At 49.6% G+C, this 266,955-nt stretch overlaps 10 protein-coding genes, 2 long non-coding RNA genes and 2 other non-coding genes across 29 annotated transcripts; 3 read left to right on the top strand and 11 right to left on the bottom strand.

The window, feature by feature from the left end:
• Positions 1-6,408: 6,408 nt before the first annotated feature.
• ARF3 (ADP ribosylation factor 3) lies at positions 6,409-29,154 on the bottom strand. Of its 2 annotated transcripts, none has more exons than XM_033222238.1 (5): positions 28,913-29,154; positions 11,171-11,412; positions 10,228-10,338; positions 9,883-10,007; positions 6,409-9,336 (listed from the first exon to the last, which is right to left on the bottom strand). In XM_033222238.1, the coding sequence occupies exons 2-5, from the start codon at positions 11,316-11,318 to the stop codon at positions 9,175-9,177; spliced, it is 546 nt and encodes a 181-aa protein (XP_033078129.1). In that variant the 5' UTR covers positions 11,319-11,412; positions 28,913-29,154; the 3' UTR covers positions 6,409-9,174. The 2 variants fall into 2 exon arrangements, with proteins under 2 accessions (XP_033078129.1, XP_033078130.1); XM_033222239.1 differs by lacking the exon at positions 28,913-29,154 and adding an exon at positions 11,789-11,807.
• Positions 29,155-32,604: 3,450 nt separating this feature from the next.
• LOC117091257 lies at positions 32,605-32,703 on the bottom strand. The gene has a single exon (XR_004440364.1). It is a non-coding gene; the product is annotated as a small nucleolar RNA U13 (small nucleolar RNA).
• Positions 32,704-37,595: 4,892 nt separating this feature from the next.
• On the bottom strand, positions 37,596-44,124 carry WNT10B (Wnt family member 10B). 2 transcript variants are annotated; one of them, XM_033222233.1, is made up of 5 exons: positions 43,715-44,124; positions 42,729-42,842; positions 42,362-42,624; positions 40,212-40,585; positions 37,596-38,821 (listed from the first exon to the last, which is right to left on the bottom strand). In XM_033222233.1, the coding sequence occupies exons 2-5, from the start codon at positions 42,800-42,802 to the stop codon at positions 38,363-38,365; spliced, it is 1,170 nt and encodes a 389-aa protein (XP_033078124.1). In that variant the 5' UTR covers positions 42,803-42,842; positions 43,715-44,124; the 3' UTR covers positions 37,596-38,362. The 2 variants fall into 2 exon arrangements, with proteins under 2 accessions (XP_033078124.1, XP_033078125.1); XM_033222234.1 differs by lacking the exon at positions 43,715-44,124 and adding an exon at positions 42,984-43,203 and having other exon boundaries at positions 38,003-38,821.
• A 3,395-nt stretch (positions 44,125-47,519) lies between these two features.
• Positions 47,520-50,234, bottom strand: LOC117090186. Its single transcript, XR_004439926.1, has 3 exons — positions 49,177-50,234; positions 48,447-48,557; positions 47,520-48,318 (listed from the first exon to the last, which is right to left on the bottom strand). It is a non-coding gene; the product is annotated as an uncharacterized LOC117090186 (long non-coding RNA).
• On the top strand, positions 47,787-47,890 carry LOC117091131. Its single transcript, XR_004440252.1, has one exon. It is a non-coding gene; the product is annotated as a U6 spliceosomal RNA (small nuclear RNA).
• A 569-nt stretch (positions 50,235-50,803) lies between the features above and the next one.
• Positions 50,804-54,853, top strand: WNT1 (Wnt family member 1). The gene is made up of 4 exons (XM_033222232.1): positions 50,804-51,020; positions 51,752-52,005; positions 52,693-52,958; positions 53,421-54,853. The coding sequence occupies exons 1-4, from the start codon at positions 50,917-50,919 to the stop codon at positions 53,907-53,909; spliced, it is 1,113 nt and encodes a 370-aa protein (XP_033078123.1). The 5' UTR covers positions 50,804-50,916; the 3' UTR covers positions 53,910-54,853.
• Positions 54,854-67,606: 12,753 nt separating this feature from the next.
• Positions 67,607-74,278, bottom strand: DDN (dendrin). Of its 2 annotated transcripts, XM_033222229.1 has the most exons (3): positions 73,465-74,278; positions 71,527-71,598; positions 67,607-71,114 (listed from the first exon to the last, which is right to left on the bottom strand). In XM_033222229.1, exons 2-3 carry the CDS (start codon positions 71,571-71,573, stop codon positions 69,188-69,190), a joined length of 1,974 nt encoding a protein of 657 aa, XP_033078120.1. In that variant the 5' UTR covers positions 71,574-71,598; positions 73,465-74,278; the 3' UTR covers positions 67,607-69,187. The 2 variants fall into 2 exon arrangements, with proteins under 2 accessions (XP_033078120.1, XP_033078119.1); XM_033222228.1 differs by lacking the exon at positions 73,465-74,278 and having other exon boundaries at positions 71,527-71,851.
• Positions 74,279-75,054: 776 nt separating this feature from the next.
• Positions 75,055-94,341, bottom strand: PRKAG1 (protein kinase AMP-activated non-catalytic subunit gamma 1). 2 transcript variants are annotated; one of them, XM_033222230.1, is made up of 12 exons: positions 94,239-94,331; positions 88,306-88,354; positions 79,102-79,211; positions 78,823-78,904; positions 78,668-78,726; positions 78,161-78,206; positions 78,003-78,057; positions 77,605-77,731; positions 76,531-76,696; positions 76,335-76,372; positions 75,925-76,071; positions 75,055-75,787 (listed from the first exon to the last, which is right to left on the bottom strand). In XM_033222230.1, exons 1-12 carry the CDS (start codon positions 94,245-94,247, stop codon positions 75,680-75,682), a joined length of 996 nt encoding a protein of 331 aa, XP_033078121.1. In that variant the 5' UTR covers positions 94,248-94,331; the 3' UTR covers positions 75,055-75,679. The 2 variants fall into 2 exon arrangements, with proteins under 2 accessions (XP_033078121.1, XP_033078122.1); XM_033222231.1 differs by lacking the exon at positions 79,102-79,211 and having other exon boundaries at positions 94,239-94,341.
• LOC117090184 lies at positions 92,831-95,292 on the top strand. Its single transcript, XR_004439925.1, has 2 exons — positions 92,831-92,890; positions 93,725-95,292. It is a non-coding gene; the product is annotated as an uncharacterized LOC117090184 (long non-coding RNA).
• On the bottom strand, positions 94,482-137,267 carry KMT2D (lysine methyltransferase 2D). Of its 5 annotated transcripts, XM_033222227.1 has the most exons (57): positions 136,069-137,267; positions 131,724-131,809; positions 131,348-131,474; positions 130,971-131,194; positions 130,750-130,859; positions 130,420-130,582; positions 129,922-130,087; positions 129,658-129,772; positions 129,366-129,523; positions 129,015-129,160; positions 127,337-128,875; positions 126,133-127,241; positions 125,558-125,671; positions 125,112-125,222; positions 124,091-124,195; positions 122,749-122,930; positions 122,400-122,564; positions 122,205-122,314; positions 122,060-122,107; positions 120,874-121,095; positions 120,530-120,649; positions 120,318-120,431; positions 119,995-120,125; positions 119,762-119,909; positions 119,490-119,555; positions 119,208-119,318; positions 118,871-119,008; positions 118,689-118,773; positions 118,217-118,458; positions 118,045-118,118; positions 117,781-117,831; positions 115,850-117,661; positions 115,552-115,734; positions 115,339-115,475; positions 113,227-115,106; positions 110,606-110,729; positions 110,376-110,460; positions 110,204-110,285; positions 109,861-110,093; positions 108,896-109,759; positions 106,904-108,649; positions 106,621-106,761; positions 106,331-106,498; positions 106,010-106,169; positions 104,843-104,918; positions 104,501-104,676; positions 104,268-104,398; positions 103,482-103,614; positions 103,276-103,403; positions 101,649-102,789; positions 100,281-100,417; positions 100,051-100,181; positions 99,529-99,576; positions 98,073-98,358; positions 97,781-97,854; positions 97,547-97,655; positions 94,482-97,374 (listed from the first exon to the last, which is right to left on the bottom strand). In XM_033222227.1, the coding sequence occupies exons 2-57, from the start codon at positions 131,770-131,772 to the stop codon at positions 97,282-97,284; spliced, it is 16,521 nt and encodes a 5,506-aa protein (XP_033078118.1). In that variant the 5' UTR covers positions 131,773-131,809; positions 136,069-137,267; the 3' UTR covers positions 94,482-97,281. The 5 variants fall into 5 exon arrangements, with proteins under 5 accessions (XP_033078118.1, XP_033078114.1, XP_033078117.1 ...); XM_033222223.1 differs by lacking the exon at positions 99,529-99,576 and having other exon boundaries at positions 106,904-109,759; positions 110,204-110,270; positions 113,236-115,106; XM_033222226.1 differs by lacking the exon at positions 99,529-99,576 and having other exon boundaries at positions 106,904-109,759; positions 110,204-110,270; positions 113,236-115,106; positions 118,217-118,437.
• Positions 137,268-139,258: 1,991 nt separating this feature from the next.
• On the bottom strand, positions 139,259-146,645 carry RHEBL1 (RHEB like 1). 4 transcript variants are annotated; one of them, XM_033222220.1, is made up of 9 exons: positions 146,366-146,619; positions 145,685-145,824; positions 143,359-143,426; positions 143,011-143,093; positions 142,868-142,924; positions 142,635-142,682; positions 141,763-141,844; positions 141,523-141,608; positions 139,259-140,627 (listed from the first exon to the last, which is right to left on the bottom strand). In XM_033222220.1, exons 2-9 carry the CDS (start codon positions 145,800-145,802, stop codon positions 140,612-140,614), a joined length of 558 nt encoding a protein of 185 aa, XP_033078111.1. In that variant the 5' UTR covers positions 145,803-145,824; positions 146,366-146,619; the 3' UTR covers positions 139,259-140,611. The 4 variants fall into 4 exon arrangements, with proteins under 4 accessions (XP_033078111.1, XP_033078110.1, XP_033078113.1 ...); XM_033222219.1 differs by having other exon boundaries at positions 145,685-145,756; XM_033222222.1 differs by lacking the exon at positions 139,259-140,627 and having other exon boundaries at positions 141,091-141,608; positions 146,366-146,645.
• Positions 146,646-168,366: 21,721 nt separating this feature from the next.
• Positions 168,367-174,843, bottom strand: DHH (desert hedgehog signaling molecule). Its single transcript, XM_033222218.1, has 3 exons — positions 173,052-174,843; positions 169,957-170,218; positions 168,367-169,335 (listed from the first exon to the last, which is right to left on the bottom strand). The coding sequence occupies exons 1-3, from the start codon at positions 173,352-173,354 to the stop codon at positions 168,710-168,712; spliced, it is 1,191 nt and encodes a 396-aa protein (XP_033078109.1). The 5' UTR covers positions 173,355-174,843; the 3' UTR covers positions 168,367-168,709.
• A 1,089-nt stretch (positions 174,844-175,932) lies between these two features.
• On the bottom strand, positions 175,933-190,128 carry LMBR1L (limb development membrane protein 1 like). Of its 5 annotated transcripts, XM_033222212.1 has the most exons (17): positions 189,706-190,128; positions 186,220-186,304; positions 185,189-185,222; positions 184,026-184,165; positions 183,732-183,835; positions 182,966-183,092; positions 182,373-182,441; positions 182,168-182,232; positions 181,895-181,967; positions 181,720-181,803; positions 181,547-181,623; positions 180,908-180,985; positions 180,686-180,759; positions 179,981-180,071; positions 179,812-179,878; positions 176,754-176,915; positions 175,933-176,538 (listed from the first exon to the last, which is right to left on the bottom strand). In XM_033222212.1, the coding sequence occupies exons 1-17, from the start codon at positions 189,775-189,777 to the stop codon at positions 176,471-176,473; spliced, it is 1,470 nt and encodes a 489-aa protein (XP_033078103.1). In that variant the 5' UTR covers positions 189,778-190,128; the 3' UTR covers positions 175,933-176,470. The 5 variants fall into 5 exon arrangements, with proteins under 5 accessions (XP_033078103.1, XP_033078108.1, XP_033078106.1 ...); XM_033222217.1 differs by lacking the exons at positions 186,220-186,304; positions 189,706-190,128 and adding an exon at positions 185,803-186,213; XM_033222215.1 differs by lacking the exon at positions 186,220-186,304 and having other exon boundaries at positions 175,950-176,538; positions 189,706-189,840.
• Positions 190,129-208,143: 18,015 nt separating this feature from the next.
• LOC117090175 (tubulin alpha-1B chain) lies at positions 208,144-211,883 on the bottom strand. The gene is made up of 4 exons (XM_033222211.1): positions 211,651-211,883; positions 209,859-210,081; positions 209,596-209,744; positions 208,144-209,300 (listed from the first exon to the last, which is right to left on the bottom strand). The coding sequence occupies exons 1-4, from the start codon at positions 211,651-211,653 to the stop codon at positions 208,320-208,322; spliced, it is 1,356 nt and encodes a 451-aa protein (XP_033078102.1). The 5' UTR covers positions 211,654-211,883; the 3' UTR covers positions 208,144-208,319.
• Between the last annotated feature and the right edge of the window lie 55,072 nt (positions 211,884-266,955).

The following is a 266,955-nucleotide window of genomic DNA, read 5'->3' as shown; positions in this document are numbered from 1 at the left end:
ACTTGCGCCCAGGAGATCGAGACTGCAGTAAGCCATGATCACACCACTGCACTCCAGTCTAGGTTACAGAGACCTTGTTTCAAAAAATAAGCCCCTCAACCCTAGCCTCTCCCTACTTTGGACCATTGTGTACACTGCCGCTTTCTACAGTTTCACTCCCATCATCTGCCCACTAAAAAGCCTACCATGGCTTCACATTGCCCTTGTGAATAAAATTCCAACTCCTTGACATGACAACTGAAAGCTTGTCATCCGGCCCTAATCTGCATTTCCAAACTTCGCTTTTATTCCATTAAACTGAATCCCTTTTAGAGAGAGGAACCTCATGTTTCTCATTTCTAAATCTTCATTGCTAGTACAATGTCTGACACATAAATGCTCAGTAAATGTTTGTGAATTGAGCCAAATTCCCTTCCTGCTCAAGGACTGTGGTCTGGCATCAGACAAACTTACATCTTTCTGTTTCCATCTCTGTGCCTGCACACATACACTTCTTTTACCTGTCAAGCTCCCTCCAGGCTAAGCTCGAATATCATTTCCTCTGTGAAGTCCTGATTCTCTTAGCTAGGAGCTCCAGGCATACACTTGTGGATATTATTATATTTTTCCTTTTGTTGCAGTTATTTGTGTATGCCCCATTCCTCCCTTCCTATCTCCCCCAGAGCCAGCTAACTGATGGCAAGGTCAAGGTTACAATCATGTCTGGAGCTAAGTACTAGCTACACGATACCCTCCAAATAATAGATTCTAGACAGTATGTTTTATTTTGAAGAAATTATACTACGAAATACTGAGAAGGCATTAAAAGATCTAATTATACTAATACAGAAAATATCTAAGACAAATGTATATATACCCTAAGTAAAAAAGCAAGTAGCAGAATAACAGATGTGATATGAGCCCATTTATATTTTAACCCCTCCACAAACATGTATCAGCACATACATTTAGAAAAGGAACTAGAGGCCGGGCGCGGTGGCTCAAGCCTGTAATCCCAGCACTTTGGGAGGCTGAGACGGGCAGATCACGAGGTCAGGAGATCGAGATCATACTGGCCAACCCGGTGAAACCCCGTCTCTACTAAAAAAAAAATACAAAAAAACTAGCCAGGCGAGGTGGTGGGCGCCTGTAGTCCCAGCTACTCGGGAGGCTGAGGCAGGAGAATGGCGTAAATCCGGGAGGCGGAGCTTGCAGTGAGCTGAGATCCGGCCACTGCACTCCAGCCTGGGTGACAGAGCGAGACTCCGTCTCAAAAAAAAAAAAAAAAAAGAAAAGGAACTAGAAGGATGCACATCAAATAGCTGAGGATGGTTACGTTTGGGCATGAGAGGAAAGTGGAGGAGAATGTCCCACATGTTGCTCTGTATATTTTTGTATTGTTTGGATCTTTTACAATAAAAATTACTTTGGTTATAAAAATAATTTTTTTCCTGCTCAGATGTTACTTCTCAGGTTATGAAAATAATTTTTAATATTAAATATTACATGGATAAACAAGATATATAGTGATACAGGGGAATGAGTGGCAGGTGTTAAATGAGTTGTGCTAACAGAGCTAAAGGAGCCAACGTGGGGAAAAACTATAAAAGTCCTTGTGGTTGCAGAGGGCACAGGCAGCTTTGTGGAGGTGAAATGAGCTAGATCTTGGAGTGGGATTTTTAAACAAGTGAGAAAGGAGGTAAAGGCAGAGGGCCAGATGTTTGGGAAAAATTAATGGACCGATTTGTCTAAAGTAAGGGATTTGGCCAGAGACTAGAGAGAGATGGTTGGAGACGGAATTAAGGGCTAGTTATGAAGAACCTTGAATGTCAGACTAAGGCAAGGGGAACACATTGGAAGTTTCTACGCAAAAGGATGACACAGCATACTGCACTGATGTATCAGCAGACTTGAACAGTGTCGTGAAGGTGGAAGGCTATTGTCTTATCCAGGTCTGAGGCTCTGTTCTGAAGGGGAAGAGGAGTAGAGTAGGAGAGCGTGGTAGTAAAAATGGAAAGGGCAAAACTATTAAAGACAATATCCAACCACAGGCAGCACAAGCCCATCTGCACCCTGGAGGGACCAGAGAAGGAGTTTTTTCCCTGGATTAGGTTAGAAGAAATCCAAACAACAGAGAAAGGTGAGATGATTCCTGGAAAGGTAGGAGAGTTGACCCACCCCTGGCTGGAGATACAACTTAATCACAGAACCATTCCTAGAAAAGCCTCCACCCTGAAAGGTGTCTGTCAGTGTGTAGAAGAAACCCTACCACAGTACCCCAGCTTCCAAGACTCATGGGGCACCCACCATGCCCAGCTTGATTAAAGACAATGGTGTTTATTAATTCATCCATTTGTTCATCAAGGTTGCATGCCTATTATGTGCCAAAGAGTAAGCAGAACACTGCTCTTTAAATGTTCTTAAGTATTTATTTATAACAGGTTGTTAATAAAGTAAAAGCCTGAGTTGGCATATACAAATCTGGGTTTAAAATTTGATTTTTGAGACAGGGTCTTGCTGTGTCACCAGTGCGGTGGCGCAGATCATGCCACTGCATTCCGGCCTGGGTGACAGAGACTGTGTCTCAAAAAAAAAAAAGCTTTTCTTAATAATATGATTGTTGCCCAAAGACACCACTCCCTACACTAAGCAGCAGCAATGGAAGAGGTGTCCCCCAACTCTCACTACCCAATGTGGTACACTACAGATATCCCAAAAAGATTTCACAGCATCCCAGAAATGGATCCCCAGACTCCTCCCTGAGTTCAGTGGTTTGACCTACTTTTAGCAGATGCCTACTTTTAGCAGATGCCTAAAAACATCAAATATACTAAATACACACTTGTCAACTTCCTGCTGCAGCCTCAACCTCTCAGGCTCAAGCAATCCTCCTGCTTCAGCCTCCTGAGTAGCTGGGACCACAGGCACGTGCCACCATGCCCAACTAATTAAAAACACATTTTTTTTTGGCTGGGCACAATGGCTCACGCCTGTAATTCCAGCACTTTGGGAGGCTGGGGTGGGAGGACTGCTTGAGCTCAGGGGTTTGAAACCAGCCTGGGCAACACAGTGAAACCCCATCTCTATATTTTTAAATAAAAGTAAAAAAAAAAAAATATGCATATAATTGTACACATATATATAAACATATAATATATATATTATATATATATTTTTTCTTATAGAGATGGGGCCTCACCTTGTTGCCCAGGTTGATCTCAAACTCCTGGGCTCAAGCTATCCTCCTACATCAGCCTCCCAAAGTGCTGAGATTATAGAAGTGAGCCACCGTGCCTGGCCTGGTGTTGTATTTTCAAGGGTATGCATAACCCCAGCTGACTAGATGTTTTCTTTCAGGTATGTTTATGCACACATTCATCCAAGAATGAAGCAGTTACTTCCTTCCTCCACTCTTCCCCTGTGGCTATTCTAACCAAGGAGGTATCATCCCATCAATGCAAGATTTGGCAAAGACAAGAACAGATTCTCCATCTCCTGTCTATAACCTAAAGCCAGGCATCTGGATCCTATCACTCCCCAGTGACCAGCATGACACTCTTCTCTCTCTAGCTACTGAGTTGGAAAGTGAGAGAACTGGATTCTAGTTCTCCTACCTTCACACTCTTCACTGGAAAAGCTTTTCTGTCAGGCACAGTGGCCCATGCCTGTAATTCCAGCACTTTGGGAGGCCAAGGTGGGCGAATCACTTGAGGTCACAAGTTCAAGACCAGCCTGGCCAACATGGTGAAACCCCATCTCTACTAAAAATGCAAAAATCAGCTGGGCATGGTGACACATACCTGTAGTCCCAGCTACTCAGAGGCTGAGGCAGGAAAATTGCTTGAAACTGAGAGGTAGAGGTTGTGGTGAGCTGAGATCACGCCATTGCACTCCAGCTTGGGCAAGAGTGAAACTCCGTCTCAAAAAAAAAAAAAAAAAAAAAAAAAAAAAAATTAGCAGGGAGTTATGGTGTGCACTCACAATCCCAGCAACTCGGGAAAGGCTGAGGCACAAGAATCACTTCAACCTGGGAGGCAGAGGTTGCAGTGAGCCGAGATCATGCCACTGCATTCCGGCCTGGGTGACAGAGACTGTGTCTCAAAAAAAAAAAAGCTTTTCTTAATAATATGATTGTTGCCCAAAGACACCACTCCCTACACTAAGCAGCAGCAATGGAAGAGGTGTCCCCCAACTCTCACTACCCAATGTGGTACACTACAGATATCCCAAAAAGATTTCACAGCATCCCAGAAATGGATCCCCAGACTCCTCCCTGAGTTCAGTGGTTTGACCTACTTTTAGCAGATGCCTACTTTTAGCAGATGCCTAAAAACATCAAATATACTAAATACACACTTGTCAACTTCCTGCTGTAACCAACCTAGGCACTTGAACTGCAAGTGGCGGGTGCAGTGAATTCCCAGACCCTTCAGACCTTATACCTTAAGACTGAGAAACCCACACATACATTTATTCTCTACCACTGCCCCTATACTCTGGAATGAAGGGGAGGGTTTTGCCCTCCATCCCACCTTAGCCAACCTAAGCCGTTCCACTGGCTTTCTACAGGCTCATTTGGGAAGCTCCCTTGCCCAAATTATCCTGAAGTGGACCCTGGGTCCAAGTCTTCTGCCAGTTCATGACTGATGCTATGCATGTTCTGGAAGATGGGGTTGCTGTTTGTCCTAAGAGCTGGGTGCTAAGCATTTACCTCCCAGGTTCAATCTCCCCTTCATCCCACGTCCCCTCAAAATAACAGGAAGGTTTCAGCAACTGCCACAAGAGGGCTCCCCTCAACTTCCTAGCATTCTAAATTGAGTACTAAGGGACAAAAGGGACTAGGTCATCCTCTTCTCCAAGTTGTTCAGGGGTCCAAAGACCCCCCCACTGGCCCACCATTCAGCTAAAGTTCTCTCCATTATCATTATGAGAGGTTGTAGCTCTGAAAGATATCTATTTGCTAATATAGAAATAAAACATCTGGCCGGGTGTGGTGGCTCACGTCTGTAATCCTAGCACTTTGGGAGGCTGAGGTTGGCAGATCACCTGAGGTCGGGAGTTCAAGACCAGTCTCACTAACATGGAGAAACCCATCTCTATTAAAAATACAATACAAAATTAGCTGGGTGTGGTGGCACATGCCTGTAATCCCACCTGCTCAGGAGGCTGAAACAGGAGAATGGCTTGAACCCGGGAGGCAGAGGTTGTGGTGAGCTGAGATTGTACCACTGCCCTCCAGTCTGGGCAACAAGAGTGAAACTCCGTCTCAAAAAAAAAAAAAAGAAGAAGAAAACACTTGGGAAAGATACTCTTATCAGCAGCCTGTCACCAAGCAGAACTTTGGAGAAGCCTGGAAGGAAGAAAGTGTCATCTTATCTTGAGGAGTAGGTGGGTAATGTTCAAAGTCATTGGGATTGATAATACATGTCTGGTTGGGGTAGTCTGAGAGTTATATATGGGTGGAAGCACTGGTCCTTGAGGGTGATGGCCTATTAATAACAGAAGCGCTGAAAAAGGAAAATTGGCAGGGGAGGCAGCAGGGAAGTAACTGAATACAAATTATATGCTTCACACTGGTACTTGGGGCTCTCAAACTTATTATATGCCTAAATCCTATCCCTTTCCCACAACAGCAGGCTGGGAAGACCTCTGTCCTCAAAGCTTAAGAAAATATAAAGACTGGGAAAGGCTTGCCTGGCTCACCCAGACCTCACTCACCCTAAAGGTAGCACCATCCCTTTCTTTGCCTGGAGCCAGACACTGGTAGCAGGGGAGGAACAGAATAGTGGTAGGAGTGCGATGGAGGATGGAGGCTTTATGGAAAAGGTCTATTCCTCAAGACATTTGTGGGATCTCTGGATGAGCTTGGCATCCTGACAATGAAAAACCACACGCCTAAAGTAGAGCTGATGCAGGGCCATTAGTTATAAGAAGGATCAAGGTCATTACACTGCCCAGACGTTTATCCTTCATGTTTATTCACTGCCAAAGTCCAGAACTAGACTAGTGAGGGGACTCTGTTCAAACTAGAAGCACCTCATGTGCAAGGCTGAGATCTGAGAGTAGAGGTGCATGGAGCCCTCCAAGTTCAGGGCCCTTCAGCCAGTGAAGTCCCTACAGTCTACCAACAGGTGAGAAATGTGGCTGATTTCAGGCTTAAACCTTAGAACTAGAGGAGGAAAGTCACAAAGCCCTCACACTCTGGTGCCCAATTCATTTGGGCTCCCCCCGCGGGTTATGATGGGAAGAAATAACCAGTGTGGAGTGGGACTAAGTTCCTCCATAACCTTACTCTCTATCAATCAAATGTGCCTTTTACCCCTTTGCTGAAAGAAGGAGCACTATGGAGAGAGGGACCAGAAAAAGGACTCCCCTCACATGAAACCACTGTCCCACGGCTGCTGCACAGCAAAGATGAAGGTCTGCTCCAAAGCTGCATAAAACAAGTTTAATTTCCAACCAGGGTCACAGTCATCGTGTTATCCCACATTTTGAGCAAGGATAGAGAAGGTGAGTTATTAAACATATACAGTCTACATTCCAGAGAAGGAACTGCAGTTACCACTATACCACCACAGACAAACTTTGGGGTGGGGGGAGCGGGGAGTCCTCAGGAAGCAGGAAGCTGGAATCAGGGAAAGCATAAAATTAAACCTACCAGAGGAGAGGAGAGGGAGTGGGAAGAAATGGAATGAAACACCCAATCCCAAAAGAGCTGTTAAGTGAATGGGAATGTAGAAAGGACCACCCCTGCCAAGGGCTTAGTAGCCAGGGATACTACCAAGATCACTTACTGCTCCCTGCTGGACAGATCTGGGGCAGCACCAAGGTAACCTCCTAACATTTTCAGCCCCAGATTGGTCCCTGGAGCCCCCCAAAAATAAGGTGAGGGGTGAGGCCTGAAGTGAGGAAAACCTATTTAGGACTGGCATCTAACTAGAGAAAGTCAGAGAATGAGGCAGGAGAAGAGGCAAAGTCCTCATGAACCACAAAGATAGAGTGGAAAATCCTAAGTAGGAAAAAATACATGGAAAAGGGCAAACAAGCAACAGCAGTGAATGAGTTGAGATTGAAAAGGAAAGAGTTCAGGGAAGGAGAGGCAATGGGGCAGGACAAAATAAATCTGAGGAAATAGAGCAAATAAAAAGTATGGAGGGAAGCATCTGTGGGGCCATGGTAATGAATACATTTTTAAATGAAATAGAATCTCCAACACCCCCCCACACAAACACCACACACAAACACAGCCACACCCACGCCCATACACACACACACACACACACACACACCACACACACACACACACACACAGGCCTAGAGAGCAAGATACCTGCACACACCTGCTGCATCGTGGGTAACACATCGATAAGTAACTGGCACTGAGGGAGATACCCCTGGAACCTCTCTTTCACAGTTCAATCTTGGATGGGGTTACTAGTATTGATCCACCTGCTATCGATAAAAGTAGCCAGGAAACCTGGCCTCATGGAGTGGGGCTTGGGACAGCCCTACTGGGAAGGGATCTCTCAGCTATGCTGTGGGGGGCCCTGGGCCCTGACCTTCACAGAAAAGTTATGGACAGCTGTCTGGGAGCTCAGGGCGCAGCCAGCACACACAGAAGCCCACAGGACAGCCACGTCTTCACAGAAACTACAAAAGTCAGGACCCAGGCCAGGAACTCAGGGACAAGTGCCCCCTGCAGACAGAGAGATGCAATAGCAGCAACTTCTGAACAACTACATAATAATGTGGCGAGAACCCTGAAGACCACTGCATTCCACAAGCACTGACAACCACTTCAGGATTTTATTTCCTCCACTCTAACCCCCAGATCCATTTATGAGAAGTGGGTGAGGAGGGCAGGGGCATGGAGGGTAAAGGGACAGCAAGGATGGTCTGAGGGCCTGGAAACAATAGAACATCTTCATCCTTTAGCACATCCTGGACTAGAAAACAAGAATTAGAGAAGAGGGGGGTTGATACTAAGGTCAGCTATGTCACCCCACTTCCCAGCTCCTCATTAGAACACCCAGTAGCCCTGGTCAGGCCAACAGGAGTACTAGGGTGAGAAAACTGACCAAGGACAGATGAACCATCCAGCACCCAAGATCGAAGGGTGGTGGGGCACTGGAAGGCAGTAATGGGACTGATCCATGCCTCACCTCCTAATAACAAAAGAGAATGAAGATGGAAAGCCTGAGGCCTTTGTCTCCCTTCCCCCAATGCCCTGGGTCCCTAACACACACCACAGACTTGCCATCCCCACCCCCTAGTCAAGCTCCAGAGGAAAAGATCTGAGGATGGTGGGGAAGGATCAGTTGAACACTCTAAGCTGATAAGAGTGAGTGGGTTCCTCTCTCCTTCCCAACAATAAGGCAGAGCACAGTGGCATCTCCTTGGGAACAGTCATCTAGAGATAAATGCCACCCTCCAGTCTTAAGGGTGGAGAGAGGAGTATAAGGAAAATGGTGGTGGAGAATCCATCATCTGTCCTATCATCCAGAAAAACCTAACTGTAGAGAGGTGGGTAACCAGTCAAAGACTGGGGTAGTCTGGCCTGACTAATGCCCTCCCACCTTCTTCCCTTAATCTCACCAACACGAAAGGGGCAGATGACAGGCTCCAGTGGGCAGTGTCCTGGCTGCAAGCCCTGAGCTTAACTCCACCCCCTCCCCGCTCCCCCCGGCCCCCACAAATATATCTCTCTATACATGTATATACAGGCGCACACATGCACGCAAACACAGAGAGGCCCGTGCAATTTCCATGTAGAACAGGGAGAGAGTGGCGAAGGAAAGACAAACGGAGTAGAAGGGCTTGTGGGGACAGGGAAAGGACTCAGATGCCAAGAGGACAGCAACCACTGCCAAACAAAGAGAATACCCCACTCGACCTCCCAAAACCCAGAGGGTGAGAGAGAGAGGGGCCACCCCATGAAACCATAACAACTTTGTTTTTGTTTAAAATCCAGTAAATTGGAATGACTCATCATCAGGACAGCAATTAGGGATTGGTCATATAGGTGGACAGGTAAAAGGAGGGGAAGCAGGGGAGGCAAGGCTCTTGCTGGGCATGCGGACATGATACCCAGGGCCCTGGCCACACTTGCAATGGAGAGGAAGGGGTAGGACTGGGGCAGGGTGACAGCAGGTATGTCAGGGGTGGGTGGGGTGCTTGGTTAGGGCTGTCTGGCTCTCACTTCTTGTTTTTGAGCTGATTGGCCAGCCAGTCCAGGCCTTCGTACAGCCCGTCCCCGCTGGTGGCACAGGTGGCCTGAATGTACCAGTTACGGTGACGAAGGGAATGCAGGCCCAGCTTGTCTGTGATCTCAGCAGCATTCATAGCATTAGGCAGATCCTGGAGCACGTGGGAGACACACAAAAAGAAGCCTCAGGATTTTTTAAAGGCTTCTAGAACACCCATCTACCAAAGAAATGTGTACCAGCACCTTCCCCTCCTCCTTTATTTTAGGAAACCCAGAACAAGATCCTAAGGAGCTACTTTGGATTTAGTCACCCTAGAACCCAAGATCCAAGGCACTAGCAGTCACTGTACTGAGGAATTGGAAACCAAATACGAGATTGGTGGGGAAGCAAGAGACGTGATTCAAACTGACCAAAGAATCAGGTCTGTCTGACAGCAGGAGTGAGGCCAATTCACCTAAAGTAGATAATAGGCAAGATGAAAGAAAGATTTGAGGCAATCCGTGAGGACTGCAATGTTGCTAAATAAAGCTGGGGTGGGGCACAAGAAGAGGGGCATAAAGAAGCCAACTGCTCAATTTCCCACACTTCTAAAATTGAGAGCATACTAAAAGGGTTTACCGTATAATAGGCCCAAGACCCAACAATTTCCACAGCCAGTTTGCTGTCTCCCAGATTTTGGGGTGGGAAGAAGTCTCACCTGTTTGTTTGCAAAGACAAGGAGTACAGCATCCCGGAGCTCATCCTCCGCCAGCATTCTCATCAGCTCTTCCCGGGCCTCATTTACTCGCTCCCGATCATTGCTGTCGACCACAAATATCAAGCCTAGGGAGGCAGAGCATGGGCTGCACTAAGATGACAGGTAACCCCCTCCCCCCAACAAAAAGACAACACCTGCCTGACACCCTCCAAATATTTGCTCCCTTTCCTCCCTTTCTTCTGCCCCCAGGAGCTGCAGTAGGGTAACAGTTGGCCACCCATAAACAAGAAAGACAGCCACACTCTCTGCTCACACCCAACCAACCCATGCTAGGCCTAGGCATACCTTGGGTATTCTGGAAGTAGTGTCTCCAGAGGGGCCGAATCTTGTCCTGGCCACCCACATCCCACACTGTGAAGCTGATGTTCTTATACTCCACTGTCTCCACATTGAATCCTTTGGGAAAAAAACAGGCAATGGCCACTTGGCCTCAAACACTAGCCCCGCAAACACCACCACAATGAGTTTGGTTCTGCTTTCTCCCAGTGGTAGCCATGACACCAACAATGGAAAAAAAGCTAAGGCTTCCTTAGACCTGGTAATCGTTAACCTAGCAGCCTGAAGGCCAAAATGAAAACCGAAGAGAAGTCGAAGAGGATGAGGAAAGTGAGTCGAGAGGTTCACAGTTGCTTGGGTAACGTGGGCCAACTTTCCTGACTTTTCCACTGAGTCTTTGGTGCTCTCTCCTACAAAATGACTCAGCCCTACTCTGGTACTTTGGCTACCAGAGTCGGCCTCAGCTAAGATGTGGGGCCTGAGAGGCAGAGTGAAGAAAGGGAAGTAAGCTGGCATCCTGGAGCCCCAAAGGCAGAGCCAGCTGAGAATGCTGACTGGAGCCCCTACTACATGGCAATGTTCTCCCTCCCTTCAGCAGACTGTAACCAAGATTGGCCACCAAAGATCTAAACCCAAGCAATTTCAAGCCTTTGGCAGGAACATCAAAGCCGTTCACCTGCTTTCCAAACACAGAGAAAAAGCCAACTCCATGCCTGAGGGCAACTGTTGAGTGCCAGGCCATGGAAGTTCCCGCATCAGGGAGAGCCAGGTTAGGTGGGCAAACAGCAGCCCCAGCACCTGCTAGTAAGCTAAACAACACCCCCCTCTTTTCTGACCCCACAAATTGTATGGACTTGCCTGGGGAGAAGAGGCCAGGTGGGGGAACCAGGAATAGGTCCCTGCCCTGCCTCAGCTGCCGGCATGAAAGCCCACATCCAAGCTCTGCTCTTACCAATGGTAGGGATGGTGGTGACGATCTCCCCCAGTTTCAGCTTGTATAGGATGGTGGTCTTTCCTGCGGCATCCAGGCCCACCATCAGGATGCGCATCTCCTTCTTCCCAATCAGGCTCTTGAGAAGGTTTCCAAAGATATTGCCCATGATCACAGCAACTGCTTTCCGGGGACAGTGGGGCCCAAGTAGGGGGCAGTGGCAGTCTGGTTTTGGCCTGGTTCCTGGTATGGAAGACCTGATCCTAGACAAAGGAAATGTAAAATCATACCATCATTTGCTTGTCAGGACTTCCAAGTAATTAGAATTTCCCAAGGTCATGGCTAGAGTTCATTCATGACAAACCGAGAGTCTGAGGGGACTATAAATACCAAGGCCCACTTAACATACTGAGTCTTTGGGAACAGAGACAAAGCAGTAAACACTAAGGATCCCTGCTCTGCCAGTAATCTAACCATGTGACTCTGGGCAAGTTACTTCACTTTTCCATATGTGCACCTGTAAATGGAAGGGGGACTGAACTAGATGATTTCTGAAGTCCCTTCAGTTCTGCTGTTCTACCCTACACCCCAAGGCATTGCAAGATCATTAATGCCCCTCCCTCCCCTAACCTTACTTACCCTGAGACTTCTGGCAAGGGTGGAAGAGGAGGGAGTGGAATGAGGAGTGGCTCTCTGTGACTCCCGACAAGGTTCAGGCTTGCCAGTTTCCCAAGGTTTATGCTCTCTCCTCTAATCAAGAGACTCTGCCTCTTCCCGTCCTATATTTCTGCAACTCCATCTTTCTTCCACACCAAAATAAATTGAGGAATAAGAAAGCCGCAATCCTAAAAGAGGCTGATCCTTTACTCTCTGCGAAATGCCAACTGCTAATGTTGTGCCCTGTTCAAACAACAGTGCACTGGGAGTAGAGAGGTGGGGTACGGCGGGGTTACCCCTTTACTCCTCAGCTAGGTGCATCCTTGGCTCACTGTGGCCCATTCAAGGAAGGGGCTGTCCCACATGGTCGCTGCAATGAGGCAGTCATCTCACTGGTTCTCTGCTTCTTCCCTAAGCCTTTTGGCCTAATCTCCATATAGCATCTAGAGTGGTTTTAAAATCAAACTCGGGTCATATGATTCCTTTGTTCAAAACCCTCTAGTGGCTTCATGGCTCCTTTTCAGTAAAACCCAAGGCCCAAACCATGGCTTACAGGGTCCTACATGACCTCCACTCCCCTACTTCTGTCACAAGATCACTACTCACTCTCTGCTTACTCCACTCCAATTCCCCAACACTTTCCTTTCCTGCCTCAAAGCTTTTTTTTTTTTTTTTTTTTAAAGAGGCGAGGTCTTACCATGTTGCCCAGGGTGGTCTCAAACTCCTGGGTTCAAGCAATCCTCCTGCCTTAGCCTCCCAGGGCACTGGGATTACAAGCATGAGCTACCATGCCTGGTCCAAAGCTTTCATATTTGCTATCACCTCTGCCTGGAATGCTTCTCACCCAGATAGCCATCATGGATTACTCCTTCACCCCCTTCAGTTACCTGTCTGTTCCAATGTCTCCTACCAAAGAGGCCTCCCACAACCACCTGTATAACACACACACACAGACACACACCACTCTCTACCCCATTTATCCCACTTTTATTCATAACATTTATCACCACCTGACACATTATATGTTTATTTCTTGCTGATTGTTTTATTCTACCTAAGATATCAGCTCCTTATGTGTTTTGTTCACTGCTCTGTCTCCAGTACCAAGAATAGTGCCAAGGACACAGTAGATGAAAAACTGAACTAACCCCCAGGGTCTCTACTGACTTTACTGACAGCTCACTCAGATTGGATGCTATGCCTGGTATATAGTAGGCACGTAACAAATATCTGCTGAGGCCGAGCACGGTGGCTCACGCCTGTAATCCCAGCCCTTTGGGAGGCCGAGGCAGGTGGATCACCTGAAGTCAGGAGTTTGAGAACAGCCTGGCCAACATGGTAAAACCCTGTCCCTACTAAAAATACAAATATTAGCCAGGCATGGTGGCATACTCCTGTTTAGTCCCAGCTACTCAGGAGGCTGAGGCACGAGAATCACTTGAACCCGGGAGGTGGAGGTTGCAGTGAGCTGAGATCACGCCACTGCACTCTAGCCTTGGTGACAGGGCAAGAATCCATCTCAAAATAATAATAATAATAACAACAACTGCAACAACAACAACAACAAATACCTGCTGAAAGGATGAACAGGACCAAAAGAATCATTAGGAAGGTACAATATGTCTATCTGTTCACCCCAGCCATTGCCCCAACAGACAGAATCAGATTCACTCATTCATTTCCTTTCTTCTTTTCTCTCTTCTCTATGGCACAGGATAGCCACAGAAATGCATCTTTGAAACAATAATAAAATGAGGATTCAGAATCACCCATACAAGCCAGTTCTCTGTGCCTGCAGGAGGCATGTGTCAGCGGGCAGCTTATTCAGCAATCACCATATGCCAGCTGCTGGCATTCTCTAGAGTCTGGGAACCAGAGACACACACACACCCCAAACACAGCAGCCAAAGGGACAGGTCAAGACAAAGTGCGCCCAAACCCAAGAATGTGAAAGGTGGACGGGGAGGAATCCTATTTACAAGCATGGGGGTTTGGTGGGAGTTTGGTTGTTTTTACAAAACTTCTGACATTTCCCCCTACCACCCTTCTCAGTTTGCAGCAAATTCCAGACTAGTGCAACTGAGCCAGATCAACAGTCCCTGAAGACCAAAGTACTAGTTTGTCCAAAAAAACAGAAACAATGAGTGCTTATGAAGTGTTTCATCTTCAAAAGGCCTCCCCAGACAGCCACTAATGAGCCAGGCGTGGCACTCTCAGTAGGTTCCCCAGATGAGCCCTACCCTTGACCTAGAGGGTTCACACACCGGGAAGAAGGGCTAGCTCAACCTTAGGGTTCAACTTCAGCCAAGCCACCCGCTAGCCTTCCTCTCTACTCTTTCTGTCTCAACCCACCCAGGTAGACAGATTCCTGAGGACTCCTGAGGGACCTACCCAGCTAAGAACAGCTCTCACCAACCTTGGCAATTTGTAGTAGTGTGGTTTTTGGTTATACTACTAACACCTCATGAAATTTAAACCATCCCCAAGTCTTCCTAGTCTTTACTCTGCCTCTTGCTCAGGGAGCCTTTCCTTCAGCTTCAGATGACCCTTTGCTTTAAAGGTTTGGTATCAGGCTTTGGCCCAGATTCTGAATTAAATTTATGCCACACATTTATCTCGCTGTCCTTTATGACTAAAACTATTGCTGATTAAATGCTTACCAACTGTGAGTATAGTGGTGGCTGAAAAAGATGTAAGTAGTCAACATGCCTTGCCCCAGAACACGGGTACACTGTCCTTTGATCTTCTTCTTTGCTAGGCTGTCATGCTGAAGTCCTGGTTCAAAAGCTGATCCCAGTGTTACACCTGTTTCTATTTCCTGGCGTGCCATATCAAGGTCTTACTTTGAATGATCTTAACCACTCAATGTGGCACTTACTACCTTGTGGAGTTTTTCTTCTTTTGTAAGTCTGTGTATTTACTGTCTCCCCCACTAAACTGTGTATTCCCTATGGGCAAAGACCATGTCTACTTATTTTGAATCTGTCCTCCCTCTAGTGCGAAGTCCACTGTGGGAGTTCAGTTAAGCACATTGGCAGATTTAAGCTTCATCTGAGGATGTCCTTATATCATTTCTTCTGTCCAGTAGGATTTGGTATCTCTATGTAATGCACAGAGAGTTGCTTAGCTATCCTGTCCATTCTCAGCCATTTTCCACATATATTTGACCCAGGACTGGTTTGGGAACAACATAAAAGGACTAGAAGACTAGAATTGGTGGGATTCTCTCTTGCCATTTAATATACAGTGGGACTGATGAATACCTGATAAAATATCTAAACAGCTGGTCAGGCATGGTGGCTCATGCCTGTAATCCCAGCACTTTGGGAGGCTGAGGTGGGCGTATCACCTGAGGTTGGGAGTTTGACACCAGCCTGGCCAACATGGCGAAGCCCCATCTCTATTAAAAATACAAAAATTAGCTGGGCGTGGTGGTGCGCGCCTGTAATCAGGAAGCCGAGGCAGGAGAACTGCTTGAATCCGGGAGGCAGAGGCTGCAGTAAGCTGAGATCACGCCGCTGCACTCCAGCCTGGGCGACAGAGGGAGACTCCGTCTCAAAAAAAAAAAAGGCCAGACACGGTGGTTCACACCTATAATCCCAGCACTTTGGGAGGCTGAGGTGGGTGGATCACCTGAGGTCAGGAGTTCGAGACCAGCCTGGCCAACATGGTGAAACCCTGTCTCTATTAAAAACACAAAAATTGGCCAGGTGCAGTGGCTCACGCCTGTAATCCCAGCACTTTGGGAGGGCGAGGCAGAAGGATCATAAGGTCAGGAGATCGAGACCATCCTGGCTAATACAGTGGAACCCTGTCTCTACTAAAAATACAAAAAAAATTAGCCGGGCGTGGTGGTGGGCGCCTGTAATCTCAGCTACTCAGGAGGCTGAGTCAGGAGAATTGCTGGAACCCGGGAGGTGGAGGTTGCAGTGAGCCAAGATCATGCCATCCCACTCCAACCCAGGCAGACAGCAGTGAGACTCCGTCTCAAAAAGAAAACAAACAAACAAACAATTAGCTGGGCGTGGTGGTACATGCCTGTAGTCCCAGCTACTCCAGAGGCTCAGGCAAAAGAATCACTTGAACCCAGGAAGCAGAAGTTGCAGTGAGCCAAGATCACGCCACTGCACTCCAGTCTGTGTAACAGTGAGACTCCGTCTCAAAAAATAAACATCCAGTAGTTATCATGTGTCTCCCTGGCGAAGCCCAGGGCCTTGAAACTAATGGACGTTATGACTCTCCCTCTTCATTTATTTAATTACTTTTTTGAGACAGAGTCTTGCTCTGTCACACAGGCTGGAGTGCAGAGGCAGAGGTTGCTCACTGCAACCTCTGCCTCCCAAGTTCAAGCGATTCTTGTGCCTCAGCCTCCCAAGCAGCTGGGATTATAGGCATGTGCCACCACACCTTGCTAGTTTTTATATTTTTAGTAGAGACGGGGTTTTGCCATGTTGGCCAGGCTGGTGTCAAACTCCTGGCCTTAAGCAATTCGCCTGCCTCAGCCTCCCAAAGTGCTGGGATAACAGGCATGACCCACCACATCTGGCCATGACTTTTCTTTAAGTATAATCTGGAGCTTGATTTAAATGAGCATTTCAAAGGGGATGCTGGCTTTCTTGTCTTGGCTTTCCCTGTCCCTTGCTAATACCAGAGAGCACGCTGCCCTACCACCAAGATGGTAGCAGCTTTCAGCTTTGTGCCATGAATACAAATCTTTGGCTATATAGCCTATTCTCACTTTCACAATACATTCCTAGAAAAGCACTAAGAAGCAGAATGGCAAAGCCAACAAACCGTGAATTGTTTCTCCATGTATTATATAGCCTATAGTTACTCTTTCACCACAGATGGTACTCCTGTGTTGACAGGGCAAAATGCCAGGGTTCCACTGGCTGTTGGATATCAAGAATCAGCAGTTAAGACTGAAAGCAAATGGCTCAAGATGAAAAATGGACTGTACTAACATCTCTATTAACAAGAAGATATCTCCAGGTTCTGTTTTACAGTCAGAAACTTTATTATCACAGGTAAAAACAATAGGAACCCAAATACGTGCTCTAGTACAATCTGTGTGGGACACTGTAGGAATTCAGTTAAGCACATCAGCTGATTTAAGCCTCATCTAAGGATATCCTCACTTAAGGACAACTCACTGCCCCCACCTCATCCCCCCAGGAGAAGCAGGCTGTTGCTGTAACGGGCTACTCAGCCATCTTTCCTTACATATGTTGCAGGAACATGCCTGCCTCAATCTCCAGGTGCTTTTGAGAGTCACACATCCCAGTCGGCCACACATACTCCCTCTACCTGATTCCAGTGAATGATCCAAGAATGTGCTATGAGACACCTCTGAGGGGACTCCTGATCTGGCATGACCTCCTCCTCTTCAGGGTCCAGGGGAAGGAAGACCAGGGTCTCCAAACCCTCTGCTGCCAGGCAGAGTGCAGTAAAAACAGCTTTGTTCTTAGATAATTTTCAAATTGAAATATCACTAATAGAGATGCTATTTTTAGCACAGCTAACCAGTAGACCAATAAAATTTAAAGAAACAAAAGCAGAGTAAGCCTGTACTGAGTTTTTTTGGTGCAGCTGGCTTATGACCTGTGTAAACTCCAAGTTTTTGTCTCAAGAGCACTGAAATCAGAACACAAGAACTCCTAGATTAGTATCTTAACGATACATACTAGACTTAAAGATTTCCCAAAGTTAAGAAATAGCTTCTGATACCAGCTTTCATCCATTCATCAAACCTTTTTTTTTTGAGACATTCTCGCTCTGTCACCCGGGCTGGAGTGCAGTGGCACGACCTTGGCTCACTGCAACCTCCGCCTCTCAGGTTCAAGCGCTTCTCCTGCCTCAGCCTCCTGAGTAGGTGGGACTACAGGCACGTGCCACCACTCCTGGCTAATTTTTTGCAATTTTAGTAGAGACAGGATTTCACCGGGTTAGCCAGAATGGTCTTCATCTCCTGACCTTGTGATCTGCCCGCCTCAGCCTCCCAAAGTGCTGGGATTACAGGCGTGGGCCACTGCATCCAGCCTCATTCATCAAACATTTATTGAGCATACTGAACTAGGGATACAGAGAGGGAGACAGTTTCTGCCTTCATGAAACTGTCTTTTTTTTTTTTTGAGACCGAGTCTCACTCTGTTGCCCAGGCTGGAGTCCAGTGGCGCAATCTCGGCTCACTGCAAGCTCTGCCTCCCGGGTTCATGCCATTCTCCTGCCTCAGCCTCCTGAGTAGCTGGGACTACAGGTACCTGCCACCACGCCCAGCTAATTTTTTTGCACTTTTAGTAGAGACGGGGTTTCACTGTGTTAGCCAGGATGGTCTCGATCTCCTGACCTCGTGATCTGCCCGCGTCGGCCTCCCAAAGTGCTGGGATGTGTGAGCACCGTGCCCGGCCATGAAATTCAGTCTTTAATGGAAAAGACTAGTAAAGACAGGATTACAAAACAGTGTGAGAGTAAGAGTAGAGTAAGCACATAGTATTATGTGGACAGAAAGCTGGAGCAGTAAATCAACATTGAAGGGTAAATGGTGATTCCGAAACATAATTCTCAGGTCATATCTGAGCTGGCTCCTAAAGGAAGAAAAGGAAGTAATCAGACAATAAAGAGGGAGTTGGGCAGGGGAAGTGTGTGCAAAGGCATAAAGACTGAGCCAGGCGCAGCAGCACACACCTGTAATCCCAGCACTTTGGGAGGCTGATGCAAGAAGATTGCCTGAGCCCAGGAGTTCAAGGCCAGCCTGGGCAACATGGCCAATGCCTGTCACTACGGGGGGAAAAAAAAATTAGCTGGGTGTCGTGGTGTGCACCTGTAGTCCCAACTACTCAGGAGGCTGGGACAAGAGAAATCACCTGAGCCCAGGAAGTTGTGGCTGCAGTGAGCCATGATCACGCCACTGCACTCCAGCCCAGGTGACAGAGTGAGAGAAAATGTCTCAAAAAAAGAAAAAGAAAAAAAAACCTAAGCTTCAGATAACACTTGAAAAAAAAATATATATATATATATATATTTTTTTAAGAGATGAGGTCTCACTCTGTCACCCAGGCTCACTGCAGCATCCAAATCCTGGACTCAAGCAATCCTACTGCCTCAGCTTCCCCAGTAGCTAGACCTACAGGCCCAAATCATCGTGCCGCAGCTAACTTTTTTATTTTTATTTTTGGTAGAGATAACAGTCTCACTTTGTTGACCAGGTTGGTCTCGAACTTCTAACTTCAAACGATCCTCCAGTCTCAGCCTCCTAAAGTGAAGATTACAGGCAAGGTGTGGTGGCTCACACCTGTAATCCCAGCACTTTGGGAGGTCGAGGCGGGTGGATCACCCGAGGTCAGGACTTTGAGACCAGACTGGCCAACATGGTGAAACCCCGTCTCTATTAAAAATACAAAATTTGCCGGGTATGATGGCGCACTGTAATCCCTGCAATCCCAGCTACTCATGCGATGATGCAATCTCAGCTCACCACAACCTCTGCCTCACAGGTTCAAGCGATTCTCCTGCCTCAGTCACCCAAGTAGCTGGGGTTACAAGCACCCAGCACCACACCCGGCTAATTTTTTTGTTTGTTTGAGACAGAGTCTCGCTCTGTCACCCAGGCTGGGGTGCAATGGCACAATCTTGGCTCACTATAACCTTCACCTCCTGGGTTCAAGTGATTCTCCCAGGAAAAATCTCCTACTTCTCTCAAATAGCTGGGATTACAGGCACCTGCCATCATGCCAGGTGTGTTTTTGTAGAGATGGGGTTTTACCACGTTGGCCAGGCTGGTCTTGAAATCCTGACCTGTGATCCACCCGTCCATGGCCTCCCAAGTGCCAGGATTACAGGCCTGAGCCACTGCACCCGGCCCAATTTTTGTATTTTTAGTAGAGTTAGGGTTTCATCATGTCGGCCAGATTGGTCTCGAACTCCTGACCTCAAGTGATCCACCCGCCATAGCCTCCCAAAGTGCTGGGATTACAGGCCTGAGCGACTGTGCCCAGCCAGATAGCACTTTTTATTAGCCAAAGCCAGGTGCAACTGTGAGGTAGCTTATTTGGATACAGCACGGTGGGTAAAAGAAATGATGAAGGGAGGGGCGGGGTGGCTCACGCTTGTAATTCCAGCACTTTGGGAGGCCAAGGCGGGCGCATCATCTGAGGTTAGGAGTTCAAGATCAGCCTGGTCAATATGGTGAAACCACATCTCTACTAAAAATACAAAAATGAGCCAGGTGTGATGGCATGGGCCTGTAATCCCAGCTACTCAGGATGCTGAGGCAGGAGACTTGCTTGAACCAAGGAAGCAGGGATTACAGTGAGCCAAGATCACATCACTGCATTCCAGCTTAGGTGACAGAGCGAGACTTGGTTTCAAAAGAAAAAAAAAGAAAAGAAAGAAAGAAAATGATGAGGGATGGGGCTGGAGAGATAAGCAGGGACTGGATCATGAAGGGCTTTAAAGGCCACGCTGAGTAATGTGATCAGGAATGTGCTTTAGAAAGACCATTCTGGCAGAAGTTTCAGGAGTAAATTAGAAAGGGGAAAGACTGGAGGCACAGAGACTGCTTAGGAGATATAGTAATACAGGTGATAAATCACAAGTTCTTAACTAGAGGTGGAAATTGAGAGGAGAGGACAGATTTGAAACATCAAAATGGTAGAATCGACAGAATTTAATGAGTGCTTAGATGTAGGCAGAAGAGTAGAATAATCAAAGAAGATTCCCAGGTTTCTGGCCTAGGGACTGGGTGGTATTTCTTGAGAAAGAAAATACAAGAGGAACAGATCTGAGTGTGAACATGTTTGTTTTTATTATTACTGTTGTTTTCAGAAACAGAGTCTCACTCTACCACTCAGACTAGAGTGCAGTGGCATGATCATGACTCACTGCAGCCTCCATCTCCTGGGCTCAAGAGATCCTCCCACCTCAGCCTCCCAAGTAGCTAGAACTACAGGTGTGCATCACCATGCCTGGCTAATTTTTACAGTTTTTTTGTAGATACGAGGTCTCATTATGTTACCCAGGCTGGTCTCGAACTCCTGACCTCAAGCAATCCTCCCACCTCAGCCTCCCAAAGTACTGGGATTACAGGCGTGAGCCACTGTGCCTGGCCCCTCAATCTTAGAAAAGGACCTATGGCAATGTTCTCTTGTCCGGCCTTTGGATGTTGATGATATAGAAGAATGAGAAGCTACAATAATCTGGAGACCATAAAGAAAAGGAGACAGACATTAAAAACTCCAGGATATCAGGGCAGAAAAACGGAAAAAACTCAGTTGGGTCCTTAATGACAATATCAAGCTGGTAAATTAAACTTTTTCTTTTTTAGAGATGGGATCTCACTATGTTGCCCAGGATGAAGTACGATGGCTATTCACAGGTGCCATCATGGTGCATTACATCCTCAAATTCTTGGGCTCACGCAATCCTGAGTAACTGGGACTACAGGCATGCACCACTATGCCTGGCTTCTTTCGTTTTTTGAGATGGGTCTTGCTCTGTCACCCACGCTGGAGTTCAGTGGCGTGATCATGGCTCACTGCAGCCTCCACCTCCCAGGCTCGAGCAATCCTCCCACTTCAGCCTCCGGAGCAGCTGGGACTATAGGCATGCACCACCACACCTGGCTAATTTTTGTTTAATTGAAGTTTCGCCATGTTGCCCAGGCTAGTCTCAAACTCCTGGGCTCAAGTGATCTGCCCATCTCAGCCTCCCAAAGTTCTGGGATTACAGGCATGAGCCACTGTACCCGGCTGGCTTCTTTTTTTAAAAAAATCATAGTAAAATACACATAAAATTTACCATTCTAATCATTTTCAAGTATACAATTCAGTAGCGTTAAGTACATTCACACTGTAGTGTAACTATCACAACTACTCATCACCTGAACTTTTTAATCTTCCCAAACTGAAACTGTACCTGTTAAACAGAGGCTCCCCAATCCCCCTGTCCCTGTAGCCCCTGGTAACCACCATTCTCCTGTCTCTATGAATTTGTTACTCTAGGTATTTCATAGAAGTAGAATTGTACAATATGTGTTCTTTTGTGTCTGCCGTTTTTTGTTTTTTTCTTGTTTTGTTTTGTTTTTTTGGGATGGAGTTTTCGCTCTTGTTGCCCAGGCTAGAGTGCAATGGTGCAATCTCGGCTCACTGCAACCTCCACCTCCTGGGTTCAAGCGATTCTCCTGTCTCAGACTCCCAAGTAGCTGGGGGATTACAGGCGCCTGCCACCATGCCCATTTAATTTTTTGTATTTATTGGAGTTCGAGACCTCCTGACCTCAAGTGATCCACCCGCCTCAGCCTCTCAAAGTGTTGGGATTACAGACGTGAGCCATGGCACCCAGCCTATGTCTGCCTTTCTACTAGATGTCTTGCTATATGATTTAATAAATCCTCTCAGCCTGTTAGCCACATATGTGTTTTCTATTTTTGTAACTAATACATCCTAACTGAAATATCTAGGGATAGTGTACACAGTGAGACAGGAGAAAAGGGCAAAGGCAGAAACCTGCCTGACATATCAACATTTAAAGTAGCGGCAGCCAGGTACAGTGGCTCACAGCTATAATCCCAGCACTTTAGGAGGCCAAGGTGGGTGGATCACCTGAGGTCAGGAATTCGAGACCAGCCTGGCCAACATGGTGAGACCCAATCTCTACTAAAAATACAAAATTAGCTGGGCATGGTGGGGCATTCCTATAATCCCAGCTACTCAGGAGGCAAGACTGGAGGATTGCTTGAAGCCAGGAGGTGGACGGAGGTTGCATCGAGGTAAGATTGCACCACTGCACTCCAGCCTGGGTGACAAGAGTGCAATTCCATCTCAAAAAAAAAAAAAAAAACGCGGGCGCGGTGGCTCAAGCCTGTAATCCCAGCACTTTGGGAGGCCGAGACAGGCGGATCACGAGGTCAGGAGATCGAGACCATCCTGGCTAACATGGTGAAACCCCGTCTCTACTAAAAATACAAAAACTAGCCGGGCGAGGTGGCGGGCGCCTGTAGTCCCAGCTATTCGGGAGGCTGAGGCAGGAGAATGGCGTGAACCCGGGAGGCGGAGCTTGCAGTGAGCTGAGATCCGGCCACTGCACTCCAGCCTGGGCGACAGAGCGAGACTCCGCCTCAAAAAAAAAAAAAACCCAAATAAACAAAAAATAAATAGGCCAGGTGCAGTGGCTCATGCCTGTAATCCTAGCACTTTGGCAGGCCAAGATGGGCGGATCACCTGAGGTCGGGAGTTCGAGACCGGCCTGAGCAACATGGAGAAACCCCGTCTCTACTAACAGTACTAAATTAGCCGGGCGTGGTGGCACATGCCTGTAATCCCAGTTACTCCATAGGCTAAGGCAGGAGAATGGTTTGAACCCACGAGATGGAGGTTGCTGTGAGCCAAGATCGTGCCATTGCACTCCAGCCTGGGCAACAAGAGCGAAACTCCGTCTCAAAAAAAAATTAATTAAAAAATAAATAAATAAAGTAGTGGGCAGAAAAGCAGGCCAGGAAAGAACAAGAAGCAACCAGAGGGGCAGAAGGGAAATCAAGAGAGCAAGACATCATAGACACCAATGGGGATAGAACATACAAAAGAAAAGAGGGAGGATCCAAAGCTACAGTTTTGACATAAACTAAAACATATCTAACTAAATAAGTCCCAATTAACTCAGTTTGTGGTATTTTTAGGCTCAGGCCAGAATTGTTACGCCAGCTTCCCATCTAGTCAAAGAACAATCCTGGAAAAGACTCCAGGACACACAAACCTGAAGGAGGCCACAGCTGTGAAGTGAAGAAGGATCCCGAACCACCCTGTTTAATGGAGACCCAAAATGCCTGGGAAGGGTCAGGCTTTTACCACGGACAACCCTCAGCAAGTGAGTCAGAACAGAGGACAAGGTCTGTTTTAGAACCCTAGCCAGATAAAACACTGACGAGATAAAAACTAGACTCATTTGTTTCTTTGGAACATTCTGTGGCACTGCCCTCTACCCAAAAATTTCAGCTTGCCTTATTCTTAGAATCTGACCAGCTTACAACCACTACAGCTCCTGATATTCTATGGCTGTACCAATCCAATGACCACCTCTACAGTCTTGGATATCCAGAACACTGTACATTCTTAATTACAAAATCACCGAAAGTCCATCAATAGCCTAGACCCCTAATAATCTTCTGCCCTTAAACTGGTCCCACTGTGCAAGTCAAGATGCACCTGACAGTAAACTGCTTAAACAGGAAGACATGATGTGGACAAGGCCAACCATTATACAGAGCAGCCTAAGGACACAGAAGAACAGAGAACTGCCTGCCTGGGATATAAGAGTTATCTGTGATCCCTCAGCATCCCAAACACACTTTTACTCTAGGACTTGCTGCAGTATTCACGTTTGCCTGTTTTGCTTTCCAGAGCTGGAACTGCCCAATGTGCCTCGAGTGCATTACAGGTCAGCTGGAGATACTGATCCTATCAGCCACTGGATGGCTAGGCAGGGCTTGGGGTGGCTAGAGCCCTTGGGCCAACCATCTCAGATTTCAAGTCTCACTATTACCATTTTTTGTGTATACCATGATGGGAAAAAGGCTGGAAAGTACCTCACTAGACTGTGAGCTCTTTGCCTTACTCATGTTTCACGTCTCCAGCATCCAGCACCAATGACTGACCTATAGCTAGTGACTGACATGCGTGTTGAGAACGGTTCTACTGAGGGTGGCAAAACACTTGTGGGGTTGAGGAAGACAGTATTCTATAGGTGGTCTCTGATCCTTTTCCCTGTATCTGACAAACTGAAGAAATGGTTTCCATGTCCTCAGAGCCCAAGGGTTCTGCTTGAAGAGTGGAGAGATCATAGGAGGAGGTGTAATTATACTCCATCCCCCACTTTCCACCACCAGTAGAAAGTAACTCCACTTTTGTCCATTTTATGTATTAGAATTCAAATAAAATTTTATTTAAGGTTTGACTGCTTTAAAAAAAAAAAAGGACATAAACCATTGCAACAGAGAGCAAATGCTCTCCTGCATCTTAAGCTCATGCTGAAGTTTAAACATTCATGCTTGACACTCCTGTGCATAAGCTAATAAAGGAAGGATTATACCAGGCTTACAGCAGTAATGGGAGAACTAAAAGGTACCAAGAGACCTGCCACACCCAGTCATCTCAACTTTCTTCAGGAATATGGTAATAATGGTGGATCTCTAACATCTTGAGCCATTTCCTTTCTGGTCCACGTGGTGTGGCAGATCCTTTGCATAAGTCCATGGCAAAGCTCTAACACATTCATGAAATCCCTACTTTAGTCAGTTCTTTACCTGACTATAATATGAAGCCTTCGAACATCTGTGGGACTCTTTCCAAACGCTCCCCATGTCTTTTAATTATCAAATAGTTTTATTAGCACTCTATCTGTATTTGCAACAGATATTGGAGTGAAGAAGGTACAGTAGACAGTTATACAGATATCACAATTTCTGGGCCATGATATTCTGAGACAGATACTCAAAAGCAGACATTTTTTTTTTTTTTTTTTTGAGACGGAGTCTCGCTCTGCCGCCCAGGCTGGAGTGCAGTGGCCGGATCTCAGCTCACTGCAAGCTCCGCCTCCCGGGATTACGCCATTCTCCTGCCTCAGCCTCCCGAGTAGCTGGGACTACAGGCGCCCGCCACCTTGCCCGGCTAGTTTTTTGTATTTCTAGTAGAGACGGGGTTTCACCATGTTAGCCAGGATGGTCTCGATCTCCTGACCTCGTGATCCGCCCGTCTCGGCCTCCCAAAGTGCTGGGATTACAGGCTTGAGCCACCGCGCCCGGCCTAAAAGCAGACATTTTTTAAAGATTGGACTTAATGGAAAGAGTGGACTAAACGAAGATCCTCAAATACTGACTGAGACCTAAAATAAGGGGATCTAGGAGTCTAAATCCCTGACCTAGGTCACCAGGGTGTTCTTTTCTGGAAGAGTGAACCATTATCTCAGAGTCACACTGACTTTTCCAATATGAATACTATTCTTGTGCCCCCATGTCTTCACCCTACATCCAAATTGATGGTTCAGGGCCCCTGCCTTGCTCCAGCTTCACCTCCCACTCAGGCAGCAGGAGCTGTCTCTGTGATATTGATGCTGAAAAAATATTTCGCTGCTCATAAGCCTATAACCAGCATAGAAATTCATGGTAACAATCATCCCTCTACACAAGCACCTCAGGCAGCAAGTTGTTCTTTTGTAAACCTCTTTTCCTCTAAGGCAGCCCTGAGTGTTCATATTATTACTATTATGATAATGGATTATTAATAGCAGCTAACAGTTATTTGGTACTTACTATATGCTTTGTATAATACCAGGTGCTTTACATTTATCTCATTTAATTCTACTGACAACCAAAAAAATAGTAATTCTCTTGAAAACCATGTATCATTACCTTCTTTACAGAAGCAATTTTACAAGGAACATGCAACTGGTAATTAGCAGAAGCAGGATCTGCATCTAATTTTGTCTGATTCCAAGATCCACTCTTAATTGCTATACCATTCTGCCTCTAAATTTACCTCAATAAAAATGGTGAGGAGAGGTCAGGCATGGTGGTTCATGCTTGTAATCTCAGCACTTTGGGAGGCCAAGGTGGGAGGATATATTGGAGCCAGGAGCGAGACCAGCCCTAGCAACATAGTGAGATCTCTACAAAAAGCAAAAAAAATTCGCTGGGCATGGTGGCGCTCGCATGTGGTCCCAGCTACTTGGGAAGCTGAAGTGCAGGATGGCTTGAGCCCAGCTCGAGGCTGCAGTGAGTTATGATCACATCCCTACTCTCCAGCCTGGTTGGATAAAAATAAAGGTATATAGGGAAGCAGATTCTACAATTTCCTTCGGTTACATAGTCAGCTTTAACTGACCTGGTTTTAAAAAGTTTCTCCTTCTAACCAATAAATCCCACCCTCTATCCTGAGTCCACTTCCTCTTATTATGACTCTAGTGTAAAAGAGTAGTGTGGATGAACACACGCTACAATATGACTCTTTGTGCGATTTCACTCACTTCCACTCTTTCCAGTCTGCTGTGTGCTCTCCTTTTATACTTGCATTCCGTATAATAGCAGTTACCATTCACTGGTACCAATTCTGTGCCAGACACCACACATATACATACATTGGTCCCTCTTCCAAACTCTCCAGGATCCCAATTCATATATAACACTTTGAAGGACTTAGGTCTGATGGAGAGACCCCTTTTCCCACAATGGGGAAGCAGGAAATCTGGGACTGCAGATAATGACTCTGTGTTCTAGTAGTATTTCTCTTTTTGGGTCTTAGTTTCCATTATCTATGCCTATTCTGTGCCTCTTAGGAAGGCAGAGACACCAAAACTTCTTAATTACAAAGGCTAAGGGTCTTTGTACCCTTGCTAAGCTATCTCCAGGCACTTCTGCTGACAGCCAAGTCATCTCTTGCCCTTTCCTTAAACTACAGTTAGAAAGCTATCCATTCACATTCTATGTGAACACATTCTAAATTCATTATGGGTACCTACTGTTTGCACGGGCATTGTGGAAGAGGAGATGAAATCCAGTTCCTGCAGTCAAAAAGCTTCTAGTCTCTTTGGAAAAGCAAGATAGACAACTATAAAACTTCTAACTATGCAAGGTAATAATTCCATGCTGGGAAACAGGACACATGTGAATATGTGATACATGAGAGCCCTTCCAAGGTCAATCATTCATTCTGTGAAAAGCTGAACCTTAATGGATTATTTTTTTCTTAGAATGAACTTTTACAGACATGTTTTTCAAATTCAAGTCCAATGGGCTATGATAATCCACTGTCCCATAACACTGTCCCATGTCCCAAGTCATGGCAAGTGAAGACACCTAACCCAACAAGAAGCCCAAGACAAAATGGCAGCAAAGACTGTTACTACCTACCTGATTGAGGACAGGGAAGGAGGCATGCAGCGACTAGATTCTGTCCTGTTGCACTGACCCAAGCAATCAGACTCTTGCAGCACATCTCCCAATAAAACTTTCATGCCATAGACCAGGGGTGACCCAATCCAACAACAGCAGAGACAGGTTTTAGGTTACACTTCTCCCTCACCGGGATGGCCTTACTATTTCTTCTCACTCCTGATCACATACCACAATCCTCCACCTCCACCACCACATTCCTCCTGGCCTGGAAAGATGTAGACCCGCCTTAATGCAATCAAGAAGGGAATTCCCCAAAAATAACAGCTACCACTTTGCTTATCAAGTGGCCCGTTTTAACAGGAACTCCACCTCCCCAACTCCCCCTCCTCCCCTCAAACGATTCGCGTAAGCCAGGGCTCCATTTTCTGTTCCGGGAATCCTGGTACTTCCTAAAGAAAGAAAGCGGATTGGAAGACACAAACTCACGGCCAGTGACAAGATGCTCCCTCCTCCTGTGAGACCGCCCCCGCTCCGCCTGGGGAGGAAGGCCCCACCTCTCTTCTCCCAGGAAGATCAGATCCCCCTCCCCCTTCTCCTGCCTCCTCTCCACCCTCTCCCCACCTGCTGCCCTCTTCCCAACCTGCGGTTCCCTAGACTCCAAAGCGCAACCTCTATCAGAATAGCGCCCATGTGGTTGGTACACCAGCAGCCTGCCCTGTTGGCTAACCCCCAACCCCCCTACGCACCCCTGCCCTATGATGGGGGAGGGGGTGTAACCACAGCAAGGCTTCTCCCCGGTCTCCTATGCTAAGGTGGGGGAGGGAAAGGGAGTAGAAGAAAGCAGCATTCCCTAGCCCTTTAACAGAAAAGATACAAACAGCCATCACCGCCCCCGCATTACCTCTCCTCGGACGGTTTTCCTCCCCTTCAACAGCCCACCTCCTGCAGGCGACAACCTAACTGCAGCCCAGGTCGCCCCCTTGTGCGAGGCAGAGGACAAATCCGTGTGCGCCCCCCACCCCCACCCCAGCTCCGCGTCCTTCAAATGCGGGGGCAGGCGTAAAGCTGGCCAGACGCCCCCACTCTGAGTTATCGGGTGGGAAGGATACCACCGCCCCATGCCAAGCAGTGCCGGGCGGGGCCCGGGAGGCGCTCTATCTCCTCAGCCCTCACCCTGACCAAGCCTCTTCTCTACCGGGACCCGCCTTCCCTTCCCAGCCTCTCACCTGTTCCTGCTATCAGCTGCGCCGCTGCGGCCGCCGCCTCCGCCCCGCAGGTTCCGCTCCGCTCCCTCCGGCTCCCCAAGCCGACTTCAGTCCGGCTGCTGCCCTGGCCCGCTCCCCAGCTCCCTCCTTCCTTCCCTCCACCTAGCACCGGAAGCCGCGACGGCTACTGGAGCTGTGCGGCGTACCCCCACCCCCAGCCCGGGATACTTCCCACCTCCCCGATCGCGCGAGAGCTGCGCGGTAGCAAGCGGCAGTTCTCGCGAGACCCATCACCATGGCAGCGGCTGCAGCACAGGCAGCAGGGCGCTGGAGCTAGAGTCTGGGCGGAGGCCGGTGTAGGGGCTGTGGGCGGCGGAGGCGGGAGCCGGGAATGGGGATGAGACAGTGAGGACTGAGGTGAGAATCCCAAGCTCCTGGGTTGTGCCTGGAATTTAAGGACTGAGGCGGCAAGTTGGCTGCGTTGGAGACCGGCTGGGCTGAGGGGCCCAGGGGCTCCTCGGGCAAAGCCAGCATCGGGATATGGGTGAACGAACAGTCGTTTCTGTGGTCTGCCTTACCTCGGCAGACCATCTTTATTTCTTAATCTGGGCTAGCTGCAATCCCCTGGGATCTCTCACTGCACCATTGTTGTTGCTCACTATTCCTGAGACTAGATTACTCTGGCGGCTGAATCAAGAGATCCTTTCCCATAAGGAAGAGGAAGGAGAGTGATAAACTTAAGAAGCTGAAGGAAAACAGCTGTACTCTGGGCCAGTTAAGAAGTTGGAACTTGAAAGACGGAGAGTGGAAGCCTAATACTCAGAAGTGTGGTTTGAGGAAGTGTGCCTAGATGAGTAGGGATTTTAGTATCCCAAGGAAAGGTGAAGGACTTTGCACCCGTATTTCTTGCTTCCTACCTACCCCTACTTCCCTCACACTCCGTTTTGCACCTCTAGATATGCAGAACTGCCTTGAAACTATCATAGCTGTGATAGAAGGGCACTAATAATGCTAAGGACAGAAGATTCCTTTTTTTTTTTTTTTGAGACGGAATCTCGCTCTGTCGCCCAGGCTGGAGTGCAATGGCACCATCTCGGCTCACTGCAACCTCTGCCTCCCGGGTTCAAGCGATTCTCCTGCCTCAGCTTCCTGAGTAGGTGGGATTACAGGCGTGAGCCACCGCGCCCGGCCAATGGAAGGTTCTCTAAGTGCCCTCTCTTCTCATTTACAGCAGTATAAGAGAACGAACATACGGCTCTTCCCTAAGGCTTGAGCCAAAATTGTTGCTCTTAGGAATTTATTTCCTTGGTTGGTTTTGTTTGTTTGTTTGTTTTCTTGCTTCCAAGAAGAACTAAGCTGGGGCAGGCCCTGTGTTCACACTTGTAATCCCAGCACTTTGGCAGACTGAAGTGGGCAGATCACTTAAGGTCAGGAGTTTGAGACCATCCTGGCCCATGTGGTGAAACCCTGTCTCTACCAGAAAATACAAAAATTAGCTGGGCATGGTGGCACACACCTGTAATCCCAGCTACTTGAACTGAGGCCAGAGAATCACTTGAACCTGGGAGGCGGAGGTTGCAGTGAGCCGAGATCGTACCACTGCACTCCAGCCTAGGTGACAGAGCAAGACTCTGTCTCAAAACAACAACAACAACAAAAAGCTGGTAGATGCCATACACGTCGATCTCCTTGTCCTCATCAATCCCTGGTGTATGCACTTACCAGTCCCTTAACCCAGTCTGTTTTCTCTCTTATGTTAACCTGATAACATGATCCTAGAATGTCAAGCCAAGGGGACCTTAATTTAAGATGGTAAGGGATGAGATGCATAACAAGGAACCTATTTATAACAAGGAATTATATCTGTCCTGGGCACTGCTGTTAAGGGCCGCTGCTCTGCTAATCTCTGTGGGGGTTTTTTTGTTTTGTTTTGTTGTGTTTTTTGAGATGGAGTCTCACTCTGTCACCCAGGCTGGAGTGCAGTGGCACAATCTTGGCTCACTGCAACCTCTGCCTCCCGGATTCAAGCAATTCTCCTGCCTCAGCCTCCCGAGTAACTGGGACTACAGGTGTGTGCCACCATGCCCGGCCAAGTTTTTGTATTTTTAGTAGAGACGGGGTTTCACTGTGTTAGCCAGGATGGTCTCCATCTCCTGACCTTGTGATCCATCCACCTCGGCCTCCCAAAGTGCTGGGATCATAGGCGTGAGCCACATCTCTGTGTTTTTTTAAGATGCAGGGTCTCACTATGTTGCCCAGGCTGGAGTGCAGTGGCTATTTGCAGGAGCGATCATAGCACACTACAGTCTTGAATTCCTGGGTTCAAGTGATCCTCCTTCTCAGCCTCCTGAATAGCTGGGACTATAGACATGTGCCACTGTGCTGAGTAGTTCTGTCAGGTGTGTTTTTGTTGGTGGTTTTGTTTGTTTGTTTTTTCTTTTTTTTTTTTTTTTTCTGTTTTTGAAACTGGGTCTTGGCCAGGTGGGGTAGCTCAAGCCTATAATCCCAGCACTTTGGGAGGCCGAGGCAGGTGGATCACAAGGTCAGGAGATCGAGACCATCCTTGCTAACACGGTGAAACCCCGTCTCTACTAAATATACAAAAAATTAGGCAGGCGTGGTGGCGGACGCTTGTAATCCCAGCTACTCGGGAAGCTGAGGCAGAAGAATGGCATGAACCCGGGAAGTGGAGCTTGCAGTGAGCCAAGATCGCACCACTGAACTCCAGCCTAGGCAACAGAGTGAGACTCCGTCTCAAAAAAAAAAAAGAAATTGGGTCTTGCTGTGTTGCTGAGGCTGGAGTGCAGTGGTGCAGTCGGCTCACTGCAGCCTCAACCTCCTGGGCTCAAATGATCCTTACCACCTCAGCCTCCCAAGTAGCTGGGACTACAGGTGCATGCCACCATGCCTGGCTAATTTTTTTTTTTTTTTGAGACAGTTTCGCTCTTGTTGCCCAGGCTGGAATGCAGTGGCACAATCTTAGCTCACCACAACCCTTGCCTCCTGGGTTCTGGCAACTCTCCTGTCTTAGCCTCCCAAGTAGCTGGGATTGCAGGCATGTGCCACCACGCCCGGCTAATTTTTATATTTTAGTAGAGACGGTTTCACTATGTTGGTCAGGCTGGTCTTGAACTCCTGACCTCAGGTGATCCATCTGCCTTGGCCTCCCAAAGTGCTGGGATTACAGGTGTGAGCCACCATGCCCAGTCACCCAGCTAATTCTTATGCTATTTGTAGAGACAGGGTTTTGCCATGTTGCCCAGGCCAAACTCATGAGCTCAAGCAGTCCTCCTATCTAGGCCTCCCAAAGTATTGGGATTACAGGCATGAGCCACTGTGCCTAGCCCAGCTCTGTGTGTTTTTTTTTTTTTTTTTTTGAGATGGAGTCTGGCTCTGTCGCCCAGGCTGGAGTGCAGTGGCCGGATCTCAGCTCACTGCAAGCTCCGCCTCCCGGGTTCACGCCATTCTCCTGCCTCAGCCTCCCGAGTAGCTGGGACTACAGGCGTCCGCCACCTCGCCCGGCTAGTTTTTTGTATTTTAGTAGAGACGGGGTTTTACCGTGTTAGCCAGGATGGTCTCGATCTCCTGACCTCGTGATCCGCCCGTCTCGGCCTCCCAAAGTGCTGGGATTACAGGCTTGAGCCACCGCGCCCGGCCCCCTAGCTCTGTGTTTTTAAGGGCAAAAGACACCTCCAGTATTTTGTTGTTGTTCATGTCAAATGGATAGTGTGCCAATGTAACAAGGTTTGAGGGTGGCATATCTCACATGTGTGTGAACAGCCAGTCATTATGCTTATGAACTACAAAAGGATCTTCCTCCAGTATTATTACTTCTAGAGTGGGTTTTTTGATATTTCCATGTGATTACTCTTGCATTTCTTTCTCTAGAAATTTCTAGTAACACTCCACCAGGTTATCCCATCACACTGTCCACCAAAACTATGCTTTATAAAACCTCCCTAGTGCCCTTACCACATGCACATGCCTTGTAGAACTCGGACAAGGAGGTGGAACCTGTTGATATTCCTGCCCAGTGCTTCAGATCTTCTCAAAGTTGTATCCCCAGTGCAATAGAAGGATGGAAATGGTGACAGTCTAATGTAGTAAGCAGCAAGTACCAGGGTATGTTAGTCAGGACTGATTAATGGGACTAGAGAATCTCCTAGCACTTCTGTCCTTCACCTGTCTGGAGTCTGAAGAAGAAAGTGTCTGTTGCAGCATCAGAGCGGGCTGCCCATGGAGCAAACAGGAGCAGAGATAGGAGGAGTGCTGCCCAGCTGGCAATTAGCTGGCCACTGCACCCCCCCCCCCCCCCCCCCCCGCCAACTTCCCAACCACTTGGTAAAGGCCAGCAGGAGTAGAACTCATCTAGAGCTGAAGAGGGACAAGAGGCCTGCCTTACAGTTCATCAACCTTTCTCCCTCCCTCTGGCTGCCATTGGAGCTTAGTAAAAGCTGAAATTGTAGCCATCAACTCTGTGGGTTGCATACTCCAACCCTGTCACTGACCCCAGGCCTGGGTCTGAGCCCAGCACATGTGCTAGGAGCAGGGCTAGGGAGTGGCGAAGGGGTGTGTTGGCCTTGCTGACAAAATCCATTTGGAATTTGTCAAGGTTGTGGTTTGGGGCTTAAGTCTGCCACAGTGTGTATCTGATGAAAGAAGAGGGAATGCTAGAAAGGAAAGAAGGACCCAAAGTACAAAGGAAGGAAACAGGAAAAAGCTGAAATAATCATGCTGTGACTCTGTTAGAGATTCTCCTTTCTCGTCCTGAGTGTGAGAAATTCTGATTATAAATATTCTTTATCATTATTCTCTTATATCCTATGCCCATTCTAAGTGCATCCCCTCTTCCTTCCACACACACTAGGTTCAGTAAGTGCCTGAAGTAAGGATGGGATTTCTTCTGTCTCCATCAAATTTCCAAACCCAGAATTCTCAATGCTCAAGTGGAAATCCAGGACATAAAATTTGGCCATAAAGTTCTGCCCTAGAGCCCAGTGTGGTGACTGAAGCCTGTAAATCCCAACACTCTGTGAGAGGCTGAGGCTGGAAGATCACTTGAGTCAAGGAGTTCAGGGCTGCAGTGATCTTGCCACTGCATTCCAGCCTGAGTAACAGAGCAAGACACTGACTCTAAATTTAAAAAGAAGTACTGGCTGAACACATTGGCTCACACCTGTAATCCCAATACTTTGGGAGACCAAGGCAAGAGGATTGCTTGGGTCCAAGAGCTTGAGACCAGCCTGGGCAACACAGCAAGACTCTTATCTCTTAAAAACAAGACAAAAAAACAAACAAAACTGTCCTATGGCCAGGCACAGTGGCTCATGCCTGTAATCCCAGCACTTTAGGAGGCAGAGGAGGGCTGATAGCTTGAGTCCAGGAGTTCAGGACCAGCCTGAACGACATAGCAAAACCCCATCTCTACTAAAAATACAAACATTATCTGGGCCTACTGGTGCACGCCTGTATTCCCAGCTACTCAAGAGGTTGAGGCAAGAGAATCGGTTGAGCCCAGGAGGTGGAGGTTGCAGTAAGCCAAGATCACGCTACTGCACTCCAGCCTGGGTGACAGAGAGAGACCCTAAGACCCTGTCTCAAAAAAAAAAAAAAAAAAGTACTGCCCTAACCTAATACTCCTCAATGTCCTCGCTACCTTGGTGCTACTCTCATTTCATCTGATTTTGAGGGTAATTTGGATAGCAGAAGTGTCTGTTGTCTAGAGAAGTGGAGAGAACTATTTCTACATTCTCTGGTCAAAGAAACAACCTGTTAGAGTCAGCATCTGGCAGCCGCATAAAGTGTGCAGTCATTTGTGAAGTTCTAAATGTGTGATGCATATTCCTTTTCTGCATTGAATCTTAGAAAGATAACAGTTTAGGCCAGGCTTGGTGGTTGACGCCTGTAATCCCAGCACTTTAGGAGGCCAAGGCGGATGGATCACCTGAGGTCAGGAGTTTGAGACCAGCCTGGCCAACATGGCAAAACCCTGTCTCTACTAAACAATACAAAAATTAGCTGGGTGTGGTAGCCGGCACCTGTAATCCCAGCTACTCAGGAGGCTGAGAATCACCTGAACCTGGGAGGCAGAAGTTGCAGTGAGCCGAGATTGAGCTATTACACTCAGCCTGGAAGACAGAGCAAGACACCATCTGAAAAAAAGAAAGAACGAAAGATAACAGTTTATTTATTTATTTTTTGAGACAGAATCTCGCTCTGTCACCCAGGCTAGAGTGCAGTGGCGCGACCTTGGCTCACTGCAAGCTCCGCCTCCTGGGTTCACGCCATTCTCCTGCCTCAGCCTCCCGAGTAGCTGGGACCACAGGTGCCCACCACCACGCCCAGCTAATTTTTTTTGTGTGTGTATTTTTAGTAGAGGCAGGGTTTCACCGTGTTAGCCAGGATGGTCTTGATCTCCTGACCTCATGATCCACCTGCCTCGGCCTCCCAAAGTGCTGGGATTACAGGCGTAAGTCACTGTGCCCGCCCCAATAACAGTTTATTTTCAAAGATGTTGGGCTAGGGCCAGGCACAGTGGCTCATGCCTGTAATCCTAGAACTTTGGGAGACTGAGGCAGGTGGATCACCTGAGGTCAGGAGTTTGAGACCAGCCTGGCCAACATGGTGAAACACAATCTCTACTAAAAATAGAAAAATTAGCCAGGTGTGGTGGCACGCATCTGTAGTCCCAGCTACTTGGGAGGCTGAGGCAGGAGAATTGCTTGAACCAGACAGGTGGACACTGCAGCGAGCCAATATCGTGTCATTGCACTCCAGCCTGGGCAACAAGAGTGAAACTCCACCTCAAAAATAAATAAATAAGGCCGGGCGCGGTGGCTCACGCCTGTAATCCTAGCACTTTGGGAGGCCGAGGCAGGTGGATCATGAGGTCAGGAGATCGAGACCATCCTGGCTAACACGGTGAAACCCCGTCTCTACTAAAAATGCAAAAAATTAGCCAGGCGTGGCGGCGGGCGCCTGTAGTCCCAGCTACTCAGGAGGCTGAGGCAGGAGAATGGCGTGAACCCAGGAGGCGGAGCTTGCAGTGAGCCGAGATCATGCCACTGCACTCCAGCCTGGGCGACTGAGCGAGACTCCGTCTCAAAAATAAATAAATAAATAAATAAAAATAAATCCTTTTCTGTTTAGTTGAGGTTATCTCTTAAAAGATAAAGGAATTATTTTACTAAGATGAAATACAAAAGAGCTCTAAATGAGGAAGGTCATGGGAAGCTGAGATGGGCAGATCGCTTAAGGTCAGGAGTTCAAGACCAGCCTGGGCAACATGGTGAAACCCTATCTCTACAAAAAAAATACACACACACACACACAAAATTAGCCAGGCGTGGTGGCGTGTGTCTGTAGTCCCAGATACTTAGGAGGCTGAGGTGGAAGGATTGCTTGAGCCCAAGAAATGGAGTTTGCAGTGAGCCAAGATCACGTTACTGCACTCCAGCCAAGGCAACAGAGCAAGATCCTGTCTCAAAAAAATAATAATGAATAGGTCGGGCACAGTGGTTCATGCCTGTAATCCCAGCACTTTGGGAGGCGAAGGCATGTGGATCATTTGAGGCAAGGAGTTCGAGACCAGCCTGGCCAACCAACATGGCGAAAACCCATCTCTACTAAAAATACAAAACTTAGCCAGATGTGGTAATGCATACCTGTAATCTCAGCTACTCAGGAGACTAAGGCACAAGGATCGCTTGAACCCAGGAGGAGGAGCTTGCAGTGAGCCAAGATCGCACCATTGCACTCCATCCTGGGTAACAAAGTGAGACCCTGTCTCAATCAAATAAGGACAAAAAAAAAAAAAAAAAATGCAAATAATTCCATGAGAGAACATGGCTGGTTTTGCTAGTTTCCAGAGGGAAAGACTCCCATTTCAAGCATATACATCTCTTTTATACATTTTCCATCAGTCTTGCATCTATATCCCAAGTTTACTCCTTTGGAACCAGAGAAAAAAGTACCTGTTCTTTTGGGTCCAAGTTCAGTGTTGAGATACACTTAGGACTGAAAAACTCCAGAACAAAGTCAACGTTTTATATGTTTCCCGTCAGTCTTGCATCTATATCCCAAGTTCCTTTGGAACCAGAGGAAAAAGGTACCTGTTCTTTTGGGTCAAAGTTCAGTGTCGAGATACATTTAGGATGGAAAAACTCCAGAACGAAGGCAACCTCGTGGTCTAGAACAAGGGTCAATGAACTGCAGCTAGGGGACCAAATTTGGTCTTGCAGCCCCTTTCTGTGAATGAAGGGTTTGGGACACGGCCATGCTCATTCATTTATGTGTGGCCTATGGCTGCTGTTGATCTGTAACAGCAGAGTTGAGTAATTGTGGCAGAATTGAATAGTTGGGACAAAGATCACAAGTGTAATATATTTACTATCTAGCCCTTTACAGAAGAAAACAAAAAAATTGCCAGCCCTTGTTCTAAGGGAGTGATCAAGGTGAAATCTGGAGCTGAGGCACATAGTCAATAGGGCCTACATCTGGAACTCTAGCCCTTCCCACCTAGGAGTCCTTCCTGGTTTTACAAAGGAAAAGTTGCCAACAAAGTCACTGAGATTCATTTCAAATCCTTTGTGGAACTCAGCAGGATACATATAAAGTCATTGAGTGTAGGAAGGTAGGAGAATTCACCTAGAAAAGAAGCAATGGACTGGGATCCCAAGTGTGGGTACATACATCGCCATCTGCATCCAGTCCAGTAACTTAATTTATTTTCATTTCAAACAGGAACCAAGAACAAGTCTCAGTACAATAAATTATCCATTCCCACCCTTCCTGCTGAAGAAGGAAAAAGAGGCTCCAAGAGTCATGGGAAAACCCCTTCCTTTGGAGGGTCCCCATTAACATCTAAATGGAAGGAGACAACTTCCCTAAGGGCCTGGACAGACAACTCTGAGGATTCAGGGGAGAGTGCCCCTCAGCACTCTGTCCCCTTCCCAAGAAAAACCTCTCTACCACTGTCTCCCATTATCCCACAAGAGGGAGCCCAGGCTGCAGTAGAGGAGTTTGGGGATAGTACACATGAATGGGTGATCTCTTTCTAGATACAGATCTTATGGCTCCAAACAATGCCTGGGGTTATCCCTCAAGGGAGAGGAGTGGTGATATAGGGAGTCCCCAGCCAAAAGGAGTATGAATCAGGGTTAAAGGGGCTCTGGAGTTGAGAAGTGGGAGAAGCAATACAGTGCATTTCATCTTAGACCATTCAGGTGTCTAAGGAGCAGAAGAAGGGTGGCAGCTTCCCCTCAAGACCCTCCAATTTTGGGGGAGAAGGCTACATGTCCCAGAGTCCTGACCCCCACCACCCCTAAAGCTGTTTTCAGGTAGATACTTTAAGTTTCCAGGGACCAAGATTGACCTTGGAAGGAAATCAGGTCAAAGGGCTGAAAAGGTGCCCTTCTCACACAGTCCTCTTCCCCAGCCCCAAGGTGAGGCTGACCCTCACTTACTTACTTGTTACTTACACACATTCACCCACTCTGTAATCTTGCACTCATCACACAGCACATAGCAGCACCAGTGGAAGCGGCAATGGCAGCGCTCAACTCGTGTCTGCCGGAGCACGTTGTGCCCACGGCCACAGCACAGGCTGCCACAGCCATCCAACAGGTGGCTGGTCTTGTTGCAGGCCCGGCCCCTTGTCCCTGGGGAGCCCATAGTGGGGTCTCGCTCACAGAAGTCAGGAGACTTCTCAAAGTAGACCAGTTCTCCTGAGAGGCGACGGGGACGCAGACGGGGCTGGAAGGCTCCAGAATTGCGGTTGTGGGTATCGATGAAGATGGCCCGGCCCAGCCGCTCCCTCAACGCGGCCCCCACTGCCCGGAACTCTGGGGCCGCCCTCCAGCATGTCTTGAACTGGCAGCTGCCTGACGTGCCATGACACTTGCATTTCCGCTTCAGGTTTTCAGTTACCACCTAGAGCATCAGGGGGAGAAGAGGTGAAGTGGAGGGCAGCAAATGGACAGAACACAGAGGCACAGCAGAGGGAAGGGAACAGAGAACACAGAGAGGGACAAATGGAGGCAAGAATAATATGGCATATCAGAATAGAAAGGACATTGCAGTTAACTAATAGCCAACTTCCTCATTTTATGATGACAGAATTGAGGCCAGAGCGGTGTGATTTGTCCGTCTTCCATCAACAGCTGGTAATAGAGCCAAGACTCGACTCTAGTTGTCCTGACACCCAATCCAGTGCTCTTTCCGTTGTAAGCACTTATAAAATTGGGAGTCTGGCCCACAGCACGCCTAAATTCTGTAGGGAAGGCAGCTGTAATAATAGCTACTATGTAGTGAGCCAAGGATGAGGCACTATGCTAGGTATATCATTTGCTAGATCAGTCTGTTTTTTTGTTTGTTTGTTTTTGTTTTTTGAGACGGAGCCTTGCTCTTGTCGCCCAGGCTGAAGTGCAGCCATCTCGGCTCACTGCAACCTCCGCTTCCCAGGTTCAAGCGATTCTCCTGCCTCAGCCTCCTGAGTAGCTGGGATTACAGGTGCCAGCCACCATGCCTGGCTAATTTTTGTCCTTTTTGTTTTTCTTTTTTTTGAGATGGAATCTCGCTCTGTCGCCCAGGCTGGAGTGTAGTGGCACAATCTAGGCTCACTGCAACCTCCACCTCCCGGGTTCAAGCGATTCTCCTGCTTTAGTCTCCCCAGTAGCTGGGACTACAGGCACATGCCACCATGCCCGGCTAATTTTTTGTATTTTTAATAGAGACGAGGGTTCCCGTGTTAGCCAGGATGGTCTCGATCTCCTGACCTCGTGATCCGCCCGTCTCAGCCTCCCAAAGTGCTGGGATTACAGGCGTGATCCACCACACCCCGCCTAATTTTTGTACTTTTAATAGAGATTGGGTTTCTCCACCTTGGCCAGGGTGGTCTCGAACTCTTGACCTCAGGTGATCTGCCCACCTCAGCCTCCCAAAGTGCTGGGATCACAGGCATGAGCCACTGCGCCCGGCCCAGTCTGTTTTTATATATATAATTTTTAAAAATGTAGAGATAGGGTCTAACTACATTGCTCAGGCTGTTCTTGAACTCCTGGCCTCAAGCAATCCTCCCCCCTCAGCCTCCAAAAGTGCTGAAATTATAGGCGTGAGCCACCACACTGGCCGGCTAACTCAGTCTTAATAACATTGTAAGGTAAGTATCATTAGGTTCTTTACAGATATAAAACTGAGGCTGGGTGACTTGCTGATGGTGTCAGTCACTCATCACACTTTATCCTATTATTCCCCTGTGCCTCTCAAATTCTAACCAGGCCTCAAAAGCTGGGGAGACCCAGGACAAGATGTACACACATACCTGGCGCCCTACCCTGTTGTTGTGGATTCGCATTCGTGCCTGGATGTCCCGGGGAGCTTCCCTGGAATCCAAGAAATCCCGAGAGAACTTCTCTCCAAAGTCCATGTCATGGTTACAGCCACCCCATTCCCATGTGTCCTGGGGGCCAGGGCTGGAGCCTGAGCCAGGGCCAGGGCTGGGCAGAGAGTGGGGGAAACTCTTGCCTCGGGACAATGCCTGCAGCTGCAGCAGTTTGGCCCTCAGCCGATCCTGCTCACCACTGCCCTTCCAGCCACAGCCACAGCTCACCAGCTTGCCCAGGCTGCAGGCAGTGGCTACTGCGTGCATGACCCCAGCAGCCAGCATGGAGAAGGAAAAAGCACTTTCTCGGAAACCTGGGGATGAGAAGGTTGTGATGGTGGAGGTAAGGTTGACAGGCAGCTGAGAGTGTGGAGGCAGAAAGAAATAAACAGCCCCCCTCCAACTCCAGAAATTCCTAACTGAATCCTGACCCTGCCATTTACCAGCTGAGTGATTTGGAAGAAAGTCATGGGACAAGGAAGGGTACAGAAAGCACAGAGCCTCAGCTTCTTCATTTCTAAAGGGAGGTGGGAGATGATGGGTCAAGATGATCTCTGAGGCCCATTCTCATTCTGTAAGTCTGTGATTTTCAGGTGTAGATGAAAGAGCTAGCCCAGAGGGAGAGACCCCTGGAGTTGGGAGATGACTAAGAGGGAGTCCCTGAGGTCTTTGAAGATGTGTACAACCGAGTTCTACATCTGAAAGCCTTAGAAATTCCCCCAACCCTGCAGGGAGCTTGGGTGAGGTGGCAGCAGAGCCTTTGTGGTTCTGTTTTTTTTTTTTTCTTCACTTCAGGGTTAATCAGTCTTTTAACCAACCTACCTTCCACCACCCTAGCACCCCCAAAGCACTGGGATTACAGGCATGAGCCACCGCGGAGCTGCCCTTCCGCTTCCCAGGATGTAGTTTTATATTTGCCCTTCAAGACTGCCCTTTTTATGTTTATCCTAACCTGCTATTACCCTATAAAACACTGAGAGGAGGAGAGAGGTGGGGGAGTGATTTTCCCTAAGGCCCTCTTAAAAGGTTGGCTTCTTTGTTATGTTTTGGGGGTCACAGAAGCTCAGGACGCCAAGCCTTTCCCCAACTTAAATAAACACGCTCACCATTTAGGTGTCCAAGCCTTCCCCTACACCAGGCGCTGTGGGGAAGGAGGGGGACCCTCACTTCATTTTAGGCAGGGGCTCTCCGGAGCCTTGAGAAGATGAGAGACAGCACCCCCTTAGAGACCAGGCCTCTCCTACCCCAGGATCCAGGGCTCCTGGGCCAGCCTTCTGATCCCCCAACTCCAACCCTCCAGGGGTGAAGCTGTTTGCACAAGTCTTGGGAATTCCCCTGCAGATGGCAGCTGCCTATTAACCCCATAGTCCCCAGAGTACTGCCCCCATCTCTGGGCTGAGCCCCCATGGGTCTTTACACCTCAGGGAGTGAACTCCAGCAGGGAATGGGGAGAGGCAGCCATGCCTCCCAGACCAGGCCAGCAGTGACCTGTTCTCTGCCTCTCCAGCCGTTCTTCACCTGCTCAGGTGAGCAACACCTGGAGCCCCCACAGCACAGAGGAGGGGACTGGCTCCTCAGCTTCAAAGTCATCAGGGTCTTTGTTCCCAGCTTTGGCTCCTGGGAACCCCAGCAATTAGGGGAGCAGATTTAACCCTTAAACGGTTGGGGGCGTCACTCCACCCCCGCTGAGACACTGGGGACACCAGCCTGGGCTTGTCCAGCAAAGATGGGGGGAGAGAAAATGGGGGAGGGAATAGGGGGCCGTTTGAAGCTTCCAGGACTGGGGGCATCTCTTGCTCACAGGTGCAACCCAGATTAAGCTGGGCGGAGGCAGGAAAGGGGGGCCCTAGGGTAGGAGAGCAGGGACCCAGCTGCCTCACTGGCAGTACGCAGGTGGAAGTTAGGCGCGCAGGGCCCCAGACGAGTGGCCAGACCTGGCTCAGAGCGGTTCTGAGGGGGGAGGGGGGAATTCCAGGAGAGGCCCCTCCCGGAGCAGCGAACCCGTGCCTTCCCGCCTCCGCGCGCCTCGGTCAGCTCCCCACCCTCTAGCCTCGGCGGCAGCGGCTGCCTACCCGCCCAGCCAGGCTCACCGCGCTTGAGGATGGCGCTGTGGTGCGGCAGGCGGCCACCGCCCTCGAGCGCTGAGCAGTTCCAGCGCTGGTCGCGCAGCTGGTGCTGACACTCGTGGACCGCGATGTGCAGACCCTGAAGCGCCGACGCCGTCACGTCGGGGTTGCGCAGGCACAGGCCTAGCTGCCGCTTGCTCAGGCCGGACAGCGTCAAGCACACGGTGTTGGCCGTCAGCGGCGGCTCGCCAGGCAACTTCAGGCCCAGAATCTCATTGCTTAGAGCCCTGGGAACCAAGAAGGCGTCTGGGATCTGCGGTCCAGACCCCTCCAACTCTCCCCACCCCGGGTCGGTGCTTCTGGGGCCCGGGAGACAAGGCGAACTGCTCACCGACTGCACAACGCCAGGAACAGGAGACCCGCGAGGCCCGAGGGCGGAGGCCGTGGCCGGGGCTCCTCCGGCATGTCGAAGCCCGGAGGCTCCGGTGGGCAGATAGATCAGGACCTGCGGGACGGGAAGACTTGATGCGGGTTCAGGAACAGGGCGACTCGTCTGGGGAACCAAGTGATGCCCTCCTTTGGGCTCCTAAACCACCGGTGCCACCCTACTGATCCTTCTCATTCCTCCTCAAACAAGAAGAATCACCTCTTGATTCCCAGAGTCCCTGAGGCTTGGAGGTCTTAAAGAAGAAGAGTCCAGGCGTTGTCCCACTCAGGACTCAAGCGAGCACCCCTGGAACCCTGCCCAATCAGACACAACGCCCAGCACACAGACACACGCTCACATACAAACTCAGACACACAGACTCACAAACACTTACTCCACAACCTCGTCTACTGCTCCCTTTTCCAGGGCCCCACGACTAGCTTCCCCGCCCTCACAGGGCTAGGGAGAGGGATAGGGAGGAGGTTCCCCACCACCTAAGGGGGTGTCACCTCCAGGTGTCATCAAGGGCAAGCAGGCTCCATGAGAAAGGTCCAAGAATGAGTTCCCCACCCACACTGCCTCCTCCCTGAGCAGCAAGGAAAGAGGAGAGGCTCTACGTGCAGGAAAGATGGGGAAGCGAGCCTGGCTCCCTCCTAAAACGGACTGTGGCGCAGACTGAGTCCTCTTCCCTATCCCCCACCTTGCCTAACTACAAGCTCCCCTCCTCCATAGGCGCCCGTCTGGTCCTCACCCCTTGGCTCTCACATTCATTGCTTTCTAAATCTTGGGGCACTCCTTTATTCTCTCTGTCTTTATTGCTAGCAATATCTCTGGCTCTCTATGTGTCTCTGTGTTTCTGTGGGTGGATGTGAGTCTGTCTGACTACACACGTGCCTGTCTCTTCCCTGTGTGCACGTCCCTGCCCTCCCTGCTTTCCCAGGTCTAATTACCTCCAGTGGTTTGGGTGCGGGGTCCGAGACGGGCACGGTTGAGTTGCCTGGGCTTCACCAGTGCTGCTTAAACCGTGGGGAGACTGCGTTGGGTTCTGTCCCCTTGTCAGAGCCGCATTCTTCCAGGGCTGGGCCACTCCTCTTCACCGCTTCCCCAGCGACGCCACGGCCGCGGGGAGGAAGGGAGGGAGGAAGGGAGGGAGTGATCCAGAGAGCTAGCAAGCCTGCGACCAAAGGACTGGGGGCTCTGGCTTTGCTGGCGCGGAGCTCAGGGTGGCTCTGCCGGGCTGACAGAGCTGCGGCCCCTCCCCGAGCCTGGGGCTTCCCCACCCTACTCTCCACTCCCAGCCTTGACCAGGCAAATGCAGCCGCTCCCCCTCCTCCCAGCGCACGCGCGCGCGCACACACACGCACACACACAACTCACACACCCTCTCCCCTGACGCCTGGGTTCAGGCTTGGCCCCACTGAAGAAGGAGGTGGCCAGAGTTCCTCTCACCTGCTCTGGGGTCACCAAGGCTGCAGGGAGGGTGTAGTAACCTTCCTAGGGAGCCAGAAACGGGACCAAAGTGGCCACATCTTTCATCACTTCTCTTTGAGTCAGTTTCTCCACCAAGATCAGGGTGGCTGGAAAGTGCCTTTGACAAGATGAGGATGGAGCCGGACAGTCTTTGGGCTTCTCGGTGTGGGACAGTCACACCCACAGCCTGAGCGCACCTGGGGTACTCAGAGCAGGCAGGAGAAGCACAAGTCTGGGCAGCTTGGTTCCCACCCACCTCCAAGCCCTGCGCCTGCCCCTTTGGAGGGGTCAGCTTTGGCCTCAGAGTTTGGCCCTAGCAGAGGTTCAGGTAGCACCAAAGATCATCAGCCTGCCGCGATGCTTCCTTGCCTGGCAGGGATGCTTGCCAACAGAGGTATTCTACCCTTCTCGGGATTCCCCGGGTCTGCACTTTGGGTGGCCTGGATTCCTGCTCCAAGCTGTAGACTTGCTTCTTGTGGGATGAGGAGGGCCTTGGGATCCAAAATTGAGCCAAGCCTAAGGGCAGCCGGGAAAGAGCCTGGTCTTGGGGTGCATAGGCAAAGGCAAACCGCCTTAGGAAGATCCAGTGGCAGCGAAGGGGTTAGGCGCCACCGTGCTCCCGCCTGACTCACCCTCGAAGCTCTAACCACTGCGGGCTATTTTTGCCAGAGAGGGGCCCCAGGCTTTCCAGCCGCCCCCCGCCCCTGCCAGACCGCAGCCCAAGGCACGGCTGGCCCCACGCGCCCCAGGCACATTGACTCAGACTGCCCCCAAGCAAGCAGAGGCACAGGGATGATACCCACAACCACAGTCACCTCTTTCTTGGTGGTGGCATTGCAGCTCTGCTGGGCAGCCAGCCTCCAGTCTGTGCTGCTGGAGGTCCTGCCCGTGCTGCAGGGGTCACTGTTGGATAGTGGGCACAGCAGTCTGAGACAGGAGATCAAGCGAACTTACATCTGTTGGGATATTTACAGATCACCTTTATGTGCCAGGTTGTGAGCAGTCTGGGGAGGTGAAAGTGCCATGGTCTCTGACACTGGACAGCTTGGACCAGGCTGCTTTTCTCTGATTCCCTACCTCTGGGATGGGGAAAAGGGAGCCCTAGAGTTCCTGACCCTCCTTCCCATTTAGAGGACAAGAGCCAAACTATGTGTGGTTTTGGAGGTCAACAGAATCTGCAAGTCCCATCTCATAGTTTTCATCCTTACACCTGGATTCGTGATCCCCGCCAGTGTCCTTATTCTTTTTCTTGCAGTCAGCCTAGGATTCCTGCCAGGTCCTTGGAAGAGGGGAATGAGGTTGCCTAAGCCTTTCTTCTCCATGGAGACCTCATGGACATTTGTATTTCTCCATGTGTCTCCTGGGTCCCCTTTAGGTTTGGGATTATTTTTTTGCCTTCTGATTCTACCCTTGTCAGGCTCCAGCACACAGTCAGGTGCCAAGAAGGGGCAAGGGACAGAACTACTACAATAGGTTTCAACTTCCTGGTAACCCTAGGTCTCCCCAAGCAGGACTGTTCCAAATCCATGGACCCAGAGTCCTGCTCCTTCTCTCTACTGAAGCCCAACTCTGGGACAAGAGGCCACAGGCCGGCAGACTGGGTGGCCTGAGCTGGCCCGCAGTGCCCTCAGCCCGACCGGCTGGCCTGAGCACTGACCCGCAGGCGGCTAGAGGGCGGTGGGACAGGCGGGGCCTGGAGAGGGTTGCGGGTGCACACCCATTGCCTAATACCCCAAGCACGCGGCCAGCTCCAAGAAAGGGGAGGGACGGGAACCAGAGAGACCTTGACGTGGGTCGGGGCCAATGACAGGAGGGGGAAATTGGGGGGCTTTCATCACTGCAGGGAGGATCTAGGAGCAACCTTCCCCTCGATGAGAAGAGTGGAGGGCTGCCCTTCCCATCCTAGGGATGGAGGGTGTAACAAGAGCAATGTGGGAAGAACACTGGGGCCCTGGAGGGCGGGGGTCAAAGAAAAGAGTGGGGGCTCCTGGAGATTGGGGGATGTCGAGCAACTGAGGCGGTGGCTAAAGCCTCGGAAGCCTCCTCCTCCTCCTCCCCCCATGTTTGCCTTGGCCCGGGGTCCCGGGTGACTCATCTGTTGCTGAGCCGCTGATAGGGGCGGCCAGGCCTGGGGAACCCAAATTATAGGCCCAGGAGGGATGGATGCGCCCGTGGCGGTGAGCTCAGCTGCGCTGCCCACCCTCTGCCTAATGCGCCTTCTGCTGCAGCACCGTAGGCCACCACCTGGAGGCACCAAAGGGTCTGCAGGCCGACTGTATACTGGACTCTCAGGAAGGCCCCACTTTCAGCAGTCTACCCCAACAAATCCATGGGATTACCTTAGACAGAATTTTTGTCCCCTTTTCTACTCAGGCCTAATGGATGGGCTGTGCCTTCCTAGCCCAACGGGGCAGTGCTGCCTGCGGGTGCTTCAAAGGAGGGTAGGCTCCTCTACCCACAAACTCTCAACCCTGGTGCTCTGCTTCCTTCCAGATCCCAAAGCCAAGGCAAAGCCCCTCTCCCCTCTAACATCTCAACTCTACCCCTATTCCAGGGGGGTGGTTTGCTACTGATTTTCAACTTCAAGCCTTTAAAGTCATCCACGGTCAAAATTTATACAGAGAAAAATGAAGCAGAGTAAAGGAGATTAGCAGTGGGATTCTATTTTATAAAGGGGGAGGGAAAACAAACTGAGGGAACAAATGCATGGAGAGATCTGAGGAAGAGCATTTTAGAAGACAGAAAAGCAGGTGCACAGACCCTTAGAAAGGAGCATGCTTGGTTCAAAGGATTAGAAAAGAGGCCAGCGGGGCTGGTGAGGAGGAATTCACAAGGAAGAGAGTGGTAGGCAATGAAGCTGGAGGGTGAGGAAGGAGGCCCCTGTAAAGATTTTGGCCTTTACTTTGAGTGAGATGGGGACTCATTGGAAAATTTTGAGCAGACAAATGAATTAATCAGACTTCTGTTTTAGGAAAGATGGCTTTGGGCTGGGCGCAGTGGCTCATGCCTGTAATCCCAGCACTTTGGGAGGCCGAGGTGGGCAGATCATGAGCTCAGTAGTTCAAGACTAGCCTGGCCAATATGGTGAAACCCCGTCTCTACAAAAAATACAAAAATTAGCTGGGAGTCTTGGTGGGCACCTGTAATCCCAGCTACTCAGTATGCTGAGGCAGGAGAATTGCTTGAAACCAGAAGGCAGAGGTTGCAGTGAGCTGAGATCGTACCACTGCACTCCAGTCTGCACAACAAGAGCAAAACTCTGTCTCAAAAAACAAAAAAAAAACAAAAAAAAAAAAAGAAAGAAAAGAAAAGATATTGGCTCTAGTAATTAAATCAACCCTTTTGATTTTTGCAGTAAAATGGAGCACTGAAATGGAGCAATCTTGGGCAGTAACGTGGGGTCTAATGAAGTTTTTGGGTTTTTCAGATGGGTACTATTGCAGCATGTCTGCATGCTTATGTGTATGTTCCAGGAGAGAGGTAAGTGGATGATGCAGGAAAGAAAGAGGGGACAGTTGATATCATGATTATTTGATCTAAATAGAAATTTGGGTGCTTGTTTTGGCAGCACATATACTAAAATTGGAATAATACAGAGATTAGCATGGCCCCTGCGCAAGGATGACATGCAAATTTGTGAAGCATTTCATATTTTAAAAAAGAAAAGAAAAAGAAATGTGAGCCAGGTCATAACAAATGTGACCCAGATCTAGGGGCCTTACCGTCTTCTCCCCTACTTCTGGTGGGTGGAATGTTGGAACAAAGCACAGTGGCTCCTTTCCTCTCTTCCCACCTCTGCTTGACACCAGTGGTCAAAGACAGGGCTTCCATATCTTCCAGCCAGCCTCCCACCCTCAAGGTGTTTTATCAATCCACCAGGCCAAAAGATGTGACCCAGGCCCCAGTGGGAAGAAACTCATAAGGGATAAAGGACAGGCTCCCCATGGGACATTGTCCATTTACTTGAGTCATCTATGCTGAGTCCTCTCTGCAGAGACTACTGGCTTTTGGATCTATGGAGGACGCTGGACCACTACACCTTTTCCCTCAGGGGTGGATCCTTGGAAGGGCCAGATATACTAGGCTGGGCAAAGGGGAAGAAAAAAGGGAAAGAAGGACATTTCTTTATAAAATAACTTCCATCAGGCTTCATTTGGGTTAACATACATCTCATTTAAAACACAAGTGCCCAGGAATATTAATGAAACTTACCTGACATTTATTCCTAAGAGTGATTTCCCTGCCTTGGAAGAGAATCCTGTCACTTCTGGGACTTGAGACTCTAGGTTCAGGCCTGGGGAAATTTCTCAGTCAGAAGGCATCCTAAAAGACAAGAGAGATGAAAAAAAATGAGAGCTAGAACTCAAAAGGGAGGCAGGAAGGCCCTAAAAATTATTTTAACCTATCAATTTTGAGAAGGGTTCCCAGCCTGCAATTGCTGCACACTGGCAAGCAGCTGGTAAGGTCGAAAGAGCATAGGCTTTGAGTCAAATTGGTCTGGGTTTTAACCTGGCTCTACCATTGATTCATTTATTAGATGTGGACCTTGGACAACTGCCTGATCTATTTTTAATTCTGCAAAATGGGGAGAGAGAAGAGATGTAAAGATCTTCCCTCCTTCCAGGGGCCATCTGTGTGTGGTGGTGGGGCATGATAACCAGGCTGGCAGTGCCCCCTATTCGCCATATAGGGAAAAGCAGCCACTTCTTTTTTTTTTTTTTTTTTTTTTGAGACGGAGTCTTGCTCTGTAGCCCAGACTGGAGTGTAATGGTGTGATCTCAGCTCACTGCAATCTCTTCCTCCCGGGTTCAAGCCATTCTCCTGCCTCAGCCTCCCGAGTAGCTGGGACTACAGGTGCACGCCACCACACCCAGCTACTTTTTGTATTTTTATTAGAGATGAGATTTCACTATGTTGGCCAGGATGGTCTCGATCTCCTGACCTTGGCCTCCCAAAGTTCTGGGATTACAGGCGTGAGCCGCAGCACCCAACCTGTCACTTCTTCGATAGGAGGTCGAAGTGGCCTTGAAGCTGAGTAGGAGTCCCTGGGAGAGAAGAGAAAAATGTACAACGGATGAGATGGTCACAGGCACTCTGGGTATCCCAGTGTGGTGGGAACCAGAGCTTTGGGGGAAGACGGAAACGTGGCAGAAAAATCCAAAGAGAAGCAAACACATGGAGACACAAGTTTCCTAATCTAGGTTCAATGCAGCCAGCAACAACCCTTGTCTTCCCAGTCCCCTCCATCACCATGCATACATTGGACATCCACACCACTTCCCATCCTTTCTGAGCCTAGGCCTCAGAGACTTAGCCACTCCAGGCTGGGTTCACCTCAGTACCATCTTGATTGTAGGCTCGGCTCTCTCCCCCAATGACATGCACTGGTTGACACATACCACAGTGTGACACACCATAGGATGCCACGAGGTACAAAGGGCAACAGAATGACGCATACACACATATTTAATCATCCCATGCACACGCTCATCCACCCACTCCACACACAATCCAGACACTCTGCATCCCTCAATCATGCTTCTGAGTCTCCTGTGGACCCTCACCACCTCCTTCCTGACACACTGCCCCAGGCAGTGACTGTGACAAGGTGACTCCATGACCCTTTCTGACTTGAGCGAAATTCCAAAATTATTTGGAAAGTTTCCTCACATCCTTCGCCAGAACAAGGAGTTTCTGCACGTACCAACACACAAGAGGGTGCACCCTCAGAACACAGCACATTCTCACTCCCACCCATATTCACATTGTCCCACTTCACACACACACACACACACACACACACACACACACAGCCACTTGTCCGCTCCTTCTGGCCCACATGAGCAAACTGCCTGCTGCTTCAGGTTTCTCTCCACCGCTAGGCTCCTTTTGGTCAGCTCACCCCCACAACTCATCCCCGGGATTTCCCTGACCACAGCCGCCCTCACGCCCCCGTCTCCCCCTTTTCCTTCTCTGTCCAGCCATCGGGGGTTCCTGGGCGGTTAAGCGTCTCCCCGGAGTCGCTGCCCAGAACCACAGCTTTCTTTCCGACAGTCAGGACGGGGGAGAGAGGGGACATCGGAGGGGCCCGGGGTGACGTCGAGGGGACAACCCCACCGCGGGTGGCGAGGCGGGCTGGGCCCCTGGCGGGCTCTCCCAGCAGCACACTCTCCCCGCGCCCCCTGGCGGATGGTAGTCCCCGACGGGCTCCGGACGCTCAGCTGAGTGAGGCGAGCGCGCGTGGGAGGGTGTCCCAAGGGGAGGGGTCCGCGGCCAGTGCAGGCCCGGAGGCGGGGGCCACCGGGCAGGGGGCGGGGGTGAGCCCCGACGGCCAACCCGCCAGCTCTCGGCTCAGACGGGCGGGAACCACAGCCCCGCTCGCTGCCCATTGTCTGCGCCCCTAACCGGTGCGCCCTGGTGCCACAGTGCGGCCCGGCGGGGCAGCCTCCTCCCGTCACTTCAGCCAGCGCCGCAACTATAAGAGGCGGTGCTGCCCGCCGTGGCCGCCTCAGCCCACCAGCCGGGACCGCGAGCCATGCTGTCCGCCGCCCGCCCCCAGGGTTGTTAAAGCCAGACTGCGAACTCTCGCCACTGCCGCCACCGCCGCGTCCCGTCCCATCGTCGCGGGCAACAGCCAAAGTCGCCGCAACTGCAGCACAGAGCGGGCAAAGCCAGGCAGGCCATGGGGCTCTGGGCGCTGTTGCCTGGCTGGGTTTCTGCTACGCTGCTACTGGCGCTGGCCGCTCTGCCCGCAGCCCTGGCTGCCAACAGCAGTGGCCGATGGTGGTAAGTGAGCTGGTGCGGGGTCGCCACTTGTCCCGCGGCACAGAGCCAGGGGCCAACCCTACCCAGCTCCCACGCTCTGGGATCCGTCTGCCGACAGGCTCCCTCCCCGCTCTGACTTCCCTCCGCGACACCGAAGGGCAATCTGGCATGGAGCTGCCCCAGACTCCAGCTCTGTAGAAGTGGGGCGAATGATCCGCCCGCCGCGGAGGCCTAAGATACCCCAGGCAGGGAGCCCACTCTCATCTAGCACCGCCCTTCCCCTTTGAGCGCCAACTCCAGCCTCACGGTCGTGGCCTCACCACAGGTTTCCCCACCTCGGGAAGTGAAGGGCCAGGCGTTCGCCTAGAAAGGAGGGGAGAAGAGGGTGGGACTCCTAAGCATTTCACGCCTTGGGTGGGCAAAAACTGCAGGCCATGATTATCTCGCTCAGGCTGACCGGAAGAGGCTCGGAGATCCGAGGTAGACTCTCGGTCTGCGGGTACCTCTTCTGTCCAGTCTCCGGACTTAGGGCTCAGGCGAGCAGCCCTGGGACTACTGGGGACACACAAGTCTGGACGCCCAGTTCTTTCAAATTAGTGAGTCTGGGAGCGCGGGGTTATTAGCGTATTATTAATCTCCCGCCACTCTCTCCAGCCACTCTCTCCAGTCCAGGAAGAGGACTGGGTGGCACAGTTTGTATGGTTAGGGTGCGGATCCCCTTCCTGAGCCTGAGCTATCATACGTCCCACCAGGGGTATTGTGAACGTAGCCTCCTCCACGAACCTGCTGACGGACTCCAAGAGTCTGCAACTGGTACTCGAGCCCAGTCTGCAGCTGTTGAGCCGCAAACAGCGGCGTCTGATACGCCAAAATCCGGGGATCCTGCACAGCGTGAGTGGGGGGCTGCAGAGTGCCGTGCGCGAGTGCAAGTGGCAGTTCCGGAATCGCCGCTGGAACTGTCCCACTGCTCCAGGGCCCCACCTCTTCGGCAAGATCGTCAACCGAGGTGGGTGCCCAGGAAAGCGACGCTTCCGGGAGCAGGGGAAACGCGGGGTCACCCCCAGGGCATGGGCGGGCGAGTTCAGAGAAGGTGTCCCGGGCGCCTGGAGGGTCACACGATCAACCCGCCAAGTGCCTGGTGCCCAGCGCCAGCTCGGGGCCAGACTTCTAACAGCCGTGCACCCTGGAAACGAAGCCTAACTTTTCTGAGCTACTGCCCCAGATAAAGTTTCAGGTCGCGGACGCCGGCTGACCGCCGCTTTCCCCCAGCCTCTCTCAAAAGCGCCTGGGAAGCTGCTCTCTGCAGGCGTGTGTCTTGCCTCTCGCCTAGCAAGACTTGCATCGCCAACATGGGCCGAAATTTTTGGGCTGCGAAGAAGTCTTAGGGATGTATGGTTCTTCTGCTCCCCTCTCTTTGGTTTTTCTCTCTGGGGCTGCTCCACTTCCGCTATCGAGCCAAAATGCGCCCTGGAACCTCCCAGTAAGGTGTGATGACGCCCGTGGACGTGGCTGCGTGCCCACGCACCTGCTTTCTCTACTAGCCCTAGAGACCAGCTTTCCAGCACTGCCGGCCTTGGCTCTCAGGACTCTAAGTGCGGAGTCGGGGGTGGGATTCCGGTCCCAAGCCCTTCACTGAGGGTGCTGGCCGCGCTCCGCGTACACCCACGCCGATCCCCGCTCCCTTCTCCCACAGGCTGTCGAGAAACGGCGTTTATCTTCGCTATCACCTCTGCCGGAGTCACCCATTCGGTGGCGCGCTCCTGCTCAGAGGGTTCCATCGAATCCTGCACGTGTGACTACCGGCGGCGCGGCCCCGGGGGCCCCGACTGGCACTGGGGGGGCTGCAGCGACAACATTGACTTCGGCCGCCTCTTCGGCCGGGAGTTCGTGGACTCCGGGGAGAAGGGGCGGGACCTGCGCTTCCTCATGAACCTTCACAACAACGAGGCTGGCCGTACGGTGAGCTTTGAGAGGCTCCGCACTCTAAGGGGATCGGCAGCGGCCAACCTCGGGCTGGGGAAGAGACGGTCGGTGAGATAAGGCAAGGGGCACCAGGAGAGGGCGTCCTGGGAGAGCTGGAGGCTTGGAACGAAGCCGGAGAATAGAGGAGACAGCGGCTGAGGGCAAAGGGATGCCTGGCCCGCGGACAGGTAGAAGAGGTTACAAATCAAGCACAGTCTCTTCACTATACAGATTTGAAAAACAAGCCTGAGAGGACGAGACTGACCCGCCGCGGCGGAGCAGGGTTGGGCAGGGTTTCCAAATCTCAGCGGAACATTTCGCGCCTCCCTTCCCCTGGGCTCAGCTAGGCCTGGGCCTTTGCTGAGGTCCGGCCCCCGTGGCGTCCGGGAGGGGGCAGTGTCTGGGAGGGTGACTCTGGCCGGGTGCCCTGGGACACTCTTTCTTCCCCTCTCCCCGCAGACTGTATTCTCCGAGATGCGCCAGGAGTGCAAGTGCCACGGGATGTCCGGTTCCTGCACGGTGCGCACGTGCTGGATGCGGCTGCCCACGCTGCGCGCCGTGGGCGATGTGCTGCGCGACCGCTTCGACGGCGCCTCGCGCGTCCTCTACGGCAACCGCGGCAGCAACCGCGCTTCGCGGGCGGAGCTGCTGCGCTTGGAGCCGGAAGACCCGGCCCACAAACCGCCCTCCCCCCACGACCTCGTGTACTTCGAGAAATCGCCCAACTTCTGCACGTACAGCGGACGCCTGGGTACAGCGGGCACGGCAGGGCGCGCCTGTAACAGCTCGTCGCCCGCGCTGGACGGCTGCGAGCTGCTCTGCTGCGGCAGGGGCCACCGCACGCGCACGCAGCGCGTCACCGAGCGCTGTAACTGCACCTTCCACTGGTGCTGCCACGTCAGCTGCCGCAACTGCACGCACACGCGCGTACTGCACGAGTGTCTGTGAGGCGCTGCGCGGACTTGCCCCCGGGAACGCTCTCCGCGAGCCCGCCCCCAAACAGACTCGCTGGCACTCAAGACCCGGTTATTCGCCCACCCGAGTACCTCCAGTCACACTCCCTGCGGTTCATACGTATCCCATCTCTCCCACTTCCTCCTACCTGGGGACTCCTCAAACCACTTGCCTGGGGCGGCATGAACCCTCTTGCCATCCTGATGGACCTGCCCCGGACCTACCTCCCTCCCTCTCCGCGGGAGACCCCTTGTTGCACTGCCCCCTGCTTGGCCAGGAGGTGGGAGAAGGATGGGTCCCCTCCGCCATGGGGTCAGCTCCTGACGGTGTCACTCTACCTGCTCCATCGCGCCAGTGACCTCTCTGCCTCTCTTCTTCCCCTTTGTCCTGCGTCTTCTCTGGGTCCTCCGAGGCCCCTTCCTATTCTCCTGCCACGGGTGCAGACCCTGAACCCACACCTGGGCATCAGGGCCTTTCTCCTCCCCACCTGCCGCTGAAGCAGGAGGTTCCAGTGCAAAAGGGCAGCTGTGATGATGTGGAAATGAGGTTGCGGGAACCAGCAGAAATGCCCCTATTCTCCCAGTCTCTGTCGTGGAGCCATTGAACAGCTGTGAGCCATGCCTCCCTGGGCCACCTCCTACCCCTTCCTGTCCTGCCTCCTCATCAGTGTGTAAATAATTTGCACTGAAACGTGGATACAGAGCCACGAGTTTGGATATTGTAAATAAAACTATTTATTTTGCTGGGTCCCAGCCTGGTTTGCAAAGAACACCTCCAACCCAACCCTATCCCTCTCCACTATTCTATCCTTTCTCCCTGCAGCCTTTTATGGTCCCTCTTCTCTCTTCAGTTTCTCAAAGATGCATTTGCCTCCTGGAATCAGTATTTCCTTCCATTGTAGCTATTAGTGGCTCCTCGCCCCCACCAATGTAGCATCTTCCTCTGCAGAATAAAATCTCTATTTTTATCGATGGCTTGGTGGCTTTTCCTTGAATCCAGAACACAGCCTTGTTTGTGGTGTCCCCTATCCTCTCCTTTTACCACTCCCAGGCTTGGAAGTTTACCTCTCTCAAATAGAATATGCTGTTGGGGGACTGGTTTCCTAACCTTGCCAGAGGACCCTGAGATTCTGACCCTTGGATGACCCTAATGAGGCCACTGGGAATCCAGCTCTCCTGAGAGAGGAACCTGGTCAGTAGCCAAACAACCCTGCAGGATTCTTCTTCCTCGTGGAACAGCAACTGGCTGTGTGATATGGACAAGTGCATATACTCGGTGAATGGGGGTTAAACAACCCCAGTGTCTGCTTTTCCTGCCTGGAACAGCTGTTGAGAAAATAGCTGCTATTGAATGACAACTGTGACCATCTTCCAAAAAGTAGGAAGGGAACCTAAAGCAGAAAGGGTGCTGCTGCCCCTGATGTAGAGCTACTGGTCCCTGAAGCTTGGCTTCTTCAGCTGTGGTCAGGGCACTGGACAAGGGTGAAGCCCTTCCACCAGCAGAAAAGTAAATACCAGCCTGGGGCAGTGGCTCATGCCTGTAATCCCAACACTTTGGGAGACCGAGGAGGGTAGATTGATTCAGCCCAGGAGTTTGAGACCAGCTTGGGCCACTTAGGGAGACCCCATCTCTACAAAAAATATATATATACATATATATGTGTGTGTGTGCATGTGTGTGTATATATATATATAGACTATTAGGTATATATATAATACCTTATTATACCTTATAATACCTCCCAATCTTGGGCTCAGGGGGATCCAGATAATAGGTAATGAGCCTGGTGCTGGACCCAGAAGCTCAGAGATGCTGGTGGGAGAGAAGGGAGCAGGTAGGCTAGAATCCAAATGCAGGCTAGGCTTAAACCAATGTAACCAAAGTAAACCCTAATGTGGTCCATAACCAAACCACGAAGCCAGCCATTCCCATAAAGAGCCAGAATGAGGATTTTGTTACTAACACCAATGTGATACCTCTGTGTTCACATTCGCCAGAGTCAGAGGGAGTTCTAATCCTACCCACAGCCCTAAACCTATCTCTAACTCTAATCCTCTTCCTGTCCCTAGGTCTAGGTTGAACCTTAGCCTTAACCCTAACTTCAGACAAACACTATCCCCTTCTAAGCTCTAATGTCTGTCCCTAATCCTAACCCCTCCCCACAGGGGAGGATCAGACGGGCAAGGGGAGCTGTGAAACACCCCACTTATCCCCTAAGAGCAACAACTGCTCCCAGTCAGCTTGAGAATTTCCCCTTCTCCCCTATTCCCTTCTCTCCTATTCAGGCCTCTTCTGCTGTTGGTGCCTCCCACCTTTCCCTGGATGTGTGACCCGCTGTGGGCCTTTGGGATATGTGTAGGGGTAAGGGAATGGAGCCAGGAACTGCTCAACCCTGCAATGACATCCCTTTCCCTTTCTTTCCACCTGCCAAGCTAGCACCATCTCAGCTCTGATTCCTCACCCTAGGGGGAGAAATAAAAACCTCTTGATCCTGGGGAAGAGGCACCTGAAAAGCTTTGGGTTTCCATAAAGAGCACCCTGCAAAGAATGCCCAGTCTATAAGCCAAAGAGCTATTAAATCTCTCAGCGCCCCATATAAGAAGTTAATAGGCTGCCAGAGGTGGGAGGCGGGGCTTGCACCCCTGCTGGACAGTGCCCAGAGTTGGGGCAAAGCAGCAGGGTAGAGTCAAAGTGTTGGCAGCTGTCTCCAACTACTCTTACCTAAATTCAGACTCCAAGAATTGGAGTCAGTATCAGCTTTCAGACTTGGAAGCTGGGGCACTCTGAACCAGGTTGACAAACAGGAGCTGGAGGAAGAGCAAGGGAAAGTGGTGAATTCTTTTCTGCCCCTACCCAGACTTTCAACAAATCTTGTACTTTCTCAGACTCAGTTGCCTTGCCTATCAAACAGGGATGGTTATTGTTACTTAACCTTTCAGGGAGGTGATGAGGTTCAGATGAGATGATGTACCCGAAAGCCTGGGTCATCTGAATACTCACTGACACCTCTTCTATACCAGGCATCTGCCAAATGCTGGCGATACAATGATTCATAAACCACAGTGCCTGCTTGGAGGAGGTTGACAGTCTGGCCAGGGGATCAAGCACATCCACAGATATGGTTAGTATAGTGGAGGGAGTGCAATGAAGGCTTAATGAAGTGTAAAGCCCTCTGCACATAAATGAAGTTTAAGGGCAGACTCCCGTACTCAAGCCCTTGGCATGGAGGCCCTTCTCTTCCAAGGGCTGGAATTTCAAAGGTGATGGTATTGGGAAGTGCAGAATGAGGCTGGGCCCTCGATGGGCACTAATAAAATACACACACACACACACACACACAAAGCAAGTAAAAGGGCAGAGGGATCTGCAAAGCACTGTATAGAAGCTAATCATTTTGTTATTGTGATCATCTGTGCTGTCCTCAGACAGGGCTGGAGCAGGTACATCCTGGGGAGAAGAACAGTTGTGCCTAGAAAGAAGACTCACAAAGGTCTCAGGGGCCACAGTGGGCTCAGGGTGGTGGCCATAGGATGGTGACATCAGGACTGTGCCTGATGCGCCACCTCTTACCACCTCTGATCTTCAGGTACCAGGACCCTGGATACAGGTTGGCCTGAGCAAGTGAGAGAAAGACTAGTCCTGAAATATCCTGGGGGGAGTGGAAAAGCTGAGAAGAAAGGCAGGCTGTGCACAGTCCCCAGGGGGTCAGCGAGCCAGCGCCACACACACCCTGCCACACGCACCCTGGAAAAACCCTGTCAGTGGGGCTGCAAATACCCTAGGGTCCAGCCTCCCCCAAAGCCTCCCCCCTCGCCCCAGGCTGGCTCAGTCCTCCTCTCCAGCGCAGAGGGAGAAAAATAACAAAATGAGGAGAAAATAAGCTGTTTGGCTGTGGTGTGAGCAGGAATATCCATGCAGGGCTGCCCACCACTCACCCTTACTCACTCTTTCCACACCCAGCCGGGGCGCCCAGCATGAGACAGACCACCCCCCTGCCCCCTCCCCCGTCTGGTCTAAAAGCAGACGCTGGTGAGCGAGCAGCAGGTTATAAATATGCCCAGGGAACTGCCGCCAACTCGCTCCCTTGTCATCCCCTGGGAGGGGCAGGGTGGGGTGGCTCCCAGGGAGGAGCCAGGGCTGCCCCGTTCCCTGAGGCCCAGGAGGAAGTGGGGCTTCCTAGAGGCTACCATATTTTCCCCCCTTTTTCAAGGTGAAGGAAGCACTGCCACTGCATTTTCTCTGAACGTTTGCTTCTCTCTTCAGAGATGGGGTCCCTACCCTCCCTGGGCCCTGGCTGAAAGCTCAGAATGAAAGGGCCCAAAGCACTCGGTGTCATGGCGCAGCCGGATGCTACTTCTCTTCTTCACATGCATTTACTCTCAGCAAAACGGAAGTTCATTCATTCATTTGACAAGCATTAACTGAAAGCCAACTGAATGCCAGACCCTGTGCACAGGCACACCTGTGTGCACAGTGTCTGCATACACAGGTGCAAGCACACACAGCCACCCCTACTCCATGTGCTCACATCACTTCCAGCCCCCACTAAGGACTTTCCGGCTTCAACTTGGCAGCCTCATCAGGAAAGCAAAGCTTCAGGCTCCTGGTTGTGCCTCAGAATAGGTTATGGGGCATGGGGCCTGGAGGTGACTGAGAACAGGGCCCCCAAAGACTTCTGCTTCCACTACTTCCCTTGTAAATGAGGGGGCCCTTGCTCCCCTTCCTGCGCAATCATCCTCTCTAAGTAGGTGCCATGTGATGAAGAAAGAGCCATTTTGGGGATGCTGGGGGTACCTGTCCAGGCTGCCGGAGCCTCCCGCCTCCCAGCCACTTGCCAAGTAGGTGCCAATCTGGGTCAAGAGGGGGCATTTCCACCCTATGAAGCTCCCAGCTCTCCTCCCCCAGGGCTGAACCCCTCCCTTTTCCCTCCTCCCTATTAATCCTCGGAAGTTAAGGGGCCGTCCTTGGCGGCCCCTCAGCCCTATTGTGGCCCCTCGTCCTCCTCGGCTGGCGTCTAATTAACTCCTCCTGCCCCTGGTTTTGTGTGCCCCCCTTACCCCACCTTGTCGGCCCCGCCCCTATGCTCGACCAGCTCCCCCCCACGGACATTCCAGCCAGGCCGGGCCAGTGTGCCAGGGCAACCAGGGCCGGACCGAGGCCTAATCCTCCCGCCGCCTGGCCCGGCTTGGGGAGCCCCACTCACCTCCCCGCTCTCTGGGGGCTGCCCGGCTCTGCTGTGGCGGAGACACACAATCGGGACAAAGGCACAGCCCCCAGGGGGCTAACTCAGCCTTCACGCCCAGGTTGTGCGGCATTTGGGGAGTTTAATGAATTGTCCATCACGCCTTTCAGGGCCCGCCCGTCAGCCTGGATTAATCTTCGGAGCCCTGGTGGGGTAGGAGACACTAAGCCTGTATTTATTACTCTCCCATTGTCACTAATTGAGGTAATTATCTGTGACTCTGGCCTGGCCAACAATGAGGCATTCACTCCTGGGACCTCGATGGGCCTGGCTCCCACTCTCGGCACCAGCCCTCCCTCCCCTCCTCTTCCAAACCCGCCAAGGGCTACGATGGGCCCTGGAGCATGTTGGGAAAGTGGACAGTGTCCCACAATGCTTCACCTCCCCACCAGCGTCTCCCACAGCCATCACTACAGAGCTGTCTCCTGGTCCCCCCAAAGAAGGTGAGAAAAGAAGGCAGCCTCTGTCAGGAGATGGATTTGGCTGGCAGAGCCCCAGGCCAGAGAGGGACCTGTTTCTGAGGACTTTGGTTTTCTGGACTCTCCAACTCCTCATCTCCAGATGCGTGATGCCAGGGTCTCACGGGGTGCTTTTGCAGATCCATCCTCATGTCCCTATAGCCTCCAGGGTGTTAGGAGGTCCTAGCCTGTACCAGGCCTACTCTGGGAATGTCCCTAAACCTACCAGGGCTGGCAGAGCGGCTGTGGATGTGATGGGAGAGGCTGAGAGAGACAGCAGGAAAGGGCCTGTCAGGTGAAGAGCAAAAGGAGGCACGTCAAGAAGGAGTAGTCAAGAGTCACAGCATTCCCAGGGATCACACTAATGTGGCCATGCAGCAACCTCGGCGAGAAACTTGGATTTGGAGGGGCAAGAGTTCTAAAGAGCATATTTCACATGGAGACAGCTTTCTGGGTCAAGGTGGTTGGCCCTGGGGAGCAGGTGTGTGTGTAAAAGAAAGACAGAGAGAGAGATAAGAAAAGAAGATTTAGGCAAACTAATTGTGAGCTCCTTGAGGGCAGGAACTCTGTCTTTGTGTCTTGGTCACTGTTGCTTTTATGAGAGCTTAACATTGTACCTTGCACATAATAGGCACTGTCAAATGAATGGATGAATATAGATGAAGCCGGTACTTGCTTTAAAACTGGGATTTGTGAGCTATTCTCTTCCACAGCTGCACTCAGGCTCCTCATTCTCTCAGGACTTGCTGGAAGGAAATGTCTAGGCCATCCCTGGACCTTCAGGGGTGGGCACTTCACCAGTTGTAACACGACAGACCCTGGCCGAACTCAGAGCGGCAGTTGGGATAGCGCCTCCTTGTGGTGACTCTTGGAAGAGCTCCTGGAGAGACTCTAGCAAAGAAGGCAGGGTCATCTCTCAGGAGCAGGGGATCACCCCAGGCCGCAGCCATCCTTCTTCCTGTATGTCTGAACTGCATTGTTATGCCAGCGTTCCTGTGGCACAGTTTTATCATTTGTTCCTTCTTTATTCCAGCATTTTCTGAGAGCCTGCTCCATGCCAAACTTGTTGGGTATACAGAGCTAAATCACCTCCAGCAGCTCATGGTCCAGCAGCGGATTCCACAAGGTAACAAGACCAACGAGGTTACAATCAAGCCGCAGGAAAAAAAATTCTCCAGGTGTTGAGGAGGCACTAGAACATTCCCAGCTCAAAAACTCTATCATTCACCTCTCCCTCAATTCCTCTCACTGAAGTGCAAATGTTTTATCTTCATTACCAAGAAACAGTCCAGGCATGGTGACTCATAGCTGTAATCCCAGCACTTTGGGAGGCAGAGGTGGGCGGATCACTTGAGATCAGAAGTTCGAGACTAGCCTGGCCAACATGGTGAAACTCCTGTCTCTACTAAAATTACAAAAAAAAAATATATATATATATATATATATTAGCTGAGCGTTATGGCGCCCGCCTGTAATCCCAGCTACTCTGGTGGCTGAGGCAGGAGAATCGCTTGAACCCAGGAAGTGGAGGTTGTGGTGAATAGAGATCACACCGCTGCACTCTAGTCTGGCTGACAGAGTAAGACTCCATCTCAAAAAAAAAAAAAAAAAAAGAAAAGAAATACTTCAAGATCTGGCTCCCACACATCTTTCCAGGACTCACCTTTCTTCCCCTCTGCATTCCCTAATGCCTCTGTTCCCTGTGAAAGCCACATGTTTTCCCACCTCTCTGAATTTTCCCACATCCTAGAATGCCCCCCTTCCCTGTCTCCCACTGTTGAAACCATCTCAGATGTTCCTTCCCCCATGAAGACTCTTCTGATTTCCCTTGGTCTTGCCTGTTAGAGCTCCTGAAGCACCATGTTGGTAGGGCTTTCATTAGCAGCACATACTGGGTATCCCATTGGTGGTTGTCTGTGTATATTACTCATCCTCCTACTAGGCTAGCACTTGCAGCACTGACCTGGGCATATCATATGCCTTTGTTAAATGGTGAATAGATGGATACATGAATAAATGGATGCATGGACAGAGGAATACATTGATATAAGTATAAATGGGGCTGGGTACGGTGGCTCATGCCTGTAATCCCAGCACTTTGGGAGGCCAAGGCTGGCGGATCTCCTGAGGTCAGGAGTTCGAGACCAGCCTGGCCAATATGGTAAAACCCTGTCTCTACTAAAAATACAAAAATTAGCCAGGTGTGTTTGTGGGCGCCTGTAATCCCAGCTACTCAAGAGGCTGAGGCACGAGAATCGCTAGAACCCAGGAGGCGGAGGCTGCAGTGAGCAGAGATCTCACCAATGCACTCCAGCCTAGGCAACAGAGTGAGACTGTCTTAAAAAAGAAAAAAAAAGTATAAATGGCCAGATAGATGACAAATAGGTTGGTGGACGGGTGGGTAAGTAGATGTGGAATGTATAGATGGATGGGTGGGTGGATGGGTGAATAGATGGATGAATGGAAAATCTATCCATAAAAGGACTCACAAAAGGCAATGTAGGCTGAGTGCACTGACTCACACCCGTAATCCCAACAATTGGGGAGGCCAGGATGGGAGGATCGTTTGAGCCCAGGAGTTCGAGATCAGCCTGGGTGGCATAGGGAGACCCCGTCTCCACCAAAAAAAAAAAAAATTAGCCAGGCGTGATGGCACGTGCCTGTGGTTCCTGCCATTCAGGAGGCTGAGGTGGAAGGATCACTTGAGCTGGGGAGGCTGAGGCTGCAGTTAAGTTGTAATCATGCCATTGCACTCCAGCCTGGGTGACACAGAAAGACCCTGTCTCAGAAAAAGAAAAAAGAAAAAAAAATGGCCAGGTGTGGTGGCCCATGCCTGTAATCCCAGCACTTTGGAAGGGTGAGGCAGGCAGATTGCTTGAGGTCAGGAGTTCGAGACCAGCCTGGCCAACATGGTGAAACCCTGTCTCTACTAAAAATACAAAAATTAGCTGGGCGTGGTGGCACGCGGCTGTAGTCCCAGCAACTTGGGAGGCTCAGGCAGAAGAATGGTTTGAACCCGGGAGGTGGAGGTTGCAGGGAGCTGAGATCGCACCACTGCACTGCAGCCTGGGTGGCAGAAAAGAAAAGAAAATTGAAAAAAAGCCTAGGTAGTGCCAGAGGCTTCAAGGGAAGGAGCTCACCCCATGCCAGGATATGCAGAGGCAGAGACGTATTCAGGCCAAACTTTCCTTCACTAACATCTGCACCCTCAGCAACTTGTCTCCCAGATGCCTGGATACATTCCACTCCCCATAAGAAGTCATAGTCTGGGAGCTGCTCCTCTTTCATCCTCCCTGGTCTCTCAGGAATGCTTTCATTAACATATATTATGCCATCTTCCTGCACTGCAATGACTGTGGGTTTCCTCTTCCACATCTCTTTCCCTATATCATACACACCCTAGCTTGTGAGCTCCCTGAAGGGAAGAAGCATGCCCGAGTCTCTTTTGTGTCCCTAGCACCTGGCATATATGTTTAATGGGTGAGTAAACAAATGAACAACTGAGTGAGTGCTGCCTCTTCCCCATAGACACATTTTACACACTTGCTGTGCCCTCATGTTCAGTTATCTCTTCTGGTCCTCTTCTCCTCACACACTTTATACTCATACTCCTGACCTTGACACTCTGAAATCCCAGAGTTATATGCTGGGGCTTGGTTTCCTTACCTATCACCTATCTGTGGCTGATCTAGGGAAGTCCCAGACGTCCCCTGAGAGTCTGAAAGAGACGGGCTCTTGACTCCTGTAAAGCCATATTAACTGGGTCCCATTGGGGGCAGAAAGGGGCTTCCCAGGGAAGAAGTTGGCTATTGGGAGGGTAGCAGGATCCTGCACTAACCTGAGGTCTGCTGCCCCAAATTGACCACATCCTCCTGCGTCTGCTGTCCCTACTCCTGACCAGTGAGGCTGTCCCAAGGTAGGGGGTGGTTGTGGCCTCTGTCTCAAGGCTGGCTGGCAGACACAGCCAGATTTAGAAGTCATTTTCGCAGCAGGGAGCCTCCAGTGTCCCACCCACAGAGCTCTGGAGGGTCAGTCTGAGATATGGCTCACCAAGGGCTGGCCCCTAGACCTGGAGTCACTCCTCCCCTTCTTGTCTCTCTCCTTTTTTTCCCCAGAATTTTGGCAGCTGGTGCTGACTCTATCCTTAGGCAAAGATGGAGTAAGTTCTGGGGGAAGGGGTGTGCTGCACTGATACCCTAACCGCCCAAGCACTGCCAGGGCACCATTTACCCATTAAAAGAGCTGTCTGTACCCACCCCAGGATTCCTCCCTCCTCTCCACTGGCATCTGCTGCCTGATTCTCCTCCTCCCCTACTTTTTTTTTTTTTTTTGAGACAGAGTCTTGCTCTGTCACCCAGGCTGGAGAGCAGTGGTACGATCTTGGCTCTCTATAAACTCTGCCTTCCAGATTCAAGCAATTCTCCTGCCTCAGCCTCCCCAGTAGCTGGGATTACAGGCGCGTATCACCACACCCAGCTAATTTTTGTATTTTTAGCAGAGATGGGGGGTTTCACCATGTTGGTCAGGCTGGTCTCGAACTCCTGACTTCGTGATCCACCCACCTTAGCCTCCCAAAGTGCTGGGATTACAGGTGTGAGCCACCCAGCAATTTTTTTTTAAAGACGGAGTCTCGCTCTGTCGTCAAGGCTGGAGTGCAGTGGCGTGACCTCGGCTCACTGCACCCTCTACCTCCTGGGTTCAAGCAATTCTGCCTCAGCCTCCTGAGTAGCTGGGACTACAGGCATGCGCCACTACACCTGGTTAATTTTTGTATTTTTAGTAGAGATGGGGTTTCACCGTATTGGCCAGGCTGGTCTCAAACTTCTGACATCATGATCCACTGACCTTGGCCTCCCAAAGTGCTGGGATTACAGGTATGAGCCACCGCACCTGGCCATCCTCCCCTACTTCTAATTCTGTCTGTCCCATCCTCCTGTTCTCATACCCCAACACTAATAAAATAGCCCAAGAGAGAAATAATAATCAGAGCTAACAGTCAATCACCTACTATGTATCAGGTGTTGTTCTTTCTTTTATGTTTTTTCTTTTTAATTAAAAAATTAAAAAAAACAAAAAAACAAACAAACAAAAAAACCAGAGAGACAGGGTCTTGCTATGTTGCCCAGGCTGGTCTTGAACTCCTGGGCTCAAGCAATCCTCCCACCCCAACCTCCCAAAATGCTGGTATTGCAGGGGTGAGCTACTGTGCCTGGCCAACTGTTCTAAGTGTTTTACATATTGAATTATTTACTCCTCCCAACAACTCTAAGAGAAAAGCACATTGTTTACTTATTTATTTATTTATTTATTTATTTATTTTTTTGAGGCGGAGTCTCGCTCTGTCGCCCGGACTGGAGTGCAGTGGCCGGATCTCAGCTCACTGCAAGCTCCGCCTCCCGGGTTTACGCCATTCTCCTGCCTCAGCCTCCCGAGTAGCTGGGACTACAGGCGCCCGCCACCTCGCCCGGCTAGTTTTTGTATTTTTAGTAGAGACGGGGTTTCACCGTGTTAGCCAGGATGGTCTCGATCTCCTGACCTCGTGATCCGCCCGTCTCGGCCTCCCAAAGTGCTGGGATTACAGGCTTGAGCCACCGCGCCCGGCCTATTTATTTATTTTTAGAGACAGAGTCTTGCTCTGTTGCCCAGGCTGGAGTGCAGTGGTGTAATCATAGCTCACTGCATCCTCAAACCCCTGGGCTCAAGCAATTCTCCCACCTCAGCCTCCTGAACAGCTGGGACTACAGGAGAGTGCCACCACACGCAGCTAATGACAAGCACTTTTAACAACCTCAGTTTATAACTGAGGACACCAAGGCACAGAGAGGTTGAGTAACTTGCCCAAGTTCACATAGCTAGTATGGGGTAGAAGCTCCAGAAACCATATTTCTAAACACATTAGTCAAGTTATTTGACTATGTTAGCAGTGTGGGTGAGATTTCAGAAAATTGCTTGCTGTGTGTTCATCCTTAAAGGGGCTCAGCCAGCATGGTAAAGCCCACCCTCACAGGCCAGCCCTCCACTGCTGCATACAGCTCACCTCCTCTTCCATTCCCAGAGCCCTAGAGCCCTTTGATTGTAGAAAAATCCAGGCAGATGCTTTCATCACTGCCCTGGTCTTTCTCAACTTTGTTTTCTTTGTTGCTGTTGTTTTTCTTTTTTTCTTTTTTCTTTTTTTTGGTTATTGTTTTTTAAGACAGAGTCTCACTCTGTCACCCAGGCTAGAGTGCAGTGGTGCAATCTTGGCTTGCTGCAACCTTCGCTTCCCAGGTTCAAGTGATTCTTGTGCCTCAACCTCCCCCATAGCTGGGATCACAGGCATGCACTACTATACCCGGCTAATTTTTGTATTTTTCGTAGAGGTGGGGTAGGACCATGTTGGCCAGGCTGGTCCTGGTCTCAAGTGATCTGTTCACCTCAGCCTCCAAAAGTGCTGGGATTACAGGTGTGAGCCATGACACACCGCCCTTCCTCAACTTTCCTCCTCACCTGAAGTCCAGCCTCTTCCCAAGCCTGGAGGCCCAAGGCACATTACTCCTCAGCTGGACCAGGCTTATCCCAGACTGGCCTCAGTTTTCACTCTTGCCTTATCTTCCACAACTGCCATAAATGTACTCTCAGCTGCAGGCAAATCAGACCATTGAGCAATTTCCTAAACATACCCTGCTTACCTGCATCCATGCCTCTATTTTGGCTGATCCCTCTACTTGAAATGCCTCTTCACCAAATTCTAACGCTGAGGTCATCTCCTCCATGGAGCCTTCCCTTATCTCACAGAATCCATACAATCTCCCTTGTTTGACTCATTGTAATACTTAACACATTGCTCACCTTCACCCCATTGTCAGAAAGGCCTTACTCATCCCTATCCTGGAATCCCGCACAGTTTCTTGTTCCCAGTAGGTGCTCAGTACATGCTCAGTAGTTAGAATTGGTAGTAGGTAGATAGAATTGTAGGTGAAAGGGAAACAGATCTCAATAACCGTTGTTTGTTCTTTTGAGTAGATAGAATTGTAGGTGAAAGGGAGACGGATCTCAATAACCTTTGTTTGTTTGTTTTTTTTGAGATGTGGTCTGGCTGTGTTGCCCAGGCTGGAGTACAGAGGCCCAATCTTGGCTGATTGCAACCTCTTTCTCCCAGGTTCAAGCGATTCAGCGATTCTCGTGCCTTAGCCTCCTGAGTGGCTAGGATTACAGGTGTGCACCACCACACCTGGCTAATATATTTGGTAGAGACGGAGTTTCACCATGTTGGAGGCTGGTCTGGAATTCCTGACCTCAAGGCAGATCTCAGTAACCTTTGATCTCTGCCCAAGATGACACTCCTCCAGCAAGAGCTAACCTGAAACCTGGTAGTGTGGGTTCCAGGAAGGCTCTGGGATGAATCTTCCTGGATAGCTCTGACCAGTGTCTTCCCTCCAGTTCAGAAACCCAAAGAGGAGACTTTCCTTCACTGAACCAAGGCCAGCGGCCCAGCTCCTGCCAGATGGTGGCCACCCCCCACCCCAGGTGGTCCTGCGCCACTCCGAGTTCTGCTCAGAGTCCCTCTGGTTGCAGGCGGGAGTGATGTCGAGATAATTGGAGACTAAAACCATAAGTGGTTTGAGAGCGGGGTTGGGGACCTGAACGCTGAGCGGGAGTTGGAGTTGGCGGGTCTCGGTTGGAGTGGGAGCAGAGGCGGGCCGGGGGCCGGGGCAGGACCCGGCGACTGAGTCTGGGAGAAGCCCCCGCGCCTGCGGAGCCGACAGCTAAATTTACCCCGGCTGACTCAGCCCTTGCTCGGAATGGGGGGCGGGGGGAGGGCGCCAGGGCAGTGGGAAGAGCCAACAGGGGTGGGCTGGGGGCAAGGAAGGGAGAGTCCCGGCTGGGGGAGAAAAGAGGTGGGAGAAAGCAGCCCCCTCTCCGTCACACAAAGCGGGATGTAGCAGAGGAGTCCCAGGAGAGGGCCACCATGAGGAAAGGGTCAGTGAAAGGAAGACGATGCCAAGGCTGGATAAAGGGAAGCTTAGATTTATTGAGCGCCTACTGTGTGCCAGGCGGTGTGCAAGGCGCTTTACATACATTATCGCATTAAGTCCTCACAACAACCCTGCGAGGTAGGTGTTTATAAACCCCCATTTGACAGATGAGGAAACTGAGGCTCAGGGAGGTGAAGTGATGCGGCCAAGTTCACATGGCTAATAAATGGCAGACAGAGGTGTCCAGGGATCGGAGAGAAAAAAAAGACTTCGGTGTCTGAGTCCCAAGCCGGCTGGGGTGGATGAGTACAAAGATGGGCCCGGCGGGCTCCAGAGGTCTGGGAGGCCGGAGGCCTGCTCCCGGCCCCGCACGGCTGGAGACTGCAAGGCTGGGGACCTGCGCTTGGGAACTAGGGATCGGATTGAGTGGCAGAGCCGGGATTAGCAACTGGGGAGTTCCGCGACCTGCGCGCGCCCTGTAGTGGCTATAGAGAGTATCACACCCCACGCCGACTGGCTTCTGGGGACCAGCCTCTTTCCTTGCCTGGCCAGTTTCTTCTGGAAGAGGCCGAGATGGGAGACATTCTCAGGATTTTTTCAGGTGGGCGATACCACCTGGGAGGGAAATCGTGGCCACGCCTCAGAGCATCACTAAGGAGCATTGGGGTGAAGGAAAAGGGGAAGGCCTAAAGAGGTCCCAAGCTGATTCATTGGTGTCCTTCCCTCCCCAGCTCAGACCACCACAGGCCAGGGTCAGTGACAGGGCCACTATCTTGCCCTGCTTTGGGGAGCCCTCACCTAAACCTGGGAGTCTGGGATAGGAGTGCCTCACTCCCTTACCTCTTCTGCAAACCTTGGGCAGTCTCCTGAATTGATCATGACTTCAGGTGACAAGGAGGCCGCCCAGAAACCCTCAAACTCTGTTCACGTATTCCCAACTCTCATTCTTGGCTTGTCGAGGGGAGGATGAGATAGAGTCCTTCCCAAAGATCTCAAAATGTCAGAGATGGAAGGATGGACCTTAGAATACCATCGTTTTATATACCAGGAGGCCTGGAGAGGGAAAGTGACAGGCCTCAGTCAACCAGCAAGTCAGTGGCAGAGTTGGGATTGAAATCCAAGACTTGTGACACCAAGGTGAGCCCTTTTTCTGCTTTGCTGGTTGTTGCTGGACCTATTCCTCTTCTGCCAAGAACCCCTCTGTCATCTGATCACTCTGCCACCGGGTCCAAAGCCTCTCCTTCACTTTTTTCCTCCTCCTCAGAAGCCCTGCCCTACACTGCCCTCCTATGGCTGCCACCACCCCTGCCCTCCTGCCTGATCCTTGTTAGGCCTCTCTGCTCAGCTCCAAACCCAGTGCATCAGCCCCTGTGAAGAGCTCACACTTGTGCCCTGAACATAACAGACATTAATTAAATCTACTGCTGATTCTCACCTCTCCTGAAACAAAATCATTAATGGGCATATGCTTCCCTTCCTTTCATTTATATTTCAAGGATGGGAATAGGTATGGGTAAGGATACAAGGAAAAGAGAAGCAAAGGAAGTCTGGGGAAGAATGGGGACCAGTGGACCCAAGGATGGATGTGTTGGGGACTCAAATACAAGAAGGGGCCTCTCACTGCCTCTTCCTATTTCCCTGTTGGGTCCCCCTGATGTCCCTCACCCCGAAGAGGACCTCCTCGGTTTGGCTTATGACATCTAGGATCTCCCCGACACTGTCGCTCAGTTCCGCTGTCTTCCCATCTTCCTCCGGCGAACTGTTTCCAACCCCGGGCAGGGTCCTCTCATTCCGCCAGGAGGCGCCCGGGGCTTCTGTGTCGCTTCCATCAGAGGAGCCGCTATGGACGCTAAGCTCCTCAGCTTCGTCCGTGTCCGAGTCAGGGGCGGTGTGGCGGCGGATACGGGACACGGCTTCTCGCAGGGCCCCGGCGTAGGGCCCTGGGGTCCGCGCCCAGCCCCGGCCCGCTCGCCGCTGGACCACCGCCACTTCCGAGCCCTCGGCCCTGCCCTGGGCTCCCGAAGCTCCTGGGCCTAAGGCTTGGTGCTCTGGGCTACCTGGCTGCGTGGGGGCGTCCCGCAGGTTTACTTCCGGGGCCGGGAGCCCCAAGATGCGGGAGGTGCGCTCCTCCAGTGAGGAGTCCCCCGGCCTCCCGCCCTCAGCTTCGCCCCCGCGGCCCCTGCCGGGCTGGTGTAAAAGGCGACTGTTCGACAGCCGCTTTTGGCAAGGGGAAGGAAAGACCGTGGCCCCTTCACTCTCCTCCTTGCCGGGCTTCGATTGGCTGGCGGATTCCCCCACCACGCGTGTCACCCCAGAGGGCAAAAGCTGTACCTGCTGGGTTCGGGGGGTTGGAACATATTGGGATCGTATTACTACGCACGTGGCGTCAATGACAAAGACTCCTTCCCCACGGGACGGGCCCTGGGAACTGCGGGGCAAGGTGTGGGCACGGCGGGTCGCCTTCCAACCCTCCAGGGTCTCCGGTCCTGCCCCCTCTCCAAAACCCAGGGATTCTCTCCATCCGGTGCCTCCGGGAGCCCAGGGTCTGGGGAGTGTCTGGCTATGGCGGGGTGGCTGTTTTTTAGGGGAGGGAATCCAGCATTTGGGGAACCAGATCTGTTCTTTTCCTTCTTTCCCTTCCCTCGAGCCCTTGAGGTGGTGCCTGGATCTGGGAGCGGGACGCGGGGCACTGGGAGCCGCAGTTCCAGACCCCGCAGTTGTCTCGGTGCCTGCGCTCCCTGTAACTTTGGCTTGGGGATGGCTGTCGCTACCACTATTCAGGTCAGCAGCAGCCAGCCCCAGGCTTTTCTCCACGACCCCCTTGCCGGGCTCTGGCCTTGCTCTGGCCGCGCCACAGCCTGGGGATCCCCCCAAGAGACCTTGCCCCTGTCGGAGACCCCAAGCCCCGAGGACGTCCCGGTAGATCCGAGGATCCAGCCTCTTCTTTGTGCGCCCTCCCTCTGTCCTGGCCGGAGTCGGAGGTGGGGCTGATGAAGTGGGCACCTGGGAGTGTCCTGGGCCTCTCTTAGTCCCCAAGGTCCTATGGGGGCCTTCGTAAGAAGGTGGAGCCACGTAGGGTGGCGGCCGGTCCCAGCGGCGTCGCGGGGCGGTCCCGGCAGAACCTCTCAGCAGCAGGTGAGCCTCGTAGCTTGGGGGCCCGGGCCGCCGACCTCCCCAGGGCCCCGCCCACGCCGACCCTGGGTCGCTCTGCGGCTGCGCGGATGGACGGGGCGCTCGCCCCACCGGCGCCAGGCGCTCCGGCCGCAAGGGAGCAGGGAGCCCTGCCGGCTGGGCTGCCCGAGGGGCGTTGCGGGGCTCCGGGCGGGGCCGACCCGGGGGGCTCCGTCGGGCCCCACCAGCCTTGCGCCTTTTTCGCTCGGTCTCCTTGGCCTCCCGCTCCTGCGACGCCGCTTTCCTTTTCTCTTGCTCCCGAGCTCGGACCTCGGCCAGGGGCCCCGCCCGCCAGTTGGTCGCCTCCTGCAGCACCCTGGAGGCCCAGGGCCGGCGGGGCGGCGGCTGTGGGGATCCCGGGCGCGGCCCACACCTGGGACAATGAGCAGGAACCCAGGTGAGCAGTCTGTGGGGGAAGGGAGCCGAGGTCCGGGGAGCTGGGAGCAGTGGAGACCACTTGGGGCAGCCATGTGAAGGGGTGTGTGTGAGTGTGTGCGCGTGTGCACGTGCGTATATGTTAGGACTGAAGTCGAAGCGGGACTCCTCGCCATCTCTCCCTGCACACTTTAACAGCGTCTGCCCCATCTCACCTCCTGCCCTTTCTCACGCCCACTCTTGTTCCCCCAAACAACCGAATGAGTCAGGCCCCAGCCTTCGGGAGCGGGCAGGGGTGGGAGGCGTGGGAAAGAGAAGGGGGATCAGTAGTGCTCGCTGGTGTCTGCGGGGAGGTCCGGACCCCACTCCCCGCCCCACCACTCTCTTCCCCTCACCCCTGCTTCACTCACGTGCGGTTCTGGAACCCGCGAGCCCAGTGGTTGGCCTGGAAGTCCATGGGCTGTCGAGAAGGGGCGCGGCGACTATAATGACAGGAAATAGTCTTCACTTCTATCACCAATAGCTTGGACTTCTGCACCCAGAGGCAGCTGCCAGACTCCTCATCCTGGAGCTCCCGGGGGCTGTCAGGCCCCTCGGAGAACAGTGGGCCATCCAGCATCCTGCCCCACCCCACCCCGGCCCCCCACCCTCCCACCCGCCCCAGGAGCCCCCTCCCAGCCCAGGAGCCGGCGCCCACTGCAGAGCCGCGGGCCCGGGGACTGGGAACTATATATACCCGGGCACACGTGTGTGTGCCTGTCTCTGTGTGTGCGCGCGCATGTGACACCGCGCGGACTGCTCCGCGCTGCTACCTCCCCCATGTGCACGGCCGCCCCCTGGGGCCCGGGATTGGACGCCCCTTCCCACTGCTGTTGTCCCCCAAGCCTGATGGGATCGCACGAGTGGGCGGGGGAGGGACTTATGATTCTTGCCAAGCTGACAGTGCCCCCTCCCCCGCCCCTATTTCTTCAACCTTCCTGCCGTTTTAACCCTTTACTCTCCTGCTTGTCAGGTTGCCTGACCACCAGGGTTCTGCCCCTGGCTTCCTGCCTCAGATTTCAGTTTCCCCAACATAGAGTGCGTGAGAATGGAACTCAAGGTCTCTGCCTGCCACTCTGCTGGTTTCCATGGGGTTGGGGTGCAGGAGGGGCTGGCCCACGGCTGGGGGGCTATTTTTAGCGGCAGTGGCTGTTCGGGTGCAGAGATGAGATGAGTAACCAGCTCCCATGCGGTGGAGAGAGGAGGCGGTGGCTTTCACCAAGCTTTTGTGCGACTCTGAGGGAGAGCTGCCTTCCCTAAGCTCAAAAAGGGTGACCCCTACACCCGTATCTCCTCGCCAGCTCAGTGCTGCAGCCTAGGACTGCTGGTACAGCAGGACACAGGCGTCTGCCTTGGCCACCCAAGCTGCCCTACCAGTCCCATTCTACATGTTTGTCCTTGGGCAGCCTGGGAGCCCTCCCACGGCAGCAGGCTTTCACCTCCAATTTAGAAGCAGGATTTGGGGGTTATATTGTTCTGTGCCCACACAGCCTGCCCAGCTTTATGGAGGACAGAGTAAGTGCTTATGCACTCTCACCCTTCCAGAGGGGGATGGAGGAGAGATGGTGTGTTTGCTTGGCAAAACTAATCCCCTAGCAACTGAAATGATAAAAGTGGCCTTTTTTTTTTTTTTTCCAATGTAGAGCTCCCCTCACCACCACAATTGCCTAGTTCACTCAGCCCCCACCTGAAGTGGTGCTCCAGATGCTCACCTTTGGGCTGCCTCTGTCCTGGGGGGCTGTTGCTTACATCCACATGATCCCTCCTCCTAAGCTTATACCAGGTGTCCCCTGATTCACCATGGTAATGTTAGTGGCAGCACAGCCCACGCCAACCCTTCCATGCAGAGACTTAGCAACCATGCCTGGCAACCATGGCAGCAGCCTCAGTGGAGGGGAGGGGTACAGAGAGGGAAAAGAGAGTGTGTGTGTGGCAATGGTTCCTCGGGAAGAAGGGATAATTTGCCTCTGGAGAGGAATAGGTAAGAATAGAAGCTTGTGAGTCTCCCAAATTTTATCCCTTGTCTCTCCCTCAGCTTCATCCTCACACTGAGACTGACAGGTTAGGTTTTAGGGGGAAATCGGAGAAGTAAGAGTTCCCAATTAGTTTTCCACTAATGTACATGAAGCCCTTTGGGTCCAGACCCTTCCTTTTAAGGGGATGGGGAACAACCAGAAAGGTTGTTGTAGGGCAGAGATTGACTGAGAAACAGCTCAACAAAACCAGGCCTCTGCTTCCTAACACAAACCTTTAGAGAGAATGCAAACATTCCCTGTCCCGTCCACCCTACCCCCCTTGATTCCACACACCTGCCAGCTGCACCGATGACTTGACTCGAAGGTGCTTCCTTCCACCCTAGGTCCCACTAGAATCCTGAGGCTTTTTAAAGCCTCTGCCTCCTCTCTAGGCAAATCTTCCTTAATGAGGGAATGTGACATAAGAGGCCATCTGTCCTTTCTACCATGTACTTACCCTCCCCGCACATAAACATACTCTAATTCTAATAACTTGGAAGCCTTCCTCCCCCAAGTTTGAGAATGTGCTGTGAGAGCTGTAAAGGGGTGAAGGCTGAAGCAGGGGCTCCTCCACAGCCATGATGCAACACTGTAAGCTGAGCTCTGATGAGAGCCACCTTCTTTTTTAAAAATAAGCTTCCTCAGGTCGAATCTGATGAGGGCCTTGATGCTTTTCCCTGTGTTCCATCAGGAAGCCTAGTTTGGAGAACCCAGTATGCCGTGGCTGGAGGGTCATCAGAGGGGTTAGGCACTGTGGGGGAAAGGGCAAGCAATGACTCTGAAATTGCTCCTGGTTTGGATGGGAAACTATATCATACCTGCAAGGCAGGGGTGAGCTGGCACCCAAATTTAGCTCATACCGCAGTCTAGCAGTTCTGGTGTTGGGTGCTGACTGCTGTTTGGGTCTACATGGTTTCAGTACAGGGAATGGATCTGATGGAGTGACCAGTGCCCTGCTGTTCTCCCACCATCCAGCTCTGTCTCACCTTGGAAGAAAGGCAAGGGATTTGTAGTTTAAAGATAGTGCCAGCCGGGTGTGGTGGCTCACGCCTGTAATCCCAGCACTTTGGGAGGCTGTGGCAGGTGGATCACAAAGTCAGGAGTTCGCGACCAGCCTGGCCAATATGGGTGAAACTCCGTCTTTACTAAAAAATACAAAAATTAGCTGGGTGTGGTGGCGCGCGCCTATAATCCCAGCTACTCAGGAGGCTGAGGCAGGAGAATCACTTGAACCTAGGAGGCGGAGGTTGCAGTGAGCTGAAATTGCACCATTGCACTCCAACCTGGGCAACATAGCGAGATTCCATCTCAAAAAAAAAAAAAAAAATAGTGCCAACTCAGCAAAAGCCAAACAGTCCACCTTCCTTAAGAAAAGCTGATAATGGTGGCAGGATTCTCTGCCCAAAGGAGACCCTCAAGTCTGTCTACTCCCAAGAGTAGACAGTTACAGGATTTTCCTTGGGTACCAGCCATGATTCAGGCAGAGGGGAAAGTGAGATAGAAAGGAGGAACCACAGGGAATAGGGTAAGAAACAGTTGTGAAAGAAGAATTAGAAGTAGGAATTCTACTGTAGCAGTAAAGACTGTTTGGGTTCAAATCCTAGCTCCATTTTTTACTAGCTATGTGGTCTTGGGTTAGTTACCCAGCCTCTCTGTGCCTCCATTTTTTAAAATCTGTAAAAAACCGGAATAGTGTCTACTATTGTTCTGAGGATTAGTTAATATATGTAAAGCACTGAGAATGATGTCTGGCACACAGTTTGTGTGTGTGTGTGTGTGTGTACGTGTGTGTGTGCGTACACACGTTATTATTAATGACGAGTTGAAGAAGCCATATAAAGTAGGAAGGTAGTATCCATCAACTGTAAAAATCAAACACTGCAATACCATGAAGAGATTCCTGTCATTTAATTAGATTTGCCACAAAAAGCAATAACCTTAGCTAACCACGCTACCCTCCTCCTCCACCTAACCCCCATCTCCCTTCATATGCACAAACACAGGAACCCAAAGCCCCTCCTCCCCACAATCCTTCCCACTCACATTATGGGAAGAAATGTCACTAAATGGACTTAGCCTCCATATAGCATGGAACAGGTGAATAAAAATATATTTATGAAGAATTTTGTTGTGCTATTATCTTAGGGTTGAATCAGGGCCGAAATGGAGGCAGAGGCAAGTGAGGTGTGGGGATCTCTTAGAGATCAGAATTTGTCTGAGAGGCACAGAGCCTATAGTTCACCCAGAAAGGGGGCTATGTCTAAGAAGACACGGGCTAGAATTGGCTAGGCTGAAAGTTTTTTTCAAGTGTACGTGTGAGGGTAAGGGTAGCTATAAATCCATTCTCCTTCCTCCCCCATACCTTCCCTAGCTCCCAGATAGAAGGGCAGGGGGCCCTGAGCAGGGAACAGAGTCACAATTTCCCCAAGTTTCATCTGATTCCCACAGAGCTTCCAGCAGGCAGTGAGTTGGGCATATCCCCTGGTGCTGCCTGACCCCTTCCCCCAGCTCAGGGCTTCTTCTCTCCACCTGTGAGCACCAGGGCCTGCAGGATGTCAGACAGTGATACAATTCCCTTGACCACATCATTTTCATCCACCACTACAAGTCGGTGAACCTGGCACAGAGCAACAAGGGAAAAAGGGAATGTTTAGTGCTGGCCTCAGGGGAAGCCCCTCTGCCCCTATTCTCCTTACCAAACCCCACTCTCAAGGCTGCTCCCCTCAGCTCCTTTAGGGTTGCTGGCCTCCCTACCTCTGCTTCCACTAGCCTGTTGATGATGGTCTCCAGAGTCTCATGCAGGTAGCACTTGAGAACACCCTCAAAGTAATGTGATCGATGTTGCAGAGCTTTAGTCACAGACACATCTAGGTTGTTGTAAGTCTTTTCTGCTGCCAGATTCTGGGGAGACAGAGGAAGGAGACTGCAGGGAAGCAAGAGAGCCAGCCTCCAAACCCTGAACCCATCCAACCTCACCAGAGGGATTCAGGGCAATTGTCAGCCACAAGGCATACTCAACTCATTCAATTCCTTTTCAAATAGGATTTGAAAGCCTGGAAGCTTCTAAGACCCTTAGATCACAGAAGAGACTCCCTTCTCCCTCTCCATATTTAATAGCGCCCCCCTACCCTTCCCTACCTCCCAAACCCTCCACAATCACTCACGATAACATCAAACTTGGAGTAGATGTCCACCACACGCCCTAGGGGGACAGAGGCAGCTCAGTAAGGAGGATCTGGGGTCTACAGCTCCCCGTACTCACAGAATCACCCTCCTGGCTAAGCTGAGGGGAAAGCAGATTTTCCCGGAGCCACCCTGACTTGCCTGGATCTTCCCTCCCTCTCTCACCCAATCTCTCACCCTTCTCGTCCACCACTGGCAAGGCTGAGACTCGATGCTGTACAAAAATCCCCAGAGCCACATAGACGGGGGTGGTAGTGCGAACCATAGCAATATTGGCATAGGTGCCAATCTGTAGCTCTTCCAGAGACTTGGACATGAACTCTGGCTTGGGGAACTCAGTGATCTGAGGAAAGAACCATCAGCTTAATTTTCAAGGCACCCAAAGCCACCCTTGGATACCCCCTCCAACCCAGTATGTTAGAAATAAGGGGCCGGGCGCGGTGGCTCAAGCCTGTAATCCCAGCACTTTGGGAGGCCGAGACGGGCGGATCACGAGGTCAGGAGATCGAGACCATCCTGGCTAACACGGTGAAACCCCGTCTCTACTAAAAATACAAAAACTAGCCGGGCGAGGTGGCGGGCGCCTGTAGTCCCAGCTACTCGGGAGGCTGAGGCAGGAGAATGGCGTAAGCCCGGGAGGCGGAGCTTGCAGTGAGCTGAGATCTGGCCACTGCACTCCAGTCCGGGCGACAGAGCGAGACTCCGCCTCAAAAAAAAAAAAAAAAAAAAAAAAAAAAAAAAAAGAAATAAGGGCTGGGTGTGCCGGCTTATGCCTATAATCCCAGTACTTTGGGAGGCTGAGGGGGACATATTGCTTGAGCCCAGGAGTTCGAGACCAGCCTGGGCAACTTGGCAAAACCCCATCTCTATAAAAAATACCAAAAAATTAGCCAGGTGTGGTGGTACACACCTGTAGTCCCAGCTCTTCTGGGGTTTGAGATTGGGGGTCACCTGAGCCCAAGAGGTTGGAGGCTGCAGTGAGCCATGATAGTGCCTCTGCACGACAGCCTGGGCAACAGAGTAAGACCTTGTATCAAAATAAATTAATAAATAAACAAGAAGTGAGGCTGGATGCAGTGCAGTGGCTCACACCTGTAATCCTAGCACTTTGGGAGGCTGAGGCAGGAGGATCACTTGAGCTCAGGAGTTCGACACTAGCCTGGGCAACACAGTGAGACCTTGTCTCTTTTTTCAATAAGTAAATAAATAAACGAAAAAAGAGAAAAAAGAACTGGGCTGAGGAGCACTTACAAACAATTTGAGGAACTTCAGAATGCGCTTGTGGGTGAGGATATACAAAGTATTGCCTGATTCTGGGTCAATAACTGGCAGCCTGTGGATCTTGTTCCGAATTAATGAAGAGACAGCATCAAACAAGCTGTGGGAGGGTTGGAGATAATAAGTTCCACAGTGCTGGGGCTCAGGGTGAGTAAACAGCTCCATAAAGTGTATCACTAAACAGGGAAAACTAATGGTTAGGGAAGGGGGGCAGAGTACAGGCCAGACTTAGAGAGAGAGAGAGAGAAAGTGTGTAAGAGTGTGTGTGTGTCTTTTCTCTCTTCTTCCCCTTTCCCTGGGTGTCTAAGGCATTAGCTAGGCTGATGGCAAATCTCTTCCCCTTTTTGGACAGATGGATAACTGGAACTCACCTGGCATTAGGAGAAATGCAGACAAGCGGTTTAAAGGAATCCTGGAGGTACACCTCTGAAGGGAAAAGGGATGGGTCACAAAATACCACCACGGAAAAGCGTTTCCCAGAAACCCTCCATCCCTTGATAACCTTTTACAACCCCAATTCTCTACATACCTCTCCAAGTTTCTATCTTGTGTTCTTCTAGCTCATAGATCTGTACCTGAAAGCAGAAGCAACAGAATTTGAGACCTGATCTCTCTGCTTCCTGAAGCCCTTGTGGCTTGCTGGGAGCAAAAGAAATGAGAATGAGGGGCCGGGCGCGGTGGCTCAAGCCTGTAATCCCAGCACTTTGGGAGGCCAAGACGGGCGGATCACGAGGTCAGGAGATCGAGACCATCCTGGCTAATACGGTGAAACCCTGTCTCTACTAAAAAATACAAAAAACTAGCCGGGCGACGAGGCGGGTGCCTGTAGTCCCAGCTACTCGGGAGGCTGAGACAGGAGAATGGCGTGAACCCGGGAGGCGGAGCTTGCAGTGAGCTGAGAGCCGGCCACTGCACTCCAGCCTGGGCGGCAGAGCAAGACTCCGTCTCAAAAAAAAAAAAAAAAAAAAAAAAGAAATGAGAATGAGGGACTTAGGGTAGGGAAAGTGATTCTGGTCATTGGGCTAAGGTTCCTTACCAAGGCTGATTTATAGTAGCGGTGCAGGATATTGATGAAATCAGTGATGGTCAGCATGCCTAGAGGACAAGACAAAGCCCTCAGTACTGCCTGAAGCTTGTCTCCCTGCCCAGCACAAGATGCAATAATAATGTGTTCCAGAAACTTTTGCTTACCCACAAAACTTTGCTTCTTACTATCCCATAAAGGGGCAGCTCGTACACCGTTAGTCACCAAAGCAAAAAAAGCTTTCTTCACCTGTAGCCAAGACAGTAATAATCATAAAGGCAAATCCACAGGGGCAGGACTGTAAAAAAGAACAGTGTTTGGGCATGTTGGGTAAAACATGAGACTAACTTCACAGAAGGATAAGGATATTACCCTTAGGATGAGATAGGATGAGAAGTATTAAACCACAGGCTCCAAAGGGGGAAGGGAAAAGAGGATTCACCCACCTGCAGGGACGTATCAAATACAACCAATTTGGAGCTTGTGGGAATCAGGTCATAGCAGCGATGAGACTTCATGAAGGAAGTATACACGCTATTGTTGGATTCTGGGGTCTCTGCATAGGGTGGGATAGTTAGCAGCTTCCTTCCCCATAAAAACTCCCAATCAAAAGAGACAGAAAACAGAATAGTGTTCTAGTATCTCAAATATTTACAGCATGATTTTTTTTTATAAGGCCCCTTATCTGTCTTGTTCCTATTGTTTCCACAAAACCTGCATAAACCTCTTAGAAACCATTTCATCCAACCCCTATCTCCAGGTTAAGACTTTATCTATTGGTCCCTATAGGTAAAAGGAAGTTGACTAAAACATAAAGCCTATAGTATCTCTCTTTAACATGTTATAATCTAAAAATGTTTCTCATCTTTAATCCAAGCTTTCCCTTTCATATATTTAGCACATTTTCACTTTCCTCTTTTTTCAATGAAGTAAGCTGCTTAAAATTCTTCCAAGACTGTGCTGGGCATGGTGGCAAGCACCTGTGTAATCCCAGCTACTCAGGAAGTTGAGGCAGAGGATCACTTGAACCCAGGAGCTCAAGGACAGCCTGGGCAACACAGCGAACCCCTGTCTCAATTGAAAAAAAAGTTATTCTAAGACCTGCAAATGGGAAAGTCATGGTCCACGTTGGGCCATTTCTCATTAACAATAAGTTGGAGCCCAGTGCTCAATCAACCTGGCTCAAAACACCCTGATAGTCCATTCTGGATCACCCTGTAAATCAGAAATCATCCCAGGAGATCCTGGGTAGTTTACCTTTTTCTATTCCTGTGATTTTAATTGCTCGCTCTAAACTAGGGAAGCAATCTCCCAAAATAATACCTTGAATGTGCTATATACTATACTATGTGCACTTAAAAATATTACATTAGCCGGGCGCAGTGGCTCACGCCTGTAATCCCAGCACTTTGGGAGGCCGAGGTGGGTGGATCACGAGGTCAGGAGATCAAGACCATCCTGGCTAACATGGTGAAACCCCGTCTCTACTAAAAATACAAAAAATCAGCCGGGCATGGTGGCGGGCGCCTGTAGTCCCAGCTACTTGGGAGGCTGAGGCAGGAGAATCGCTTGAACCCGGGAGGCGGAGCTTGCAGTGAGCCAAGATTACGCCACTGCACTCCAGCCTGGATGACAAAGCTCGACTCTATCTTTAAAAAAAAAAAAAAAGAAATATATTACATTGAGGCCAGGCATGGTGGCTCATGCCTGTAATCCCAGCACTTTGGGAGGCCAAGGCAGGAGGATCACCTGAGGTCGGGAGTTCGAGACCAGCCTGACCAACATGGAGAAACCCCGTCTCTACTAAAAATACAAAATTAGCTAGGTGTGGTGGCGCATGCCTGTAATCCCAGCTACTCGGGAGGCTGAGGCAGGAGAATCGCTTGAACCCGGGAGGCAGAGGTTGCGGTAAGCCCAGATTGTAACACTGCACTCCAGCCTAGGCAACAAGAGTGAAACTCCGTGTCAAAATAATAATAAATAAATAAATTACATTGGCTGGGCGTGGTGGCGCACGCCTGTAACCCAGCACTTTGGGAGGCCAAGGTAGGTGGGTCACCTGAAGTCAGGAGTTTGAGACCAGTCTGGCAACATGGCAAAACCCCATCTCTACTAAAAAAATACAAAAATTAGCCAGGCATGGTGGCATGTGCCTGTAGTCACAGCTACTCGGGGGGCTGAGGCAGGAGAACTGCTTGAACCCAGGAGGTGGAGGTTGCAGTGAGACGAGATTGTGCCTCTGCACTTCAGCCTGGGCGACAGAGTGAGACTCTGTCTCAAAAAAAAAAAAAAAAAAAAAAAAAAATTACAAAATTTAATCCTTACAACAAATGTGTAAGTACTGTCCTCATGTTTCAGATGAGAAAATAGGTGTTGTTAAATAAACTGTTCAAGTTCACCCATTAATAAGCGGAAAGACAGACTCAAACAAACCTAGATCTGATTCCAAACTTCATGCTCTTAAGTCTTTAATCAATTTGGTTTTTAATATTTAATTTTTAAACCAAAGTTATACAGACACACAGTTTAAACAGTCAAACAGTTTTACAAATTTTGTTAAGAAAAAAATGCTAACTAGCCCGGCGAGGTGGCGGGCGCCTGTAGTCCCAGCTACTCGGGAGGCTGAAGCAGGAGAATGGCGTGAACCCGGGAGGCAGAGCTTGCAGTGAGCTGAGATCTGGCCAGTGCACTCCAGCTTGGGTGACAGAGCGAGACTCCGTCTCAAAAAAAGAAAAAAAAAAAAAAGAAAGAAAGAAATGCAGTCGGCCGAGCGCGGTGGCTCAAGCCTGTAATCCCAGCACTTTGGGAGGCCGAGGCGGGTGGATCACGAGGTCAGGAGATCGAGACCCTCCTGGCTAACACGGTGAAACCCCGTCTCTACTAAAAATACAAAAAACTAGCCGGGCGCGGTGGCGGGCGCCTGTAGTCCCAGCTACTCGGAGGCTGAGGCGGGAGAATGGCGTGAACCCGGGAGGCGGAGCTTGCAGTGAGCCGAGATTGCGCCACTGCACTCCAGCCTGGGCGATAGAGCGAGACTCCGTCTCAAAAAAAAAAAAAAAAAAAAAAAAAAGAAAAAAATGCAGTCCTTGCAACCCACCTTCCTGTACTACCCTTCCCCAGAGATGAGAACATCTGTCTACCTCTTTTAGTTGATTATTTTGGTACTTAATTCTATGTCCTTAAATAACATGTTTGTATTGCTAGTTTCCGATTTTTTTTTTTTTTTTTTCATTTTGGGGCATTATTTATCATCTACCTACCAAAGAGAATTTCTAGTTCTCTCTCCTACTAGGGCTTCACCACAAACATGTACTTCCCATCCTCCCCATTCTTCCAGGAGCTAAACCATAATGTTGGTTAGATCCGTATTTAAATCTTTTTTTTTTTTTTTTGAGAGGGAGTCTTGCTCTGTCACCCAGGCTGGAGTGCAGTGGCATGATCTCAGCTTACCACAACCTTGGTCTTCCAGGTTCAAGCGATTCTCCTGCCTCAGCCTTGCGAGTAGCTGGGGTTACAGGCGCCCACCTTCATGCCCGGCTAAATTTTGTATTTTAGTAGAGATGGGGTTTCACCATGTTGGCCAGGCTGATTTCGAACTCCTGACCTCATGTGATCCGCCCACTTCGGCCTCCCAAAGTGCTGGGATTCCAGGCATGAGCACTGCACCCAGCCAGTATTCAAATCATTTTGACCGAATATTTATTATTCAGAGATAAGCCAAATAGTAAACTATGATTTTTTTTCTTCCTTTCACAACTTTGTTTTCTCGGGAGTTAATGTCTTGTCCTTTTGTTTGTTTAATTTTCTTTTCTTTTCTTTTTTTTTTTTTTGAGACGGAGTCTCGCTCTGTCGCCCAGGCTGGAGTGCAGTGGCCGGATCTCAGCTCACTGCAAGCTCCGCCTCCCGGGTTTACGCCATTCTCCTGCCTCAGCCTCCGGAGTAGCTGGGACTACAGGCGCCCGCCACCTCGCCCGGCTAGTTTTTTTGTATTTTTAGTAGAGACGGGGTTTCACCGTGTTAGCCAGGATGGTCTCGATCTCCTGACCTCGTGATCCGCCCGTCTCGGCCTCCCAAAGTGCTGGGATTACAGGCTTGAGCCACCGCGCCCGGCCTTCTATGTATAATTCTTATAACTAATCCAACCCCCAAATGCTTCACCAGTTGTTTAAATCTCCTTTCAAGAGGTTCAAAAGCATTAGATAGTCTATCAATTTAAACTACCCAAAGAAGTCTCGCTGGAGCCTTCTGACCTGCTCAAATCTGGGCTGGTTTATCTGGTGTGCACTGCTGTCATCCTGGGATCTTTCTTCATCACCATCCTGGGTACCCCTTTCACGTCTCTCCTCCACTGGTGCTCCTGTATCCTATATCGCATTTTCGTATTTTTTGATTACTCCCGTATTTTGGTGGAACACATCTTCCAGTACCTTCCTGAGAAAGGGTGCATTGGAGGTACATTTTTTTGAGACCTTGTAGCCTGTAGATATCTTTATTCTACCCTCATCCTTGGATTTATAATTCGACTGAATAGAGAATCTGCAGGAAAGCTTGGAATGTATTTTCCTGCAGAATGTTGAAGGCATTCCTCCGCTGCCTGCTAGCTGCTGGTGTTGTTGAGAGGCAATTCTGACTCTTTTTGTATGTGACTTTTTTTTTTCTCTCTGAAAACTCATAGGATCTTCTCTGTTTCCAGTGTTCTGAAATCTCAGGATGACTGTGCTTTGGGTGGGTCACTTTCATCCATTGTGCTGAATATTCGATGGGTCCTTTCAATATGAAAACTAATGTCCTCAAGTTCCAATAAATGTTCTTGAATTAGTTCCTCAATTATTTCCTTCCCTCTGTATTGCCATTTTTCTCTTTCTATGACTCCTATTTAGAAACTGGACCTCCTAGACTGATCCTTTAATGTTTGTTTGTTTTGTGGGTTGTTGAAATATTTCCTTTTTTTTTTTTAAAGAGACAGGCTTTCATTCTGTCACCCAGGTTGGTGTGCAATGGCGAGATCACAGCTCACTTCTGGGCTCAAGCAATTTTCCTGTCTCAGCCTCCTTAGTAGCTGGGACTACAAGTGCATGCCACTGTGCCTGGCTAATTTTTATTTTTTTTGTTGAGATAGGGTCTTGCTGTGTTGCTGAGCTGGTCTTGAACTCCTGGTCTCCCGCCTCGGTCTCCCAAAGTGCTGGGATTACAGGTATGAGCCACTGCACCTTCTCTTCTATTTTCTACTTTGTTGATTTTTAACTCTCCTTTCTAGGAAATTTCCTCATGTTGATTTTTGAAACCTCCAGCTGGGTTTAAATTTTTGCTATTATATTTTTAATTTCCAAGATTTCCTTTTTCTTTTCGGAAAATTTCTTCTTTAAAAAATTGTATCCTATACTTGTTTCGTGGTGGAAATATGGTTTTTCGTTGTTGCTTTTGTTTTCTTGAGACAGAGTTTCGCTCTTGTTGCCCAGGCTGGAATGCAATGGTGCAGTCTCAGCTCACTGCAACCTCCACCTCCTGGGTTCAAGCGATACTCCTGTCTCAGCCTCCCAAGTATCTGGGATTACAGGTGCACACCACCACGCCCAGCTAATTTTTGTATTTTTAGTACAGACAAGGTTTCATCATATTGGTCAGGCTGGTCTCGAACTCCTGACCTCAGGTGATCTGCCTGCCTCGGCCTCCCAAAGTGCTGGGATTACAGGCGTGAGCCACCATGCCCGGCTGTTGTTTTCTTTAAAGATATACTACTTTCACAGGTGTTGAGAAATATGTTCCTTTACCTAAGATTATATTAATATTATTAAAGTTTTCTTCTAAACCCTTTTCCTTCCAGTTGCTTTTTTCCTGTTTGTTTCTTCTGTGTGTATATGAGTTTGGGAGGGGCAGTTTGCTTTTTCATTTTTATTTATTTTTTACCAGGGAGAGACAGCCTTCAGAGTAAAATAAAGGTACATTCCAGGGTGCGGTGGGGGGCAGTTTGGATCATTTTTCACAGATCCTTTCTTTAGATGTTTGGTAATCCCTGGTTTAAATGAGAACTTAAACCATAACTTAAGAGTGGAGGCTTTAAAGCCGAGTGGAAGCTCTAAGTGTGTAAGTGAGCCTTACTGACTGCAAATCATTTGGGTACGAAACATTCAATACTTAAATATTTTAGAACTTCCCTTCAAGAGGATTTTGGAGAGAAGGATTATTCAATTTCATGCTTGGAGGGTGAAGTCTTTTCTGCCAGCGTTCTGGAAACTGAAAAGGAAAAGACGGCTGGAGGCTCAGCATCTAGTATAGTTCACTACATGCTCCTGTTTTCAGCGCAGTACTTCAGTCCTAAGCTGTGCCGGAGTCCCTTGCCAGATTTCCAGTCTTTGCCACAGGTGGGAGGTGGAGTTGCTCACTGTTGCTCACCCTATCACTCAATGGGATAGGGTATCTTGGGATCTGACTGTTTCTTAGACCTTAATGCTTCTTGGCTCTCACTGCTAGTTATAATTCTTCTCAGATCTAAGTCATTCATCACTCTTTCATCTGCTTTTCAGCTTCCAAAAATTCATTGCTATTATCTCCTCTCCTGTTTTCCCTATGGTGTGTTTGTTTGTGTCTTTTTCTTTAAAAAATTTCCTTTATGATGGTTTTAGGGGACTTTTTGTGAATATATATTCAATGTACCATCTTTTTTTTTTTTTTTGAGACAGAGTCTTGCTCTGTCACCCAAGCTGGAGTGCGGTGGTGCGATCTCCACTCACTGCAACCTCCTCCTCCTGAGTTCAAGCGATTCTCACGCCTCAGCCGCCCAAGTAGCTGTGATTACAGGTATGTGTCACCACGCCTGGCTAATTTTTATATTTTTAGTAGAGATGGGGTTTCACCATGTTGGCCAGGCTGGTCTCAAACTCTTGTTCTCAAGTGATCCACCCGCCTCAGCCTCCCAAAGTGCTAGGATTACAGGCATGAGCAGCCCAGTCTACCAATCTACCATCTTTAACTGGAAGCCTACCATTGTTATTTCAACTTGAGAATTCGGACTCCTAAGAAAATGTTTTTGGACACCAGTTGAAGATACATACACTACACTGATAGTTAAATACTATCATTCAGGCCGGGCGCGGTGGCTCAAGCCTGTAATCCCAGCACTTTGGGAGGCCGAGACAGGCGGATCACGAGGTCAGGAGATCGAGACCATCCTGGCTAACCCGGTGAAACCCCGTCTCTACTAAAAAATACAAAAAACTAGCCGGGCGAGGTGGCGGGCCCCTGTAGTCCCAGCTACTCGGGAGGCTGAGGCAGGAGAATGGCGTGAACCCGGGAGGCGGAGCTTGCAGTGAGCTGAGATCCGGCCACTGCACTCCAGCCTGGGCGACAGAGCAAGACTCCGTCTCAAAAAAAAAAAAAAAAAATACTATCATTCAGACCACAGGCCCACAAATATATTGGATTTGGCTTTCTCGGTGTCTTTTTTTTTTTTGAGACCAAGTCTCGCTCTGTCGCCCAGGCTGGAGTGCAGTGGCACCATCTCGGCTCACTGCAACCTCCACCTCCTGGGTTCAAGCAATTCTCCTGCCTCAGCCTCCTGAGAAGCTAGGACTACAGGCGCCCACAACCACGCCCGGCTAATTTTTTGTATTTTTAGTAGAGACGGGGTTTCACCATGTTGGCCAGGATGGTCTTGATCTCCTGACCTCGTGATCCGCCCACCTCAGCCTCCCAAAGTGTTGGGATTACAGGCGTGAGCCACAGGACCCGGCCTGTTTGTTTGTTTATAATTGAGACAGGATCTCACTCTCTGCCCAGGCTGGAGTGCAGTGGCACAATCACGGCTCACTGCAGCCTCAACCTCCTGGTGGCTGCAATCCTCCCACCTCAGCCTCCCCAGTAGCTGTGACTAGAGGTGCACACCACCATGCCCGGCTAATTTTTAATTTTTTATAGAGACAGGGTCTCACTTATCCAGGCTGGTTTCAAACTCCTGAGCTCAAGTGATCCTCCTGCTTTGGCCTCTCAAAGTGCTGGTGTTAAGCTGTGCCCAGACTTATTTAAATCAAAATTTTTAATCTAGAAATTTACATAAAAATCCAAATGTCTAGTGTCTTCAAAGTCAGAAGATCTGGCCAAAATAGGTCTTAATTGACCAGACCTAGATAGTTGTTGCCTTTTTTTTTTTTTTTTTGGGACAGAGTTTTACTCTTGTTGCCCAGGCTGGAGTGCAATGGCATGATCTTGGCTCACTGCAACAAAATCCGCCTCCTGGGTTCAAGCAATTCTCCTGCCTCAGCCTCCCAAGTAGCTGGGATTATAGGTGCCCACCACCAAGCTCGGCTAATGTTTTCTACTTAGTAGAGATGGGGTTCCACCATGTTGATCAGACTGGAACTCCTGACCTCAGGTGATCCACCTGCCTCGGCCTCCCAATGTGGTGGGATTACAGGCATAAGCCACCACACCCAGCTGCCTTAATTGTAATTTTTTTTTGAGACAGAGTCTTGCGCTGTCCCCCAGGCTGGGGTGTAGTGGCACGATCTCAGCTCACTGCAACCTTTGCCTCCCAGGTTCAAGCAATTCTCCTGCCTCAGCCTCCCAAGTAGCTGGGACTACAGGTGTGCGGCACCACGCCCGGCTAATATTTTTATTTTTAGTAGAGACAGGGTTTCACCATGTTGGCCAGGCTGGTCTTCAACTCCTGACCTCAGGTGATCCACCCGCCTTGGCCTCCCAAAAGTGCTGGGAATACAGTCATGAATCACCATGGCCAGTCCAGTTGTCACCTTCTTTTAGATGCAACACAAGATCTACAGGTTGTCATAATCATATGTAGTTCACTTCACTGCTTGGTCCATGTAGGCAATTTGAGTTTCACGTTTCTGCCTTGGTGCTAATGCAAATGTACTCTAAAACATAAAATAGGCACTGGCCGGCACTGGAATTGTCTTCCTTGTGCTCTGGATTTTAGAGGTTTAGTGCTTCTATTACTAGATTAGTTCTAAGAGCCTTTTTCTAATTTAATTTTTTTTTTTTTTTTTCTGAGATGGAGTTTCACTCTTGGCACGATCTTGGCTCACTGCAATTTCTGCCTCTGCGGTTCAGGCAATTCTGCCTCAGCCACCCAAGTAGCTGGGATTACAAGCATGCGCCACCACACCTGGCTAATTTTGTATTTTTAGTAGAGATAGGGTTTAACCAGGTTGGTCAGGCTAGTCTCAAACTCCTGAGCTCAAGTGATCCACCTGTCTCGGCCTCCCAAAGTGCTGGGATTACAGGAGTAAGGCACAGCGCCCAGCCCTTTGCATAATTTTTTGTGTACACTCAATGGCTTTAGTGAGCTTGCTGGGTGATAAAATCCTGGTGGCACTGTTTCTGGACTACACAGAAAATACCCAGGACTTCTAAAACATGGTTAGCCAGCCCAGAGCTGCCTATGGAAGTTTTCCCTGTACCTCAGAAGTTTCTCTCAAGTGGTTTGATAATTGAAGATATTAACCATCCCCAATCTGCCCAAGATTTATTCCTGGGTGATCTCACCAAACTACTGTCACTGATTTTTGTGGTTTGGCACATTATCTGGCCCTGCTTTGACTTTCCCAGGGGAGAGATTCAAAAGCATTGTTGAAGACATTGTTAGGGTCAGGCTATTGTTTCCATGCCCACTTTCCTTTCTTCAGTAAACTTACCTTGATGATGCTCATTTTCCAAAGCTGGGGAGCTATCTGAAGAAATGACCTGGAGAAACAAGAAAACAGATTCAGCTTAACCTGGTTCCATCCATTTTAGCCTAGCAACATTAGGGGAAGGGTTGGTGAACCAATAATGACTTTCTTTAAAGCACTATAAAGCCACCACCTCCCCCAACCCTGTTTTTTTTCTGTTTCTGAGACAGGGTCCCGCTCTGTCACCCAGACTGGAATGCAGTGGTGTGATCACAGCTCACTTCAGCCTTGACCTCCTCGGGGTCAGGTGATCCTCTCTCACTTCAGCCTCCTGAGTAGCTGGGACTACAGGCGCATGCCACTATACCCAGCTAATTTTTGTATTTTTAGTAGAGATGGAGTTTCGCCATGTTGCCCAGGCTGGTCTTGAGCTCCTGGGCTCAAGTGATTGCCCTCCTTGGCCTCTCAAAGCACTACGATTACAGGCACGAGTTACTGCACCCAGCCTTACAAGGCTCTTCAGAAATAATGATCTCATTTAATCTTCGTAACAACCCTGAGGTAAATACTATTATTAGCCTTATTTTCACAGATTATGTCTCTGAGAGTCAAGAGACATTAAGCAAGCTGTCCAAGGTCACATGGCTGATAAGGAGTGGAGCTGGCATTCAAACACCTATCTTCTGGTTCCAGAGCTTGTGGTCTGCTTTTTTATAACATCAAAATTTTAATAAATAACATACATGAAAAAACAAAAAATTTTAAAACTACTTATACCTAAGAAAATAATTTATTATAACTGATGAAGAGTTTGGTTATCTTGGCAGTGTTCATTTTTGTAAATTTGTTTGTTTGTTTGTTTTGTTTTGAGGCAGAGTCGCGCTCTGTTGCCCAGGCTAGAGTGCAGTGGCGTGATCTTGGCTCACTGCAACTGCCTCCTCCTGGGTTCAAGCGATTCTTGTGCCTCAGCCTCCTGAGAGCTGGGATTACAGGCGTGTGCCACCACACCCACCTCATTTTCATATTTGTAACAGAGACGGCGTTTTTACCATGTTGGCCAGGCTGTTCTCAAACTCCTGACCTCAACTGATCTGCCCGCCTCGGTCTCACAAAGTGCTGGGATTACAGGCATCAGCCACCACAACCAGCCATTTTTATAAAATTTTTGAATGTATTTATTCCATTCTGATGAAATTCTACCTCTCTGGAATCACAGAAGAGAAGAAACCAATACTGTTACAATATTGTGCCTTCCAGAAATGCTTCTATCCACTTCTGAGCGGAATGAGCATTATCTGCAAAGCTCATGTTCTTGTACACTATACCGCCTAATGAAACATTAGGTCTTAAAAGCTAAGACTAAAGATCTGAGCTTAGGGCTAACCCCTACAAGATTCTCACAGATCCACTTTATTAAAACATGGAAGCCAGAGAGATAGCATTGTCTTCCCCCAAACACAGACACTAACTAAGCATATTTGTAGGCACTAGAACCACAGACATTGGTTCTACCATTGTCTACCTCCATGGTAGAGAGAGGGCCACAACTGGGGAGGATCCCTGTAGCTGACTGTTAGCCAGTCAAAGTCTGAATGACTGAGAGGTGGGTAAGGAACATGAATGTTCTGAAACTGGGGACTCGAGTCCACTCAAAACCCTTGTCAGTCAAACAAAGGCTGCTATAGCCAGGGGATGCTGGTTTTCCAAGTTTCCCTTCCCAAGACAGTCTGAGATTAGAGTGCTTTGACTACACAAAACTTAGAACCATTTCTGTGCTCCCTCAAGTGGGAACATTTGGAAATGCCATTGTTATTTAGGAACCCAGAAGGGATCACAATTTTCATCTGCTAGCCTCAACAGTCTTGGCTCCACTTTTTCTGGGTGATATCTCCAAAATAACTTAAAACCATACTTCATCCCCATAGCTTCTGTAGTAACATGACATTAAAAACTTCAACCTGGGAGGTTGGCTGAACTTCCTAAACCAGGGAAGTTTACGACAGCCCTAAACTTTTCTCCCTTAATGGGCTAGGGGAGAATGCAGGGAGTAAGGGGGATAATCTCCCTCTCTTCCCTCTGGACTGCATAAGACTGTCAGCGTGGCCTGCCATTTTGGCAGGACTATCAGAACAACAGCCTCATCACTTTTAAGTAGGAGAGAGGGCTACGATAAAGATAGACACATGATATATCAGAGTCTCACAAAGATCTACACAAAGGCACAAAAACAGCTACTTCTGTAGAACTTACCCATCATATGATATATATTGTACTGTGCGATACTTGTTTTGTCCATTATCTATCCAAACAGATTATAAATTCCTGGAAACCTAGAACTATCTTATACTTTGTATCCCCCATACCACCAAGCACAGGATTTTGCATATAATTCACAGTTGTTTTGTTTTTTAATTCTCAAAGAATGATGCACACTGATATGAACAGGTATGCCTAAGACTAAGTTACAGAGGGAGGAAAGAAACATATAGCTAACTAGAGATACAGATACCAACATAACAGAGTCAAACACAACTGAATATGTGACTTTTTTTTTTTTTTTTGAGACAGTCTCGCTGTGTCGCCCAGGCTGGAGTGCAGTGGCGTGATCTTGGCTCACTGTAATCTCCGCCGCCCGGGTTCAAGCGATTCTCCTGCCTCAGCCTCCCAAGTAGCTGGGACTACAGGCGCCTGCCACCATGCCCAGCTGAGTTTTTTTGTATTTTGAGTAGAGATGGGGTTTCACTATGTTGGCCAGGCTGGTCCTTTTTTTTTTTTTTTTTTGAGATGGAGTCTCGCTCTGTCACCCAGGCTGCAGTGCAGCGGTGTGATATCCCCTCACTGCAAACTCTGCCTCCAAGGTTCACGCCATTCTCCTGCTTCAGCCTCCCGAGTAGCTGGGACTACAGGTGCCTGCCACCACGCCTGGCTAATTTTTTGTATTTTTTAGTAGAGACAGGGTTTCACCGTTTTAGCCAGGATGGTCTCGATCTCCTGACCTCTTGATCCGCCCACCTCGGTCTCCCAAACTGCTGGGATTACAGGCGTGAGCCACTGTGCCCGGCCAGCCAAGCTGGTCTTAAACTCCTGACCTTTTGATCTGCCCGCCTCGGCCTCCCAAAGTGCTGGGATTACAGGCATGAGCCACGGAGCCCAACAATGACTTTTAACTTTCTGCCTGTTTCACCATATCAGAGGCGGAATTATGTAGTTACATCTACTTCTACTTTTTTTTTGTTTTTGAGACAGGGTCTCACTCTGTCATCCAGGCTGGAGTGCAGTGGCACGATCACAGATCACTGTATCTTCAACTTCCCCAGCTCCAGCAATCCTTCGACTTCTGCCTCCTGGGCTGCTGGGACTACAGGCACACACCAATAAGCCCAGCTACTTTTTGTATTTTTTTGTAGAGATGGGGTCTCGCTATGTTGACCAGGCTGGTCTTGAGCTCCTGGGCTCAAGCGATCCGCCCACCTTGGCCTCCCAAAGTTCTGGGATTACAGGCATAAGCCACTGTGCCTGGCCTTTCTACTTTTAATAACATAGGGGACCTGAGAAAGTACAACCGTACCACGTAAGTACAAAATATTACAGAGACACAGTCTACATCTGACAAATAGACTTGCAATTTCTTCCAACATTTCCAATTATTTGACAACCATAGATGTCACAGAGACTCCTCAAATGCTTCAATACGAAACAAAACATTTGTCCCTCCAATCCTATTATTCTCGCTGTAGTTCCCATCTTGTTTTTTTGTTTTGTACAGCTGTCTTCTTACCAGTTATCAGCTAAGCTGGTATGTTAGAAATGCCTCAGATCCATCTCTCTCATTGCGAATTTTACAGTCTTAATTTAGGCTTTTACCTCTCACTTCTGCAAGACTGTTTAAATTGGGGTCCTTGGCCCAAATCTATCTGCTCTTCAATTTGTCTTTCATGCTTTCACCAAAGCATCTCAGGTTTGGAAGGGGCTTTCATCTCCATTAACAAGAAACTTTACTTTCCGAAGTAGCTCAGTCCATGTACAGAAAGCTGCTATGAACATTCCTAAAAGACATTCACTGACTTGCTCATAAATCTTCCATGGGTCCCCTATTACAAAACAAAGTTCAAATTTAGCATGGTGTGTAATACCTTGGACCTGATCTTAGCCTACTTTTCCAGTCTTTTCTCTCACTGTGACCAAAATCCAAAACCAGCAACATCAAGCCGCTGGCTCACCCCCAATTCTCCACATCCCCCAGTTTCAGTGCCCTTGCTCTCAATTTGCAGTGCCCTCTCCTAGGTCCAAAGTAATTTTTCTCTCAACTATTCTGTCACAGTCCTTTGTTTTCATATTAATGACAGCATTTATTATAGTCTACCTTTAAATAACAGCTGTTGCTGGCTTGCCCTCACCCTTACTCCAGTTAGGCTGAACATTTTCAAAGCAGGAGTTTTCTTTCTTTTCTTTTTTCTGGAGACAGGATCTCGCTGTGTCACTCAGAGTGGAGTGCAGTGGCATGATCTCAGCTAACTCCAGCCTCCACCTCCCTGGATCAAGCAGTCCTCCCACCTGAGCCTGCAGAGTAGCTGGGACTACAGATATGCACCACCACCATCATGCCTGGGTAATTTTTGTGTTTTTGTTTTTGTCAAGACAGGGTGTCATCATGTTGCCCAGACTGGTGCTGAACTCCTGAGCTCAAGCAATCCACTTGCCTTAGCCTCCCAAAGTACTGGCATTACAGGCGTGAGCCACCACACCTGGCTGTTTTCTTTTTCCTCCTTTTAACTTCTACCCCACAGCCTAATCCAGTACATAAAGTGTGAAGGCTAAATTAGAAAATCTACATAAAAATGCTATGTAAACCATAATACACTCACAAGTAAGTAGAATATGACATGTTATTTTAAATTTAATGGAATTAGACTCCTTATTTTTGTTCAAGATTATCTTGATTAGTCAGAACTGGCTCCCTTGCCTGGGAGACCAACAGCGAATTTAGTACTTTGGTCGGTTTTCTTTTCGAAAACCTGAAAGAAACAACCTCTCTGTGGGCAGAAGAAAGGGTGTGGCAAAGAATTACTCTGGGCATGTAATCCAAAGCAAAGTGAACTTGCAGTCCTTTCATAACTACAGTAGCAAATGATAAAAACCAAGATGGGAAGAGTTACTCTGCCTGAAAGAAGACACATGGTTAAAAACTGTGGAGAGGGAAGTGTATGGCAGGGGTTACAGAGCGCTAGAAAAAGACTCCTGAGAATGAGGGTGGGTGCAAACATGTAGCAGGCAACCCGCGGCATCTGTGGGAGGGTGACAGGGCCCTGCCACAATTGGTCAATGCCTGCTCGCCAAGAATGAGCTATGCCAAAACTCCTGCTTAGAGTCGCAGAGCGGGCCATGACCTAAACTTGTCCAGGGACACATCGGCCTCTAACACTGCAAGTTTTCCTCTTTCAAGCAAACCTCAATTCTCGGTCTTATTGAGGGAATGTGACTTCACTGGATGCAGTATAAAGATCTTCAGATGTCCTCCTGCCAGGGATTGCAGGGATCACAGAAAGACCACCGAGGTCCAGCAGCTACCTACAAGCGGAGATCCCTCTGGACGCCCCCTGCCTCACCCAGCAAAGCCGGATCACAACCCTGCGCTCTCAAACCTCTAAAAGGGCTTGAGGTGCTAAGAGGAAAGGAGGCCCGAGATTGCCACGGCATCCGTGGGCTCCAAGGAGGGCCAGGAGTCACTGCCTGCTTGGGCTAAGGGTACCGCGTACGGAAAAGGCGGCGGGGGCGCGGCCCAGTCCTAGGAGATGCGCCCAACGAAGAAGCGGAGGGACACGGTCACGGGATAGGGCAGACACCCGGCTGCTTTTTGTTTGCTAGACACCAGCGCCAGCCCCTGCCCGGCCCTCCCGGCCTCCTAAGGGGGGTCTTAGGCTCTACAGCGCCCCCGACCGCCCTCCTGCGCTCCTCACCGTCTCCATTGCAAGAGGCGCCGGCTTGGTTTTCTCGCTTTAGGAAACTCTTGGGGAAGGCCCCGCCCCACATCCGGTGCGGCGACGCCACTTCCGCCCACGTCATGGCAGTCGCCAGACTACGGCGGAAGGCGGGTAACCCACCCTTCCGGCGGTGGCGGGCTTGGGTAACCGCCCTCCCCCGGGTCCTCTCTGACCGCACGGATCCGGCTGACGGCGAGGGTCACGGGACGGAGCCGCTTGTATTTAAAATGTTCTTTTTTTATTTGTCGTTTAAAAACAAACTTGGAAGAAGCAAAATCCAAAACTTGCCCTTTGCCTCTCGCAACATAAATTATGTACAGTTCAGAATGATCGCTGATACAAAACATGCCAAGGACAGGGGCGCTGAGGGTGGAGGGAGAGAGGGCGCTTTAAAAAAGGGAACCATTTCATCCGTTGTTACGAAGGACCAACCTTGCTGTACAGGATACACACAACACAAAATAAAGTCTTCACGGGATTCACACTTGTCAGCGATTTATTTTTTAAAAAGGGGGAGGGTCCTGGAGGTGAGGGGAGAAGACTGTAAAGGGGAAAACTGAAAATTGAGTATGTGCGAGTGTAAACCAACCCAAAATACAAACACGGGGGGGTGGGGGATTCTGATGCAATTATACAGGCAGGGTACTTAAAAAAAAACCAACCAAAATTCCAACCTTGTAGCTTGGGTCTGAGTTATAGTTTATATAAAAATTAAAAACTGTATAAGGTTTCTTCACTAAATTCTACAGGACTATCGGATACCTAGCATATGCTTACAAAGTCTGCCCCATCCCCTTTTCCCAATTCCAGGGCCCAAGCCCCAAACACAGCCTGACTCACGGGAGCCAATCTCCCCCTCCCTGTAGCCCAGACCTATTGCTCTCCGAAAAGGAACATCAAGGGCTGTGGCTTTGAGGGCTGCAGCCCAGTCTTCCTACTGTCTGATTTAATTACAGTGGTTCCTGTGGGAGTGGGGGGTGTTACTCTCTTAAACATTTGCAGCTTGAAACAGTTGAGGAAGCAGCTTTAAAAAAAAAAAAAAAAAAAAAAAAAAATCTCCCTACCCCCAACAATCCACAACTCCCCAAATTCAAAACAAAACAAAAACAAACCTAAAATCACAACAGCCACCAAGCTCCCCCTCCAGCAGGCCCGCCCGTCCACCACCACCAAGCCCACCCCTACACTCCAGACATCTGATTCTTGAAAATATTAATTACAAAATGCCCTTTGCCCACAGCCCCTAGAAGAGAACTGCATATAAGCTTCATCTTCATCCCCACGGTTCCCTACCAGAGAGGGGTTTGGGGTGTCACCCACCCCTTACCTACCCCCACCCCCAGGAAGAGGTTAAACTGCAGCACAAGCTTGGGCAGAAAGGGGAAGGAAAGGGAGGCAAGGAACCCATCACCCTCTGGCTCCCCCTGGGGTCAGCTCTCTTTTGTGCGTTATAACATAGTCCAACTATACAACAGGGGGTGGGAATTGCCCAGCCTCTATACCCCCATCTTACAGCAGTCACAGCCAGGGGGTGGGGAGTGGGGTGGGGGGTGAGGAAAAGGGCGGTAGGTTGGGTAATGGAGGGGGCCCCCCCACAAGGGGAGCTCCATGTGTCCGCCCCACACCCCCCTACCATTTATAAACTGGTTTTGTAAAAAGAAAATAGATATATTTATATAGAATATATAAAGCACAAAAATTAGTAGTTTTACATTTGCTCTCCCCGGGGGTGGGGGGAGAGGGGAGGGTTCTCACCTCCAGCCGGCTCCCCCATGCCCCACAAGACTATGTACAATCCCATGTATAAATAGATAAATACCCCCCACCCTCCCTCGCTGACACTAAGCTCCCCACCCCACATCACCACCCCTTCCCACCAGACCAGCAGCAGTTTGGTGACTGAGGGAAAGTGGGAGCTCCGGGCCACACCCTGCCTCATTAGGTATGGGCATGCCACTCAGGGATAGCCCTCACCCTGCCCCCCACCCAACCCGTCCAGGGGCTGGAGGGCAAATGGGCTCATGATGGGGTTGGGAAAACAGGAGAGAGATATCCTGGTCCTAGGTTTAGCCCCCTCCTGCCCCCATGTCCAGATGGAGAAGGAAGTCCTAGAGCAACTAGGGGCCAGTCATCCCCAATCTTCATCATCATTTGCCTCAACCACCATCCCATGCCCATAATTAAAAACAAAGATGGATTTTTTGTTGTTGTTTTTCTTCCTCCTCCTACCCCCTCTTCCACCCACTCAGAAGAGGGCAGTGAGGTGGGGGAGAGGGTTGGGGCAGTAGGGGGCTTGGAGAGGGTCTCACATTTCAAAACAGCAAAAAATCCAACACTTAAATGAGGTAGGTGTGGGTGCGGGGTCTCCTTGCCCGGCTTGCCCAGCTTGCCCTCCTAGGCAGCTGGGCGCCTCTTTCCCGTTCATGTTGCATTTGTCAGAGTGGAAAACAAGGAAACACAACCCATAGAGAGACAGAAACACAGAGGAAAAGAGGGAAACAGACAGATCAAGAGGGAGGGGGATGGGGGTGAGGGTGGGGGCAGGACCCGGCAGGCAGGGCCAGGTGTGGGACCCGGCCTTTGGGATTGTCAAGCTTAGTCAAGTCTCTTTGCAGCCTTGAGTTGGGCCAGAGAGGTCAGTGGGAGCAGCAGGGCTGTGAGGCCCGGCCACACATCCTCTTCCCCCACCCTGCTGCCTCCCAGATGCTTCTGGGTAGTTCCCGGCCCATATCCCCCTCAAACCTGAGATGCCCAATGGCTGCTTCTGTCTGGCCCCTCCTGGAGCTGGGGGCAGAGATGCCAGCCTGAGGGCCGGTGGTGGGGAAGAGGGTTGTCCCTGGTGCCCAGGGTGGGCTTGGCCTAGGGCCCTCTGCCCCAGCCTCCTGCTCCAGGGGCTCCGGTCAGCCGGCAGCCCCAGCCCTGGGTCCTGGCTCTGGCTGCTACCTCTCTTCCCCCTCAACCCTTTCAGGGAAGAGGTTGTGGGTAGGGGGACTCCCCTGCCTGGTAGCCTCAAAGCTTCTTAGTTCATCCATTTCCGACAATTCCAGGCTCCACAGTGGCAGGGGATCTTGTGCTGATCGTCCTCAAAATCAAACTGATAGTCATAGGTTAGCTGAAAAGAGAAGAGGGCAGAATCAATGCTAGCCCCCACAGGAAGAAGGGAGGGCAGAGAAGATATGATCTGAGGTGCCCAGCCTAGGAACCCACATTTAGGGAATGGCAGAGAAGGGGTGAAAGGAGGAGGAGTAGCTGCTTTGTCACTCACTCAGGATACTTCCTCTCACCTCCTCTCCTTTGGGGATTCGCCGGCTGGAGATGATGATGATTTTGTCCTCTTTGTCAAATGTCACGACTTCAGCCACACAGTTAGGGGCACAGGAATGGTTAATGTACCTGGGTAGAGGGACAGAGTCAGGGATGTCAGGCAACTAACTTGGGAAAATTTTGATTCCTTGTTGTCTATCCCCCAGAGTGCTACTCAGGGACCATTAAATCCCTCCTTCCTCGTCATCTCTCACCTGGCAGGGCCGCCGGTCAACGTAGCATCAATCACATGTTCATTGTTTATTCGGAACATGTAGATGCCTCGATTCTAGAAAGGCAGAGGTTGCAGAAGAAGGGACAAGAGTATCAGAGAGTGGGATCAGGTAGGAGACTCAGGCAGTGGGCTTCTGTTGCATGTTCTTCATTTCTCCTGCCTTTCCCTTCCCCACCACAGCTTTCCTCCTGCTCTCCTGCGACCAATCCTGACCCTTGCTCCTTGGTTGAGTGCGGACTATGCACCACAATGGCCCCTCTGTCAGCTTATACCTGCTCTTCGTAGATTTTCTCCCGCCGGTTGGCCACCTCGTTCCGAATGATGGTGCCAATGTACTCGATAACCATTGTGTGCTTTTCTAGGTCCTTGGCTGCATAGAGCCCCAGGCCCTGGATGCGGGAGCGAGCCAGGTACACATTGTTCTTCCATTCGGTGCGCAGCCGCCGGTATTGAGATGACTTGGAGTGCACAAACTGCTTGCTGTACGGGGTGTTGGTCTCGCCTGTGAAGGTGCTCTGATATGCCTTAGACATGCTGGTGCTGTTCAGGGTATGGGGCCTGGGAGGTGATACAATCCATGACAAGACAGCTCGCCCTCAGACCAAGTACATACCACCCACCTCCTCCACCACCTCCTGGGATGTGCAACACATCAGTTAGGGGCGTGTGCTGCTGGCAAGCACTGGAAGTGCAGCCTTGGGAAAGGAGTAGAGGCAACTGGGTCTCAGCTCTGGTGAGGAAGCAACTAGCTATAGGGACCCTTCTGACACCCTGGGTGGGACAGAGAGCCCAGGGTGAGGGGTGAAGTGTGGAGGGAGATGGGGGCACCAATTCCCCTACACTGAGCCTGCTCTCCCATCTCCCACTTCCTACCACTCTCCTGCCAAACCATTCTCAAGGCCATGCTCCTCTGGGAAGTTTTCCGCGAGCAGCCCAGGCCTAGAATTTAAGCTGATGGTTTGCTTGAATGTCTGAATGCTACCTCCTGCACATACTGGAAGCCCTGAAAATGGGGACTGTGCCTACCACGCTAGGCTAGATTTGAATTAAAACTGGCTGTGAACTCACAGCCTAAAGGTGGTATCCTTTTTTCGGATTGTCCCCTTCTCTGACATAACATTGGGCTCTGTGCAGATGGCTCAGTGCAGGGGAATGACGGCTGCCTGGCAGGATACCTTTTACCACCCTAGGGTACCAGCCAAATTCTTGCCATCCCAGAGCAGTGGTTTTCAAATGTTTCTGGTTCTTTTTCATTTAGCAGAAATCTTTGCTTTTTTCTTTAACAAAATGTTGACTGGAACTCCAATACATAAACTAGATGACAATGGAGCTCTTCTGGTTTAATCCAATTTGGGGAAGGAAGAGATATGCATGGGAAGGCCAAGTTCAACCCATCAGTTTATGTGATCGAGAACTTTTTGGAACACATGCACTCACAGTTTGAAAACCACCACTGCAGGGCATCAAGGACAAGGTTGGCTAGGGATAGAGAGTCTCTGACACTCTACGACAGCCTAGGAGCCACCAAAGACCTTCAAGAAAGCCCTGCTACCACAGATTCTGCCTCCCTCTACCCAGGGACTAAGGTCCCTGGTACACAGAAAGAACAAGGACCCACAGAAGTAAGGATCTGGTCCCAGCTGTGTGACCTTTGCCTAGTCATTTAATCTTTCTGGGTCTCAGTTTTCTCAGCTGTAAAATGGGGGTCATACCACCTGCCCTACCTACCTCATAAGGTTGTTGTGAGGATCAAATGAGATAATGGATGTGAAAACGCTTTGAAAAAAAAAGTATAAAGTGCTATACAAATGTAAGGTTTTATTATTTTTCTATTATATCTCTAACTATTTATTTTTGACACCAACACTCACGGGGAAGGGAAGGTGACCCTAGCACTCATGGGGTATCTGAGGTTTGGGAGAATCACAGGCCCTCCCGCTGGAAGTAAAACAGGAGAGGAAAAAGGTGACCAGATCCCTCATATATTTCATAAAATTTCACCAGTTTACCCATTACCTCCCCAGGGTGCCCGAGATAATTCTGTCCTATATCCCAAGTGCATCTGAGCAGGATGGGAGAAGAGGAAAAGGATAACCTACTAATATCTGTGTGCTAATTAGGAGGTCTAAGAGTGATTCCCCAGTTTCTCCACGAGAACTCTGATCTGTATCCTAAATCCTCATGATGGGACCAGAGGATCCCTATCAACACCCACACCCACATCCCTTGGCTCCAGCATCACAAGCTCACCGTTTGTAGTGTGTGAGGATTTTAGGCTCTGATCGGGCACAGCCAGTGGGGTTGATCATGAGTGGCAGCTCCATAAGGGGGTGGCGCCCATAGCGGAATAAATAGTTTTGACAGCTCTCCACCCCGGGCAGCTGTGGGCACAGTTCATACTCACCTTAGCCTGAGTTTTTTTGGGGTGGCCAAAGTTCTCAGTGCCCGCCAAGCCCCCCAGCTCCCAGCCCCTTCCTTACTGATTCAGCTATGCGAAGCACAGCGTGCACCGTCAGCCCAAAGAGCTCCTCGCCCTTCAGATACTCAGGGAAGAGTCGCAGCATGTCAGCCTCTTTTCTCATGGCAGCCACAGGCTCAATGATGCGATTCCACACGGCTAAGAAGCAGGGAAGAGAGCAGCCCTTAGAGGCAACTTCTGCTCACTGACCTCCAGTCCCTAACCCCAATCCAGAACCACAGTTGTTTTCTGTGGCCTTCAAGCCTCCCTATCATGAAGGTGTGCTGGTCTTCCGGATCCTCTCTTGGCCTCCTAGTCTCACTGTCTGTTAAGAAGCAGGAGGCTTCCAACAACAGGGGGTCATCACAGAGCCTTGAGACAGAAACCCAGGGCCCAGTAGACCCAGCATAGGCCATGGAAGGTCCCTAGTGAAAGAACAGGCATGCTTTGGAGTTGGAAAGACTTGCGCTCAGGTTCTAGTACTGGCCATGGGACCCTGAGCCAAATACAGTCATGTGCAGCTTAACAACATTTCATTCAATGAGGAATCATATATACAACAGTGGTCTGGTAAGATAATAATACTGTATTTTTACTGTATCTTTTCTATATTTAGATGCACATACTTACCATATGTTACAACTGCCTACAGTATTCAGTACAGTTACATGCTATACAGATTTGTAGCCTAGGAGCAATGGGGTATACCACAGAGCCTAGGTGTGTAGTATGCTGCACCATTTAGGTTTGTGTAAGTACACTCTATGAAGTTCACACAATGACAAAATCACCTAACAATGCATTTCTCAGAATGGATCCCTGTCATTTAGCAATGCATAACTGTACTTAAATCTAAGACTCAGTTTATGTGTAAACTGGGCATAATCGTAGTACAATACTTACCTCATAGGGTTGTATGAACAAAATAAACTACACAAATCACTTAGCTTAGTTTGTGGCTCACAGTACACACTCAAAAAAAGGTACCTGCTCTTACTGTTATTTTATCATTAACACTAAAACTAAAATCAAAGTTATTCTGATTTCATCCAGGGAAACACAACCACAAGGAACTCGGTTAGGATTAGGTTAGGTGAAGCAGACGATAGTCTCAGAACTATTTCCTTTCGTTCCATTGAGGATAGCAAAAGGAACTAGAGTATGTGAGATTAGATAAGCAAAATATTTTCAACTACAAGGGAATTTAGGGTGACAGAGAGGCTCAAACACTTTCACTGGGAATTTTCAAGAGACCCCCCTGCCTGCCTGAGGTGGGGGAAGGAGGATCACTCACACAGAGGCTACAGGTCCTCTTACAGACACTGTAACAGTGACCCTGGGAGAAACTTTCCCCATACCATATTATCCATTTCAAGGGCCCACCGCTCACCCTGGGGAGAGGCATCAGTGAAGACCAGGTCCTCCAGGCCCTGCTCGATGACTTTGATTACAAACTCCGGCCGCCCGTTGTTCTCACCAATAGAACAGCGATAGCAACAGCGACGATTGTTGGTGCGGAGGCTCCAATAGATGCGTGTGGCCTCGTAGCCCACGGGATAGAGGGCAGTGGCACTATGAAAGTCAGCCATCTGGTGAGGCAGCAGCTGTCCAATGGCATGGAACACAAGGCCCCCCACACGGAACATGTGTAGCCGTTCTCCCCGCTGAATGATGCTGGCGATTTGCTTCACCTCGTCCCGCTCAATGTAGACCCGCCGGAAGACAGCAAAAGAGCTCAGCTCTTGCTCACAGGGCCCCTTGATCTTATGCATTGGACACAGCATGGTCTTGTCCTTGAAGAACATGCACTTGGCACGGATGGCACAAGCAAAATGGTAGACATTGGGGCAACGCATGCGATTGCAGCTGCTGGTGGCACCAGTTCGCTGGCACAGGGAGCACTTGGTTAGCAGTCCTCGGTGCAGGGCAACCTCCACATTCATTAGTGCCCCGCCCTGGGTCTCGTACACCTCCGTGGACCAAAGGGCACAGTTGAGGTGCACCCACAGGTCCAGGTCCAGGTTCAGCAGGCGGGCAGGCCCATCAGTGGCCCCGTCACCCTCCTCATGACAGAAACAGCAGCGACGCATGTCTCGAGGTACCTTGTCAGGTCGCAAGGCTGTGCCAAGCTGCTCCATAAACTCTGCCACTTCCCGCTCATCCTCCTGCTGCCCGCTGCCCTTCTGGATGGTCAGCAGCAGCCGCAGCCGCTTCCAGCGCACTCCTTTCCATTTCTTGAGGCGAGGAGGACGGGAATCTTCACCTTCTTCAGGGGGCCGGGCACGGGGCTTGGGTCGGGCTGATTCAGGGGATGAGGCCAGTGGCAGAGGTGAGGGGACGGGTGGCTCAGCCAAGGGTTTGGCGGGAAGTTCAACCAAGGGTTCAGTAGGGGGACTGGCAGGAGAAGGTGCCAAGGGGGAAGGGGGCGGGGAGGGTTCTTCAGGAGGTGGGGCCGAGAGCTGTCGCACATCCAGATTGGAGACATTGTAGGTATAGCTGTGCTGGGTGGGTGGCTCTGGGGCGGGGCTCTCCTGTAGGAGGGTGCCCTGTATCATTAGTGCCAGCTCCTCATCTAACTAGCTCCCTCCTTCCCCTCACCCATATCCCACCCTCCCAAAAGGCCTCCACATTCTTTGCCCTAGGCAGCCCCTTTTTTCTTTTCTTTTCTTTTTTTTTTTTTTTTGAGACAGAGTCTTGCTCTGTTGCCCAGGCTGGATCCAGAGGCACAATCTTGGCTCACTGCAACCTCTGCCTCCTGGGTTCAAGGGATTCTCATGCCTTAGCCTTTCGAGTAGCTGGAATTACAGGCATGCACCATCATGCCTGGCTACTTTTTTGTTTTTGTTTTTAGTAGAAATGAGGTTTCGCCATGTTGGCCAGGCTGGTCTCAAACTCCTGGCCTAAAGTGATTCACTCCCCTTACCTCCCAAAGCACTGGGATTACAGACATGAGCCACCGTGCCTAGCCAGCAGCCCCTTTTTTCTAACACCCACCCCTTTTTCTCCCCTAGACCTACCTGTTTCAGAAGGCTCAAGATGTCTAGTTGGCTCTTGAGGGTATAGCCAGGCAACACTGCATCAAACTGCTTCAGCCAATCAGGGCCAGTGTCTTGGCTCTTGCCTCCCAGACCCTTTTCCTTCCCACCTGCAGAAAGGAGTGGATCAGAGCGTCCCAACAGAATCACTTCCCTCAAGTCCCAAAAGGCTTCCCTGCCACACTCACCAGGACCCTCAGCTTCCCCCTTCTTAAGCTCAGTGCCTGCCCGGGCAGGGCCCTCTGGGAACAGCACCTCATAGGAGTTGGGGATCTTCATGCTTAGCAGCTCTGCCACTGCCACCATCACACCATTCAGGTTCTGCCAGGGCCGGGGAAAGAATGGGAGAAACATGTCAGCCAAGTGTCTGACGTGAGTTCTACTATCAGCTGGGTGGGGACAAGGACACCTAGAACCCACTCCCCAGAGTAGGAGTTCTATCCTGTGTCACCCAGCCCTGCTGTGAGCACTGATGGGAGCTCCACGAAAAGGGGACTACATCAACTACGTTTAGGAAATGATGCATGCTCTATCCATGACTTGGAGGCTCATGATACACGTCAGCAAATTAAAAGGACCTGAGGACTCTACTTGTAGTAAAGAAACCCATTCTGTCATTTTAACTGTGTTTTCCAACTTTCTTTGACCACAAAAGTCCGTTAATATTTTCAAAACAGCTGATAGAGTCCCACCAAACATGACTGGGGCAATGCTATCATGTAGTACCTGTGGCATTACACACACAGGTGCTCCTTAGTTGTTGACTTGTCTGTCTTTACTATCGGACTATGAGCCCCGTGAGGGCAGGGATCATGCTTCATATCCAAATTCCACAGACTCTAGCCCAGGCTTTCACATACAATAGGTACTCAGTACATGTTTTTAAACAACTACAGTTTTTTTTATCCAGACAAATTCCAGAGACTGCCCTCTGATCAGGTTCCCCTCAGCCTCGAGGTACCCCTAGGACACACCTTGGCTGCAGCAGCAGAGACTGTGAGCATGACTGACACCTCACTTCCTTTGCCCTTTTCCCAAGTTGTGGCAGGCAGCTTTCCAGGGACCTCCAGGTCAAGGGCCCCATAAGGTTTGGTATCTGGGAAGACTGAATGAGAAAGAGGGATTTGTGTAACCCCTGGCCACCTCTCCCCTAGCTTCAGACAACCCAGGTGAACTGGGCCTGGCCCACATCCAGAGTAGCACATACCTGGGATGCTGGCCCGAGGAATGAGGGGGATGACAGGGGAGAGGGCTCGGTCCTCTTGCTCCCACCGGCCTGAGCCCAGATGAGGGAAACGAGGGGCCTCCTCCCCCAAGATGCTCTCAGGGGATGAAGCTGGCACAATGCTGTCAGGAGAATCGCTATCCTCATCACTCTCCATCCTAGGGACCAAAAGTAGACATTTGTTGCTACAGCCCTGCAGACTCCCCCTCCTAAATCTAGAGATGAATATATATCTTACTTGAAATCTGCCATTGGCCAAAGGAAATATGAGGCAACCTGTCCCCCACCCTTGTTCCTCATCCCCATTTCCGGCCCCACCCCTACCTGACATCCTCAGTCTGATTGTGAGGGGGTGTAGGCAAGGCGGCCAGCAGGTCTAGACTCTTCACCTCTGAAGTATCTGAGGGGTGGGTGGGGAGAAGAAAAGTCAGGTGAGGGTGGCCAGGGCTGATGGTACCTTCTCCCAATATTTTAGGCCTAATTAGCATGAGATCTCAGCTATCATGATTAACTGTCCTTCCACCTACCAGTCTGGGGCAGACAAGCTATATTTATTGAGTCTGTCCTGCATGCCAGGCACTGGCTTTATTTATTTATTTTTTTCATAGACATGGGGTCCTGTTATATTGCCCAAGCTGGTCTTGAACTCCTGTCCTCGAGCAATCCTCCCATCTTGGCCTCCGAAAGTGTTGGGATTACAGGCATAAGCTACCATGCTTGGTGGCAGTTGGCTTTAGATACACTCTTTGGAGTTTGTTTAGTCATTTAACAACTCCATTAGGTGAGTACTACAATAGCCATTTTACAGTGAGGAAACTGAGGCTCACACAAGGCAATCAAGTTACTTGGATACAGTAACACAGTTGAATGAATGCAGGAACCAGAATTCAAATCCAGATCAGTCTAGCTCCACACTCACTAAAGCTGGACTGTTCCTTCTATACAAAGCTTCATAAAGATGCTCCTTGCCACCCACCTTCCCTATTGCGTTTGCTCTAGACTCCAAATGTCCATTCTGGTCCCCAAGAAATCAGTCCTGAAGGGGCCCTTCCTACCTCAAGTGCCCTGTTATGTAAACACACAGGACAGCAGGCAACCCATTTTTTTTTTTTTTTGAGGCGGAGTCTCGCTCTGTCGCCCGGACTGGAGTGCAGTGGCCGGATCTCAGCTCACTGCAAGCTCCGCCTCCCGGGTTCACGCCATTCTCCTGCCTCAGCCTCCCGAGTAGCTGGGACTATAGGCGCCCGCCACTTCGCCCGGCTAGTTTTTTGTATTTTTTTTAGTAGAGATGGGGTTTCACCGTGTTAGCCAGGATGGTCTCGATCTCCTGACCTCGTGATCCGCCCGTCTTGGCCTCCCAAAGTGCTGGGATTACAGGCTTGAGCCACCGCGCCCGGCGCAACCCACTCATTTCTAAACTGTACAGCTCACTAACTGGCTTGGACTCCAGCTACCAAACCCCACCAGGGGTGGTATCTGCTCTTGACTTACCCCTCAGTGCCCCTTCAGTATCCCGGGCAGAGGCAGCATCCTTGGGGTGCTCCCCCAGCTCTTCAGATGGAGTGACACCATTCACCATCTTCTGCTGCACCGATGGGGGTGGGGTGGGGGGCAGCGACGAGGGTGGTGTCGGCGGGTTACTCAGGTTATTCTGGGGGGTGGGGGGTGGGGTGTTGTGTGCAAGATGGCATAGGGAGACTGGTATAATCTCCTGGCCCCACTCTACGTCAGCAATTCCCTCAAGTTTTCCATTCCCACCCTCACCTTCCCAAGAACTTCACTATTCCCAAAAAATATTGCCATTTTTCTGACCTTGGTAAGCAGCTGGGAATAGTAGTCAGGGCCAGTGGGCAGCGCCCCACTTCCAAAGGCCCCCCTCAACTGGCTCTGCCCATTGACTGGGCAGCCACTGCCAAAGGGGGCGAAGAGGCTAAAATTGGCGGTGATAGCAGGCTCCGTTAGGGGAAGCAGCGACAGCTCCTATGAGGGGCAAGATGACAAAGTTGAAAACCGGCAGCATTTGCATTGCTGTCTTGCACAGCTGGGGGACAGGGTGCCCCCTATCCTGGGATGGGACCAGGGGACTGGCTCCTGGGGGTCACCTGTTTCAGCTGTTTCAGCAAGGCCTCGCTGGCCCTGACCCCGTCCTCCTTCCGCAGCTTCTTTCGGGAGCTCACCAACCTGTCGCTTGCCTTCTGTACCCGCTTGGGTTTCGGTGTCAAAGGCTTCCTTGCTGCTGCATCCTAAGCCAAATAAGCCCAGTGAAGGCTGCTACCCTCCTCCTCAGAGCCCTCATCTCTTCTGTCTGACCCAGGTTCACTCATTCTGCCCCCCCGCTGGCCCTAGGCCCCACTCTACCTGCTCTACTCTAGCCAGAGTACTCACCTCCTTATTGCTGGGGGTACCCTGTAGTTTCTGCTCCAGCCCAGCCAGCTTGCTGTCAATGTGCCCGTTGATCTCAGCTCGCAGCCCCTCGGACCCCCGCCCAGTGCTGAGTTGCACATTCTTTGCCCGGAGTAGCTTCTGCAAGAGCAGATGCCCAGCTTCTGAGCGAGGGCCTGCCAGCAGGAGATGGTTGCTGGTTCCTGGTGCCCCTATTGGCTCCCCATTGGCCTCCCTCTTCACTGACTGGGCTCCCAGGGCACATGGCTCTTCCCGAGGTTCCTGCTTGATGCTGAGTTGGGGTGCCTCAGGCACCACCTGTCCATTCACCTGGTCCAGATGCCCAGGTACCAGGCTGCTCTGCTCTGGCTTCTGGGTTTCTGCTAGGTTGTCTGGGGGATCCCAAGGTCCCATACCCTTGCCAAACAAGGTATCTGCAAGCTGGGCAGCAGCAGGTGAGACCCTCCCAGGAGGCAGCTCCAACGTTGGCCCCTGGGGCTTGGGGGTCCCTGGATGGGCAGGAGGGAGCTGGGCCTCAGTGGGAAGCTGGGAGCTGGGGGAAGGTAATTGTGAAGGTCTCTTTGGCTCTTGAGGGCTGGATGGTGGAGGTGTGGGATGGACAGGGCCAAGGACTGGTCCTGTAGATAAGGCTCCTGGTGGGGCAGGGAGCCGAGGTGGGCCCTGAGGTCGAGGCCCTGCCCCTAGCTCCTGGAGGGGGCCTGTCTGTGATCCAGGGAAGCCCCCAAGTTGAGGTTGGCAGCCCAGGAGGCCCTGGAGGGGAGAGGTCTGGGTCCCAGGCTCCTGGTAGGGTGGGGTCTGGCGTACTGCCTGACTCTGCTGCAGCTGCCGCTGCATGAGGAGTGCCTGTAGCTGCTGCTGCTGCTGAGGACTTAAGTGTCGCAGCTGTGGGTTTTTGGCCAGGACTCCTTGGAGCTGTGCTCGAAGCTGACCCACCGTAGGCATGATTCCAACCCCAGGCAGACCCTGCCCAGACTGGAGGACAGGTCCTGGTTTAGGAGGTTGTGGCCCTGTATTATTTTGCATGGGCCTCTCTAGCATGGGCTGTTGGGGGCCCAGAAGGTTCTGGGTCATGGGCCCAGGCTGCTCCCCTAAGGAAACAGAGGGCTGAGCAAGCAGGTGGGGCATAGATGAAGACTCAGAAGATGATCCACTGCCTAGCTGCCCATGGCTTCCTCCACTTGCTGTGTGGAGCAGGCTAACTTGTTGCTGCTGTTGTCCTGGAAGCCTCAGAGGTGGCTGCAGCTGCAGAGAGCTGGACTGAGGCTGGGGCTGGGGTTGGACAAGCAGAAGTTGTGAATCCCCAGAGAGTGAGGGCTTTACCTCTCCTGGTTCAGTGGCCATTGACTCAGGGGTAGTTCCTATTGCTAACGACCCTCCCTGATGTGTAGAGGGCCCCTCAGTGACCTCTGAAGAAACAGCCGGGTCTACGGTGTTTTGTTCCTTGCCCGTCAGGAGGAGGGTTGGGCCCAGGGCTCCAGGGCTAGAAAAGTGTTGAAGAGGCTTTGCTGGCATGCCAGGGCCAAGTGCCACCTGCTGCTGCTGTTGTTGCTGAGGAGACAGTAAAGTTCGACTCTGGTTTAAAAGGCCCATCTGCTGCTGTTGTTGCTGTTGCAGCTGCTGCTGTTGCTGTTGTAGCTGCTGTTGCTGCTGTTGAAGCTGCTGCTGCTGTTGCTGTTGTAGCTGCTGTTGCTGCTGTTGAAGCTGCTGCTGCTGTTGCTGCTGTTGTTGAAGCTGCTGCTGCTGTTGCTGTTGTTGAAGCTGCTGCTGCTGAAGTTGCTGCTGCTGTTGTAGCTGCTGCTGCTGCTGCTGAAGTTGCTGTTGCTGTTGCAGCTGCTGCTGCTGCTGCTGTTGCTGCTGCTGCTGCTGCTGCTGAAGCTGCTGTAAAGAGCCCATGGGCTGAGTGCTCAGTTTAGGCTGCCCACTGTGTGACATCAGACTCTGCTGAAGATGGGACAGCCCTGCCATGGACCCTTGCTGTTGGTGCTGTTGTTGCTGCTGCTGCTGCTGCTGCTGGGCTGTGACCAGCCTGTGTCCCATAAGGCCCTGACCCTGCTGTGCCAGCTGGGGGGAACTGAGCACCCGGGACTGGGTCATAAGCACCTGTCTGTGAGGGCCCTGTGGGCCCAAAGCTCCAGGGTGCTGCTGCTGCAACACAGCCACCTGGGCAGGGCCCAGCATGCCCTGGGGCCCCTGGGGTGGTTGAGGGGACAGCTGCTGGACCAGGAGGCCTTGGTGGCTGCTGGGAGGCAGAAGTCCCTGGGGCTTGGGACCCAGAGCTTGGTTTGCCTGTACTCCAGGACCCTGCTGCTGTTGCTGCTGGATTGCTACCTGTCCTAGAAGGTGCTGCTGCTGTTGCTGCTGCTGCTGCTGCAATTTCTGGGCCAGCTGCATGCGTTGCTGCTGCAGCTGCAGCTGCCTTTCCTGTAAAAGTCTTGAATCAGGTCCAAGGCTTCGAAGAGCAAGGTTGCCAGGGAAGAAGCCCCCTGAGGGGCCAGCCAGGGATCCAGCCCCACCAGAATGTTGCTGTTGTTGCTGTTGGGCCAGAGCTGTGTTAAGGAAGGGGCCACCAGGCTGTCCAGGTAGTGCCATACCCCCAGGGGGCAGGCGAAGACCTCCAGCTTGCCCACCCGGAGGCCCCTGTGGTGGCTGCAACCCATGGCCAGGGAGCAGCTGACCAGGGAGCTTGGTGAGTAGCCGGGGACTCTGGGAAGGGCTAAGAGCCAGCACAGCTGAGTGTTGTTGCTGCTGCTGCTGCTGCTGCTGCTGTTGTTGCTGCTGCTGCTGCTTGTTCCGATATTCCGCCATGAGATTAGTGTGCTCCTTCTGCTGTTTCCGGACCTAACGTGGGAGGTCAGAGAGGTCAGGCTGGGGCATGCTCCCCTCATGCCATCCCTCTTCCCTGCCTTCTGGGTGCTAGGCTGAAGTTTGCTTTCCCCTACCTGATCCAGCTGTTTCTGGATCTTGCTCTGCTGCTCTGTAACCAGCTTGAGCTTCTCAGCATCAGCTTCTGGGAACTCACGGCCAGCTTTTTTGGCAGTGCGCTGCTTGGCACACAGAGCCTTCCGGGACTTGCGATGTACACCAATCTGCTCCTCTAGCACCTTCAGCTGCATCTGTAGGAGCTGCTGGGTATGGAACAGCCACTCCTCATACTGCCGCTGGTCAGCTTCATCTGGGAAAAGAAGCTGGGTGTCAGGACCTGCAAAATGGTAATCCCAATCCCTCTTCCTCTATATGTCCCAAACCACTTCCCTGCACCTTCCTCCCATGCCCCATACTCACTGATCACTCCCTGAGCAAAAGTGGGTGGGTTGGGACGAGGTTGGGAAGGATCACCAGTACTCCGCTCCTGCAATGAGAGAGACTGCTAAAGGGTCATTGTTCCCTGCCAGGCCCTAAGAAGGGTGCCCCAATGGCATAAGACACAAGTTCCTACTCCCACCTGACCACTTACCTGGCCACTCCCAGGTGCCACATGGTTCTGCAGATCACTGCCGGGTCCCCCCGAGAGCCTCTGGGCTAGCAGAGACACCTGCTGTCTGGAGTCCACCAAAGCACAGAGGATAAGTGTTGGCAATAAGAAAGTTGGAAGGCAAAGAAACGTGGGACAAGTAGGGAGGGGGGCCAAGAAGGGGTGTGACTGGGAAAGAAAAGGGCCAAACCCATTCCGGCCCTGAGTCTTACCTGTTCATACCAGGTGCCACCCCAATGCTGCCCTGAGCCATCACTTTCTTGATGCCTTTCAAAGCCACCATCTTGGCCTTTGCAATAGGATCAATGATATCTTCTGCAGCAAATTTGTCCAGGTCTGGAGAGGGGAGAACCAAATGAGCTGGGCTATGGGGCCAATGCTTCACTGAATATCTGCGATTCCTTTCAACATCCTGACCTCAACCACACCAGGCAGAACAATGGCATGGCAAGGCAGAAAGACCACTGAATTAGGAGCCAGTCTGCCTGGGTGAATCAGCTCTATTATTCACAGGACATGTGGTCCTGTTTTTACTTGCACCGTGCTAGAAAAAGTGGCTCCGTAAATATTTGTTGAGTCAACCTGCATTATTTCACCTCAGTTTACCCTTTTATTTGATACAGATGATGATCCCTACTCCGTCTACCTCAGAGGTGTTAAGAGGATCAAACGTGACAAGAATTTAAGTACACTTTATGACTTGGAAAGCATTCTTCAAATGCAATGTTCTTAGTGCAACTAGCACAGCCCAAGAACCCAAGATGCTGGCACTGTTGCAAAGCCCTAGATTCCAGAGCTGTTTTGGGTACCACATGCATCACCTGTAGTCCACTCTCCTGTCTGTCTAGAATGCTGGGCAAAAAAGAAGAAACAACCAACTACCAAAAAGTTAATTAAATCTTCCTAAAATCCCACACTTCGTATATTTCTCCACTGCTCAGAAAACTTAACTGAGCGCCCACTTTTTCTTTTTTTTTTTTTTTTTAAGATAGAGCCTTGCTCTTGTCACCCAGGCTGGAGTGCAATGGTACAGTTTCGGCTCACTGCAACCTCTACCTCCTGGGTTCAAGCGATTCTCCTGCCTCAGCCTCCCGAGTAACTGTGATTACAGACACCCACCACCAAGCCCAGCTAAGTTTTGTATTTTTAGTAGAAACGATGTTTCACCATGTTGCCCAGGCTGGTCTAGAACTCCTGACCTCAGGTGATCCACCCACCTCAGCCTCCCAAAGTGCTGGGATTAAAGGTGTGAGCCACAGCACCTGGCCAGAGCTCCCACTTTCTTAAGGACTAACCAAACTCCCTCTCCTGGAATTCTGAGGCAGTAAATAGTTAAGAGGAGTACCGACCAGACTTCAGATCTAGCTCTGCTAGCTGCTGTGTAATCTTGGACAAGTTACTTAACCTCCACTTCTGTTTCCTCTTCTGTAATCAAAGATAATAACAATACCTATTTAATGAGTCTGCTGTAATGATTAAATTGGACAAAAAGTGTGAAGTGCTCAGTAAACTGCTTGGCAAATAGTAATTACTCAATAAATGCTATTATAATTTGAGGTCTTTTTCAATCTGGCCCCCATATTACCTCACCAAAATTATGTCACTTACTTCACTCTAAACAGTTTACTCCAGCCTAACTAATTCACTCACTGTTCTTGAAACATCCCATAGGTTTTCCCGCCATTACAGCCTCAATGAACTTTTCCACCTATCCCACTTTTTTTTTTTTTTTTTTTTTTGTTGAGACGGAGTCTTGCTCTGTCGCCCAGGCTGGAGTGCAGTGGCCGGATCTCAGCTCACTGCAAGCTCCGCCTCCCGGGTTTACGCCATTCTCTCGCCTCAGCCTCCCGAGTAGCTGGGACTACAGGCGCCCGCCATCTCGCCCGGCTAATTTTTTTTTTGTATTTTTTTAGTAGAGACGGGGTTTCACCGTGTTAGCCAGGATGGTCTCGATCTCCTGACCTCGTGATCCGCCCGTCTCGGCCTCCCAAAGTGCTGGGATTACAGGCTTGAGCCACCGCGCCCGGCCTTTTTTTTTTTTTTTTTTTTTTTTAAAGACAGAGTCTCGCTCTGTTGCCCAGGCTGGGGTGCAATGGCGCGATCTCAGCTAACTGCAACCTCCACCTCCTGGGTTCAAGCAATTCTCCTGTCTCAGCCTCTCGAGTAGCTGGAACTACAGGCATGCACCACCACACCCAGCTAATTTTTATTTATTTATTTATTTTTGAGATGGAGTTTCGCTCTTGTTGCCCAGGCTGGAGTGCAATGAGGCGATCTTGGCTCACCAAAACCTCTGCCTCCTGGGGTCGAGCAATTCTCCTGCCTCAGCCTCCCAAGTAGTTGGGATTACAGGGATGCACCACCATGCCTGGCTCACACCCAGCTGATTTTTGTATTTTTAGTAGAGATAGGGTTTCATCATCTTGGCCAGGCTGGTCTTGAATTCCTGATCTTAAGTGATCCACCTGCCTTGGCCTCCCAAAGTGCTGGGATTACAGGCATGAGCCATCATGCCTGACCTCAACTGCTTTTTTTTGCACCACCACTCTTCAAGTCCTAAGCTTTCAACTTCACTACAGCCACAAAGGCTCTGCTACTTAGGCTTCATTCATACATTCATTCCATTTATTCAAACATCTGCCATATGCCTACTATATGCCAGAACTGTTCTCTCTTCTTAAAAGCTACAGTGTTTCTGCCTCTACCACTAGTATGATATTTAGCCAAAGTTCCTTGTGTCCCATCTTAAGTGCGGATTATTTGAGGTCTCTAGCCTCAGTGCCCATTTAGTGATAACAATGATCACCCTGAGTAACTTGGCTATGTTACTAACCGAGGTTACCTGTATCTGGGAAGAAGCTGTTTGCCAGCTGCTGCTGCATTGCCAGTTGCTGTGGCTTCATGCACATGGAAGGTGGCATGGTGCCCATGGGCTTCTGTGATAGCACTGGCTGTGAACTCTGCTGGGGTACCAAGCCTGCCTGCCCTCCATGCTGCCCACTTAGCATATGCCCTTGATTGGACACCATAGCCATGGATGGAGCCAGGCGCTGCTGGAGGGCATGAGTTGGTGGCTGGGTGGGCATCAGTGGTTGGGGCAAGCCTGGCTGTCGGGCCCCTCCAAGACCCAGGGAAAGCTGCTGCTGGGACCCAGCCAAACTGGGAGAAGAACCCTCATGTGGCAAAGACATGGCCTGGGCAGGGCCTGGTGCAGACAGTAGGGAATGCTGCTGCTGCTGCTGCTGTTGCTGCTGTTGTTGGGCAGGCTGCAACTGTGCTGAAAGCTGCTGCTTCTTCTGCAGCTCCTTCTTCTCATGCTCCAACAGGTCCTCAATGAGCAGGGGTAACTCGCTGGCTACCAGTGAGCTCTCCATCTTGTCTAGCTCATCCCCAGATGCTACAGGTCCACCAGGCAAGGTCAAAGCCCCACTCTCGAGCTCAAACTTTTCTAGCAGGGAGGATCCTCCTGGACCACTCAGTGGGCTGGGGGTCAGCAGGTGAGCTGGTGGTCCTCCTGTGGCCCCAAAGGAGCCCTTCTCAGCTGTGTGCCCACTGCTAGAAAATGGCCCTGTGCCCATCCGGGTATCCCGGCTGCCCATCACGCTCTGTCCTGGCTTTAGCCCCAGGCCAAGGGAATTGGCAGCAGGTGCGGGCTCTACCTTGGGGGTAGTAATGGTGAACTGGCAAGGGGAAGGGTGGCGTCCACCCTCCTCCACCTTGGGCTTCACCTCAGGGAGCACAGATGCCAGGCGGGGCTCAGAGGCATCAGCAGCAGGAGGAGGGCGCTCCTCAGGGCCCAAGGGTCCTGGCTCCACCCCACGCAGCAGGGCCTCCCGTTCAGCCTTCTCATTAGCTGATTCTACCAGCCTCAGGTGCTCATTGAAGATGTCCTTCTTGTCCCCAGTGTCCAGCTCAGGATCAGTATATGCCAGCAGGTCAAACTCATCTCCATTGAGCAGGTCATCCAAGTGGGGGTCATTCGTCTCCAGGTTTTCTAAGGTGCCCAGTTCATCATCACCCTTGGCCACATCCACACCCAGACCCAGGTGAGCAAGCTCTTCATCATCCTCTAGGGCTTTGTGGGCATCAAAATCATCATCCAGCTCGGGATCCTCACAGGGCAACTTCCCAGCTTCCAGGGCCAGAGGAGTGGGGCGGCCAAGCTCAGTGCTCGAGGCAGGTCGGCTGACCAGCTCCAAGCCAGTTGGCAGGGTAGGACCCTTGGTGTGGGGTGTCGGATGTAGACTGTTGTTCAATTCAGGGGCCGGTGGGGCTGAGGGTTTCTGTTGGGGAAGACCTGATACCGCCAGGCCCCGAAGCCCTTCAGGAGCCAGTCGGTGGGGGTCCTCACTTACAGGGTAAAAACGGGGTCTCTGAGGTGGGCCCTGACCAGGAAATGGAGTGCCCCCAGGTCCCAGTCCTTTCTGTACATTGTGCCGCAGCTCAATGAACTGGGCAGGACCAGCTGGACCAGGCACTGGTTCACCAGGGCCTGGCAGACGGGTGGGAATTCCCGCCAATGGGGAACCTAGAGCTTGGCGGCCAAGTTCAGGTACAGGAGTTGACGGAAAGCGAGCTGACATGGCAAATCGCATGGAGGTTGCTGCTGTTGCCTGTTGCTGCTGCCATAGTTGTTGCTGTTGCGGCTGTAAGGGCAGGGACCCAGGATAGGGTGCTCGCTGATAGAAAGCTTGGGAGCCTCCTACCAGTTGCCTGGAAGAATATACAGTAGTCAATAAGATGAAATCAGATGAAAAGGAGCAAGAACATGGGCTTACGGCAGTGAGGAAGGATAGAATTAATGCAGTGAGGTAGAAAAGGAATGAGGAAGAAGAGAAAGTGATACTGGAAAAGGATTAGTGCTACAGGAAAATCACAAGAGCGTGCAACAGTGATAAAATTCATACCCCTTGGTTTACCCCCAGGGAACCTCCTGGAGCCTCACCGGCTGTTGACATCCATAGACGAAGGCGTGGCTGGTGGAGGTGGCCGGGAGAGTCGGTCATCGCCAGGGAAGGACCCTTGCCCCAGGATGGGGCCACTCAGCTTGCCTGGGGGCAGCCCCACAAGGTTGCTCTTGTCCTAGAAGAGACAAGGTAGATGAAGGTGGGGCAACCTTCAGTATCCTGGCCCCACTATCCCTTGTCACTCTACCTACCTGAGTCCCAGCAAAGGCGGTCTGGCCTCGACTCAGCTGCTCAAAGGCAGGGCTGCTGGGCTCAGCACCCCAACTGCCTGGAGGCCCCACTGCTCCTGCAGCTGCTGCAGCTGTTTCCTTCTCCTGCCGCAGGGTGTTGCGCTGGATCTGCTGCCGAATCAGCAGCTCTCGTAGTCGCTGGCGCTGTGCAAAAAAAAAAAAAAAAAAAGAAGAGGAATAAGCCCATTCTACTCTAATCATGGGGCTGACCCAGAGACAGCAGTGATATGTGGCGCTTAGCTCCAGGGTGTCAACTTACTTGTCGTTGCTTCTCCAGCTCTGTTTGGCTAAGGCCGGACATGCCTGGGTCCTGGGTACCTGGGAGTTCAGGTGTCGCCAAAGAGCTACCCATTCCAGCCCCTGGGTCTTCTCGCTTTTCGACAGGAGAGGTGATGCCTGATCGCTGTGAGGCTCCATGGGACAGGTAGGGGAGGGATCCGTCGGGTGCAGGTGGTGGCAGAACTGACGGGGGGCGTAGCGGGGACAGCCCATAGCTCTCCCCTGTGGACCCGCTGCTGGGCCCCAGGGGGCTGCCCGATGGGTGGAAGTTCCCTGTGGCTACTGCGTAGTTTGTGCTTTGAGGCTTGCCCAAGGTGGGGCTGGGCCCAAAATGGCTGTTGATCCCATGGGGTGGCGGGAGACCAGGCTGAGGGACAGGGGGCTTTAGGGAAGGCTCCCCTACCGCCTGAGGGAAAGTGAAACGCATGGGAGAGGGGGTGCCCACAAATGCTCCCGTCCCAGGGGACCGGACAAAATTGGGGGGCTGCCCACTTGGGACCTTGGTATGGAGCTCACCTGCTGGCCCCGAGGGCAGGGCTGCTGGGAAACCCCCAGCCCCCAGTGAAGTGTGGGCTAGAGACCCAGCCTTAAAGGCAACTTCAGGGGGCTGGGGTCGGGGTGGCTTATGCAATGGGGCAAATGGGTCACGGGACTGAGGGCGTGAGGGTGGGCGAGAATAAGGGTCAGGGGACTGGAAGCGAGGGGTAACGGGGGATGGGCAAAAAGCTTCAGCAGACAGAGGACGGGGTGTCAGTGGAGACTGGGAGCTGGACTGGGACTGAGGACTGGCAGGCACTCGGGAGAAAGGGTCAGAAGGCAGTGAGCGAGGGGGCAGAGCACAGCAGCTCTCAGGGGGCGGAGGCTGGGGCCGAGGAGTCAATGGGGGCTGAGCATAGGGGTCAGGGTAGGAGCCAGTGCGAAAGATGTCCGGGTGACTTGGAGGAGAAGGGGCCAAAGCCTGGGCAGGGGGTGGCTCCTGGGGCCTTAGGCCCAAGCCCGGGCTCTGGGGCTCTACCTGAGATGCCCGAGGGGTCAGGGGGGCTTTGAAGACATCAGGTGTCTTTAACTCCAGGCCACCCAGGTGGGGGCCTGAGGAGGGTGAGTCAACAAAGCCCAGGTTTGGGGGCCCATAGCTAGGAGAGGACGCCCCAAGCTCTTCCTTCTTCACCTCTAGGGCCTTCCGGGACTCCCCAAAAGGTGGGGGCGAGAGCAGGGGCTCGGAAGCCTTGCCTCCCCCTACCCCAGGGCTCTCAGGCACAGCCAAGTTATCCAGCGAGGGGCAGCGGGGTTTGAGGAATGGGTCAGGTGTGGAGGGCTGGTGTCGGGGGGTGCCAGGTGGGGTAGTGTGGAATTCCCCTGGCTGGCCAGTCCCAGGACGAGATGAGGCGCCCAGCATCGGGGGCTGCGCAGGGGCCCCCGTCGGACTAGGATAGCGGGGATAGGTGGGTGGTGCCGTGGGGAAGCGGGGCTCCAGGGGATAGGCGGGGGTCAGTCCAAAGGGGTCCTGTGAAGGCACTTGGGCGGGCACCTGGGGTGGGAGCTTGAGAAAGAGCTCACCAGGCGAGTCAGGGCCGGGCACCGAGCCCGCTGGCGGCTTCAGGAACCCGTCCGCAGAGGTAGACAAGCCGGCGGGGGTAGCAGGGCTGCCAATGAAAATGGTGGGGGCAGCAGCCGGGGGCGGGCTGCCCAGTGCCCCTGGCTGGGGGGGAATGCGGAGATGTAGGGCCGGTCGGTCAGTCTTACGGGCTATGTCGCCCACCTTGGTCTGCTTGTTGATCTGGCTCTCAGCCTGCTACAGGGGGAGACCAGGCACAGGGCAGTCAGGCTGCTGCAGGCAGGCCCCATGGCCCTCCACTCTCAAGAGAAGCCACCCACTAGAGGACTGCTACACCCCAGCCCAGCCCCACTCACCTTCTGCACCTTGTTGATGCGGTGAGCTGCCCGATTATCTTTGGCCTTTTGCTGAGGGATACAGGACACAGCCTTAGGGCCTAGTGCTTGGTCTCATGCCCCGCCCCCATACTGTACAGTGTTTTCACACTCCCTACCCAGAAGCTGATCCCTTCGGGCCTAGCCGCTTTAGGAGTGGGGAGTGGAAAGAACTGAGGTAAATTACCCAAAGATCCCTTCCTCCCTCTCAGTTCTCATGCTAACCCATACTCCTTTCTGTCTCACCAGGTAGGGGGCTTTGTCAGCTGCTGGAACCTTTCTCCAGAGCTTCATAATTTGTTTGCAACGGCTTGACCAGTCTGGAGGGCAGAGGGAGTGAGTCAGAGGAGACTTGGCAGGCAACCCCTCCACCTGCCATGTTGCCAGGCTGTCTCCTTTGCCCTCGTCCCACAGGTACCTGGGTAATCTTGCTTGAGATTAGGAAAATTAATGTTGGCATAGAGCACGGGTGAGATGGTGGACAGCTGGCCCAACTCCTCATCCTTCTCCCAGCGCTGAAGACTCCGCTGGTTATAGGAGAGTCCGTCGCCCTCACCCTCCGTGGTGGGGGTTGTGGGGGTGGAGGGCGTGGTGCCACCTGAGCCTGTCCAGGGGCTGTCGGGCTCACCGGGTTCTGGGCTAAAGAAGCCCCCGCGCTCCCTGGGGCGCAGGGGCAGAGAGTCACAGGGTGCAGGGAAGCCAAGTCCCACCCCAGACAAACTGCCCAGAGCCTCAGGCCACTGCCCTGCCCCAAAAGAGGAGGGCCACTCACAAGGGAATGGGGAGGAATAGGGGAAGTGCTGCAGGAGTCGGAAGGAGGCGAGGCATGAACTCGGATGGAGGGAAAGGACAACGGGGACTGCCCATGAAGTTTACACAGAGACACCAACCTAGAATCCAGGAACGGGGACTGGCAGAGGCCTGGGTAGGAGTCCATTGGGCTGCTGGAGGGCAGATTGCCCAAAGGGAGTCCACCTACAAGACGAACAGGATCAGATAAAAGAGAGTGACTGGCCCATCCTGGAGGCAAGCTTGGTTATGTCAGTCTTCAGACCACTCCCACCCGTATCACCTTGAAGAAAGGGTCTCTGCAGTGGCGTACGGCTGCCTTCTAGGCCAGGGGTTCCGCAACCCAGATGCTGCTCTCGTTCAGAGCCCAGAACATCCTTGAAGAGCTGCTGCAGGTCCTTGGATTCCATCTTGGGCAGTTCTGTAGGGGAATGAAGGATACTGCTGAGGAAGACTGGGAAGTTCAGGTGACACAACAGGTCTACAAATGATCATGGCCAAGGAAGGTGCCCAGGACTCCCCACCAGAGAAGCTGTACAGATCACAGTCCCACAGATAGGACCTCCTCCTTCTCCCACAGAAAACCCTTATACACAAACAGGTGTGGGTCACAGCCTCACCTTCTGTGGAAATCCTGTCTAAGTCAGAGCTAAGCATCCCTTCACCCGGGGTGCCTGGCTTCTCAGGGTCACTGGGCACTGGAGATACCTTCACGCCCCCATCCTCAGGTCCTGTAAATGCCAGGAGAAACCCATGGGTCAAGGCCAGTATGGGTCATGGCCACTCTGAACCACAGAGGGTCATGGGACAGTTTCCAGCCTCCAACCCGACAATGCTCAGGGGCATGGCAGAGGGACAGAGGCAAGGTCAAGACAGGACACAGTCCCCCTGGCAGCTCTCACCTGGTGTATCAGCTTTGCCCTCGAGGCCACGGGATTCTTCATCTGCAATATCTGGACCATCATCTCCTATGAGCAAGAGTCCCCACTCCAATCAGAGATGTCCTACATCTGATGCCCAGAGCAGGTCTCCAGTCCCATAGCCCTACAGGCCAGGACCCTTGACCCCACCCTTGACTCCTGGAGGCCAGTCCATTTCCCATCAAATAACCTGCCAGCTCCTAAGCCAGAAGGAAGTCGGATTCTCTCCGACCACTTACTCCCACATAACTAACCTTTCTGCGATGTGGGGAGTTCCTTCCTTTCTGAGCTTCCATCTCCCTTGGCTTTTGGGGTTCCTAGTCCAAAGCTTGGCCGGCCCACCCCAACTGCAAAAAGGGCCTTACGGCTCAGGTCCAGCAGTTCCTTCCCAAAGAAGGCTTCCTGTGGGGCAGTCAAGGAGAAACAGGTTTCTTCATGCCCTGCAGGGCACAGACACCTCCCTCACTGCTTGGAGCCTGAGACCCACCTGCAGGTAAGCAGGGAACATGTCCTCCAGTTTGCTCTTCTTGCGCCCTCGCCGCTGTTGCTTCTTCTTCTCATCCCCTTCAGCTAAGCTCTGCTCCATGGTGCCCTCTGTAGGCAGGTCAGCAGGTATCACTGTGGACAGAACAGAAGTGTCAGACTTGGGTTGAGGGCATGCTGCTCCCAACTTGCAGGGTGACACTTTGTGCCTACTCTCTCCCACACCACCAGCTGGGTCTACCACCCTCTCGGCCCTTTCAATGAGTCCACCCACTGGGTCTCTCTAGCATTGTCCCACCTTCTCCCAGGCCCCACTGGTGCCCTCACCCGTCTCACCCTCGTCGGGCTGCCCATCCCCACTCAACACCTCCGCCTGTGCAGCTGGCCCCTTTTTCGTGCGTGTGTGGGATTTCCGCTGTCGCACCATGAAACCACCAATGCCTATGAGGAGGCAGAGCTGCGGATGAGAAGCCGCTGGGGGACCTATAGAGCTGCACCAAGCCACCCCACCACCCCACAAACCCATCCCAGGACCTCACCAGGCCGATAGGGTTTACGCTTGCGTTTTTTGCTTTCCTCGGTCTCCTCTTTGCCAGGCTCCACGTCAGGGCTGACAGGGCCCTCCAGTTTAATTTCGCACTCCATGTGCTCCACACCACCTGCATATGGTGACAGAAGAGATAGAGGCAGATCAGAACGATAGGCCCTTTTAACCTTGTCATCCTGCCATGGAGAGAGCTGAGGACCTTGCCTCAGAGCCACTTAGACAAGACCAGCAGTGCTTAAGGGTAACTGTGAGTGGCAATGTAGCCCCCACCCAACATCCCACTCTCAGAGGCATGCTCCCACTATTCTGCCGCTCCCTAAGATTCCCCAAGCTAACCTTCACCCTTGAGCAACTCATCGGTGTCCAGGTCCCCATCCTTCTTGTCATCAGGACCAAGGGCCTCTGATGGCTCAGAACCCTCCAATCCTGCCTCGCCTGGGAGGCCAAGCCGTCCTCGCCGCTGGCGCCGCTTGTGCAGTGGTGACATGGTCAGGTTACGCAGCAAGGCCATGCCAGTTTCTGTCAGCCACACTCCTTCGAAGCGAAAGTACTGGGGCTCTGCATTAGAGGAGAGTGTGTGATCCCTGGATGGAAGCCCCAGGGAAACCAGAACTGCAAGTTTCAACCTATGTCCTTAGCTGAGACAAAGACAGTGACAAAAGTCCAGCTTAGGGTCTAACTGCTGGGGAGAAGAGACCACCTAAGGCACTGGCTGAGGCCCGAGTTCTCTGTCAGTGACCCAGGGAGATTCAGAGAGGAACTGTAACTCAGAAGGCTGCCTTTGCTCATGATTAACCCAAGCATCACTAGGGTGATTATCTTGCTGTCTGGGGCTATGAGGGCCCCTACTTGCTGAATGCCAGCACACAATGTCCTAGATGCCAGGAGCAGTGCCATATCACGATAAAGGAGATGTCCCTGGCCCCTTTCACTGATAAAAAAGAGTTATGTTCTTGGCCGGGCACGGTGGCTCACGCCTGTAATCCCGGCACTTTGGGAGGCCAAGGCAGGCAGATCACGAGGTCAGAGATCGAGACCGTACTGGCTAACACGGTGAAACCCCGTCTCTACTAAAAATACAAAAAATTAGCTGGGCGTGGTGGTGGGCGCCTGTAGTCCCAGCTACTCCGGAGGCTGAGGCAGGAGAATGGCGTGAACCCGGGAGGTGGATCTTGCAGTGTGCCAAGATTGTGTCACTGCACTCTAGCCTGGGCGACAAAGTGAGACTACGTCTCACAAAAAAAAAAAAAAAAAAGAGTTCTGAAAATGAAATTCTGGCAGTAAAGAGGCCATGGTGCCTGATGAAAGGAACACTGCCCGGGAAGCTGGAAACCTTGGTTCTAGTCGTAACTTTGCCACTAACTCACTAGGTAACCTTGGGCAGGCCACTTAACTTCTCTGGGTCTGAGTTTCCTGAGTTTCCTCCTCTTAAAATGAGGAGATGAAGCTGGGGGGTTAGAGTTAGACCAGATGATGTCTGACGTCTGGTCTGGCTTTGGCATTCAAAATTTCTGTGACTCACCAGGCTCTTTCACCTTCATGGGCACCAGCTCTGGAGGTGCAACAGGCGCTATGGAGAGAAGGACAAACGGAGGTGGCTGAGGTCCTGTCCCAAAGCAAGGTACCCCTGCCCTGACTCCTCCCCCTACCCAGCAGCTGGTACTCACCCACAGGCTTTACCACGTAGGGCTGGCAGGAGATACAGTCAAAGCCTTCATCGGCTGCCTGCTCCACATCGTCCTCTGTGAAGAGGCTCTCACAGCCAGCATGCATCCACCTGCAGAACAGAGACTGGAGGAAATGAGCTCAGGCAATGCGAGGCTAGCAACGGGGCCAACATGAAGAGAAAGGGATGTTCTCACCGTTCACAGTGACGGCACTGGATTAGTAGGTCCTCTTCTACATAAGGAGCATGACAGATAGGGCAGGTCACCAGGCTGGCACAGGGCCCACAGTGTGTGTAACTATTCTGCCATTCACAGTGGAAGCCAGGGGAGGCAGCCCCACACTGCATACAAGACACACACCTGGTAGGAGCAGGAAAACAGAGCCTGAGCACCCAACCTACCCAAAGTACCCAGAAGTCCCCTCACCAGGAACCCAAGCCACCAGCCTGGCCTCCTAAACCCAGCCTCTGTCACATACTCAACATCATATCCACTTCACCATCTCAAGGCCCCAGGGCTCCAATAAAGATCACAGTCTCCTTACCACTTGCACTTCCAGCCACCCTTGGGGACGGTGAGCAGTGGGGGGTCCAGGCAGTATGTGTGGTAGCTAATATCACAGTCATCACAGAGCAGCAGGCGTGAGGGGTCGGAGGCCTGGCCGCACACCTCACACACAATACACTCCACACAACGCCAGCCCTTGAGCAGCATCACCTTGGTGATCTGAGGCAGAAAATGTGAACTTCTCAGGGTGTGAGGTGGAAAGGAGGTGGAACTTCTTTTTTTTTTTTTTTTGGGACGGAGTTTTGCTCTTGTTCCCCAGGCTGGAGTGCAATGGCGTGATCTTGGCTCACTGCAACCTCTGCCTCCCAGGTACAAGCAATTCTCCTGTCTCAGCCTCCCAGGTAGCTGGGATTACAGGTACCTGCCACCATGCCCAGCTAATTTTCTTGTATTTAGTAGAAACAGGATTTCACCATGTTAGTCAGGCTGGTCACAAACTCCTGACCTTGGGTGATCCACCTGCCTCAGCCTCCTGAAGTGAAGTGCTGGGATTACAGGTATGGGCCACCATGCCCAGCCTAGGAGGTGGGACTTCTAAGGGTGAGGCTGGAGGAACCCCAATGCAGAGACTAGGCCTCCATTTGAGCACAGGGAGACTTAGACAGAGCACCCTTGTCCCCAAAACAGGGACTCTAAACTTAGATTCCCAATCATCTCTGCTGATCAGAGAAGAGCTGCACTAGCCACTGCCTCATTGTGAATAGAATAGCAATCTTTTCACTAGCCAAGTCCCTAAGAAGAGACTGTAGACAGAATTAGGTCCCCCAATTTTTCCTTTTTCTTTTTTTTTTGGAAACAGAGCTCACTCTGTTGCCCAGGCTGGAGTGCAGTGGCATGATCTCAGTTCACTGCAACATCCGCCTCCCAGGTTCAAGCAATTTTCCTGCCTCGGCCTCCCGAGTGGCTGGGATTACAGGCACGCGCTACCACACTCAGCTAATTTTTGTATTTTTAGTAGAGACAGGGCTTCACCATGTTGGCCACGATGGTCTTGAACTCCTAATCTCAGGTGATCCGTCTGCCTAGGCCTCCCAAAGTGCTGGGATTACAGATGGGAGCCACCATGTCCGGCCATGTTGTTATTTTTTACAATGGACTGAATTATACCAGCAAGTCAGGATCTACCACAAAGAAACTATGAAGTCCACCATGAGTTCCAAAGTATTTTTCCCCAAGAAAAGTTTGATAACCACTGGTGACTAATGAACAACATCCATGACCAATGGCTGCTTTAAGAGGTGGTATGGCCAGGACAAGGAACTAGGGTAACAAATAACTGACCCTATTTCCCAGCCTACACCTCTTGGGCCCGAACTCACCTTGCTGTTGACACAGTAAGGGTGATAGCACTGAGAGCACTGTGAACAGGCAAGGAGGTGGCCCTCTGCCCCCCGGCCAAAGCTGCCACATACCACACACATGTCCTGGGGAAACACAGAGAAACCCAAATGTCCAACTAGATCTCCCCATCCCACTCAGATCCAGCCCACTATGACGCTACAACACTGATTTGTGACCAGAGAGTCAGGAACCCCATCCCACAGCGTTAGGACGCTGTAAGCTACCAAGGGACCCTGCTCCTTCCTAGGATGCCTCACTCACCTAGTCAGGTCACTTGAATTTATAAAGCCTGACATGGGTAAAGGTAAGAAGAAATTAAAGGAAGATAAGATGGGGTAAAGACTGGTCAGGTGAGAATCACATATGTGACAAAATTCTATCAGCTTCAAGATTATTCAAGTGAGGACACATGTAAGTTCCCTAAGCTATAAACTTCAATAGGGCAAAGACTTTTTCACTGCTATTTCTTTTTTTTTTTTTTTTTGAGACGGAGTCTCGCTCTGTCGCCCGGGGCTGGAGTGCAGTGGCCAGATCTCAGCTCACTGCAAGCTCCGCCTCCCGGGTTTACGCCATTCTCCTGCCTCAGCCTCCTGAGTAGCTGGGACTACAGGCGCCCGCCACCTTGCCCGGCTAGCTTTTATTTTTGTATTTTTTAGTAGAGACGGGGTTTCACCGTGTTAGCCAGGATGGTCTCGATCTCCTGACCTCGTGATCCACCCGTCTCGGCCTCCCAAAGTGCTGGGATTACAGGCTTGAGCCACCGCGCCCAACCCCCTTTCACTGCTATTTCTCTAGCTCCTAGCTTAGTGCCAAGCTCAGAGGAGACACTCAAGAGAAATGTGATGGATGGACAAACCAATGAACAACATGATTAGAATTCATGGTCTGTTTTCTCATTAGCTGGGTATCCCAAAAGTAGGTCCAGTTCTCCCCATCTATTCTCTCATCAAAACACAAACATACACAATGTTCAGTGTGTCAGGTCTCACTGTATGGTACCTGCATTAGGACAAATTTGTCTGTGTTGGAGAAGAGAACCACGGTATTCTGCATGGTGTCATCATCTTCTTCCTCCTCCTCCTTACTGGGAGAGCTATCAATGTCAGCAACCTAATGGGGAGAGAGTTGTGAAAAGTGAGGCAGATAAATCTGCCCCCACCAAGATAATTTCCTCTTTGGTGTTGGGGGAAGAAAGTGTGAACCCCTGGCTAAGATGAAAGCCAAAAGCCAGAAATAACGGACAGAACACCCCAGCTCCCAAACTGGGCCTCAGCCTGATAGCAGAGATTTCAGAAAAACCTGGGGGCCAAGTGGACAGGAATTCAGACATAGCCAGACAGACCCTAGACAAGCAGGCAGGTAGGCAAGCATGCAAGGGACTGGAAGGACTCAGAGGGTGCTAAAGCATGGTCGGGGGATGGGAGGAATAGGAGGCATCTCCTTACTACCAGAGTCTCAATGGAAGAAGCAGTTGACTTTAGCCGGGCCCGTCCTCTACCACGTCCTCCATGGGCTCCTCCACGAGGCCGGCGTCTTCCTGGAAAACTGCTGCTGCGACCCTGAGTGAAAGAAGGGGACAATGACAGGAGCATGTCAAGGGCTAGTGTGTTGGGTTTACACACTGGAACAGAAGAAGTGGCAAATGGACACAGTAAGACAGGTAATAAGCCCAGGAGTCCCACTCAGGGCAGGGGAAAAGGCCAAACTCCCAGATATCAACAAGTGCATAGCTGTAGCCCAAACCCATTCTTCCCCTCCCAAGAGTGGCTGACATGGACATGGAGAAAAAACAGTGACTTGAAAGAACCAAGTTTCTGGTCCCAATTCTATTACTGAGTAACCATGAATCTGGGCAAGTTACTCGTCCCTTCTATGTATTAGTATTTTCTCCTTAATAATTGGAATAAAGGATCTCCAAGTATAGGATTCACAAAGCAAGGTGGGAAAGTATCAGTGACACAGGACTATACCTCTGACAGGGCTAACTCTGATCACATCCCGCAGCTAGATAGTCCCTCACCTGTTTGATGCGGGAACGGGCTGGGGAGCTGCGCCGCCGCCCCTTCTCCCCCTCAGTTTTGCCTCCGCTAATAGCTGTCCCAGCATCGCACAATAGTGAATCATCAGTCTCTGGCAGTGAGTCGGTACAGAGCCGTAGGGAGCCCTCATCTCGGGCTGGACTAACATCTGTAGAGACCCCCAACTCCATGGACAGGGAGCCACCCCCCTCCGGGTCAGGAGAGCCCAGGAGGGGCTCTGAGCCAGGAAAACTGGCACTGGCATCACCCTGGCTCAGATTCGAGATCTCATTAACGATGTCGGATTTGATGAGAGTGGGTGGTGTGGGGGCCACTGGTGCACGTGGCTCTTCCTGTTCTTCACATGGTGAGCCCTGCCCTGCTGTTCGCTTGCATTCGGGGTAGACCTCCATAGGGGTCACGGGGGCCAGCTCCTCGGGGTCCAGGAGCACAGGGGAGCCTTTAAGTTCACTAGCCAAACTGCCAGGGGTCTGTCCAGCCTCTGGCTGTGAACCCGGAGCATCAATCCCATCCAGAGGGGCTGTGTCTTCCCCTAGGCCAGAGAAGTCATCCAGGGCTGGGGCAGGGCTGGGGGCAGGGCAGGAAAGGTCCCCCATCGGGGAAGGGAGAGGACTGGTGGCACTGGGTTCCAAGGCTGGGCATTCAGGGTCTGGAACTTTCTCAGTCTCCATCTCGTGCAGCTCAGCCTCATCTGAGACCCCCACTACCTTCCCTATGGGACTCAACGGGGAGGGAACGGACAGTGGCAGGGCAGGAGGGGAGCACTGGGAAGGAGGGGAGTTTTGGGGAGCCAAGGAATGCTGAAGGAGTGGCGAACACTGAGGGGGAAGGGGCTCCATCAGGATGGGAGAAGCCGGCCCCACTGGGGAGCCTGGAGATGGAGGAAGGATCATAGGGGGGACGGGCTCAGGGTCAGTGCAGTTAGCTTCTGGTGGAGGGCTGATGGGTGTCTCCAGGATGGGGGCAGCCAAGGGTGACTCAGGGTCACTGTCCCCTTTGGCACCAAAGGGGTATTCTAACTCCCCCAAAGGAGACAGAGCCGGTGGGGCCACAGCTGTGATAATGGGTGAGAGCGGAGGAGGAAGGGGATCTGGAAGGAAAGAGAAAAAAGAAGGGCTCTTAGATCAGACGTGCCATGAAGAGTTACAGCTGTTCCAGAGTAAGAGGGTACCAACTTCCCCTTACCTGGTGGCATCAGCTGAGGTGACAAGGATGGCTCCCCAGACGGGGACAAGGGCAGCTCCTCAGGCAGAGGGGACAGAGGTGGTTCCCCAGGCTCAGACAGGGCTGGCTCTCCAAGCAAGGGAGATAAGGATGGTTCCCCAGGGGGAGGGAACAAGGGCAACTCCTCAGGTGCAGGGCATTGGCCTGGCTCCTCGGGGTGCTCTTCAGGCCGAGGGGACAGGGGTGGCTCCTCAAGCTGAGGGGACAGGTGCGATTCCTCAGGCCGGGGGGACAGGCATGGTTCCTCAGACTGGGGGGACAGGTGTGATTCCTCAGGCTGGGGGGACAAAAATGGCTCCTCAGGCACAGGAGACAGGTGTGGCTCCTCAGTCTGGGGGGACAGGTGCAATTCCTCAGGCTGAGGGGACAGATGTGGTCCCTCAGCCTGGGGGGACAAGTGTGGCTCCTCAGGCACAGCGCACAGGCATGGCTCCTCAGGCTGGGGGGACAGGTGTGGCTCCTCAGGCTGCGGAGATAGGTGCGGCTCCTCAGGCCGGGGGGACAGGTGCAGTTCCTCAGGCTGGGGGGACAGGTGCGGCTCCTCGGATGGGGGACAGAGTTGTGGCTCCTCAGGTAGTGGTGACAGGGGTGACTCCTCCAGCGGCAGGGACATGAGCGAGTCCTCAGGTGGTGGGGATGTGGGGGAGTTCTCGGGTGGTGGGGATGTGGGGGAGTCCTCAGGTGGCAGGGAGAGGCGTGAAGCCTCAGGTGGAGGGGATGTGGGAGACTCCTCAGGTGGTGGGGACAAGGGAGATTCCTCAGGCGGTGGAGACAGGCGTGACACCGCAGGCAGCGGGGACAGGCGCGATACCTCAGGAGGTGGGGACATAGGCGATTCTTCAGGTGGTGGGGACATAGGCGAGTCCTCAGGTGGTGGGGACAGGCGTGATGCCTCAGGTGGTGGGGAGAGGGGAGATTCCTCAGGTGGAGGGGATAGAGGAGACTCTTCAAATGGTGGAAACGGACGAGATGCCTCTGGTGGTGGAGACATGGGTGACTCTTCAGGTGGAGGGGACATGGGTGACTCCTCAGGCGGTGGAGACAGGCGAGATGCTTCAGGTGGCGGGGAAGTGGGCAGTTCCTCAGGTGGCGGGGACAAGGGAGATTCCTCAAATGGTGGGGACAGGGGCGATGCTTCAGGTGGTGGGGATAGAGGTGTCTCAAGTGCAGGAGACGGGGGTGACTCTTCCAGTGGAGAGAAGGGCGACTCCTCCAGTGGAGAAAAAGGTGATGATTCAGATGGGGGAGACAGAGGAGACTCCTCAGGCGGCGGAGAGAGGGGCGATTCCTCCGGCGGCCGGGACAGGTGCAATGCCTCAGGAAGCGGGGATGCGGGCGAGTCCTCAGGTGGTGGGGACAGGCGTGATGCTTCAGGCGGTGGGGATGTGGGTGATTCCTCAGGTGGTGGGGACAGGGGTGACTCCTCAGGTGGGGGCAGCAGTGGCATCTCCTCATTTAGGGGGGCCTCCAACTGGGGCTCAAGTTGGACCCCTGCTCTCCCTGCAGACACAACAACACGATGCTCCTATCTAGCTCAGATCCACCCCACAGGAAGTGCAGGGTCCGGGGCAATGCACAAACTGTCTCTTGTCACAGAATAAAAGGGGATGAATTTCAGGGACCCTCAAACCCTACTCACCTAGTGGTTTGGCTTCACATTGCAGGGGCCCCGGTTCCTTGGGTTGCATAGAGGTCACGTGCCCACCCTTTGGCTGCCCTTGGCATGCAACGTAGAGAGCATCGGGCTCATCAGTGGGGGTATCGCCAGACTCTGGGGGTGAAAATCTGCAGAGGGTACAGGGGAGCAGGCACTGTGGCTCTCACCAGCTAACAAATCCTAGAGAGCACACTGGGGCGAGGCACGAATGCTGCGGATGGCACTGCCCACCTTAAGGCTCTCCTCTCAAAGTCCACTCAATTTAAGAAGAACCCTGCCAAATTCAGTCCTTCCAACCTGCCAGCCCAATCTCAGTCAGTCCACACCACTTACCTGCTACACACAGGGGTATGCTGCTCAGCAACAGAGCTGATAGGCTGACCTCCCTGGGTTCTGTGACAGCGGTGACACACAGAGTAGTTCTCAAACCACTCCGAGTTGGGATTCAGTTCTGCTGAGCCCGCCCCACAGGACCGGCACACCCGGCATGCCTAAGGGAAGGGAGTGGGCAAAACAGGCATTGGTCAGACAGCAAAGACTAAAGAAGAGTATAGGACTTGTCAAGACAGAGAATGCTGTAGGAGGCAGAGTTAGGGACAATAGAGCAGAATCAGGGTACACTCACCTTGCACTTCCAAGAGTGAGCAGGCAGTTCCTCCATGGGTGGTTTTAGGCAGAAAGTATGGTATCCTTTGTCACACGTCTCACAAACCAACATCTTAGAGTCATTCCCAGGTTTCCTGCAGAGGCACAGGGAACATTACAGTGTCCTCTCTGCCCTCGTTTCTTTTTTGTTGTTTTCATGTTAACAGGCCTTCTCCGACTGCCCTCATTTTCAACCCTAACCTGTGTTGTGCCTAAGACTTCCCTCGTGCCCTTCCATTCCTACCTGCAGGCTTGGCACACTTTGCATTCAGGGCACTGCCAGCCAGCACGTTTGCGGGCAGTCAGAGCAGTGTCCAGGCAGGCCCCGTGATAGTGATGCCCACAGCTGGTACAGAAGAACAGGTCACACAACTCCCCTGGCCCCTCACACACTGCACAGCGAGCCTCCTCTGCAGGGGGTAGAGACACCACAGGTCAGCTATGGATTCCTTGCAAGCCTCAGCACAGTGCCGTACACAAAACAGGCACTCCATGGGCACAGAATGAACAAATAACAAAGTTACTGAGTGCCTGCCCAACGTCTGCCAGCTGTTCTAGGCACTGGAGACACAATGGTAAACGAGACAGGCAAACCCCGGTGCTCACAAAGTTCACACCTATTTTAGTGAGGCAGACCAACAGTATATAATTCTATACTTTGATCAGTGCTCTGTAGAGTACAAAAATCCAAGGCACACTTGGTCTCTCATTTGCCCTATGACCAAAGATCAGGACTTCTCACCCAGATGTGCAGCCCCCTCACTGTGCTCTGGGCATAGCAGCTGCAGTGTTTTCATGGATAGGAAGGAACCACTGGCAGTCGCGCAGGGGAAGTGGTAAAGCCGTGGACATCCAGGTGAGCGGCAAGGGATGGAGGCACCGAGCCTGGTGCAGTGGGAGCAGCGCTGCCAGGGTGAAGAAAGAGCCTCAGTGTCAGCCAGCTCTCCCCAAAGAAACAGTTCAGGCATTAGCTCTGCCCCAGCATACCCACACTCCTTCTCATTCCACCCTGACTCTCAGAAGCCCACCAGCCCTACCCTTCACCTATGCAATCCCTTGGCCCCAGCCCCACCTGTGAGATCCCTGAGAAGATGGCCTTGTCCACACCACATAGTTCTGGGCCCTCCTGCCCCCATACGCCTGCCGACCACGCAGCACACCAATGGTGAGCCCAGCAGGACCCTTTACAGGTGGGAAGAGGTAAACAGAAAGGAAAGAGTTAACAGAAAGGGGATCGCTGGCTCAGGACTACCCAGTCCTTCTCCCATTTGCTGCCCCATTCTCCTCACTCACCTCCAGGTTCTCCTAGGTGGGCAGGTGTAAGGCCCTCAGGGAAACCAATCTGTGACAGGTCCTCACTGGGCAGCACTGCCTCACTGGGCCCTGGGCTCCCCCCAGGGGATACCACTGGACACCGGGGCCAATCAAATGGCAACTCAAAGCGCCGTAGCTCCCGCTGCCCATGCAGACTGGGCTCCCCGCAGTTACAGAGAGCACAACGCCGCACCGGACCCCCACTGTGGACACACAAGCATCAGTACCACGCCAGGCCCCCAGCAACCCCATGATTTGGCATGCCCATGGTTCCCCGACACTCATTTTCCTAAATTCTCTTCCTTGAAAGCCCTAGACTCTCAAATCAAATCCTTATGTGCCCTCAAACAAGTTACCTGCAGTCCTGAGGAGTCTCCTGAAGACTGGGACTCCCAGAACTAGGGACAGAGACCTCTCCCACATGTGGGTTAGGCAGGTCTGACTCAGTGGCACTTGGGTCCTCAGAAGTTGCAGGTCCATCAGCTGAATAAACAGACAAACAGCACGTGTCAGTCATCATCCCTATTTAATACAAAGTCCACTCACCAGACACATGAGATTATCCAAAACCTGAGTGGATCAGAGTTATGATATTTCAACCGTTGTCTCAAAGAACAAAGTTGTTCCATTACTTATCTGCTGCATAGACTTAGCTCATGTCCTTGGGCCAGGACCAGAAATATAAGGTTGCCTGTGAAATCTAAAAGCAAATAAAGAATTTGTCCTACTCACCTGCCGGTTCTGAATCTTTATCCTCACCAGGCAGCTTCTGGCTGTCCATCCCTCTCTCCGACTGGGCAGGGCCCTCTCGGGGAGACCTGTTGGTGCCAAGAAAGAGATCTATATGCCTAGTAAGTCTTCCCAAGAAGCACTTTTCCCAGAATCCTGGGAAGAAGGCATCCAGACCCTCCAGACATCAGAGCAAGCCATACTACAAAATCCTATACTGACAAGAAAGTCATTCTTCCTAACCTGTAGGGTCACTTCCTCCCCAGATAAACACATACCCTCTTTTCCCACTCTGGAGAGATTCTCAGGGGATCCATTTGACTTTCCCACTTCCAGCCTCCTCTGTAAGAGTTCCTGGGGCCATAGCATCCAACTAGAAGCATATCCATTTATATCTAATACTGCTGTTTGCCTTGCCTCTGGGTTTTTGGCTTTTGGTGAGCCCTATTTCCACACCTTTTCTTCAAGTCTCAAGTAAGCTGCCATTCTAGAGGCTAGTCTGTGCCAACCCAGGGGTAGTCATGACCCAGGAAGCCTGAGTCCAGCAAAAATCCCTCTCCCAGCGGCAGAGTCTGAGGCAATGCAAGAGATGGAACACACTACTAGAACTATAGCCTAGCTATGGATGGATCTCCCCCATCGCCACTTGTTTCTACGAGGACATCACCATCACAAAAGAAGAAACTCTCTAATTTCCACCCACTTCCAACCTAAATCCAGCTCAGACCAACCCCTGGCCCGTGCCCTAACTGAGCTCAGGGTCTCACCCAGCCTGAAGGTCTCAGGTCATTGCCCTTAGCAACACCAACTGCCCTTCCTCTTCAGATATCCCTAGTAGTTAACAGAAGTGGACCTTGAGAGTTACTGAGCATGTGTAGCCAGGCCTGAGGCTAAGCATGCTGGGAATTGTAGTCTCAGGACGCATACAGTCACTCAGAGGAGTTCTAAACAGGGCAGGACATAGCACAGCAGAGCGAGTAGCTTCCTTCCTCTTCCCTCAAGCAGGGTTTCCACACACATACATGGGGGTGGGGAATAACGGTCCCTTGTCCATTCTTCTAAGAAATACATGCCTCTATCAGAGCCTAATGAAACACACTAAAGTTATACCTAAAAAAGTTGAGACCTACACCTTTGGGTATTATTTTCCTAGACCTCAGAGGGAATTAAGCACAGCGGGGGTGGGGGGGGAAGAACAATAATTACAGATATGAGGAATAGGAAAGGGACCCTATAGGAGGAGGAAGAAAGGGATAAGTGCCAGCGGCTTGTAGTGGGAAGTATAAATCCTTTCTCTTAATCAGAGAAGAATACAGTGTTCCTAGAGCAAGTGGTGGTGAGGTGGGGGAAATCCCTAAAACAGAACTCTAAACAATGAAAGTTTGATAAATTAATCTCTCACCTTATCCACTCTTCTTGACTAACCAGAGTGACCACACCACCCGTAGCAAGGACAGCCTCTCCTCCCAAACTGGAAGGCAAATACCCCAGTCAGCCACTTAGGGTTGAATGACTGGGACAAACGAGACAAGGGGGAACTCTCAAAGGTGCCCCAAATCAGTAAATCAATTCCCTAAGAACTACAGTATCACTCCTCCTGCTCTGAACTCACCCTTTATTTCTAGATACTGGCTACGCCCCTCTGGAGACATGTCACAGGAAAGAAAATTCCTTTTTCCCCTAACACTCTCAGAACCTACTGGATGAAGTAAAGCATCACCTGATACACATCATCTCCATTCCCAAGCCATCTCTCTTTCCCAAACCTGCCACACAACCACACCTGAAAGGAAAGCAGGGTGGTCATCTGGCCGGCTCATAGAAAAACTGCTCCAGAACTTCAAGGAGTCCTTAGAAGCTACCATGGGAAGTGGGGGATGGAGGTGAGGGCAGCAGCCAGGCCCCTCTTCCATTCAGTCATTCAAGGCCTGACCACACCCAGAAGGTCCAAGGGGCTCTTAAAGTTTTCTAATTGTTTGCATCTTACTACTTCTTACCACTACATACCCCGAAAGATCCTCTACCCGCTCTGCTCTCAAAGTTAAGGCCAAAAGAGTCACAAACATCAAGAAGCAAAGGGCAACAATGATAATACAGTGGGTAGGAGGAGAGCTGCCTCACACAAGGCCAGAGGGGCAAATTCCTCAGCTCTCCCCCGAGCTCAGCCCTCTCAGGCAGGTAAGGCTGGTACTGCTCAAGAAGGTAAAGAAACCACCTTCATCTGGCCTTGAGAGACAGACTACGACCATCCTCCAAAGCCAGAGCCCATGCATGGGGCCATGGAAGATGAGAGATTAAGAAGCAAAGAGAAGAATGTCATAAAAGTTGTACCAAAAATAATCTAGGGGGCACCTCCAAAAAGCCTGAGCCCTCAGTCCCTATTTCCCCAGCCCTGAAGTCCAGCACCGGGATCCCAATGCTGATTCCCAGTTAACAGGCCCCTGAACATATCTAAACAAAGACCCCAGGTTATCCAGTCCCATCATTCACAGTCAGTAAACCCACACACATACACACCAAGGATTTTTTCCCTGGATCTAAAATGGGGTAGTGTCTCGCCAGGCTTCCTCCACAGAACTAGAGATCCCAGACAGTAGGTACAGATCTAGGGAGTAAAACTGTGCTGGCACCCCTCAATTCTATACCTTAGAGGTCCAAAACAGCAAAGAAAAGGACAGCGATTGATCTCAACCCACTCTCCTTCCTGCCTCCCTCCCAGACCAACAGCTTTCACTCCATTTTCCCAGGCAAGGGGGAAATGGACACTTGGAGAGGTATAAGGCTGCAGCAGGCCCTTGAGTGAACAGCTCTTCAGCAGGACTCAGGACTTCCTGGTTCCCAGCCTGAGACTCAAACCACACCTCTTCCCACCCCCATTTTGGGTCAGCCCTCCGAGATGGATCCAAAAGGAACACTGGCCCTGCAGACCCTCTGAACTGTGTCCCTGGCTCATCCTGAAGGCAGGCACAGCTAACAAGGTGCAGTCCTACGTAAGGAAGTTGTTTCAGGACAAACAGGAGGGACTCTCCATAGAATGCAGGAGTGGAGAGCAGGGTTGACAGCTCACCTCACTCCACTACCCCTGTAACACCTCTCACCTTTGAGAAATCTTTAAAAGGCAAAACCTCTATTTTCCCTTTCTCAAAATCAGACTCAAAGAAATCTAGCATATGTATGTTGGAGCAGATAGAAGGAGCAAAATGCACCAGCCAAATCCCTGCTGGGCAGCATGACAGGTGTGAGAGGGGCAGTCCCAGCCCAAGCAAGGCCCACAGGATTGAGGCTCAAGCTGCAGGCACATACACACTCTTTCTCCCCAATACCTTCTGCCAGGTGTAGAATCACTGGTTTCCAGGAGAAAAGAGCTCTGATCAAGCCATTTCTCCTCCAGAGAGATACAGGCCACCCCATTCTGCACAGTTGGTACAGGATCAGAAAACCAGTTAACAATCCCTGGTCAAAAAAGGGTTGGAGAGGTCTGGGAGGGGCTTGCAGGACTGGCCAGGGACTCATGGCAGCCAGCTCTCCATACCAGGCCGGGAGAAGGCAAAAGACAAAAGCCATTTTTTGCAGCCTACATTCGCAGGGAGCAAATCTCAAGGGCCTCTTCTATAATCCTCTAGAGATTAGATCCATCCCAAGAGGAGGGGAGGCAAAGCAGGCTAAGACAGCAGTAGGCCTCACTGGGGTCACTTTGCCAGGCAAGGGTAGTTTAAAGTTGAACAGCAGGGCCAGAGCTGCCCCCAGCCCCGCCTCCTTCTTGCCCCAGCCATTCCCTTCACACACAACTAGTCAGTTTCCACACACTCTCCCTTTGCCCAGTGAAAGAAGGCCTGGTGAAGGATCTGGGGCTCCTTGAGTTTTCCAGGGACTGCTTTGGGTGCCCAACTCGGTAGGAACAACCTTAAGGTCCAACTGGCATAATAAGTCTGACCTGGCAGTGGCACCCTCCCCCACCATCCCAAGTTGCTCTGTCCCAAGGCCCACAAGGAACCCTGAGAGGAGCAGCAGCAGCCTGGGATTGGTGCTGGCATCAGGGCCTGGGTCCTACTTTAGTCGAGCTCCCCCAACACAAAAATAAACAGGCCGAGAGGCTATCTGGCCAGGTTCCCAAACTCCCGTGGTTCTCTGAACCCCCAGTCTTTAAAGAGGCACACCCCAAGACACCAGGCCTCAGTTCTGCCCTGGTGACTGGCTCAGGTTCCCTTGACAGACCCTGCCAAAGGAACGCTCCCCAGCTTTGGCACCCCCTTCTCCAACCTAAAGGCCAGCTCCGGCTAAGATAGTCCATCTGGCTGTGCCCCCAGTCCAACCCTTTCTGGGCCCTGGCCGGGCGGACTTCACTCACCTCTTCACAGGGCGATCCAGAAATCCTCATCCGAGAACATGGCCAGAGCCCGGGCCGCTCCCCGACCTCCAACCGCCAGAGCGATCACAGCCGCCCCCCGCACGGGGGGGCTTAGGGGGGCCAAGAACGGTAAATCCAGGTCGGAGTGGCCACCCTCCCCCCACAAAAAACAGCAAGAAGCCAAAGAGGGGTTCTCTGCCTCAGGTTCCAGCAGTTTAGGTTTCCATGGACAGCCCCAGGGCGGCGAATCCCGAGCGGACACAAAGAGAGCACCGGTGGCTTTGATCTTGGGCGAGCAGGCTCCGCATCCGCGTCGCCGGGCGGCCTCTTAGTCCTAGGGCCCGGCCAGCGCCCCGGCCGCCCGCGCCGGGCTCGGGCGGAACGTCGAGGCTCTCCAGATGGAACGTCGAGGCGCCTCCCCAGCAGCCCGGAAGGAATGCCGCGCCGCCCCGCGCCTGGCCCGGATGGAACGTGAGACCCTCGCAGGAGCGCCGAGCCCCTCTCCCCGCCCCGGCCGGCGCCCGGGGCCGCGCGAGCTACGGCGACGCGGGGCCGGCGGGGCCGCGGGGTTGAACCTGACACACACCCAGCGCCGGGCTTCTCGACCCCGAGCGCTCACCCTCGGCGGCTTCGAGCCCCCCACCTTCTGCTCCCCCCGGGGAAGGGAGGAGGCTAGGTGGGCGAGGAAGAGGAAGGGGCGGGCGGTGCGAGCCCTCTGCCCGCTCCCCTCCGGCCGCTCCAGGCCCTGCGCTCGCCTCCCTTCCCCTCTGGCCTCGGGAGCTGCCCCGCCCCCGGCCTGGCCGGCTTTGGTCGGTGGCACCCCCTCGACCCCCGGCTGACTGTGATCGCAGGGGGCCTAGAGGTGCATGGCCCAACCCCGGCTCCCGGCACCGGGGGGTCAGGAAACTGAGCGGAAAGTGGGGAACGAGGCAGCCATTTGCAACCGGAGAGGAAAGTAGTGCAGCGCGGCGCCGCTCCGCCTCCCCCCCTCCGCCTCCTGTTCGGCCGGTAGGGTGGTTCCTGCGAAGGGGCTATTTCCTGGCCCGAGAGCTGGGCAGCGGTCGTGAAGATTCGTGAAGCCTTCGGCGCGAGATCCGGGGGGGCCTTTTGCCCGGGGCACCCCACTCGAGAGGGGGAGAAAGGAGAAGAGGCGGCCCTATTTTGTGTTGGAGCGGAGCGGCGGAGGGATCCCGCCCTCTCGGAGGAAAGGCTGTGACTCTGCAGTTCTACGCACACGCTGCGGGATCCTTCCGCTCCGGGTTAACCCCGACCGCGCCGGGCCGGCAGCCGGGCAGACACGTGGGAATGAAGCCCACCTCCTGTCTGCCGCGGCCCTGGAGCCTCTTCATTTACCGCCCAGGCCGCGAAACTAGGACTCCGGCCGCTTTTTAATTCCATACCCTTGCAGTCATTGGTCCCTGAAACTCCAACTGCCCCCTTGCTTTGACCAGGGGCAGTCTTTCTCGGGAGGGGGATGGAAGAAGAGCCAGGAGATTGGCCGCTGCTCAGCATCCTGGGAACTGGAGTCCGCAAATGGAGAAAGTGAGGTACGGCGCCTGGCGCTGCAGAGGGTGGGTTCTTGCCACGTTTGGGGACCCGAAGAAAACTGGACTAGTCCCTAGTCGTTCCTCCTGGCTCCCAGTCCCCCGTGTGAGGAAGGACTGTCGGTGCCCACACAGTCACTACACACACCTCCCCATCGAAACATAAATGTAGAGTCTCCCTTCCTTTTCAGGGTGCCCCCACTCCCACCTCCAGTCCTTTCAGATATTCAATACCCCTGTCCCTTTTTTAGTAAACTGAGGTAGCCTCGCTGCTACCTGGCCGGAGTACTGTTCTAGACAAGATCGCAAAACATACTCTTTGCAGGCACCACCCCCCCCACAATAAGTCTGGATGAGAAAGGATTGGAATGCCTCTTCTGCATCAACTGCACACATGGGGTGGACAAAAGGAGACAAATTAACTATGTCCAGATACTTTATATATTCTTAGTTATTTCCTCACCTTCATTATGAGTTACATGGAATTATCTCCATATTGCAGATGAAGATTAAGGCTACGATAGGTAAGATTGCCCACAGAAATACATCTAGTCAGAAGTTGAGCCATTATTCAAACCAAAGGCCACGTTTTTCCTAGGATTACAAATAATACTACAGTTTTTTAAAGGAAGATATGGAGAAAGAGGCAGGCCGATTCGATCCAATGCCAGCTTTGTGGGGAAAGGGTTTACGGTGCTATCCAACATAATTTTTTTTTTTTTTTTTTTGAGACGGAGTCTTGCACTGCCCTCCGGTTTGGAGTGCAGTGGTGCGATCTCGGCTCACTGCAACCTCTGCCTCCAGGGTTCAGGCGATTCTCCTGCCTCAGCCTCCCTAGTAGCTGGGATTACAGGCGCACACCACCAGACTCGGCTACTTTTTTGTATTTTTAGTAGAGACAGGGTTTCACTATGTTGGCCAGCCTGGTCTCGAACTCGTGATCCGCTCGCCCTGGTCTCCCAAAGAGCTGGGATTACAGGCATGAGCCACCACGCGGGACCCCAACAGAACTTTTCTACAGTGATGGAAATGGATTAAATCTACACTATCTAATATGGTAGCCATTAACCACATGAGCTCTCAAGCACTTTGAAATGCAGGTGGTACAAGTAAGGAACTTTTTATTTTAATGAAATTAAATAGCCACATGTGACTTGATGCTTTTATATTCGACAGTGCAGGAGACCTTAATCTCTGCTGGTCAGAGTCATAGGAGGGATCAGGACTAGATTTGTCCTACTCCAGCCACACATTGGCATCATGCTTTCTGCACTGACCATTCACACATATTTGAGCAAAAAAACTCCAGCAGTGATTGCACACCTCTTTTGGTTACAATAGAATAAGTTAACCAAGAAACAAGTTGGAAAATGGAAGGCCCCTCCCAGGTTTGCACCCAGAGGCAGGGAGAGGCAGACCCTCACCACAAAGACCTCCAGTAATAACACAGATAGCCACCCACTATTTCGGGTTTTTTTTTTTTTTCTTTTTTTTGAGACAGAGTTTCGCTCTTGTCTCCCAGGCTGGAGTGAAATGGCGTGATCTTGGCTCACTGCAACCTCTGCCTTCCAGGTTCAAGCGATTATCCTGCCTCAGCCTCCCTAGTAACTGGGATTACAGGCGCCCACCATCACACCCAGCTAATTTATTTTTAGTAGAGATGGGGTTTCACCACGTTGGCCAGGCTGGTCTCAAACTCCTGACTTCAGGTTGTCCACCCACCTTGGTCTCCCAAAGTGCTGGGATTACAGGCGCGCCCAGCTGCCACCCACTATTTCTTAAGGACTTATGTGTGAAGAACTGTAGTAAGCTTTGCATATATTACCTGATTTAATTTTCACCTCAACTCTATGAAGCACACTTAGCCAGTCTTCATAAATGAGAAATGGAGGCTCTGAGAGGTTAAGTGACTGCCCAAGGCCACACAGCTAAGTGGAGGAGCTATTAACCGCTATCACTACTGTCCCCAGGCCTTGAGATTATTGATAAACTAGAAAACTTTAGCTGTTTCTAAGTCTACCCCAGACCTCATGAAAATGGCAGCGGGAAAGTAGGCCCCTGTAATGAGTATCCCAGGTCAGATGTGCAAAAGGACTTAATTTTAGTATAAGGAGAGAGGTTAGTGACCTCCCGGAACCTCCTAAGCCAGTGAGATTGTTGTCTGAAGTATGTTTCTTCTAGCAGCCCTTATTTCTTTTTAGATTCTGGATCAGAAAAGCAAAAGCAGCTGTCAGGACTTTTGAAAATCAGCATGACAAGCCATATCCCCACTGTAAGCCTGGAGCCAGGCACTGACAAAGTCACAGCTAAAAATCACATCTAGGTTCTGTCAATCCTTCCCAAGTAAGTACATTGACAGGTACCTCGGGCTCCCCCAGTTGTCAGAAGAGGTCTGTACCTTCCCTGTGAAGATCTACCATTCAAGTAACCCTTACACGTCCTTGGAGGAGGTATTAGACTAGTTAGGCAATCATGCTGGTGGGAGGGTGGGGATCAAGAAAAGCGGAGGCAAACAGAACCAAACTTTCCTAGCTGAAATATCAATCCTACTGAGGCGGTAGGTCCATAAGAGCAGAACCAATAGCCTTTGACACCTAAAAAAAGTAGAACACCAAAGGTGTGAAAAGTACAAAAAGATTAAAGGTATGAAAAGAGCAAAGGACAGCCATTTTAATGAAAGACACCGGGGACATGGAAGGCCGGGGGGACTGATAGGCACCGATGCATTATTTCTTACTTTACTCAACACTCTTGGGAAGTCAGTCTTCACAACACTTTAGTCTCTCTGCCTCTACGCTCCTTCTCAATTCTTACATCATTAGGAACAAGGGGCTTCGTTCTCCTGAAACCCTGTCTGCTTTGAGTCCAAGCAAATGCTGAGGCCCCAGGAAGACAGCTAGGTCAGCATGTTGCATCTGGCCACTAGAGGGTGGTGTTTCTGTAATTAAGGGGATCTTGAAAGGCTACAAAACTTGGACGGGAGTGGCAGCCAACTGGACTCAGTGTATGAGGAACCTAGCAGAATAGAAAGGTGGGAAAGGCAAGTTAGGATAATGGTCCTTAATAAGTGAGGAATAAGGAATAGGAACAAGGTAGGAGCAAAGATTTCCCACCAAAGACCGCAGCCATCACTCCTTGGAAAAAGAGATATTGGCTCTGAGCTCTCCCTAGATACACAGAAATCAACAATAAGGCCGGGAGTAGTGGCTCACGCCTATAATCCCAGCACTTTGGGAGGCTGATGCGGACGGATCACTTAAGGTCAGGAGTTCAAGACCATCCTGGCCAACATGGTGAAATCCCATCTCTACTAAAAACAGCCAGGCGTGGTGGCAGGTGCCTGTGGGAGACTGAGGCAGGAGAACTGCTTGAACCTGGCAGGCGGAGGTTGCGGGAAGCCGAGATCGCAGCACTGTACCGCTCCAGCCTGGGCAACAGAGTGAAACTCCGTCTCACACACACACACAGGAAAAAGAAGTCAACAACAAAAGATTTCTCAGTTTATTTGCATATATACATTGTCACCCCAGGGAGCCAGCTCTATTTCAGAAGTCCCTGGCTTCCCTTACCCAGCCAACACCCAAAACCCACTCAAGAGGATGGGTCCTGGATAAATAATGCCCAGGACTCATATCCTGACCCCACAGGTTATAACAGAATTCATCTAGCAAAAACAGAGAGCTAGAAGCCAGTGTCCATGATAGGTCCTTGCCCCTTTGTAAACATTGACATCCAGGCCACTAGAGCCTGGGGAAAGTGTGCAAACATGAGGATGCCACACTGTGTGTCCAGGGGTCAGGAACACAGCTGGCAACCATACCCGTGAAGTCCTGAGGGTCTGACCCCCCACTGGACCATGGCAAGTGCCAGAGGCAGAAACAAGGCAGTTACACCATACCCAAGGGCTCACATGAGATGGCAGCGACGCTCTTGCCCATAGGAATTCTCCACACGGGCAATCTCCTGGATGACTTTGGTGAAGATGCCTTGAGTTAGCTATAAGGGGAGAGGATTCAGGGCAAAAGTCAGTTCAGTGCCAATACCACCCAGCTCTGGGGTGAAAGCTCCATTCCTGCAACATTCCCACCAAGCAGTACAATAAGGAAAACACGGCTACCACCACCACCCTTCTAGTCTTCGGGTCAAGCACCTGATTCTCTCGAGCAGATGACTCCATAAATGTCGCACCCCAGGACTCGGCCAGCTTCTTCCCTTCAACTGCCTGTACCTCTCTGGAAGCAAATTTGGGACATAAAGATGGAGGATAGAAATGTCGGTAAGTGCTCTGAAAAATCTTCAGAATCAAGGCTTCCTGGCCAGGCTTAGTGGCTCATGCCTGTAATGCAGCACTTTGGGAGGCCGAGGTGGTGGATCACTTGAGCTCAGGAGTTCAAGACCAGCCTTGGCAACACAGTGAAATACCATCTCTATTAAAAAGAAAATGGGCCACGCGTGGTGGCTCATGCCTGTAATCCCAACACTTTGGGAGGCCTAGGCGGGTGGATCACAAGGTCAGGAGATCAAGACCATCCTGGCTAACATAGTGAAACCCCGTCTCTACTAAAAATACAAAAAATTAGCCAGGCGTGGTGGCGGGCGCCTGTAGTCCCAGCTACTCGGGAAGCTGAGGCAGGAGACTCGCTTGAACCCGGGAGGAGAGGTTGCAGTGAGCCGAGATCATGCCACTGCACTCTAGTCTGGGCAACAGAACAAGACTTCATCTCAAAAAAAAAGAAGGAAGAAAAAGACTTCCTCTGACCCTTGCCATTTCCCCAAGTTTTGGGAGGAGGGCTGTGGAAGGAGCAAATATAGGTAAACAAAGGAACAATGGGTGAATCTAGGACTGAGGCTTGAAATATGAAATTGTGGCTTTTAAGATAGAAGTATTATCTTCCTTAAGCTTCAAGTTAGAGACAAAGAGAGGTGAAATGACTTGAGTCAGTGGCAGAGCCAGGATGAGAGGATGACTGATTCCCAGTCCATTTCACTTCCTTTTCCTCTAAGTAGCAGAGATTTACATACCTCTCTGGAGAGAGATCTGCCTTGTTCCCAACTAGAACCACTGGCACCCTGTGAGGAAACAGCAGTTATTTCAGAATCCCCTCATTCCCCAACTCCTTACATCAAGGCTGGACAACTCCTTATCAGACCAGGCAGGATCTATATCCGAGCCTCTCTAACTTGATACTTCTCCCCTCTGCTCTCTCCTCCTCCCTCATGCCCACACTATGTCCCTGTCCCCCAAGGCCACTTACCGGGTTTTCCCATGGCCTTCGTGTAGCTTTTGGTACAGACTCTCAATGACTTGGAAGCTTTAAACACAAGAATTGGAGCTATAACTTTATGAGACAGTCCTCAGGTCTTCCCAAGTCCCACACTCACAACCTTGGTCACTTACCTATGTAGAGAGGTGACGGAATACACAAGCACATAACCATGGACTCCAATGATGAATGAATAGGGCAGAATGCTGTACTCATCCTGGCAAGAAATGGAAACATCAGTACCTAGATCCAAACCACTCAGATGGCAAAGGTTGGTGGGACAACATCCAGGTGACCCTCCCTGGGGCATGCCCTACTATAGTCACTTCAACAAGTATTTATGGAGCAGCTCCAATGAGCCCTGCATACTCTTAGCAGGTAAAATGCTTTTAATAGTACTTTACAGATGAGCCACAAAGACTACTAGACTTCATCTCTGAGGGCTGAACTGCCACTTTTGGATACCATACCCCAACTGGTACCTGCCCTGCTGTGTCCACCAGGTGTAGGTGAAACTCATCTTTGCCAAGAGTCACTATCTTGCTGTAAGCTGAAAAGAAAAGAAAACTTTGTGAGGTGCCTTATAGGGCCAGCAATGTATGTCCCCTGACCTTTTTTTTTTGAGACAGAATCTCACTCTATTGCCCAAGCTGGAGTGCAGTGGCTTGATCTCGGCTCACTGCAACCTCTGCTACCTGGGTTCAAGCGATTCTCCTGCCTCAGCCTCCCAAGTAGCTGGGATTATAGGCGCCCGCCACTGCGCCTGGCTAATTACATTTTTTTTTTTTTTTTTTGAGATGAGGTCTTGCTATGTTGCCCAGGCTGTAGAGCAGTGGCTATTCACAGGTGCACTCTTAGCACCCTATAGCCTGGAAGTCCTGGGCTCAAGCGATCCTCTCACCTCAACCTCCCAAGAGCTGGAACTATAGATATGCACCTCTACACCTGGCTGTCTTACCTTCTTTTTTTTGGCAACATTTTTTTAAAGTAGATTGTTGGTCGGGCCCAGTGGCTAACACCTGTAATCCCAGCACTTTGGGAGGCCAAGGCAGTCGGATCACTTAAGACCAAGAGTTCGAGACCAGCCTGGCCAACATGGTTAAACCCCGTCTCTACTAAAAATACAAAACATTAGCTGGGCATGGTGGTGTATGCCTGTAGTCCCAGCTACTCAGGAGGCTGAAGCATGAGAATTGCTTGAACCCAGGAGGTGGAGGTTGCAGTGAGCTGAGATTGCGGCACTGCACTCCAGCCTGGGTGACAGAGCGAGACTCTGTCTCGAAAAGAAAAGAAAATTACTTTTGTTTTATTGATGAATAATACATGCACCAAGTTTCAGGGTACACATGATAATACATTCATATAATTTGTTTTTTTTTTTTTGAGAAGGAGTCTCGCTCTGTCGCCCAGGCTGGAGTGCAGTGGCCGGATCTCAGCTCACTGCAAGCTCCGCCTCCCGGGTTTACGCCATTCTCCTGCCTCAGCCTCCCCAGTAGCTGGGACTACAGGCGCCCGCCACCTCGCCCGGCTAGTTTTTTGTATTTTTTTAGTACAGACGGGGTTTCACTGTGTTAGCCAGGATGGTCTCGATCTCCTGACCTCGTGATCCGCCCGTCTCGGCCTCCCAAAGTGCTGGGATTACAGGCTTGAGCCACCGCGCCCGGCCATAATTTGTAAAGATCAAATAAGTATATCTGGAATATTCATCACCTTAAATATTTGTGTTTTCTTTATGCTAGAACCATTTGAATTCTTATAGCTATTTTGAAATGTAAAATAGCTTATTGTAAGCTATAGTCATCCTACTGATCTACTAAGTCTTATTTCTTCTATCAAACTATATATCTGTACTTACTGATCAATTTATCTTCATCCCTCCCACTCCCTTCCCCCCACTTACATTCTTTTTATTCTCTTTTTTTCTTTTTTTTGAGACGTTGTTTCGCTCTTGTTGCCCAGGCTAGAACACAGTGGCACCATCTCAGCTCACTGCAACCTCCGCCTCCTGGGTCCAAGCAATTCTCCTGCCTCAGCCACCCGAGTAGATGGGATTACAGATATCCATCACCATGTCCAACTAATTGTTTGTATTTTTAGTAGATACAGGGTTTCACCAGTTGGCCAGGATGCTTTCGAACTCTTGACCTCAGGTGATCCGCCTGTCTTGGCCTCCCAATGAGCTGGGATTACAGGCGTGAGCCACGGTGCCTGGCTTTTTTTTTTTTTTTTTTGAGACAGTCTCACCCTGACACCCAGGCTGGTGTGCAGTGGCACAATCTTTGCTCACTGCAACATTTACCTGCTGCGTTCAAGCGATTCCCCTACCTCAGCCTCCTTAGTAGCTGGGATTACAGGTGTGTGCCACCATGCCCAGCTAATTTTGGTATTTTTAGTAGCGATGAGGTTTCACCATGTTGGCCAGGCTGGTCTTGAAATCCTGACCTCAATCGATCCGCTCGCCTCAGCTTCCCAAAGTGCTGGGATTACAGGCGTGAGCCACTGCGCCCGGCCTCCCCTTACATTCTTAACCTTGGGGTTGACACAGATAGATCAGCTACAGGGAGTTATCCAGGTAACTGGAAAAACACACTAAGGTTCTTAATGTCTACATCTAAACTATCCCAGACTCAGTATCCTGCAAAATCCATACTCTAGCCATCCATCGAACAGGATTGCTAAAGAAGAAATTAGATGTAATGTGTAAATAAATCAGCCCCTTGGCACCAGAGAAATACATTATGGAGTTGGGTGGGCTATCCAAGCCCTCCGGGTCGCATCACCAGCACACTAGGGGAGAAGTCTACTCACTATTCTCCACTGTAGGATCGTAGCCTTCCGAGAACTCGCCTTCCACAAATTGATGTGCCAAAGATGTCTTCCCTGTGGGGAGCAGTGTGGCAGCTGTATCCAAATCATCCATCCACATTCACATCCTCTGTCCTTTCGGACTGTGGCCCAGGACCAAAGGGTACCCCAAATTAACACCACAGTCTGTGAGTGCCTCAAGCAATCCTATCCCTTGTGTCTACCCTCACCGTCTTTTTGCCCGGGGTCTCCGCACTTTGGCTACCGGATGCATTCAGAAGCGCAGCAGGAAGCCTTTCCCGCCGCCTTCCCCACCCCATCCTACCCGCAGGAAGATCCAAGATTCCCCAGGATCAAGTCCGCCCCGCCCCAGGACACCTGCGACTATCTGTCCCCACGGAGACCGCGTCCCGGTTTTCAAATTGTGACCCCACCCCTATCCCCAAAGTAACGCTGGGACCACTCTGAGATTACCGCAGCCAGGTCCTCATTAAGCCTTGAGTGCTCGCGCTTCCTGCAGCCTCCACACACCACCAACCTTTATTCCTCCACTCTTCCAATCCTCGCTCTACAACCCCATTCTTACGATGTCACCATTCCTCCGTGGGTCGCGTTCCCACGGCAGCGCGCCTCTTCTGGCTACAAAGCTGCTGCGCGTCCGAGCTCTGCAGGGCGGAGACTCACCTACAGAGCGGTATCCGAGGATGACCACCTTCCTGTAACGGACCAGCGGCATGGCAGGAGCCCGCCCCAGGGGCTTGCGGAACTGCGGGCTGAGAGAGCCCGAAGACGAGGTCAGGGTGTGGGCAGGTGCAGGAAAGTCGCTCACCCAGAAGCTGCCGTGGGCAAGTTAGAGGGAAACCAAAACAAGCGCCGCGCCCGGAGCTGCCCACGTGATCACAACACAGCAAGTCTAACGCGAGGGAGCCAGGCGCCGGGGGAACTACTGTGCCGCGCCGCGCCGGGCTCCGCCCCTCAGGCCGCTCGCCATTGGTCCATTAGAACGGGTAAGGGCGGTGCCGCCAGCAGGAGGGAAGGGTGGGCCTCACGTGGAGCGGGAGTCCTGGGAGCTGCGCGTGCGCAGACTGGAGCCGGTTCATTCATAAAGAAACAGAAAGGAACCCGGGGTCCTAAAGGCGTTTGCGCTTTTGCAGCCTAGCTGAAGTGGCTGCGAAGAATTATGGATGGAAAATACCCGTTGTATGGTTTTTGGCCATAAGATTCTAGCCTTTTGCATGGTCTCTGGGGTCCTTAGATAGGAAGAAAAGGGCCGAAGTTCCAATATATTCCCTCTGCTTCCCCCAGCCTTCAGCCCCAGACCTATCAAGGTTTCCAGTCCTCCAGCATCTAATTTCAAACTGCAATTCTTGTTCTTGCGGAAATTGCTAGAATTTATGATCAAGTAGTCTGAGGTTTCTTCTTCATCATCATGATCCTCAAACATTCATTTTTCAACAAATACTGAGCATACTCTACGTGTTTCAGGCATTGCTCCAGCTTTGGGGTCAGAACATGGACATGAAAGACAATGTGTCTGCTCTTATGAAGGCAGAAACAAACATACAACAAGGAGATATCAGAGAGCGTTAAGTGCTATAGAAGATGGTGTGATAAAAGATGACCACTTTATTTTTTAAAGACAATACAGCATTTTTAATTTTTTTCTTTATTTTGAGACAGGGTTATGAGACTGGCTGATTTTTGTGTTTTGGGGAGAGACGGGATTTTGCTATGTTGCCCAGGCTGGTCTCGAACGCCTGGCCTCAAATGATTCACCTGACCTGGCCTCCCAAAGTGCTGGGATTATAGGCGTGAGCCACCGAGCCTGGCTGAGATGACCACTTTAGATTAGTGATACTTTCTCCCATAGGAAACCCCATTTAAACTAAGATCTGAAGGAACCAGTTAGCAGATTTCAAAAGAAGAATCCACCAATGCTAAGGCGTTAAGATGGAAATAAATTCGGTAAATTCCAGGAAGAGGGGAAGAAAAAAAGAAAGCCAGTTAGCCTAAAGCAGATGAAGTCTAAGAGAATGGCAGAGGCCAGGCCACATAAAGAAGTCTGGGCTAATTCTAAGTACTTGAAGGTATTTAAGCTGGGGCATGACATGATCTAAATTGTCTTTCTAAAATATCTCCCCGGCTGTGGTGAATGGATTGGGGTTTGAGGGGAACAGGAGCAAGAGGAAGGAGGGAGATTGGCGAAGAAACTGTTACCTGTAGTCCAGATGAGAGTGGCGTGGCTAGAGTGATCATGTTGAATGAAGTCGAGAATTCAGGATATTCTGAAGCTAAGGTTAAAATGACTTGCAGACTGGCCGGGCGCGGTGGCTCAAGCCTGTAATCCCAGCACTTTGGGAGGCCGAGACGGGCGGATCACGAGGTCAGGAGATCGAGACCATCCTGGCTAACACAGTGAAACCCCGTCTCTACTAAAAAATACAAAAAACTAGCCGGGCGTGGTGGCGGGCGCCTGTAGTCCCAGCTACTCGGGAGGCTGAGGCGAGAGAATGGCGTAAACCCGGGAGGCGGAGCTTGCAGTGAGCTGAGATCCGGCCACTGCACTCCAGCCTGGGCGACAGAGCGGGACTCCGTCTCAAAAAAAAAAAAAAAAAAAAAAAATGACTTGCAGAAGGATTGGTAGAGGAGGGAAGAAAGGAAGGAAATCACCTAGATTTATAGAGAGTTCTACTATACTATGTGCCAGGTGCATTTTATTGTTATCTCATTTAATGTTCACAAAAGCCCTAGGCCGGACGTGCTGGCTCATGCCTGTAATCCCAGCACTTTGGGAGACTGAGGCAGGCAGATCGCTTGAGGTCAGGAGTTCAAGACCAGCCTGGCCAACATAGTGAAACCCCGCCTCTACTAAAAATACAAAAATTAGCTGGGTGTGATGGTGCGCGCCTGTAATTCCAGCTACTTGGGAGGCTGAGGCAGGAGAATCGTTTGAACATGGGAGGCAGAGGTTGCAGTGAGCCAGGATCACACCATTGCACTCTGCACTCCAGCCTGGGCAACAGAGTGAGACTCTTTAAAAAAAAAAAAAAAGATATTCTACTTTATGCCAGGCACTCTTACTATGTGTTGCACACTAGGATACAGAAATAGGCCAGGCACGGTGGCTCATGCCTGTAATCCTAGCACTTTGGGAGGCCGATGCAGGTGGATCACGAGGTCAGGAGATCGAGACCATCCTGGCTAACACGGTGAAACCCCATCTCTACTAAAAATACAAAAAATTAGCCTTGGCCGGGCGCGGTGGCTCAAGCCTGTAATCCCAGCACTTTGGGAGGCCGAGACAGGTGGATCACGAGGTCAGGAGATCGAGACCATCCTGGCTAACAGGGTGAAACCCCATCTCTACTAAAAATACAAAAACTAGCCGGGCGAGGTGGCGGGCGCCTGTAGTCCCAGCTACTCGGGAGGCTGAGGCAGGAGAATGGCGTAAACCCGGGAGGCAGAGCTTGCAGTGAGCTGAGATCCGGCCACTGCACTCCAGTCTGGGCGACAGAGCGAGACTCCGCCTCAAAAAAAAAAAAAAATTAGACAGGCGTGGTGGCGGGCACCTGTAGTCCCAGCTACTTGGGAGACTGAGACAGGAGAATGGCAGACAGGAGAATGGCGTGAACCTGGTAGGTGGAGCTTGCAGTGAGCCGAGATCATGCCACTGCGCTCCAGCCCAGGCAACAGAGTGAGACTCCATCAAAAGGAAGGAAGGAAGGAAGGGAGGGAGGGAGGGAGGGAAGGAGGGAGGGGAAAAAAATAAAACAAAACAGATGCCTTTTATACTGCTTATACCGTCAAGATGATGAACTCTCCATTGTTTTCCACCCAGATTTGTGTCCAGGAGGCAGGCCTTGTCTCCTGGCTTTCAGTGAATCTCAACCAAAGGAAAGCACACACAGGAGATTCAATGAAGGGAGGAGAGTGGCTCTGTCCCTCATTGAAGGTCACAGCACCTCTCAAGGCAGCCGCCTCCTCCAACACATACACACAGCTGTCTTCTAGTTTTCAGTGACTCCCCTCAGCCTTCAGGCCTATAGCAGTATCAGCCTCTTTTCTGTTATTCACCTTGGGGCATTGCTCTATCCCTTGTGGTCTCCCTATATACCCTGCCCACAGCTTTGTAAATAGTCTCCTTATTAAACCATCTTTTTTTTTTTTTTTTTTTTTTTTTGAGGCGGAGTCTTGCTCTGTCGCCCAGGCTGGAGTGCAGTGGCCAGATCTCAGCTCACTGCAAGCTCCGCCTCCCGGGTTCCCGCCATTCTCCTGCCTCAGCCTCCCAAGTAACTGGGACTACAGGCGCCCGCCACTCGCCCGGCTAGTTTTTTGTATTTTTAGTAGAGACGGGGTTTCACTGTGTTCGCCAGGATGGTCTTGATCTCCTGACCTTGTGATCCGCCCGTCTCGGCCTCCCAAAGTGCTGGGATTACAGGCTTGAGCCACCGCGCCCGGCCTTAAACCATCTTAATTCTCCTGTTTTGAATCAGAGAGAAAGCAAAAGAGCCAAGACAAAGGGCTTTCTCCTCTTGTGACTTTTTCTTTTTAGCTGGCAAGGGAAGATCTCACAGCAGATATTCACCTACATCTCATTGAACAAGATTGTTTTATATAGTCATCTCTAGCTGTAAAGGAACCTGGAAATTTTAGCATTTTCTTTTCCAACATCTATAGTAAAGAAAGGCAAAAGACAAGGTGATTAGAAATAAATGTTTTGGCCTGACGTGGTGGCTCAGGCCTGTAATCCCAGAACTTTGGGAGACCAGGCAGGTGAATTGCTTAAGCTCAGCAGTTCGAGACCAGCCTAGATAGGCAACATGGTGAAACCCTGTCTCTATAAAAAATACAGAAAAAAAAGAGAAAGAAAAATTAACCAGGCATGGTGGCACATACCTGTAGTCTCAAGCTACTTGGAAGGCTGAAATGAAAGGATCACCTGAGCCCAAGGATGTTGAGGCTGCAGTGAGCCATGTTTGTGCCACTGTACTCCAGCCTGGGCAACAGAGACCCTGTGTCAAAAAATAAATAAAAATAAAAATAAAAAAGGGCTAGGCACAGTGGCTCACGCTTGTAATCCTAGCACTTTGGGAGGCCAAGGCGGGCGGATTGCCTGAGCTGAGCTCAGTGGTTCAAGACCAGCCTGAGCAACACAGTGAAACCCGGTCTTTACTAAAATATAAAAAAGTTAGCCAGGGCTGGGCACAGTGGCTCACGCCTGTAATCCCAGCACTTTGGGAGGCTGAGGCGGATGGATCACCTGAGGTCAGGAGTTCGAGACCAGCCTGGCCAACATGGTGAAACCCCGTCTTTACTAAAAATAGAAAAATTAGCCAGACGTGGTGGTGTGTGCCTGTAGTCCCAGGTACTTGGGAGGTGGAGGCAGGAGAATCATCTGAACCTGGGAGGCAGAGGTTGCGGTGAGCCGAAATCATGCCACTGCATTCCAGCCTGGGCAACAGAGTGAGACTCTGTCTCCAGAAAAACAAAAAGAGAAATGTTTCATGAGCCAATCTATAAAACCTGCACATTTTAGGACTAAGGTATCCGGTTGATTAAATAGTTATTCATTAAATATCAATCACTTTAAAAAGGAATACATAGTCTGGGCACAGTGGGTCACACCTGTAATCCCAACACTTTGGGAGGCTAAGGCAGGTGAATCTTGAGGTCAGGAGTTTGAGACCAGCCTGACCAACATGGTGAAACCCCATCTCTACTAAAAATACAAAATTTAGCCAGGCATGGTGGGAGGCGCCTGTAATCCCAGCTACTCGGGAGGCTGAGGCAGGAGAATCACTTGAACCCGGGAGACAGAGGTTGTAGTGAGCCAAGATTGCGCCACTGCATTCTGCCTGGGTGATAGAGCGAGACTCCGTCTCAAAAAAAAAAAAGTAATGCATAAGTGGTTTATTTAGTAAAGATCACAAAAACAGGATCGAATAAAGGAAGAATAGAACTTGAGTATAAGTCAAAAAATAATATGTATTAAAATATATAATATATAAATATTGTTTTATATATAATAAACATTTATTATGTATTATTTATATAATACTAGAAATAAAGGAAGCAATTCATCCTAATGTTAGATAAATGGGATTGGAATAACATTTCTTTTGTTTTTTATTATTTTTATTTATTTATTTATTTTTGAGACAGGGTCTCACTCCGATTGCCCAGGCTGGAGTGCAGTGGCATGATTTTGGCTCACTGCAGCCTCTACCTCTTCAGCTCAGGTGATTCTCCTACCTCAGCTTCCTGAGTAGCTGAGACTACAGGCATGCACCACCATGCCCAGCTAATTTTTGTATTTTCAGTAGAGACGGAGTTTCACCATGTTGTTCAGGCTGGTCTCAAACTCCTGGACTCAAGCAATCCACCCACCTCAGCCTCCCAAAGTGCTGGGTTTACAGATGTGAGCCACCGCACCCAGCCTGTTTTTGTTTTTTAGAGACAGGGTGCCACTCTGTCACCCAAGCTGGAGTGCAGTGGTGCCGTCATAGCTTACTGTGGCCCATAACTCCTGGGCTCAAGTGATCCTCTTGCCTTAGCCTCCTGAGTAGCCGAGACTATACAGGCATGCACCACTATGCCCAGCTAATTTTTTTTTTTTTTTTTGTAGAGACGGGGTCGCTCCCAGGCTAGTCTTGAACTCCTGGCCTCAAGCAATCCTTCCTCCTCAGCCTCCCAAAACACTGAGATTACAGACGTGAGCCACCCAGCCTGGCCTGAAATAACATTTCTAAGACAGCATAATATATTGCTATGTCTCAAACAACTGAGACAAAATAAAGATAAGATGTTCCCAGAAAACTGTTTTAAGTATCTCTGGGAAAAGTGAAAAATGTCTCTACTCTGTTTGCATCCAAATTATATGGCATGTCTTTTCTAATGGACTCCATTGCACAGGTATTCAAGGCTTGTTTGTTTTCCACAGTTATGAGTTTACCTCCCTGCTGATGTATCAATTACCTATTGTTGCATAAGAAACCTCATCAAACTTTGGTGCCTTAAAACAACAATGTATTTTTCTCAGGATTCTGTGGGTTGAATTGATGGTTCTTATGTTGCCTCCTCTGGACTTACTCTTGTGACTAGTCAGTGGAAGCTCCACTGGGAATGGAAGGTCTAAAATGACCTCACTCATGTCCGGAGCCTTGGTGCTGGCTCTTGGCTAGGCCTCTGTCTGTCCACATGTCTCTCATCATTTATTGGGGCAGCCCGAGCTTCTTCTGCTTGGGTAGCAGAAGCATCCAAGATGGCAAAGTTAGGACAGTGCATGGTCTCTTGAGGCCTTAGGCTTTGAAACTCATTCAACACAAGTTCTGCCACATGTTAGTAGCCTAAGCAAGTCACAATGCCATCCCAGATTCAAGGCATGGGGAAATAGACTCCATTTCTCCATGAGAGAAACTGCAAAATATTGTAGCTCTGTTTTTCAATCTGCTACAGAGTAGATTGATTATGGCAAGAAGTCCAAGCTGGAGTTCTTCATTTACCAAGCCCCCAGGTTTCCACAGCTGTAGTTGAGATCTACAACTCCATCCTCACCACAAACATCACCTTGGAGCACTCAGATTGCACCTGCATGGGAGACAATGAGGCCATCTGTGACATCTGTCGTAGAAACTTTGATATTGGGTACCTGATCTACAGTAACCTGAACTATCTGATATTGAATCTGTTGTTGTAGTCACTTGAATATTAAGAACACATTTGGCTTCAGTAACAGAAAAACCAAGTTGCAATAGCTTAAACAAATAAGGATTTATTTTTCTGAAGTAACAAAGCTGGAGGTAAGCGGCATCAGTCCAGTTGCTCCATAATGCCAGGTCTGGTACCTGCAGTCCTCTTAACTCTTCCCTTATGCTTGTCACCTCATGGCCACAAGATGAGTTCACCTTTAGGTATCATATCTAAGTTCCAAAAGAGGATCTAGTAATCATAAAGGCACTTATATTGAAAATGAGTATTTTAGCCAGGTGCGGTGGGTCACATCTCTAATCCAAGCACTTTGGGAGGCCAAGGCGGGCGGATCATCTGAGGTCAGGAGTTCGAGACCAATCTGACCAACATGGTAAAACCCTGTCTCTACTAATAATACAAAATTAGCCGGGCATGGTGGCGCACATCTGTAATCCCAGCTACTCGGGAGGCTGAGGCAGGAGAATCGCTTGAACCTAGGAGGCAGAGGTTGCAGTGAGCCGAGATCACGCCATTGGACTCCAGCCTGGGCAACAAGAGCAAAACTCCATCTCAAAAAAAAAAAAAAAGAGAAAAGAAAAGAAAATGGATATTTTCATATCAATATACAAGTTTGGGGCCAGGAGCAGTGGCTCACACCTGTAATCCCAGCACTTTGAGAGGCCAAAGTGAGCAGATCACTTCAGATCAGGAGTTCTAGACCAGCCTAGGCAAAACCCCGTCTCTACAAAAAATACAAAAATTAGCTGGGCACGGTGGCTCACACCTGTAATGCCAGCACATTGGGAGGCCGAGGCAGGCAGTTCACAAGGTCAGGAGATCGAGACCATCCTGGTTAACATGGTGAAACCCTGCCACTACTAAAAATACAAAAAAAAAAAAAAAAAAAAATAGCCGGGTATGGTGACGGGCGCCTATAGTCCCAGCTACTTGGGAGGCTGAGGCAGGAGAATTGTGTGAACCCAGGAGGTAGAGCTTGCAGTGAGCCGAGATCACACCACTGCACTCCAGCCTGGGCAACACAGTGAGACTCCATCTCAAAAAAAAAGAAAAGAAAAAAATTAGCCAGGCATAGTGGTGTGTTCCTGTAGTCCCAGCTACTTGTGGGAGCTGAGGTGAGAGGATTGCTTAAGCCCGGGAGGTTGAGGCTGCAGTGAGCCATGTTTGTGCCACTGCACTCCAGCCTAGGTAACAAAGTGAGACCCTCTCTCAAAAAAAAAAAAAATAGTAATAAGGCCTGCACGGTGCCTCAGGCCTGTAATCCTAGCACTTTGGGAGGCCGAGGCAGGCAGATCATTTGAGGTCAGTAGTTTGAGACCAGCCTTACCAACTTGGTGAAACCCTGTCTGTAGTATAAGTACAAAAACTAACCAGGCATGGTGGCGCACATCTGTAATCCAAGCTACTCAGGAGGCTGAGGCAGGAGAATTGCTCAAACGCAGGAGACGGAGGTTTCAGTGAACTGGGATTGCACCACTGCACTCCAACCTGGATGACAGAGCAAGACTCCATCTCAAAAAATAATAATAAAAGTTTGAATAAAACTATTCTTTAAATGTAAGAATGGAAAATCAGTTAAATAATATCAATTTATTATTTTATAGGCTATGTACTTTTAAATATGTACAGTATATAAATTAAATATTATAAATTAGACATTTAATTATGTAATTCCTAAAAGTTTGCTCAAGTTGGCCAAACAATACTTTCTGTTTTGGATCTTCTAATTAGGAAAATGGATGATTATCTAATTTTGGCATCAACTGTTAAAAATCATATGTAGGCCGGGCGCGGTGGCTCAAGCCTGTAATCCCAGCACTTTGGGAGGCCGAGACGGGCGGATCACGAGGTCAGGAGATCGAGACCATCCTGGCTAACACGGTGAAACTCCGTCTCTACTAAAAACACAAAAACTAGCCAGGTGAGGTGGCGGGCGCCTGTAGTCCCAGCTACTCGGGAGGCTGAGGCAGGAGAATGGCGTAAACCGGGAGGCGGAGCTTGCAGTGAGCTGCGATCCGGCCACTGCACTCCAGTCCGGGCGACAGAGCGAGACTCCGCCTCAAAAAAAAAAAAAAAAAAAAAAAATCATATGTAAATAGCTGGGAGCGATGACTCATGCCTGTAATCCCAGCACTTTGGGAGGCCGAGGCAGGTAGATCATGAGGTCAGGAGTTCAAGACCAGCCTAGCCAAAATGGTGAAACCCCATCTCTACTAAAAATACAAAAATTAACTGGGTGTGGTGGTGGGTGCCTGTAATCCCAGCTACTCGGGAGGCTGAGGCAGAGAATTGCTGGAATCTGGGAGGCGGGGGTTGCAGCGAGCCGAGATCACACCACTGCACTCCAGCTTGGGCGACAGAGCGAGACTCCATCTCAAAAAAAAAAAAAAAAAATCATATGTAAATACAGATTTAAGATAAAATGCAAACTTGAATTCCAGTCATAGCACCAATTTTTTTTTTAATTTTAAAATGCAAACTGCCATGCTTCTTAGATTTAAATTAACTAATAAGTTGCTTTCAGGTGCTCCCTGTCATGGTCATGTTCTTTCTAATCTGAAGACCCTTCTCTGAAGACTCAGACATTAGAGTTCTGGTTCTTATTAACTCACATTTTCCATTTACTCCTCCAGATCTTCCTTTACCCTTCTTCATCCTGCATTTTGCTCCTGGAAGGCTGACCTTTATAGACAGCAGTAATGCCCTCTGGCTTCCAGACAGCTTTAGCTAATAGGAAGCATTGGCCACAGACTGGAAGATAGAGGAGAGAAGGTTGGAATGTTTATTCCCCTACTCCCTCTCTGCTGGGCCACTTTCTCTTTCTTTCTTTCTTTCTTTCTCTTTCTTTCTTTCTTTCTTTCTTTCTTTCTTTCTTTCTTTCTTTCTTTCTTTCTTTCTCTCTCTCTCTCTCTCTCTCTTTCTTTCTCTCTCTCTCTCTCTCTCTTTCTTCTTTCTTTTTTTTTTTTGAGACGGAGTTTCACTCTTGTTGCCCAGGCTAGAATGCAGTGGCGCGACTTCGGCTCACTGCAACCTCTGCCTCCCAGGTTCAAGTGATTCTCCTGCCTCAGTCCCCCGAGTAGCTGGGATTATAGGCAACCACCACCATTACTGGCTAATAGAGTGACCTTCTTAAAATCCAAATTTGGGCCAGGCATGGAGGCTCACGCCTGTAATCCTAGCACTTTGGGAGGCCGAGGCGGGTGGGTCACGAGGTCAGGAGATCGAGACCATCCTGGCCAACACGGTGAAACCCTGTCTCTGCTAAAAATACAAAAATTAGCCAGGCGTGGTGGCGGGCGCCTGTAGTCCTAGCTACTCGGGAGGTTGAGGCAGGAGAACGGTGTGAACCCAGGAGGCGGAGCTTGCAGTGAGCCGAGATTGTGCCACTGCACTCCAGCCTGGGCAACAGAGCGAGACTCCATCTCAAAAAAAAAAAAAATGCAAATTTGGCCAGTGCGGTGGCTCACGCCTGTAATCCCAGCACTTTGGGAGGCCAAGGCGGGTGGATCACAAGGTCAAGAGATCGAGACCATCCTGGCCAACATGGTGAAACCCCATCTCTACTAAAAATATAAAAAACTAGCTGGGTGTGGTGGCGCATGCCTGAGAATCGCTTGAACCCAGGAGGGGGAGCTTGCAGTGAGCAGAGATCGCTCCACTGCACTCCAGCCTAGTGACAGAGTGAGACTCCATCTATAAATAAAATAAAATCCAAATTTGATTAGACTACTCCTCCAAGCTAAAACCTAATTAAATTAATTTATTCCACTAAAATGACTGCCCATGTCTCTAGAAAAATATCAAAATCCTTAACATAGTACAATGCCTATTAGTATTTGCAGAGGCTTAATAAATATTTGTGGAAGGGAGAGAATCACGTTTGGATCTGGGAGGAACTGCCTTGTGCCTTCCTGTGTTGATTTGCCTTGTTTAAATCTCAGGGCACCTCTTCATTTCCAACTTCATGGAAGTACCTAATGGTAGCCTTTGTTTACTCAAGACCACACAGCTGGTGAATAGGAAACAAGTAGAATATATAGCCCTATTGTTTTTAACTGTAGAATCACAGTTAAGTGAGAAGCAATCAGTTTAAAAGTGATAACCACTGGCATGATGTTTGATCCTACCCAGACACCCCGCCAATAGTTTCTAGGCCTTGGTACAGTCTTTCAGAGATAAAGGAAATTCTCCTTCCATCTCAACAAAGAAGTCCCTTCATCTTTGGACAATTCCGAGTTATTGAAAATCAGGCAATTTAAAGACTACTCTATCCTAGCCAATTTATTGAAATATAGAGAGAGTCAAAGAGGGCTGAGAGAGAGAGAGAAACCTATATCCTCCTTTCTGTAGTGGTCCCAAGGTGCTTTGGGCCAGCTGCTTCCAAGAGAAGGAGAAGGTGGGTGACCTTGTCTTCAGCCTATTTAAGGAAGAGATCTGCAATATCTGTTCTCAAAGATTCTGCAAGATACTATAGACTAGCCAGGGACTAGAACAAGCATGGGATGTGTGTGGAAGAAATGGGATTAATCCCAGATCAAATGTTGGGTGGAATCCCAGCTGCTGCAGCTGCTGGGGGCTTAACCAGCTGTTCCCTGGGCAGCTGCAATGTTCACCCCAGGCCTGGTTCTTAGGATGACAGCTCTATCTCAGCTTGTGGCACTCAGCTCCAAGCTAAGCCAAGGCTCTGCTGGATGGATGGCTGGAAAGCAAAAGAGAATAGCAGAGAAGAAGTACCCAGTTCAAAGGACTTCTGTTTGGACATCATATGGTTTGAAATCAGACAACTGTGTTCTTAGGTTTTGCAGTCCCAAAGAGAGAAGTTAAGACACAGTTTAAGTTTCTGAGAGAAGCAAAGTCAGGGCTGGTGGTATCACCTTCAATTCTGTTCCATTGCTATCCTATCCTAGCCTAGCCTAGCCTAGCCTATCCTGCTCCAATTTCTCTACACGGCTCCCACCATCTGCTCCCATAACACACTCCGTGTGGGAGTGGGACCATTTCCTTCTTGTAATTGAAACTAGAGCAAGGACATTCAAATGCTCAATCGAGGACCAATCTACATAGGGATAAGGACTATCTAAAAAGTCCTATCTGACCAGGTGTGATGGCTCACGCCTATAATCCCAACACTTTGGGAGGCTGAGGCGGGTGGATCACCTGAGGTCAGGAGTTCAAGACCAGTCTGACTAACATGGTGAAACTCTGTCTCTACTAAAAATACATAATTAGCCAGGTGTGATGATGCATGCCTGTAATCCCAGCTACTTGGGAGGCTGAGGCAGGAGAATCGCTTGAACCCAGGAGGTAGAGGTTGCAGTGAGCCGAGATCACACCATTGCACTCCAGCCTGGGCAACAAGGGCAAAAAAACTCCACTGAAAAAAATAATAATAAATAAATAAATAAGTCCTATCTAATTGCTAGTTTCCCCTAATAGCTGGGATTATAGGCACACGCCACCATGCCCAGCTAATTTTTGTATTTTTTCAGTAGAGACAGGGTTTCACTATGTTGGCCAGGCTGGTCTCAAACTCCTGACCTCGTGACTTGTCTGCCTCAGCTTCCCAAAGTGTTGGGATTACAGGAGTGAGCCACGGCACCCAGCTGTGTTTTTTTGTCTTTGTTTTTGTTGTTGTTGTTGTTGTTTTGTTTGTTTGTTTTGATACAGAGTTTCGCTCTTATTGCTCAGGCTGGAGTGCAATGGCATGATCTCGGCTCACTGCAAACTTTGCCTCTGAGTTCAAGCAATTCTCTTGCCTCAGCCTCCCGAATAGCTGGGATTACAGGCATGTGCCACCACGCCTGGCGAATTTTATACTTTTAGTAGAGACGGGGTTTCTCCATGTTGGTCAGGCTGGTCTCGAAATCCCAACCTCAGGTGATCCGCCCACCTCGGCCTCACAAAGTGCTGGGATTACAGGCGTGAGCCACCGTGCCCAGTCTCAGTTTCCCTTTTTTTTTTTTTTTTTGAGACGGAGTCTTGCTCTGTCACCCAGGCTGGAGTGCAGTGGCCGGATCTCGGCTCACTGCAAGCTCCGCCTCCCGGGTTTACGCCATTCTCCTGCCTCAGCCTCCCGAGTAGCTGGGACTACAGGCATCCGTCACCTCGCCCGGCTAGTTTTTTGCACTTTTTAGTAGAGACGGGGTTTCACCGTGTTAGCCAGGATGGTCTCGATCTCCTGACCTCGTGATCCGCCCGTCTCGGCCTCCCAAAGTGCTGGGATTACAGGCTTGAGCCACCGCGCCCGGCCAAGTTTCCCTTTTAAAATGCAAGTTTGATTATTCCTCTCAGCAGGATTTTTCCCTTGCTTCAAATATTACCATTACTTTTCATCTTTAGGACAATATTCAAAATCCTTAAAGCAGGCTGGGTGCACTAGATCACACCTGTAATCCCAGTGCTTTGGGAGGCCAAGGTGGGAGGATTGCTTGAGACCAATAATTCAAGACCAGCCTAGGCAACATAGTGAGACCCCATCTCTACAAAAAGAAAACAAAGTTAGTTCATGCCTGTAGTCCTAGCTACAAGTTACTCAGCAGGCTGAGGCAGGAGGATGGCTTGAGCTCAGGCATTCCAGGCTTCAGTGACCTATGGTGGCACCACTGCACTCCAGCCTGGGAAATACAAGACCCGGATCACATCACCCTCTAGCTATACTGAACTTGCTGATGCTCCTTTGATCTCCTCAGATTCATCTTACTCTTGCTCCCCAAATCCAACCTTTTGCACATGCCGTTCCCTCTTGGACAACTCACACTCATCTTTCAGGTCTCAGTCTAAGTGTCACTTGTTACCACATTCAACAACCTCTAACCATTTATGCCTGTCTTGCCAGATGAACTACAAGAGCCATGGGGAGAAGAGATTGTGTCCCTGTCTGCTTCTATTGTCCTATCTCCATCACACAGCACAATACTTGACACATAGTAGGTACTCATGAAATTTTAATGAACTGAAAATAACCTCCTCTCAGGGAGATGCTTATTTGTATACATCCACCAAGTCACATACAGAGACAACAACAATGACAATATGCTGATTGGCCACAAAATTCCTTGCAGGGAAATAGACCCTGACCACCTTCTTTCCCATGATAACTGCCTCAGTCTTCCAACCAAAGAGGAAAGCTCCCTCCAATACTACAGAGACCACAAAAGCACAGTCAAAAATAAACATGTAGGCAAAGCCTGGTGACTCACGCCTATAACCCCAACACTTCGGGAGGCCAAGGTGGGAGGATCACTTGAGCTCAGGAGTTTGAGACTAACCTGGACAACATCACAAGACTCCATCCCTTTTTTTTTTTTTTGAAAGGGAGTTTCGCTCTTGTTGTCCAGGTTGGAGTGCATGATGCCATCTTGGCTCACCGCAACCTCCACCTCCCTAGTTCAAGCGATTCTCCTGCCTCAGCCTCCTGAGTAGCTGGGATTACAGGCATGCATCACCATGCCTGCTAATTTTGTATCTTTTTTTTTTTTTTTGAGACGGAGTCTCGCTCTGTCACCCAGGCTGGAGTGCAGTGGTGTGATCTCAGCTCACTGCATGCTCTGCCTCCCGGGTTCACACCATTCTCCTGCCTCAGCCTCCGGAGTAGCTGGGACTACAGGCGCCCGCCACTACGCCCAGCTAATTTTTTTGTGTTTTTAGTGTAGACAGGGTTTCTCCATGTTGGTAAGTCTGGTGTCAAACTCCCGGCTTCAGGTGATCCGCCTGCCTCGGCCTCCCAAACTGTTGGGATTACAGGTGTGAGCCACCATGCCCAGACCTTTTAAAAAAAAATTAGAATAAAATAAAATAAACATGTAGGCTAGGTGCAGTGGCTCATGCCTGTAATCCCAGCACTTTGGGGGGCCAAGGTGGGAGAATCACTTGAGGCCAGGAGTTTGAGACCAACCATAAACAACATAGTGAGACCCTGTCTCTACAAAAAATACAAAAATTAGCCAGGTGCGGTGGCATGTACCTTTAGTCCTAGCTACTCAGACGGCTGAGGTGGAAGGATCATCTGAGCCTGGGAGGTCGAGGCTGCAGTGATCCATGATTGCGCCCCTGAACATAGTGAGACTCTTTCTCAACAAATAAATAGCTGGGTGCAGTGGCTCACAACTGTAATCCCAGCACTTTGGGAGTCTTAGGCAGGGTGACTGCTTGAGTCCAGGAATTCCAGACCAGCCTGGGTAACATAGTGAGACCTCATCTTTACCAAAAAATCAAAAAATAAGGCGGGAGGATCTCTTGAGCCTGAGAGATTGAGGCTGCAATGAGCCGTGATCATGCCACTGCATTCCCACCTGGGTGGTGGGAATGAGAACCTGTCTCAAAATAAATACATAAATAAATAAATAATTTTTTCTTTCTTTCTTTCTTTTTTTTTTTAAAAGGCTCGGCAAGGTGGCTCACACCTGTAATTCCAGCATGTTGGGAGGCTGAGGCAGGCGGATTATTTGAAGTCAAGAGTTCAAGACCAGCCTGGCCAACATGGTGAAATGCAGTCTCTAATAAAAATACAAAAAAAAATTAGCGGGGTGCGATGGCTGGAGCCTGTAATCCCATCTACTTAAGAGGCTGAGGTAGGAGAATCACTTGAACCCAGAAGGCTGAGGTTGCAGTGAGCCTAGCCCTTGCCACTGCACTCCAGCCTGGGTGACAGAGTGAGACTCCATCTCAAACATAAATTAATAAATAATTAATTAAATTAAATAACCATGTGAAGTTTCTAGGTCAGAAATGCTCACTTTTCAGCCGGGTGCAGTGGCTCACGCCTGTAATCCCAGCACTTTGGGAGGCTGAGGCAGGCAGATGACGTGAGGTCAAGAGTTAGAGACCAGCCTGGCCAACATGGTGAAACCCCATCTCTACTAAAAGTACACAAATTAGCTGGACATGGTGGCAGATGCCTGTAGTCCCAGCTACTTGGGAGGCTGAGGTAGGAGAATCGCTTGAACCTGGGAGGCGGAGGTTGCAGTGAGCTGAGATCGTGCCATTGCACTCCAGCCTGGGTAACAAGAACGAAACTCCATCCCAAAGAAAAAAAAAGAAAGAAAGAAAGTAATGCTCGTTTTCAAGGACAGCTGATTACTTCCACTAAGTAGAGACCCTGTCTCAGCACTAGCCTCTTTCTACCTCAAATATTTCTGGAAGCTTGAACTAGTTTGCTAGAGCTACCATAACAAAATACCACAGACTGGGTGGCTTAAATAACAGAAATTTATTTTCTCACAGTTCCAGAGGCTGGAAGTCCAAGATCAAGGTTCTAGCTGATGTGCCTTCTGGAGAGGGCTCTCTTCCTGTCTTGTAGACAGCCACCTTCTCTCTATGTCCTCATATAGTCTTTCCTCAGTGCATGTGGTAGAGCTAGTACCCGAGCACTCTGATGTCTCTTCTTATAAGGGCACTGATCCTGTAGGATCAAGGCCCTACCCTTATGACCTCATTTAACCTTAATTACTTCCTTAGAGTCCCCTTCTCCAAATACAGACACAGTAGGGGTTAAGCCTTCAATATATGAATTTGAGCTGGAGGGAGGAGACACAAACATTCAGTCATAACAAAGTTCAATATTCCCTCTCCTTCTCTAGTCCAAAAAGAGCTAAGGGTCTTCTTATGCTTTCTGTGTTGGCGTACCAGCCTGCCATAGATTCCTGCCAGAAACCTGTATCAGTATATGTATTTCCTTAACTGGATGGCTAGATAGCTTTAGGGAGCTATCTAGCTATTTAGTTAGGGAGCCAATGAAAATGAGAGAGAAATAACTGTCAGAAAGCTGGGAGGACTTTATAGTGACACAGTGAAGGGAAGGAGAAAAGGTGAAAAACAGCTAAGGTCCAACAAGATGCGGCCCCATTCATCGAGGTGGTCTTATTTCTTTTTTTTTTAAAAAAAATATTTATTTGTTTATTTATTTTGAGCTCTTGCTCTGACACCCAGGCTGTAGTGCAGTGGTGTGATCATCGCTCACTGCAACCTTGAACTCCTGGGCTCATGAGATCCTCCCATCTGAGCCCCCCAAATAGCTGGGGCTACAGGCATGCACCACCACACCTGGCTAATTTTAAAAATTATTTTTTGTAGAGACAGGGTCTCACCATGTTGTCCAGCCTGATTTTTTTATTTTTATTTTTATTTATTATTTTTTGTTTAGATGGAATCTCACTCTGTCACCCAGGCTGGAGTATAGTGGCACAATCTCAGCTCACTACAACCTCTGCCTCCCAGGTAATTCTCTCAGCTCACTGCAACCTCTGCCTCCCAGGCAATTCTCCTGCCTCAGCCTCCCGTGTAGCTGGGATTACAGGCTCCCGCCACCATGCCTAGCTAATTTTGTATTTTTAGTAGAGACAGGGTTTTGCCGTGTTGGCCAGGCTTGTCTCGAACTTCTGACCTCAAGTGATCCACCCACTTTGGCCTCCCAAAGTGCTGGGATTACAGGCATGAGCCACCCGCACCTAGCCCAAGTCTTATTTCTTGTTACTCCTGTTTCATTTTGCCACTTACTGGCTGTGGTAACCTAGCCACGTGACTTAAGCCTCTCTTTGTCTCAGTTTCCTCTTTTACAACACCATCTCAGATTGTGATTGTGAGGATTAAATGAAAATGCAGGTAAAGTCCGGGTGTGGTGGCTCACGCCTTAATCCCAGTACTTCGGGAGGCCGAAGCGGGTGGATCACCTGAGATCAGGAGTTTGAGACCAGCCTGGCCAACACAGCGAAATCCTGTCTCTACTAAAAATACAAAAAATTAGCCGGACATGGTGGCAGGCACCTGTAATCCCAGCTACTCAGGAGGCTGAGGCAGGAAAATCGCTTGAACCCTGGAGTCAGAGGCTGCAGTGAGCCGAGATCATGCTACTGCACTCCAGCCTGGGCAATAAGAATGAAACTCGAAAGAAAGAAAGAAAAAAAGGGAAGGGAAGGGGAAGGGGAAGGGGGGAAAAGAAAATGCAGGTAAAATATCAGAGCAGGGCCTGGCATATCTTAAATTCTCAGTAACCATTAGCTACATATTGTTACATTTCCAGTCTTCTGCTCTAAATAAGTTGCACAGCTTCATCTCAGATTCTGAGTCCTTGCTCATGATGTTCCTTCTGCCTGGAATGCCCTTTCCAGTCTCCTCCGCCTACACATGCTTCAACATCCGAATCAGGCCCTCCTTTCTCCTCAAGGCCTTCTCTGTACTAATATGGCATTTACCACCGGTTCAACTCAGCCAAATTAAGTAACAATGTTAAATATTTTCTGTGTTTATGTCTACTTCCCCAGGGAAGAAGCTATTTGTTAACCTTTTGTGTTTTTCAGTGGGGAATACAGGGCTATGCTGCAGATGTTCAGTAAATCCTGCTTGAAGGAAGGAAAGAAGGAATAAAAGACTGGATTCTGGGCAGATACACAGGTCACCTGAAACCTTTAGGCAGTGGTTCTCAACTCTGATTTCTCAATACGCAGACAGGTATTGCCAGGGTGATCACAAAATGCTTCACAAATTCTCAAAACAAGATTACTTTTAATTATACTTCTTCAGAAAAGTAATCTCAGGCACTACCTGGGACCCCATTATGTTTTCACCTCCTTGACTACTGAGCTCAAGGGTCACAAAGGTGAGGGACATGAAGAGTCAACTTCAATATGTAAAGAAATCTGAACTACTACAGAAATGCTGCTAGTATACCTCCAGCTTCTGAAAGTGCTGTGATACAACCCCAGAAAGTTTGCACGACTGATGCTTTTAGTGGAATGGTGAGGAAAGAAGCAATCGGGAGGCAGCAAAGTCAGTGAGAAGTGGCCAAAGAATAGAAAACATTTACTGAGTGCCTATTCCACATCCAGCACAATCCTTGTCAACCATCCTGTCACAGAGGTATCATTATCCCCAGATCTAGCTGACTTATAAGCTGAATCATCATTGCCTATTTTGTTGATGGTAAAATGTGTTGCAATTGGGAGGTACTGCATGGCGAAGTGAATATGCCCACCTGCTACACCGAGATGCTGCTTGAACGCAAGTCATGCATTTTTTTTTTTTTTTTTTAAGAGCTAGGAGGGGCCTCAAAGGAATAAAGATAATAAAGGGAGGAAGTGCGGGTTGAGAGGTAAACCTCAAGCCTAGAAAATTACTTACAGAGTGTAGTTTAAGGGAAACCAATGAGTTCTCCTTGTCCTGAAACCTCTCCCTAGCTAACTTATTACAGTGCTAGGAATCATCACCATTATGATTTTATGGTTAAAGGTTAAAACTGTAAGATATATGTATTACTGCTGGGCACAGGGGCTCACACCAGTAATTCCAGCACTTTGTGGGGCGAAGGCAGGAGCCTAGGAGTTCAAGACCAGCCTGGTCAACGTAACAAGACTGTCTCTACAAAAAATACAAACGTTAGCCAGGCATAGCAGCATGCACCTGTAGTCCCAGCTATCTGAGAGGCTGAGGTGGGAGGATTGCTTGAGCCCAGGAAGTTGAAGCTGCAGGGAGCCAAGGTCGCACCACTGCACTCCAGCATGGGCGACAGAGCGAGATCCTGTCTGTTTAAAAATACATGTATATATATGCATTACCTGATTACCTGGGAAGGGCAGTAAAGCCAAGGAGCCCATCAACATAGGAAAACTAATTCGTTTATCAGATTTGTCATCACCTGTGGTGCCATGACAGGAAGGCACCAGATCTGATAAAAAGAGACAAGGGTAAGTTTAGAAAGTAGGAAAGGTCCACAGCTTGGGATGTGTTTCTGAGACATGGAAAAACAAAGGTGGCAACAGACCCCCAATGTGGGTTGAGGGCAGTGGTAGGTGGAAGGACACCAAAGGTAAACTTGGCCTGCTTCCGAATATTGCCTTTATCAAGCACTACCTGGAATGCTATTATGCTTTCACTTCCTTGACAACTGAACTCAAGGGTCATGAGGGTGAGGGACATGAGGCGGCAACTTTGATATGTAAGGAAGTCTGGGCTACTACAGGTATACTAGTAGGGCATCTGCAGCTTCCAGGAACCACAGAGCTAAACTAGGCAGGAGGGATGTAAAAGTGCCATGGTTTGGAAGGACTTTCCCAAGGAGAAGCAGGTGGACTCCTTGATAGCTCCTGATATGCGTGGCTCAGCGCTGGCAGTTTAACAAGGCCCACCCATCATCTCTCCCCTCCTGGGAGCAGGCTCCTTTGCGCAGGTCCAGTACACCCTTCCATGTCTGAGACCTCTTTCCTTCCGTTTCAGAGAACCACATATATAGGCCTAGAATTATCTTGAAGGCCACCAGAGGGCGGTGTATAGCAGGGACCCTGTGCGGTGGGAGCGCACTTCTGCTACTGACAAGGGCGAGCTCCGGATGGTACCAACAACCCCCGACTATTTCCTCCTCCCTGCCTCACCTCCACCCAAGACACTTCCCTTCTGGAGCAGCCCAGCTTCCTCCTGAGCTTCCATTCCTAACTCAGGGACACCCGCCTGCCTGGATTCCAGGTGTCTACTGCGTTGGAACCTAAAAGTTCCAAAAACACCCAGGCTAGGGAAGCACAGCTGGTGATAATGGGAGAGGGAGAAGGAGGCGCAGAAGACCAAGCCAGTAGAAACAACAATTAGGGCCAGCGATCAGGAGGGGAGCTTGTGTTGTAATGCTGATATGCCTTTGTTTAGGGAATCTACTTCCCCCACATACACCCAGGCCTAACCCATTCTCTCTCTCTGAGCAGCCCTTCAGTAAGGAAATATTCCAGCCCCTTACCATGCTCCCCTTCCTTTTACAGGCCATGAGTATGTGAGGATTGCCAAGTTATTAGCCAGGTTTCCCATGGATCATCAGTTGGCCCAGTGGCATATCAGAAAAAACATCCACCCCATCCAGGCCCTGCCACCAGGGTAGGATGGGGACCAGGACTACTGGCTAATAATAGGGGACTAGATGTTTTGAGTATCAGTACTCATAAGGGCCTGAGCCCCTGCTGGAGCCCCTATAAACAGAGAAGAGGTGTGCATAGTCTTTCCCACCCCGGACAACCCTGGCCCCTTCAGCCGCAGAAGCAAAATGCTGATCCTCTCTGGGTGGGAGATGGAAACAGCAGCCTGGAAAAGGGTACGACTCTTGTGGGCTCTGTTGCTTATGGGTTGGGATGCCCCTTCTGAAGGGAGGAAAAGGGTCCCAAAGACCCTGCTGAGGAAGGAGGGGAAGCCGGAAGTAAGGTGTTAACTCAGGTTGGCCACCTTTCTTCCCCTCTCTGGAGGTGAATCACCCTCTGAATGGAGGTGTTTTCCAGTAAGCTCCTGAAAGCCTTCCCTTTATTAGCCCACCTTGTAGGAAAATGTCAGATGTCAGACTGGCTGGCGGTGTCAGACAGTGTTAATGCCATGCCCCAGCCCCTTACCTTGGCAAGCTGGGCAAGGGAATCATTATATTACAATTTATAAATAAGAGAAATAAAATAAAATTATTGGGTGGGGCTGAGGCACTGGGGGAGAGGCTAAATAGTCCTTTTTTTTTTTTGGAGACAGGGTCTCGCTCTGTTGCCCAGGCTGTAGTGCAGTGGCGGGATCTCGGCTCACTGCAAGCTCCGCCTCCCGGGTTCACGCCATTCTCCTGCCTCAGCCTCCCGAATAGCTGGGATTACAGGCGCCCGCCACCACGCCTGGCTAATATCTTTCTTTCTTTCTTTCTTTTTTTTTTTTTTTTTTTTTTTTTTGAGGCGGAGTCTCACTCTGTCGCCCGGACTGGAGTGCAGTGGCCAGATCTCAGCTCACTGCAAGCTCCGCCTCCCGGGTTTACGCCATTCTCCTGCCTCAGCCTCCCCAGTAGCTGGGACTACAGGCGCCCGCCACCTCGCCCGGCTAGTTTTTTTTTTGTATTTTTAGTAGAGACGGGGTTTCACTGTGTTAGCCAGGATGGTCTCGATCTCTTGACCACGTGATCCGCCCGTCTCGGCCTCCCAAAGTGCTGGGATTACAGGCTTGAGCCACCGCGCCCGGCCTCTTTTTTTTTTTTTTTTGTATTTTTAGTAGAGACGGGGTTTCATCGTGTTAGCCAGGATGGTCTGAATCTCCTGACCTCGTGATCTATCCGCCTCGGCCTCTCAAAGTGCTAGGATTACAGGCGTGAGCCACCGCGCCCAGCCTAAATAGTCCTCTTTAAGGAGTGCGCACCATCAGCTCCACCTACCTAGGACCCGGATCACCTCCTCTAAGTTCGAGGTTGCCCCTAAGCCAGGCATAGCCCCATTTTCTCCCTCCCCCTCCCTCGCCCTCCCTTCCAGTCTGCATCGTCTGCTGCCCACACCCCCACATCTCAGCCAGCAGGCCCTCGTTTCCTCGGGCGCTTCGAGGTTTCTATGCCTGGGACGCTCAGCCCAGCAGCTCCTCTGCCAAGCGGTAGAGGAGCCGAGAGTACCAATGCATGCCAGTCGGCTGGACGGCCCCGCCAGGGAGCAGCGCCCCTAGCGCGTGCAGCAGTCGCAAGGGGGCAAAAGCGCGGTGCGCCCACTGGTGACTCTCCAGAACCGCGTAGCACGAGGCCAGGACATCGTTCACCAGCAGCGTCCCGTGCGCTGTGAGCGGCGCGAACACGCCCACGGCTTCCTCTCGCGCCACACGGGCCACGCGCGTTGGCCGAAGCGCGTCCCCGCCGGGCGCCAGCACCGAATCCCCAGCGCGTAGCCGGCGCGCGAACACCGGTGCAAAGTCGCCTGGCGAGGGCGCCGGCCCTCGAGCCGCAAACACCAGGTGCCAGGGTGTGAGCAACAGTTTGCGTGGGGGCCGCTCGGTCTCCACAGCCACAAATGAAGCCCGGCGCTGCAAGTCCCGGTCCAGGAAGAGCAGCACCGGCGTGGGCACCACCCGGCCTGACGCATCGGCAGCCAAAACCCAGTCTCCGCGGTGCAGTTCCCGCAGCCCCTTCCGCTCGCCGCTCCACAGGCGCACAGTTGCATTTCCCGGAAAGCAGCCGCCCGCCCGGACCGCCAGTGAATTATCTGCAGGGAACAACCACAGGGAGGATTGAATCAAGATCAGTGGTTCCAGAATGATGGTACCGAGTCTCAAGGCCAGCGCAGACATCGCCAGTCCTGGACAACACAATTTCCCATTAACCTGACTGGCCGCAACCTGGGCAGAAAAGGAAGGGTGGTTTTCTTTCTTTTCTTTTCCTTTTTCTTCTCTTATTTATTTATTTATTTATTTAGAGATAGGGTCTCCCTCTGTCGCCCAGTAGATGGAGTGCAGTGGCAGCATCTCGGCTCACCGCAACTTCTACCTCCCGGGTTCAAGCGATTCTCGTGCCTCAGTCTCACGAGTAGCTGGGATTACAGGCATGCGCCACCACGCCGGACTAATTTTTGTATTTATAATACAGACGGGATTTCACCATGTTGGCCAGGCTGATCTCGAACTCCTGACCTCAAGTGATCCTCCCGCCTTGGCCTCCCAAAGTGCTGGGATTAGAGGCGTGAGGCACCGCCTCGGCCCCTGGACGGGTGTTTTTCAACACTAAAGCCCGCTTGGTCTCCCCTAGGGTGGCAACAGGACTACTGCAGACTCAGTTTCCCGGAGGGAGCCCCCTTTGGGCGGATTTTACCACCCTCCTCCTACTGTACCAGCTTTGACCGACACGTGGACGTGGTTGCGGGACTCGTAGTAGACCCAGTCGAAGCCGGCTTCCACTGCGAGGCGCGCCAGCAACCCATACTTGTTGCGGTCGCGGTCAGACGTGGTGATGTCCAAAGCACGGCCTTCGTAGTGGAGTGAATCCTGAGCGTGGTGGCCGTCCTCGTCCCAGCCCTCAGTCACTCGTAGGCGCACTCCGGGCCACATGTTCATCACCGCAATGGCCAACGCATTCACCCGTTCCTTACAACGCTGGCGGGGAATAAAGGAGTCAGTCTCCCCACCACCGCCCTGGGGGCAAAAGGGACCTGGATAGGACGGTTGATTCTTTGTTATTCCGGCCCCACTCCTCCCCCTCCCAGCTTTTGAGTGTCCTGGAGAAATGAGAATCTGAGTAGATGGTAGTCGCCAATCTGCACTCCGTTCCCAGGGCGTTGTTGAACTGTGGGGTCACCTCTGAGGTTGAGAGGGGATGCCCACACCTACCTCCTTCCCCATTTTTAATGCCCGTTCCTCACCCCTATTGGTTCTGGGACAGCGGCTTAACCTGGGAGAAGGCCAGAGTTGGGAGGGCGAATGGAAGCGTGGTCAGGGAGGGCCTGGTTGCTCCCGGGGAGCCCCTGTTTGAGCCTGGCCCCCGCCCCAGGCACCGGCTCTCCTCCCTCCTCCTGATTCATCTTTTGTTTCATTGCCTTCCCTGGCACCGGGCATCGCTTCCTTCCTTCCTTCCTCCTCCTCCTTTCAGCCCCTAGCATTAACCCCTTCGTGCTCCGGGTGCCCCCCACAGAGGTGCCCAAGAGGAGCTGTGCGGGATCAAGGCTGCTGGAAAAAGGATTGGGGTGGCGGGGGTTGCGCGAAGTACAATGGCCATTCTCCGGGATGACTTAACCGAGCGAGAATCCTGAGCCCAGGCCGGGGACGCGCAGGGAGAAGCGGACTCAGCAGCTCCGGCCACAAAGGCGCTTTTCAGCCGCCCCGGCTCAGGGAGAGGAAAGGGCAGAAAGCCGCGCCCTCCATCCCTGCTCCGTCCGGCTAGGTCCCCTCCCCCTGCGTGGCCAGTCTTCCCAGTTCCAGCTAAGGCTCTGCCAGTCCGGAGAGCCCCCATCTCTCCCATCTCTGCTCTAGATGCAGCCCAGAAGGGCGTGAGAATAGCACCTGAGAATAACGGGATCCTTGCGCGGATCTGGGGAGCCCCCTGCAGGGTGAGAGTGGAGAAGAGGAAAAGAAGCTGCGGCTGTAAGCCTGCACCTGGGGGAGTGAGACCACAGTTATCTTGGCCGCTCCAGCCTGGGAGCGGGAGACCTTGGCGCGCACCATAGCAGGGACACCGCGGGAGGAGGCGCAGAGGGACAGCTTCCTTTTCTTCTTTCCCCTCCGACCTCTCACCTCGGACTTGGTTTCCTCCTAACAGAAGGACACTTTTCCCCTCTCCTTCTCTAGTCGTCTCCACCTCCGCAGAGTTGGGGGGTGGGGGAAAAACAGGAAAAGTGGTAGCTCCTTCCAACTTTGTCGTTTCGTCCCCTAAGGAGGCCCCGAGGCCCTGACCTGCGGGGGCAGCAGCCCAGTGCAGAGCCAACTCAATGGAGGCCTTTTGCAGCCAGGGTGTGGGAGATAAGCAAGACTGAGGGGGCTCCCAGGCCTGTCGGATCCCCTCCTGAGCCTGTCCCTTGTTCTGCCCACTCTGCTGCAGGTGGCAACCAGAGAAAAGGCTCACAATGTTCCACAGCCAAGGAGGAAAGAAGAAATGCCCCTTGTCCAATCTCTGGGTAGGAGGAAGGCTTCAGGGCAGAAGCAAAAGGAATTCTTTCTCCCCTGGACAGGTTTTCCTAACAAAGTAACCTGGAAAACTATGGCAATTAATCAGAGGAAATCCGTACCCCTCCCTCTCCCCTCACCTCCCCACTCCATACACAATTAGGTGGTGTAATGGAAAGTATATAGGGCTTAGAATCAGGAGTCCTGAATTCTAGTCCCAGCTATGCCACTTTAAATTGTGAGAGTTTAAATTGCTTTTCCTCCTGGGGAAAGACCAGCTCTCAGATGTAAAATGAGGGTGGCAGTTAGGGTGGGGAGGGTTGGAGGAATGTGATCTCCCAAGTTTTCTTTCAGTTTTAACATTCAAGATCACTGGCCAGGCTGGATGAAGTGGCTCACACCTGTAATCCCAGCACTTTGGGAGGCCGAGTCGAGAGGATCCCTTGAGCTCAGGAGTTCAAGACTAGCCTAGGCAACATGGCAAGACCTCATCTCTACAAAAAATAAAAAATAAATCACTGGCAAGAGGTGGTCCTTCTCTTCCAAGGCATTGCCCACCTCACTCTAGGCTGATTCAGTTCCAGTGCTCAAAAATGGTAGTTGAATTTATCTTAATTATGTAATTCCAAGGAAAGCCCCTGAGATAGGCAGAGCTTGGAAGACTTAGGAGCCCTCTGATTCTCAGGTGGGTCCATCTGTTATTCTTACTGAGGATGACTTTTTACCCCAAGATTGTCGTTTGGACCCTAGGATAGCCCTAGAATAGACCCTAGAATAGATGTGTCCTGGTTCTAGGACGTTTCCCATGCCAAAAGCAATTTCTGCCCAGCCCCTCCTCAGGTACATGGTCTGGTGACCTGACCCTTGGCCACCCCTGTCCCAGTCCTTTTCAGTCTCTTCTTTTCGACCCACAGAGCTTTTCTACAATCAGGTCAGGAGCCAGGCTTCTGTCTGCTGCCTAGCCAGCTCCTGGCCCCCAGCTCACCCCAGCCCTTCCTGCCTAGCTGGGTGGCTGACCCCCGGTCCACGCCTCAGCCATTTCCCGTCTCGCCTGCCGCCATCCTCCTTTCCCCGCCCTGGCTGCCTCTCCCAGCTTCACTCTCACTAGTCAGTCCCTCCTCCCCTCCCCATCCCAGACTCTTCTAGTCAGGATCCCTCCTAACCACTCTGTCCAGCCAGTAAGGATTTTTTTCCCCCCGGGGCTGGTGACAAGGAAGATCTTTAAGGCTAAAGTCTCTGTAGGTGAAGCTGGACTCACTCTCCTGGGCTGCCACAGGAAAACGGAGGAGCTGGCAGTGCCCTGGCTCAGGTAGTGAGAGGCCCTCCTTACCTCGGTCATCAGGCGGTCCGCACCACTGTTCTCCTCATCCTTGAAGATGATGTCGGGGTTGTAGTTGGGCACGAGGTCCCGGAAGCGCTCGGAGCCCCTTGCCACCCTCCCCTCGGCAGGCCCACTGGCGCCCAGGGTCCGCTCGGGCACGCCGGGCACAAATTGCTTGTAGAGTAGCGGCACGAGCTGCTTGCGCGCATAGCGGCGCCGGCCAACCGGCCCCCGGCCCGGCCCGCAGCTCTGGGCTGGCAGCGCCAGAAGTGCCAAGCAGCACAGGGGCAGCAGATTGGTCAGGAGAGCCATGGATACAGCGGACCTGGGCCAAGAGCGAGCGTTCCTGTCCTCACTAACTCTCCTGTCAGTTAGGCATCTCCACAGGCACCAGAGAGGGCAGCAGGCAGAGCTGCCCCCTGAGTGCCCTAGAGCTCTTGTGGCTCCGTGCACCTGGCTGCTGCTAGCTCTGCCCACGTGCCCCCCGGGGGCGGGGGGGCGTCTAGGACCTGCTACTGACGAACCATCATAGCAGGGAAGGGGGGTCGTGGGTGAGTGCCAGCCCAGCCCGTCTCTGCTGCAGGACTCTGGTGCTGCCAGAACGCCCGGACTCCGGACTCCGCCTTAAGTGGCCCCTGGCCCCGCCCTCCGCCCTTCTCCCAAGATCGTCCCACCCCTTCTCACCCGGGCGGGGGATCTAGCCGGTCACTGCTGGTCCATTTTGCGACTGAAGTGTGTCCCATCCTGGAAACCAGGCAAACACCTGCCTAGGAAATCCTTGTAGCTTTACAGTCCTTGGCTGCCTAAACATCTTTCTACCTCCAAGCCTAAACTTGGAACCACACCACCGTCCTCTGATACTCGAATTGGAATTTTTGCTCTCTCAAAGCCTACCCTGGCAGGCCATGCCCTCCGCTGTCATCCAGGAAGTATGGGTTCCAATTTCTGCCCAAGACCAGCCAAGCCCTTTGGGCAGACAACCAGAGCCTCCCTTCTCTGTGGTCCTCCGCAGATCTCCCCAACTTCCATCTCTCCTCACACTCAGCATTAAGCAGGACTGGGAGGTGAGGATACCAGGGGCCCATTTCTCTACTAACTTTACAATCTCCTTTGGAACTTCCCCAGAACCGGGACAGAGCTTGGTACTTATTGTCTGGTTTAGGACTTCCAACTTTTTTCCCCTTCTCTTCTTTGCCAGGCATCTACTAGCTGCTGCTTTTCAAATGAATAACTTGCCGGTTGGAAGCTGCTGAAGGGCAGTGGACATTCAAAAGTCTTTGTAAGAGGTGAGGATCACTTCCCTTAACTGTCCATCTAGGCACTTCTCCAGCTTTCTCCCTTTCTGGACTCCGGGGCTCCATTTTCAGCCACTCAGATCTCATCTCAGAGGCACCACATCCAATTTCTTTTGTTCAGAAGTCATTTCTTCAAGAAGCCTTCCTTGATGTCCCAACACTGCCCACCTGTGTTCCCTCAAGAATCAGTACTTAACTGCAGTGGTAGAACAGTATTAGAATTATTTGGCACCTTACTAGACAAAGCAATCTTAAGCACACATATTTATCATGTATCTCCAAGGTTAAGTGTCTACTCTACAGAAGGGTGCTCTGCAAGTATTTGTGGAATCTACACTTTGTGTTTCATACTCACTCTCCCCTCACCCCACTCTATGGCTAGTACTCATAGCAACTTAGCGTACATTAGAAAAAAACCAGGCCAGGCAAAGTGGCTCACGCCTGTAATCCCAATACTTTGGGAGGCTGAGGCAAAGACTGCTTGAGGCCATGAGTTGAAGACCAACCTGGTCAACATAGTGAGACCCCATTTCAAAAAAATAATAATAATTAGTGGGGGATGGTGGTACATGCCTGTAGTCTTACGTACTCAGGAGGCTGAGGAAGGAGGATCACTTGGGTCCAAGAGTTCAAGGTTGTAGTGATCTAAGATCATGCCACTGCACTCTAATCTGGGTGACACAGAGAGACCCCCCCTCCCCCAAAAAAAAGATGGCTGGGTGTCGTGGCTCACCTCTGTAATCTCATTTTGGGAGGCCAAGGCAGGTGGATCGCTTGAGCTCAGGAGTTCAAGACCAGCCTAGGCAACATGGCAAAACCCCATCTCTACTAAAAATACAAAAATTAGCCACGCATGGTAGCATATGTTTGTTGTCCTAGCTATTCTGGAGCCCGAGTTGGAAGAATGGCTTGAGCCCAGAATGTGGAGGTTGCAGTGAGCTGAGACTATCCCACTGCACTCCAGCCTGGGTGATAGAGCCAGATCTTGTCTCACAAGAAAAGAGAAAAAAGAAAAGAAAAAAGCACCCCTTCCTCAAGATGCCCGACTTTTATGAGAAAACTATCATAGTAACTATCCATACAATGACTATGAGGTGAATGGTATCCCTGGAACTTGTGCAATACACCGTCTGTATAACCAAGTTTTGTGCTCTTACCAGCAGCATAGCACATGGGCTCTTCAAGAAACTGATGGCCTCTAGTAAAAAGCCAGGTTCTTCTCTCAGGTAGGAAATGAAAATCCTTGTCAGCCAGCCACTTATTTTACTCTATATCCAATAGTTAAGCCAGGGAGGACAGGGCTGAAGGTGTGAGTGTACCGGGGGAGGTTATCCTACTCCTATGCCCATGTCCCAACGCCATGGATATAAGGAGTCAGGGGACAAGCCAGCTTTAAGCAAGGCTGAGGATGGAGGAGTTTTCCACTGCCCAACTGCATGGCCTAACACCAGATCCAAGTCCCCAAAGGATGCTAGTAATATAGATGAAGGGGAAGGAAAAGGATGGTGGGCAGGACCCCTCTGCTTCTCTTACTGGGCAGACTCAGGACTGGTGGGAGCAAGGCTGTTCAAACACACACAGAGACAGGCACTTTAAAAAAAACAAAGCAAATCCTGGGATCAACTTTATTGCTGATGGGTGAAGCCTCCTTCTATCCCCTTAGTCTTTCAGGTGGTCCAAAGCCCCTCCAGGATAGCACAGTGCTTAGGCTCTGCTGGGCCAGAACCAAGGGAGACAATCTATCTCCCGAGCCTGGCCTGGCCCAGTCCTTTCCCTGTCCCCACCCCACCCTATTGCACATCAAATCATGTAAACATGGCTATGGGCATGGCCCAGAACAGCAGTGAGGCAGATTGATGTGTAAACAGATTTGGGACCAGGGGCTAGACCCAGTCACCCAGCTCTACCCCATGCTGAGGCCACAGTTAAGTATGGAAAAGCAGGAGGTCCTGGTCCCAAACTCTGGCTCAGATTATGCAACAGTGCAGATGGCTCTGCTCCCCTCTGCCACCCACCCTCTCAACCCACCCTCTCAGATTCCAGGTCCTGAGGTCCAGCTAGCCTTGGGCTTCCCTCCAGGCCTAGGCAGCAGATGGCAGTGTCCAGTTTTCTCCCTCCCACCCCAGCTGGAGGTCACTGGTGCTGGGTCTTCCTAGATGCCCGGGGGAAACCAGAGACGGGCAGTGGCAGTCTGTCCAACCCTGGAGAAGAGGAGGAGATGGGCAGTCAAAAGCAGGTCAAAGGTCCAGTCCGTTAGGGACCAGACAGCCAAGCCACAGAATGTGTGGATGAGGTATGTTACCCACAAAGCAGGAAGCACACCCTCTCCCCTGCTGGGGTGACGGGGTGACCCGTGATCCAGAGTGTCCTAGATAACTACCACCCCCCGACAGCCTGCACCCTCACTCCCTCTCACCGAAGGCCCGGATCAGCTCTGCCCGCACAGCTGCAGTGAAGGTCTTCACCAGACAGAGTGTGGTGAGGCCTGCAAAGGCTGCGTTGTAGAGGAACACAATGTAGAAATTGCCCAGCCAGTTGAAGCGTCCAAAGTCACCCAGCAGGTCAAAGCGAGTGAGCCCTGAAGTACAAAGGCCAGGATGAGAGGTGGGCTCCCCAGGCCCTTTTCTACTACCAGTCCAACTTTGTGCTGCCTCCTGGTGGCCACATTTCAACACTGCAACTGATAGGTTGGCCTCTCCCAATTCTACTCCGCAAGCTGACTAGTAGTTCGGGACTGTTCAAAGTGTCAGCAGCTAGGCTTGCTTCAACTTCGCTTCCAGAGTCTGGTATCTTCTCCTCCAGTGAGGCCTCCTCTGGCTATCTGTGTTCCCAGGACCTCCCAGGGCCTACTACCTGTTCCTGGGCCTGGAACAAGCAGTTCACCAAGTTTTTTTAGTAGACAGAACAGTGTGGTTGCTGACCGCTCAGACTGATCAGGCTGCTTTGGTTCATATCCCAACTCCACCCCTAACTAGCTGTGTGATCTGGGGCAACTTCCTTAAATTTTCTGTGCCTCAGTTTCCTAAGAATTAAATGAGACAACACACATAAAGCACTATCTGTGCCAGGCACTATTCTAACATTTACTGGGCCCCTCATAATACTATCATAAATCAAAAAACTCTGCTCCCCACCTGTAAATATTCTTACCTGCATCCAACCTAAAGGAACTAATTGGAAGACCCACAAGCCTACTGTCTTACAAATTCTCCTGGCATAAATACAAATGGTAGAGTGGAAAAATACAACGTTAAGAATTAAACAGAACTGTTTTTTGTTTCGTTTAATTTGGTTTTGTCTTAAGACAGGATCTTGCTCTGTTGCCCAGGTTGGAGTGCAGTTGTACAATCTTAGTTCACTGCAGCTTCAAACTCCTGGGCCCAAGCAACCCTCCTGCCCCCGTCTCACACATAGCTAGGACTATAGGTGTGCTAATTAAAAAAAAAAACAAAAACACTTTTTTTTGGGGGGGGTAGAGATGGGGTCTCACTATGTTGCTCAAGCTGGTCTAGGACTCCTGGCCTCAAGTGATCCTCCCACTTTGGCCTCCCAAAGTGCTGGGATTACAGGCGTGAACCACTGTGCCTGGATCACAGCTGATTTCTTTTCTTTTCTTTTTTTTTTTTTGAGACGGAGTCTCGCTCTGTTGCCCAGGCTGGAGTGCAGTGGCCGGATCTCAGCTCACTGCAAGCTCCGCCTCCCAGGTTTATGCCATTCTCCTGCCTCAGCCTCCCGAGTAGCTGGGACTACAGCCTCGCCTGGCTAGTTTTTTGTATTTTTTAGTAGAGACGGGGTTTCACCATGTTAGCCAGGATGGTCTCGATCCCCTGACCTTGTGATCCGCCCGTCTCGGCCTCCCAAAGTGCTGGGATTACAGGCTTGAGCCACTGCGCCTGGCCTTTTTTGTTGTTGTTGTTCTGAGACAGGGTCTTGCTCTGTCACCCAGGCTGGAGTGCAGTGATACCATCTTGGCTCGCTGCAACCTCCACCTCCCAAGCTCAAGCAATTCTCATGCCTCAGCTACCTCCCAAGCTCAGCAATTCTCACACCCCAGCTGGGATTACAGGCATGTGCCACCATACCTGGCTAATTTTTAAATTTTTCATAAAGATGGGGTTTCACCATGTTGGCTAGCCTGGTCTTGAACTCCTGGCCTCAAGCCGATCCGTCCACCTTGGCCTCCCAAAGTGTGGGATTACAGACGTGAGCCACCAGGCCTGGCCCCAGAACTGATTTAAATATGAAATCATATATAAAACACAGAGGGTGATGTGGTATTTAGGGGGAGGTAGGAGGGCGGTTGTTACCTCTGCAGCTCACATACTACCTTGGGGTGAACTAGTTACATTCTCGAACTTTTTTTTTTTTTTGAGATGAAGATTCGCTCTTGTTGCCCAGGCTGGAGTGCATGGCACGAGCTCAGCTCACTGCAACCTTTGCCTCCTGGGTTCAAGTGATTCTCCTGCCTCAGCTTCCTGAGTAGCTGGGACTACAGGCATGCGCCACCACGCCTGGCTAATTTTGTATTTTTAGTAGAGACGGGGTTTCTCCATGTTGGTCAGGCTGGTCTTGAAATCCCAACCTCAGGTGATCCACCCGCCTTGGCCTCCCAGAGTACTGGGATTATAGGCACGAGTCACTGCGCCCAGCCACTCTTGAACTTTTTAACCAGTTAATTATAGATATAGCTTTCAAGGCAGGAGAAGGAATGAGTATATTATCTGACACCCCAGTGTAGAGAAAGCACTAGCCTGGGGTTCAGGAGACAAGGGTCCTAGACTGACTTGACCTTGCCTCAAACTAGCTGTATAATCTGGGTCAATCAGGTAGCTTCTCTGTTCATCATTTTTCAAATAGGCACATTTACTAGATTACTCACCCAGGAGAAAGATTTAGAAAAAAGTGTGCTCCCCGACCAAAAGTAGAAGTAAATGAGAGAGGCAGTAGCAAATGTAAAAAGTATGTACTTTGCGCTGGGCACGGTGGCTCACGCCTGTAATCCCAGCACTTTGGGAGGCCGAGGCGGGCGGATCACGAGGTCAGGAAATCGAGACCATCCTGGCTAACATGGTGAAACCCCGTCTCTACTAAAAAAATACAAAAAACTAGCCGGGCGAGGTGGCGAGCGCCTGTACTCCCAGCTAGTCGGGAGGCTGACGCAGGAGAATGGCGTGAACCCAGGAGGCAGAGCTTGCAGTGAGCTGTGATCCGGCCACTGCACTCCAGCCTGGGCGACAGCAAGACTGCATCTCAAAAAAAAAAAAAAAAAAAGTATGTACTTTGCGGCAACAGTACCCTGAAGCTCAGTGTAGGCACTTTACAGAGCCTCGCTTTCCTCATTTATATAATGCAGATAATACCTACTCACGGGTTTGTTGTGGGAATTAGAGAAAGCATGTAAATAAAGTGCCTGCTTTACATCAGTAAGTACTCAAAAAAACCCAATTCCTTTATTTCCTCCTTTCAATACTTACCTAGGGTTCGAGAGAAGACAGGAAGTGCTGAGCTTAGGACCAGGAGACAGACACAGTTCCCAATTATCTGGGTGGAAGCAGGGAAAGGAGTGGTGAGGGTGGAAGAGCTGCAGGCACCTAGTGCCCATCCACACCCCGCAGGAGGCTTCCCTTACTCCCTCCCAGCTACCTGCGTCATGGCGGTGTCATGCCATCTGGGCCGCAGGCTCCGGAAGAGTGGAGAGCTATAGAAGCCCACAACCGAGGACACCATTAGGTAACTGCCACTGCATTAAGGAAGAACTGGCTGGCTCCTAAGAATTAATAACTCATCTCAAAGGGAACAGAGCTCTCTCTCAGCCCACTTCTTATTTATTTATTTATTTGCTTATTTATTTATTTATTTTTGAGACAGGATCTCACTTTGTCACCCAGGCTGGAGTGCAGTGGTGCAATTTCAGCTCCCAGTGCCTTGACCTTCTGGGCTCAAGCGATCTTCCCACATCAGCCTCCCACATAACTGGGAATGCAAGCACGCACCACCACGCCCGGCTAATTTTTTGTATTTTTTGTAGAGACCAGGTTTCACCATGTTGCTCAGGCTGGTCTTGAAATTCTAAGCTCAAGAAATCCACCCGCCTCAGCCTCCCAAAGTGCTAGGATTAGCACTGTGTGAGCCACTGCATCTGGCTTCTTTTTTATTTTCTTCTGATCAGATTCTACTGAACCACCAGCTCTCCTTTCAAAATTAAGTATTTTCCTTCTTTCTGAACCCGAGATTGATGAAAACTTGCCCCATTTCCCATCAGTGTTGCTCAGAGTCCCAAAGGAGACAAAGTCCACGAAGTGCTGTCTAGAGTCCCAGGAGACAGGTTTTTGTATTCCAGAAGGATACAAGATGAGTACAACCTGAACGACGGCACCAAAGGAGCCCAGCTTGGAGAAGGAGACCTGGCCTAAGGAGGCACCCTGAGGAGTGGGGCAGTGTCACTGTGAGCATTCCCCACCATCAGCACTACCCGGCACCCAGCCTTCCCACTGTCCTCAGCTTCTGCCTCCTCTCCCCAGCTGTTCTTAGGCCCTCCCCAAAGGATATGGTGGGAGGGCAGCCTGGTACCTGCATGCCTCGGGGCATGGCAGCCTCATCGATGAGCAGCTCCAGGATGTGGATGGCCACAATGAGCACAGACAGGCCCTGTGTGAGGCAAGGTCAGACTCCCATCCCACCTCAGACCACAGCTCGACCCAGAGCTAAAGGAATGGGCAGAGACTCTGGTCCAACATTTCCAGTTTCCAAGACTAGCTCCGCTTCCAATGAGCTGTATGGGACCTCATCAAAGCTGTTATTAGCAACAGAGTGCCTTTGAGGACATTATAAGATACATCTCCTCTAGGTGGATGGATTGCAAAAAGGATAAATAGCAAAAGGCATCTCTCTTCTTCCAACTGATAAGATATATTCTTGAGTCCATAGGGGAATCGACTGCTTATTCTCATGCCAGGGCAAACCTGCACAACTACTCACTGGCCCTGTGTGACCTTGGGCAAGTCACTCAACTCTGTCTCTTCATCTACAAAATGAGGATTGATGTGCTCAACATTTGTGCTCAGCACAGGCAGGACATAAAAGCAGGCACTCAGTGAGAAGCAACCACTAATACTGATGATAACCAGGTCCCCTCATCGCCTCCCCTCTCCCTGAGAAGGCCTCGAGTACTGAGGGTCCACTCCCCACCTCTAGGGCTGGTATACCCACCGTCAGCACCAGCAAGCACAGCATAGCCAGGGGGTAGCCCAGGTTCCGTTGCCAGGCTGAAGCCTTCCGCCGCTTCTCTGTGCAGGGATGGGAGGCTGTCAGCAAGCACCTGGAACCAGGGGCTACTCTCCTTGGGGAAACCCAGGTATCCCAAGCCCTACCAACCCACATACCCAGCAGGACGCTCTGTGTCTGCAGAGCCAGGAGCTGTCTGTGTAGCAGCTCTATGTCTAAAGGCAGCCAGCAGGAAGTAGGATCTGAGGGCAGAGAATATGGTGTTGCTCCCAAGTCGGGCAGTCTCTGCCCAGGCCAAGCCCACCACCCCATCAGGGAAGAACTGCAACTCACTACAGATCCTGCGGGTCAGGGCTGCCTCCTCAAAGGCTGAGCAGTACAGCTGCTCCTCCAGGTCTTCCAGCAACTAGGGGCAGGGGAAAGGAAGAGACTAACTTTCAGAGGCTCCCTGACCCAAAGGCCCCAGGAGAACCCTGTTCTTCCCAGGGCTCCCTAGTCTCAGGCCTCCCCCAAACCCTCATTCACCACTCTGTGGGTTTCATTGTTTGGTTCCAGCTCTGCAGGAAGCTCACCCTGCAGGATCAAAGAGCAAGGAATACCACATACCCGGGGCTTGACCAGCAGCTTCCCAGTGACGGAGAACATGCGGGCGAGACCCAGTGGAGTACACACTGTGAGAACAAGAGCCAGTCACCTGCCAGACCCTGCTCTCCACCCCTTGCCTAACATGCCCCTCCATTCCCCCTCCTTCCAGCCTGGTTACTCTGGTCCAAGGACCCTACCCATTCACTCCCAGACCCTGTACACTCACCCAGGAGCAGCAGAACCCCAAGGAAGGAGATGCATGAGTAGAGGTAGGGGAGATAGTACTCCCACAAGTCTAAGGATAGAAAAAAAAGAGGCATGTCAGCTCATCTCTTCTTGCTTACTGCGGGCTGACAGGCTTCAGAGTCTAGACAAGGGCACAGTCCCCACAGGGGTTAGGCAAGTAATACAAATGAAGAAAGCTGGCCAGCATCAGCAGAAGAGGGAATGGCAGGGCCTATAACAAACTGGAGATCCTAACCCCTAACTAAAGGGTATAACTGCTATTTGGCCCCCATCACCAGGGACTAATGTAGCCAGATCTTCTCCTTGTCAAGCAAAGTTAGATATCTGGATATTAATATGAAACCTCCCAATTTAAAATGTTAGCAACTGAAGAATATATATTTTAAAAACCATTGCATAGGCCAATGAAACATTTCTGCAAATTGGATTTGGCCAGATGTCTATCAGTTTGAAACTTCAGTCAAAGGGAGAAGGTGCCAACCTTTTCCACTTTAGTGGGTTACAGTCATTCCAGGTAGGTGGACATGGGCCAACTGAAAAGCCACACAGCCTGGAGGAAGCTGGGCCACTCACCATAGAGTGACTCTCTGCTGGCCTTGTTGTTATCCACAATGGCTGATGCCACCCACACCATACCTAGCACCAGCAGAGTGAGGAGCATCAACATCACCACTGTCTCATAGACCCGGCCCAGGACACCCTACAGAAGGAGGCAACAGGTGAAGGAGGTTAACATCAGGGCAGTGTGGGGATGGAAAGACATCGGAGATGGCGGCCAGCCGGCGGGAACCAGAGAGGTCTGGATTCAGGAGATAAGAGAGAGGGTTTCCCTCTTATTCTGCTAAGTTGCTCTGTCTTCCCACTCCCCAGTCTAAGGTCACCCCACATACCAGGTGTTCTTCATTTGCATCTCCTTTTCCCAGACCCATTCCTTGTTGTGTGCTCTGGGAGGCTGACCTCTGAGGTCTGCATCCCACAAGCCCTTTGCCCTCTAGTTTTGCATCCAACAGCAGAATGGAAGGTAGAAAAGGGGTGAGGGTATGTTTCCTGTGAGTCCTCCCACATCTGCCACCATGGTTTTGGCAGTGATTATGACACTAAGACAACAGCTCCTCTCTGGGCAGCTTCACATCCCTGGCTTCAGCTATTAGTGGGTTCTAGAAACTATTTCCTCCCTTTGTCTCTACAGGCCTAAGGGTAGTAATGACTTCCTACTGTCACTAGAGCCTCAAACTTCCTTTAACTAAACCTCTGCAAATAGCCTCTTTATTAAAATCTCTTCAGTTGAACCATGTGTGTGGGATTCCGTTTCCTGCCTGGATACATATCCCCTACTTACCTTTCTGGAGCCAGCAAAGCCCTCGGACTCAGTGAAGAAATATGCAAAGGGCATGAGGAAGATGAGGGACAGGTTGGAGAAGAGAAAAACAAGGTTCCAGAGGCCTAGAGCAAAAAAGGAAAAGCAGAGATGGTCAGTAAAGGGAGGGGCAACTGACAGGAGACTGACCATTTGCAGGAGAAGCGGAGAGGGAAGGTGCGACACATGACTGGCCCACAGCTGCCTGAGTCTGCCCGACTCTATCTGCTCTCTGCTCCCTATCCCCACCCCAAGCCGCCTCTAGGAGCCACAAACCATGGATAAGGGAGCCGTTGAGCCACTGGATGTAGTAGTTCCGAGGCAAGGAGAGTAGCACCTCATTGCTGATGATGGAGAAGGGCAGGAGCAGGACAGCACCCAGGGCAATTGCCAGGGTAAAGGTGCACAGCTCGAGCCTGGGCAGAGAAGGGGAGAGTGTCCTTGCTTAGCTCAGCACTCACTACGCTGTGCTGAAGAAGTCCCATTTGTCCTGAGGGCACCTGTGGCTTCCACAATCAGCTGTAGCAATGACAGAGCTAAGGAAGGAGCCATCCAGCTGGGGTTCTACCCACTGCCGGCCCACCCTAGCCCTTTACCTCCAGGGAAGCCCCAGCTCACGGGATGGGCACAGCTTCGGGCATTCATGGGAAGCTGGTCACCTGCCATGTCACATACCCAGCTGTCCCCAGGAATGTCGTCCTCCCATACATGCCTATAAGTTATGCCAGGTAGGATACCAAAGCTAGGGGGCCTGGCTTCTCTTCTTTACTCAGGGATATGGATTTCTGAGCTTACTTCTTTTTGCCCAGATAAGCACAGGGTCATCCCATGTGGCTATGCCCCGCACAAAGGCATGAGGGCAAAGGAGGACAAGGGGAAACTGAAACCTAGCTTCATAGCCAAGGTCTATGCCCTGGGCTGCATACACTGAAGAGGGGCACTTCTATCTCGTTGGTCCATCAAGAGTGGAGGGCTGCCTTCTGACCTACTGACTCAGAGGAGTCATCTCTCTATCTTTCTCTGTATGTGCTAGTGAACATTGGCAGCCTGGAATATGGGCCTTCCTCTCAGAACCAAGCATGCCCCTCCCTCAGGGGTTCCCATCTTCCCCACACCCTGCTCCTTTTCCATCAATCTGCATCCCCACTCTGGTTGCTGGGAGGTGAAGCCAAGCTGGAGCCATTTCCGGTGACTCAGGCCCCAGTGGATGTTCCTGGCCATGAGGCTCCCACAAGCTCCTGGCCTAACCAGGAAGACAGGAACAGCAGCTTTTCTGAGCGTCCCCAGGGTGAGGTAAAGCCGGAAGCCAGAAATGGGGTGGAAAAAGAAACTCTGTCTTCACTGTGTGAGACTTCCCCCTTCTCCCTCCAGCTCTATGCCTCCCTAGATCCCAGTTCCTAAAGACCACTGGTGTTAGGTGCTGAGGCAGGGATACTTACGCAATCTTGTTGACTGTGGCATCTTCATCATCCACTGTAAGAGACAGAGGCACGGGGAAGAGGCAGGACATCAGGGGGCAGCTCTGAGGCCGTAAGTATTACAATGTGCTCCCCGCCCCATCCCTGCCCCCTCAAAGAAGGCAGAGCTGAACAGAAGGCTCCAGGAGACCACACATTATGAACTCCATAGCCTATTCTGCAGTCAAGGTGGCAGCTTAAAAATCAGTGGTCCCAGGTAAGAGAATACAGGCCAGACATTCCTGTACTTCTTTCCTCCTCCCTAGATCTCTCCCATCACAGGTTCCTCTTTATATGCTCAAAATATTAATATAATAAACAACTAGTCTGTGAGGTTTGTTACATCAGTGGCTGGGTCTAGGAAAGGGAAAAGAAGAGGGGGAAGGGAGATTCACAGAGAAGGTCCCCAAAGGAATTACTCTAGGGTAGCTGCCTTGTTGGGTGGGGACTCATCCTGAGCCACCCTGAGAGGAGGAAAGGCTAGGGCTAGAAACTGGGGCAAGTGTGCCCCCACCTCCAATTACACAATGTCTAGGGAAGGAAAGCTGCAATCTGAGCATACTCAGACTCCCCATAAAGAGAAAGGCCACCATCACCAGGTGCCCCAGTCATCAGGGAGGTCTCTGGTCCTGGCTGTGGGAGCACTAGGAGAGGAGATGACACAGAGACTGTGCCCGTAATGACAATCACCCGGCAGTTGCTCACTTCAGGTTCACAAAGGGCTTTCACATTAACCATCTCCTTTGGTCCACACAATGGAGTAGGTAGACATTGCTATGCCCATTTTGTAGGATGAAACTGAAGATCAGAAATGTTATATGACTTGCCCAGAAGACACTTCCATCTAGCTGCCCTTGCCCCTGTCTGTGCAGAAAGGGAGGCTGAAGAGGCAAAGGATCCAGAACAGCCCCACACAGCCACTGCTCCTTTCCCAGTGGGCGCCATAGGCCCATTCCCCTGAGGCTGGTCCATGGCAACTAGAACTCTGGCAGGAGGGAGGGAAATCACAGTACCTGTGGTGAACTCAGCAGACTTCTTAAAGCGGGTCAGGAAGATGTGGCAGAGGATGTACAGTGTTGCAAACAGAAGTGTTGAGATCTGTAGCAGAATGTGAGCTGGGATGAGAAGCTCTAACCTTTAGCATATTCCACAGCCAAGGGCCTCTCTGTTAATTCCATGGCCATTACTTCCTTAAGATAAGGCTCCATACTTCCAGGGGTTCCATCTGGAAGTATATTCTGTTCTGATCCCCCAGGTACTTCCTTCTAGTCAGAGCCCCAGGGGCCTCGAAGAAGGGCCAGACAGGGGCTGCCCCATGCACCTGGGGAAACAGTACCATGCCCAGCCCTACAAGGACTTCACTGGGGGAAAATAGCTTCAGCCCAACTCTGGTTGGTAAATGGGCAAAGAAAACTCCTAGAAATGCACAAGCACACACATTTCAAACCAGTTACAGAACCAGAGGGAATTTACTCTGAGCACATTATTGGGAAGGGAAGCAGGTTTGAGGGGAGGAAGATGTCTGCATTGTCCTGGCACCCCATCACTACCCTACCCTCCTACCTCCACCCACACTGGTGCCTTGACCCAAAGTAGGTGTCATGTTTCTAGACCAAGTCACAACTTCTATTCCATGCTTATTCAGGGGCCTGAAAGATCAGGTCTGCTGGGCCAAACCAGAGCCTCATTTAATCCTCTACCCCTAACAGTGGGCTTTAGCTAGGGCCCAATATCTAGTGTTTCTACAGTTGGCTAGACTGCCAAGTGACAGTGATGGCGGAACTCGGCCACGTTAATCTGCATATTCATTCCTACTCTACTCCAAGTAAGCTTCTACTGCCCAGAGGAGGAGTCATTGGCCAGCTTGGCTCTATAATCAAGAACAGAGAATCTCGACCAGGCACAGTGGCTCACGCCTGTAATCCCAGCACTTTGGGAGGCCAAGGCAGGTGAATCAATTGACGTCAGGAGTTTGAGACCAGCCTGGCCAACATGGTGAAACCCTGTCTTTACTAAAAATACAAAAATTGGGCTGAGCGCGGAGGCTCATGCCTGTAATCCCAGTACTTTGGCAGGCCGAGGTGGGAGGATCATGAGGTCAGGAGTTCGAGACCAGCCTGACCAACACAGTGGAACCCCTCGTCTCTACTAAAAATACAAACATTAGCTGGGTGTGGTGGTACGTGCCTGTAATCCCAGCTACTCAGGAGGCTGAGGCAGGAGAATCAATTGAATTCGGGAGGTGGAGGTTGCAGCGAGCCGTGATTGCACCACTGCACTCTAGCCTGGGTGACAGAGCAAGACTCCGTCTCAAAAACAAACAAACAAAAAATTACAAAAATTGGCTGGGCGCAGTGGCTCATGCCTATAATCCCAGCACTTTTGGAGGCCAATGCGGGAGGATCACGTGGTCAAGAGATCGAGGCCATCCTGGCCAACATGGTGAAACCCCATCTCTACTAAAAATACAAAAATTAGCCAGGCATGGTGGCATGCACCTATAGTCTCAGCTACTCGAGAGGCTGAGGCAGGAGAATTGCGTGAACCCAGGAGGCGGAGGTTGCAGTGAGCCGAAATTGTGCCACTTTACTCCAGCCTGGCGACAGAGAGAGACTCAGTCTAAAAAAAAAAAAAAAACTGTGTGTGGTGGCAGGTGCCTGTAATCCCACCTACTCGCGAGGCTGAGGCACAAGAATCACTAGAACCTGGGAGGCGGAGGTTGCAGTGAGCAAAGATCATGCCACTGCACTCCAGCCTGGGCAACAGAGTGAGACTAGGTCTCAAAAAAAAAAGGGCCAGAGAGTATCAAGAAAAGAAGTTATTGTGTTTGAGATACGCCAAGAAGACAGGATCAGTCTCATGGGTCTTCCAGTCTCCAGAAAGGGCTGACCTCACAGGGAATACACATACAGTTATCTATACAAGGAGGGAAGAATCCACAGAGATGCAAGAGAGCCATCGATCTAGAACAAAGTCATAGCTTTTGACATTAGGGAAGCAGAATAGAAGGAGCCACTCAGATTGTAGCTGCAAGATTTTTATAGCCTGTGTTCTGCCCTGGGCTTGCGTAATAGCCAGGAAGGTGGGAGGGCTCAAAAGGTCAGGCTGGAGTTCCACGCAGTTCCAAGAGGCTAGGTTGCGCTTCAGCCCCTGGATGAGAGCCAGGTGGGGGAGGCACCATAAATCTTCAGGCTACCCTTAGCCAGCACTGATGTTCTCAGCTCATGGGACTAAAGGATGGGGGAGACATCCAGGAGGCTGCTTCTGTCCAAGGTCTCATCCCTCCCTGTTCTCTAGGAATGTGAGCCTCCTGCCTGACACTGTCTCAAGACCTGGCTGTGCCTCTGCAATATGCCCAACCCACCATGTGGACTGTCCACCAAGAAACACACAAGGAAGGCTTGCCGAAAGCAAACTTCTACTGGAGTTGCACACTCAGACTAATATACTTTCCTGTCCTCACAGATAAGAGCAGACCTAATTATGTCCTGGCTCAATTTACCCTACCTCCAATAGGCTGCCCAGGGCTGGCTAGAGCCCAGCCTGAGAAAAATGAAGGGAATGACCCCAAGACTGGGATCCCCCACTTACTAACATTTCTTTCTGTTTTCCCAAACCATTCCCTTTCCATTTACTATTTGGAGATGAGGGTTGCCCTGGGGAGCTCTGGGGAAGGAAACAGAGGAGAAAGGAGAGAGGTAAGAATTCAAAGCAAGGCTGAAGAAGATATAACTCCCTAAGCTCCACTGGGTACCCCTACCCCAGAATTGAGGAGTCCACTTCTCTGCGGCTGGTTCAGCTGCCGCTCTAAGTGGCAGGGATGGCGTAAGGAACAGCAGCCAGATACCCTCTGAAGCCCTGGGAGGACAACTTACTGGGGAAACCCCGGAATAGCTGAGAGGCTGGGAACCCAGCCTTGCAGGGTTTCAAACAAACACTAATAAGAAGAAAGACGGGGGGATACTTGGATACTTGGTTGTTCCTCATCTCTACATATTAGGATCCACCCTAGTAAGACTCCTTTCTTCCAAAGCAGGAGATGACCCGCCAAGTCCCCAGGTTCCTCCTGTCTGCTATCCCTACACCTCCCCTCTTTTCTGGAATCAAGCTCAGAGTGACGATTTCTCCCCTTCATCCAACGTCAGCTGGGTTTGCCCTCAACCCCGTTTGAGAAGCAAACCCATCCTTCCCCGATTATCAGACTAAGGCGGACTCCGCAGGCTCTCAGACGCGCTGGGTGAGGGGTGCGAGGGAGGGGCAGGGAGGGGCGTGTTGGGGAGGAACGGAAACGACGGCCTTTGTTTACCGCTCAGGGACCCAGCTGATCCCATCTGGGGGATCGCTAGCCGGGCACCCGCCCTTCTGCCCGGATGGAGGCCTCCGTCGCCCACCGCTGGCCCAGGCATGGTTTGACGGCGCTCTGAGACCAGGTGGGCTCGGACCCCAACCCACTCCTCTCCCGCAACCCCCGCTTCTCCCCGCCGGGGCCCCGCACTCACAATGCACTCGCGGATCCTCTCGTGGAATAGCTGTTCTCGCACGGATAGCACTTCGTAGTCAGGTGCTTCCATACTCTGCTCAGCATGACTGGAGCCGGGGTGCCTCCGGGCCCGGGGAGGACAAGCGGGGAGGAAGCCGCCGCCGCCGCCGCCGAGCACCCGGACCCAGTGTAGGAGCCTTTCCTCGCAGCCTGCAACAGAAACTCGGGGCAGTCTGGGGCTCAGATACAGCCGTCCGGATGCCCCACCCTTAAAGGGGCAGGCACCACCCGCCTCGTTTTAAAGGGCTCTGTCCTTCCTTTGCTCCCTTCCCTTTAAGGTCGGGTCGCGCTCACGTTTCAACGCAAACACCCGCCACTAGGCTCGCTACGAGGAAGCGCCGCTGAGGTTCCATCTTTTTAAGAGATCTGGTGACGACACAAGGGGTGGGCGGGTTCCTTCCATGGGGAGGAACTCATTGGCTCCTGGAGAGCTGCCGCTCATCGCTGGAGGAGCGCTGATAGGCTCGCCCCGTGGAGGAAGGCAGGATCTTTTGGGCCTACCGCTGCTGATTCTAACTGAGCAACTGTCTCTCTTATCTGGGAAAAGTGACGGTTCCTGGATTTTAGTAGCAGCCAAGATGTTAGTTTGACCTTGGTTAAATGAACCATTTGAATCAGGCCAGCCAGGCAGGATGTGAGGGCACCCTAGGGGTTCTGAAAGGTACCTCTGCCCAGTAACCGATGTTCTGCGGTAGCATTTTCTGTGTGTTTGTGTTGAGGTGCCCCTCCCCACAACCCTACCCCGGTTTCCCGCCGCCAGGGGTTTTCACTCCATCATTTTTATGGAAGGCCTAGTGTGTGCTAGAACAAATACTGAAAAATACTGGAGAGAGGACCTGCAACTTTGTGAAGAAATGCCCACAAGGATCACTGAAGAGTGGGACTGAGTCAAACATTAGCTAACCACTTACTATGTGCCATTCACTGTATAGTCGTTATCTCAGCCATGTTACCCAGGCTGATCTCGAACTCCTACCCTCAAAGTGCTGGGACTCCCAAGTGCTCGGATTACAAGGCGTGACCCACCCAGCCTATTATCTCATTTTATTTTATTTTATTTTATTTGAGACGGAGTCTCGCTCTGTCGCCCAGGCTGGAGTGCAGTGGCGCGATCTCAGCTCACTGCAAACTCCGCGTCCTGGGTTTACGCCATTCTCCTGCCTCAGCCTCCCAAGTAGCTGGGACTACAGGCGCCCGCCACCTCGCCCGGCTAGTTTTTTGTATTTTTTAGTAGAGACGGGGTTTCACCATGTTAGCCAGGATGGTCTCGATCTTCTGACCTCGTGATCCGCCCGTCTCGGCCTCCCAAAGTGCTGGGATTACAGGCTTGAGCCACCGCGCCCGGCCGGGATATTATCTCATTTTAAACATCACTACAACCTTTCAGAGGAAGGTATTGTGATTCAACTTTTATTTATTTATTTATTTATTTATTTTTGAGACAGAGTTTCCCTCTTATTGCCCAGGCTGCAGTGCAATGGTGCGATTTCGGCTCACTGCAACCTCTGCCTCCCCAGTTCAAGCGATTCTCCTTCCTCAACCTCCTGAGTAACTGGGATTACAGGCATGCGCCACCACGCCAGCTAATTTTGTATTTTTAGTAGAGACGCTGTTTCTCCATGTTGGCCAGGCTGGTCTCGAACTCCACCCGCCTCGGCATCCCAAAGTGCTAGAATTACAGGCGTGAGCCATCGCCTCCGGCCCAGATTGTGTGTGTGTGTGTGTGTGTGTGTGTGTGTGTGTAATTGAGTCTTGGAAGTAGACAGGATTTAGATGAAGGGAAATTTTTTTTTAAGTTATTTATTTTTGAGACAGGGTCTCACTCTGTCGCCCAGGCTGGTGTGCAGTGGTGCAATTACGGCTCACTGCAGCCTGCAACTCTCAGGCTCAAGTGATCTTCCCATCTCAGCCTCTTGAGCAGCTGGGATCACAGGTGGGCACCGGCACACTTAGCTGATTCTGCCATGTTGCTCAGACTGGTCTTGAACTCTGGGCTCAAGCTGTCGGCCTGCCTTGACCTCCCAACATGCAGGGATTACAGGCGTGAGCCAACAGCCCTGACCTCCTCTAAATTCTTTTTTTTTTTTTTTTGTTGAGACGGAGTCTCGCTCTGTCGCCCAGGCTGGAGTGCAGTGGCCAGATCTCAGCTCACTGCAAGCTCCGCCTCCCAGGTTTACGCCATTCTCTCGCCTCAGCCTCCCGAGTAGCTGGGACTACAGGCGCCCGCCATCTCGCCCGGCTAATTTTTTGTATTTTTTTTTAGTAGAGACGGGGTTTCACCGTGTTAGCCAGGATGGTCTCGATCTCCTGACCTCGTGATCCGCCCATCTCGGCCTCCCAAAGTGCTGGGATTACAGGCTTGAGCCACCGCGCCCGGCCCCTCCTCTAAATTCTTAAAGCAACATCCAGCTGCATAGTTCAGTGGGCAGTTAAAAATTGGCCATAAGGCTGGGCGTGGTGGCTCACGCCTGTAATCCCAGCACTTTGGGAGGCTAAAACAGGTGGATTACCTGAAGTCAAGTGCCCAGACCAGCTCAGTCAGGGAGACCCTAATCCAGCGGCGCTAGAGGAAATAAAGACACACACACACACAGAGAAACATAGAGGTGTGAAGTGGGAAATCAGGGGTCTCACAGCCTGGAGAGCTGAGAGCCCCCAACAGAGATTTACCCACATATTTATTAACAGCAAGTCAGTCATTAGCATTGTTTCTATAGATATTAGATTAACTAGAAGTATCCCTTATGGTAAACAAAGGGATGGGCCAAAATAAAGGGATGGGTTGGGCTAGTTATCTGCAGCAGGAGCATGTTCTTAAGATATAGATCACTAGTGCTATTGTTTATAGTTTCAGAACGCCTTTAAGCGGTTTTCTGCCCTGGGTGGGCCAGATGTTCCTTGCCCTCATTCCACTTAACCCACAACCTTCCAGGGTGGGCGTTATGGCCATCATGAACATGTCACAGTGCTGCAGAGATTTTGTTTATGGCCAGTTTTGGGGCCAGTTTATGGCCAGATTTTGCGGGGCCTGTTCCCAACAGTCAGAAGTTCAGGACCACCCTGGCCAACATGTGTGAAACCCCCTCTCTACTAAAAAATACAAAAATTAGCTGGGCATGGTGGTGGGCACCTGTAATCACAACTACTCAGGAGGCTGAGCGAGGAGAATTGTTTGAACCCAGGAGGAGGAGCCTGCAGCAAGCCAAGATCCGCCATTGCACTCCCGCCTGGGCAACAAAATCGAAACTCCGTCTCAAAAAACAAAAAAAGACTGGGTGCGGTGGCTCACGCCTGTGATCAAAGCACTTTGGGAGGCCGAGACTGGCGAATCACCTGAGGTCAGGAGTTCTAGACTAGCCTGACCAACATGGAGAAACCCATCTCTACTAAAAATACAAAATTAGCTAGGTATGGTGGTGCATGACTGTAATCCCAGCTACTTGGGAGGCTGAAGCAGGAGAATCACTGGAACCCGCGAGTTGGAGGTTGCGGTGAACTGAGATCACACTATTGCACTATAGCCTGGGCAACAAGAATGAAACTCTGTCTCTAAAAAGCAAAAAATTGTCCATATATGCATTGTTTCATAATATTTGTCTTCTTAAGTTGTTGTTATTTAAATATTTTGTATTATTTAACTTTACCTTCATTTATGTCTTTCCTCTTTTCCTCCTGTCTTCTCCTCTTCAAGAATTAGAAACACATATTTGGCTTTTTTTTTTTTTTGGAGATGGAGTTTCCCTCTTGTTGCCTAGGCAGGAGTGCAATGGCGCGATCTTGGCTCACCGCAACCTCCGCCTCCCGGGTTCAGGCGATTCTCTTGCCTCAGCCTCCAGAGTAGCTGGGATTACAGGCGAGCCACCATGACTGGCTAATTTTGTATTTTTATTTTATTTTATTTTTTTTTTTTTTTGAGACGGAGTCTCGCTCTGTCGCCCAGGCTGGAGTGCAGTGGCCGGATCTCAGCTCACTGCAAGCTCCGCCTCCCGGGTTTATGCCATTCTCCTGCCTCAGCCTCCCGAGTAGCTGGGACTACAGGCGCCCGTCACCTCGCCCGGCTAGATTTTTGTTTTTTTTTTTTTTTTTTTTTTTTTTTTTTGAGACAGAGTCTCGCTCTGTCGCCCGGGCTGGAGTGCAGTGGCGCGATCTCGGCTCACTGCAAGCTCCGCCTCCCGGGTTCACGCCATTCTCCTGCCTCAGCCTCCCGAGTAGCTGGGACTACAGGCGCCCGCCACCTCGCCCGCTAGTTTTTTTGTATTTTTAGTAGAGACGGGGTTTCACCGTGTAGACCAGGATGGTCTCGATCTCCTGACCTCGTGATCCACCCGTCTCGGCCTCCCAAAGTGCTGGGATTACAGGCTTGAGCCACCGCGCCCGGCTTGTATTTTTAGTAGAGATGGGGTTTCTCCATGTTGGTCCGGCTGGTCTCCAACTCCTGACCTCAGGTGATCTGCCCATTTCAGCCTCCCAAAGTGCTGTGATTACAGGCATGAGCTACCGCGTCAGACCCATATTTGCCTTTTTTTTTTTTTTTTTTGAGACACGGACTCTCACTCTGTCGCCCAGGCTGGAGTGCAGTGTCACGATGTCGGTTCACTGCAAGCTCCGCCTCCTGGGTTCACGCCATTCTCCTGCCTCAGCCTCCCGAGTAGCTGGGACTACAGGCGCCCGCCACCGCACCTGGGTAATTTTTTGTATTTTTAGTAGAAATGGGGTTTCACGGTGTTAGCCAGGATGGTCTCAATGTCCTGACCTTGTGATCTGCGCGCCTCGGCCTCCCAAAGTGTTGGGATTAAAGTCGTGAGCAACCATGCCCGGCCATATTTGACTTCTAATTCACCCCCTTCTTTTCTTCCCCAAAACTTAACCCAGTGCAGTTCTTATAATAAACACTTAAACAGGGCCGGGCGCGGTGGTTCACGCAGGTAATCCCAGTACTTTCGGAGGCTGAGGCAGGTGGATCGCCTGAGGTTGGCAGTTTGAGATCAGCCTGACCAACGTGGAGGAACCCCGTCTCTACTAAAAATACGTTATTAGACAGTCATGGTGGTGCATGCCTGTAATCCTAGCTACTCGGGAGGCTGAGGCAGGAGAATCGCTTCAACCCAGGAGGCAAAGCTTGTGGTGAGCCAAGATCGTGCCATTGCACTCCAGCCTGGGAGCTAAACTCCGTCTCAAAAAAAAAAAAAAAAAGACCAGCCTGGGTAACACATGACGACCCTATCTCTACAAAAAATTTATGAAATTAGCAAGACGTGGTGGCATGTCCCCATAGTTCTAAGGTACTCAGGAGGCTGAAGCAGGAGAATCACTTGAGGGCAGGAAATTGAGGCTACAGTGAGCTATCATGGCACCACTGCATTTCAGCCTGGGCGACAGAGTGAAACCCTGTTTTTATTTTGTAAAAAAAAAAAAAGAGAAAAGAAAAGAAAGAAGAAAGAAAACTTCCTGCCTAATCTAAGACTACTTTCAGGGTGATTTTGTTCCCAAGACTTTCTGGGTCTTTGGAAAGAGGTTATTTAGCTATTTAGCTAATTCTTTTTTTTTTTTTTTTTTTTTTTTTGCTCTGTCACCTAGGCTAGAGTGCAGTGGCTCAATCTCTTGTAACCTCCGCCACCCGGGTTCAAGCAATTCTCCTGCCTCAGCCTCCCGAGTAACTGGGATTACAGGTGCCTGCCACCATGCCCAGCTAATTTTTTTAAAATTTTTTTTGAGACGGAGTCTTGCTCTCTCTCCCAGGCTGGAGTGCAGTGGCGCTATCTCAGCTCACTGCAAGCTCCACCCCGCAGGTTCATGCCATCCTCCTGCCTCAGCCTCCCGAATAGCTGGGCCTACAGGCACCCACCACCACGCCCGGCTAATTTTTTGTATTTTCAGTAGAGATGGGGTTTCACCATGTTAGCCAGGATGATCTCGATCTCCTGACCTTGTGATCCACCCGCCTCGGCCTCCCAAAGTGCTGGGATTATAGGCGTGAGCCACTGCGCCCAGCCATGCCCAGCTAATTTTTGTATTTTTGGTAGAGACGAGGTTTCACCATGTTGGTCAGGCTGGTCTCCAACTCCTGACCTCAGGTGATCCACCTGCCTCAGCCTCCCAAAGTGCTGGGATTACAGGCATGCGCCACTGCACCCTGCCAGAGCTCATCTGACTCTGAACCATAACTTTTTTCTTTTCTCTGGTCAAAATAGGACAAATTTCTAGAAATTTTGGAATTTCCCTCTTGTCTAGAGTGCCAGGGAAACCAGAAAACCAGGAATTTCCTAAGCAAGTCCTTCCTGCATCTGAGAACTTTTTGATGTTGTCATTGGGAGTTAGGAGGAGAAGAATTTTAGAAACATGCTGTCCGGGTGCGGTGGCTCACACCTGTAATCCCAGTGCTTTGGAAGGGCGAGGCGGGTGGATCACCTGAGGTCGGGAGTTCAAGACCAGCCTCACCAAAATGGAGAAACCCTGTCTCTACTAAAAATACAAAATTCACCAGGCGTGGTGGCACATGCCTGTAATCCCAGTTACTTGGGAGGCTGAGGCAGGAGAATCACTTTAACCCGGGAGGCGGAGGTTGCGGTGAGCCGAGATCACGCCATTGCACTCCTGCCTGGGCAACAAGAGTGAAACTCCATCTCAAAGAAAGAAAGAAAGAAAAGAAAAGAAACATGCTTTGAGGGATTCAATTCTAATTCTTCCTCCCTACATATCTGACCTCTCCAAAAATATTTGAGAGAAGAATTATAATGAAAGATTGGCTTGAGACAGCAGGACAAAAATTGTGAAATTATAGACTCTGGGAATGGAGAGGTATATTAGAAGTTATCTGGCCGGGTGCGGTGGCTTACGCCTGTAATCCTAGCACTTTGGGAGGCCGAGGCAGGTGGATCACAAGGTCAGGAGATTGAGACCATCCTGGCTAACACGGTGAAACCCCGTCTCTACTAAAAATACAAAAAAAAAAAAATTAGCCGGGCGTGGTGGCAGGTGCCTATAGTCCCAGCTACTCAGGAGGCTGAGGCAGGAGAATGGCGTGAACCCAGGAGGCAGAGCTTGCAGTGAACCGAGATCACGCACTGCACTCCAGCCTGGGCAACAGAGCGAGACTCCGTCTCAAAAAAAAAAAGAAGTTATCAGGTCTACCTGTATGTGCTACATGACATAGGCCGGGGTCCTCAACTGCTGGGTGCAGACCATGGCCTGTTAGGAATCGGCCCACACTGCAGGAGGTGAGTGGTGGGCAAGCAAGCATTACCGCCTGAGCTCCACCTCTTCTCAGATCAGCAGCGGCATTAGATTCTCATAGTAGCTGTGAACTGTGGATATAGGTTGGGTGCTTCTTATAAGAATCTAATGCCAGATGATCTTAGGTGGAACAGTTTCATCCTGAAACCACCCCTCACCACACACACCATTCATGGAAAAATTGTCTTCCACAAAACTGGCCCCTGGTAGCAAAAAGATTGGGGACCACTGACTGCTGAATAGATGGCATACTGGTTCATTGCTGGTGCCGGCTAATTTTTAGAAAGTGAACTGCAGTCTTCTTCCCCATCGTTTGCTGTGCCCTCTGGGGTTTTGAGGAATGAATCTACTGCCATTTCTAGACCGCAGCCCTTCATTGGATTTCTCTTTTCTAAGCTAAACATCCTCAGTTGTTGCGGGAAGTCAGGGACCCTGAACAGAGGGACCTGCTGAAGCTGTGACAGAAGGACATAAATTGTAAAGATTTCATGGACATTTATCACTTCCCCAGTCAATACTCTTATAATTTTCTATGCCTGTCTTTAATCTCTTAATCCCGTCATCTTTGTAAGCTGAAGATGTACTATGCCTAATACTCCTTACCACTTTCCTCACCCCTTGGAGAAAACTCCATTGTCTATGTTCCTCTTGAAGCCCAGACTGGATAAGAGATTACACAGGCCAGATGCAGTGGCTCACACCCGTAATCTCAGCACTTTGGGAAGCCAAATTGGGTGGATTGCCTCAGCTCAGGAGCTGGAGACCAGCCTGGCAACATGGCAAAACTCTGTCTCTACAAAAAATACAAAAATTAGCTGGACATTGTAGCATGCCTGTAGTCCCAGCTACTTGGGAGACTGATTTGGGAGACTGAAGTGGGAGGATTGATTGAACCCAGGGGGCGGAGGCTGCAGTGAGCCCAGATTGTGCTACTGCATTCCAGCCTGGGAGCCTGGGCAATAGTGCAAGACTCTGTCTCAAAACAAAACAAAACAAAAAAGACAATAACAAAAAAATCAACAACAACAAAAAGATTGCACCAGGTGAGCAGTGAAGAGTATGGTGGGAATATTCACCTGCCTAGCTTTGAGCACCATTATATAGAAGGAATACTAGGGTGACAGCCTATCCTGTCAGCTGGGTCACACCCAGCTCGTGGTACACATTGATTTGGTCATAGTGAGGCAGCAGAAGTTTCTACATGCCAGTATCATGAGATGCTAGGGCCAGAGACGCCCTGTCTCCAAAAAAACAAAGGGATCTTTTTTTGGTTTGTTTTGAGACATCTTCTTGATGAAGAAGCTTTATTATTTTATTTTATTTTATTTTATTGAAATGGAGTCTCACTCCACACACAGGCTGGAGGGCAGTGGCACGATCTCAGCTCACTGCAGCCGCGACCTCCTGGGTTTAAGCGATTCTTCTGCGTCAGCCTCCTGAGGAGTTGGGACTGCAGGGGTATGCCACCACTCCTGACTAATTTTTGTATTTTCAGTAGAAACAGGGTTTCACCATGTTGACCAGGTTGGTCTCGAACTCCTGACCTCAAGTGATCCTCCCACCTCAACCTCCCAAAGTGCTGGGATTACAAAAGTGAGCCACTAGGATGAAGAATCTTTAGAACACAGAAGAAACCTTCCTATCCACCTCCATTTTATGTCTCTATCCACCTTTTACTCTCTGCCTGAGGCCCCTTAGAGCTTTGATCCTGGGCTTAGTCTGAAAGTGGGGAGGAAGTAGATGGATAGTCATCTCTAGCTTTCAGAGTTAAAAATGTTTTTTTGTGGGCCGGGTGCGGTGGCTCAAGCCTGTAATCCCAGCACTTTGGGAGGCCGAGACGGGCGGATCACGAGGTCAGGAGATCGAGACCATCCTGGCTAATACGGTGAAACCCCGTCTCTACTAAAAAATACAAAAAACTAGCCGGGCGAGGTGGCGGGCGCCTGTAGCCCCAGCTACTTGGGAGGCTGAGGCAGGAGAATGGCGGGAACCCAGGAGGCGGAGCTTGCAGTGAGCTGAGATCCGGCCACTGCACTCCAGCCTGGGCGACAGAGCGAGACTCCGTCTCAAAAAAAAAAAAAAAAATGTTTTTTGTTTGTTTTTTGTTCAGATTTTTTTTTTCTTTTGAGACAGGGTCTTGGGGTCTTGGTCTGGCACCTAGGCTGGAGTGCAAAGAAGCAATTTCAGCTCACTGCTTCCTCAACCTCTCGGGCACAATTGATCCTCTCACCTCAGCCTCCCAGGCAGCTGGGACCAAAGGCATGCACCGTCACACCAGGCTATTTTTTATTTTTTATTTTTTATTTTTTTTTTTATTTTTTATTTTTTATTTTTTTTGAGGCGGAGTCTGGCTCTGCCGCCCAGGCTGGAGTGCAGTGGCCGGATCTCAGCTCACTGCAAGCTCCGCCTCCCGGGTTCACGCCATTCTCCTGCCTCAGCCTCCCGAGTAGCTGGGACTACAGGCGCCCGCCACCTCGCCCGGCTCATTTTTTTGTATTTTTTAGTAGAGACGGGGTTTCACAGTGTTAGCCAGGATGGTCTCGATCTCCTGACCTCGTGATCCGCCCGTCTCGGCCTCCCAAAGTGCTGGGATTACAGGCTTGAGCCACCGCGCCCGGCCTATTTTTTATTTTTTTTTAATATACTTTAAGTACTAGGGTACATGTGCACAACGTGCAGGTTTGTGCCATGTTGGTGTGCTGCACCCATTAACTCATCATTTACATTAGGAATATCTCCTAATGTTATCCCTCCTCCCTTCTCCCACTCCTCCACAGGTCCCAGCGTGTGATGTTCCCCTTCCTGTGTCCAGATGTTCTCATTGTTCAATTCCCGCCTATGAGTGAGAGCATGCCATGTCTGGTTTTCTGTTCTTGCGATAATTCGCTAATTTTTAAATTTTTTTTAGAGACAGGATTTCACTAGTTGCCCAGGTTGGTCTCGAACTCCTGGTCTCAAGTGATCTTCCTTCCTTGGCCTCCCAAAGTGCTGGTACTACAAGTCTAAGCCATTGTGCCTGGCCTATTTGACTAATCTTAAAAAACAAAAACAAACAAAACTGTGGAGCATTTACCTAATGGATTTTTTTTTTTTTAATCTGGTAAAGGCTGGGCACAGTGACTCACGCCTGTAATCCCAGCATTTTGGGAGGCCGAGGTGGGCAGATCACCTGAGGTCAGGGGTTCGAGACCAGCCTGACCAACATGGAGAAACCCCATCTCTACTAAAAATACAAAATTAGCTGGGCGTCGTGGCGCATGCCTGTAATGCTAGCTACTTGGAAGGCTGAGGCAGGAGAATTGCTTGAATCCAGGAGGTGGAGGTTGTGGTGAGCCAAGATCACGCCATTGCATTCTAGTCTGGGCAACAAGAGCAAAATTCCGACTCGAAAAAAAAAAAAAAAAAAAAGAGTCCGAAGCAGAAAAGGATTGCTTGAGCTCAGAATTTTGAGACCAGCTTGGACAACGTGATGAGACTCAATCTCTACAAAAAATTTAAAAATTAGCCGGGGGTGATGGTGGGTGCCTGTAGTCCCAGCTACCCAAGAAGCTGAGCTGGGAGGATCCCTTGAGTCCAGGAGGTCAAGGCAGCAGTGAGCCAAGATCGAATCACTGCACTCCAGCCTGAACACAAGAGCTAGGCCCTGTCTCCAAAAAAACAAAAAACAAAAAAAACTCTGGTAGGGAAGAAATATATGAATTAAATAATCACACAAATATATATTTACAAAATATTACAAATGTGAGAAAAGTAGAGGTTCTATGAAAATATATACTAGAAAATATGGCCTATTCTGACCTAGTCTCCAAGTCCTTGAAGAAATGACTTCATTGAAAGGAGAATATGCATTAACCGGACAAAGGTGTTGGGAGCTCTCATGGCAATAGAAGGTACCACAGGCAGAGGAAAGTGTATGTTTAAAGGCTCAGGCATGAATGAGGTAATGAGCTTGATTCTGTCTAGTTGGGCATGATAACATACAGCAGGCTGTCAGTTGGGAGTGGGTGGGGTAGAGCATTTGGGTATTCGTTTTGGCTTATGAACCAGATAGCAGAGAGGTGGAAGCTAGCCTTAGCAACACAATGACGTCAGTGTCTACATGATGATGCCCACATTGTCAGGTGGTTATTGACTTTGTATCAATATTGAGTTTAGATTAATGTGACAACATGCTCCTCCCTTACTGCATGTTGATCCTAAGGCATTTTCTTTTCTTTTGTTTTGTTTTTTTTGAGACGGAGTCTCACTCTGTTGCCTAAGCTGGACTGCAGTAACACTAACTCAGCTCACTGCAACCTCCACCTCCCAGGTTCAAGCAGTTCTCCTGCCTCAGCCTCCTGAGTAACTGTGATTACAGGCAGCTGCTACCATGCCTGGCTAATTTTTGTATTTTTAGTAGAGACGGGGTTTCATCATGTTGGCCAGGCTGGTCTTGAACTTCTGACTTCAAGTGATCCACCCTCCTTGGCCTCCCAAAGTGCTGAGATTATAGGCATGAGCCACCACGTCTGGCCCAAGGCCATGTTTTGTTTTGTTTTGTTTTGTTTTGTTTGAGACGGAGTCTCGCTCTGTCGCCCAGGCTGGAGTGCAGTGGCCGGATCTCAGCTCACTGCAAGCTCCACCTCCCGGGTTCACGCCATTCTCCTGCCTCAGCCTCCCGAGTAGCTGGGACTACAGGCGCCCGCCACCTCGCCCGGCTAGTTTTTTGTATTTTTTAGTAGAGATGGGGTTTCACTGTGTTAGCCAGGATGGTCTCGATCTCCTGACCTCGTGATCCGCCCGTCTCGGCCTCCCAAAGTGCTGGGATTACAGGCGTGAGCCACCGCACCCGGCCTTTGTTTTGTTTTTTGAGATGGAGTTTCACTCTTATTGCCCAGGCTGGAGTGCAATGGCGTGATCTGGGTTCACCACAACCTCTGCCTCCCGGTTTCAAGCGATTCTCCTGTCTCAGCCTCCCGAGTAGCTGGGATTATAGGCACATGCCACCATGCCTGGCTAATTTTCGTATTTTTAGTAGAGGCGGGGTTTTACCATATTGGCCAGGCTGGTATTGAATTCCTGACCTCAGGTGATCCACCTGCCGCGGCCTCCTGAAGTGCTGGGATTACAGGCGTGAGCCACCATGCCTGGCCAAGGCCATGTTTTTATACGCATCCTACCTCAGGGAAGCACCCTAGAGGAAGGGGTTGAGGTCCAGAAACTCCTTGGGTGTGGTGTTTTCTGTAGCCTCCTGATTCACAGCGGCCTAGCATGAGGCCCAGCTGCCTCCAGTCATGGACAGAAGAAAAAGCGACAAGTGTGTGAATGCTAGGGATGGCAGGTCAGTCACTTCCGGCTTGTTTGTCATCTTTTCAGCACAGGTCCAAGATAACAAGGGCAGAGTTCACAAATCTGAGCTTGGCTCTCCTGGACAGAGAACTCCTTGTCAGTGGTGCCATCTGCAGGGCATTAAGGAATTTGCCAGGAGTTTGATGGGATTGGGAGGGGAATATGGCATCTCCAGATAAAATGCTCTTCCCTCCTCCCTTGCTCAAGCCTGTTAGTCTAAGCACATCCCTAAATCACAGCCTGGGTCCTCAGTAGGGCTGAAAGACTCATGTCCTAATGATCTTGTGGCAGGCAATATTTAAGGCTTCTAGTCCTACAAGGCAGGACACAAGGCTGTGGTATCTCTCCCCTTCTTGCCTACCAATTACATCTGTCATCTCTAAAATGAGGCACTGGGCTTTTTTCATTTTAACAGTGAACTCATGGAGGGGATGAACAGTAGGTTGTGAAGGCATTTAAGCATTCTAGTGTTAAAAAAAGGTGTCTATGTAGTTAAGATTAGTTATCAGTGTTATTGTCATCATCCTTTTCATCTCTAAGTAAACCCTTCTTGGGCTTTTAAAAATTTATATTCATTGACTGGGTACGGTGGCTCATCCCTGTAATCCCAGCACTTTGGGAGGCCGAGGCAGGCAGGTCACCTGAGGTCAGGAATTCGAGACCAGTCTGGCCAACGTGGCGAAACCCTGTCTGTACTAAAAATACAAAAAAATTAGCTGGGGCGTGTTGGTGGGCACCTATAATCCCAGCTACTTGGCAGGCTGAGGCAGGAGAATCACTTGAACCTGGGAGTTGGAGGATGCAGTGAGCCAAGATCTCACCACTGCACTCCAGACTGGATGTCAGAGTTAGACTTCATCTCTTAAAAAAGAATAATAAGAAGAAAACAGTTATACTTATTTTCTGAATAAATGGCCTATGCTTCTGTAGTAGCTCTGGAGAATGGCTGAGCAGACATGTCAAGACCTGGTATACCCTGCCCCTCATCTCCCAACTTGGATGCACATCTCTAAGTTTACAGGTCCTTCCAAACTCCAAAGCCCTACTTGCTACCCCTTCTGAGAAAGGCAGAATGGAAATCTATAGTGTGAAAGGGAAAATAGTCCCAGAAGATTAAGAGGTCCTGATTAGTGACAGAACAAGAGGCTAACCAAATGTCTCTGTTCCCTAGGCTCCTCCCCTGAGAGTTGATAAAGAAGCTTGGGCCCTGAAAGAGAGTGAATGTTACAAAACCTTAGGGCTTAAAGTTTACATTGAGTAGAACAATAAAGAATCTGGCTGGCTGGCCACAGTGGCTCATGCCTGTAATCCCAGCACTTTGGGAGGCCGAGGAGGGTGGATCACGAGGTCAGGAGATCGAGACTATCCTGACTAACACAGTGAAACCCCGTCTCTACTAAAAATACCAAAAATTAGCCGGGCGTGGTGGCAGGTGCCTGTGGTCCCAGCTACTTGGAAGGCTGAGGCAGGAGAATGGCATGAACCCAGGAGGCGGAGGTTGCAGTGAACCGAGATCGCGTCACTGCACTCCAGCCCGGGCTACAGGGCAAGACTGTCTAAAAAAAAAAAAAAAAGAATCTGGCTTAAGAGAGAAATTACCATTATTTATTTTTGGTTCCCTAGAAGCATTCTATGGACATTACCAGGTGCTGTACTTGCTACCTGGTCAGAGGTATAGATAAGACGACTCCAGTGCCCCTTAAAGGGGCACTTTAAAGGAGGGCTTGATGACATGTCCCGTCTACCTGAGCATTTCATTCTAGCCATGAATGTACCCCCTCCCCCCTGGCCCACACATAATATATCATTTAATTCAAGGCCTTAACTTATAATTATTAGTATTCATCTTGGCCTGGTGTGGTGGCTCACCCTTGTATTCCCAGCAGTTTGGGAGGCCAAGGAGGGAGGATCATTTGAGGTCAGGAGTTTGAGACCAGCTTGGCCAACATGGTGAAACCCCGTCTCTACTAAAAATACAAAAATTAGCTGGGCATGGTAGTGCACGCCTGTAATCCCAGCTACTCAGGAGGCTGAGGCAGGAGAATCCCTTGAACCCAGGAGGCAGAGGTTGCCAGTGAGCCGAGACTGAGCCACTGCACTCCAGCTTGGGCAATAGAACGAGACTCCATCTCAAGAAAAAAAAAAAAAATAGTAGTCATCTTGATGTATAAAACAATTTTTTAACTTTTTTTTTTCCTTTGAGATGGAGTTTCACTTTTGTCACCCAGGCTGCAGTGCAATGGCATGATCTCGGCTCACGCAACCTCTACCTCCCGGGTTCAAGCAATTCTCCTGTCTCAGCCTCCCAAGTAGCTGGGATTAGAGGTGCCCACCACCACGCCCAGATAATTTTTGTATTTTTAGTAGAGATGGGGTTTCACCATGTTGACCTGGTTGGTCTCAAACTGCTGACCTCAGGTGATCCGCCTGCTTCAGCCTCCCAAAGTGCTGGGATTACAGGAGTGAACCACCGTGCCCAGCTTAAAATTTTTTATTGTATATTTTTGAGAGTTTCACTCTGTCACCCAGGCTGGAGTGCAGTGGCATAATATCAGCTCACTGCCACCTCCGCCTCCCAGGTTCAAGTGATTCTCCTGCCTCAGCCCCTGATGTAGCCGGGACTACAGGCACAGGCTACCATGCCCAGCTAATTTTGTATTTTTAGTAGAGTTGGGATTTCACCATGTTGGCCTCACTGGTCTCGATCTCCTGACCTCAGGTGATCCACTTACTTTGGGCTCCCAAAGTGATAGGATTACAGGCGTGAGCTGCCATGCCCAGGCCTCTCAGTTCTTTAAAGGTGTCTGCAGCTGGGAGTACCCAGTGGCTCATGACTGTAATCCCAGCACTTTGGGAGGCCAAGGTGGGCAGATTCACGGTCAGGAGTTCAAGACCAGCCTGGCCAACATGGTGAAACCCCGTCTGTACTAAAAATACAAAAATTAGCCAGGCGTGGTGGCGGGCTATAGTCCCAGCTACTTGGGAGGCTGAGACAGGAGAATGGCGTGAACCCGGGAGGTGGAGCTTGCAGTGAGCTGAGATTGTGCCACTGCACTCTAGCCTTTGGCAACAGAGCGAGACTCCGTCTCAAAAATAAATAAATAAATAAATAAACAAAAATAAAAAAGGTGTCTGCTTTCCCTTGGAGCCTGTGATGGCTACATTTGTGTTGCTATGCTAGGCCTACAGGCTCCCCACCAAAGCTTTTTCTCTGAATTGTTCATGCCAAATCAGATTATATTTGGAGCTGAGAGCTACAGTCATCCCTTAGTATCCCTGGAGGATACCAAAATCCATGAATGCTCAAGTTCCTTATATAGAGAGCTCTAGTGTTTCCATGTAACCTGCACACATCTTCCTGTATACTTTAAGTCATTTCCAGATTACTTATAATACCTAATACAATGTGAATGCTATGTAAATAATTGTTATACTATATCATTTAGAGAATAAAGGGGACAAGTACATGTTCAGTTCAGACACAACTATCCATTTTTCCAAACATATATTTTGAGATAGGGTCTTTCTCTGGCACCCAGGCAGGAATGCAGTAGCACAATTACACTGGCTAATTTGTTTTGGTTTTTGTTTTGTAATGACAGGGTCTCCCTAGGCTGGTCTCAAACTCCTGGGCTCAAGTGATCCTCCTGCCTTGACCAAAGTGCTGGTATTATAGGCATGAACCACCAGGGCCGGTTGCTTCCAAGTATTTTGAATCCAGTTAGTCAAATCTAGATATGGAACCCACAGATAGGGAGGGCTATTTTGTAAATTTATAGGATTTATGGGCTAAAAAAAAAAAACCTGGGAAAATTGTAGACTTCCCTACTTTTTTTTTTTTTTTTGAGATGAAGTTTTGCTTTTGTTTCCCAGGCTGGAGTGCAATGGCGCAATCTTGGCTCACTGTAACCTCCTCCTCTGTAACCTTCTCCTCCCAGGTTCAAGCAATTCTCCTGCCTCAGCCTCCTGAGTAGCTGGGATTACAAGGGTGCACCACCACGTCCAGCTAATTTTGTATTTTTAGTAGAGATGGGGTTTCTCCATGTTGGCCAGGCTGGTCTCAAACTCCTGACCTCAGGTAATCTGCCTGCCTCCGCCTCCCAAAGCGCTTGGATTACAGGTATGAACCGCTGTGCCTGGCCTCTTCTCTGCTTTTTCAAAAAAGCCTCATGCATTCTTTCAGTCTTCTTGGTCTTTAGCAACCATCAAGGTCTTTAGCAGCCACAATTTTCCTGTACTTTATGAATTTGAAATCTACATTTTCTCCTAGGTTAAATCCTCTATTTACATTCTCTGTGCCTACAAGTCTTACATGTAGCCAAAATATTTGAAAGGATGTAAACCATGCCAAATGCTATACATTTTTATCCTAACCTTTACAAATGTTGCCACTTTACCCTCATGTAATGCAGTCCTCTCCCACCAATGCGTATGGCTTATTGTTTAGCCTTCTTTCTTAGCATGACTTTTATTGACCACCATGAATTCTGGTCCTACTTTTTCCTATCACAATAGGGCTGGAAACTGCCTTTACTTCACCACCCTCAAACGTTCCTACAGTCAGATGTTTTCCCAGGTCACTGCTTTTTCTTTTTTTTTTTTTTTTTTTTTTTTTTTTGAGACGGAGTCTCACTCTGTCACCCAGGCTGGAGTGCAGTGGCCGGATCTCAGCTCACTGCAAGCTCCGCCTCCCGGGTTTACGCCATTCTCTCGCCTCAGCCTCCCGAGTAGCTGGGACTACAGGCGCCCACCATCTCGCCCGGCTAATTTTTTGTATTTTTTTAGTAGAGACGGGGTTTCACAGTGTTAGCCAGGGTGGTCTCGATCTCCTGACCTCGTGATCCGCCCGTCTCGGCCTCCCAAAGTGCTGGGATTACAGGCTTGAGCCACCGCGCCCGGCCTGCTTTTTCTTAAGACAGGGTCTGTCACCAAGGCTGGAGTGCAGTGGTACAATCACAGCTCACCACAGCCTCAACCTTGTCAGCCTCACAAGTAGCTGGGATTATAGGCACACACTACCACGCCCAAATTTTTGTATTTTTTTGTAGACAGGGTTTCATCATGTTGCCCAGGCTGGTCTTTAATGCCTGGGCTCAAGTAATCTACCTGCCTCGTCCTCGTGCTGGGATTAGAGGCATGAGCCACCATGACCAGCCAAAGATCACTTTGAAATTTCTTTTTTTTGAGACGGAGTCTCGCTCTATTGCCCAGGCTGAAGTGCAGTGGCCGGATCTCAGCTCACTGCAAGCTCCACCTTCCGGGTTTACGCCATTCTCCTGCCTCAGCCTCCCGAGTAGCTGGGACTACAGGCGCCCGCCACCTCGCCAGGCTAGTTTTTTGTATTTTTTAGTAGAGACGGGGTTTCACTGGGTTAGCCAGGATGGTCTCCATCTCCTGACCTTGTGATCCGCCCTTCTCGGCCTCCCAAACTGCTGGGATTACAGGCTTGAGCCACCGCGCCCGGCCTGAAATTTCTTAATTACACTAACAAGGTTAGCAGGCCACTTTGAACAGCAGCAACTTAGCATTCAAAACGTATACTTCCCATACATAACTCATTAGTAACTACCCAGTCATACTCTGAAGAGCTAAATGAGCTCTAGATTAGGAGAATGACTTTCAGCAGTCTCTCGCCCCCTACACCAAGGGACGAGGTGGTAAACTAGTCTGAGAATCTAGGGCTTCTGCCTTTCTAGTCCCTTGAGCTTCCTTTTCCCTAGGGGTGACTGCACAGGAAGTAGGATCCTTGACGCCACCAGCAAATTGCAGACACTATACTCCAAATATAGATGAATCCAAAAACCAAGACACTTTTAGAAAACACAGGAAACAAAGCTTTTGATGTTAATGACTTTACTTTGAGACACGATGGAAAAATATTATAGGTACACATGGAAAAGACATGATCACCAAGTGAAAACAATCTAATCAGAAAGCTTTAATGTCTGTCAGCTAAGCTGAAGCTGAAATCCTGGGAGCATGACATGCTGCAGGGCCAAAAGGAATGGGTAATTAGTATTCCTCTCCTTCTTCCTCACCCTCTCCTTCAACAGAATCCACACCAACCTCCTCATAATCCTTCTCAAGGGCAGCCATGTCTTCACGGGCCTCAGAAAACTCACCTTCCTCCATCCCCTCACCCACATACCAGTGAACAAAGGCACGCTTGGCATACATCAGGTCAAACTTGTGGTCCAGGCGAGCCCAGGCCTCAGCAATGGCTGTAGTGTTGCTCAGCATGCACACAGCTCTCTGAACCTTGGCCAGGTCTCCACCAGGCACCACAGTGGGAGGCTGGTAGTTGATGCCAACCTTGAAGCCAGTGGGGCACCAATCCACAAACTGGATGCTGCGCTTGGTCTTGATGGTGGCAATGGCAGCATTGACATCTTTGGGAACCACATCACCACGGTACAACAGGCAGCAAGCCATGTATTTACCATGGCGAGGGTCACATTTCACCATCTGGTTGGCTGGCTCAAAGCAAGCATTGGTGATCTCTGCTACAGAAAGCTGTTCATGGTAGGCTTTCTCAGCAGAGATGACAGGGGCGTATGTGGCCAGAGGGAAGTGGATGCGGGGGTAGGGCACCAAGTTGGTCTGGAATTCTGTCAGGTCAACATTCAGGGCTCCATCAAATCTCAGGGAAGCAGTGATGGAGGACACAATCTGGCTAATAAGGCGGTTAAGGTTAGTGTAGGTTGGGCGCTCGATATCGAGGTTTCTACGACAGATGTCATAGATGGCCTCATTGTCTACCATGAAGGCACAATCAGAGTGCTCCAGGGTGGTGTGGGTGGTGAGGATGGAGTTGTAGGGCTCAACTACAGCTGTGGAAACCTGGGGTGCTGGGTAAATGGAGAACTCCAGCTTGGACTTCTTGCCATAATCAACTGAGAGACGTTCCATGAGCAGGGAGGTGAACCCAGAACCAGTTCCCCCACCAAAGCTGTGGAAAACCAAGAAGCCCTGAAGACCGGTGCACTGGTCAGCCTGTAGGGAAATAAAAAAATTAATATTTTAATGCCAAGACACATTCTCTTAGAATTTCTATTTAAACTTCTTAGATTAAGAACCATCTCATTGACATAAGCATAAGGAAATGGGAAAACAAACATATCCACAAACTGTCCATAACCTAGGGGACTATCTGATTTAGAACCAATGAACATAGTAAGCAGTCTATTCCACATTTTGGTAGGTGCTAAAGAATGACATCAGTCACTCCACCCAACTTGCACTGGAACCATCTCGCCGCATTAAATGCGTATTTATATATTGTGCTTACCAGCTTGCGAATTCGGTCCAACACAAGGTCAATGATCTCCTTGCCAATGGTGTAGTGCCCTCGGGCATAGTTATTGGCAGCATCTTCCTTGCCTGTGATGAGCTGCTCAGGGTGGAAGAGCTGGCGGTAGGTGCCAGTGCGAACTTCATCTGGAGGAGGGAGAGAAGGACACAGGGAGTGGGTGAGTGACCAGCGGAGCCCCCAGGACAGACCTCCTGTCCCAGCATCCTGGGATCTCACTTCGGTTACTGAGGTCAACTCACCAATGACCGTGGGTTCCAAGTCTACAAACACTGCCCGGGGCACATGCTTGCCAGCGCCCGTCTCACTGAAGAAGGTGTTGAAGGAGTCATCTCCTCCCCCAATGGTCTTGTCACTCGGCATCTGGCCATCGGGCTGGATGCCGTGTTCCAGGCAGTAGAGCTCCCAGCAGGCATTGCCAATCTGGACACCAGCCTGGCCAACGTGGATGGAGATGCACTCACGCTGTGGGAAGGAAAAAAAGATATCACAATTTAATCTACTGGTGACTGTCAGGTGGAGCAAAATATTCATGCAATCTTTATTTTTTTAGAGATAAGGTCTGTCACCCAGGCTTGAGTGCAGTGATGCCGTCTAGGCTCACGGCAGCCTAAACCTCCTGGGCTTGAGTCATCCCCCTACCCCAGCCTTTGGAGCAGCTAGGACCACAGGCACAGGCCACTACGCCTGGCTAATTTTTTCATCTTTTTTTGTGGAGATGAGGTCTGGCTGTGTTACCTAGGCTACTCACGTAATCTTAAAACAAATTTCCTTTTTTTAAGCGACATAAGACGTACTACTCTTCTGAAAACAGCTTATCGTCTACATTGCTTTTAATGACTGTTACCTTCCCATCCTAAACTGGAAAGGCCTCCTTCCAGACCAATACAGCTCAGTCACAGCTTCCTCCTTTGGAGGACCAAGACAGGAAGGTGGGCATCCACCCAGCGCTCAGGCCCCAGAATACCACTTTAGACTAGGTGGCCACATTTCCGGGCAGCTCCTAGCACAGGAAGCACGTGGCCAGACCAGTGCAGAAGAAATGTCTGTCCGCAGGGACAACGGGCGGGGCTCTGCGGCACTGGATGAACGCGCAATTCAGGGCGCGCGCTCTCGCGCCCCCCGGCGGCGCTGCAGAGGCACGAAATGGCCACGTCTGCAAAGGCGCTGCCCAGGCCGCCCATCCTCCCTTGCCCGCCGGCATCGGGCTGGGCCTAACACCTCCACAGCAGTATGAGCGCAGTTGGGGATTATCGGCGGCCCAGATCTGGGTCAAGATCCGATTTCCGTTTCCTCAAAATCCCTCACTGCCACCACCTGCTCCCCTGAATTCCTAACGCAGCAGAGAGACAGGTGGCCACTACAGACTGTTGTGGTCGAACTGTCCTAATTCACTGGTGTATAGCGGTACACTGACAGGGCCCTTCCCCACATTCCTCTTATTGCTTTCATTAAAAAAAGAAAACTCAGGTTAACAGGAGACACGCCCTGTAGTCCTAGTCTCTCCGCGACCCAGAGCGCATGCGTAGACTGCAGTGGCGGTTTCCCGCCCAGGAACGGCGTGAAGGTAACGGTCGCGCGTGCGCGCTTTTGTCTCCAGCTGCTTCCCACCCCCGCTTTTCGCGCTCAAGAGGAAGTGAAGGCTGGAAGATGTTAGAGTCCGCGCGCGCGCGTCCACCCAAAGCGGGGGAAGGGCATGCGCTGGAAAGGACTGCAGGGACTCGAGGGACCGCTCCCAGTACAGAGTTAGGCGCTGAAAAAGAGCTCCGGATACGGCGGAAGGCACCCGGAGCCCCCTCATCCCTTCCAGAGTCCGATAAGAAATCCTGGCGCCCCTCGACCTTTCCAGGCCCCAGCTATTTACACACACCGAGGTCTCACTACTCCCGCCCTGGCCTCTCGCCTTGTTTTCTGCCCTCCAAACGGACGGCTCTGGAACCAGACCTCCCCGGCTGTATACAGGGCCCCCGCGCCCCGCCGGCTCGCTTTTCCCTGCTTCCCTGAAAGCAGCCGGGAGCCGCGCGGCTCACTCACCATAGTGGCTAGGGATTAGGAGGCGAAGGCGGCAGGAGCAGACACCGGGTCCCGGTTACCGTCCCCGACAAGCTAAGAGTCGAGGTAAGTAACGCACTGGGGCGGGGCTGGGGCTGGAGCCTCTTAAGTAGCGGCTGCGGAGGGGGGGCGGGCACAGGCGGTGTCGCGGCCGCGGGCCCCTCCTCCGGCCCCGTGCGCCCACTCGGCGCCCTGCCTGGCCGCCGCAGAGGCGGGCTCCGGGCCCCGAGCCCCCTCCCTTCGCGCGGCCGCGGGGCGGGGTCCGCCACGCCTGCGGGCCGCGCGCGCCAGTGCTGCAGTGTGCGGCGCATGGCTGCGAGGGCCTGGCGAGGGGCGGGCGCGAGTCGGAAAGACACGGACCAGGGAATGGGTGACGAGCTTGCCTTAATTCGGAGGAAGCCTAGGACTTGAGAGAGCCATACAATTTGAAAGACGAAGCACCGTGAAATGCAGAAAGTTGTGGTTCGGATAGCTCAGCTGATTAATTTCGTGTTGCGACAGTTTGTCAGTGAGTTTTGCCTTTTTATTTTCGCAGTTCCTTTTAAGGCAGTGCATTCTGTACTTACCTGATAATGTGAAAAACGCTTTAGAAAACCGTATAGGTGTACATGGTTTACTGTAATGACTTGTTCTCTAAAGTAGGAGTACCAAATGCTGAAAGCAGATAGATATTCAGTCATTCGAAGAGTGCCCAAGCGTTTAACATTGAAGCTGTTAAAAGGGCAAAGTAGGCCCCAATTTTAGATCTAAGCCATCAATTTTATGGAACAGTCCTAGGGGCTTTTTGAAAAGGAGATTTAAAAACACATTTCAGAGGTGGTAGCTGAGTTGAAGTGAGGAAAGACTTGGATAGGGAGGAAATAAATTGACACTGAAGGATGTTAGGAAGTAGGGATTCCTTGTGCACCTTAAGAGTTTTGTAAGTAAGACTGCTTGGCCTTGTGTCAAGATACATCAATTGGTTATAGCTTAGTGCTTGGAGGCCCACATTATAGGAGTAGACTAGGTCTCCCTCCGCCCCGCCCCTGGAAAATCTATTTCAAGACGATAAACCACATTGCTAATCCTTGGAAATGCAGAAGGTGGTTAGGTTTAAAATGTGGCTTTAAAATGGTCCTAGCCGAAACATATTGATGTTACTATTCAGAATATCTGCCCAGTATATGAGGAACAAAAAGGTTAAACCTAAAACACTAAAAATTCATAGTTCATATTCAGTTATTAGCCTATTAAAATTTGGTGCAGCCTTCATCCTTCGCACCGAATTTCAGACAAATAGCAAATTTATGTGGTTAATGTGTATGTTGTAAGGAGTTATATATGTGTATGTCTATATATGTGTGTCTCCACCCATCTGAACCTGACCTTGTTTATTTCTGATAGTTTTGGTAGTCTTGTTAAAGGCATTTGAGTCAAAATCCAAATTTGCACACATTTTTCCAACTGGGTAGAGGAGGCAGGAATATATTTGAATATTGTTCTCACTTGTTTTGTCCCTCTTCTTATTCTTAAAAAAAAAAAATTAAGCCTGTCAATTTTAGCAGTGAGGGATGGTATACCAATTTTAGTGACACTAATATTAATAAGTTCTGATAACCCACTGTCATAGGACCACCCCCACTCTTATTCTTAAAATGAATCTGAAAATCATTAGCTTGCTTTAACGGGAAGAATGAATGTTAGGGAACCACCCTGCTGAACTCCATTTTGCTGTCGGCTCTGGATAAAGCTATTTTATCCAGAAAAGCTATCTCTGGGTAAAAAATTTGAATAGTTTAGTAACCGCAATAGGTTTCTGCTAGAACCATTTTGAAGCCACCCTTTAACCCTAACCACTTTATGTATTTCCAAGGATTAGCTATGTAGTTTATGGTCTTGGGATAGATTTTTATGGGGGAGGGGAGAACCTCCCTTCTAGCTCTCTGCAGATTATCAGAGCCGCCACTTCAGGGATTTCCTCCCAGGGGCCTATATGTCTCCCCAGATGCCTTCCTATAACTATTAGCTTTTATCTGTATATTCTCCTGTTGTAAATGAGGAAGTATTTGAGGGCCTTTATTTTATTTTATTTTTTTTAGGTCTTGATTATACCTCAGGTTTCACAGAGTAATCAAACTAAAAGAGAACTTCTTTTTATTTCATTTTATTTTTTTGACCGAAACTCCATCTCCAAAAAAAAAAAAAAGTTGGGGAGGGGAATTGTTATGTGATATTGGGACATCTGAGCATTTTGTTGTGGTAGGAGTTTGTCCTTGCCAGCTTTTTTGTTGTTGTTGTTGTTGAGATAGAGTCTTGCTTTGTCACCCAAGGTGGAGTGCAGTGGCACACTGTGAACTCCGCCTCCCAGGTTCACGCCATTCTCCTGCCTCAGCCTCCCTAATAGCTGGGACTACAGGCACCTGCTACCACGCCCGGCTAATTTTTTGTATTTTTAGTAGAGACGGGGTTTTGCCTTGTTAGCCAAGATGGTCTGGATCTCTTGACCTCGTGATCCACCCGTCTCGGCCTCTCAACGTGCTGGGATTATGGGCATGAGCCACCGCGCCTGGTCCCTTGCTGGCATTATTAAACTGCTTCCTTAGCTATAAACATCTTATGACCACGGGTGGTATCTGGTAAGGAGTATGCTTTGCTAGTTTAAATTTGGAATTGATTTTGAAATTGCGTTACCCTGGCCCTTTTTTTTTTTTTTTTGAGGTGGAGTCTCGCACTGTCGCCCGGACTGGAGTGCAGTGGCCAGATCTCAGCTCACTGCAAGCTCCGCCTCCCGGGTTTACGCCATTCTCCTGCCTCAGCCTCCCGAGTAGCTGGGACTACAGGCACCCGCCACCTCGCCCGGCTAGTTTTTGTATTTTTAGTAGAGACGGTGTTTCACCGTGTTAGCCAGGATGGTCTCGATCTCCTGACCTCGTGATCCGCCCGTCTCGGCCTCCCAAAGTGCTGGGATTACAGGCTTGAGCCACCGCGCCTGGCTGCCCTTTTTTTTTTTTTTTTTGAGACAGAGTTTTGTTTTTGTCGCCCAGGTGGAAGTGCAATGGCGCAATCTCGGCGCACGGCAACCTCCGCCTCCCGGGTTCAAGCGATTTTTCTGTCTCAGCCTCCCAAGTAGCAGACATTATAGGCACCTGCCACAACGCCCAGATTATTTTTGTATTTTTAGTAGAGAAAGGATTTCACAATGTTAGCCAGACCAGTCTCGAACTCCTGACCTCAGGTGATCCGCCCGTCTCGGCCTCCCAAAGTGCTGGAATTAAAGTTGTGAGCCACCGTGCCTGGCCGTGTTACCCTAGCTCTTATGTTCCTGTTTCCCTAACATAACACCTCCTCTACTCTTCTCCTCTACTTCTCTAATCTTAAGGGGAGATGAAGGGTGAAGGTCATTTTTTGTAACTTCTTCCTGCTGACAGTGGACATTGATCTTTGGGACAGGATTCTCTCCTAAGAATTTACAGTTGGTGGCTGGGCGCGGTGACTCATGCCTGTAATCCCAATACTCTGGGAGGCTGAGGCAGGCGAATCACAAGGTCAGGAGATCGAGGCCATCCTGGCTAACACAGCGAAACCCTGTCTCTACTAAAAACACAAAAAAATTAGCTGGACGTGGTGGCGGGCGCCTATAGTCCCAGCTACTCAGGAGGCTGAGGCAGGAGAATGGAGTGAACCCGGGAAGCGGAGCTTGCAGTGAGCCCAGATCAGGCCACTGCACACCACCCTGGCTAACACCGTGAAACCCCATCTCTACTAAAAATACAAAAAATTAGCTGGGCATGGCGGCACACACCTGTAGTCCCAGCTATTACGGAGGCTGAGGCAGGAGAATCTCTTGAACCTGGGAGGCAGAGGTTGCAGTGAGCCGAGATCACGCCACTGCACTCCAGCCTGTAAGACAGAGTGAGACTCTATCTCAAAAAAAAATTAAAAAAAAAAAAAGAATTTGCAGTTGGTTTCTAGGGAGCCACGGGAGGTCCATGATGTTCTGAGGATTTTTTTTTTTTTTTTTTTTTGAGAGAGAGTTTCACTCTTGTTGCCCAGGCTGGAGTACAATGGCACGATTTCAGCTCACCACAACCTCTGCCTCCCAAGTTCAAGCGATTCTCCCGCCTCAGCCTCCTGAGTAGCTGGGATTACAGACATGCACCACCTCGCCCAGCTAATTTTGTATGTTTAGTAGAGACAGGCTTTCTCCATGTTGGTCAGGCTGGTCTTGAACTCCTGACCTCAGGTGATCCGCCCACCTTGGGCTCCCAAAGGGCTGGGTTTACAGGCATGAGTCACCGTGCCCCGCCTTTGTATTTTTTAGTAGAGACGGGGTTTCTCCTGCCTCGGCCTCCCAAAGTGCTGGGATTACAAGGTGTGAGCCACCACACCTGCCCGATTCTTTTTTTTTTGAGATGGAGTCTTGCTCTGTCGCCATGCTGGAGTGCAGTGGCAGTGATCTCAGCTCACTGCAACCTTTGCCTCCCCGTTCAAGCAATTCTCCTGCCTCAGCCTCCTGAGCAGCTGGGACTATAGGCACATGCCACCACGCCCAGCTAATTTTTGTATTTGTAGTAGAGACAGGGTTTCACCATGTTGGCCAGGATGATCTCGTTCTCTTGACCTTGTGATCTGCACGCCCAGCGATGTTCTGATGATTCAATGGGCATAGCCTTGCCCAGTACTGAAGAAGTAAAAATCTTTGTATGCCTGATCTGAGGGGCCTAAAGGCAAGATGTCTTTATTTCCTAGGTCAGAAGATGGTATGGATTGGAAGCCTTGTGCCAGCATCCTCTTTATGTTGGATTGTTGTAATCTACTAGACACAAACTTCAAGAGGTTAAACAAGCAAGGGCAAAAGATTAGTAATAACAAGATAGTGATTAAAGGTCCTAGGAAGAGTAAAAACCAATTGATACTCAGAGGGTGCTTTTTTTTCCTTTTTTTTTTTCCCAGATGGGGTCTTGCTATGTTGGCCAGGCTTGTCTGAATTCCTGGCCTCGAGCGATTCTCCAGCCTTGGCCTCCCAAAGTACTAAGATTATAGGCCTGAACTACCAAGCCTTGTCTAAACTCTACTTTTATAGGAGTCTTTTTTTTGTTTTGTTTTGTTTTTGAGACATTGTCTTGCTCTGTAGCCTACGTTGGAGATGGAGAGCAGTGGTATGATCACAGCTCACTGTAGCCTTGACCTCCTGGCTGAAGCAATCCTCCTACCTCAGCCTCCCAAGTAGCTAGGACTACAGGTGCCCAGGAAATTTTTGTATTTTTGTAGAGGACAACCATGTTTCCCAGATTGATCTCAAACTCTCCTTGCAGGCATTATTAAGCTGCTTACTGCCGGGCATGGTGGCTCACACCTGTAATCCCAGCACTTTGGAGGCCAAGGCAGGTGAATCACCTGAGGTCAGGAGTTCAAGACCACCTTGGCTAACATGGTGAAACCCCATCTCTACTAAAAATACAGTAATTAGTCGGGTGTGGCGGCGGGCTCCTGTAATCCCAGCTACGTGGGAGGCTGAGGCAGGAGAATCAATTGAGCCCTGGAGGTAGAGGTTGCAGTGAATTGTGATCGCGCTATTGCACTCCAGCCTGGGTGACAAGAGTGAAACTCTGTCTCAAAAAAAAAAAAAAAAAAAACTGCTTCCTTAGCTGTAAACATCTTATGACCATGGATCATGACTGGTAAGAAATGTACCTTGCTAGTTTTAAGATGGAATTGATTTTTTTTTTTTTGAGATGGAGTCTGGCTTTGTCACCCAGGCTAGAGTGCAGTGGTGCAATCTCGGCTCACTGCAAGCTCCACCTCCCGGGTTTACGCCATTCTTCTGCCTCAAGGCGCCCGCCACCACGCCCGGCTAATTTTTTGTATTTTTAGTAGAGATGGGGTTTCACTGTGTTAGCCAGGATGGTCTTGATCTCCTGGCCTTGTGATCCACCCAGCTTCCCAAAGTGCTGGGATTACAGGCATGAGCCACTGCGCCTGGCCTGGCTCCCCTATACTTCTGTTTCCCTAACTTTTTTTTTTTGTCTGAAACAGGGTCTCTCTTGCTCTGTTGCCTAGGCTGGAGTGAGTGCGTTGGTGGGAAGTCAACTCACTGCAGCCTCCACCTCCGGAACTTAAGGGATCTTCCCATCTCAGCCTCTTGAGTGACTGCAACCATAGACGTGCCACCACACCTGGGTAGTTTTATATATATGTTTTTTTTTTTTTTCTTTTTTTTGTAGAGATGGGGTTTTTTCATGTTGCCCAGGCTGGTCTCAAACTCCTGGACCAGTGTAATCTGCCTGCCTCAGCCTCGCAAAGTGCTGGGATTACAGGCGTGAGCCACCACACCCAACTGTAACACATTTTTATGCCAGAAGAATATTGAATAATGATAAATTTATTTTGCCTCTTTTTCCTTTTCTTTCTTTATTTTTTCTTGTTTTTTTGTGTTTTGTTTTGTTTGTTTGTTTTGGTTTCTTTTTTGAGACAGAGCCTTGCTTTGTTGCAAGTGCAGTGACAATCTCAGTTCACTGAAACCTCTGCCTTATGAGTTCAAGCAGTTCTTGTGGCTCAACCTCCCAAGTACCTACGATTACAGGCATGCGCCACGACACCTGGCTATTTTTTATATTTTTAGTAGAGACAGGGTTTTGCCATGTTGCCCTGGCTGGTCTCGAACTCCTGGCCTCAAGTGATTTGCCCGCCTTGGCTTCCCAAAGTGCTAGGATTATAGGCATGAGCCTCCATGCCCAGTCTGCCTCCTCTTTATTACCTGACAGGAAAGTCTGACTTTTTTTTAAATCCATACTTAACCTACATAGGTCTATTTGTTTTGTTTGTTTGTTTGAGACAGAGTCTCCCTCTGTCTCCCAGGGTGGAGTGCAGCGGCATGATCTCGGCTCACTGCAACCTCCGCCTCCGAGGTTTAAGTGATTCTCCTGCCTCAGCCTCGCGAGTAACTGGGACAACAGGTATGCGCCACCGCGCCTGGCTAATTTTACATCTATCTGTCTGTCAATCAATCAATATATATATATATTTTTGAGACAGAGTTTCGCTCTTGTTGCCCAGGCTGGAGTGCAATGGCGCGTGATCTCAGCTCACTGCAACCTCCACCTCCCAGGTTCAAGCAATTCTCCTGCCACAGCGTCCCGAGTAGCTGGGATTACAGGCATGCGCCACCACGCCCAGCTAATTTTTTGTATTTGTATTTTTAGTAGAGACAGGGTTTCTCCATGTTGGTCAGGCTGGTCTCGAACTCCCGACCTCAGGTGATCCACCCACCTCGGCCTCCCAAAGTGCTGAGATTAAAGGCATGAACCACTGTGCCCAGCCTATTTTTTATATTTTTAGTAGAGATGGGGTTTCACCATATTGGCCAGGCTGGTCTCATACTCCTGACCTCGTGATCCGCCCGCCTTGGCCTCCCAAAGTGCTGGGAGTACAGGCGTGAATCACCACGCCCAGCCTTTGTTGTTGTTGTTGTTGTTTTTTGAGACAGAGTCTTGCTCTGTTGCTCAGGCTGGAGTGCAGTGATGCCATCTCAGCTCACTGCAGCCTCTGCCTCCCAGGTTCAAGTGATTCTCCCACCTCAGCCTCCCTAGTAGCTGGAATTACAGATGTGCACCACCATCACCCAGCTCATTTTTGTAATTTAGTAGAGATGGGGTTTTACAGTGTTGGCCAGGCTGGTCTTGAACTCCTGACCTTAAGTGATCCACCCACCTTGGCCTCAAAGTGCTGAGATTAATTATAGGCATAAGCCACCATGCTCGGCCTCTATTTATTATACATACCTATACGCACACACACGCACACACACACACACACACACACACGAGTAAATAGTAGTTATCTATGTCTGGAACATAAACACAGTCGTATTTACTGTCTTCACATTTTTTTTCCTCCCCCAAGACAGGGTCTCACTCTGTCGCCTGGGCTGGACTACAGTGGTATGATCATGGCTCACTGCAGCCTCCACCTCCCAGGCTCAAGTGATCCTCTCACCTCAGCCTCCTCAGTAGCTGGGACTAGAGGCAAGCACCACTTTGCCTGGCTAATTTTTTATTTTTGTAGAGGTGGAGTCTCGTTATGTTACCCAGGCTGGTCTCGAACTCCTGGGCTCAATCGATTCTCCCACCTTGGCCTCCCAAACTGCTGAGACTGCAGTACAGGCCACTGGGCCCAATCTATCTGCACATTTTAATTGATTATATAAGCCTTTCTTTTGTTGTACTCTTTCAGACCTGTAACTGTTTGCTTTGAGTCTTTGGTGTAGTGGGAAACCCTGTGATGCAATTAGAGTTACTCTCGTTTTTTGCTACATAATATCATGGCCATTTGCTACTGTTCTAAGCAGTGGGTAACTGTTTTTGATAGTTTCCATAGTGTGGTTTAGACACAGAAGTTTACAAAATATTTTGTTCATTTCACTAGCTGTACAAGTAAAAACAAAGTAACAAATGGCAACGATTTACCAAGTATTAACTATTTATAAATACTTGACCTTCATTGTTATTTATCCCAATGTTACAAATTTGCATATGCTTTTCCACAGATAGATGGTATTGGGGAAAGAAAATTGACTTTGGGATGCAGTGTCTCAGGCCTATAATCCCAGCTCTGTGGGAGGCCGAGGCAGGTGGATCACTTGAGGCCAGTAGTTAGAGATCACCCTGGCCAACATGGCAAAACCCCGTCTACTAAAAATACAAAAATTAGTTGGCCCTAGTGGCACGTGCCTGTAATCCCAGCTACTTGGGAAGCCAAGGCATGAGAATCACTTGAACCCAGGAGGTGGAGGTTGCAGTGAGCAGAGATCATGCTATTGCACTCCAGCCAGGGTGACATAGTGAGACTCTGTCTCAAACAAACAAACAAAAAAAAGGAGGGGGGTAGGAAATAGAAAATTGACTTTGGTGGTGTCAGATAGGACTAGATTCAATTCTAGCTTTGTCAGTTAATAGTGGTATGACCTCAGACCCTTAATTATCTTTCTCGAGCTTCATTTATGAATGGGAATCAGTATCAACTTGGAATCACCTTTTTCTCATACATTCAGTCCCATTAGTTAATGTTGTCAATTTACTTTCAAAATACGGCCACCACTTTTTATCACACCACTCTTATTTCACAACTCTTACAGAATCTGATATTACATGGTTTGTACATTTATTTACTTGTTTAAAGTTTCTTCTTTTATGTAAACTCCATGTCTCTTTTTGCGGAAGTCAATCTTGGTTGCCCTTTCAAAAACCACCTTCTTCCATTCCTCCTTGTTAAGAGAACCTCCTTTAAACTGCCACTGTTCAAAGGGGATTCCTGAGCTCAGTCCCCGGGGACAAATCAATGCAACCTTGTTTCCCTTTGCCAGATACTTGCTTTTTCAGTTTCCTTCATCATTGGAGCCGATTCTGACCAATGGGACATAAAGAGGCAAGTCAGCTGAGGAGTTTCTGGGAATGGTTTTCTTCTCAGATAAAGAGATTACCCCCTTGAGGAAATCCCTTTTGTTTCACCCCTCTCCCTTTGCTTTCTCCCTTTGGAAATGTTCTTTGAAGATACGATGCCTAGAGCCAACTTAAGACCTTGAGGGTCTAATGCAAAGAGAATCATAAAGATGCCAGTTCAGTGCAGCAGTCTGATATTGTGAAGCTGTCGACCCAACCTTAAAACCAACTTATCTCCACATTTATTAATTAAATAATAAATTAAGGAAACTAAATAAATATTAATGAATAAAGGAAACAGTAAATGTCCTTATAATCTAAGCCAGTGCAAGCAGACTTTATCCCTAGAGACAAGAACAATACCTGACACATAGTAGGTGCTTAATATGTAATTTTTAAAAAGTCGAATATTGAACTTTGTGATTGATTGGATATGGGATGTGAGGTAAAGTAAGGAATAGAGGTTATTTTGTAGGTTTCTCTTTTATTTATTTATTTATTTATTTATTTATTTTTGAGACAGAGTCTCACTCTGTTGCCCAGGCTGGAGTGCAGTGGCACAATCTCAGCTCACCATAACCTCTGCCTCCCGTGTTCAAGCGATTCTCCTGCCTCAGCCTCCCAGGTAGCTGGGATTACAGATGTGTGCCACCACACCTGGTTAATTTTTGTATTTTTAGTAGAGACCGGGTTTCACCATGTTGGCCAGGCAGGTCTTGAACTCCTGACCTCAAGCTATCCGCCCACCTCGGCCTCCCAAAGTGCTGGGATTACAGGTGTGAACCACTGCACCCGGCAAAGGTTTCTCATTTAAATAACTGGGTGAATTGTGCTACTTTTCACTGAGATCAAATTATTGAAGAAAGAAGTGGGCGGGAAGTAAGAAAAGGTCAGTTTTTAACACATTTTGAGGTTTAAGTGTCTATAGTACATATGCTTAGAGATATCTGTTAGGCAAACATGCTTGCAAATATGGAGAGGAGAGAGAGATACAGATTTTGAACCTTCAGTATGAAAATGGTAATTAAACTATGGGAGTGGATAAGACAACTCAGGGGGAATGTGTAGGACTAGGAAAGTGCTGCTTTTCTTTCTTTTTTTTTTTTGTGGTGCTTTTCTCTTTCTTTCTTTCTTTCTTTCCTTCTCTCCTTCTTTCCTTCTCTCCTTCTCTCCTTCTCTCCTCTCTTTCTCTCTTTCCTTCCTTTCCTTTTCTTTCCTTTCCTTTCTTTCCTTTCTTTCCTTCTCTTTTTTTTTTTTTTGATACGGAGTCTCATTCTCACCCAGGCTGGAGTGCAGTGGTGTAATCTTGGCTCACTGCAACCTCTGCCACCTGGGTTCAAGCAATTCTCCTGCCTTAGCCTCCCAAGTAGCTAGGAATTACAGGTGCTTGCCATCAGGCCCAGCCAATTTTTGAGTTTTTAGTGGAGACAGGGTTTCACCATGTTGGCCAGGCTGGTCTTGAACTCCTGACCTCATGATCCACCCTCCACCCGCCTCGGCCTCCCAAAGTGCTGAGATTACAGGCATGAGCCACCATGCCTGGCTGAAAGTGGTGGTCTTAATAGAGAACCCTGAAGTAGATAGAGGACCTGGCCTTAGTAAGGAATTGAAAGAATGATCACATTTAAAGTAGAGAAAATGAGCTTATAGAAGGAGTTTGGGGCTGGGCACGTTGGCTCACGCCTGTAATCCCAGCATTTTGGAAGGCCAAGGCAGCTGGATCACAAGATCAGGAGATCGAGACCATCCTGACCAACATATGAAACCCCGTCTCTACTAAAAAAATACAAAAATTAGCCAGGTGTGGTGGTGTGCGCTTGTGGTCCCTGCTACTCAGGAGGCTGAGGCAGGAGAATTGCTTGAACCCGGGAGGCAGAGGTTGCAGTGAGCCGAGATTGTGCCACTGCACTCCAGCCTGGGTAACAGAGCGAGACTCTATCTCAAAAAAAAAAAAAAAGAGTCTGGGCCAGGCGCAGTGGCTCGTGCCTATAATCCTAGCACCTTGGGAGGCCAAGGCAGGCGGATCACCTGAGGTCAGGAGTTCAAGACCAGCCTGGCCAACATGCTGACAGGCTGAAACCCCATCTCTACTAAAGCCGGATATGATGGCGGGTACCTGTAATCCCAGCTACTCAAGAGGCTGAAACTGGAGAATCACTTGAACCCAGGAGACAGTGGTTGCAGTGAGCTGAGATCGCACCACTGCACTCCAGCCTGGGCGGCTCAGTGAGACTCCGTCTCAAAAATAAATAAACAAATAAAAGGAGTCTGAGAAAGAATGATCAAAGAGGAAGAACTGGGGGTTTTACAATCCAAGTAAAGAGTTTTGAGCAAGTATAGTGTCAAATGCTGCAGTGTCAAATGCTACAGGTTAAATAGGGTAAAGACTAGAAAGTGTCCATTGTATTAAATATATAGAAAACAATATGGTGTCTATTTTTATTTATTTATTTATTGGACAAGTATTTATTGAGAGCCTATCATGGCAGGTACTATTTATAAGTGTTGAGTTGATATAACGGTGAATAAAATAAGTCTCACTGGAATGGTGAGAAGGGACATGCTTGCCTGTTCCTGACCTTAGTAGGAAAGCTTCTTCTTTTTTTTTTTTTTTATATTTTGGGACGGAGTCTCGCTCTGTCGCCCAGGCTGGAGTGCAGTGGCCGGATCTCGGCTCACTGCAAGCTCCGCCTCCCGGGTTTACGCCATTCTCCTGCCTCAGTCTCCTGAGTAGCTGGGACTACAGGCGCCCGCCACCTCGCCCGGCTGGTTTTTTTGCATTTTTTAGTAGAGACGGGGTTTCACCGTGTTCGCCAGGATGGTCTCGATCTCCTGACCTCGTGATCCGCCCGTCTCGGCCTCCCAAAGTGCTGGGATTACAGGCTTGAGCCACCGCGCCCGGCCCTTAATGGGAAAGCTTCTAATTTCTCACTTTTAAGTATAATGTTAGCTGTAGGGATTTTGTAGATATTCTTGATCAAGTCGAGAAAATTATCCTGTGTCCTAGTTTACCAAGAGAGTTTATCATGAATGAGTGTTGGACTTTGTCAGATGCTTCTTCTGCATCTGTTGATATGATTATGTGATTTTTCTTTCTTTTTTCTTATTTAAAGTTTTGCTGTCACCCAGAATGGAGTGCAGTGGCGCCATCTCGGCTCACTGCAGCCTCCACCTTCCGGGTTCAAACAATTCTCGTGCCTCAGCCACTGGATTAGCTGGGATTACAGGTGCCCACCACCATGCCTGGCTAATTTTTTTGTATTTTTAGTAGAGACCCTGTTAGCCAGGATGGTCTTGATCTCCTGACCTCTTGATCCACCTGCCTTGGCCTCCCAAAGCGCTGGGATTACAGGCGTGAGCCACCACGCCCGGCCTCCTTTACTTTTTTGACCTAGTTTCTCCTACAGATCTATAAAGAGTTGTTGGCAGCTCTGGATGCACTGCCTATGACTTAGCCCTGCTCTGCATGAAGCAGTTTAAAAAAAAGGAAGCTGTTGATTTTTTACTTTGTTCAGCTTTTACTTGTTGTTATCATGGAGTGGTGACTTCCAAGCTTCTTTTTACTGGACTGGAAACTGGATGTGTATATCTTTTCAAAGCAGTAACAAGAAGGTCAATGAGGCCAGAGCAGAGTAGTGAGTGAGGGGGGGAGTGTTATGAAATGAGATTGGAGAGGTAGCCAGGGTCTAGCTCATGTAATAGTGTTGTTAGGCATGGAGAGATTTTGTGATTTATTCTAAAAATGATGAGAAGCTATTAGATAGTTTTGAGCAAAGGTGTGACATGTTCTATTTTAGATTTTAAGAGTATTGCTCTGGCTTTTGTGAGAGTAAACCACAGGAGGTTAAGAGTGGAAGAAAGAAGATAAACTAGAAGAGAATGGGCAGTAATGCAAACAAGAGATGATAGTGGCTTGAATCATGGTGATATTGTTGAGTTGGTAAGAAGTGGTGTAAATGTAAGTTGTTTTGTTTTTGAGATGGAGTCTTGCTCTGTCGCCCAGGTTGGAGTGCAGTGGTGCGAGCTCGGGTTACTGCAATCTCCGCCTCCTGGGTTCAAGTGATTCTCCTGCCTCAGGCTCCCAAGTAGCTGGGACTACAGGCATGTGCCACCCCACCCAGCTAATTTTTTTTTTTGTTTGTATTTTTAGTAGATGTGGGGTTTCACCATGTTTGCCAGGACAGTCTCGATCTCCTGACCTCGTGATCCGCCTGCCTTGGCCTCCCAAAGTGCTGGGATTATAGGCGTGAGCCACCACGTCCGGCCCTTTGAGTATATTTTGAAGATAGAACTGACAGGATTTATTAATGAGTTTTGGCTGTGAGAAGGAAAGAGGAGTCAATCATGACTCCTAGATTTTGGTCTGAGCAACACTGGGGAGTACTAAAGGAGGTATAGATAAATGGAAATAATCATAAGTTCAGCTTTGGACATGTTAAGTTTGAGATGCAGTGGGTTAAATCTAAGTAGAGATGTTGATTAGGCAGTAATAGTTGGTTAAAAAGTGTAGAGGGGAGGTCATGTTGGAGATAAATTTAGAAGTCATCAGTATAGAAAGTGGATAAGATCACCTGGGGAACAGGTGAGATCCAACGGGGCACAGTGGCTCATGCCTGTAATCCCAGCACTTTGGGAAGACTAGGTGGGTGGATCACAAAGTCAGGAGTTCGAGACAAGCCTGGCCAACATAGTGAAACCCTGTCTCTACTAAAATTACAAAATGTAGTTGGGCATGGTGGCGTGGGCCTATAGTCCCAGCTACTCAGGAGGCTGAGGCAGGAGAATCACTTGAACCCGGGAGGCAGAGGTTGTGGTGAGCTGAGATTGCGCCACTGCACTCCAGCCTGGGCAACAGAGCGAGACTCTGTCTGAAAAAAAAAAAAAGGAAGAGGTCCAAGGACTGAACCCCAGAGCACTCCAGCTTATAAAGATTAGGAAGAGGATCTAGTAGTGTAAAGTAAAAGGAACAGACAGTGATGTTGGAAGATAATAATGGCCTGGGTGCAGTGGTTCACACCTATAATACCAGCACTTGGGGAGGCCAAGGTGGGAGGATTGCTTGAGCCCAGGAGTTGGAGACCAGTTCTGGCAACATAGGGAGATCCCTTCTTTACAACAAATACAAAAATTAGCCAGGCGTGGTGGTGTGCACCTGTAGTACCAGTTACTTGGGAGGCTGACGTAGGAGCCCATGAGGTGAAGGTTGCAGTAAGTCATGATCGTGCCACTGCATTCCAGCCTGGGTAACAGAGTGAGACTGTGTTTCCAAAAAAAAACAGAAGAAAGAAAATAATGAAGAGTTTGATATATTGGAAACCAAATGAAGAAAGTGTTTCAAGCAGGAGCAGGTGATAACTATGCTTTCTGAACTGCTTTCTGGGAGGCTGGGTAACATGGGGTCTGAGAATCAGCTATTAGATTTCAGTGGTGACCTGGACAAGAGTGGCCTCAGTGGAGCAATAGGGATGAATTAAAGCCTTATTGGGGTAAGTTCAAGAGAGAATTCATGGCAAAGAAGTGGAGGAAGGAGAATTTAAAACCTTTTTTTGAGGATTTTTGCTTTAAGGGGTTAGAAAGAAGAGTAATAACCAGGAGAGCTGGATAGGGATGTTCAATAAAAGGAGGGGTTTTGTTTTTGTTTTTGTTTCTAAAGTGGGAGCTATTTTAGCATATTTATTTGCTAATGAGAAAAAAATCAAAAGGTAAAATCCATGTGGTGAGGAAAAGGAGCAAAGCTTTAGAGTGGTGAAATGAGAAGGCGCCTAGTGCACCATGGAGGGGTTCACCTTGGAAAGGAGCACAATGTTCATCTGCTGATACACAGGAGGAAGCCAGAATTCGAGGAGGGATTAATCCGTTGGCAGTTAGATTTAGTGGTGGAACTTGTAGAATTTCTCTTCTGATTACTTCCTTTTTTTTCCTCCACTCCAGTGAACCAGGAAATAGGTAATTTCAGCCAGGGATGGTGGCATACAGTGGTGCCTTTCTTTTTTTTTTTTTTTTTTTTTGAGACGGAGTCTTGCTCTGTCGCCCGGGCTGGAGTGCAGTGGCCGGATCTCAGCTCACTGCAAGCTCCGCCTCCCGGGTTCACGCCATTCTCCTGCCTCAGCCTCCCGAGTAGCTGGGACTACAGGCGCCCGCCACCTCGCCCAGCTAGTTTTTGTATTTTTTAGTAGAGACGGGGTTTCACAGTGTTAGCCAGGATGGTCTCGATCTCCTGACCTCGTGATCCGCCCGTCTCGGCCTCCCAAAGTGCTGGGATTACAGGCTTGAGCCACTGCGCCTGGCCACAGTGGTGCCTTTCAACAACTCGGGAGGCTGAGGCAGGAGGATCCTTTGGGCCTAGGAGTTTGAGTCCAGTCTGGGCAATGTAGCAAAACCTCATCTTTTTTTTTTTTTTTTGAGATGGAGTTTCACTCTTGTTGCCCAGGCTGGAGTACCATGGTGTGATCTCGGCTCACTGCAACCTCCAGGTTCAAGTGATTCTCCTGCCTCAGCCTCCCGAGTAGCTGGGATTACAGGCATGTGCCACCACGCCTGGCTAATTTTGTATTTTTAATAGAGATGGGGTTTCTCCATGTTGGTCAGGCTGGTCTCGAACTCCTAACCTCAGGTGATCTGCCTGCCTCAGCGTCTGAAAGTGCTGGGATTACAGGTGTGAGCCACTGTGCCCGGCTGCAAAACCTCATCTTTAAAAAAGAACAACAAAATAGGTAATCTCTCCTAATTCTCCCTCTTTTTCTTAGTAACAGAACCCTGATTTCGTTAGGAACAGGGTCCTCAGCTTCTGTTCCAACTGATGGTGTCCATGTGACTAAGTTCTGGTGAAATGTTAGTGGAAGTTGTTTGGTGGGGCTTCTGAGAAAGTTTCTAAAACAGGATTGATAGGATTGATTGAGCTAGTATGTGTCATTGGCCGTTTCTTTTCTTTTCTTTTTTTTTCTTTGCCTAGAACATGGACAAGATGGCTGGAGTCCTGTGGAGTTCTGGTAATCTTCTTATGACAATAAAGCGACCTTATGCCATATGATATGCTAAGGATGGAGGAAGATAGGGTCTAGGTGCCTGATGACAACATGGAGCTGTCACACAAGCCCTGGATTGCCTCCCCCTGGACTTACTATGGGAGAAAATGAAACAATTTGTTTAAGCCACACTAATCTTTTTTCCTATTTTTCATTTTCTTTTGTTGAGTGTGTGTTTGTGTCTGTTATTTACAGCTGATTGTAATTCATAACTGATATGGTAGTGGGATTGTATAAGTTTTGTCTTCTGATGCTTTTCTTCTTTTTTTTTTTCTTCTTCAGTGAAACAGGGACGGAGAGATCATTAACTAAATGTAAGGACTGGGGAAGGAGTGTGGGAGGTTTGTGGAGAGAGAATGTGTAAAATAGTTATCTCTAAATGGTAGAGTAAATTAAGTAGGGAGATGTAGTAGGTCATTCCGACATCTGTGGTTGTAAATATAAAATGAGATCAGTCATCTGGGTTGTATTTTTCTCTAGTCAGGTTTACCTGCTCAGGAGAAGGTATAAACCTGATGGTGAATTGGGTTTAACTAGGATTTATATTTCGCTAAAGCTATTGTGTCACCATTTGTGAAATAGAAGAATATACTGTAGAGTCACTAAGAAGACAGTTGACTGAATGGATTTATAAAAACATGTAGCCGGGCGCGGTGGCTTATGCCTGTAATCCTAGCACTTTGGAAGGCCAAGGCGGGCAGATCATGAGGTCAGGAGATCGAGACCATCTTGGCTAACACGGTGAAACCCCGTCTCTACTAAAAATACAAAAAAAAAAAAAAAAAATTAGCCAGGTGTGGTGGCAGGCACCTGTAGTCCCAGCTACTCGGGAGGCTGAGGCAGGAGAATGGCGTGAACCTGGGAGGCGGAGCTTGCAGTGAGCCGAGATCACGCCACTGCACTACAACTTGGGTGACAGAGCGAGACTCGTCTCAAAAAATAAATAAATAACATAAATAAATAAAAATATATAAAAACATGTAATTGCTGGCCAGGCATGGTGGCTCACGCCTGTAATCCTAGCACTTTTGGAGGCTGAGGTGGTGGATTGCCTGAGCTCAGGAGTTCGGGACCAGCCTGGGCAACACGGTGAAACCCCATCTCTACTGAAATACAAAAAATTAGCCGAGCGTGGTGGCATGCGCCTTGAGTCCCAGCTACTTGGGAGGCTGAGGCAGGAGAATTGCTTGAACCTGGGAGGTGGAGAGTGCAGTGAGCCAAGATGGTGCCACTGCACTCCAGCCTGGGCAGCAGAGCGAGACTGTCTCAAAAAAACAAAAAACATGTAGTTAATAAAACCAGTAGACTTGAAAGCAAAACTTAGACATATTTTTTGAATAGGTGAAATTCCCATGATTCAAACATTGAAGAGGTAAAAAGATACACAGACATACCTTACTTTATTGCATTTCACTTTACTGAACTTTTTTTTTTTTTCTTTTGAGACAGTTTTGCTCTTGTTGCCCAGGCTGGAGTACAGTGGTGTGATCTCGGCTCACTGCAACCTCCGCCTCCTGGATTCAATCGATTCTCCTGCATCAGCCTCCCAAGTTGCTGGGACTACAGGTGCCTGCAACCATGCCCGGCGAATTTTTGTATTTTTGGTAGAGATACTGTTTCAACCACGTTGGCGAGGCTGGTCTCGGACTCCTGACCTCAAGTGATCCGCCTGCCTCGGCCCCCCAAAGTGCTGGGATTACAGGCTTAAGCCACCGCACCTGGCCTTTTTTTTTTTTTTTTTTTTTGAGACAGACTTTCGCTCTTGTTGCCCAGGCTGGAGTCCAGTGACGCAATCTTGGCTTATTACCACAACCTCCGACTCTCTGGTTCAAGGATTCTCCTGCCTCAGGTTCCCAAGTAGCTGGGATTATAGGCGTGAGCCACCATGTCTGGCCCACTTTACTGAACTTCACAGATGATGAGGGTTTTCTCTTTCTTTTATTTTTTTTTTAAAACGTATTGAAGGTTTATGGCAACCCTGCATCAAGCAGGTCTGTTAGCACCATTTTTCCAACAGCATTTGCTCACTTCATGTCTCTGTGTCACATTTTGGTAATTCTCATAATATATAAAACTTTTTCATTACAGGCTGGGCGTGGTGGCTCACACCTGTAATCCCAGCACTTTGGGAGGCCAAGGCAGGTGGATCTCCTGAGGTCAGGAACTCAAGACCAGCTTGGTCAACATGGTGAAACCCCGTCTCTACTAAAAATACAAAATTAGCTGGGTGTGGTGACACAGGCCTGTAATCCCAGCTACTTGGGAGTCTGAGGCAGGAGAATCGCTTGAACCCTGAAGGCAGAGGTTGCGATGAGCCAAGATCACGCCATTGCACTCCAGCCTGGGAGACAAAGTGAGACTCCATCTCAAAAAAAAAAAAAAGCTTTTTTATTATTGTATTTGTTATGGTGATCTGTGATTAGTAATCTTTGATGTTACTATTGTAATGGTTTTGGAGGGCTACAAATACAAGATCACATATGACAGTGACCTTAATATATAAATTTGTGTGTTGTGATTGTTCTACTGACCAGTCATTTCCCATCTACCTCTTCTTACACCTCCCTGTTCAATTAGACACAACAACATTGAAATCAGACCAATTAATAACCCTACAGTAATCTCTGAGAGAGGCTAAAGGCTAAGCCTCTCGTGCTAAACAGCCAAATTGTGAATGCAAAGGAAAAATTCTCGAAGGAAATTAAAAGTACTACTCCAGTGAACACTTATATCTATAAATGATAAGAAATAAATGATAATAAATGATAAGAAAGCTAAACAGGCTGGGTGTGGTGGCTCACGCCTGTAATCCCAGCACTTTGGGATGCTGAGGCGAGTGGATCACCTGAGGTCAGGAGCTCAAGACCAGCCTGGCCAACATGTTGAAACCCTGTCTCTACTGAAAATACAAAAATTAGGTGAGCGTGGTGGCGCACACTTATAATCCCAGCCACTCGGGAAGCTGAGGCAAGAGAATCACTTGAACCCCGGAGGTGAAGGTTGCAGTGAGCTGAGATTGTGCCACTGCGCTCCAGCCTGGGTAACAAAGAGAGACTGTCTAAAAAAAAAAAAAAAAAAAAAAAAAAAAAAAAAAAAAAAGCAAAACAGCCTTATTGCTGCTGATAGGGAGAAAGTTTCAGTAGTCTGGATAGAAGATCAAACCAGCTACAACATTCCCTTAAGCCAAAGCCTAATCCAGAGCAAGACCTCTCAGTTCTCTTCAGTTCTATGAAGGCTGAGAAAGGTGAGGAAGCTGCAGAAGAATAGTTTGAAGCTTGCGGAGGTTGGCTTGTGAAGTTTAAGGAAAGAAGCCGTCTCTATAATGTAAGAGTGCAAAGCGAAGCAATAAGTGCTGATGTAGAAGCTGCAGCAAGTGATCCAGAAGATTTAGCTCAGATCATTGATGAAGATGGCTATACTAAACAACAGATTTTTGGCCAGGCACAGTGCCTTATGTCTAATCCCAGTGCTTTGGGAGGCTGAGGTGAGAGCATTGCTTGAGGCCAGCCTGAGCAACATAGCAAGGCAATTTTTTAATCTCAACAAAAATAAAAAAATTAGCCAGGTGTGGTGGCATGCTCCTGTAGTCCTAGCTACCTGGCAGGCTGAGGTGAGTGGATTGCCTGAGCCCAGGGTTTTGAGGCTGCAGTGAGCTATGATCATGCCACTACATTCCAGCCTGGGCAACGGAGCAAGACCCTGTCTCCAAAAGAAAACAAAAAATGAGCAATAAAAAAGATTTTCGATGTAGACAAAACAACCTCATGTTGAAAGAAGATGTCATCTGTGACTTTCATAACTAGAAAGGAGAAGTCCATGCATACCTTCAGAGCTTCAAAGAACAGTCTGAATCTGTCAGGGGCTAATGCAGCTGGTGATTTTAAGTTGAAGCTAATGTTCGTTTACCATTCCAAAAATCCCAGGACCCTAAAGTATCATGCTAAGTCTACTCTGCCCATGCTCTATAAATGGAACAACAACACCTGGATGACAGCATACCTATTTACAACATGGTTTACTGAGTATTTTCAGCCCGTTGTTGAGACCTACTGTTCAGAAATAAAGATTCTTTTAAAATGTTACTGCTCATCGATAATGCACCTGGTCACCCAGGAGCTCTGATGGCCACGTACAGGGAGGGAGATTGTTACTTTCATGACTGCTTAACACAGCATCCATTCTGTAGCCCATGGATCTAAGAGTAATTTTTACTTTTTTTTTTTTTTTTTTTGAGACAGAGTCTTGCTCTGCTGCTCAGGCTGGAGTGCAGTGGTGCGATCTTGGCTCATTACAACCTCTGTCTCCCGGGTTCAAGCAATTATTCTGCCTTAGCCTCCCAAGTAGCTGGGATTACAGGCACCTGCCACCATGCCCAGCTAAGTTTTTGTATTTTTAGCAGAGGTGGGGTTTCGCTATGTTGGCCAGGCTGATCTCAAACACCTGACCTCAGGTGATCCACCCGCCTCGGCCTCCCAAAGTGCTGGGATTACAGGCATGAGCCACTACGCTCATGTGGTGGTTTCTTGAGATGGAATCTACTCCTAGTGAAGATGCTTGAACATTATTGAAATAACAACAAAGGATTTTAAATATTTCATAAACTTAGTTGATAAAACAACAGCAGGGTTTGAGAGGATTGACTCCAATTTTGAAAGAAGTTCTACTGTGGGTAAAATGCTATCAAATAGCATCGCATGCTATAGAGAAATCTTTAATGAAAGGAAGTCAATCACTACAAACGTCACTGTTATCTTTAAGAAACTGCAGGCCAGGCACAGTGGCTCACGCCTGTAATCCTAGCACTTTGGGAGGCCAAGGCGGGTGTATCATCTGAGGTCAGGAGTTCGAGACCAGCCTGGCCAACATGGCGAAACCCCGCGTCTACTAAATACAAAAAATTAGCCGGGCATGGTAGCACATGCCTGTAATCCCAGCTACTTGGGAGGCTGAGGCAGAAGAATCACTTGAACCTGGGAGGCAGAGTTTGCAGTGAGCTGAGATTGCACCATTGCACTCTAGCCTAGGCAACAAGAGTGAAGCTCCATCTCAAAAAAAAAAAAAGAAAGAAAAGTTGTGACCGGGTGCACTGGCTTACACCTGTAATCCCAGCACTTTCAGCTACTTAGGAGGCTGAGACAGGAGAATCGCTTGAACCTGGGAGGCGGAGGTTGCAGTGAGCTGAGATCACACCATTGCACTCCAGCCTGGGCGACAAGAGTGAGACTCCATCTCAAAAAAAAGAAAAAGAAAAAAAATTGCTCCATCCACCTTAACCTTCAGCAATCACTACCCTGATCAGTCAGCAGCCATTAACATCAAGGCAAGATCCTCCACCAGCAAAAAGATTATAACTAGTTGAAGGCTCAGATGATCATTAGCATTTTTTAGCAATGAAGTTTTCTTTGTTGTTTTGTTTGTTTTTGAGATAGGGTCTTGCTTTGTCGTCCAGGCTAGAATGCAGTGCGCCACAGGGCAAGACTCCATCTCAAAAAAAAAAAAAAGAAAAAGATGTGTCTAGTGTGAACAAGAAATTGAATATTTTATTAGGTTGTAATTAATTTAAAATTAAATAATACAAATATATACAAAAATTAGCCAGATGTGGTGGTGCACGCCTGTAGTCCCAGCTACTTGGGAGGCTGAGGTGGGGGAACCACTTGAACCCAGGAGGTGGAGGTTGCAGTGAGCCGAGATCAGGTCACTGCACTGCAGCCTGGCAACAGAGTGAGACTCTGTCTCAAAAAAAAAAAAAAAAAAAAAAGCTGCATGTATATAGTAGCTACCATGTTGCACAGATACTCAGGTCTCATTTAGATATCTGAGTATCTAAAATTTCTATACAGAGAAGAAAGGAAGGCTCAATTTTCCTTGGATAAAATGAGAACTGGTGAAAAGGCACTTTGAAAGGAATGAAAACAGCCGGACACAGTGGCTCATGCCTGTAATCCCAGCACTTTGGGAAGCTGAGGCAGGAGGATCACTTGAGCCCATGAAGTCGAGTCTGCAGTGAGCCAAGATTGGGCCACTGCACCCCAACCTGGGTGTCAGAGCGAGACCTTGTCTCAAAAAAATAAATAAATAAAAGTAATGAAAACAAAGTGTCAGTAATAACTAAGGATAATTAAAGAGAAGGGGGTTTTTTTTATGTTGGTTTTTTGCAACAGAGTCTCGCTCTGTCACCCAGGCTGGAGTGCAATGGTGAGATCTTGGCTCACTGCAACCTCCACCTCCTGGGTGCAAGCGATTTTCCTGCCTCAGCCTCCCGTGTTGCCAGGACTACCAGCATGCGCCACCATGCCTGGCTAATTTTTGTATTTTTTAGTAGAGACGGGATTTCACCATGTTGTCCAGGCTGGTCTCGAACTCCTGATCTCAGGTGATCCAGCTGCGTCAGCCTTCCAAAGTGCTAGGATTGTAGGCTTGAGCCACCACACCTGACCCTCTCTACTTTTTTATATTTAATACTTTTCTTCCTCCTTCTATACCTTCCTCTGTCCCTCCCTTCCTGCCATCCTTTCTTTCTTTTTGTTTCTTTCCTTTCTCTCCCCACCACCCACGCCACTCTCTCTCTCTTTGTTTTAATACAGGGTCTCCCTCTGTCCCCCAGGCTAGAGTGCAGTGGTGTGACCATGGCTCACTGTAGCCTTGATCTCCTGCACTCAAGCGATCCTTCTGAGCAGCTAGGGCTACAAGTGTGCACCATCATGCCCTAATTATTATTATTTTTTGTAGAGCTAGGGGTCTTGCTATGTTGTCCAGGCTGGTCACAAATTCCTGGCCTCAGGCTACTGTCTTGGTGTCCCACGGTGCTGGAATTACAGGCATGAGGCATTGTGCCTGACCAACAGTTTTTTAAAAATCTATTTGCATTACTTTTAGAATTAATCTTTAAAAAGTCAATCTATCCCTCAGGGAGCTCAGACATCTTAAACAGCAGGCAGCAGCTGCTTCTCCCCCTTGATCTTGGTGATCTTAGGCAGATTTCAGCTGAGTGGCTGTTGAGAATTTGCATGGCCCTGTGGTTGGGGCCCAAGGTCCTGGTGGCACGGGCTCACAAGTAGGATCTTCAGATCTTTGGGTTGCACAGTTCCATAGGTAAAGCATGGTTCCCCAGGCTGAGTAGCATGCTCACTCACCACCTGTTTTGGCTAGGGAGTGGGGACTCCCCTGACTCATGTGGCTCTCGGGTGGGCCAACACACCACCCTGTTTTCCTTGATCTTTGATGATCATACCAACCATCTAGTCAGTTCTGATGATAGAACCTGCATACTTCAGTTGCCGGTGCAGGATTTACATGTGTTTTGGTTCTTCTCAGTGGGAGCCTCCAACTGCCGCTGCTTCTAGTTGGCCATCTTGGCCCCACCCTCCTTTCAAATATTTTATTGTTTGGTTCTTTAATCTTAATTTGTAATATAGATTCCAGTTTTCTACTAATTTTTTTGTTTTGTTTTCATATTTTGAATATATTAATCATAATTATTTTATTAGCCTTTCTTTTTTATTAAAATGTAACATTCATACATTAAATATACAAAGTATACTAATTCCAACTGCCTATGGATATATAGTTTGTTTGTACTTTTAGTTATGAATAAAGCTGCAATGAACATTGAAAAAAAAAGTCAATCTAAAGTAAAATGGTGAATTAAGACTCATGTAGGATATGAGAGTATTCATTTTTGCCCTTTACTTACCGGTTTTTATTTTTAAACACCTTTGTGGAGATTTAATTCAGATTACATAAAATTTACCCCTTTAGGCCGGGTGCGATGGCTCACACCTGTAATCCCAGCACTTTGGAAGGCCGAGGTGGGCAGATCACAAGGTCAGAAGTTCAAGACCAGCCTGGCCAACATGGTGAAACCCCATCTCTACTAAAAATTAAAAACATTAGCCGGGTGTGGTGGCACATACTCGTAATCCCAGCTACTCAGGAGGCTGAGGCAGGAGAATTGCTTGAACCCAGGAGACGGAGGTTGCAGTGAGCCACGATCGCGCCACTGCACTCCAGCTTGAGTGACAGAGCAAGACTTCATCTTGGGGAAAAAAAAAAAGAAAATTTACCCCTTTAAAGTGTACAGTTCAGTGGAGGGTTTGTGTTTTGTTTTTAATTTTTTTCTGTAACCCAGGACAGTGCTAAAGTTCAGTGGTTTTTTGTTTTGTTTTTTTGTTTGTTTGTGCATTTGAGATGGAAACTCGCTCTTGTTGCCCAGGCTGGAGTGCAATGGTGCAATCTTGGCTTACAGCAACCTCCACCTCCCAGGTTCAAGAGAATGTCATGCCTCAGCCTCCCAAGTAGCTGGGTTTGCACGCATGTGCCACAATGCCCAGCTAATTTTTGTATTTTTAGTAGAGATGGGGTTTCACCATGTTGGTCAGGCTGGTCTCAAACTCTTGACCTCACGTAATCTGCCCACCTCGGCCTCCCAAAGTGCTGGGTTTACAAGCGTGAGCCACCACACCCAGCCAAGTTCAGTGATTTTTAACACATTTATAGACTTGTGCAACCATCATCACACTCTAATTCCAGAACATTTTTTACCATCTCAAAAGAAACTCATTGCCCAGGCTGGGGTGCAGTGGAGTGATCTTGGCTCACTGCAACCTCCGCTTCCCAGTTCAAGTGATTATCGTACCTCAGCCTCCTGAGTAGCTGGGACTATAGGTGCGCACCACCTGCCCAGCTAATTTTTGTATTTTTGGTAGAGACAGTGTTTCCCCATGTTGGCCAGGCTGGTCTCGAACTCCTGGCCTAAGTTATCTGCCTGCCTCAGCCTCCCAAAGTGCTGGGATTACTGATGTGAGCCACCATGCCCAACCCTGAGATGGCTTTTGAGGGGCCTGAGATGACTTCTGAGGGACTTGAGATGGAGGGAGAGGGCCTAAGTAGTTTCAGAATGAAAAGACCAAGCCAGGATTAGAGGGTTAGAAATTTCAGCCCCATCCCCCAAGACCTCCAGGGAGGGAAGTGGTGACTAGAGATTGAGTTTGATCACCAAAAGATCAAGCCTTAATTATGCTTATGTAGTGAAAACTCTGGCCAGGCGCGGTGACTCACACCTGTAGTACCAGCACTTTGGGACGCCAAGGCAACAGATCACCTGAGGTCAGGAGTTTGAGACCAGCCTGGCCAACATGGTGAAACCCCATCTCTACTAAAAATACAAAAATTAGCCGGGTGTGGTGGCAGGCACCTGTAATCCCAACTACTCGGGAGGCTGAGGCAGGAGAATCGCTTGAACCTGGGAAGCAGAGGTTGCAGTGAGCTGAGATCTTCTCCCCCAGACTGGGGACAAGAGCAAGACTTCGTCTCAAAAAAAAAAAAAGAAAAGAAAAGAAAGCTCCATGAAACCCCCTAAATAATAGGGTATGGAAAGCTTCATAGTTGGTGAAAAAATTGGTGTTAGGATGGTGCCAACCAGGAGAAGGCATGGAAACTCCATAATTTCCTCTACCTTCTACCCCCACCCAGGGCATACTTTTCTCTGTGCATCTCTTCCACTTAGCTGTTCCTGAGTTATATCCTTTACGATGCATTGCTAAATGTAAGTAAAGTGTTTTCCTATATTCTGTGAATTGTTCTAATGCATTATTGAACCTGAGGGAGGTTGGCGGGTATTCTTGAATTTATAACTGTTCGGTGGCAAACAGGGACTTGTGACTGGCACTTAAAGTGGGACAATTTTAGGGAACTGAGCCAAGAGAATCTAATTTAATTGTTTGACACCCAATTCATGTTAGAGAATTGGAGAATTGGTGTTTGGTGTCAGAAAAAAACCTTACAGAATAGTTATGTATGGTATAATGCACTCTTGACATAATTAACGTCATCTTAGAAAAATACTCCATTTTATATTTATTTTTTTATTTTTATTTTTATTTATTTATTTATTTTTTTGAGACAGAATCTCACTCTGTCGCCCAGGCTGGAGTGCAATGGCGTGATCTCTGCTCACTGCAACCTCCACCTCCCGGTTTCAAGCAATTCTCCTGTGTTAGCCTCTTGAACAGCATGCCACATGCCTGGCTAATTTTTGTATTTTTAGTAGAGATGGGGTTTCACCATGTTAGTCAGGCTGGTCTCGAACTCCTGACCCCGTGATCTACCTGCCTCGGCCTCCCAAAGTCCTGGGATTACAGGTGTGAGCCACTGCATGTGGCCATTCATTTTTTTATTTTTATTTTTTTGAGACAGAGTTTGACTTTTGTCACCCAGGCTGGAGTGCAATGGCGTGATCTCGGCTCACTACAACCTCCGCCTCCCAGGTTCAAGCAATTCTGCCTCAGCCTCATGAGTAGCTGGGATTATGGGTGCCCACAAAGACGACTGGCTAATTTTTTTTTTTGTATTTTTACTAGAGATGGGGATTCACCATGTTGGCCAGGCTGGTCTCAAACTCCTGACCTCAAGTGATCCACCTGCCTCAGCATCCCAAAGTGCTGGGATTATAGGCATGAGTCACCGCTCCCAGCCTCCATTTTATATTTCATAGGGCATTTTGTCAACAAGGATAAGATGCTTTGCTTAATAAAGTTTTTTAAAAGTTACATCCAGCCAGTTAAGGACACAAGCATGCTCTTCCACTATCAGTTCTCACTAGAGGATTCTGTGACTATAAAAGATGAGGCCAGCCGGACCCGATGGCTCACACCTGTAATCCCAGCACTTTGGGAGGCCAAGGCGGGCAGATCATCTGAGGTCAGGAGTTTGAGACCAGACTGGCCAACATGGTGAAACCCTGTCTCTACTAAAAATACAAAAAATTAGCCGGATGTGGTGGCAAGTGCCTGTAATCCCAGCTACTCGGGAAGCTGAGGCAGGAGAATCGGTTGAACCAAGGAGGCAGAGGTTACAGTGAGCCGAGATTGTGCCTCTGCACTCCAGCCTGGCAACAGAGTGAGATTCGGTCAAAATAAAATAAAATAGCCAGGCATGGGTGGCTTACGCCTGTAATCCCAACACTTTGGCAGGCTGAGACCGGTGGATCACCTGAGGTTAGGAGTTCAAGACCAGCCTGGCCAACATGACAAAACCCGGTCTCTACTCAAAATCCAAAAAATTAGTCGGGCATGGTGGCGGGCACCCAGTAATCCCAGCAACTTGGGAGGCTGAGGCAGGAGAATCGCTTGAACCCGGGAGGCAGAGGTTGCAGTGAGGCGAGATCGTGTCATTGCACTCCAACATGGGCAATGAGCAAAACTCCGTCTCAAAAAAAAAAAAAAAAGATGAGACCTTCAGCAGCTCGAAATGGTCATCTTAACTGACATTGTCTTGCGGTCAGTCACTTGTGATAAAAACTTGGCATCTGCCTCTGAAGGCTCTGCCACATCAAAGACCCTTCCTCGCAAGACTGACAGACCAACTGGCCCAAAACAGAACTCCTTTTCTTCTTTGCTCCTCCTGGACTGGTTATTTAACCCTTTCTCCTATCTCTTGCTCCTCTTGATGTTAAATGTTACTTTGTCGTGGAATGTTTAACTTGTAACATTTATATATTGATTAATTTTACTATTATATATGGTTTACAATATTGACTGGTTTGTGTGCACACAGCTCTGATTACTGAGTGAACAGGAAGTACTGTTAGCCATGGCAGGTATCCAGATCATCGGCAGCGAATCCATACAGGCCTGAAGCAACCTCAATTCTTGCCTCCTCAGAAGAAAGAATTCTACTGAGGGGCATAAGGCAGAAGAAGAAACCGAGGCAAGTTTTAAAGCAGGAGTAAAAGTTTATTAAAAAGCTTTACACTAGGAATGAAAGGAAGGAAAGAACACTTGGAAGAGACCCAAGTGGGCAACTTGAAGGAGAAGTGCCCCATTTCACCTTGGACCTAGGATTTTTTATTTATTTATTTATTTATTTATTTATTTATTTATTTATTTACTGAGACAGGGTCTCACTCTGTCACCTAGACTGGACTGCAGTGGAGCGATCTCAGCTCACTGCAACCTCTGCCTCCCAGGCTCAAGCAATTCTCCTGCCTCAGTGTCGCAAGTAGCTGGGATTATAGGGCACACACCACTACCATCTGGCTAATCTTTGTATTTTTATTTTATTTTATTTTATTTATTTATTTATTTTGAGACGGAGTCTCGCTCTGTTGCCCAGGCCGAGGTCAGGAGTTTGAGACCACCATGTTAGCCAGGATGGTCTCGATCTCCTGACTTCGTGATCTGCCCGCCTCAGCCTCCCAAAGTGCTGGAATTAGACCATGCCTGGCCTAATTTTTGTATTTTTTTTGAGACAGAGTCTCGCTCTGTCGCCCAGGCTGGAGTGCAGTGGTGCGATGTCGGCTCACTGCAAGCTCCACCTCCCAGGTTCACACCATTCTCCTGCCTCAGCCTCCTGAGTAGCTGGGACTACAGGCACCTGCCACCACGCCCGGCTAATTTTTTGTATTTTTAGTAGAGACGGCGTTTCTCTACTGAAGAGATGGTGTTAGCCAGGATGGTCTCCATCTCCTGACCTCGTGGTCCGCTCGCTTCTGCCTCCCGAAGTGCTGGGATTACAGGCGTGAGCCACTGTGCCCAGCTCTAATTTTTGTATTTTTGATAGAGATAGGGCTTTACCATATTGGCCAGGCTGGTTTTGAACTCCTGACCTCAAATGATCCACCCTCCTCTGCCTCCCAAAGTGCTGGGATTACAGGCATGAGCCACTGCGCCCGGTCCAGACCTAAGATTTTATATGCTGGCCTACTTCTAGTGTTTTGTGCCCCTTTCCCTTTTTTCTTCCCTTAGGGTGAGCTGCCCACATGCACGGTGGCCTACTGGCGCCTGGGAGGTGAGCATGCGCAGTGTGTTTAATGGAGTTGTAAACATACTCACCTGAGGTTTTCTTCCCTTTTCTGGTGGAATGCTCTGGAAGGTCATACCCCTCCATTTTGCCTCTCAATGTGCATGCTTGAGGCCACTCGCCCAGTTCCTTAGATCTTATGGAAGCTGCTGATTACCAATTTCAGGTGTTTATCTGTTGGGAAACTGCCTCTCCCTGGTACTGGCTGTGACCAATTATTTTAGATAGGTAGTGTGACAACTGCCTGACCATTGGTCACCTGACATTCCTGGTGGGTGCAGGGAGACCTCTCTTGCCCTGCTTATGCCTGACTAGCTACCTACTGTAACAGTACTGAGGAGATTGCCTCCTTAGGAACTCCATGTAGCTCCTGGCTTTTGTGATCGCAATAGCATAAATAAAAACCTGACACTGTGGAAACACACAAACATGCAAGGACCTGCTTATCTCTAATCTTGCACCACTCACTGAGGCAGGAGAATAGAGCCTAGAGGCAGGGAACCTAAGGACTTCCTAGAACTAAATCAAATGAAAACACTTCAGCTATGACAAAAAATATCCTCTTCATTTACATAGGGTGTACACCAAGTAACCAATGGAAACCTCTAGAGAGCTTTTTAAACCCCAGAAAATTTTTTTTATTTATTTGTTGTTGTTGTTGTTTGAGACAGTCTCACTCTGACTCCTAGGCTGGAGTGCAATGGCGCCATCTCATCTCAGTGCACCCTCTGCCTCCTGGGTTCAAGAGATTCTCCTGCCTCAGCCTCCTGAGTAACCGGGGTTACAGGTGCCCGCCATGGGCCATGCCTGGCTAGTTTTTGTATTTTTCAGTAGAGACAGGGTTTCTCTGTGTTGGTGAAGCTGGCCTTGAATTCCCGACCTCAGGTGATCCGCCTGCCTTGACCTCCCAAAGTGCTGGGATTACAGGTGTGAGCCACCACACCCTAAACCCCAGAAAATTCTGTAACTGAGCTCTTGAGCCCCTGTGTTCAGCCTGCTCCCACCCTGTGGGGTGTACTTTCATTTTCAACAAATCTCTGCTTTTGTTGCTTCATTCTTTCCTTACTTTGTACATTTTGTCCAATTCTTTGTTCAAGATGCCAAAGACCTGGACACCCTCCACTGGTAACATCGTGACATGTATGCAAAAATTGTCTGCAAAATTTACATATAAATGATTAGAATTTAAGAGTTCCCAAAACCCATTTTATACAGGGTTTCACCATGTTGGCCAGGCTAGTCTCAAACTCCTGACCTCAGGTGATCTGCCCACCTTGGCCTCCCAAAGTGCTGGAATTACAGGTGTGAGCCACCATACCTGGCAGGGAACTTCATTATTTAAAGGGGAAAGAGCAAGCAGGAGGGGGAAAAAGATAGGTAGGGTAGGTAGTGAGGCAAATGGTTACATTCTTGTGAGGCACTGATTAGCCTCAGTAAATTGACATTTTACATATGAAAAGGGAGTAGAAGAAATGAGGCTATGACGGGATTGTGAAATTACAGCTATCTGGCAACAAAAGGAATGCAGTAATTCAGCTCTCAAGCTTAACTTCCCTTTGGCATAGTGAGTTTGGGGTCCCAAGATTCTATTTTCTTTCACACTAACACCAACAACAATAACAACAACAAAAGAACAAGACATCTGCAAGAAAATAGTGTCTTTATTGGGAGATATTATGATTAATATATTGAGAGATATATCATGTATTATTTGGAGGTATCAGATTACAAAGATGCTAATTCTACTTCAATTGCCTTATAAATTCAGTGCACTGGGAAGGTGGAGTAGACATACTTCCCAAATTCCTGCCACTAAATACAACTAAAAACACTGGACACTGTATATAAAACAAACATAAGAAGACTGAAAGGCCGGGCATAATGGTTCACGCCTGTAATCCCAGCACTTTGAAAGACTGAGTCAGGTGGATCTCTTGAGGTAAGCAGTTAAAAGACCAGCCTGGGCCAGGCACGGTGGCTCAAGCCTGTAATCCCAGCACTTTGGGAGGCCGAGGCGGGTGGATCACGAGGTCAGGAGATCGAGACCATCCTGGCTAACATGGTGAAACCCGTCTCTACTAAAAAATACAAAAAACTACCCGGGCGAGGTGGCGGGCGCCTGTAGTCCCAGCTACTTGGGAGGCTGAGGCAGGAGAATGGCATGAACCCGGGAGGCGGAGCTTGCGTGAGCTGAGATCTGGCCACTGCACTCCAGCCCGGGCCACAGAGAGAGACTCCGTCTCAAAAAAACAAAAACAAAAACAAAAAAGACCAGCCTGGCCAATATGGTGAAACCCCATCTCTACTAAAAATACAAAAATTAGCCATACGTGGTGGCGTGTGCCTGTAATTCCAGCTACTCAGGAGACTGAGGCAGAAGAATTGCTTGAACCCAGGAGGTGGAGGTTGCAATGAGCCAAGATCGCACCACTGCACTCCAGCCTGGGCAACAGAGTGAGACTCTGTCTCAAAAAGAAAAAAAGAAAAAAGAAGAAGACTGGAGAGAAGGCAGCAGACAAGCTAGGGATCTTGGGGATCCAAGGAACAACACGGTGATGAGTTTCCTGGGTTTTCTTTCTACCTTACATCTCGAAGCCTTGGAACTGAAGAAGCTGACAATCCAAAAATGCCAAAGGGTGAGACAAAAAACGAAAACCTGCAAGGGTGAGACAAAAAACGAAAACCTGCTCTCGCTAACAAAAGAACCAGGAAAGGGACAATCTAGCAAGACAGCAAACTTTATATAACAACTCCTGTACTCCAGCCAAGTGCTACAGAAAGAACTGTGACCCCACCCCTACCTATATCACCAAGACTGAGTGGGGAGCCTAGACTTCCACCCTCGCTAGGCTATAACAAGGTGCTCCAAAGGACAGTCTTTTCTACAAATGGTGCTGGGACAACTGGATATTCACATGCAAAGGAATGTAGTTGGACTCTGCTGTGTGAATAGTGTCCCCCTATCCAACATTGAGTGTCCATTTACAACCTCAGAATATAGCCCTCTTTAGAAATAGAATATTTGCAAATGTAGTTAGTTAAGATGGGGAAATACTGGATTAGAGTGGGCCCTAAATCTAATGACCATCCTTGTAAGAAGGCTGTGTGAAGACATAGACACATAGCGAGAATGCCTGGTAACAACACAGGTAGAAATTGTAGTGGTGTTTACAAGGTAAGTAAGGAATGCCAAGGATCGTCAACACCAGCAGAAGCTAGAAGAGAGGCATGGGATGGATTCTCCCTCAGAACCTCCAGAAGGAACCAAACTTGCCAACGCCTTGATTTCAGACTTCTAGCCTACAGAACTATGAGGCAGTACATTTCTTTTGTTTTAAGCCACTCAGTTTGTGGTTTAAAAGCAGCTCTAAGAAACTAACAGAGACTCCTACCTCACACCATACACAAAAATTAAAATGGATCAAAGACCTAAATATATCAGCTAAAACTAGAAAACTCAGAAGAAAGCACAGATAAATTTTTATTACTTTTGATTAGGCAATGCTTTTTTAGATATGACACCACAAGCACAAGCAACAAAAGAAAAAACATGGTAAGTCAAACTTTTTTTTTTTTTTGAGACGGATTTTCGCTCTTGTTGCCCAGGCTGAAGTGCAGTGGTGTGATCTCAGCTCACTGCAACCTCCACCTCCTGGGTTCAAGCAATTCTGCTGCCTCAGCCTCCCGAGTAGCTGAGATTTTTTTTTTCCGAAACGGAGTCTCGCTTTTTCACCCAGGCTGGAGTGCGATGGCATGATCTCGGCTCACTGCAACCTCTGTCCCCTGGGTTCAAGTGATTGTCTTGCCTCAGCCTCCTGAGTAGCTGGGATTACAGGCAGCCGCCACCACGCCACAAGACCCAGCCTTATTATTTATTTTACTGTTCTTTTTCTTACCTCTTAAATGAGTATTAGTTCTTTTTTAAATATCTTTTTTTCCTATTCATTGCCAATATTCAATATAAACTTAAATCTTTAATGTCTAACCTTTCCATTTTCTTTTTTTTTTTTTTTTTTTTTGAGACGGAGTCTCGCTCTGTCGCCCAGGCTGGAGTGCAGTGGTGGGATCTCAGCTCACTGCAAGCTCCGCCTCCCGGGTTTACGCCATTCTCTCACCTCAGCCTCCCGAGTAGCTGGGACTACAGGCGCCCGCCATCTCGCCCGGCTAATTTTTTGTATATTTTAGTAGAGACGGGGTTTCACCGTGTTAGCCAGGATGGTCTCGATCTCCTGACCTCGTGATCCGCCCGTCTCGGCCTCCCAAAGTGCTGGGATTACAGGCTTGAGCCACCGCGCCCGGCCTTTTTTTTTTTTTGAGAAGGAATTTCACTCTGTTGCCCAGTGGATTGAAGTGCAGTGGTGTGATCTTGGCTCACTGCAAGCTCCACCTCCTGGGTTCACACCATTCTCCTGCCTCAGCCTCCCAAGTAGCTGGGACTACAGGTGACCGCCACCATGCCCAGCTCATTTTGTTTTTGTATTTTTAGTAGAGATGGGGTTCACTGTGTTAGCGAGGATGGTCTCGATCTCCTGACCTCTTGATCCACCCACCTCGGCCTCCCAAAGTGCTGGGATTATAGGCGTGAGCCACCACGCCTGGCCAGCCTTTCCATATTCTACTTTTTTGTTTGTTTTTTAGAGACACTGTTTCAGTCTGTGGCCCAGGCTGGATTGCAGTGGGGCGAACAAAGCTCACTACAGCCTCAAATTCCTGGGCTCAAGTGATCCTGTCACCTGAACCTCCTCAGTACCTGGGACTACAAGTGTGTGCCACCACACCCAGCTAATTATTTTATGTTTTGTAGAGATAAGAGTCTCCCTATGTTGCTCAGGCTGCTCTCTAACTCCTGCGCTGGATTGATCATCCTCCCTCTGCCTCCCTAAGTGCTGGGATTACAGACGTGAGCCACCTTGCCCAGTCTGAGGTTTAGTTGGAGCCTCAACTTTTTGAGGAGGCAGGCCTCTTATTATATTTATAACTTGGGGTGGACCCTGGACTTTACCTAGCACCTAGGCTGGGCGTGGTGGCTTACACCTGTCATCCCAGCACTTTAGGAGGCCAGGGCGGAAGGATCCCTTGAGCCCAAGAGTTCGAGTCTAGCCTGAGCAACATAACGAGACCCTGTCTTTACAAAAAAATTTAAAAATTAGCCAGTCGTGATGGTGCTCTCCTGTAGTCTCAGCTACTTGGGAGGTTGAGGCAGGAAGGTCACTTTAACACGGGAGGTCAAGGTTGTAGTAAGCTGTGATCATACCACTGCACTCCAGCCTGGGTGATAGAGTGAGACCCTGTCTCAAAATAAATAAACAAACAAATAAAATACCCCAGCACCTATAACGTTGTAGAGAAAATGGCATTAGTGTTCCACTTCCTTCTGGTTTAAATGTTCCTTACTATCTTATCACCTTTTTAGTGCTTTTAAGAAAATTGTTTGGCCGGGCGCGGTGGCTCAAGCTTGTAATCCAGCACTCTGGGAGGCCAAGGCGGGCGGATCACGAGGTCAGGAGATCGAGACCATCCTGGCTAACACGGTGAAACCCGTCTCTACTAAAAATACAAAAAATTAGCCGGGCGTGGTGGCGGGAGCCTGTACTCCCAGCTACTCGGAGGCTGAGCCGGGAGAATGGCATGAACCCGGGAGGCGGAGCTTGCAGTGAGCCAAGATCTCGCCACTGCACTCCAGCCTGGGCGACACAGCGAGACTCCGTCTCAAAAAAAAAAAAAAAAAGAAAGAAAATTGTTTTATCCAGCAATTTTAATTTTTATTGGAAGGCATATCAAGATATCTGGCCCACCACATTATTCAAAACCCAGAATTCTGTCATTTTTTAAAAACAGATGATGGTAAGCATCGAGTTACTGTGTGTTTAGATTACATTAGATGTGACAGAATGGTGTAAGTTTTACTGTAAAATATCAATATTTACAACATGCTTCTTTTGGGGGGGTAGGGGAGATAGGGTCTTGCTCTGTTGCCCATGCTCGAGTACAGTAATTCAATCATGGCTCACTTCAGTCTTGACCTTCTGGGCTTAAGCAATCCTTCTACCTCAGTCTCCTGAGTAGCTGGGACTACAGATGCATGCCACCATGCCCAGCTAATTTTAAATTTTTTTGTAGTTATGGGGTCTTGCTATGTTGCCCAGGCTGGTCTCAAACTCCTGGGCTCAAGTAATCCTACCACCTTGGCCTCCCAAAGTGCTGGGATTACAGGTGGGAGCCACCATGCATGGCCACAATATGCTTAAAATTACATTATTTAACACTACATATGTATATATCTCCACACATATACTATGTATGTGTATTTATATATATACATATATATCCTGGGCTAAAGAGGTCCTCCCACCTCAGCCTCCTGAGTAGCTGGGAAGACAGGCAAAGCTACTTTTTTTCTTACATTTTGTAGAGAGGTGGTTTCAGCTGGTCTTCAACTCCTGGCCTCAAGTGATCCTCGTGCCTCAGCTTTTACCCTATTTAAACTTAACTTGAAGAGTTTTAGATATCAACTTAAAAATAACTGGATTTACATAGTTTAATTTTTTTTTTTTTTTTAGGTGATAAGCAAAAATGTAAAGAACACTGATACAGAGAAATGGTCACATAGGCCAGGCGTGGTGGCTTATGCCTGTAATCCCAGCACTTTGGGAGGCCAAGGTGGGTGGATCATTTGTGGTCAGGAGTTTGAGACCAGCCTGGCCAACGTGGTGAAACCCTGTCTCTACTAAAAGTACAAAAATTAGCCAGGCATGGTGGCAGGCACCTACAGGTGCTAGCTACTTGGGAGGCTGAGGCAGGAGAATTGCTTTTTTTTTTGAGACGGAGTCTCGCTCAGTCGCCCAGGCTGGAGTGCAGTGGCGTGATCTCGGCTCACTGCGAGATCTGCCTTCCGGGTTCACGCCATTCTCCTGCCTCAGCCTCCCGAGTAGCTGGGACTACAGGCGCCCGCCACCACGCCCAGCTAATTTTTTGCATTTTTAATAGAGACGGGGTTTCACCGTGTTAGCCAGGATGGTCTTGATCTCCTGACCTCGTGATCCACCCGCCTTGGCCTCCCAAAGTGCTGGGATTACAGGTGTGAGCCACCACGCCCGGCCGAGAATTGCTTTTTTTTTTTTTTTTTTTGAGACGGAGTTGCGCTCTATCATCGGGGCTGGAGTGCAGTGGCCGGATCTCAGCTCACTGCAAGCTCCGCCTCCCGGGTTCCCCGCCATTCTCCTGCCTCAGCCTCCGGAGTAGCTGGGACTACAGGCGCCCGCCACCTCGCCGGGCTAGATTTTTGTATTTTTTTAGTAGAGACGGGGTTTCACCATGTTAGCCAGGATGGTCTGGATTTCCTGACCTCGTGATCCGCCCGTCTCGGCCTCCCAAAGTGCTGGGATTACAGGCTTGAGCCACCGCGCCCGGCCCGAGAATTGCTTTAACCCGGGAGGCAGAGGTTGCAGTGAGCCAGGGTTGAGCCACTGCACTCCAGCTTGGGCCACAGAGTGAGACTCCATCTAAAGAAAAAAAAAGAGAGAAATGGTCACATAATCCAATTCCATAAGAAAATATGTACACTCGGCCTGGCGCGGTGCCTCATGCCTGTAATCCCAGCACTATGGGAGGCCGAGGCGGGTGGATCACGAGGTCAGGAGATAGAGACCATCCTGGCTAACACAGTGAAACCCCGTCTCTACTAAAAATACAAAAAATAAAAATAAAAACATAGCCAGATGTGGTGGTGGGCACCTGTAGTCCCAACTACTTGGGAGGCTGAGGCAGGAGAATGGCATGAACTTGGAGGTGGAGCTTGCAGTGAGCTGAGATAGTACTACTGCACTCCAGCCTGGGCGACAGAGTGAAACTCCATCTCAAAAAAAAAAGAAAAAAGAAAAGAAAATATGTACACTCATCTACTCTCATGACTTTAAATATCTGTATACTGGTAGCTCCCAAATTTATATCTTCTACCCTGGCCTATTGTCTGAAACATGTATCCAGATTCCTACTCTACATCTCCGATTGGATGCCTAATAGGCATCCTAAATTTATCATGTCCAAAACAGAACTCTTGAACTCCACACCACTCCACACACACATACAAACTGCTCCTTTCTTCTCCCAGGATTCTCCATCTGAGTAAATGTAACCTTTATTCACCTGGTTGCTTAGCCCAAAGACCTCTGAGTTATCCTTGACTTCTCTCTGTCACTCTCCTGCTCTAATATTTATCATCTAACACATGAGCAAAACCTGTCAGCTCTACTGAACAAAACATAACCTGAATGTCTGGCATCTTTCTCTTAGACACTAAAATAATCTACTTCTTACTGCTCTCCCTGTTCTATTCTTGCTGTCTCTTTTTAAAAGTGATCCTTTTTTTTTTTTTTTTTGAGACTGGAATTTCGCTCTTGTTGCCCAGGTTGGAGTGCAATGGCGCAGTCTCCAACTCACTGCAACCTCTGCCTCCTGAGTTCAAGTGATTCTCATGCCTCAGCCTTCTGAGTAACTGAGATTACAGGTGCATGCCACCATGCCTGGCTTATTTTTGTGGTTTTTTGTTGTTGTTGTTGTTTGTTTTTGAGACGAAGTCTTACTCTGTTGCTCAAGCTGGAGTGCAGTGGCACAATCTCAGCTCACTGCAACCTACACCTCCTGGGTTCAAGTGATTCTCCTGCCTCAGCCTTCCGAGTAGCTGGGACTACAGGCACGCACCACCGTGTCCAGCTAATTTTTGTATTTTTGGTAGAGACAGGGTTTCACCACATTGCCCAGGCTGGTTTTGACCTCCTGACCTCAAGTGACCTGCCCGCCTTGGCCTCCCAAAGTGCTGGGATTACAGGCATGAGCCACCACGCCTGGCCTAGAAGTAAATCTTAATGATGTTGAGTTAGGCAAAGGCTTCTTAGATATGACACTGAAAGCATACATAACAAAAGAAAAAACAGATGTATTTGACTTCATCACAATTAAAAACTTCTTTGCTTCAAAGGACACACTATCAAGAAAGTAAAAAGACAACCCACAAAATGGAAGAAAATATTTGCAAATCATGTATCTGTGGTGTTATATATTGGTTTTCATCCATGGTTCTTGGCTCATAACTTCCATATCCCTTGTTACAGTCTTTTGTTAGAATGTTGGGTGTGTTGGGCCTCAGGGGAGGCCTCTGAACTGCTGCTGCTGCCCTCCGTTCATGCTAATCTTCCCCATTTTTTCTTTCTTTCTTTCTTTTTTTTAAAGATAGCGTCTCACTCTGTCATCCAGACTGGAGGGCAGTGTTGTGATCTTGGCTCACTGCAACCTCTGGCTCCTGGATTCAAGCAATTATCCTGCCTCAGTCTCCTGAGTAGCTGGGATTACAGGCGCGCGCCACCACCCCTGGCTAATTTTATGTGTGTGTTTTTATTAGAGATGGGGGTTTCACTGTGTTGGCCAGGCTGGTCTCGAACTCCTGGCCTCAGGTGATCTGCCCACCTCAGTCTTCCAAAGTGCTGGGTTTACAGGCGTGAGCCACCAGGTCCAGCCAGATCTTTCCCGATCTTTCTAATTGTGGGTCTTAATACCCTTCCATGAGAGGGTCCCACCCTATAACCTGGGAGAAGCAATGCTGATGTCTTTAAGCTTCTGTAAAAACCCAAGACGACAGGGCTCAGTGAGCTTCCAGGCAGCTGAACACATGGAGGTTACCGGAGGGTGGTGGGCCCAGGGAGGGCATGGAAGCTCCACACCCCTTCCCCCATATCTCATCCTACCTACCCTCTTCATTGGTATCCTTTGCAATATCTTTTATAATAAACTGGTAAATGTGTCTCCCTGAGTGTTGTGAACTGCTCCAACAAACTAATTGAACCCAAAGAAGGGGTCATGGGAGCCTCAACTTGAAGCCGGTGGGTCAGAAGTTCTGGAGGCTGAACTTGTGACTGGTGTGTGTGGGGTTGGAGTTTGGGGGTGGGGCAGTCTTGGAGACTGAACCCTCAACCTGTGGGATCTGACACTCTCTCTGAGTGATAGTATAGGAACTGAATTAGAGGACACCCAGCTAGTATCTGCTACTTGGTGTGGGGAAATCCTCCACACATTTGGTCACAGAAGTCATCTTCTGTTTGATGATTGTTGTGGTTTGAGAGTAGAAAAACAGTTTGAAGAGAATTTTTCTCTATACATATATAAGATACTTGTATCTAAAACTTATAAAGAATTCTTACAACTCAATAATAAAAAGACAAATAATGAAATTTTAGGCTGGGTACAGTGGTTCATGTCTGTAATCCTAGCACTTGGGAGGCTGAGGCAGGAAGATCACTTGAGCCCAGGAGTTTGAGGCTATCCTGGGCAACACAGTGAGACCCCATCTCTTTTTGTTTGTTTGTTTTGGAGACGGAGTCTTACTCTGTCACCCAGGCTGGAGTGCAGTGGTGCAATCTCAGCTCACTGCAGCCTGCAACCTCCCCGTCCTGGGCTCAAGCAGTTCTCGTGCCTCAGCCTCCCGAGTAGCTGGAATTACTGGTGCATACCGCCACACCCAGCTAATTTTTGTATTTTAGTAGATACTGGAGTTTCACCATTTTGGCTAAGCTGGTCTCAAACTCCTGACCTCAGGTGATCTGCCCACCTTGGGCTCTCAAAATTCTGGGATTACAGACATGAGCCACCACGCCTGGCCAAGATCCCATCTCTATTTAAAACATAAAATAAAAATTTTAAATGGGCAAAGGATCTAAATATAGACTTCTCCAAAGAAGATACACAAATGACCAATAAGCACATGAGTAGATACTCAAGTCTTTAGCCATCAGAAAATGCAAATCAAAACCCCAGTGAGATACCACTTCACACCCACTAGGATGGCTATAATAGAAGATAGAAAATAACAAGTCTTAGTGAGAATGTGGAAAAATTGGACCTTCTTACACTACTAGTAGAAATGTAAATGATATAACCACTTGGAAAAATAGCTTGGCAGTTCCATGAAATATTAAACAGCTATAATAAGACCCAGCAATTCCACTTCTAGGTATATACTCAAGATAAATGAAAACATATGACTGCACAAAAACGTGTACACAAAAATTAACAGCAATATTATTCATAATAGCTAAAAAATATAAACTCCATCAATTAATAAAATGTATATCTATATAATGGAATATTATTTGGCAATAAAAAGAAGTACTGGCCAGGCGCGGTGGCTCACACCTGTAATCCCAACACTTTGGGAGGCAGAGGCGGGTGGATCACAAGGCAGGAGTTTGAGACCAGCCTGGCCAATATAGTGAAAGCCTGTCTCTATTAAAAATTCAAAAATTAGCCTGGTATGGTTGTGCATGCACTGTAGTCCAGCTACTCAGGAGGCTGAGGCAGAAGAATCACTTGAACCTGGGAGGCGGAGGTTGCAGTAAGCCAAGATCCCGTCACTGCCCTCCAACCTAAGTGACAGAGCAAGACTCCGTCCCGCCCCGCCCCCGCCCCCCCCAAAAAAGAAATGAAGTACTGATACATTCTACAACATAGATGAACCTTGAAAACATTGTGCTCGGCCCGACACAGTGGCCCCTATGATCCTAGCACTTTGGGAGGCCGAGGCAGGCGGATCACCTGAGGTCAGTAGTTCTAGACCAGCCTGGCCAATGTGGTGAAACTCCATCTCTACGAAAAATCCAAAAATTAGCCGGGCATAGTGGCACGTGCCTGTAATTCCCGCTACTTGGGAGGCTGAGGTTGGATAATTGCTTGAAACTGAGAGGCAGAGGTTGCAGTGAGTTGAGATCGTGCAATTGCACTCCAGCCTGGGTGACAAAGCGAGACTCTGTCTCAAAAAAATAAAAAAAAGAAAACTGTATTAAGATAAAGAAGCCCTATATTACATGATTCTATTTGTATAAAATGTATGGAATAGGCAAATTCATAGGGACAGAAAGAGGATTACTGTGTTTGCCATGAGCTAGTGCAAGGAGATAATAGGGAGTGACTGCTAATGAGTGCAGAGAATGAGCTTTGGATGAATGATGAAATTAAATTCTAGAATTAGATAGTGAAAAGACAAATATAAAATTTTTAAAGGACAGATATTGCACAAGCTGATGAATATACTAAAAACTTTATACACTAAAGGGTGAATTTTATGGTGTGTATATTATATGGCATGTATATCAACTAAGAATACAAAGAGATTGCTATATATATATATATTTTTTTTTTGTTGTTGTTGTTGTTGTTGAGACGGAGTCCCACTCTTTTGCCCAGGCTGGAGTGCAGTGGCCGGATCTCAGCTCACTGCAAGCTCCGCCTCCCGGGTTTACGCCATTCTCCTGCTTCAGCCTCCCGAGTAGCTGGGACTACAGGCATCCGCCACCTCGCCCGGCTAGTTTTTTGTATTTTTAGTAGAGACGGGGTTTCACCGTGTTAGCCAGGATGGTCTCGATCTCCTGACCTCGTGATCCACCCGTCTCGGCCTCCCAAAGTGCTGGGATTACAGGCTTGAGCCACCGCACCCGGCCGAGATTGCTATATTCTAAAATTTCATGCCCTGGTGGTGTTCCTCATAACAATTTAGATCATTGAAATGGAAATATTTCCAAAATAGATGTACTTGAATGGATTAGGAAAAGAAGAAAGAAGCCAGTTATGAATACCTGCATATTGTATGCTTCCTTCTACATGAAATGTCCAGAATAGGGAAATACATAGAGACAGAAACTAGATTAGTGGTTGCCTAGAGATAGTGGTTGCCTAGGTTACAGAGCTTTTAGGGGGTGATGAAAATGTTCTAAAATTGTGGTGATCACACACCTCTGAATATACTAAAAGTCATTGAATTGTATACTTTTTTGAAACCTTTTTTTAACTTTTTTATTTTTATTTTTATTTTTTTTGAGATGGAGTTTCTGTCACCTAGGCTGGAGTGCAGTGGTGTGATCTCGGCTCACTGCAACCTCCACCTCCCGGATTCAAGCGATTCTTCCACCTCAGGTTCCCAAGTAGCTGGGATTACAGGCATGTGCCAGCACGCTCTGCTAATTTTTGTATTATTAGTAGAGATGGGATTTCACCATGTTGGCCAGGCTGGTCTCAAACTCCTGACCTCGGGTGATCCACCCACCTCGGCCTCCCAAAGTGCTACGATTACAGGCATGAGCCACCTCACCTGGCCTTGAATTGTATACTTTAAATGGATGAATTGGACAGTATGTGAACTATATTTCAACAAAGCTGTTATATTAGGAAAAGAAAAATCAAGTGACAAAGTGTAAGGGACTGAGTTAGCCTTTGGGTAGGAAGAGTGACTATTAGCCTATCACTATGCACTGATTTTAATGGCTCAAGATACTTAAAATAAAATTGTGGTGATCACACACGTCTGAATATACTAAAAGCCATTGAATTGTATACTTTTTTAAAACTTTTTTTAACTTTTTTATTTTTATTTTTATTTTTGTTGAGATGAAGTTTCTGGCACCCAGGCTGGAGTGCAGTTGTGTGATCTCGGCTCACTGCAACCTCCACCTCCCGGATTCAAGCGATTCTTCCACCTCAGGCTCCCAAGTAGCTGGGACTACAGGAGTGTGCCACCATGCCTGGCCAATACTCTTAATATTTGATAAAGATCCTATTAGACATCTCTCTAAGCATATATACATATATAATGTCACAGCCTAATCTAGAAACTAGATTAGTTTCTAGATGAAAGTCACAGTCTTTTTGTAATGTAATACCAGAAGTGACATTGCATCTTTGCTCAGATGGTGCTTGAAATTCTCTTCCTGGAGATTTCTTTAAAAGTTGAATCTTGGGCCGGGCGCGGTGGCTCAAGCCTGTAATCCCAGCACTTTGGGAGGCCGAGACGGGTGGATCACGAGGTCAGCAGATCGAGACCATCCTGGCTAACATGGTGAAACCCCGTCTCTACTAAAAAATACAAAAAACTAGCCGGGCGAGATGGCGGGCGCCTGTAGTCCCAGCTACTTGGGAGGCTGAGGCAGGAGAATGGCGTGAACCCGGGAGGCGGAGCTTGCAGTGAGCTGAGATCCGGCCACTGCACTCCAGCCTGGGCGGCAGAGCGAGACTCCGCCTCAAAAAAAAAAAAAAAAAAAAAAAAAAAAAAAAAAGTTGAATCTTGGCCGGGCGTGGTGGCTCAAGCCTGTAATCCCAGCACTTTGGGAGGCCGAGACGGGTGGATCACGAGGTCAGGAGATCGAGACCATCCTGGCTAACACGGTGAAACCCCGTCTCTACTAAAAAATACAAAAAACTTGCCGGGCGAGGTGGCGGGCGCCTGTAGTCCCAGCTTCGGGAGGCTGAGGCAGAAGAATGGCGTGAACCTGGGAGGCGGAGCTTGCAGTGAGCTGAGATCCGGCCACTGCACTCCAGCCTGGGCGACAGAGCGAGACTCTGTCTCAAAAAAAAAAAAAATCTGGCCTTCAATATCCTGGACACCCAGCACCCAAAGGTGCATTGAGCTGTTGTTTCCCTAAATAATCCCTAACATGGGAGCCAGTCAGTCTGCCTACCAGGCCTCTGCCTAGGTCCCTGATGTATTCCCCTTGAGTTATTTCTTGGATACCTGGTCTGATCTCTTTAAGCTCCTTTCTCTCGTGTTAGCTCCTCTTCGCCGTATTACATTGGACCTTCTTTTAATTTTTATTTTATTCATTTAATTTTTTTTTTTTTTTTTTGAGATGGAGTTTTGTTCTGTCGTCCAGGCTGGAGCACAGTGGCGCGATCTCGGCTTACTGCAACCTCTGCCTCCCAGGTTCAAGTGATTCTCCTGCCTCGGTCTCCTGAGTAGCTGGGACTACAGGCGCATGCCACCACACCCAGCTGATTTTTAAAAAATTTTTAGTAGAGACAGGGTTTCACCGTGTTAGCCAGGATGGTCTTGATTTCCTGACCTTGTGATCTGCCCGCCTTGGCCTCCCAAAGTGCTAGGATTACAGGTGTGAGCCACCGCGCCCAGCCTCATTTAATTTTTTTAAAGATAGGGTCTCCTCTCTGTCACCCAAGATGGAGTGCAATGATGTGATCATGGTTCACTGCAGCCTTGACCTCTTAGGCTCAAGTGTTCCTCCTGCCTCAACCTCCTGAGTAGCTGGGACTGCAGGCATAGGCCACCACACTCAGCTGATTTATTTTTTGTAGAGATAGGGTCTTGCCATGTTGCCCAGGCTTGTCTAAAACTTCTGGCCCAAGTGATACTCCCACTTCAGCTTTCCAAAATGCTGGGATTACAGGTATGAGCCACTGAGCCTAACTTTATACTGGACCTTCTGATTCATTACTTCTGATGTTGGATTGGAAATAGTGGTATATTACTGTCATTCTCATTTTCTTTTCTTTTCTTTTTTTCTTTTTATTCTTTTGAGACAGAATCTTGCTGTGTCGCCCAGGCTGGAGTACAGTGGCCAATCATAGCTCACTGTACCTTGACCTCCCAGGCTCAATAGATCTTCCTATCTCAGCTTCCTGAGTGGCTGGGACTGCAGGCACTGCCACCGCACACAGCTAGTTAAAAAATTTTTATTTTTATTTTTATTTTTTTTAGAGAGACTGAGTCTTGACATGTTGTGCAGGCTGGTCTCAAACTCCTGGCTTCAAGTGGTACTCCTGCCTCAGTCTCCCAAAATGTTGATATTATGGGCTTGTGCTACTATCCATGGCAAGTGTCATTTTCTTTGTTTTTGTTTTTGTTTTTGTTTTGAGACGGAGTCTGGCTCTGCCGCCCAGGCTGGAGTGCTGTGGCCGGATCTCAGCTCACTGCAAGCTCCGCCTCCCAGGTTCACGCCATTCTCCTGCCTCAGCCTCCCGAGTAGCTGGGACTACAGGCGCCCGCCACCTCGCCCGGCTAATTTTTTTGTATTTTTTAGTAGAGACGGGGTTTCACCGTGTTAGCCAGGATGGTCTCGATCTCCTGACCTTGTGATCCACCCGTCTCGGCCTCCCAAAGTGCTGGGATTACAGGCTTGAGCCACCGCGCCCGGCCGTGTCATTTTCTTTTACTGCTGTTTCCTACCTTCTTACTCCATTCACCAGATGGAAGCCTGCCCTATGTCTCAGGGTTTTTTTGTTTTTGTTTTTTTGTGTTTTTTTGAGACAGGGTCTTGCTCTGTTGTCTAGGCTGGAGTGCAGTGATATGATCATGGCTCACTGCAGCCTTGCATTCCTGAGCTCAAGGGATCCTCCTGCCTTGGCCATCTGAGTAGCTAGGACTGCAGGGCTGCACCACCACACCCAGCTAATTTTTAAAAAATTGTTTTGACTGGACACATTGGCTCACACCTGTAATACCAGCACTTTGGGAGGCCAAGGCAGGTGAATCACTTGAGGCCAGGAGTTCGAGACTAGCTTGGCCAACATGGTGAAACCCCATTTCTACTAAAATAAAATTACAGGCCAGGTTCAGTGACTTATGCCTGTAATCCCAGCACTTTGGGAGACTAAGGTGGGTGGATCACGAGGTCAAGAGATCGAGACCATCCTGGCCAACATGGTGAAACACCATCTCTACTAAAAATATAAAAATTAGCTGGGCATGATGGCATGCGCCTGTAGTCCCTGCTATTTGGGAGGCTGAGCCAGGAGAATCACTTGAACCCAGCAGGCGGGGGTTGACGTGAGCCAAGATCACGCCACTGCACTCCAGCCTGGTGACAGAGGCTGTCTTAAAAAGACAAAAAACAATAAAAAAAAAATTTTTTTTTGTTGAGACAAGGCCTCCCAAAGTGCTAGGATTACAGGCATGAGCCACTGCACCCAGTCTCAGTCAATTTTTTTTTTTTTGAGACAGAGGTTTGCTCTTATTGCCCAGGCTGGACTGCAATGGCGTGATCTTGGCTCACTGCAACCTCCGCCTCCCAGGTTCAAGTGATTCTCCTTCCTCAGCCTCCTGAGTAGCTAGGATTACAGGCATGTGCCACCATGCCTGGCTAATTTTGTATTTTTAGTAGAGGCGGGGTTTCTCCATGGTGGTCAGGCCGGTCTCAAACTCGCGACCTTAGGTGATCCGCCTGCCTTGGCCTCCCAAAGTGCTGGGACTACAGGCATGAGCGACAGTGCCCGGCCGCCTCAGTCAATTTTGATCCACTCTACCAGCTATGTTCTAACTCAGCTGCAAATCACACTCACTTCCACAATGGCTGCACCATTTATGGTAAGTGAATCCATCTACTTGGTTCATGTACGAAACTATATCTTGACCAAATATAGAACTTTGGATCTACTTTTGTTCACTTTTCTTTATATAATTTTTGTGTGTATATTTTCACATGTTCATATGTGTATATTTAAGTGAAAACTTTTGGCCTACCTCTCAAATACTACCCACTTGCTTCAGAGCAGTGGAAAGATGGTCCAATAAATTATCTGATTTTTTATCTTAGGCATCCATTTCCATTATATTTCTATAAAGCATATAATCTTTCACTTAATTGCCAAATTCAAAGCTACACTCTGTTTACATATAATCCTTTTTTTTTTTTTTTGGAGGCAGAGTCTTGCTCTGTTGCCCAGGCTAGAGTGCCGTGGTGCAATCTTAGCTCACTGCAGCCTCCATCTCCCCAGTTCAAGAGATTTTCCTGCCTCAGCCTCCCATGTAGCTGGGACTACAGGCATGTGCCACCACACCCAGCTAATTTTTGTATTTTCAGTAAAAACTGTGTTTCACTATCTTAACCAGGCTGGTGTTGAACTCCTGACCTCATTATCCACCCGTGATCCACACTTGGCCTGCCAAAGTGCTGGGATTACAGGCGTGAGCCACTGTGCCGGGCTAATTTACATATAATCTTAAATATAGTACTGATAATTATCAAAAACACACTGAAGCCAGGCACAGTGGCTCACATCTATAATCTCTGCACTTTGGGAGGCCAAGGCAGGAGGACCACTTGGGTCCAAGAATTTGAGACCAGCCTGAGCAATATAGCTAGACCCTATCTCTACAAAGATTTTTTTTTTTTTTTAAATTAGCCAGGTGTGGGTGTGTGCACCTGTAGTCCTAGCTACTCAGTGGGCTGAAGTGGGAGCATTGCATAAGTCCCAAATTTGAAGTTACCTTGAGCGATGATTTTGCCACTGCAGTCCAGCCTGGGCAAGAAAGCAAGAAAACCTTGTCTCTAAAAAAAGAAAAATAAATGTAAAAAAACACTGAAACAAATACATTTATGAGGGATTTCCTAAATAATTTTTATTATTTCATTTATTTAGATTAGTGGTTATAATTGTTTTGGATAATCTCATGAAAACAGTATACAGTAGGCCGGGTGCAGTGGCTCAGGCCTGCCTTCCCAGCACTTTGGGAGGCCGAGGTGGGGGGATCATGAGGTCAGGAGATCAAGACCATCCTGGCTAACACGGTGAAACCTCATCTCTATTAAAAAATACAAAAAAGTAGTGGAGCGTGGTGGCAGGCGTCTGTAGTCCCAGCTAGTCGGGAGGCTGAGGCAGGAGAATGGTGTGAACCTGGGAGGCGGAGCTTGCAGTGAGCCAAGGTAGAGCCACTGCACTCTAGCCTGGGCACAGAGCAAGACTCCGTCTAAAAAAAAAAAAAGAAAGAAAAGAAAAGAAAACGGTATACAGTATTCTCTCTCTAGATGTGCATATAAGCCCTGTTTCAGTTTTCTATTGCTGTACAACCAACCACCCAAAACTGATTGACTTAAAACAGTCATTTATTATTTCTCATGATTCCATGTGGTATGTCATCTGGTTCACTCATGCAAGTGTGCTGAACTGGGAGCCCAGCTGGGTCTGGAGTGTCCAAGATGGTTTCACTCACATATGTGGGGCCTTTGTACTGGCTGTTGGATGGGTTGGGGTTGTTCTTTTTCACACGACCTCTCTTTCTCTTCACATGGTCTCTCATCCATTGTTACTCTAGCTCAAGTTTCTTAAATGGTGGCTTTCTTTTAAACAGGCTGGGCTTGATGCTCACTCCTATAATCTCAGCAGTTTGGGAGGCCAAAGCAGATGATCACTTGAGGCCAGGAGTTTGAAACAAGCCTGATTAACATAGTGAGACCCTATCTCTCTGTGTATATATATATAAAACAGTAACAGCAACACAACTGCCAGGCTTCTTAAATGCTTGTCCTGGGTCTAGCACAGCTTCACTTTTGCACATTCTATTTGTCAAAGTCGTCACAAGCCAGCTAGGGTTTAAGGAAAGGGGAATAGATTCCATCTCTCTATGGGAGAATAAGCCTATACCTACAGGGATGAGAGGAACAGTTAGTAGCTATCTTTGGGGAAAATTTATCGTGAACATATTCACACAGAATTTTGCATACAGCTTTAGGATAGTTCCCAAACCATGAGAACTATCTATGAAGTACCTGTGCTTTTCCGAGCCCTGAGTTAAGAACCCGTGTTTTGGCTGGGCGGGGTGGCTCAAGCCTGTAATCCCAGCATTTTGGGAGGCCGAGACGGGCGGATCACGAGGTCAGGAGATCGAGACCATCCTGGCTAACATGGTGAAACCCCGTCTCTACTAAAAAATACAAAAAACTAGCCGGGCGAGGTGGCGGGCGCCTGTAGTCCCAGCTACTCGGGAGGCTGAGGCGGGAGAATGGCATAAACCCGGGAGGCGGAGCTTCCGATGAGCTGAGATCCGGCCACTGCACTCCAGCCCGGGCGACAGAGCTTTATAGTTTTAAACTATAAAGCAATTGTGGTTTATCCCAGGAATGCAAGGTTGGTTTCATATTCAAGAGAAAAAAGGAGAAAACCCATATAATCATTTTAATAGATACACATAGAAAAATAATTTGACTAAATCTAACATCCATTTACCAAAAACAAACCAACCAACCTCTCAGCAAACTAGGAAACTAGAGAACTTCCTCCATCTGATAGAGAGTGTCTGTGAAAACTGACAGCTAACATCATACTTAATGGTAAAGGATATCTGCCCTCATCACCTCTAGTAATTAAGAATGAACTGCTGCTTTAGATACTCGAAATTCTATTTCTGAATTAAGTTGGATAATCAAAAGCCTACTTGCCTGGACTGCACTATATAGGCTTCTGGTAGAATAACTTTTTTTTATGGGATATACTCTGGTACCTTCCACAGTCTATATTGAATACTAGTATAAAACTCAGCCCTATACACTGCTGTTCAGAGTGAAACTGTATCATCAAATAGAACCTGGTGCTGTTTTATGATAGTCTCAAAATCAATCAACCAATCAGTCAAAAATTTTAAAAAGTTTAAAAAGAATCTGGCAGCACATTGGAAGGATAATCACTATGATCAAGTTTTTTTGTTTTTTTGGTTTTTTTTTTTTTGAGACACAGTCTTGCTTTGTCACTCAGGCTGGTGTGCAATGACACGATCTGGGCTCACTGCAACCTTGGCCACCCGGATTCAAGCAATTCTAGTGCCTCAGCCTCCCAAGTAGCTGGGACTACAGGTGCACACCACCACACCCAGCTAACTTTTTTTTTTTCTTTTTTGAGACAGAGTCTCGCTCTGTCGCCCAGGCTGGAGTGCAGTGACCGGATCTCAGCTCACTGCAAGCTCTGACCCCCGGGTTTACGCCATTCTCCTGCCTCAGCCTCCCGAGTAGCTGGGACTACAGGCGCCCGCCACCACGCCCAGCTAGTTTTTTGTGTGTGTGTATTTTTTTAGTAGAGACGGGGTTTCACCATGTTAGCCAGGATGGTCTCGATCTCCTGACCTCGTGATCTGCCCATCTCGGCCTCCCAAAGTGCTGGGATTACAGGCTTGAGCCACTGCGCCTGGCCTTTTTTTTTTTTTTTTTTTTTTTTGAGATGGAGTCTTGCTCTGTCACCCAGGCTGGAGTGCAATGATGTGATCTCAGCTCACTGCAACCTCCGCCTCCCAGGTTCGAGCGATTCTCCTGTCTCAGCCTCCCGAGTAACTGGAACTACAGATGCGTGCCACCACACTTGGCTAATTTTTGTATCTTTAGTAGAGATGGGGGCTTCACCATGTTGGCCGGGCTGTTCTCGACTCCTGACCTCGGGTGATCCACCTGCCTCGGCCTCCAGACATGAGCCACAACACTTGCCCTATTTTTTTTTTTTTTTTTTTGAGATGGAGTCTCGCTCTGTCGCCAGGCTGGAGTGCAGTGTCACGATCTTGGTTCACTGCAACCTCTACCTCCTGAATTCAAGCGATTCTCCTGCCTCAGCTTCCTGAATAGCTGGGACTATAGGCGCACACCACCTTGCTCAGCTAATTTTTGTATTTTTAGTAGAGATGGGATCTCACTATGTTGTCCAGGATGGTCTCAATCTCTTGACCTCGTGATCTGCCTCCTCAGCCTCCCGAAGTGTTGGGATTACAGGCGGGAACCACCGCACCCTGCCTAATTTTTTTTTAATAGAGTTGGGAGTCTTCCTATGTTGCCCAGGCTGGTCTCGAACTCCTAGCCTCAAGCGTTCCACCCACTTCAACCTCCCAAAGTGCTGGGATTACAGGCGTGAGCCACCATGCCCAAACCCAAGTTTTTTATATTAGACATGCAATGAGCATTCAATATTAGGAAATCTTTTAAAATAACTCATTATAATATGTTGAGGGGAAAAGTCATATGTTAATCTCCAAATATTGCTGAAAAGACATTCAATGAAATTCAACATCTGTTATGATTAAAAATTTTAGGCCGGGCGCGGTGGCTCAAGCCTGTAATCCCAGCACTTTGGGAGGCCGAGACGGGTGGATCACGAGGTCAGGAGATTGAGACCATCCTGGCTAACATGGTGAAACCCCGTCTCTACTAAAAAATACAAAAAACTACCCGGGCGAGGTGGCGGGCGCCTGTAGTCCCAGCTTACTCGGGAGGCTGAGGCAGGAGAATGGCGTAAACCCGGGAGGCGGAGCTTGCAGTGAGCTGAGATCCGGCCACTGCACTCCAGCCTGGGCGACAGAGCGGCACTCCGTCTCAAAAAAAAAAAAAAATTTAATAATATAGAAATAATGTGAATATTCTCGTATTGAGATACTTTCCATATACTGAGAAAAAATACTTATTTATATATTTGTTTAGAGACCGGGTCTTGCTCTGTTGCCCAGGCTGGAATACAGTGGTGCAATCATGGCTCACTGCAGCCTCAACCTCCCAGGCTCAAGCAATCCTCCCACTTCAACCTCCCAAAGTGATGGGATTATAGGTTCACACCTGTAATCCCACGTCTGGCCCAGAAAAAAATTTATAAAACATGGATCTCAAGGGCAAAAACTACATTCCAATTAAAGATATAATAAAGGATAGGATGAACACCATAGCCAGCATTATTTGTTGTTGTATTTTTGAATATGAAGGAAATAATGTATACATGAGAAATAAAACTTACAATGGTCTCAGGATAAAATAATTTTTGCAGTTAACTTTTTTACATTTTAATTATTCCACTATTCTTTTTTTTTTTTTTTTTTTCTTTTCTTGAGATGGAGCCTTGCTCTGTTGCCCAGGCTGGATTGCAGTGGTACAACCTCGGCTCACTGCAACCTCTGCCTCCCGGGTTCCAGCGACTCTCCTGCTTCAGCCTCCAGAGTAACTGGGATTACAGGCACGCGCCACTGTGCCCGGCTAATTTTTGTATTTCTTTTTTCTTTATTGACACAGAGTTTCACTCTTGTTGCCTAGGCTGGAGTGCAGTAGTGTGATCTCAGCTCACTGCAACTTCTGCCTCCCAGGTTCAAGCTATTCTTCTGCCTCAGTCTCCCGAGCAGTTGGGATTACAGGCACCCACCACCACGCCTGACTAATTTTTTCTGTATTTTTAGTAGAGATGGAGTTTCACCATATTGTCCAGGCTGGTCTCGAACTCCTGACCTCAGGTCATTCACCCACCTCAGCCTCCCAAAATGCTGGGATTATAGGCGTGAGCCACTGTTTCTGACCAATTTCAGTATTCTTATATCCTCATGGATTAAATGGTGGGATAAAAATGTTTTAACATTGGCCAGTCATGGTGCCTCACATCTGTAATCCTAGCACTTTGGGAGGCTAAGACGGGCAAATCGCTTGAGCCCAGGAGTTCGAGAACAGCCTGGGAAACATGGTGACCCCCTGTCTCTACAAGAAACAACAATAACAACAACAACAAATTAGCTGGGAGTGGTGGCATGATCCTGTAGTCCCAGCTACTTGGGAGGATGAAACGGGAGGATCACCTGAGCCTGGGAAGTCTGCAGTCAATTGAAATAGCACCACTGCACTCTAGCCTAAGCAACGGAATGAGACTCTGTCTCAAAAAAATATATAAAAATAAAGTGTTTTGGCCGGGTGTGGTAGCTCACCTCTATAATCCCATTTCTTTGGGAGGTCGAGGTGGGTGGATCACCTGAGGTCAGGAGTTTGAGACCAGCCTCGCCAACTTGGTGAAACCCTATCTCTACTAAAAATACAAAAATTAGCTGGGCGTGGTGGTGGACACCTGTAATCCCAGCTACTCGGTAGACTGAGGCAGGAGAATCACTTGAACCCGGGAGGCAGAGGTTGCAGTGAGCCGAGATTGTGCCATTGTACTCCAGCCTGGGCGACAATAGCAAAACTCCATCTCAAAAAAAAAAAAAAAAATGTGTTTTAACGTTAACAATCCAATTTAAAAATGGGCAGAGAACTTGAAAAGGCATTTTTCCAAAGAAGATATACAAATGGCTAATAAGCAAACAAAAAAATGGTCAACATTACTAATCATTAGGGAAATGCAAATTAAAACTACAACCACTTCATATTAGAATGGCTTCTATTAAAAAAATAAATAAATAAAAAATAAACCTGGGGAACATAGCAAGACCCTGTCTCTACAAAAAATGCAAAACTTAGCCTGGTGTGGTGGCATGCTTGGAGTCTAAACTACTCAGGAGGCTGAGGCAGGAGGATCACTTGAGCCCTGCAGTTAGAGGTTACAGTCAGCTATGATCTCACCACTGCACTCCAGCCTGGGTAACAGAGTGAGACTTCATTTCTTTTTTTTTTTTTGAGACGGAGTCTTGCTCTGTTGCCCAGGCTGGAGTGCAGTGGCCGGATCTCAGCTCACTGCAAGCTCCGCCTCCCGGGTTCACGCCATTCTCCTGCCTCAGCCTCCGAGTAGCTGGGACTACAGGCACCCGCCACCTCGCTCGGCTAGTTTTTTGTATTTTTAGTAGAGACGGGGTTTCACCGTGTTAGCCAGGATGGTCTGGATCTCCTGACCTCGTGATCCGCCCGTCTCGGCCTCCCAAAGTGCTGGGATTACAGGCTTGAGCCACTGCGCCCGGCCTTGAGACTTCATTTCTTAAGAAAACCACACACACACACTCAGAAAATAAGATCTAGCAATTCTACTTCTGTGTATATATGCAAAAGAACTGAAAACAGGATCTGGAAGAGATCATTGTATACCCATATTCATAGCAGCATTATTCACAAAAGTCAAAAGGTGGAGGCAATTCAAGTGTCCATGGATGAATGAATGAGTAAAAAAAAAAAAGAAAAAAAAATCTTGTGTATACACACAATAAAATATTATTCAGCCTTAAAAAGGAAGTAAATTCTGACACATACTACAACATGGATGAACTTCGAGGACATTGTGCTAAGTGAAATAAGCCAGTCACAAAAAAGACAAATACTGTATGATTCTACTTATGCAAGCTACCTAGAATAGTGAAATTCATAGAGACAAAGTAGAATGGTGTTTGCCAGGGGCTGTGGAGAGGGAGGAATGATAAGTTGTTTGACAGGTATAGAGTTTAAGTTTTGTAAGATGAAAGAATTCTGGAGATTGGTTGCACAACAAGTGAATGTATTTAGCAATACTGAACTGCACACTTCAAGAATTGTTAAGGTGGCTGGTGCACTTGCTCATGCCTGTAATCCAACATTTTGGGAGACTGAGGCGGGAGGATCACTTGAGCTCAGGAGATGGAGACCAGCCTGGGCAACATGGCAAAACTCTGTCTCTACAAAAATACAAAAATTAGCCAGGCATGGTGGCTCATAGATCTGTGGTCCCAGCTACTCTGGAAGCTGAGGCAGGAGGATTGCTTGAACCTGGGAGGCAGAAGTTGCAGTGAGCCAGATCATGCCACTGCAGCCTGGGCAACAGAGTAAGACCCTGTCTCAAAAAAAAAAAAAGAAAGAAAGAGAGAATTCCCCTTTCTGTAGTTAAGACACCAACCTGATATTTCGTTAAATATTTGTTTCATTTTGTTTTCCATTTTAAAGGATTTTTTTCCACCTTAATTCTTTCTTGTATAACACGGTTACGTTTCTATAGTTAAATGACACCACAAATGCATCAGAAGAAGTGCAGTTAGATCATGTTCTCTCCCCATTGGCAATCATTTTTCTTAGTACTTGATTTATACTTCCATTGTTTGTTTCTACAATTGTGGTAAGATATGTATATAATAGGCCGGGCGTGGTGGCTCACACCTGTCATCCTAGCACTTTGGAGGTTGAGGCAGGAGGATCGCTTGAGTCCAGGAGTTGGAGACGAGCCTGGGTAACACAGTGAGACCCTGCCTCTACAAAATATACAAAAACATTAGCTGGGCCTGGTGGCGTGGTCCCAGCTACTTGGGAGGCTGAGGTGGATCGCTTGAGCCTGAGGTTGCAGTGAGCTGAGATCATGCCACTGCACTCCAACCTGGGTGACAGAGTGAGACCCTGTCTCAAAAAAAAAAAAAAGAAAAAAAAATATATATATAAAATAACAGTTCCCATTATAACATAATTTTTTTTTTTTTGGAGACGGAGTCTCGCTCTGTCGCCCAGGCTGGAGTGCAGTGGCCAGATCTCAGCTTACTGCAAGCTCCGCCTCCCGGGTTTACGCCATTCTCCTGCCTCAGCCTCCCAAGTAGCTGGGCCTACAGGCGCCCACCACCTCGCCCGGCTAGTTTTTTGTATTTTTTTTTTTAATAGAGACGGGGTTTCACCGTGTTAGCCAGGATGGTCTCAATCTCCTGACCTTGTGATCCGCCCGTCTCGGCCTCCCAAAGTGCTGGGATTACAGGCTTGAGCCACCGCGCCCGGCCAACATAATTTTTTTTTTTTTGGAGACGGAGTCTCGCTCTGTCGCCCAGGCTGGAGTGCAGTGGCCAGATC

This window comes from Trachypithecus francoisi, unplaced genomic scaffold (genome assembly GCF_009764315.1).
Source record: "Trachypithecus francoisi isolate TF-2019V2 unplaced genomic scaffold, Tfra_2.0 Lachesis_group11, whole genome shotgun sequence".
Lineage (NCBI taxonomy): Eukaryota > Metazoa > Chordata > Mammalia > Primates > Cercopithecidae > Trachypithecus > Trachypithecus francoisi.
This window is presented reverse-complemented; position numbering and strand designations above follow the sequence as displayed.

Coding starts and splice junctions, on each gene's coding strand:
- ARF3 (XM_033222238.1), bottom strand. CDS start 11,318: ATGGGCAATATCTTTGGAAACCTTCTCAAGAGCCTGATTGGGAAGAAG. Junction 10,008..10,227: donor CTACTTCCAGAATACCCAAG/GTATGCCTAGGC, acceptor CTGCCTCCCTAG/GCTTGATATTTGTGGTCGAC. Junction 9,337..9,882: donor TTGTCTTTGCAAACAAACAG/GTGAGACTTCTT, acceptor CACGTGCTCCAG/GATCTGCCTAATGCTATGAA.
- WNT10B (XM_033222233.1), bottom strand. CDS start 42,802: ATGCCGGAGGAGCCCCGGCCACGGCCTCCGCCCTCGGGCCTCGCGGGT. Junction 42,625..42,728: donor TTCCTGGCGTTGTGCAGTCG/GTGAGCAGTTCG, acceptor CTTGGTTCCCAG/GGCTCTAAGCAATGAGATTC. Junction 38,822..40,211: donor ACAACAGGGTAGGGCGCCAG/GTATGTGTGTAC, acceptor CTGATGCTCTAG/GTGGTAACTGAAAACCTGAA.
- WNT1 (XM_033222232.1), top strand. CDS start 50,917: ATGGGGCTCTGGGCGCTGTTGCCTGGCTGGGTTTCTGCTACGCTGCTA. Junction 51,021..51,751: donor AACAGCAGTGGCCGATGGTG/GTAAGTGAGCTG, acceptor ACGTCCCACCAG/GGGTATTGTGAACGTAGCCT. Junction 52,006..52,692: donor CGGCAAGATCGTCAACCGAG/GTGGGTGCCCAG, acceptor CTTCTCCCACAG/GCTGTCGAGAAACGGCGTTT.
- DDN (XM_033222228.1), bottom strand. CDS start 71,735: ATGCTGGATGGCCCACTGTTCTCCGAGGGGCCTGACAGCCCCCGGGAG. Junction 71,115..71,526: donor CGCGGGTTCCAGAACCGCAC/GTGAGTGAAGCA, acceptor TCATTGTCCCAG/GTGTGGGCCGCGCCCGGGAT.
- PRKAG1 (XM_033222230.1), bottom strand. Junction 78,905..79,101: donor TATTTGATACGTCCCTGCAG/GTGGGTGAATCC, acceptor TCTTGGCTACAG/GTGAAGAAAGCTTTTTTTGC. Junction 76,072..76,334: donor ACTCCAAGTTTGATGTTATC/GTGAGTGATTGT, acceptor CTGTCTCCCCAG/AATCTGGCAGCAGAAAAGAC.
- KMT2D (XM_033222223.1), bottom strand. CDS start 131,772: ATGGACAGCCAGAAGCTGCCTGGTGAGGATAAAGATTCAGAACCGGCA. Junction 131,195..131,347: donor GAGACTCCTCAGGACTGCAG/GTAACTTGTTTG, acceptor GTGTGTCCACAG/TGGGGGTCCGGTGCGGCGTT. Junction 104,399..104,500: donor TCCTCGGGCCAGCATCCCAG/GTATGTGCTACT, acceptor TTTCTCATTCAG/TCTTCCCAGATACCAAACCT.
- RHEBL1 (XM_033222219.1), bottom strand. CDS start 146,417: ATGCCGCTGGTCCGTTACAGGAAGGTGGTCATCCTCGGATACCGCTCT. Junction 145,757..146,365: donor CCTCGGATACCGCTCTGTAG/GTGAGTCTCCGC, acceptor TGCTCCCCACAG/GGAAGACATCTTTGGCACAT. Junction 141,845..142,634: donor GCAGATCTCTCTCCAGAGAG/GTATGTAAATCT, acceptor ATTTGCTTCCAG/AGAGGTACAGGCAGTTGAAG.
- DHH (XM_033222218.1), bottom strand. CDS start 173,354: ATGGCTCTCCTGACCAATCTGCTGCCCCTGTGCTGCTTGGCACTTCTG. Junction 170,219..173,051: donor CGGACCGCCTGATGACCGAG/GTAAGGAGGGCC, acceptor ATTCCCCGCCAG/CGTTGTAAGGAACGGGTGAA. Junction 169,336..169,956: donor CCACGTGTCGGTCAAAGCTG/GTACAGTAGGAG, acceptor TGTTCCCTGCAG/ATAATTCACTGGCGGTCCGG.
- LMBR1L (XM_033222212.1), bottom strand. CDS start 189,777: ATGGAAGCACCTGACTACGAAGTGCTATCCGTGCGAGAACAGCTATTC. Junction 182,233..182,372: donor TGGGGTTCTGCTGCTCCTGG/GTGAGTGTACAG, acceptor TTGTTCTCACAG/TGTGTACTCCACTGGGTCTC. Junction 181,968..182,167: donor AGCTGCTGGTCAAGCCCCGG/GTATGTGGTATT, acceptor CCCTGCCCCTAG/TTGCTGGAAGACCTGGAGGA.
- LOC117090175 (XM_033222211.1), bottom strand. Junction 209,745..209,858: donor CTTGGAACCCACGGTCATTG/GTGAGTTGACCT, acceptor TCCCTCCTCCAG/ATGAAGTTCGCACTGGCACC. Junction 209,301..209,595: donor TGGACCGAATTCGCAAGCTG/GTAAGCACAATA, acceptor ATTTCCCTACAG/GCTGACCAGTGCACCGGTCT.